Genomic DNA, 245,580 nt, shown 5'->3' on the forward strand with positions numbered 1-245,580 from the left:
AAAAGGAGTCTGACACCAGCGGAATGTTGATCCACAAACAGGTCGTGTGGGATGACCCCTGTCAGGTCACCCACTACGCACGTTACACCTGACCGAGTTCGGCTAACGGAAATAGCCTGATGGCTGCCATGATACGTCATCGAATGTGCCCGATGAAGATTCTCCTGCCTCTTGAAGTCCGAGGGTTGACCGAGATGCTGATAGACTACGTCACAGGTTACGACAGCAAACGTCACGCTTTTCCTCCCTCGGGATAGGAAGAATGAAGGGAGAGAAGGCAAAAACATGGTGACATAAAATGTAATGAATTTATCGCGAGGGGAGGGAAGAGGTCACGAAATGTCACGAGTTGTACCTGTGAACGTTTTCTCGTGTGACGTCACAGGCCGCCACTGCAATGCGCACAGTTTTTACAAACCAAACATGTCCACAGTCAAGGTGGGGGAGGCGGGGAGGATCGTTGTTGCTGATTACATGATTGCAAAGCTTCAAGCGACGAGTCTTTGAGTGAGCAGTGGTTTCCCTTATGACGTTGCAGGCAGGCACGTGATGATGTATTTATGTGCCGCGAGCTGCGGGGGTCGGGGGTCGGGGGTTGTGGCTGAACTCGCGAGCTTATCCACACCATCGGTCTGCCGCACACGAGCCGTCGCAAAGGGACCGCAATGGGCTATCACCTACATCAGGGGCGGCACCACCAGACAGTTGCATGTTGTGTCCTCGGCGCATAACTCCACGCGCAATCATTATGGGACACGCGATAGTTGCAGAACTGCAAGCTTGTGGTTTCAGTCAGCAGATGAGAGATGGTGGTGGCGGCAGTGGAGGCGGCGGTGGTGGTGGTGGGTTCAAAAAGGAGAAACGTTATCGGATTGCAGCATGCTGTGCAAATGTTTCAGCTACTGCGTGCACTACATGCAGGAGAAATTTAACGTGTGTTACATACTGTGAGAAATTTCAAGGTACCGCACGCCTGACACGGGGTACAAACTGTGAAAATATATACACCAGGGGTGCCTACCCTAAGGCCCGCGGGTCACGTGACCATTCTGTGTCCAGAGAATAAATCACAATCTACGGACTTAACTTTTCCTGGCAATTATCTCTTGCACACACACAATCCGAGAAAAGGTTGGCATATGAGATACATTGATATCTGACAGAGACATTGATATTTGACAGAGACATTGATATCCGACAGAGACATTGATATTTGACAGAGACATTGATATCCAAGGTAAACATTTGACAGAGACACAAACATCTGACGGGAACTGACGGCTGTTTCCGAGAGGAACCGATGTTTGACGCTCGTCCTGACCTCACTTGCAAGATGCAAGAGTTCGGGGAAAAAAAGTGAAAGCAAATAAACAAAAGGACAACAAGGCACTTTGAAGCTAATGATCTCTCAGTCGCAGGTAAGCCATGGCGCGAGGACGATAATGGTGACGCTGACTGAACATGACAGGCATGCAAGGGAGAGAAGCAGGAAGGCGTGGAGCAGGCGGAAGTTGGTGCAAATGGCTGTCAGAGCTGATCAGACCAGAAATCACACGGAATAGACTGCAGCCCACCGGTCTGTCCGAGCGCGCGGGCTCTTGCGTGAGTGTGCGCGTGCGTGCGTAACGTGCACATCAATCACGGGCCGGAGGGCAAAGGGGAAGGGGCGGCGGGAGGTAAGCGCCGCGGGAAGTAACCCTGGGTCGCCCCGCTTCAGAGACGAGCACTCGCGCCACCCCAGCGCGCATCACCCAGTCGCCATCTTTACACGAGGCTCAAGAGGGCGGAACGACGAGAAAACGACGGCACTTCTTACGTCATCGTAAATCTCGCGTCCCAATCTCGAAATCGCGAGATTCACGCGACCTACAGCGGTGTTTGCTCGACAAGTTCATTGAGAACATGGGAGAACGTGTGTGTGTTGTTCTGGAATATTCTTTGACTGTTGAGCGCGAAATGTTTTTTTTTTCTAAGGAGAATAATGGACCGCATTATTTTAAGAAAATATTTTCTTGTAAATCATTTTTCTGCACATACCTCGACACCTATGTGGACTGTCTATGTTGCGAAGGTAAACCGCATGGCTTATATAAGTCTCTGCGGTCGTAATTCAAACAAACTACTTGCATCTACAGACACGTGTCTCCATAGGAAACTGATGATCTGTAGCACAAGGTCTTTATCTTTGCCCGTGTGTGTGTGTCCGTCTGTGTCTGTGTGTGTAACAAATATTCTCCGCAGTTTTATTTCTGCTTGCAGTTGCGAGTGATGGCGATGTGTGTTACCTGCGGTGTTGGAGGCTACAGACAAACTGTCAGTAGTTAGACAGAAGCAGCCACACAGACAAATGAACTAGACAAAAATGATCACGCACTCTAGGACACATTACTAGACAGATGAAGGAAATTAAGTGTTGAGCTCATCCTAATCGCAATTGAAGTTTGTAAAAAAAAATATATTCTTTATTAAAATATTGTAATAGAAATGGGAAAAAAATCTTAAGCTTCTCTCTTTACTGTCTTTTCCACTCAGATAACGCGCGTGTTCATTATTTATTTATTCATTGCAAGATTTTCCTTTTCTGATTTTTTAATGTGTCAAGAAGCATATGAGGGCTAGTGTTCACTAGCTAACCCAACACTCGTGAAGAGTTATTTTTATTTTTAACCACCAGAGGCGGGACATTACCTCGTCTACAGAACTTACACCCTGAAACAAGTCGCCTGTCACTGAAGTTGCACACGATTTGGAACAAACAAAGAAAAAGAAGTCAAGGCATTTATCTGAAGACATAGAGACAATACAGCTGGCAACGTACGACAGTCTCCATCTTTACTGTTTGTTCCCTAATTCCTCTTAGTCTTTTATGTTTGTCTTTTCTTGCTTCTATTATAGTTGTTTCTCCTTTCGTCCTTAGTATCCTGTCCATGTTTCCTACTTGTCAAAACCGCTGTCTGCTCCTTCGTGAGCATGGTTTTGCACTATACTAATCACGCGATGATGATGATAATGATGATCAATGATCGATGATCGATGATGATTGATGATGATGATTGTTATTATTATTAAGCAGAATCCTAAAGATCTACAGCAGAGCAATATACGCTGAAGTATGTAGAGTGATCTATACGGGTATATCCACTATATCGCCATGACAGACTACTACAGACCACCTGTCCCATGTTGTTGATTATCTTAAGTGTGTGTGTGGTGGGGGGATTGAGGTGCTACAGTTACATATAAGTATTGGGAATTTCTAGAATATTGCCATGATATTATCATTCCTTTCACAGCCAGTCCATGTGGTCTGTCTTCAGTGCGTTACAGCACTCTGGCTATGTTTCGCCACATGCCCCACTTGCCAAGGGTCCTACGCCGCGGGACATAATCAAAGGGAGGCAACAAGAAAGAAAGCAGAAGCGCTCAGCATGCGATTAGTTCCCTTGGTTAGTCTCATTGATGCTGTTAGTCATGTCTGTGTGCGTGCGCGAGTGCGTTTTAGGTTGGGTTGCTATCGGCAGCAAAAAACTCTTTTTATCGCCTAGGTGGCGCTGTATGACCCGTGACTGACGTTGCTCACGTGTCGCACTGAGTAAGTATTCTCACAATAGACACAAGTCACCAAATTTAAAAGCTGCTTATCTAAACAACATAATACATTTCCAAATATCAATAAACAACAATAATAATAATAATGCAAAATTTGTAAAGCGCATACTCACACTCCTAAGGAGCATGCTCTTAGCGTTAAGAACAAGAACGAAACATGGACAACATATGAGGGACAGAAAAACAAACAAATATTAACATATGAACTATAAAAGAATAAACATTTAACTGTACGAAACAAAGAATAAAATAAAATACAGAAAACACATAGAGGAACCAAATAACAAAATCAAGAACAACAGATACTGTGTTGTGTACCAAAAGTTGTGTATCAAAAGATATTTTAGATGAAGGTCAAAAACAATTTTAACAAAGCAGCAAATGTTTACAAAGACATAAAGTTGGATCAACAACTCGTGGAGCAAATTTAAGTGTACCCACTACCCAGTTTTTATTTTGAATGCTTCTTTGTGGTATTTTGTGGAGCTTCACATCTTAATTTGGTGTGTGAGCATTACCACTTTGTGTGCATACACACACACACACACACATACCCCTCCCCACACACGCACGCACGCACGCACGCACGCACGCACGCACGCACGCACGCACGCACGCACAAGGATTGAAACTACACCCCCAAACTGTCTTAGTGTTCGCTTTAATGTAAACGAATCCAAAAACAGTAGTCACCTTGGCAACCACTGTCATCAAATCAAATACAGGCTTTGAATATTTCACTTTTATAGATGACAAAATAAAATGCAAATAAAATAAAATAAAACCTCGTCACTCCGGTAGCAAAAAAAAGAAGGAACACTTACTGAACTCTGTATATGGAACTTTCTTTCTGACTTGGGGTGAGGGAGGCAGGCAAGCACGCAGCTTCATTGCCTCTGAGCAAATATACGTCCGTGGTATGATGGACGTGGTATGATGGACGTGGAGAGCTTCGAGCATGATGTTCTCCACCAACAAGAACGTATTAAACAGCACCGGGGACAGGGGACACCCTTGACGTACACCTACGTGGTGCGGCACTCACAACTGTATTATACCCGGACAGTCAGGACGGTCCGCATTTGTATTTACGTCTTTTTAGTACGTACCTACGAGTGTGACAATTGTAAGTGAGGACACCACAAATACTTGTTTAATAAAAAAAACCAACCCAAATAAACAAATGAAATAAAAGGACAAGGGAGGAAAAAAAAAAAAATGGGTCGGGGAGAGAAGGGGACACCTACATCTACTAAGCGCCACTCCCTCCCTTCTCCGTTCGTACCCTGAAATATCCCCACAGATAAATGTTACTCCGTTCTCACAACGGATTTTCACGCAGATAATGTTACTCAAATGTTCTCACAACAGATTCCTCACAGTTCAAGATGGCTCCGTTCTCACAACCGATTTCTTTTCCCGCCCAACCTTGCTCCCTGGTGACCGCTCTCCTTTCTCTTTCTTCCTTTTTCCCGCCAAAAACGTCACAAAACAAAATTGCGTCAGATTATAGTGACGCAGCAAGCCCCTCCTCCCCTCTAGAACTAGAACTCGGGCTGAGCCAGCATGCGACACGTGACACTCACCACACAAACAACGGAAAGATGGGGATTGGCTGGAGTACACCCCAGTGCTTCTGATGTTGATCATGCCGGCTGTCTGGGGCTTCATTTATGTGCGGCCTGAACAGGTTCACCTGTCCTACAGCGGTAAGTGTCCTAAACCTCCAGTTCTGTTAGATCAACTTGGGATTTTCATTAAAAACTAGAAATGTAGACATGCACAAACCAAACACACGTTTCACCAGCTGACCGTTAACACCCATTCTACACCCAGCATGAGCCTCAGCTACTGAACCTTCAATGAAGCTCACTCAAAGCTTGTATTATACACATCCATGATGCAAAGTCTTCAAAGGAAGGCAATCAGAGCGGTACCAAATTAAAATGGTGTGCTGATTTCAATTCCATCAAACAGCAAAGTGAAATACAACAAAAGAATATTTTTTAACAAAATACTTTAGAGAAATTTATCTTCTACAGTTTATACATTCAGTTTTATGACTACCTCTTGACTCATCTACTTTTAGAAAATTCACAAAAAATATTAAACTTATTACTTCATATACATCATTTCCTCAGTTCATGCATTTTGCTATTGTAATTAAATTAAATCAAATCAAATCTTTTTGTCTGTCGAGGAAACCCAAGACAGAAATTTTTCTAGTACTTTTATAATTTATCTACTAATTGAATCACTTCTTTAAGCTTTCATTGATTTTTCTGTTTAACTGAGATATCTATAAATTATTTAAAGTGATCTAGTCTCTCTGCGTGATCTAGTTTCTGTCTTCACATCTCCACTGTGCTTATTTAAGGCCTATGTCTTCCTTCACATACTGTAGACGTCTAACGTTCATTACAGGGTCAGAGGGCATGCTTCTGCACCGCTATAAGCTTGATTCTGTGCTATATAAATCAACTTTATTATCATTATTTACTCCATAGATTTTTGCCTTCGCATGAAGGCTAGATTATAAAAAACAAAGTATTCATTCTCCTAATACCTTGTTATTATTTTAAAAAATTACTGACATCATTCTCTGTGTGTTTGTGTGCATGCAAGTACACAAGCATGAATGTATTCATTTTGTATGTGTGTTTGGTTTGTGTGTGTGGGGGAGAGAGAACTTGTGTATGTAGATTATTGATAGAAAGCGCAGCACCTATGCCTCAGCACAGTCATTAGGTTTAAAAAGAAAGAAGTTAACAAGAAATCAGTTGTTGTTGTCATCTGTTCCTGATTTAAGCTTCATTATCAGAGAAGTAGAGTAGCTTTGTGTGCTCATCTCCATCTTCCTTCTCACGGGACTGTCCCAGATGCTCCAACCAAAATGGTGGTAACATGGGTGACCCAGAACAAGACTTCAGCATCAATAGTGAGATATATGGCATATCAGCCTCAACCAAGCAGCATTAGGAAACATGACAACATTTGTAGATGGTGGTTCCCAACATCATACGCTGTACATTCATCGTGTAACACTTTCTGGTCTACTTCCTGGACAGAAATATGGTAATTTTTTCTCATTTCTTAATTACCAGACTATGGTAATGCATGTTTCTGTGTGTGCGTGTGTGTGTGTGTGTGGGGAATTATATGCATATACACACACATGCATTCTGTGTCCTTATTTTTCTGCCTTCTTCTCACCATCATTTACACCAGCCTGCATCAACACCCACACACCAACTCTCCCCCTGCATACAGACACTCATACACTTACACACCCACACACATCCTACACACACACACACAGACATGTTTCCCTCACTCACTCCCTGACACTCCCACACCCATTTACCCAAACAGCACCAACTTCCAAACATACCCCACACCCCCTCTATATGCATACTGTTGTACACATGCAAACAATTACCATTGCATTATTGCTGAAATATGTTTCTACAACTACATGTATGAGTTTTTATGTACAAGCAAAGAAAGTTAAACATGCATAAAGGTAAGCATGCAATTCAAGAATCAAATAAAATAATACATATCTAAATAAACATTAACTATTATATACAGACATACAGCAAAAAGTCAAGAATATATGTGGATGAACCTCTATTACATTAAACACGTGCACAATAATACAAATGCAGAAATAAATCCATGTACAGACATATTTTAATGACCAAGAAAGTTTCATTCATTCATTCATTTACACAAACAAATGCACCTTATTCACACCAATTATTTTTCTGCATGCAGTGTACGTGGCTGGAGGACCAGAGGGCTGGAGTGATAAGTTTCGTTTTAATGCCACGAAGGACGGCAGTGACTGGAGTCCCAGGCTGATAGTGTACGGTGACATGGGCAATGAGAATGCCCGAGCTCTGCCTTACCTTCAGCTGGACGCACAGAGGGGACAGTTTGATGCTGTTCTGCACGCGGGTCAGTGGCTGCCCTGGTCACCACGCTGCTTATTGTTAGCAGCACCAAAGTTGTCCTGACATAGATGACATTTTACAGTGAATTGTCACTCTATACATGCACATGCAAGCTTACACTTTTTCTGTCACTCTCTCTCTCTCTCACACACACATCTGCACAAACTATCTTGGGGGTTGCTCTGTCTCACATTCAGATTCTCTCTCACCACTATGCTATGAATGTTTACTCAAAAGTGGAAATATGTCTTGTATGTTTCAGGAGACTTTGCCTATAATATGCAAGATGTAAGTTTAAAGCTCATCATAATTTTGTTTATTTACTGTTAAATCAAGAATAAATTGCTATTGAATAAATATCTATGGTATGCATGTTAGCCTTTAGGTTTTCTTCTTTAAGTAAGCATCTTTACTTGCATCTTTTATCCAAATGTTCAGAGAATATTACTTCTGAAGAAGCTGTGGCAGAATTTAATAGGTCATTGATTAATTTGAGAAATTATCCATTTGTTTTTGTGAAGATAAAGTGTCAAAGTTAAGCTTGAAAAATACATTATTAGTCAAGCTGTTTGGGAAGGCTGCAACATAATATGCTTGTCTTTCAGAATGATGCAAAGGTAGGAGATGAATTCATGCGACAGATAGAAGCTATTGCTGCATATGTACCGTATATGACTTGTGTTGGAAACCATGAATCCGCATAGTAAGATTTTTGTCTATAGCTTCACTTTAAAGAAAAACGTTTAGGCTGGCTGGTTTGGTTTAGAATCACTTCTAAAATTTCCAATAGTTAGTTTCTTTATACTTCATACTTTTGTATGAAGACGGACAGATGTAAGAAATAAAACTATTTTTTATATTTTGTAGCTGCTCATCACATTTTCTTCTGCAGAAAAAGTGTTTCTTGTTGTTTCATGTTCACATCATTGTTTTCATTATCTTTCAGCAACTTTTCCAACTACCGTAACCGGTTTACAATGCCTGGTGGGGATGGCACAAATATGTATTTCAGGTTAGTCAAGTGGTGCCCAGAATCCTAAAGAATTAGAAAGGATATGTAAGGATATGTTGCTATTTAATTTGTGAAAAAAGATAACTGTACCAATATTTCGTTACTCATGTCTTACTATATAGTCATCATCAGTCTTGATAAAACTCTGCTTTGTTTGAGAATCTTTTGTCCATTTGCAAAAACAGAAAACCCTTGTTGGAATAAACTTCACTCTGTCAGTTATACTTTTTCCCAACATTTTGTTAGAAAGATTTTGATACTGTTAAACAGTAGAAAAACCTGTTTATTCTCGTGGCAACAGAAAAAAATCGTTTATTTCATGAGGTGATATTTTTGCTTGGTGACTATTTTTAATCTTGCATAGTGCCAGACGGGATTTCTGCGCAGCATGCTCTACTTATATATAACTAGCTTTATACTTATAAGTATGGTGTATACACCATATTTTCGTTTTGTCTGAAATTAATTTAGATAACTCAAAAGATGGAAGTTAGATGAATACATTTTATTTGTGCACAATGGCAGAAGTGTAAAATTCGTAAGGAATGCTGTATATGGACCTTGTTTCTCTACCCTTGAGGACTGCATTGAACTGAAAGCCTCCGTTTCAGCTGGAACATCGGCCCCGCCCACATCATCAGCTTCAACACAGAAGTGTACTATTCTCGGCATGCCACCACAGAGAACATCAAACGTCAGTATGACTGGCTGGAGGCTGACCTACAGGAGGCCAACCAGCCAGCTAACCGAGCAGCCAGGCCTTGGATCATCACCATGGGACACAGACCCATGTACTGCTCAAATGATGACAGCAAACTTCGCTCCAACCCATCTAATCCTGTAACTGTCTTGTATTTTATGAGATGAAGTTAGAGCATAAATTTAGTTAACATTGTTTGATGCTGTTGTTTTAGAGGCATGTTATTTTGGCCACAAAGTGTAAACCACAATTACTTGAAAGCCCAAAGTTTGCTTCTGTTGTGATGCTTCTTAGGAGTAAGAGTTTATTTCATCTGATGTTATAGGGAATGTTAGGAATCATTACAATTACATGATCTAGAAGATTTAGCTATAAAGGTACAGCAGGATGATCTAGATATTTTGAATTTTTTCTTTTTTTTCATCTGCAGCAACCAGAGATATAATATTATGACCCAATCGTCACTGGATTGTATGACATAAATAGCACTGGCATCAATTGTGCTATACTACATTCATCACAATGCACATTATATTAGCTGTTTCATTTTCAATGTTAACTATTTGTTTCCCAGATAAGAAATGGCACTGCTGCATTTTGGCCGAATCTGGAGGACCTGTTCTACAAATATGGTGTTGATTTGGAATTTTATGCACACAAACACTCCTATGAGCGTTTATTCCCCATGTACAAATCAAAGGTAACAAATCAGAAAGCTGTAGCAGATTGCTTTATGTGCTGCTCTATCCTCCTCCATTCAGCGGATTATATATCTACAATCTCTGTGTCTCTGTATTAACATGGTTTCATTGTTCCATTGTCCACGTCTGTAAGCTTCATTCTACATTTATGGACACATTGACGACACAAAGTGCATGGCATGGCTGTTCCATAGGTGTGCAATGGCAGCGGCAGTGATCCATACACCAACCCATCAGGACCTGTCCACATCATCACTGGCTCAGCGGTGAGCTGATAATTCGTTTGTATCAGGTGGAAGGCTGATAATTCTGTTAGGTGAAGAGCCCATTGCCTGATGGTTTGTGCAGTGATGGCACAGAGAAGTTGCTTGTTTCAGGCCAGGAAGCATGGGGACGATTTATTAGGGTTAGCGTGAAAGGAAAAAGTGATGAAATGAGAGTGTAAAGGTAGGAAAGCTAGTAGAAGAAGAGTGTTGTGTTGTTCTTTACACCCCTAAACCCCCACAAATTATTCTTTCTTATACCCTTCTTTCTTCTAATCAAATATAATCTCTACTCTTATATGACACATCAGTAAACATTTATTCCTTTAGAATATGTGCAGTCAGTACAGATCAAAGCTTTTATGGCCTTGTATGACATCTGCACTGTGTGTCACACAGGGAAATAAGGAAGGTCAGAGCAAGTTCCAACGTAAACCATCAGCATGGAGTGCCTTCCGTACCGCTGACTATGGCTTCACCATCATGGACATCATCAACTCCACGCATCTGGCCTTGAACCAGGTGTCCATTGAGAAGGTAACGTTGACTTTCATCTTTAACTTTCATTTAACTATATTTATTGTCAAAAATGTTTCCTTTGTTCGCTTTAAGGATAATAAACTGACTGTCAGAGGCAAGTTGTCCATTTGCTTGAAGATATAGTGACTTGATAATCTGATTCATAATCTAACATTTATTTTCAGGAAGGACAGATCATTGACAGTGTTGTCCTTGTTAAGGATAAACATGGCGCTGGGCTGTACAACTGTGTGTAAGAAGAGGGTCGGAAACTGAATCACAACTGTCAGCTTCACAACACAAAGCCTGCTTACTCCGTGAAAAGCATTCAGTGAACAAGAAAGACAATAAAGTGCTTTCAAGTTATTTCCTATTCTAGCAGCAGATATTTAATGTGGAAGAGTCTGATGCAGAAAATATGTTTCTATACAAAAGACGTCAAATAAAAATGTGATTTTTCTATTGTGACAACACACAATTCACATGTCATGGCAGTCAACACACAATTCACATATAATGGCAGTCAAAACACAATCGAGGATGACAGGCGCACCTCACTTGTTGGTTGTGACAGGCTCTCCAAATGTCACAATAAACAAACACAGCAGGCAGATGGTCGGCTTCATGTGCAACATACAGTTTCTTTGGTGATGAAGAACATTCATCTCACCAAAAAAAATGGTTTTTTTTTATTAAAGCCGAAGATTTGATATCTAGCATCAGACATTGAGTGTGAAAGTATTAGATACCATGAAAACTAACCTAGTATGTGCGAGTGTGTGCTTGCGTTGGAGTTTATCTACAAGCAGCAGATTAATGTGATGTGATGTAACATTTATTTTATAAAATGCACTCAGTCAGGGAATTTGTATGACAGGTTAAATAAATGTCCGTAATAAATCTAAGAGATTTTTTTTTACATTTCAAAATGTTTTTTTCTTTAAAATGAATGGATGTGTCAGGCTGAAGAGCTTATCAAGTGCTTGCCATTAAGTCAACGGTACTTTGGGATGGAGACATTAAATAGTGTGTAGCTGCCCTCCTTCCCAACCTCTCCTGTAGTTGATTCCATGCTTGCTGTCTTCATTTCACACTAAAATATCTCTGTACCACCTGTGGAAGATGTAAGTTAAGATAGTCTACGTGTCCAAGGTAAGGGGTACACCATGAAGTATTCTCCACAGTAACAGGGAAGAAAGCAGCACAAGTTGTGAGGGGGATGTGGCAATACAATTCATACAAGCAGTGGCTCATCTTTTCAGCGAAGCAGGGCCTCCTGTCACCTTACCATCTTTAAATGTGCATTTCCCAGTCAACCCCTCTACTACACTTGGCATGTTATAAAAACAAATTCTCCAATTTCTGTTATTGTAAAGGCATCATCCCTTTTCTGCTCTCTTTCCACCTCAACAACCACCACCCACAAGAAAAAAACATGCTTGCACCTTTGACCTTTCAGACTTTAACATCTCTATGTTTGAAACGCTGTACTGTCAGACCAGCTCATCATTAAGACGAATGATACACAATAAACATGAATACTTCATAAATTTTATTCAAGAAGTCATCAACGAAGTATACAAAATATTCACAAAATTTGTCAACATTCACCACAACCCATGTACAATTCTTCTCATTACAACGGAAAATGAACAAGTTGTCAAAGTGTTCTTTAAATCAAAGACAGAGTACAAGGAGAGAAATGGCTGAGTCTGCACTAAGTACTACACTACACTATTAAGTTAATAAGATATTTGGCCTCGATAAACACGCCAAGATTTATTTGTGCAGCAAGCATAAAGACAAACAGAACTGTACATAGTACAATGTAGAATATGAACAGTTGGCACATGCGTGGAAATGTATTTATGGCAAAACATTGAACCTGCTCAAGCTGACGCTCTCCATATTTAAGTGTCTGTGATATCCAAAGGTGTGTGAATAACAGCAACCAAGAAGTGGATTTTTTTCTTGAACAGGTCAAGTGAAATAAGACTGGATGGGTTCCTCACTGGCTGCATGATACAGGGTGTTGCATGGGAGCAAATGTCTTGTTGCTCTATGCTCCACTGGGGTAGATGAGGAACAAGAAGATGGGAGCAAATGTACTCGTTGACAGATGACAGGTAACATCAGTCACACCGTCGGTCAGTCTGTAAAGTCTTTAAAAAAAAGTATCAACCTGATACATGTGGACATCTTTCCTCTAGACAGGAGTCGCACTTGTAACAACATTATCTCGCAGTCCTGCTGCTGAGCTGTCGTTTGGTTGTTGTTGGTGGTGGTGTTGTCGTCTATACGGTGAGTATGTCTAAATAACTTACTTTAGAAAGTAATATGTCTAAATAACTTACTTTTGGTGCGCGACTTCAAAGACTGATTTCAACCACTTTGAAACTTTCCTCTCTCTTAACACAAATATGTTGTGCACATGGGTTTCTGCATTCTTAGCCGAACATTTATCACTTCTAGCTTCAATCAAAATTTTAAGGAATTTCGAATACAATTTCTATGAGATTTGCGTTTTCATGTCTTAATCATTTGGCAGTTGGGATATCAATTGTCGTAGCGAGGGACCTAGGAATCTTCCCGAAATGATGGGGTATTATATGTCAGTGGTCAATGATTGCATGAGTGGAGAAGCAGACACCATGAAGTCTGAAGACGAATTGCGAAGTCTGGGTTACGCAGCAGATCGTCTAACGATGGACATACGTGGGTGGGTGTCCGAGAGGTGGATGGGTGGGCGACAGAGGGACAAGAATGATGACAACTTCAGAGGTTTCAGAATTTAAAATTAATGACATGTTGCTCTTGCTACCTCGAAGAAACCTAGGTTAAAAATCAACTGTTCTAGAAGTATCAATAAAAAAATGAATGACAAGAAAGTAACTCATAACTCTGCTCCCTCTAATACCTCGTATATACAGCTACAAGCAGAAAGTAACAACAGTGGAAATGTCACCTAACAGGTAATATGTTAACTGTATATTCTAATCCACCTGATGCATAATCCATGTCTCCACAATCTGCCTGTAGTATTTCGACTTTCTCTTTTGCTTATCTCATAGAGTCAGTGAACGAAGTGTGCATTATGGGATGTCGGCTTGATTTCCACAAGTTTGTTGTTTCTTATTTTATTCCTCTATGAGCATCTTTGTGGCATCTTCATTAATGGCTGGTCTTACTTGGTGTACTGTTTCATTCTACGGCATTTTGATCGATTCCTTGCCCTCTATGGCATTTGTTTGTATTCTGAGTAATGTCTTGTATTCTACGGCATTTGTTTGTATTCTGAGTAATGTCTTGTATTCTACGGCATTTGTTTGTACTCTGACTAATGTCTTGTATTCTACGGCATTTGTTTGTACTCTGACTAATGTCTTGTATTCTACGGCATTTGTTTGTACTCTGACTAATGTCTTGTATTCTATGGCATTTGTTTGTACTCTGACTAATGTCTTGTATTCTACGGCATTTGTTTGTACTCTGACTAATGTCTTGTATTCTATGGCATTTGTTTGTACTCTGACTAATGTCTTGTATTCTATGGCATTTGTTTGTACTCTGACTAATGTCTTGTATTCTATGGCATTTGTTTGTACTCTGACTAATGTCTTGTATTCTACGGCATTTGTTTGTATTCTGAGTAATGTCTTGTATTCTATGGCATTTGTTTGTACTCTGACTGGCGCTGATGCCTTGTGACGCAGCGACTGATGGCGTAGCCCAGGACGATGATGACAACGAGGGCAGCGAGGCTGCAGGCGACGATGAGAGGTATGAGGTAGGCATCTTGCTGACCTGGCGCCGACTCGCTTGCACCACCCGCCTGACAGTTTTCTGCCTCTGGAAAAAAAGTGTTATATGCTCGTTAATCAACACTGGGTGGCCTGAATGGAAACCGTTTGATATCGTATGCAGGTGACAAAACACACCTGACAGTTGCACGAGAATTTCCCCAATTTTTTTTTTTTATCTTCCATTCCCTGTCACCTGACTGCTCAGAAAGTGCAAGTGGACTGACTCGAGAATTTATAAATAATGCGATTGATTAATACAAAGATAACGATAGAGACACTAGGAATAAACATATTGTTAGCCAGATAATCCGTGTGTCATCAGTCACTCACGAGATGGCAACCCAATGAGTGGCCACCCGATCTCTTACCAGCGCTGAAGCGGGTTCCGTTGACCCCAAACGGCATGAGGTGCACCCAGTTGAACTCGAGGCGAGCGCCCTGCAGCTCCATGGACAGCAGCTGAGCTTCGTGGCACACGTACGACTGCCCCAGTGGTGTGGAGAACAGGTTCAAGTCCCGGACAGTGGCTGTCTGCACCTTGCCTGTCATGCCAGCAGGTGATACTGTGAGACCACACACGCCATCCACAAGACCACATGACCAAAAGAAATGTAAAGAAATGTAAGAGACACTGAATCTGAGAAAGTTTAGGTGATTGTAGTTGTATAGGAGGACTCCCTGACTTACGATCTGACGCCCCCGGGAAGACGCTGACTTCGGACGTGTCATAGGTCAGCGAGATCTCACTCAAGCTCCATGTGTAGTTCGTGTTCTCAGTCACTTCAGGCGATGCATCATCTTCCCGAGCTACGGTTCCCTGGGCCCTGGAAACAATCCATTAAATTATGTTGACATTCTTCTTCCTTCCTTCCTCTCTCTCTCTCTTCCCCACTCACTCTTTTGTCTCTCCTCCACTTTCTTCATATTTGTCTTGTTTCTCCAGTTCAAATCGTGGCTTAGCAAAGTAAAACAATTTCTTGATTTAATGCAGCGTGTAGATTTGTAAACATTTCTAGTTGGGTTTTTTTTAATTGAGACAGAAGGGCAAAACGCTTCAACCGACCGACAGGACGAAAGCGAGGTTGAGAGCGAAGGTGGTGTTGTTCCAGGCCAGCTGCAGGCTGGAGGAGCTTTTGCCGCAAGAACCGGCGACCGTCACGTCCTTAGGGTCTGGTAGCGATGCTTCATATGTCTGCACACACAACACTCCGACTGTCACCAGTAAAGCTTTTACAGACAAGGAACTCCACTTGCTCATTAAGTTTTTACACAGGTAAAACACCTCGGCCTTAACCAGCAGAACTTTTACAAGACGAGGCACTCTAAGAACTAAGTCTAAGAACTCCTAGCCTTTAACCAGACAAGGTACTCCCAGTTTAACTAAGAAATATGTGTCTGTGTGACAGTGTGTGAGAGAGAGAGACAGAGAGACAGAGAGAGACAGACAGAGAGAGAGAGAGACAGAGAGAGAGAGACAGAGACAGACCTGGTTCTGGCCCTGCTGATCCGATGTACAAGACACGAATGGTGAAGTCAAGGCTGGCCAGAAGACAAGGTTTGTCATTCTCGTCCTTGATGACGAAGACTGCCTCCGCTTCTGCCGCTTCATCCTGTGAGGCTGCTGAGGAAAAGAAACTGGATGAGCTTTGAACACGTGCACTGACGTCATAACTGAGACGACTCGACAAACGTTCGCGAAGAAAACCGAACGAAACATGGAGGTCAGTAAAAACATTTTACAATACATCGACTTCTTCATTAAGGACATTAAAATTCTTTATCATTATTAATGATGTGCAACAATGCTTTATATCATTGATAATGAGAACAAATACTTTATAATTATTAATGACTAAGGTGTTTATTTAAAAGGAATGAGCAACAATATCAGTCATCAACTGTCTTTCCACAAATATTTGAATGGTCGAAAAACACGAATTCTGTTATTTGTTTGGATTGTCTTTTAGAATGTATTTGATAAATAAATGAATGCTTGTGGGCAGGTGTAGCAGTTAAGAGCTATCCGCGCTGTTTACTGATTTTTTTTCTACCACAAATGGTAGTTTATCGATTAATCAACAGGTGTTTGACATGATAATAAAAAGTAATGATAATTCTGATGTAATTACTTTGAGCAGCAAACATGATCTCCCATGCAGAGCGCAATTAATGTACAGCAAAGGGCGACAATCAAGCAAGGGGGAGTGACCTTCGCTTGATCGTACTGTTTACAACTTTTTCTGTCTTTCTCTGTCTCTGTCTGTCTTTCTCTGTCTCTGTTTCTCTCTCGCTTGCACTGAGCCAGTCTTGTTGCCGCTTGTGCTGTGTGCCTGGGGCCAGTCCATCGACCATCTGTCTGTGGCTGGCAGCACCTTCAGTCTTGGCTGGCTGCACCTTCAGTCTTGGCTGGCTGCACCTGCAGTCTTGGCTGTCAGCACCTTCTGTCTTGGCTGTCAGCACCTTCTGTCTTGGCTGGCAGCACCTTCAGTCTTGGCTGGCTGCACCTTCAGTCTTGGCTGGAATCACCTTCAGTCTTGGTTGGCAATACTTGTCTTGGCTGGCAGCACCTTCAGTCTTGGCTGGCAGCACCTTCAGTCTTGGCTGGCTGCACCTTCAGTTTTGGCTGGCCCAATTTGCGGTAAACAAAGTTCTCGTGGGGATGACTGTCTTATTGAACAGTTCCATCGTGTTTCAGATGCCGTTCACGACTTCCAAGGCCCTGCAGTCCCGTTAATTTTGTTTCTAACGCTGGACTCCACACAATCTTGAAATTTCTAGCTCACTGCTTCTCGCAGATGTTACAGTCGTGGCCATTGAGATTTCCCAGCATGCCGTTAACCAAGATGCTGGGCGTCTGCAAGGAATCATTGATCTGGTCGTCTCTCGCTAACTACTTTTCTGTCATTATACATCTTTGTAAATTGCAAAGTGTCGCAGACGTTTACTATTCCACGAAAAATACTTCCCTCTTCTTTGTACTCTTCTATGCATTTTAGTCTTATGGCGACCCCAAAGAAAAGCTATGTGAAATGATAAACATCTATGTTTAATGTCTGCGTCTATGTTTAATTTCAATGACAGCTCCTCTTCCTCCCCTCCTCCTTATCCCCCTTCCCCTCCTCCTCCTCCTCCTTGATTTTGCACAGAAGCTGTCTTTTTTTTTTTTTTATAATAGTCATTGTAAAAACTGGAAGGTGGTACATGACATCCAACAAGTATACATGAGAACATCTCAGGCTGAATGTTTTGAAAACAAATATTTGAGATGCTATCTGTTTGTGGAATACACGAGAAAACAAAACAGCAACAGCTGGCGTGTTGTTCTCTCATCAAGCACAAACACAGGCACAGTGTGACGAGAGCATGCGACAGACTTGCCTCGTATATCTACCTCGTTACAACATGCACCCGACCCTCTCAACCTCCTACATACCGGGGTACGCGTGGGTGAGACACGCGGTCGGGTGGTGCGCCTTCATGCACAACACATTTACCGACATGGTTCAGTTCATGCATATTATTTTCAACTTGCAACAACAATCCAACATTGCAAAACATGCAACATGCAACATGCAAGAATTTATATCGGTTATACTTAGTATTCTCATTGATATCATTTTTCCAAATTAATTACCGGTGGTTTTTCCAGCAGGGGTTAAAGTCTGGACGGAAGTCGTTCCAGGCTCTGCAATTTCGGACACCATGTAAACAAATAATTGTTATAATTTAACCTGTCGCCTGATGGTAATGAAAGGTTCACAAGAAACATTAACGGGTGGTGGCCTTCATCAGATCAGTGAACCCTATCGCCCCTGTGACACAAGCTGGAGGAGATATCGATACTGATACTGATCGAACCCAACACAACTTCCACACGTGAATTACTCTTTTGTATATTTCAACTTATTTGTTTAATCCAGCGGTAATCGAAAGCGGTTATAGTGCTGTTCTCAACATTGTAGTCTGTCAAAGGTTAACCCTCGCCAGCCAGAGAAGATTGAGTAGTTCTCTTCTGTGATAAGCTACATCATCAGCGACTCTATACGTCACGTGATGCTCACTGACTCTCCGCCAGTTTCTTTACCTGAGGTGGTGGCGCCTGTGGACTGAGTGGTCGCTGTACTTGTCGTCTGCTCGCTGACTTCCGTTGTTTCTGTGGCACCTGTTGTCTCAGCGGGTTCGCTAGTCGTCTCCTGTGACGTCACACTCTCAGTGGGTGACGTCGTCACGTTTTCAGGGGCCGCAGCCTCGTTCGTGACGGCATCGACCGTTGGAGGCTCTGCAGACGATGTTGAGTTTCCTTTATCGTCGCTCGTCGGTGGTGGAGATTCTGTGGTCGCTTCTGTCGGCACCTCTGGATGTGCTGAAGTTTGACGCTGAGCCCGTGTCACCCGCTGGTGGTGCGTCTGGTGCACTGGTCTCAGAGGTGGTGTTATCGGGTACAGCACCACCCTGTTCAGGTGAGGCAATGGGTTCGGTAGCGGTGGTGTCATTCATCGGGCTGTCTGAAATAGGGCCAGCAGTGGTAGTGCCATCCACCCCGGTGTCTGTAAGATGTAGGTTTGTTGTTTACATTTAAGCGCAGTCCGGGATTAATGTAAACAGTCCCTGTCTCACAGAACCCTTTTGGAGCAGAATTCGTAACAGACACAAACACAACGTATGATGCGTCATAAATAAATAAATAAAAAATATTAAAAAATGTTTAATTTAAAAACACTATCCACAAGTGGAATGTTAATGAATATAAGAAAATGAGAAACTACCCTGAAATTTTTTTAAACAGTCCAACATTTTCAGAGCTGCTGAGTACAACAAGTGCAGTTTGGGGGTGTTCGCAACAAGAAGCTGAACATGGTTGAAAACAAGCCTGGCAGAGATGAAGACCATCATCAAGGCTTTGCACAGACCGCCCATTATTTGTCCAGATCACACCAGGTGATAATTTCCCGCCTCGGGACAGGGGATAACCGACTAATGATCATCTCTCCCGCAAGCTCCACCTGGTGTCATCCCCAATGTGGAGAACAAAGCACGGAGCACATCCTACAGGAGTGTAGGTTCCTCCAGGAATTGAGGGAAGGGAGGTCTGACAGTCATCGATGCCTCTGGACACCAAGCTGTACAGACCTGCGGATGCTTTGCAGGTGACTGTCAGTTTTATCTCAAAAGCTGGCCTCCAAGTGTGAAAAAATAGGCACAGCGAGAACAACAACAACAACAACAACAACAACAACAACAACAAAAGCATGACGAGTTTGCACTACACACAACAATGTACAGGCAAGGCTGGGAAAAGACTGGCATCAACCATCTATAATCACAAACATCTATAATCACGAGCCAAGAAGAAATGAAAGTCACGTACATTACAGATACCTAATGTAACGATACATCATCCACGTCACAACACGTTCAGCGTGTGCTACACAAGGTAACAACTCTACACACACGTCACAACACGTTCAGTGAGTGCTACACAAGGTAACAACTCTACACATACGTCACAATACGTTCAGAGCTACAACAGAAAAATTCTCTCCAACCGGAAGCTGACGTGGTGTCGTCTGCGGTCTGATTGTTTGGTGCTGGATCGCTGCTTGCAGTGGAGTTCGTGTCCTGACCCTTTGCTCTTTGACCTGTGAATACAGGAGGAAAACAAAAGAAGGTGAATCTTATGAGTCTGTCGGAAGCTGCTTTCTAACTCTGTTATAAACAAACGGTTGTTTTGCATGTCATGGTCTCGATCGGACATGATCCAGAACATCAGTATCGATCATTTAAGCCTAAATTACCCTTGCTTTATTTTGTCCTTTAACGGATATCTCGCATAAACAGCTGCTGCATAAACTGCGCAAGTATAATGAGAGATAATCTGCTGACAAACAGAAAGGTTTGCCTCCATCACGGCCACACAACAGCAAGACATAAACAGGCAGGATGGGTCAGAGTAGGACAGCAGCAACAAGAAAACAAATCTGACATAAAGGACAAGCGGTTAACTGGGCATGAGGAGACTAGTGTTGGCGCTTGTGTGTTTGTGAGAGAGAGAGAAAGAGAGAAATAAAAATTCTTGTTACAAGTTTTGCTATGTCAGATTTGATTCGTCGGAAATAAGTCGCAAATTTTGTGTCGACTGCCGTTCACTACACTGACTCCACTGACTTGTGTCATGTTTCACTGACTCTAAAGTATGTTGTGCCATGTTTCACTGACTAAAGCATGCTGTGACATGTGTCACTGACTAAAGCATGTTCTGACATGTGTCACTGACTAAAGCATGTTCTGACATGTGTCAGTACAATTCTATGATGCTGTTCAAGGAAGATTTTATTTGTTGTCAAGCACCTGGACATGTCCTGAAATGCGTTTGTATTATGGCCATCTGGCCTTTCTAGGGATTGTTTAAAGCTCTAACAAGGAAGTCTGTTAATTAGCTGATGTTGTTATATAAACTTTAAATCATTGAAAGAAAAACTGTCACGTGGTCTCTCGAGATTAAAACATTAATTCCGGACTATAAAAAAGTTGCATAGACCTTTGACTTCTGGACGAGGCTGAAAGGACTTCACATCATTGTACTTCAATTTCTTCCCCCAACCCAGCTGCTACTACCATCACCACCACCCGAGGTCAACAAACTCACTTTAAATGTTTTAACATTTACCACCTCTTTGTGACATCAGTAATAATCCGACGCATGTGCAGTTCAAATAAAGTGCATGGCTTGCTTGTGCCTCTGTGGCTACTTGAGAGACGACATTACTGCAGCAGATGTTTCTGAGATTTCAATCACATATTTTAACACACGGCCTGTGACGACCTTCTCCTCCTCAAACATGAGGGGAGTAGCAGTTGGGGGGATGGCAGTGACAAGGACATTGTCAAGGGCAGTGCACAGTGTCATCAAGGGAGACACCTCAGCCTCCAACATGGCAGCCAGTTGTCATTCCTCTGAATTCTGGACTCCACCAGCCGGCTATGCTTTCTTCTTGTCCCTTCCCTCTCTCCCCCGCCTTCCCACCATGAAGACAGTAATACTTTTCTGGGGATGGGCGGTGACGCATTGCTGCAGCAGGGGTTGTCCCTCCCTTGCAGCATGTTTGTTTGGAACAGGAACATCTGTTCCCTCGGTTCCCAAATCGATAGCTCGCCGGACTTCACTCGTGTAAACCGCATCCATGTGCAGCTGATTGGAACGCCGAAATTAATCGCGTGCCGGTTGCCACCTTGTTATGCAGCATCCCCTTTCCTCTCCCAATCCCCCCTATTCCATCCTAGTCCCCCTCTACAGATGGCGTGGGGGCGCTGCTCTTCTGCTCACTGTCCACGCGGAGACTGCCAGCAACTGTCGCTCCACTTCTGCCTGCTTGCATGTTTTTGTTTTCCTTCTTTTCTTGTCTGACTCTTGGTGCTCTTAAGTTTACCTGAGCATACGTCTGATGAACGAATCAAAGTTTACATCTTCATTCCACGAATAATCGTTTAATCTTGGCGAAGGCGAGGACCAGATCACACATCAAGTCGAGCCTTTCACATCCTGGGAAAAAGGACCTGGGAAGGAATCATTAAGGGTGGAAAGGTGTGGATGATAATGAAGTACCTCTCCTGTGTGGCAGGGCAGCGAAATACCTACAGCCGGGTGCAAGGGAAGGGAGAGGGTAGCGGGTGCTGCCCTATTCATCGCCGAGCTTTCGCTACTGTGTAACGGTCATCAGCTTGCAGCTATGTCCGTCAACTGTTTTGTCATTCAAACCTATCAGTGATTCCGATCCACAAGGACTGTGTAACCCTAGTCATGTTCATCAGCATTGTGTAAGAAGTTATGACCATCAACATTATGTAATTTAATGTCTCATTCGCCATTTTGTAATCATGGTCATCGCTGTAAGCTACAGACAAGAGAGCTTTCAAGGAGGAAGCTGTCTTTAGTTGTCCCTTAGTGCAGGATTACCTATTTAGTGGTCCCTAGTGCAGGATTACCTATTTCAGTGGTTACCTACTGTAGGATTACCTATTTGAGTGCTCATCTAGTGCAGGATTACCTTTTTCCAGGCATCACACACATTACTTGATCACATTCATTGCAGGCTACTCATTTACCAACAGGAAGAGATTGTGGTTTTACACACACTTAAACTCGGTGATCATCGACACAGTGGTGTGTATTGTACACTTTGCTACATTCAATAATCAAAACTATCCTGGACCTTTTCGTGTACACTTAACTGGAGTCAGAGATCATTAATATCTGACTCTTCGTGTACCTGTAACTGGATTCAGTCAATACGATCGTATTTGAGGGGGATGGGGGGTGTAACTGCCATGACCTGCTCACCGGATGGGGTGGGTAGTAGGTATTTACGTCACAAGTATTTCTTGTTACTATAATGACTACTGTTACATTAATATAATTAATTTATTATAATTAAATATTCAATCATCAAAACACTCTGCCCCCCCCTCCTCCACACACACACACCCTCTCAGGCACGCGAGTGCGAGTGTGTTCGTTTACTGTTAAACGGTCTGATAAGAATCTGTTATTCACTATTTACATACAAAACAGAAAACAAAACCGTGGATGAAGGAGTGATTGCAACCCGCCTCTCCGTCACCAGGTACAAATAAAAATACAACTAATGTCTGTATGAGTATGCATGCCTGCCGTTGTCAGCAAAAGAAAAATTTCTGTCTTGGGACAATAAAGTCTGATTTGATTTGATTTGATTTGATAACATTTCCTGCACATTTCTGTACTATTTGTATCACCAGGTTACTCGAAAAAACAGAATTAATTCATAGTAAATCACTAGTAGTACAAGCTCTGTCTTAAAATCGAAGAAAATGCTTAGGCAATGGTTATTATGACTAGATAAAGCTCGGTGTATATATAATTTTGTAAAACATATTTTAAGATGATGACATTGACCATGCTCACTTTGAACAAATCCTAAGTCTTGAAGCTAAAACAAGGATAGTCGGAACCAAGACTAGCCTCATACTCTACAGCAATTCAAACTGAAGATCGAAGACAATCAATATCGGGGTATTACTGCTGAACACATGCCAGAGCAATGATCGGAAACTTGGAGGAAGACCATGCAGTGGAAATGAAACTGGTTGGAGAGGGTGCACATGACAACTCTACCGATTGCATACTTTTTTGCCACCGCTTAGAATCATTTTTTTTCTTAAATAGGCGCATAAAAATGTGTGTTTTGTAAATTAAAAATTCTTACCCGAAATGCAGATCAGCAGACAGAGAACGGCCAGGCTCAGGGAGCGCAGACAAAACCTCGTCATGTTGACAGACGTCTTCAAGCGCTCGGGAGACTAACTAGTGTGGTCACGTGACCGCACGTGCTCTGAGGACGTGGGAAGAATCGCAGCAATGAAATCGATGAAAGGCAAACTTATTGGTTCTTTCCCGGCATCCGCCTCTCACAACCTCAGGTCACACAAACAGAGGTCCGACGCAATTAAATGGAGACAGAAGATGCAGGACTGGGTGAGCACGAACCTACCTACACATGGACGACTTCAACTGTTGACGGGTGTGGATGCTGCAACCAGGGTTGTGATGAAGGACCCGAGCAGAACCTGACAACTAGAACTGTTGACGAGTGTGGGTGCTACAACCGGGGTTGTGATGAAGGACCCGAGCACAAACAGCCGCAGCATTACAGCAGGGGAGGGCAGTGTGGGAGTCAGGCGATTATTGAGATTGGCTGATGGAGGGACTGGTGGGACTTTGATTGATTCCCAGCACCAGGTGTCCGTGACTAGGTCTCATGCAGATTGTCTGCCTCCACACACATTGGTGTCACGTTTCATATTTCTTCCTGTCTTCCTCCGCATTCACGAGGTTTGCAGACTTTTTACTTTCAAACAGACGAAATGTCTCGCGACTTGACAACAGAACAAACAACGCTTTCTCGACAGCGATAATAATTCTTTTGGGGAAATGCATACAATGTTTAAAGCATTTCTAAGCAACTCATTAAATTAAATGATGATACTTCGATGTAACATTTCAAAATTACCAACAAGTATTTAGGTTAGACATTATTTAAATTTCTATTCTTCCTAATTCACATCCACAAACAGAATAAACTGTCGTCAAAATGTTAAAAGCTGAAAAGACAACAGATGTTTGATGCTAAAAGACTCGGTGCACGGCCGGAGATCTCAAAGGTGTCTACGGACCAGGAGCAACCCAGGGACCTCTAGGCTAACACAGGTGCAACAGGTGCAAATGTCGGCAGTTAGGTTCGCAATGTGCACTTTGTCGGTATGTCCGATATGAGCAACTTTTCTCTTGGTCCATAAGTAAACCTCCCTACAGGCCCACGATGGGAGCCTTGTCTACAGGTCTGATCTCCCTCCTTCCAACCCTGAATCACAAATCATCGTTGTGTTAAAACGATTTGTGTGCAGGTGCAAACTGAAGACATTTTTCCTACTAAAATTTTGATTGAACTTTTACATCTGATCTCTTGACTAATGGCTAATGTTACATAGTATTCAGGTCAGCATTTAACCCTGTCGTGTATGGGGAAGGGATGCAGGTCGAAACATCGAAACACGACGGCAACCATGAGGCTGACAGTTGCCACGAGAAGAAAAAGCAGGAGATAATGAAAGTTCTGCGTGTCACGCGTTACGAAACAGGTGTTCGGCCTTTCGAGCTTTAGTCAGGTGAGTCAGGTGAGTCAGGTGTGTCTTTCCGCCTTGTGCACAGCCAGGTGTGACAGACAAACACAAGCAAATCTCGCATACGCAGCAAACTATTGTAAACTGCGTTTCTGTTATTATATTCTCTCCACCTGGCGCTCGAGTACACGCAAAGAACACATCTTGCCCCAACCCTAACCCTATACAAAGGAGTAGCTAAAAGATCTGAAACCCCAAAGCATCAATAAACGGCTTATCAAACCATAAAATTGAAGTTCATTTTGTAGTATGGATAAGAACTCAATGCACGGTGCTTGCAGGACTACAAAGTATCGACAATTAACAGGACGAATCCCACTGTTAAACACATGAACACCATGCAGGCTGCACCAGACAGACCAAGGACGAAGATGAAGAACTGAGGAACAATGAGGAGAGTTAGGCGTAGGAAGAGGAGGGAGGGGATAACAACAACCGATGTGACCAGTCGTCTGCTGCAAAGTTCATGCCGTTATCTCACTGTTGTCAACAAGACGGTTGACACCCTTCACGTCCTTATCCCCATACCCCATTGGTGTCAATATGTATAATTATTACTAACATTAAATCCGTTTGCTATTTGTCCTTAACACTGTTGGAGTAGCAGTCAGATAATAATGAACCCGATGTCTGTGATTTAGACCAGATACACTGCACTTAAATACCATCAGACAGCTTTTGTGTCAGATGCCCAGGATGGCGTGCAGGACATACTGTACACCACCAATACACACCACACACCAAGCAGAAGCTACGGGTTGCAGGCTGGGTACAGACGGATTCTGGTGCCGGCCATCTGTTGCTGCCCAACTATTGACCCTCGCTGACAAGGGGATGGAAGGAGACTAGGAAATGAGTCGACAGCCATGGAGGACGCAAGTGCCAAGACACAAAACACCAAGATTTCCTTCTCGCCATTCTATTGATTGGGTGAGCGCTGCCGAGCGTCCTTAAACATTCCGGGGCAGCGCCATATTTCGCGGTTCTGCTAGTAGACAACTGTCACCTTCGCTTTATTAAAAAAAAAAAAACAAACAAACTTGTTTCCAGGATACATTTCGTCCCTGCGAGTGGTGGACGATGGTGCAAGGGTAAAGTGTTTATCACGAAGATAATGGCGATGGCATGGTGAATGGTTTTCAGCGCGAAATTTGCGGGTTCGAGTTTTGTTTAGGTTTCTTTGTATACAAGCTTTTTTTTTTTTTTTTGGATATAGCTTGTGCGTGTGTTTTGACATCTGTAATTAAGATAGCTTTGGGTTCAGGTTAGTTTTATGATTAGGGTTAAGTGTTAAGGTTGGTGTTGGGGAGCAGACTAGTGTAGTGGTTAAGAAAGTCGCTTGTCATTACTACGGTGAAAAGTCTTGAGTTCAGACTTTCAGATAACAGAACCCTGTTCGCAGGACCCCCCGTTGGATGTTTTCTTCGAGTACTCCGAAATCACATCTACGTGGAAGCATTTTCCCACCCAACCAGCCACGTTTTGGTGTTCAGTCTTGGGCAAGAGGAGGATTGGTGTTTTACGCCGAGTCAGCAACTAAGACTTATCACGGCAAGGCAGCCAGCCCTGTAAACAGATGCCACATATACAAAAGAAACAGCGTGCCTGAGACCAAACTGAACCCAGGACAGCCAATCTTCCAATTAATTATTGTATTGGTGACAGGCGCTAACCTTTGCACCACCGGACCGCCCTCAATCTTGGACAAAATGACCGAGCTGACAAAACGATCGAATGTGAAGGTTTGTAGAGCTGGCAAGCTAAGTTCACTCCAACCCATCCCCCAAACAAATCGCGCTCCGTGGGCCTGTTTAGGGAGGATGGACATTTACATCTTCCTGTAAGCAGCCAGCGCCATGTTAGACTTTTAGCTGACCACCAGCCGCGCACCATCTACTTCCATCTCACTTAGCTCCACGGATGGCTAGCTATTTTCTATTTCATATATATATATATATCGATTTATCGGGTATTAGATAAGAATCAGATACTACAGTTCATGTTACTGCTTGTCAGTCATAATTTAAACTCATCTGTCAATGAGGAGTTACTACTTTTGATTGGTGTTTAAACTATGGACACAGAGTGAGAAACTTTCAACATGATGCTCAAAGAACCCGAGACCAAACAAACTGTAATGCTACCATGTGTGGTACCACATATTCTTCTACCTGAAAATAATTTAAATCTCATCAGATTATCCAGTTGTTTTGTTTTGTTTGTATCTGCTCTGCGTGTATACAAACTTTCATAACAAGCGTGCCCTTTTACAACCACCTAAAGAGACACAATGGAAAAAAAAAACCGGGGGAATTATGGCTTTTTTAAAGTAACCTGGAAAATTCAGCCAAGACTTTCCATCACAAAACAAATCCTTGAAAAGCTATTCAAAAAGATCACGATTATATTTCTTCATCTTATAACCAATCGTTTGAGGCATTTAACTATGTCCATTGCAGAAGCTTTCACTGTCGAAAACGCAGTAGACCATAAATAAGATCATGCCTATGTTTGCGCTAATGTAGGAAGTCTTTTAAAAGGTTATTAAGAAAAGTCTGGGAAGAGTTTTTCCCCCTCAGGGTTGAAGTAAGCATGAGTTGTCACCCTTGGTCGTCTATTGCTGTGAATGTGTGGAATCCTAGCAATGGAAGAAAGCTAGCCTGGGATAAGGAAGATGTAAACAATGTGTAAAACTGGGTGCTCGAGTGTGTTCTGCCAGTCTTGATGAAAACAATCTTAATTTCAAGAAACACCTTAACGTTCCCATATGAAACCAAACCCGTATCTACAGTCGGACCTAGATAAGTCGACCTTCCTTAATCGAATTATTAATTCCCGGCCAAATACCTGCTCCCATTACGTCATTTTCCCTACTCGAAAACTCCGTAAGTCGAATTTTTTTTCGGGTCCCTTTGAGTTCGACTTATCGAGGTCCGACTGTATAAAGAAAAAACCAGTCATCAGCAAACCAATAATTAGACAACTATTTTTTAACACCTTTTATGTTACCAAAAAGAGTACTCGGGGGGAAATTTTAAATCTTTCTCGGCGAAAGACGCTGTGGTAGTATCTTACTAATGATTTTATAATGGACCAGCCCTAAATTAGTATCAGCCATGATTTATGCAAACTCAAAACTCATTCGAAATTGTTAGAATAGGCCGCAAACAAGACCCAAACCGTTTGGCGAAAGTGTGGCGTTTTAGTAACACGGCAAACATGTCTGTTTTCAGAAAAGTTTCATGTTTTCGGTTTCTCGTGTACCCAACTCTTATAGTTGGATGGCATGGAAAGCCGCGAGCCTTATTTTAGCAGATGAAAATAACCTTTATAATCCGGATTCATTAATGTTTATTAGCGACCCCAGATTCCACTGCCTCCTTTACCCGATATCCTTACTCAGACGTGATATTCGAGCTAACACACGTGTACCTTGTGCGCAGGAGCTGTAGGTCCCATCCCCTCAAGCCACAAAAACTATCTTTCATTAACATGTTTATTGCATACGTTGTATTCCTTTTTTATTCGGCTTTAAGGCCTGAGTAGTTGTAGTCATAAATCAAACAAGTAGCTTGTTTCACGTGTACAATCAGGTAAAGAGTCAAAGTCGATACCTGTGTAAGGACACGTGGAATTGCTGTTCCTGCCTTTAATAACCTTTGTGACACATTTTCAGTCACCAAGCTAGCGAAGGCAGGAGAGGTAAACTGTTTATTTCACACACCAATATCAAAATATTACAAGCTGCTCATTAACATAAATACACTGTTCCCAATCTTTTAAATCTTTACAAGAAACTATCACCCATGGGATGAGATAAAAAAATTATAATCAAGTTTTGATGCGGTCAAATATATTTCATGCCATTTATTTTTTTAACTTGTTAAACTCACCATGTCGCAACTAACTCGGAACGTATAGAGGAAATATAACCAGCAAAAATCGTGATGTGAAACATCTATAGGCAGAGAATATATTCTCAAACTTAACCATGCAGCAAGTGTGCTCATGCATCCTGACATCTTGCACGTGTCTTTACCCAGCATCCAACTCCAGTCGAATCTGTCCAATCATGAAAGTCCTTGCTCCAATTGTTAGGCATCAACCGATTGGCGTCATTGATTGGTTGGTTGAAATACCGCTGGGAAGTTCTCCGCGGTCAGTCTCGCAGCGCGAAGATGGAATTTAACGAGCCTCTTGATATCAACAATATAATTACCGTAAGTGCATTGCTTTGTTTCACTATTAACCAAACCTTTGCCTGTTTAGAACACAAAAGTATTTGCTTCATTAGTCAGAAGTCTTTCTTATGAAATGATAAATAATATAAACGGAGATGTACAATCACTGAAGTGTTCGCATGCTTCACCTCGGTCTCTCGCTTATATAAATTAAATCCGCATGTATAGGTAACATGCCTTGGCTTGTTCTCGGTATCTATTTATGCTCAAATTTTTTTATCTTATTTTACTTACAGGATGATGATTGCTTGTTACATATTCAAGATAGTGGTAGTCCCGTTAAAAAGTCGGCAGTGACGGCAAAGGTAAATATACAGACTTTTGATTACAATTTTGAAGATCATTGGTCACAAATTGCAAATGTGAGTTTATCAATTTATGCATGCTGAAATATAATTATTAAATGGTAAAATTATGTATAGACCTTCAACAAAAGTAATAAGTTGAATAAAAGATAATATTTTAGTTGTGACATCTTTTGAAGGAACATGCTCTCCATTCAATAAAGGTGTTCCTTTGACTGATAAGTATATATAGGTGTACAATTAACTCACATATTCAACCTGTTTATCTCATTCTAGACAAATGTACAAATCGTCAGTGATGTTTGCCAGTCCTTGGCAAATGACCAATTCTTGAGACCAGAAGACAGAGCTTTCTTTAATCAAGTTTGCAGTGAGTAGCAAACATGGATTCTGACATATATGTATACTTGTGCACACATTCATAACATTATAAATCACTTCACTCTATATAGAATGATAACATTTACACTTATACACTACTGGTGGATCTGTTCACATGATATCAGCAAATTATGATGTACACACTGTAATAGATATACATTTGATAAAGAAAATTACACATTAAAGAAATAGCAATACATGTATATGAGGCAAAGCAAATTATCAAGCTGGTGACAAATTCTGGAGAAATGTACTACAATGCAATTTACATGAGCAAAACAAATTATACAGGTTGGTAACAAATGTGAGAGTCGTGCACACAATGTGGAAAAAAGTCACATGAGATACAGCAAATATAACAGGTTGGTTCTGCAGAAATGCTAGAAATATAAATGAAGACACTGAATAATAAACACTACATGCAGGGTAAGGTAAATTATTTAAGTCAGTGACAGAATCTCAGTACCATGTGTTAAGAGGGCTTGGCACAAATAAAAAATAGCACTAACACATGAGAGTTATACTTCTGTAGGGTCCGAGTATATTATGGGATTCACTGTACTAGCATAAAGAGTTACAGGTTATTGTAGAAATCAATAATTTCATTACTTTGTCTCATATATATATATACTTTCAGAGGATGAAATTCCTGAAAAACTCCAGTTTCTGGATGACTGCCTTGTGCCGGCCGGGATGTTTGTTCGTGCTTCAAGGGAGAAGGCATGGAGTAAATATCATGCTGCCTACATACAGAATATGAGCTTAATGGTGGAATTCACAAAATCTACATTTGCTGCTGCATGGCTTTGCCTGAAAACATTTGAAAAGTTAGTGGATCTGAATTATCCAGTAAATGCAGAACCATCTCAGGCATACCAGTCATCAGCATTAGATGACAGAATGAAAGATATCATCTCTCATATAGGAAGAATCATTGTAACGAAAATAACAAGATTGTGTAAGGGGGAAGAACAAAAATGTTTAAAGGCCCTGTGCACCAAGCATGATACAAGCGTGCTGACAGCACACAAGGAGGGGCTAATTTATTTAAATAAGATGGCTCAGGAACTGTTTTATGTTCTTGAGTGTAGGTTCTTAGAAACATGCATCAGTACTCCCTCAAGCTGTAGAAGTGTAGACTTTGCAAAAGTCTGTGCTGAGGATGAAGAGCTGTTACAAAATTTTTATACTATGACTTACAAATCTGATATTAGTGACACTGTTCAACAAAGGGTGTTTTGCATGGTTACTCGTCTATATTTTCAAGTAAGAATTCACCATGAGTGTCACAAGTTCATGGAGAAGAACAAGTAGCATCAACATGAGTCCAAGGTAGATTTTATGAGGATAAAATCTACCCCATTTGCCTTCAAATAATGGAATGCTTCATCATCACAAGACCTTTGTAGGTCTGTAGTGACAGAAACAATTTTGCTGTTCACTGCAGACATTCAAAGAAAATCTGTCCATCAACAGTATAAATTTAGTAGTTTCCAAGGCATCAGGGGATCCATGCTGCTTTATGATAGACCCCACCAGATTACTCAGGACTTGTGCAGCAAGAACATTCATCATTGAATGTGATATTAAATTTATAATCTTATGTTTTAAGTCCATTTTTAACGTCTTTAAAATACAGGTCTGCCACAAACTTCCAAAGGAGGTAACCATCTTTCCCCGTGTATCTCTTGGTACCACTGCTTGCCAGATTACTTTTTAGTCTTGACAAGGTGTGAAGGATCAGATAACATAAATTTAACGATCAGGGGCATAAAAGTTTAATGTTTTATATTTCATGAAAATCACTGTGAAGCTGTTGAAAATGCTGGTTGGCAGGTGCCTTGTCACAGGTAGACACAATAACTTTCAAGCCACAGCCTCCTACGACACCCACGGCCTGCCAGAAAAAGAGGATACAATTCATCGGCAGTTGCAGATCAAGCACCAAAAAATCCTATGCTCATTTTTAAATGAGAAAGAAGATTGTGGTATAACCTTTCCCATATTTTGTGCATAACCAAGTCTTTGAACTCTGGTTGTGGTACACCAGAACTTTTGACTGTTGTCCAAAGTACATGGTTGACATTCTTAGGCTTGGATAGAGATGTTTTTAAAATTGCCATTTGATATTTGTGCACCCACATTTGGAATGTGCCAACATAATCCGATCTTCAAAAGGCAGTCTACATTAGCTCAAATAGTACAAAGAGGTGCTACTAAATTTCCTTTTGAAAGTAAAGATACGGCTGATAGACTTTTACTGGGGTACTTAAGACTGGTGGGATAAACAGGGAGCTCATTCGATGGACTTTTATCAGATGTGATGATGTATTTTCTTTACAACCATTAACTTTACTAGAAACTCTGATGGACAAAGTTTTACTACTGTTACTTTTCACAAGGAGTTGCTGGAAATCGGAACTCACTGCCGACAAAGTTTAATATGCACCAAATGTTTAAACAGCTGCAAGAACTCTATACATAAAAAACTAAAAAATGTATACAATTATTTTACCGTTTTAATGGTTAACATGTAATTTGCTTCAAACTCAGAACCAGACAATATTCAAGTAAACCTAAGAGGGGACATTAAAGAGGTCGCAAGGTGTAGGCAAATGATAGCTAGTACCTTTGCATGTGTTAAAGCTTGAATATTATCAAATATTTTATGCCATCAACATTTAAACTTGCAGTAGCAAAAGGACATTTATAAATACTTCTTTAAATTGCTATTAGTGTTTCCATGTGCATGTAGGGATAGAATAGACTACAAGCTGTCAGCTCTATGCTATGGATTCTTTGAAGGCTTATATCCCAAATACTCCCCTTGCCCAAAACCTTTGCACCTCATCACACCACTGCATTCTATTCCTCCCTCGTACAATGTTCTCCCTCTGTGCTGCTAAGAAGTGGAACTCTCTTCCACATCATATACATCACTCAGACTATCACTGAATTACTATTCTTAACTCCCTCGTACTACTGTCGTGTAACGACTCCGTCTTACACTGTTTATAGTATCTACATCTCTTCATTGCTTTACGTTCTACTCGCTTATCACTAATGCACTTATCACTATGTTCAGTGTGCCTATACACACAATACTGTCCACCATCTATTATCTTTCATCATGACTGGTCTGTGCAGGTTACAATCTTGGTTGTGATGGTGCGCATTATAAATACCCATTCTTATAAATTAATCTTATTATTTATAAATACACATTTTTACATTTGGTAAGGGCGTGACTGGTCTTTATTTAATTAAGTTGTAATCTTTTGTTTATGCATGTTACTCTGTAACATCAATTAATCAAAATTACATAATTTTAAATCCTGAAAAAGCATGCACTTTCTGTTGCTGTCAGTATGTTTATTATAACTGTGATTTACAGGAATCTATTTGAATAATCACCTTTTTTTCTGGGGGGGATATCCTAATAATCCATCATCTTGTACACAAAACACATTTCTGATCAATGCCTTTATTTTCTCCAGACAAATGTACACATAATTTTTCAATACCTTCTAGACCTGTTTATTAGTTTGCTTATTTCTCCATTGTTCCTGTTCACATGGGTTTTAAAAGACTACAAATATAGTTCCCACACACAATGCAAACAGGAATCTGTTCCATTACTGTACAGCATCTTTAATGCCTGTAAACATTGTGCTAACAAGTCAATGCACATATTTTTCAAATTTACAATCTTCAAAAAACAAGCACACCCTGTCATCCATGACATAAAACCTTCACCATTCCTGTTCAACGATCACACACATTACCCACCCACACCACCACTTACTCTGAAATGCAATGTAATCTTAGACATCTGACTGGCCACATTCTGATGACGCAAGTAGCCAAATCTGCTTTTAGTAACCAGCTTTTGCACCATGCAAGTCAGAACTTAGCATCCTTGGAAAACTAACATCTTCAGAGGTTAATTGCTGTGCCATGATATAGGACCAAGAGGCCAAATACCCTTTCTACATCTCCCCTACCTCCCTTCAATAATAAAGAATATTCAAGTCAATCACAGCCTCCTGTGTGCAGCGAACATGATCAGAAACCCCACAAAATGCTTCTGGTAGGTTATCAGTCCTTGTCTGACATATCTTCCCAATTATCCTGAAACACCATTAATCATATAAAGAATAGAATTAAAATAGTTACAATTCAGCAGATATGAATACAACATATTCATTGTAAAATCATTCAAAAGAATAAACGTCGCAAAAAATAATGCAAAATCTAGTTCTCAATATCTGCATTCACACATGCTACGCAACAACATACCTGTTAGTGCAGAGCAGCTGTTTCTCAGTCTTTCAACTTAGACCTCTTAGGTATTTATCTCTACATATTGCTAATACGAGCACTATCTGGAATTGCCCTTTTGGCTTAATAAAGTTGTATTGGATGTGCTTCAGATGTTAATATCTCATCCAAGTCTACAGAAATGTGTTAGTTTCAATTCATAAACCCACTACTTCATGATATTAATAACTCACCTCGGACTCGGATGCCCCATATACTTCAGGCATCTCCTCATCAGATGATTCTGAAATACCAAACACAGGAACATAAGCAAAGTGCTATCTATAAAAATAAATTAGGGTGCACCAATTTTCTGTTATGATTCCATAGACACAGCAAGTACTCTCCCAAACACACCAGAAGCTTTCTTTGAAAAAATTTAAAGTGTTTCCTATGAAGTCCCTTACAACAAGTCTAATTAAAGTCATCCTACAAAGTCTCTTACCATCTTGATACACTAGCAATGGTTGGGATGCAGCCAAAGGTTCCTCCTCTTCGTAAGACTGAGATGTGACCTGCAGAGCAAGAGGCAAACATTTAAAATAAGGATAATGCAATTTTTCCTAAATGACTTTTTAAGAAACCTGAGTAGTCTGTGTACAAGTGTTTTTTCCACAAAAATCATAAAACTCTGTGGAATTGTCTTGCATTTTTTGTAGCACCTTTGGGCAATGCAAGGTGAGGTGGGGTGGGGGTAGGATATTGGTGTTTTACGCCGTGCCAGCACCTAGGCTATATCACGGCAAGGCAGCCAGCCCTGTGAATACTGTAAACAGATGCCACGTGCAGAGAAAGAACAGCATGCCTGAGACAAGAGCTGAACTCAGGACAGCCAACCTTCACTGTACTGATGAGAGGCGCTAACCGTTGCGCCACCGGACCAACTTTGGGCAATGCAAGCAGACAGTCAACAAGCCAACATTGTAAATTGGTGCACCTTTTGAAATACATACATCTACCCCCTGGTACAAATTGGAGGAACTACTAACTAGAAACAGTGGCTGACAAGGCTTACAAGAGTTAGTAAGCAAGTGGTGCATGGAATGATAAAGCATGTCACTCACATTTGCAGACCAGTTTTTCCTGTCACCATGGCATAAACCCAACTAAGATACCCTGAAGTGCCAAGCTGGATCACATGGCTCAACGAGACAAGCTTGCATAACTGCTGCAAGATGTTCTTCCAAGGGTTCTGTGCTTCCTGTAGTAGATTTGGTATTTGGTCTCAAATACCTGTTTTTCTCTTTTCTACACCAGCAGGCAGAGTCCATATCTCGACCATACAGGAGGATAGGAATTACAAGAGACTTGTACAATCTGTTCTTCCTAGCAAACCTACTGTGCAGCTTCATCAAATTCTGCCCAGTCAAGCTATTTCTTCTGCCATTTGCAATTCAAGCATTTCAAAGCAAATACATTAAAAAAACCCATGCAAGATTGCACTAACATATTTCCAGTATCTGATTCTATGCATTAAAAGCCTTATTTCTCACCTGCGACAGCAAGAGGTCAAGACGCCCCAACAACTGAGCAAGTCGTGGGAAAGTCTGTAATCTCCACTCAGTCATTTGGTACAGCTCCCCCATGGTATCTATAATCTCTGGAACCTGGTGACAAATTAAAAGAAACAACAAAAAGAGTGAATGCTCATCAGCTAGTGACAGCATAAAAATGTAGAAGTTGCACCCCTAACCCAAACTATCCCCTCTCAAGTTTATAGTTTCTTGCCTTACCGCCCACAGTGTTATTTTTTTATTATCTTTCACTGAACTGTGAAGAGTTAAATGTCATCACTAGAAGATTCCATGCTGGGCTTTATAAGGGTCCTTAAGTTCTAATGAGCCTAAAGATCCAGACATTATGGCAACATATAAAAGTTTTTCTGATAAGCATTTCTAAACTTCAATTACACTTTTACAAGATTCTATAAACTGTACCTCACTATTCTATGCTTGTGCTATAAATCCATTTGTTACAGTATGAATTATTTTTTATTTAATCAGGCTTACTATGGATGCCAAACTGTATACAATCTGAAACTCTGAACCAAAAGGTCAACAGTTATTAATTCATCAACTCTTACTCAACGGTGTAGTAACACCAGTTATATGATCTCACTGTCTTAGTAGTAGCCTGGTTATTACGCGTTCACCAATAGGGGGAGCATCATTAAGCACATTGCTTTTTGTGTAAATGAATAGATAAGCCAGTTCCTCAATTCAACATGGATTTGTATTCAAACAACACTAAATGAGAAGAAAACTGCAATAATTAAATCTAATGTATATTCTAATATGTTTTTTTGGCACTTTAAATACCAGTCAAAATTTCATTCGTGGGCATTCACTGCCACATCTAGAATAACAATTGCGGACATCCCTCGTTACAGTTAAAAACTGACCACTCACTGTCATCAAGTAAGATGCGTGTGTTGATAAAACTAACTTGAGCCACGTAAGTGCTGTCTGACCACTGCAAAAGAATATTAAAAACTGTACTGCAAAATCAATGCAAAATTAGGGTCAATTACTGTTCAACACATGTTTCCTCCAACCAACCAAGAAGCAAAATCTAACTCTGAGAATGAAACAAAAGCATTTCAATACAGTGGGTGTAGATATTTTATGTCTGGGAAAATCAAAGATTTAAGCAATCTTGGATTACCATACAGTATGTGTAATAAATAATTCTTTATGTCTCAAAAAGTACGTGTTTATCTTAATCAATTATTTTAACCTCAAAAACATCAGAACAATATTCATTAGTCCCCAAGTGCATAACTCAAAGCAAATTCCTAATTTTTCCAGTAAGGCATGTGACCTTCTTGACTAACCTTTGGGCGTGACCATGCATTCGTTGTGCAAGCTCCTGCACAAGGGGAACAATTAGTGGCAAAGGCAGACGCTTGACTGTATTCTTAACCACTTGCTCATTTCGCTCTTGCAAGACATTCTGCAAACATACAAAACACATAAAAATGTTTGCAGCCATTGTCTAACATGCATCTTATGTCTGTTTAACCAATTCAATTTTTTTTCATGTCTTTTGAGTGATTTGCAAGAAAATGGATGTTCTCGTGCCTTAAAATCTGTATTCATGAGACCATCAACAAGCTTTTTTTTAAGTTCAACGAAACTGGAAGGAGAAAGTTTAAAAGGTGTTTTTTTTTTAACTAAACTAATTTGTGCATTTTGATGTGTTCTGTGCAACTCCACATCATTTGTTCTATCAGAACCAAATCTTTTGTCAAAGTCTTTTCCCATATACTTAAAATTTGCTTTGCAAAATTTGCTCTGAAGTATCAAAGTTGCAGCTTTCAAGTTGTCTATTATATGATGTATTATCAGTAATTCCAAATAAAAATCAACACTTGACCTAGGTTTTTCCTGTCGCTGACATGCTTCATAGAGTACACTGTAAGCATGTGAAGGAACATTCAAAACAGATACACTGAACCTGCCACAGTTCACTTGTAATGTGCATCACACCTTTATATTTTGTTATACTGTTATAACACATGAATTACTGATTTGAATGAGCAACTCCAATGAAGTGCTAGATCTAATATTGACAACACAGGAAGAGAAGAGATGCAAGTCAAAGGCCTAAGAAACACCAGAAGTAAATGCTGGATGCTCTTCGCAGTAGATGGTACATACTGCTGTTAAAAAAAATTACTGTGATCTAATATATGTCAGAAATATGTTATACAATTATTTTAATGTCTTCAAGGCTATAAAAATACTTTGTCTTTTGTCACTAAAGCTACTACCATATTGTTTTTAAAAAAAGTGAAAATGGTCCCATAGAAATGTATCATCTAGCGAACAGCAGCCATAGCTGGCATGACATGGCAATCCCACGCTTTCATGTGACTAAGCGAGATTTTGCACCTTATCGAAAACAGGTGCAAAATACATATTTTGAAAGTGAATTTTTATCAGCAGCTGCATATAAAAGCAGGCAGCTTATAGAGTAGATATATTTTACCAATATCAAGATAAATAAATTTAGTATGGGTCTTTAAAGTGACCGACCAAAGCAAAAAATAAATTATACTAGTTGCAATGCTAATTCATAACTTTTTTCATTAACACTGTCCTATGCATTACATACAAAATGTCAGCTGTACCATCAAAATCTTGCCATCCTTGCTCTGTAATCCTCGTGTTAGAAGATTGACTAGGGTGTCTGTTTTTGGAGGTTTATTAGCACCAGAAGATAAAGGATGCTCAGGTTCATCAGTGCTGATGGCATTTAATCTTTCCCCCAAAGAAAGCTGCACAGTGGTACAAAAAAGCAATTATTTTTTATGACTGTCAGAAAATGATTTCCACAAAACAAATCAAAAGACTTAAAGACTAACTACACATTTTCTGTGGCTGCTACAGAAAGGATATCACCCTTTTATTTTCAGATTACATGGTAACAGTAGCCAATCAACCAAAAAAAAAAAAAAAGGGAAAAAAAAAAAACCTATAAAAGTTTCGCTTAACTGCTAAAAATATTTTTTTAAATTGTAAATTGCCTTTCTCTGATACTTACCAGAAAACCTGACTATAACAGTTCAAGTGCTACAACTGCTTTCAATTAAATATTGCCCTCAGCAAGAGCGAAAACAGCAGTCCAAGAGTTAGAAAGTTTACCCCATTAAGATCAGTGCTGCTCTTAGACTATTTAACAAAAATAATTACACACGAGTTCAGCCATCTTTTTGACAACTCTGAAGCCAGAAGCAGGGACTGCTGGGAGGGAATCTGAAACAACAGAACTAAAATAATCTTTCCTCACCTCAGATACAGATTTTTTGCGCTTTCGTGATCCTGGTTCCTTGCTTGGTCCACATGGCACCATCTGGCTAGGATACAGCACTGTCTTGTTGCCAGAGACTTCAGGTGTTTTGACCTTACAAAAAAATTATCTTACTTTTTCTACAGTTCTTCACAACACAAGAGATCTTTTCAAAATATGGTAAAGAGATTTTAAGAAAAGATCCATCTGCATTTTTTGCCCCTCTTTAGAATAGCACACAGAAGCAAAAGGCTCCACTGGGCTACCAAGGAAAGAAAATGATGGTAAAATCATACTTGGTGTTTTACACCGAGCCAACAACTAAGGATATGTCACTATATAATGGAAACAGATGCCACATGCAGAAAGAACAGTGTGGCCAAGACAAGAGCTGAACCCCATACAGCCAACCCTCAATGTATCAGCGACAGGCGCTAACTGTTGTGCCACTAAACTGCCCAGATATGACAACAGAAGAATTTGAAAACATAAGACTCTCAACATTGATTTAGATATTATCACCTTAATATCTTATCAAAAAACAACTAGATTTATTGTAATAGATTTTAATCAATAAAGAACTTTGTGAAGTATGTAATTTTATGTTAACTTATTACTATGCTATCACAAAAGTACATTTAGTTTTGAATTGTAATGAAACAAATGCGGCAATTTAAATTTGAAATTCATGGTACAGAGTGATTTTAGGCCTTGGTGGTACTAGGTAGTTTTTGTTTTAGTCTTTTGGAGTGAAAAAAAGGCAAAAGCATGCTACCTACTTGATATCAACAAATCATCTATTACTGATACATGTATATCAGGACAATTTTCACTTTTTGCAGCCACTCAGATGGAAAAAAACATTTCCCCATCCTCTACAAATCTACATACACTAACATAAGCCCAAACTCAAGAGAATACAGCAATGTTTCCAAGCTACTGACACTACTGCTACAGAATGTCATCAAAAGCAGCAACCTCTGTAACAAAGTTTGGATTATGATGTTCCTGTCTCAATAACTCAAATGACACTAAATCAGCCAGTGAGCTAACGAAGACAGGAAATTAGCAACCAGATGCTTTCCAATAAATCACTGTCTTGTATTTCCCAAAGATTAAATTTTTTATATCTAATTTTTTATCTGCTTGGTCTTTTAGAAGAAATGGGTTTTTTTTATAAAAAAAAAAAAAAAAAAAAGATGTGAATACACACCAAGACACTTTTAAAGCTACATTCACAAAGGCACTCGTGTAGGCAAGCCACACAAGACTTGGTGATTTGCAGTCTGCATAAGCCCTGGTTAGACAAGCTGCTAGTGCAGTTTTCCCACGATAATGTTTTCACATACCTGCAAAAACCCCTCATTGGCTGCTTTCTTTACAGGTGGTGCTACCACTAGCACTACTTCTGGCTGCTCAGGACTTAGCCCCTAGAAAGACACAACCATCATATGGTCTATATTAAAGAAAAAGTCCACATACAACAGTAGTAGTAAAATTAGACTACAAACAATATTGATAATAATGAAAATTTGCTTAAAATGTGATCCACCTAGCTGATTTGATTTCATATATTTTTATTTACCAATTTCTAAAAAAAAAAATTACTGAACATGACAGACACGAGTAGCCAGCTCAGACTTAATTGCTGAAGGAACCAGACACTGGTGCATCTTGGTTTCAAATAGTTAATAGACTTCAAATAATTTAGGTTAAGTGATCTCTGATACTGACCACAGTCTCAAATTTGGGTTTGAGGAAAGAGCCATGCACGACTTGTAGGCTTGTTCCTTCTCCATTGTCAAAAAATGCTGCAAGAATGGAGACTGGAACAGCTGTTTCTTCTTTACTCCCAGAAGTGCTTGCATGTACGACTGTCTTTGGATGCAATGGTCGTTTTAGTTTGCTGTCAACACAAAAGGACAAGTAAGTAGCAAATATACCTATTATATTTCAAGCTATTGGGTAAGCTCTGGGTTTCCTTTCCTAAAAAGCAAAACTAAATATTTTCTATACTATATCACTTTCATGGTTATCTATTTATCAATAACTGATTTATTAACGGGAAATGTAGAAATCCCCTGGCACTACCATCTTTATGGACTTTAATCAACACAACAGGCCACACCTTGTCCATATCTACTAATGTGAGATCAAACACTCATGACCCAATCTTTAACAGAATGGCATAATTAGCTACTTTCAAGCAATCACCAAATATGAATATATACAAACTTTGTCAGAAAAAAAATAAAGGGTAGGTAGTTAAAAGAACAGCTTACCCGTTTAACTTGTGCTGGAATACAAGTGCTTGCAACTTTGTTGTCACAACCACAAGCTGAAGAACCTGCAGAAAGATTTCCTTTGTCTTAAAGAAAATTACAGGAGCCTTTGACATTACCATAGATCAGCCACATTACACAGGAGAACAGATAACTATTTTCTCCTAAATTATCACAAATGCATTTATTTATACATTCCTAAAAGTGGTTGCTGCAATAAGTCATTTTTTTTTCCCATCAGATCTTAATTCATTATAACTACTGCTGCCATCTTGGTTGGAAAAAAATGCACTTTGTCACAGAATGCTTTCCTTCAACCATGAAAAGCACGGTGTCTGCCAGGGTTTGAGCAGAATGTCAGGTGAGACCAGCCTGCTTCAGTACCAGGCAATTGTTATTCCTGCCATTTACAACCCATAGAAGTACTGCAACTTCCTGGCTGTCAAGACAGGTTTTTTTTTAAAGTGTACATGATTTCAGGTGTTACAGGAAAGGCAATCTTCAAATATGGTTTAAATAGTTGAAATAATGATCAATGCAAACCTGCTCTGAAGAAGTTCGCAAATTCAACGACAAAGGCTCATCAGGTAGAGAGAATGATGTTATGGCATTCTTTTCTTTAGAGTCTGGATGACAATACCTGATGGACAAAAAAAAAAATTACACATTTCTTTTGGGCTGAATAAGTAATAGAAAACCAATTAAGCACAACTCATGTAATTAAAATTAATCGTTTTCATCAAATTTATCTATCTTTGATGCTTACCAGACAACCCAACTATTACGAATGTAGGGGTGCTGCTCTATAACCCAAAAAACTCTTGCCCCTTGTCAGTTACTTTAGTGACCTTCACTCCCAGATGTTCCACTGAACCCAGGTGCTTCCACCCTAAATAACTGTAAGCTCTGCTAAGAGTTCCACACTCGAGGCACCCAGCGGCGTAGTGGTTACAAAACTTGTCACAAGTGACAGGCCCTGGCATAAGGCTTCCTCTCAGGACACAAGATTAGCTGTTGCAGGTTTTCTCCAGCTACTCTGGATTCCTTCCCACACCTTTTCCCACCATAAGGCAATAACTCATTTGGTTAAAGAGCAGTTAAAGTCCCATAACTCTTTATTGCCATTAAAGAATAATAAACGCATATCTTATATCGTGCATTCTTGAGTTCGTAAGCAGCATACTCTTACCCCTTGAGATAGGAACAAGACATAGACAACATACAAATGATGGAAGGATTAAAAACAGTGATGATGACTAATAAAAGACAAATATAGAAATCGGAAATGGAATCAGGTAACAAGAATAGAGGGTACCATGATTCTGCTGAGGAAGACGAGAAGGGAAGTAGCCAATAGACAGAAAGAAAAAAAAAAATGGAAGTAAGGGAGGGTTGAAGATGAACTGGCATTGTGTGGACTGTTAGGAGTAGTGCTCAAAGAAGACATAAAATACACACATACACAAATACAGAACAATGCAAAGACTGATAAATGCAGCAGGTTGTTATTACAACCTTATTAACTTTGCATTCATCTCGTTTCTAATGGAATGTTTTGAAATAAAAAAAAGGGAAAAAGTGCTATATAAACACTGCTGGAATCTGGAAAGACTCTAAAGACATCACAGCTAGAGAATGATGTCAAGGACACGTGCCAGACCTGAGGGAAAAAAGGGCAGGGAGGGCTAGGTATGTTAATTAGAAGATTCAGGCAAGCCATGAAACCTACCACGCATTGACTACTCGGTCACCAGCAGCAGCAGACAGGACATAAGAGCAGGCAAGTGGGTCACTGCCGCCTTCTGTACCCAGTACTGGCAGTAGCTGAGATACTTCTGTGGAGTGACCTGTGAATTTCTGCATTAAAGAAAATTAAATTTTTGGTAAATGTGGTTATTACAGATTTACGAAGTAAAACAAGTAGACATCCTCTTAATTTTTTCCTCACAAATTTACAACATTCTTTTCATAAATGTTTTTGATATTCTTTTTCTCAGCTGAATCTATTTAATAGCACGTAACATTACGGTTATCATATGGATTGTATTTGTGACAAGTAGAAGAAAAATGTTAACATTTGTAAATGATCTTTGATAATATGGACTTAAGGAACATTTAAACTATGCTTAGTTTGTGGTTAATCATAAAGACACGACCAACAGTGCATTCTTACCTGTATTAATGTTTTTGAATTAAGATCCCACATTTTTATTATACAGCTTGCAGTCAGCAGACGTGAGGATGAACACAAACACATGGAATGAACGCCACCATTATTTGCTTTCCATTTTCTGAAAAATCAAATTTACTTTGGATAATTCATTGAGAACTGATACCTAACTACTTATTTTACTCTTAAACAACAGGCCCATATGTTGTCCTGAAGGCCAATGAATTTACTACAAAAAAGGCCAAAACAATCAGTCTGCAGTCCATTAAGTGCTCTGTGCAACAGCTACATTTATACTGATACATGATGGTGAGATATATACAAACAAGTCCTCACTCTTTCACTTGTGATGTGGTCAGATCCCATTCCACAACATGACCATCAAGTGAACAACTGTAAAGGCGAGAACTACCAGGAAACCAACATGTGTCTCGCACCTGGTCGGTGTGCCCTCCTTCCTACAAAAAAATTTGAGTAGATGAATGAACAATGGAAAGAAATAACATAAATGTTACTCTTACTCTGAAAAGTGTCACAAACAGACCATTTTTGTTTTGCAAATGCACTATGCACATGTAATAACTAAAATAAAAACTATATATAAGCAGAGCAAATTACACATGTATACAGGTTTCACTAAAACTCAAATTTATTTTGGAAGCTTACTAAAGTCTGCATGTAGAGGTTAATAAAACACACCTCCATGCCACCATCTCCTGTGAACAATGACCGTGCTGGAGCCTTGCTCCTATCTTCGATAGGCTCGACCGATCTATGACATACCCTAAAAGAATCTTTTGCCACTGCCTGTCACTTAATTGGATATAGTTACAAGTGTAAATAAAACAATCTTGTCCTTATAGTGAGTAGGCACACCAATGGTTTGCCTTTGTAATATTTACCAGTTGCGTGTGTATGTGGCCTCTTGCAAAGCTGTACAGCAGGATTGATCCATTTGTAGTTCCAATAGCAATAAGATTTAAATTGTCGATAGCAGTCTGTGTATCCGATACACTCTTTCTCTTCTTACGGGGCTGCGACTGAAAAAATATCCAAAACATTGCATTTTTTTAATTCAATTTCGACCATTACAGTGTATGAGAAAGACATAAATAAATCTGGTTCAGTGGCCAACCAATAATAATATTGTATAGTCTATTTACATTTCGTGAAAGTACTTCATCATAACAAAAAGTTATCATTACAAGTAATAACGTATAAAATGCACGCTGCCAGCAATGCTTTCAGAATTATAAAGGAAATGTCAACATTTAGGAATGTAATATATGATTATATTTTTACCATTGGCCTCAAACACGCTTTATTTATTGTTTTTTCCTCAAAATATAAATAAAATGCAGCCTACACAAATCCGTTCTTTTTAATCGAGCAACAAGTTAAGAATTAACAAGATCCCATACCGACTGCATGTGACGGCCAGGACCCCATCGTAAGCATGTGCAAGTAGCCGTCAGGTGCTTGCTTGGACTAAACTCTTGCACTAAGTTACCAGTAGATGTTTGCCAAAGCTTTACTACTCCATCTGCGCTGGAACAAGCAAAATATTCACCATTCGAAGAAAAGGCCACCACTGAAGTTTGCTGGCTCGCCATATTTCACACCACGTGGGACATACTGCGCATGTCCATTATTCACATCCGGCTCTTCTTTATAAACTAATAATTCAAACAATCTACAATTTTGTTTAGTATAATATAGTTTTGTTTGTCTTCTTTAAAAAGAATAGCCGTCGTAAAATCGCTGATTTTTCGCTATATTAATAATTTTAAAAGGTTTCTCTAGAAAATTGTGTTTGCTGACATGTTCTCTTCAGTAATTTTAACTGCTTCCTGACTTGTACTGTGCTGAGCGTTTTCCTTCACATTTTATAATTTAATAAATAATTATCATTGTCTTGTTGAAGGGAAACTGAAACCATTTACTTTAATATTTTTGTAAACCGTTTCGGCATATCACCATAGAGACATATTTGATTTCTAGATAATCTCCGGCAGATAGTGAAACCCAAAGGCTGTACGAGTCACCAACCATTCGGTCTTACAACATAAACGTTCCCTTTCCTAAACATGGGAACTTCCAACGCTCAAATTTGAGTACGTATAGTGTTAGGTGGTACAAATAAGCGACAAGGCTGGACGAAATAAAGTGGAAGACGATCTTATTAGAAATCATAGTTTAAAGTCCAGTTTTGATCGATGCGCTCGTAAAGTTGGTGATCATGTGACAGACGAGGTCTACATGACAAAACAACTGAATTGGACTGTCGTGGCAAGTAATGACAGTCATAATTAAACAATTTTCAGCACAGGATTCTGTAACGTGGATCACTGAGACCAGCCTGTGTAGGTAAACTATATCGCTGTCATAGGACAATGAATAGACGCTTAGGCAAACTTCTTTTACTTGAGTGACAGAGTAGTAGTACTGTAAGCAGACGGTGTGAATAAAATCATTTCGGGATCAGAGTTACACAGAAGCTAAACATCATGACAACGTCATTTAAAAGTATTAACCAGATTATTGATGTAGAGTCAGTAATCCTGTACTTGACTGTTCATTTACTTTCACGATGAGAACAGATTAACTCGTTGAGCATTGATGGAAGCAGACTGACACCACCACAAGGCTTGTAGATTCTATGAGAGATGCTTAGAATTATTAACTGGAGCTTTTTGATATACATTTACAGAAACACAGTCCTTACTGATCGCGTAATATGTCTGATATATTTGATGGTCATGAGCTATGCAACTATCTTATATAACATAGTTATTTTGTTTTAATAACTTGTTGCTTGTAGCAGAGGCATATGCAAACACAATATGCTACAAAATTTGTTGCCTCTCACAGGCACACCAGTCACCACCTGTTTATAACTGCATCTTATAGGTTTTCAGTTATACAGAAATCATGCTTGCATATAAATTGCATATTATAAATGATTCACTGTGTTCTTGCTAAGTGGCGAGCCTGAGGATGTCACATGAAATCAACATAATACATTAAAAACTGTATAAGGGTGTTGCAGTCATTACTTCAAGTCTTAAAAGTAGTAGAAAGTAGTCTTAAATTGATCACATTGATAGACAGTTATTATCAAATCAATCATCAATTAATATCACATTGATAGTTATTATCAAATCAATCATCAATTAATATATAGCAACTTTTTTTATTTTGCTGTAGCACTAAATGGATCTGTTTCAGAGCTGAAAACCATGAGTTTCTCAGAGCGCAGCAGAACATCTGCAGATGGAAATGCAGAAGCAGAAGTCTTGTTGCCTCCCTCCACAATCTATGCAGAACCAAAAGACAGGTACTTTTCTTTCCTCAATTTTTCAAACAATGCAAAGTATTTGAGTGTCTAAATGTTCCATAAAAATTGTGGCATAGTCATAATCAATGGTATTTTAGTTTAAAAACTCACTAGTACCTTTAAATTTAATATGTGCATTGTGTTCCGTGACATTAACAGCTGGCAGCCTAGTGGCATTTGCAAATCAAATGTTAAGCTGTTGCTATATATATGTTCAAATGGTGTATTTTTGTTGCTGTTGTCCCTTAAGGCCTTCATTCCTTAGTTCTTCAGGAAGTACTAGTGGCTGTTGCTTAAATTTTTAGAAGGAATATGTGCAGATAAAGCACCACCCCCACCATACATAGAGCATCTAATGTGAAATGTATCTTACTTTTTAGGTGGAACTTGGTATTCCTGATTTTTAATTTCCTGGGAATTGCATCCCTTTTGCCATGGAATTCTGTCACAACTGCCAAAAATGTAAGTGAAGGCTTTATTTCATGCTTATTTCACTTCTTCAGTGCCAGGACTGTGCTCTGCTCTCAACTGTGTTGCCCTAAAACTTCATATTCGGTATTCCGACAAATCTTTTTGCTGGCCTACATGTGAAATTCAAGACATTGCTTAGACTGATCCTCTCTTAGCAAAGATCAACTTCAAAGTCTAGTGCTGGTAGGAAGAGAGTGGGAGTAAATAATGATAAGAACACTGAAACTTATTGCTTTTAAGTCTATTATCCATTATTCTTATGTTTGTGTGTTTTTCTTTTTAATGTAATACCGCTTTGAGCCCACCTTTAATGATGGGGAAAAGTGCGATACAAATTAAACTTTATTATTATTATTTATTATTATTGTTTTTGTTGAGTTTTGGAGAAGAAGTGCTTCCACTTTTTTAAGGGGATTCTGCACAGCGAGAGATGGAGATCTGGTGTATATGGAGGAAAGAGATGAAAATAGAGTCGGAACTGATTTCTTATTATTTCTTATTCTGCTAAGGTGTTTGCTTTTCTGGACCCTTCTCATATTTCAAATCATCCAGACATTTTTGTTTTTTGTTGTTTTTGTTTTGTTTTTTGTTTTTTTTTTTGGGGGGGGGCAATTTTTCTTAACAGAGGGAAAGTAGGTAACCATGTCAAGCATTTAGAAAAACCTTTACTATTATCATGTTTAATCATTTTAAAAAAAGCAAAAAGCTAACTATATCATTTAAGATAAGATGTTATGATAGAGTCAAAAGAAAAAGGAGTGAGCACTTCTGTCAGTTTTGTTTTGCTTGCAGTATTTTGACTACAAGCTGCGAAATGTGACCTTACCACCAAATGTGCCATACAATGACCCAAATGCCGCAACTGAGCTGCAAAGGATGTTTGAAAGCTACCTGTCTGTGTCTGCCATGTTATCAAACTTGGTCTTCATGTTCCTTGCTGTTGCCTTTGTTAGAAAGTGTGTAATTATGCTTTTTGGTACTGACTTGCTTCATAAATGTTTTAGATCAGCTGCCATGTTAGCTACATAAAATTTGCCTCAGACCTAGTCACACTTTTGAACAGTCTCTGTGAGCGCATGTAAGCAAGAACACAAACTTATGTACTCTGAGACATTCAGTGATTGTTCATGACTTCTAGCCTACATTCACTGTTTTGTTCTCTTTTTCTATTTAATGCATTGTCCATTTGAGTCTATAGCAGAAATTAAAAGTTGTGGTGGATTAAAATTAGGTTATTATTCAAGAAACTGACACAAATGCTACGAAGCAAATAATGTGTTCTAATCTTTAATGGTACTTTGCAGTTTGTTTTCCTGTCATGCTTGACTGATGGTATAAATTTTGTTTCAGCATTTCTCTAAATGTTCGGATGGTGTCATCACTGGTGATAATAATAGTCATCTTCATATTTACAGTTGTTCTCGTGGCAGTAGATAGTGATTCATGTATGTATTTTCAATTTTGGAAGCAATACTTCTCTGTTTTAAATAAAACATTTAGTCAGTTATATATTTCATTGACTCCATTGGTTAAAAAAACCTATTTACAATATTGTTTACAACTTTCAACAAATATGGATGAAAACAAATACAAAGCAGAAGTTGCCGCTAGCAGGAAAAATGATAAAGGGTAAAGCAAGGAAGTGCAAGGTTTTGTATATTTGTGTTTCATGTTTCAGGGCAATATGAATTTTTTGTTGTCACCCTTGTCAGCTCAGCAATTATGGTTGGTAAGTGTTTGCCAGGAATAAGAGAACAATGGAATTTTAAGCATGGTCAGTGATTTGTAGTCAAAGCTTTTCCTTTTTTTTTTAATTCTTGAGCTCACAAGAATAGAAAACATTAAAGAGTGGCTGTGTGTACTGCCTAGGGTCATGTGATCTTTTAAATTCAGTGAATGAATGATATAGAGGTGCCTTGCCTATGTGCAGAATACCAGAAAGGAAAAAAAACCCATTGATGTTGCAGGTATGACAGCTGTGGTAACAGGCTCAATGTTTGGGCTGTCTTGTCTCTTTCCACCAAAATACACTCGGTCGGCAATGACAGGACAGGTATTCAACTGTAATAATAATAGGGAATGTTGTGACTATCGGTTCCCATCAAAGTTGAAAATAGTCATTATTTTTTTTGAAATGAATTTGTGGTGTAACATTTTTCCAAATGAGCCGAACTTTAAAATTAGAGCCACTTTCAGCTATGGAGGTTGAGAGAGAAGAAAATAGCAGAATAACCTGTTTGAAATTTTTCCTTCTACAAAAATAAGAATTTAAACCAGCACTTTTTAAATGTATTAAAATTGTATTTATGTAAATGTACATGTTATATATATATATACAGTTTAGTATTTATGTTCTTTGTCTATATATTTCTTAATTTCCACACTTTTTATTAAGTTTCTCAAAAGTGTTGGATTTCTCTGTCTATGCTGGTTTTCAGCAACACTAGAGCCCTCAAAATATATATTTATTCAGGTGCAACATTTTATCTTCATATAAATTATTCTCACAATACTGGTGCTGTGAAGTGGAGGTCTCATTCGCTGTAGTCAGATACTTTTACCAAAAGGTCTTTTATCTTAATGATTACTTTTTGAAAAAGAAACAATATTATGGACATGACTGCACTTTATTTAGTTTTCTTATACTTGCCAAAAGCAAAAATAAATTTATAAAAACTGTGGCATAGCAAACCAGAACCTAAACAGTTATGTTGACCAGTCTACACTGTTAATTACTTGCTGCACAATGAACTGCAGCCTTAAAAGTCTGGTTTACTTGCAGGCATTGGGTGGAACACTTACTTCTGTGACCAACATCTTGGCACTTTGGGGTGGTGACAGTCCCAAAGCCAGTGCCTTTGGCTATTTCTTGTCAGCAACTCTCATTTCCTTCCTCGCACTATTGGTGTACTTGTCCCTCTATCGTTTGGTAAGGTGTTTACTTGTTCTGCGACTACCCCATATTTCTTTTTTTTCTATACATGGATGTTTTTATTTTATAGGAACCCTATTCATGTGTTTTTTGGAAGTAGTTTTTTAATTTGATAAAAGATATATACCTGTTGTTTCATTTCATGGTATAAGAATAGTCCCCACCTAGTGGAGAAAGGTTTTCATTTGAGAATCATTTTTATTTTCAGAGATACTCCAAATTCTATTTAGTCAATCAAGGTAAGTGTGCTTTTTTCAAACCAGCATATCTGTTTTAATTTTGTTGTTGTTTTTTTAAAACATTTTTTCCTGAAAATACAGCTGTTGATTTTATTGTTTGTTTTTTGCACTGCTAGGTAGTAAATATATTCTCCATGTGCATGTTACTCCTGTTACTTGCTTTTGTGTGCATTTGTTTTTCTTTAGTAAGGATAGTTTTGCCTGCCCATCTGCTTTTCTTTTTTTGTGTAGCAATCTTCCACATAATCTGCTATATTGTCAGTATTATTCTGTCTCACTCAAAGATCATTTCCAATTTCACACTATGACTAGGTGACTATATTTTCATAGGTCCAACTGGTGACAAAAAAATTGCTTCTCCTTATGTGATATTTTAGTATCTGCTGTTGCAAAAAACAGAGTCAAGTCATATATTGCAGGGCATGCTACATTGTTCCACAGATCATTCATGTTTAGAGGTGATCAAACCTTGTAACAATTATGTTACAGTAGCAGGGCATGCTACATTGTTACTGATAAAGATTATTTAGTGGTTATAAGCCACATCACTGTGTTATAGATTGTTCAGTGGTTATTAGTCACTTCACTTTGCCCGTACCTGTGTTTGCCAGTTATCATCATCATCATCACCATAATCATCATGCCTTTGGAAAAGTGCAAAGTTTAAAGGTCACGGGTATGTGTGAGAGGGTATAGGTGTGTGTGCATGTTAAATGCTATATGGGTGTATATGTTTTTATATATATATAATATGTTATGTTTACATGTATAAATTATTTTGTGAGCAAAAGAAAAATTTCTGTCCTGGATTATGCCTGGTACTGACAATAAAGGCTGACTGATTGATGAAAAGCCTACATCATTCCTGTCATCACCTCACTCCTAGTCAGTAGCTATATCGGTCATACTCATGGTCCTACTCAGGAGATGGAATATCATGTCTTTACTCACTTCTAGTTGATGGTTTCAGAGTCATGCTCAGGAAGCTGAGCACAATATATTTATTCATTGCTGCTTTCCAAGTGGAAAAGAATGAAGTTTCCTAAGATATTTAGAAAGGAAATCAAACTTGAGTATGTATGCTCATAATTCAATGCAAGCAAATGTCCTGGTGCCCAAGAAAATTTAGATGTCAGGCCCAAAAAGTAGTTACACCATTTTTACCTTCTCTCTTTGTCTCCAGAAAGTTTTGGTCTCGTTTTTCTTGCCTTTCTCCCAGCTGCTGGGGTTATGGGAAGAAACATAATGGGTGAATGTGAAAAGCTTTGGTTGTTTTCTTGTATGGTATGCTTATTGCAGGGGAAAGTTTTAAGATAACTAGCTTGACAAGTAACTTATATTCCCCGTGCAATGTTTTTTGCTGCTGCACATAGCTGTCCAAACTGGATTGTCTTCATAATCTAAAGCTTTGTGATGCAGCAACAGCTGTTTTCAACATTACTTTTGCTTCTCATTCTTAGAGGACAAGACTCTTGAATCTGTATCTGAAGCTTGTCCTTGTATACCTTTTTGAAAAAGTCATTATGAAAATAATGGCTACTCGTCTGTGTACTGCTTCTTCTAGATTTTTTTATATGTATATCAGATATCCCTGAGGTCTTGTAGCAGTGACATCCTTAAATGAGTCCAAAAATCAAGAAATATAAACTTCGCCCACAAATTCCTTCAAAATAATTGTATGTTAATGTAAAAAATAGATGTAGCAAGCATCATTGCTGCTGTACCATTGGCAGGTACTATAACTACAAGAACTTTGCTTAAAGTTGCTGTGTTTGCTTAAACTCACTAACATTCTTCTCATCAACACTCTGTACAAGATGGTTTGATGAAAAGAAGACATATAAATCAAAGGTATTTGTTAACACGGCATGTGTGTAGCATGGAGTACAATGCATGTCTTAGTAATATTTTACATGCCAGTTTGTGCTTGCTGTTAATGCCAGACTCTGAAAGTGAGAGTGGCCCAGAGAAAATTTACAAGACTGAACCTGAGCCTGAGATTGGTGAGTGGAGTCTTCCTACAAAAGATGAAATCTGTTACAAATTAGAGAGAACACTCAGGCTGTGTACACATGTATAGACACTCACCAAAACTTTTTCTGCAAAACTGTGTGTATACATTTCTAGGGCATAAACAAAAATATATATATACACTTTGAGATGTTCTTGCATCATATGCAGACACGCATATGCCCATCACTGTTAGTGTCAAAGAAGCTGTCATTACTTAACATCCTATTAGCATATCATATTAACTTCTTGTTGACATACAATTAATTTAATATGCACATCAAAGATATAAAACAGGCTTAATCTTGGTATGTTGGCAGTGCTCATTCTATTCAGAAGTGTCCACGAAGTTTATGATTCGTATTGCATGCTTACCACTACTCAGCAGAATTCTGAATATATATTTTGTCAAAATATTAACTCTTTACAGTTCAATTTCTTACTGATCTGCCAATTGAGCATGGTTTTCCAGCTTTATATATTTACACCCATATTACTTGGCTATCCCCAGCTTTGCTTTCATTTAAATGTCTTCTAAGGCTTTCTTTGATCACTTAAAATGCCAGTCCCTTTAGTTCTTGCTTGCAACTTTATTAAAATGTTTTATCATCTGGGATAATTCCATTCTGAGTCCATGTGTATTCATATTTCAAAAGTATCACTGAAAACGATAGAATGGTAGCTTTGTCTTTATCTTCAAAGATAAATAGTGCTGGGCGATTTGCCATCGTGAAACAATTTGTCACTACATATTAACACGATACTAACACGGTAAATGGCCATGGTCTAGTGAGTTAAAGGTAGATTTTGTAGACATTTAAAAGCTTGTTGCAATTTGTTTTCTGTTGTGTTCTCATATTTGTCACTTCTTTTATTATATTTTTTATATATGGATGAGTGAGAAAGAGAGGTTTAATTATGTCCATGTGAGAGAGAATGTTGTGTTTGCGTATGTGCATGCATGTGTCTATACATTCATGTGTGCACAAATCAAAACTCAGATTATACTTAGTATAATGGATAGGACTGCTATTATGCTCAGCCTATTCTGATTTTCAATTTAACCGGAGAGTGTTTCATTGTGATCTCTTTCAGTTTTAATTGCTTGTACTGATATAAACTCCCACTGTTAGTATTTGGGCAATTAGAATAACACAAATCTGCTGAATCGTTGCTGTCAGCTTTCTGGCTTTTGTACCTTTGCCAGGTCTGAAAAGTTTTGCCTGAATGAAATGCCAGTTCCAAGCTTTATAAGTCACAAAAGCTTAATCAGATTGGTAATAAGATGTCAGAATTGTCTATCCCATGACAATAAATATTATGGTCTTTGCATTGTTCTGTGTTGCTGTCTATAGACAGCATGAACTGCATATTTCATTTCCTTTTTCAGAGAAAACTTTGATGATCTTATACTTGAGAGTTTTTTCTGTATTGTGTTCATTGCTGTTTTCAAACTTCATGTATATTTCAGCTAATGCAATGGCATTTTAATGTCAGTAAAAATCAGAGTATATTTTTCTTTGAAATTAAAGAGTAACTTTTTCTGATTTCACTGGTTTTATTATTTACAGTGCTTAGCTTATACATTAAGAACAGTGAATGAACATCATTGTTGTAAAGGCCACTTGTCACTGGAGCAGGATGGTGTCGTATCGCAGGTGGCAGTTGGAGATGGAAAATGTGTAGGAGTTAGTAGAAAGATCGTCAGCATACACAGAATTGGAACATAAAGCGTAGCATAAAGGTCATCAAATTTGACAGAAGTGCATTCTGAAGCATAAACGATTAAGATTGTAGGATAAGTCCCAATGTGGTGTAAGACCTTTTTTTAAAAAAAACACTTTCTTCCTTGTTACTAATAAAAAAAAAATTGCTAAAAATTAAATAATGAAACTTCTACGTGTACGGTCATGAGTCTCGTCCAGTATTGCTCTGACAATTTTATACATGAGAACTGATCAGTTTCTGCTGTAAGTCTTTAAAGTCATATTATCTTACTTCTTTTTCCTCTTTTTTTTTTTTGCAGATGATAATAAAATCTTAGATATTAATGAAGATATTCCTAATTACACATCATTGGTTTCTCAGCGCCAGTATTTCTCCTCCATTTTAAAAAAGGTGACTTTCTTTTTGTTTTTAACATTATTTCTTAGATTCTATCTTGAAATTATACACAGTTCAACAAATGTGCTATAAAAATCATGAATGTATAAAAACAAAGTTATGAATGAGTAGAGTTCAGTATTTCTGGAAAAGTAAAAAAAAAACCTAAACCAATTTATAATTATTTTTGATCAGTTAAAATTACATGGACAGTCAAGTATGTTTGCATCCATTTGGATGAACTAATGAGTGTATGTAAAAATTGCAAGAGATTGATTAATGTATATGAACATATTTGTAATGTTCACAATGAATGCACTTTAAACATGAATGCTCACTTTATTTCTGTCACACCTGTGTTTGCTTCACAAGGAGTGCATAACAAGATTGAACAGAAGCATGTATGTTGTGTTTCAAGGTTTGGCCCTATGGCTTGACTGTGGGTTTGGTTTTTTATGTTACCCTGGCCTGTTTTCCTGGTCTCACTTCCATCATCAAGTCTGTCCACTATCAGCCTGGGGATCCCTGGACAGGTATGGTCTATCTTTAACCAGATTCACTATTTATAATGAGTGGTGTTATTTTTGTTGTTGTGAGGTGTGTGGGGATGGGTGTGTGTACATACATGCATGCACATACTACACACTGGTACAAGTGCATGCTTTTTTTTTCTGTTGTTGAAGTTTTTTTCTGTTTGATGGCTGTGGCTTTGTTGGTTCTAAACACATTTATAAGCTCATCTTGTTAGAAAAGTTGTTTCTGTGCATCAAAAATGGGATGCAGTTTTTTTTTTCCATTATCTCACGGTGAATTTCACAGTTTAATTTTTTAGTTAGTTTTTTTTAATTAAAAAATTTTTTTAATTCTTGAAACGGACATAATACAACATGACATAATAGTTCTTTCTTGTTATCCCTTGTGTCTGTGTGAGACTGGCTGTTGTAAAATTTATATATGAGGGTTGTTCAAAAAGTTTGTAGCCTCACCCAGAAGGAGTTGCAGAAACAAGACAGTTTTTCACCATTTTTCTATTATGTCCCCCTTGACATCAATGCTCTTGGTCCAACGATGCTCAGGCATTGCAATCACATCATGGAAGTAGTCCTGGTCCTCCAAAAACTCCTCCACAGCACATGTGACCTCATCATTGTTTCCAAAATGGCGACTACATAGGTGGGATTTGAGTTTTGGAAACAGGTAAAAGTCAGATGGAGCAATGTCTGTGAGTAAGGTGGATGGCAATTCAAAGCCATAGTTGGCTGTTTCAGACACTGGTACCTGACAGAATGAATGGATGTGTTATCCTGGACCAAGAGCACATCCATGCTCAGCTTCCCTCTAAATTTCAACATGATTGCTTCCTTCATTTGTGTCAATGCGGATGCATAGTACTGTCCATTAAAAGGTTTTTCTCTTTTCTAGATAGTTTATCGTGATTACATCTTCAGAGTCCCCAAAAATAAAAGCCATTACTTTGCCAATAGGGAATCTTTGATTCAGGTTCGAAGTGATAAATCCAGGTTTCATCTTGAGTTACTAATCTTTGGTGGAAATTCTCAGGGCCAGCCTGAAAGCGAGTTAAAAGTGTCCTGGAAATGTCAACCCTTTGCAGCTTCTACTTTGGCAACAGCATTCTTGGGATCCATCTTGCAGACAGCTCCCTCACCCCCAAGATCTTAGTTAAAGCAGTATGGACTGAACCAGAACTAATCCCTATGGACTCAGCTATCTGCTGGACAGTAAGACATCTGTCATCCAAAACCATACGGTGAATGGCATCAACTTGATCATCAGTGGTTGAGGTTTTTGGACGACCTGACCGAGGGTCAGTTTCTGTGCTGCCCTGCCCCGTTCAAATTCAGCAGCCCACTTTTTCACAGTTCCATAGCAAGGGGAGTCCTCCGCAAGTGTCTTTACCATGTCCTCATGGATTTCCTTAGGTGTCATACCTTTCTTTTGCAGATAATTTATGACTGCTCAAGCCTCTGTTTTGTCCAATTAAATATTTGTCGCACTACCCTTCCCCTTTCTACGGGCCTCGTGCACACAAATTAAAACATAAATCTGTACTAGTTTGTCTAGTTTTAAAAGAAATGGTAGTGTGTTACCCCAACAAAAATATTCAGTTTGTCTGGGTGAGGCTTAGAACTTTTGGAACAGCCCTTGTAAGTTAAGTGGTGACATTTTTGCTGAGAGTGAGAAAAGTGTGCTCTCTCTGTGATACTGTAGACAAATATTTCTCCCCCGTGGTGTGCTTTCTGATGTTCAACTTCGGAGACTTGTTAGGCCGCTTCTGCACCACATGGGTACACTGGGTAAGACTTTGTTCCTGTTTCCCTAGTAGCTCTGTTTTGTTAGCTCATATCAGTATTGAAGATAGAGACTGCTTGTAGGGTTAGTAGAGTGACAGCTGATGCACACGAAGACACAGGCTAAGACATTGTGCCTTTTTTCTGGATAGCTCCTTGTTAGTTCCTGTCAATGTTGTAGATGGTTAGGGGGTGTTATGCATTTAGTATGCTGCATCAAGTTTAGATAGCTGCATCAAGAATGCCCTATTCTCTTTCTTCAGCTGCCATCAGTTGGCCTGGCCAAAGAATATTTTAGGTCACTAGTGGAACAACTGGCCTCATAAGTAATAATAATAAAGGGAATTTATATAGCATATTTTCCAACTTAGCAGAAGGCTCAGTCCTCTTTACAAGAGAAAGGCTAATAAATGTACATAACACACATAAGGACACAGTCCATATGTCAGCAAACAAACAATGAAAAAATAAAAACCAAGGAAAGACTAAAATCCAGCTGTTCTGTCACTGACATTTATAGAAGGCTTGTTGCTCTGCTATATTACATCCAGAGATTAAATCACCAGAAGACTGCTGGTGTCAGTGTAGTCATGCAGAGAAAACTGCATGAAAATGATAAGCAGATGACTGTTTGATCCTCCAGTTATGGAAGATCCATAGTAGTAATAACTTGGAAAAACAGAAGAAACTGACATGGCATCAGGCAGAAAAGATTGGCAGTCGACGGGAAGTGAAAATTGTAAAGGAAAAATAAAAGTAAAGTGACAACACATATAAAAACACAAAGGAAAGACAAAAATCCAGCTGTTCTGTCACTGACATTTATAGAAGGCTTGGATTGTTGCTCTGCTTTATATAGACGAAGATTGTAAGTTGTTACAGTTCACATCTACAGCTTGGAAAGGCATTGTATCATCCATGGGGAACACATGATAGATCAAGAAATATTTGGGCCAGCGGAGCTGAAATCACCAGAAGACTGCTGATATTGAGGCAGTCACAAAGCAGAGAAAGACTGCATAAAAATTTTAAAGCAGAGGACTATGATCTTCAAGTTATGTAAGGTCCATAGTACTGTGTCCATAGGTGTGGAATGTTCTTTGTCTCCAGTGGACCACCTAGGCTCACAGTTATTTAGTGTTTTAAGTTTCTAGTGGAACACCTGGGCTTAAAGCTGTGGACTGTTTTATGTCTGTATTGGAACATCTGGTCAGTAGAATTTTTTTAAGTCTTTCATGACTGTTGTTAATCGTGAAAAGTGGTAATAATAATAATTTTTATATGAAGCACCTTCCCATCAACAAAGGCACCCTCATAGTGCCTTACCTATACACATGAAAGCATGGGAACACACACCATTAGTCGGCATAAGGTGTATCTTACAAAGATCTAAACTCATGAGACATGACAGCTGAATCTCACTGTTGTGGTGACAGGCACTTTAAGTGACTGCACCATTGCCCTGTGATACTGCTAAAATATACTGACCAGGTTAGTGAAATGTGCTAGTCTAGACATTCATTTTAACTGCATTAAAATTAAGGTTTACCAAAAAAATTATTTTCAATGTTTTATCAGTTTTAAATAAAATAATAAACCTCAAATTGTTTTTATTTATTTACTTTTTTTTTCTTCTTTTATATGCTTGAACTTGACCGTGAGCTGTTTATGGTATGAAGTGTTTTTTCCTCTTGTCTTGCAGCCACGCAATGGGCAAGGTGCACTTCTCATAATAATGGCAGTTCTGCGAGTTGTATATATTCCTCTGTTAATGATGTGCCACATAGACTCAGGAAGCAACAGTTATTTAAAAAATTTGCTGAATAATGATGCATGGCCAATTGCTCTTATTCTGACCCTGGGGTTGACCAATGGCTACTTGGGAACACTGTCCATGATGTATGGACCAAGGTCAGAATCATTTGGATGAATGAAGAAAGAAAAGTGTGAAATGTTCAAGTACATAGGGAGTTAAACATTAGATACTAACAATGGTGCTAAGATAACTGATTCTTGATTTAGTCAACAGCAATATGACAAGGCATGTCTTACCTGTTATCAGCTATACATCATAAATATAGCAGTGTTGAAAAAACATCAAAATGACTGTCCTTAAGTAAGATTATATTTTCCAAAACAAGTTTTTCCATTTATCAACACTTTATGTGATTAACAGATTTTTAAAATCTCTAGAAACATGTATTAACTTTTTTTAACAAGTGGTGCTACCATGATATTATTGTACATTTTTGTGATTAACCCTGGTTCCTATTGGCAGATTTTTGCTTTTATAGGAGACTTTTGGATTGTTTTCAGTCATGTGGCTATTGAGCAGGCGGAGGGAGCAGGTATGGTGATGACATTCAGCATGGTTTTGGGCCTTGCTCTCGGGGCTCTCTCCTCTCTTGCCATTGTGAAATATATCTGACCAAGTCCCACAGTGTCAAATTTATGTTACCAAGTCCCACAGTGTCCTACACAGGATGGAAAGTTGACACAAACAGTTGTTAGCTCACTGGTGCTCCATCAGCTGCATGAGAGAGGATGTGGCTGGTTTGACATGCTTTAATCCTACTGAAGGTTTTATTTCAAAGAAAATAGTGAAGTGGTAGATTTGACTTAATATATGGATGATGAATATTGATTTATTGTTGTTGATAATTCTGTTTATATTGTAGAGCTAAATAGAGAAAGCAGACTAAATTGTTTTTATGAATTTCTAAATGTGTCATCTATACCTAGATGTGCCAGTATTGTATTAAAATACTGTATATGGCAAAAAAGGTTGGAATGCAAAACCCATGAATGCATTCTGCCTTGTGTCTTCTCTTCCTTTCATGCTGGCTTTATCCTTTGCGTTTACTTGTTTGCTGACATGGCAATAACAGCAAACCATCCTTTTTTTAACCTGTTTATTTCTGGCATTCTATGGTCATGTCTGAGCTGAAGGTGAAAAATTGTCATACAAAGTGTATGAAACCATGATACATCACAGATTCCTAATGTCTTACAGTGATTTTCTAGTTCTCAGAAGGGACATGGTATTAGTGCAAACATATTCCCTTCTTTAGGACTGTCAGAATGCTCTCTACTTGTCTTTCATGCATTTCCTTTGAATATTTATCATCACTTCTCATCATCATTATATTATGTTTTTCTTTGATCTCATTATACGACATGACCATATAAGGTAATATGCGACATTTACTCTTTAACCATTGAAACTGACTCTCTGACGGTGAGTTATCATGTGCCTGGAATGAAAGGCACTCCACTAGTCAGGTAAACGACAGCCCTCAGTTTATAAAGGTGATGGCAAAGCCAGTGGTTAGAGGTGTTGCTCTCTGCTCTTGAGTCATGTGCTGCACCAGGGTTGATTGAGAGTGCAGTGGCTAAAGCGCCTGTCACCATGACAGTGTGATTTGAATGGCATGGGTTTGGATCTTGGCTCCACCCTGTTTTTTTGTTGTTGTTTTTTATAGAAAAATGCATCTCGCTGCTGACCCACTAGAAAATGTTGCTTCTGTTGGACTTCTCCATATTGTATCGTACCTGTATCGAGAGGGGGACACTTGGTCTCTCTGTAAGTCTCAAAGACTCTTCTGTAGGGCAAGGATCATGGGATTCAGTTCAAGGTCCATCACTTTCCTGGCTGCTTTAACATCCTTGCCAATGCCTTTAGCAGGAGAGTGGAGCAGTCTCTAAGAAAGGGTTTTTTCTTCCCTTAGTCTTTCAGCAGATATGTCTGACATTTTGTAGGCCATATTTTTTTCATGTTTTTCATTTGCTTGAATTGGAAGTTGCTGACGTGTCTCCAGTTCCAGACCCTCAGAAGTTGAAGCCTTCTCCATTCCATGGGACAGAAGGATTGTATACTAGTGATTCTGCATCCTCAAGTTTTAAACAGTCTCTGAGAGCTGACAGCCAAGATGCTTTTTTTCATCCCAGATGGGAGAAAGCATAGATGACTGATCTGGTGGACTAGTCCCTCAAAATGCCATTCGCCTTTTCAGTTCTTCCTTGTTTGTTCAGACAGGATTCTGCCTTTCCAGCCTGCCCCAGAGCAACTGAATTGTCACATCTGGATGTCAGCTTTTCTTGCCTTTCTAGATCTGTTGTCCTAGATTAAAGTGGTGATTAAACATGCTTAAGTCAGTGTGTCTCTACTAGCCTCTATTTGCAATCTGTCCATTGTAATGTAGAGTTATCAGACATGTCCCCCATCCACTGTTGTTACTGCTCTGCTCTTACAAGGTTCTTTTTAAGAGACCTTTCCATACACACTGCTCCTCTGGTACTTCTGGGCCTGATCTCTGTGGCACAACATCCCATGACTTGATAAGCAGGTGGGTTGTTTTGCTTCCCTTCTCTTAATTTCTGTTCTTCTAGGGTCATGACACCTGGCATTGTCATAGAAGAAATTAAATTTTTATTGTCTATTCTTTTAGGCTTACCAGATAACATAGCATTGAAGCTTTTATGATCTCCCTGCTGTTTGATTGGGTTTAAGATTGGTCAAAACAATTGATGTGTTGACTTTTATACCTGTCCAAGTACTGTTGCTTACCTAACCAGTGGAGCATCCTCATTGTCAGGGGGTCAAATGTCAATGGTTAAAGAGAAAATGTAGCCTTTAATCTTCTCTGGTCATGTCATCTGGTCTCTCTTAGAAAATTTGCAAGTAAAATTTCATTGTTTGGCCATGCAGCACTTCAATAGAAATGGAACAATACATTGTGTGATAGCTTCTGCTACCTTTGTGTGAAGCTGTCTGTGTGATACTCTCTGTTACCATGCTGCTGCAGAAACAAGGGCATGCCTTCTTGGCTAAGCATTGCGACATTTTGTTCATAACATGGGCATTTGATGTTGTCAGTGTCATTTTATTTATTTCATCCTAAAACTTCATGTTTGGTGGGTCTATCTTTTTTTTTTAATTTACAAAACCAGGTTCTGATATTTACATAGAGTGGCCTGTGTGAGAAAGCTCTCAAAGACTTGTATACAATTTTTTTTTTATTAAAGGAAAACTTTTTCTGTGTGCCACATATATTTTGAGGTGATATTACAAGAGGGCTGTATTTTGTGACAAGTGAAAGGAGAACATTAAACATGAAACTCTGGAAAAGGAGAAGTTGGGGTTTTCCTTAATTCTTGTCAGAGAGTTTATTTTAAAGCATATACTTATATTGATGTCAGTTCCTTTGGATAGAGCTACACAAAGTACCTGCTAATTTAGGTTTGTGTAATGGGTGCCATTTATTCATTTACATTTTTTTCCAGACTTATAAGGCAGACTAGTCATCTACATTGTGATCTTGATCTCACTTGTTGCCTGAAGATGCTTAGGTTTTGAAAAATAACTATTTAGTGTTAAGACCTGATTTAATAAATCTGGAATGAACACAGGTTGTGTGCGTGCACAGTGCACACAGAAGAGTTAGCATAGTTCTTCTTGTGTGTGTGCTAAACCACATTATTTCTGGTCATGTGCTGCTGTCAACATGGAGGATACTCTGACTGCACAACCTTGGTAAATTGGTTCATTGTAGTTTGTGATTTGGTTTAATATTCAGCATTTATGTAGTTACTCTGTAAAATATTTTTTTTATTATTTGTTGAGAACCATTCAAAACAATTTCTCTTTTTTCCAAATAAAAAAGTCTTGTAATGCCTGTAAGACTTTTTACCCTTGCAGGCTGTTTATGGGTTTAAGGGCGCTTACATTTAATGTAACTTTCTACTTGCTTGTGCACTCACTGATGTTTCTTGTTCATGCTAATGAGGTCAAGGTTTAATCAGTGTGTATTTGTATTCGGGGAAATAATGGACAGTTACTAACATTTCTTTTAATATTTTAATTATAATTATATAATATTTTAATATTTTGTAGTGTGGTTTTAGATATTTTTTCTATTCATTTTGAACATAAAAGTTAAAAAGTGTTTGGTTAGTTCATTTAATAGATAAAAATGAAGTATAGTTTAATCCACAGGCTGTGCAAGTAAACAAGAAGCACTTCACATTATACCATTAGAGCAGCACAGAAATAAAGAGATAGAAATAGAGAAATAAGTTGTTGGTCTTACACTCAGAGGGTTTTAGGGGATAATATTATTAATAAAGATGATTCATTGTCTGGCAGTTGTACATGAGTGTTTCTATGGTGCCATGGATATCATTGCATGTTTTATTCAAGTGTTGAATTGTTAGTAAACTTTGTTCTCAGACTGCTTGGTATTCTTTATATGAGTAGAATCCATTTGGACAAGATGATTCATGATTTCAAGATTTTCAGAATTTAATAAGCTTTCTTAATGATTATAGTTTTATATCATATTTTTATCTTCTCTCATGAAAATAGCAGTGCAGAAGATGCAAACGTTTATGGAAATATGGGAGTGGAGAATCTGGAAGCATCACTTTCTCACCCAATTTGGAGTGGCAAACAATTCACAATTTGAAGATGAAATTACAATTATCCTTTCCATGTCATGGGGGTTAGAGACACCACATCAAGTGATTTGGAAAATCCATGTAAACATTCTGACTTGCCTTTAAAACTGAGAAGTTTGAATTTTTTTTTTAATGGAGTCTACCTTGTTGTAAACGTATAAGGGTTACACAGGACAAAAGCTATATGTAAGTCAATATTTAATTAAAAGTATTATATGAAAAGAAAATATGAAACAGATATTAATTTGTTTAAAATAAAGCATAAGATGCAAAAAATGACCAGAAGATGTCATCTAAAAGCACTTGGCATATCCAAACCAGGTAATAGAACTACAATTCTTTTACTCCAAATTTAAGAAAAAAAAAACCAATTGTGTCTTCTTCGTTTATTTTATTAAGCAATGAAAACATACTGTGCAGGTAATATTTTACATAATTATATTTTATACATTTATGAGTTAGTAAACCTTTTAAGATATCTACAGTTCTATGTGTATCATCTGCTGGCTTTTGCAAACTTTAATGTTTTACTTATTTTTACTTTTTAACAAAATTGTGTTTATGGCATGAAACTATTTTGATATTATACAGTACCATACATATATTTACAGTAGTGACTTTCTCAATGATGTCTGTGTCATTTTCTGGCCTCTGGTTTCATCTGTGGTTTCTGCAACCCAACCCCATCACCCCCCCAAAAAAAAGTCCATTCAATGTCTGATGTAGACCCATGATATATCAGAACCATGATGGGGAAAGTTGTGATGTAGAAGGGATAACTGTACTCTTGTTTGCAAATTAAACATGAAAATGACATGTAGGAAGCTCCTGCTTATAGGTTGAAAATTAATGGCACTAGAGTCTACTGTTTCTTGAAAATGTCAATTTTTTAGCAGGCATAATCGTTTAAGGCAGCTGTCAGCAGAGCATCTCCAAGACCACAAGGGTACCAAATCATGTATCCAAATAGGAAAAAAAATGCTTCTCCCAGGTGTCTAAGATTTCAAAATTAATGCTGATCTGCAGAAACATGTACATGTAAACCCTACAAGTTTGAATGCTGTTGACCCCCAAAGAGAATGCACCCAGGCACTAACAGGTCATCATCTGATATGATCTCTAAAATATTGTGTGACCACAGAGTAACTGAAATGCAAAGCTAACCCAGATTCCTGGCATTTAAAAAATGGATTAAAAAATTGTCTTTGGGGAGGCAATTTTTTCCTGTTCTGATAACAGATAAATGTGTTAAACTGAGAATTGTTATATCCAGGGCTTTGTTTACATTGAGTTCTATGAGAATCTGTCAGGACTTTGAAAATTTTTTTAAATTCATTATATCTACATTATACTTGTAGTTAATAAAATGTTGATTATTCTAAGCATTTTACGTTGCTATAAAACAATATAGATGATTTGCAAAGCCTTGTTTTAAGATTAAGTAGCTGGTTGTAGCTTACAGACTAATGAAGATTACATTAAGATTAGCTGATAGGGCTAATGAAAAGTAATTCATAAAACATTTTGGAGGCAGATAAAAGTAGGTCTTGAGAACATGCAGGCATGCATGATGTGGTGGTGGTGGACTAGTCATATAGTTATGTATAGGTGATGTACAGATCCCATTTGAGAAAAAAAAAAAGTCAGATATCTTAACCATCTGCTTGGGGTGCTTAGATCCGTGGTTCTCAACCGGTGGTATGCATACCTCTAGGGGTATGGCAAGGGTTATGCAGGGGTACACAGCTACATAAATAAGCAACCGCCATTATGAAAATAAGTATTTTTATGCACGAGGGGTACTCACGGACATTCACCCTTTGGTTGAAAAAGGTTGAGAATCTTTGGCTTAGATCATCGTCTTTCTTCGAATGAAGAGTAAGGAATCCTTCAGTGGCAAGAAAAGTACCAAACACTATCTCTCTCAAACATCTCTCTTCAGTCACATTTACTGCATTCACATAGACTGTGCTTTATGTTCCTGACATTTATTATTTGAGCACCTCTCCTCCACCCCATCAACCCAAATTTCTCTGTAAACAGAAGCCAAGATTTTCTTCCAACTGATATTTTTAACTTTCTTCACTCTGTAAAGTAAGTTGACCATAGCTCAACATTTGTACATAAAATTTCCTTATCATTCGGAGATATCTTTATTATCAGGAAAAAAATTGGCACAGAGAATGCTGACTGAAATAGCACTAAGTGAATACAAGATATGACAACATTTGTTTACTACAGGAAGAACCAAAATCCTAGACCACATTGCTGAAAAAAATGCAGTCCTCAGTTGCAAAAAAATTAAATTTTTTTGTAGACAGGTCGCTAAAACGAGCTTTGACATAAGTTTAATTGGTGATACCTACAGTTCATAATTATAATTTTATGGATGCATGCACATCACACAAAAAATCCTGTACTCAAACTAGTTCGTGTCACACACACACGTTTGGACACTCTTTTTCTGTCATTGACTTTCCCTCTACACAAAAGTGAATGGTGGTAGGGTGTGCATGCTCATGAGATGCATACAGTAAGGAAGAAAAACGAGATTGAAGCAGGGCACAGAGACTGCTAAAAAACCTGAAGTTGAAGAGGGAGGGTGGGTGGAAGAGATGGAGAAGCCATTAGGAGCGCAGTAAATCAAAATGACAGGAGTGGAAAATAAGTTTCGTCTAAGAAATAGATTATTTCTGTAAAATGTATCACAGTTTAGCTTTTAAGTGTTTGTAAGGGAGTACACTTGGCCAAAATGCACCAGACAGGTGTTAACTTGTAGAAGTGGAATTTTAAATTTCTGGTCTTTTGTTGTTTAATTCATGTGTTGGCATAGACCAGCCAGGACAAACAGTTGCCACAAAATCTGAACTTTTATAGCTGCCTGTTTAGAGAAAATGATTTCAGATGAAAATTATAATTTTTAAAACTAATTTTCAGGACTTTTTTTGAGTTTGTATAGTGTCAAATCATTTTAATAGCCAGTGTGTACATTGCAAACCATTCTCCATGCCCACAGTAGGCTTGGGCTGTATGCACTTCACACATGAGCTTCCTGCACCTTCACAGCTGATTGAGGAGCCTGTCCTAGGTTCACAATTACTGACTGAAGAGCCTCCACTGCCTTAAAGTCCATGTTTACCTGTGTTATAAATGTCTTGTCTGTGTCTTCATCTGTCTCCCTGAAAATGTGAATGCATAAAAATATTAATAACCATGACTTTCGAACAACAACCAAAATGATTGCTACTGATGATGATTGCCAGTACACAATCTCTTGGCATTAAAAGCACTGCCTGCCATCAAAACTAATAACCTAGTATCCCACAAGATTCTAGTACCCCTTGCCATTAATCAAATATCCCAGAAGATTCCTGCACTTACTGCCTACACTTTTTGGCACATTATTCCCTATTAATGTAGTTTTTACGATGAACAAAGTAAGAGATTCTGCTGCTGCTGATGTTGGGAGAAGAGCTACCACCATTGTGACTCATGACAGTACAGCCATATATAGCTCTTAAGGTGGGTTGAGAGAGCATGAAGTCATGCTGGTTACTCTGGACTGATTTGCCTATGACATGCTTTGTTTATATGAACTGCTTATAACAAACAATACCCTTACTCAGTAGGTTTGAGGGCTGATTGATTGCTGTTTCCAATGGCTGGCAAAATAGGCTGTTTGGGAAAAGAGGCTGAACTCTGCTGCATTCCATTCATGCGAGCAAACAGATAGCGCAGAACCTTTTCTTTCTGCTCCCAGGTGAGGTCACCAACATCAACTTTACCTGTCAGTCCATATCTGAAAAAGGTTTACTTTTTTATTAACAAATTTATAGGGACCGAAAAACAGCAGACATTAGACCATGCCGAACATTTTCCATAATGACTACCATATATTAACTACTCACACAGCTCCTTAAAACAACTTACTGGTTCTTAAATTTATATTCTAAATGTTTATTGTTTGCTCAAACATCATAAATAAATTTATTTTTTCTCACTATAAAACTAATCTTTTAAAAACAAATATAAAAACAGTGAACATAAGTGGTTCACTGTGTCTACAGCATGGAATGTGGAAGATGAATCCCTACTCATTCCTTTCCTGATATAATCTATTTCTGCTATGCAGCTGCTTGTTGGGCATGGGCAAGAGCTTTCCAGCCATAGGCACCCTACTTGTGTAGACAGTTATCACTAAAACTGGTTGCTTGCAACACATATTTGCTAAGTTATATGAGTGTATGTGGACATTTTTTAAATGGAAGATTTGTGTAAAACCAGTATGAAATATATGCACGGTTATTATTCACATTATAAAACATTAAAATATTCTTAGGCCTACTTACTTCAATTTCCTCCTGATTCCAGTAGCATAAAAGATTCAAACCAGGTTAGTTTTAGAAAAAAAACAATAAACAAGGTGAAGGATATTAATGCTATCATCAAGGTCCCACAGAAATGCTAAGTCATATTAGCAAAGATACAACTTTTCTTGCAGATAAAAGCTGCAAAACTTATTATGGACTTCTGAATTTGTAAAAACTTCTTTGATGGATTAGAAAACATGGTTTGGAGAGGAAAATGCATCTACAAAGGCAAACTTCTGCTCATAGACAATGATCAAATTTGTAACCACATAACTTAATATTACTCATAAAAGGGAGTTACAGTGGAACCTCGGTTAGCGAACGCCTCGGATAGCGAATTTTTCGGTTAACGAACAAAAATTTCGCTAAAAATTTGTCTCGGATAGCGAACAAAATTTCGGATAACGAACAAAAATTTCGTTAAAAATTTGTCTCCGATAGCGAACAAATTTCGGATAACGAACAGTGAACCACACGTGACCGACCAGCATGTAATCATTCGCGCTCGAGACAGTTACGATCAGTCGTTCCTTACCTGTGGCGCATCCTTCTTATTTAGTGATGTTGTGCTTTATTTTAATAAGATAATCCTCAATCATGGCTCCAAAGAAGATTAAGAGCAATTAATAGTAGTGAGGTAATGACAAGGACGCGGCCAACAATGAATTGAAAAGGAAATGATTTCAAAGTATGAAGGCGGCATGCGTCTGTCGGATATGTGATGTCGTATTACCGAAGAGTTTTACAAAAAAAGGCAGAAGAAGCAGACACTGGACAAGTTTTTTTCTTCAACCTCAAAGCTACAGAAAAGGGAAGTCTCCCCCGATTTTATAATGTCACGTGTGCTCATGGAGAGGGGATTCAAGCAGTAATTCCACCCCTTCCTCCCACACCTGTTTCCAACCACGCCGTCAAAACGGCAAGTTTTCTGATGTTTAAATGCTTTCGTTAATGTTTTATGTTTATTTAACTCCATTTATATTGCATTATAACTGTTCTCATTAAACAAATACCTATATATATATACAGCCTGTAACTTTCAAATAGCGAGTCAACAGGGGCTGGGAACCAATTAAATCTATTTCCTTTATTTCTTATGGAAAAAATTGTTTCGGATAACGAACATTTCGGTTAACGAACAGCTTTCCAGAACGGATTAAGTTCGTTAACCGAGGTTCCACTGTACATTTTAAAAATCTAGATCAGTAATCGTTACATTAAGAAAGTTATATCAACAAGTTTTAACAAACAGCACTTTGCTCACAGACACAAAGTATAAAGCCATTTAAGCTTTTTACATGCTGGTGAACATTGGGAAAGCAGCAGAAAGCAATCCATATGAAACTGTTTTTACTACAAACATGCATGTGTGCAAACACACCATAACTGGAGGCATTGTATTGTACTATTATGTTTTGACAAAATGAGTCACAGGTACCATGCACAATGGGTCATGATCGTTAGCATCACAAGTAAGAAAAACAGTTATTTCACGTCACAAAATAAGATTTCTTTCCATAAACACATATAAAACAATATGCACATAAAGCATATATACACATACACAGAGATTTTGCAGCACATATTACATAAATACATGAAATACAAGGCTCACAGTCTCTCAGCTGCCTCCATGTCCTTGAAGACACTGTTGGTGCTGGTCTCAGTGTTTCCAAATGTTCGAATCTTTGGGTACTCTCCTCTTCCTGCATGTGCAGCCATCATTTTTTGCTGATAGGCTGCTTGAGCATCTCGTCGATATTGTGTTCTGTATATAGCAGGGTAATCTTTCACTGCTAGCATTATATTTCAAAATCATGGAACATGAATTTAAAGATAAGTACTCCAGTGAAAAATGACTGGATACTTTACTCAAATCCCAAGGAAAGAAATGTGAAAGAAGGTATGGTTCTTATGGTTATGTTCTTGTTGCAAGGACTCCAATCTAATCTCAACCATATAAGTACTTCACTTTTACAAGTGTTTTTTTAAAGAAAGGCTGTATGGAATGCTGTTTAGCACATTTATATATTTATCCATAAACATGCAGGGCATAATTTTACATAATATCCTAATACATGCATTTACAATAATAGTGACATCCTCAAATACACCCATTTTCTTTCACGAAAACATCTTTATGTGTGTACAAAAAGGAAACTGTTGTATCATGTTAAAATGTTTCCTAGTTTTATCATGTCCCTTTCCTCTCTTTAAAAAAAAAAAAAAGAAAACGAAAAAGAGGCTAGAACTGCAAAACAACATCTCAAGTGATGGTGTGGTAGGTGTACTCTTATAAACTGCAAATCTGAAAGTGCAAAAGTGAGGTGCCATGAACAGGAAACCAAGACCTCACCACAATCTTCTTGCTGCAGATGACAAAAAACATGTCTCACCATTATTTAAAAGACTTTATATGCAAACAGCTTTAGCACTAAATACAAAATATTCTGAAATGATTTGTCCTACCCACCACCAAAAAGGAAACCCTATTAAAATGGGGTAACATGTGAAGACATGGATTACAATTTTGTTCTTATAATAACTTTTCTTTTTCATGCAAATTTTTCTCACCTCATCTTTTTTTTTTTTGAAACCTTGATGCTCAATACAATGTCTTGTGTAAAGAAAAGGTACTCACTGATTAGCTATTATCTCCTGTTTGACCTGTTCCAGTGATTCAAGAAAGAACCTCTCCAGCTCTGTGCGCTGGTCAAGGATGTTTTTGGCCAAATGTTTCACTTTATTCATTTCCTTAGTTTTCATTTCAATAACCCGCTGCAGTTTTGACAATTCAATGCGAGCAGCTTCACTCTCTGTTCGAGCATTCACCGTGATCAGCTGCTTCTCTGTCTCGAACTCTTGGATAACATGGCTGAGTGCTTTTTCTAAGGTCTGCACTTTTTCTTGCAGCTGATAAAAATCACATTAAAAAAGATCATGTAAACTTTAACATGACTTTATTTAAACTTGAGTTAATGTTATTTCCTTAATAACATTTCCTACTTGTACTGCTTTACACTTCAACAATTGCGGCAGATCTGTTCTATAATGTCCAGTTATCTTTCCATTATCCATTAAAGTCAGATAATCCAATCAATTTTTTTTTTAATCTGAAAGGAAACTCTTGCAGTTAATGAGAAAATGGGAAAAACATTTATTTACATTGCTACTCTTACATCATGTTTTCCAATAAAATTTTAAACACTACTTTCATCTATCTGATTATCAGTTAGCTTGTCACGTTTTCCACCAGTTGTAGCAAAGAAGATGTGTACTTCTGCCAGCAAACTTCATGTATGTTGTGAACCGTTATGTATGTAATCTATAAGACAAAAGTGAAGGATGAACCTCTTTAATCAACTCCTTCTGCTGCTTGTTTTGGACAATCTTTTCCTGCACCACCAGATCTTTGATTTCTTTCTCATCTTTAAGCTTTTCTGTTTCTTTAGTCAGGCGTTCTCGTTCTTTCTTCAGGAAATCACCTTCTTTCATGTGATAGTTCAGTGCTTCTGTCAGACGAACATTCTCTTTGTACACAGACTTTGTTGTCTCATCCAAGTTTCTGACAGAATATAAATTATCCATAACCAGTCATGGTTACTGTGGTTAAGAAGTTCTGTTGTTTAGAATGTTTTGCTCATGTATCTCTGAACTTTTATCATCACTTTCTTGTTTACTGAAGACTCATTAAACATTTGAAACTCCAACAACATATAATCCACCAATCCACACAAAACTTGCATTAATGAGAGTTCCAAGATTCTGGGTTATGAAAAATAAATAGAAAACAATGGAAACTGGTCTAAACACTTACACAATAGCTTCTGTGTGGGCCTTTTCTGCCAGTTCTGCGATCTTCTGATTTGCTTCTTGCTGCAGATGCATCTGTTATTTAAAAAAAATACCAAATAAATCCATTACTTTGCTAAAAATGGCAATATTTCAGACAGCTGAGATTGTTGTGTAAGTATGTATAATTATCATTGAATTTTTTTTTTACCATATCCTTAAAGAAGACTTGTTGATATCTGTTAATATTGTCAACCACTTAACCTTACAACAAAACCTATGCTGTCTGCTGTAAAATAGATCTCTTCGGCTTTTTGTGAATTGCAGGTGCAAAGACAGTTGTTATTATAACAATTAAACAGTTAATATCTTATCATTAGAGTGAAAGCAAAATCTTAGATTGTACAGCAAATACTCCACAAGGCCAATGATTTTCATTTTTCATTTACTGGATCTGATTTTCACAAAATCTGAGGAATGTTTCATGTTACCAATAGAAGGATGTTTGGCAGCAGGAAAATAATGTTTTAAATACTCTGCATTCAGCATGAGAAAAAAAAATACACCACAAAAATTACCTTTTCCTCAAAGAATTTCTTGTTCCATTTGAGTCAGAGTAATTTTGTGTTCTCTACTTGTATTGTGCATCAACTCTTTAATCTGTGAAAAGAAAACATAATGCATTCTTAGGTGACAGCTGCTATTGTCTTATTCCATTTTACTTCTTTTCTCAGTCTTCTCTCACTACTTAAAATAAACATGCACGGTACTATTAGTTAATTGCTTAAATAATGGGTGTGCCAGGGACTTCTTCAATGACACATACTTAGCTGACGGCTTAAATAATGTTTACTAAGTTTTCTACTTAAATAATGTCTTTTTGATTGACTAATTATAAATTAAAGGATTTCCATAAAGGTAATGTACTTACACCTAACAGCTTGCAGTTTCTTACCTCCGCTAGCACATGACAGCCCATTACTTTCCCAATAGATAATAAATGTTTATCTCCCCTAGCACACTACAACGTCTTAGGTCCCCTAGTACAACCTCTCACCTCATCAAGCTCCTTCTGCATAAGGCCTCTCTTGCGACGAAACTCTTTAACTAGCTTTAGTTCACTTTGCAGGAGCTCCACCTCTCGTGTCTTCTCGCCCAGCTTTTCTTCTAGCAAATTGACCTGCTTGCTGAAGTCTTCCACCAGCTTCTCTTGTTCCTGCCGATGTTCCTTATAGGTCCCGCATCTGGTCACCCAGTTGCTGCAACTGCAAGTCTTTCTGTGCGTCCTGTTTCTTGAAGTAGGTTACAACATCTATGGTATCACGCTCTGTCTGCAGCATCTGACTTTGCAGTGCCTCATTCTCCACCATCAGCTTCTTGGCATTCTCCCTGGAACAGGGACAAAGCACAAGGAAGTGGGAGGGGAGGGTCAATGCTGCTCTCAGTGGTGCTGCATAAAACAAGAAGACAAGCACAGAGTAATGACCTCAAGCTGTATGTAACCAGCTACTGCAGATAGTTCAGAAATACTACATGTAATAACTTGCCATTTTCATTCATTCTTCTCCTATTATTTGCACTAAAACTTTCTCTCAGCTATTGTTGGTGCTGTAATGCACTATGGTGGTGATTATTGTCAAATCTTACATGATTGTACTCATGAAGATCAATTTTATTTCTCATATTCCAGATTAAAGTGTGAGTTCTCATTCTCTTACTGTGGTGTGTGCATTGATGTGTGCTGCTTTAACAGAAATATTAATTCTAGAGTGGTCTAGTAGCACAGCAGCCATTCTTTTCATAGGACAGGAAATATATATTGAGGATTCAAATCTCATCTCTGACATTCACTATTCCTCTCTAAATGGCACCTTTTTCTAGAGCTGGACTATCTTGCCTTAGTATGAAATAAAAAAAACAAAAACAACTATAACAGATTTTTGTTTAATGATACGCTTCAAAATTCTTCAAAAATGTTTTTTGTAGCATCATTTATACATTTAATAAGATTCTGACTTGTTAAGATTGCTACCATTTTTATTTAGTAAAGAACATATCCCATTGTGTTATATTTAGCATACAGAATGGAACAATATTATTTATGTATACTTTCGATACATAATTAAGTTAAATATCCAGGTAGCAATAATAATAATAAAGCACATGATATAGCATATTTTTCTGCTGAGAAGCAAGCTCACTGTGCTGTTAACAAAAAGTGCAACGGAAGCATATGAAAGTGGAAAAATAATGTAAACATTTGAAATACTTATCAGCATATTCTGCTGAAATGAATTTACATAGGACCACATCTTAGTCTCGTGAATACCTGTATTCCTGCTTTGATCGCTGTATGATGCTCAGCCGAGTCTCCCATACTTTAGCATTTGCTGCAGCAAGTGCTGCTACAGATTCAGACTTTTTTCCTCCCTTCTTTCCTCCCTTTTTTCTGTGGAGCAAAGAAAAACTCTTTATTTATGTGCCCACCTCATTTCAGAAACTCTCAACTATTAATTTTTAATGTGAAATGGCTCAGCAGTTATATAATTATATAGATCTTGTGTTTTCTTAATATGGATAAATTTAAAATCAGTGCCAAAAAAAATCTAATTTGTTAAATTCACCTCAGTTCTGAATTTTTTAACATTACAGTTTTCAATACTTTAATTATGACATAATTACAATTTTTCTCTATTTCAGAAAATATATTATCTTAATGATACAGATATTCTTCTGCAAACTTATGGAAAGATATTAGAGTAATTTAAAATAATGTTGAATAAGAAAATGCAACAACAAATTTTGGGAAATTCGTCCAGTAAAAAAACCCCACCAATAATCCATAACATTCAAAGAACTAAACAACAATAAATAACAGGGAAACATAATAACCTATGATGAACTGTATTTTATTACACTTTTCTTCTTACTCTTTAGCTGTATAATTGTTATTATAGTTGGAAACATTTCCTTTGCTGCAATTAAACATCAGCAATAATGTTACCAAACATACATCTGATACATGGATATAATATATAAAACCACTAGCATGGGTATGAGAATGAACATGGATATAAGGACACTGCATGACCTCAATCATTTTCTTTCTTACTTTCTCTTTTGACTGCATTATCGATCTCTCTTTCATTCACACACACACACGGAGTCATTGATCCCTTGACTATGGTTGCTGGAAAAGCACATGGATAGACAGTGGCTATATTAATGCGCAAGGTCCTGCATGAAGTGACCAGTCGTCTAGTCCACTCCTTTACATTCGATCTATTCCACATATCAGACTGGAGACATTCGGCCATCACTTTTTCTCCTTCTTCAGTCCCAGTATTTGGAATATATCCGTCTCTTCAATATGGACTTAAAACGGAAATACCTACTATAACTCGTCCATCCTGTAGAGTGTAGAGCTTTCTTCTCCACACTCCTATATCTCTGTGTTTTGTCGATCATGTTCTTGTACATTGCTAACCGTGCATGCTCATGTATAAGGTGACCAGACGTCCCGCTTTAGGCGGGACAGTCCCGCTTTCTGGCTTTCTGGCAAGTCCATCAAATGTCCCGCTTGTCTTTAAAAATCACTTTTTTCGGCGTTCTTTGACGGTGACGACACCATCATCGGCACGTGTCCCGCTTTCGCCCCCGAAACGTCTGGTCACCTTACTCATGTATGTATGCTGTGCTTATTTGTACTCGATTGTGACGTCTATATCACTAAGCCTCTTTTCTCACTGCCCCTGGTCTCTTGTGAAGCATATCGAGTTTGCCTCTGTGTGGGTAAATGCATTTAATTGATATAGTAGTAAATATAGTACGTATATATAGTACGTACGTCTCAAGAGAATCATCCGAGACGTACTGATAAATCACGAAGCAAGAAGTGAGACTTAAATACTTGCTGAAGACCGTTTTCTCCCTTTCAACCCTCTAAACGTCTAAAGGCCGCTTGCTACTGGGAAGTCAAATGCTATAGACGTCACCTCGATGCCTCTTACCCATGACCCGGTGCTCACACAGAGTAGTGAACGTAATTGTCTCCCGTGACATTTTCCCCACATTTGCACCACCCTTAATTTCATATTTATATGTTTGGTACGATACTTTTTTAATTTTTCCTTACTAGACAACTCGATAGAACTTAACGAACTGTAAAACTGTGACTGAAATGCGGATATGATCACCCTCGATCTCCTCACGCAGTCACCTATTAGCTCAAACGCGATCGCTTCACGCAATGCAATTTGGAAAATATTACTTACCCCTTCTTTCCCTTCCCCTTCTTTCCTTTCTTTCCTTTTTTCGGCATGTTGATTACTCGATATAATTAATCAAAATAAGACAAAACAGAAATCGTAATGTGGTTGTAGAACCTCTACTATATGGAGCAATCAAAGCAAGCCTAAATAAAGATGGCGATCATTGAATACACGTCGCCATGGCAGTGCGAGGAGCATTTGTTAGCAGCTAAAATTGCTACAACTTTCTCAGTTTTTCATAAATTAACTCTGATTGGAATAAAATAAGAGGAAATAGAGATACAAAATGAAAATAACTAATAATATTTTGTAAAAATCTGCTGTCGAGATTAGGGGCTGAGAGCGGAAACTTAGAAGTTGCATGTACGACGTCTGCCGGTGTTCATCTCATGATTATGTCAACATTGCAGACCTTCAGCAGACCTTCATATCTTTTCTGCATATGTAGGGTTTGGACTCAAACCATTAAAATCATACAACTCTGTCATTATTTAAACACACCCTTTTTTCTGTTTGTCTTTCGCCGTACCCCTCATAAGACCACATAGACGACAACATTTTTAAGGAGTTTATATTTTGTGTCTGTAGCGGAGGGAGAGAAATGTTTTTCCAATGTTTTAGTTTGTCCAAACGTAGCTATTTTTTATAAAGCGCTATGAACTATACCGGCAGCGGAACAGTGTTATTTAAGCGCCCCGATTACTACTATTTTACGACAAGTGTCTTCGTCGTTTGAATTAGCCGAAAATTATCAGATAAATGTCGTAAGAACAGAAAAGTTCCTACAAAACATAGAGACTATGGGCTAATAGCATACAGAAAGTTGATTTTTTTAAATATTCTTTAACTAATGCTTAGTTCGACGTAAACGGATATTGTCAGAAAAATAACATATGAAAACATTGTTCAAAGGGATTGCTTGCCGAAATTTCCAATCGTTTTATGCATTGTATATCCCGTTCGTTGAATATATGTTTTAAGGGTTAGGGCTGTGGTGGAGAATAAGACCCATTCAGTATTGTTATCCCCGAAAATCAAGTTCTTTTCCTCACTCACCCTCAGTAGTGAGACAATTATCATCACTATGTTGTTTCTTAGAAAGCATATACTTATTTATTGTTATACTTAATTTACATGTTATTTTACTTGTTTCTGACGATTTGTGTATGTGTGTACTATTGATAAAGTATATTTTATTGTTGTGTTTCAGAATATCAAAGTTGATTGATGAAGTCTAAGAAACTCCATAAAAAGGATCAGATGTTGATTACATCATCATCGGACTATGCACAGTGTCAGAAGAAACAGAATAATGTGCAGCAGAAATCCAGTCCTGACTGTGGAACATCTACATCAGGATTAGCCAAAATGTCTGGCCTAAACACAAACAAGCAGCCGAATTTCTCCTCTGCTGCTTTTAAAGTTCTTTTTTTCACATCAGTCAGTCTCTTGCCTATTATGCTGATCCATCATGAAGTGGGAGGAGACTGGATAGCCTTTTTCAAAACGGAATGGTTGGTGAAGGGAATAAAAAAATTTGTGGAACCCCTAGAGTTCACCAAACACCTGGCATGGCACAACAAGGAGCTTGTAAAGCACTTAGAGTGGCATGACAATGTGCAGCATGTTGTGGTTTTTGATGCAGGTAGCACAGGGACACGTTTGCATGTCTACCTTTTCACACCCACGAAGGATGGTATTTGTATTTTCATTTTTGTTTTTGCTTTTATTAAGCCTTGCATAATTATTCTGGTTGCTTTAATGGAAATATATGTGTCTGTTCATAATCACATATCTGTTGGTTTATAAAGTGATCCAATTATTCACAATTCATGTTCAGCAATGCTGTGATCAAGATATTTTGCAAGCAGACTCCCTTTTTATTTGTGTTGTCTGTTATTTGTTAATAGGAGGAGGTGGTGTAGAAATGGTCAGCGAAGTGTTTCAGAAGATATCACCAGGAATATCGAACTATGCACATAACCCAGGAGCTGTGGCAGTACAACTGCAGAGTTTGGTGGATGTGGCAATGGAAGTTGTGCCAGGAGATCTGCATGTGGTCACTCCCTTAATATTTAAAGCAACAGCAGGATTACGACTTCTGGCACCTGAAACACAAAACAGCCTTTTGAAGTCTGTAGGTATAATGTTTACACGTCTAAATTTAATGCATGTAATAATTTTATACTTCAGTAACAGCTGTGTTTAGTTTGACACTAAAAAAAAAAAAAAGAAAAACAGTTTAAATCAGTTTTATTGCTTTGACATTGCTCTCTGTCTCTCTCAGAAATGTAATATTTTCAAGTAAATTTTGTTTATTTAAGCTCCATTTATTGTTGACAGGTACGAGAGCTGCTCATCTCCTCTACCAACTTTGTCTTCAGTCCTTTAGATGTAAATGTCATGAATGGTGTGGATGAAGGTAGGATTATTTACTGTGAAGTCTCTTCCCCTTTTACACCAAAAATTATTTCCAAATTTCATTGACATTTACTTGTGTATCCAGTGTTCCTGATGTAGTTTGAGAAATAAAGAGGATGATACCTGAAGGTCATATATGCTGTTATTGGTGTATTTTTTTTTTAGCACTGTACAGCTACAGCCTCTGAAGAACCCATCTTGATGCTTTAATGTGTGTGTTGTTAGCACACTCTACAGTTAAACCAGATCCTTCTAGCATGTATGTGTTAGCAGTGCCCAGATTCTTAGGGGCATTATTTTAAAAATTAGCACATTAAGAAAAAAACAGAGTTTCTTTTGGCATTTACTAGAAGTAATTCACATCAAAGTAGATTTTTAATTTGAGCATTTGCATTTTGGCTGTTCAGATTTCTAGCAGTATTTCATAGTCTGTTTATTTATTTATTTTAACTTTTTCTGACAGGCTTGTTTGGATGGATCACAATCAACTTCTTGCTTGGTGAGAGCTTAACTGTACTGGTCACTGTTAGACCCTTGTGATGAACATGGTCACGCTTTTGATATTATTTAATCAGACACTGGTTATACTACATTTAGTTCATGTTATTATTCATAATTTTGAAATAATTACTATTGTCCCAGTAAGCGGTCTGAGACATGCAGGAAAGTAGTTATTACTAAGAATAATATTTGCTGCCATATGTGCATGCTATTTTTAACATTGTCAAGAAGCATCAGTTCCATTGCAAATCAAGTTCATATTTATAGCAAGTAAGCTATTTCTGATATTTATTAATGTAGAGCTATTATTAGATTATTTCAAATAAACATCATCATTGACATCATCCATTTGTCATATCCATCATACCTTCCTCCTTGTCTCCATCTCTCCTGATGATTTGTGACTGTCTGTTGTTAGATTTTGTTAGCCTTTCATGTCTTACAGGAAACTTACAGCAGAATAAGAAGACTGTAGCGGCCATTGATTGTGGTGGAGGATCAGTACAAGTCACTTACAGAGTTCAGCCAGGGGTATGACAAGTAATGACCTTTGTTCATGCATGTATCCATATAGTTAAGCATCTGACCTAATAATTCATGATCAGTTGGTTTTTTTTTCAAGCTGAACGTAACGAGATTTGCCACTACGATGAAAGCTTAGTCAAATGCAAGATCACTTATTGCATGATGCCTATCCATCGACCAAGTCTGAGAAATGTATTGGTGTTTTCAGATTTCTCCACTCCTTCACAAAATAGTTTGCGGTTTCAGTATGCTCATCTTTTCCCTTCATTTTATACTTATCTGTGTTTTCCTTTTTCAGTTTCCCTACATGTTATGGTATTGTTGTAAAATTCTTAAAAGAGAAAAGTACATAAACTATAAAACCTTCACCCATTTTTTTAAGCAGTTAAAAGTTTATCTGAAGAGTTTTAGGGTGATTGGAAAGCAACAATGTCATTGCAGGATTTTTCATCTTTGAAAGATGTGGAACAGGTTCAGATCTTTGATCTTGACTACAGCCTTTACACTCACAGGTGGAAGTTCATTTTACCTTATTTTTACGTCTTTCATACCTTTGACATTTCTGTAAACCCTTTTGTTAACAAATAAAAAAAAAAATCTCCAATCCCTTTTTTAAAAATTTTTTCCATACAATAAGTTTGATGATGTGGATAATATTATTCTGTTGTGGAAAAAATGCAGTAAACTGATAAACAGCAGATTTTTTTTAGATGAGGTTCTGTAAACATACTAGAACATTTATTTTCTACAAATAAGTTAACTGAGCATCAGCATTCACATTCTTGTGTTGGCATTTCACTTGATTGCTGCAGTTACCTTGGTCAAGGTCTGAAGTCTGCTCGCATTGCAGTGCTGCATGCTGGTAAGCATTAGATTTAATATTGTTTTAAAATATCTAGTTTCACTCTTGGATCATCAGTATGAAACTTGACCCATATCACTTGCCACACTGTGCAAGATTTTCCCCTTTTGGTTCTTATGAGTCAATTTCACTTTACCTGCAAAGTCTTACAGCTGCACGACAGGGTTGGCTTTTTGGCCACATAATTGTTGTTTGTTTTTATAAAAGTTGTCAAACAAGGCTACAATTTTATTGCATGCTTCAGTCTTTCATGTATTTGTTTATTCATCACTGAGGTTGCTGTATTTTACAAGTGCTTTTTTTTTAACTGATGGATCTTAGATGCCAGTTAAGGATATATTTTTGTGGTGGTTTTTTTTTAAAAATAATTTTGTAAATCCAACAATAAAAATAAATTTTGACAATTTGAATGCCATCTAATCTTACAGATCTTACTATACATAGTACACAACATTTTCATTATCCTTAGTGCCAGATGGAAGCCTCCTCAGCTATTGTCTGCCAACAGGCTATGTAGGCAAGCTGGTCTATGATGATGAAACAGAGTTCACTGTGAGGTGGGTGCCTGGCTGCACTAAAATGCTAATGTAATTTATCTCTGTATTTCTCCGTGACTTCATGTTTTAAATGTTATGGGAGATGGTTTGCATGATCTCCTTAATAGAAGACTGACAGAAAAAATATCAAGAAAAAGGGAAAAGTAACATTTCATTGCCTGAAATAGGTTTTATGTTTTCGGATACGATCTTTTTCAGGTTTTTCTTTCCAATTTCACATAAAAATTGTTCTTGATCTACCCAATCTGTTTAACCATCTAGATTATCCATGAATCTTTTATGACAGCAGACTCTGCACCAGTTTTCTTCAGACAGTCTTCTTTGCAGAGGGCCAAATGCCAGTGTTCCAGAAGGCTGTTGGGAACAAGTTGGTGACTTTGTTAAGCGGAGTGGTTTTTCCCCACAGCCATCTTTGATGAAAGAAGATATCTATCTTTTTGCCTTCTTCTTTGATGTGGCACGGGATGCAGGCTTAATAGGTGAGATCTGTTATTTATATCATTTACTTAAAAATTTCTACAGAACCAGGATTTCCTCCTTTTATTTTTTTGTATTCATTCATGTGTACCTTGACTGGTACCAGCTGGCCACTAGGTATGCTGATCCACTGGGACTGACCACTAGGGGGACCTGGGTAAATACAGCAATAAGGCTTGCAGCTTTAGGGGTTTTATATGGACCATTCTCTGTACATTCATTGCCCTTATATTCCATGTAGGATATTTAGAGTAATTTCCTCAGGTCCTTGGTCATATCTCCAGATGAACATTCTGTTTCAGGACAAGATCAACATGAAGTCATACTGACATCTCAAGACTACCTTGATGCAAGTATAAGAGGTCAGTTGGAAGTCCTGCTCAACTACTGATCCCAGACTATTTAAGAAGTTAGCTACTAAAAAACAATCTGTTAAAAACACAATTCCTAGATAAATTATTGATTAAATCACAGTAGATGGCTGTCTTCCTTAAAAAGAAATTTTTCTTGTTTAACTGACAGACATATTTTAAAATTTAATTTAAACATGCATAGTTATTTAAACAAACCTACCTAATGTACTAATCAGTTTTTTAAGTTGTTTTACATTAAGCAACTTTAAGCAAGTGATTGTGTGTGTGTTGGGGTAGGGGTGATTGGGTGTATGTGATGTAAAGGCTTTAACAGATGAGTAGGTACATTCTCAAAATGCAAGCACCGCACAGTTGTGCCTGTACCATACAATCTACAATTACACTGTGCACTCTGTTTTAGTGTGTGGAGCCCCAGAACAGAGCAACCCATTTTTATGTCAGGATTTAACCTACATCGCTCTAATGCTGCACGAAGGTCTGAAGCTATGGGACAAAGAATTACATGTAAGAAAGGCACTTTCAAGAGCTGACACATTGTCAGATATGTAACTGACATATTTTACACAATGGTTAAATAACAAAAAATAAAAATCCCATATTCAACATTGTGTACTGTTGAAATAACCCTTTATGATTTCACTGGCAGTAAAGAATGGGGACACACATTTGATCATAAACCTATTGACACCACACAACATCGATGTGCATTTTATTGTAAACCTTGTGATACTGGTGATGAGTAGAATATTGGCATGATGCTGTTTAAAGGAAACTGTCTGTGGCATAGAAGATTTGTAAAATTGTTACATACAAGGTCCCACTTGTTATAAAATCCTTCTGTAAAACTGATGCTGGAGGTCACCAAGTAAGACAGCATAGTAACAACTTGTGCATGTATCAGGATACCTAGTGGGTAGCAAGATCATTACATTCTCCACATTTTGATAACTGTGTATCTGTGTGCATGCAGGTGGTGGACCAGTTAAATGGAGGAGAGACTAGCTGGACGCTGGGTGTTGCACTTGCAGCAGTGTCCAATAGCCAGTCACCTGCATCACCTTGATAGTTAATCTGGTGAAATGGCGAGATGGTGTATTAATAGATGAACAAGACTTTTTTTCCTGCTCAAGTGTTGCTTATTGTATGGCTTCTGTAGTGTGGATGAGCAGATGTCAGGATAATCATGTTTTTGCAGTTTAATGGATTATATGAAAATGAATCTCTAATGAAAATTTAAATACCAAAGTTCTTGGGATACAAAGCCACCAGGAATTTCAATTCTTTAGACACGTCAACATACTGTGTTGTTGCACAACTAGGACACATGATCTCCAGGTTTATTTAACATGTATAAAATATTTATATTGTATACATTGTTCTTAAATGCTTTAAGCCATTTACAGCGAACCAGTCAAGTTGTGATTTGGTGCTCTAATTATCAGTGGACATTTTATTGCATGTTGTCAAAGCCAGTCACTTTTAAAGGTGCTATTGATGTTATGAAGGTTGCAGGCTTATCTTTTTCAAAGCATCAGGGTAGTAAAATAAAACGTTATGTACTGAAAAAGCTTAAATGGCATATAATTGTGATTGGTGGTACAGCTGTACTACATCCATACTTTATTTTGGTCACTTTTGACGTGTATGATCAATTTTTTTATTATTTACATTAGAGTTGAAGCAACGTCAGCTACCACACCTGTGCAATAAAGGCAAGATCAGCTCAGTATTTATGATTTTCTATCAAGCCAGTATTTTGTGATGATGGGGTGTTGATGTGTTGTCGGCAACTTTGAGCAGTCTGTAGATTTGTTTAATAATTTGGCCCGCAGACATTTGCAAGCATGATTTTATTGTCAGAAAAATGATGCCTGAGTCCCACACCAAGCGCATGTATATCGCTTTTCAAAAAGAAATGGTCTGTCTATGTGTATATACACACATCTACAAATGGTATATATAACACCACGCTATAAAGAAATGCCTGTAAGAAAGAAAAAAAACATCAAAAAATAAGGACAGAGATATCGCAATGGGTTAACACACACAAAAACACCTGAAAGAGTGCACGTGCACCGTTGACGCTGTTTGCGTGCATTGCTAAAAATAGCCTAGTAGGTGTGACGGTGGCGGGTGGCCCCTTGTTGTGGGGTCCCACCATCCACACCACCCCCACTTATATCTATATCTACTGACCTACGGTAATCGACTTTATCATCATTTTAGAAAAATACCATTCGTCGTCGTGTAATGTTTTTAAAAGTAACATGGTCCGTGCTTCCAGAGTTCTATATTTATATCTCGTGCCTCACGAATAGTTGATGTCAGTAGCAGCGCCAACAGTTCAGTTACTCAGTGAACACAATTAAAGTTTGATATATTGTTTATTTATATGCTAAGCTGTTCAGTCCGGACTGTGGACTAGTACACGAGCTTGTAGCTCCATCACTTCATATAACTACTGCACCATAACAGTTGGCAGTGTGTGCAAGGTGCAGGGTTGCTGCATCAGTGCATGTTGACCTCATTACTTCATGCCGGTCTCTCCAGGAAGATTACATGAAGAGGTTAGGCTGAATGTTAAGAGCCCATCAGGATATTAACAGGTGGAGCCATGCACCGTGTTTAAATCACAAGGAGACGGAGTAGATGCACCGGTCGGAGCAGAAGAATCTGGAAGTTGTATAAGGAATGTCGCTAGACAATGAGGGTGTGACCGACAAGTCACCATGTGGCTTTCATGACCGCGATGGCTGGTTGTACTGTGATGACCTGCCTGTCTCCCAACTCCATCAACAACTTCGGTCGTCTGCCATTTGGCCGTCGTCGCCTGCCTTCGTGTACAGCAGACGACGCATAGAGCAGAACGTGCATGCCTACCGAGATGCTTTGCGCCTTCTGCCGGTTCCTTCAGTTCTCCACTTCTCTGTCAAAGCCAACCACAACCTGCAGGTAAAGATGGTCCGTAAGGGTGATGCAAGTGAGGGTTCCTTTTATATATCTTAGCTGAAAATCATTTACCATATCAGCCTGTACCCCTGCATTGCTATCTCTTGCAAATGCATTCACATGCACACCTGATGTAAGAAACAAATATCTAGCCCATATAGAACATCAAAGCTCTATGGGATCAAATACATTGATATCATTTATGACAGCTTTCACTGGGTTACTACATGGGTCACAAAGGGTGGAGGGTGCAGCATCAAATAAACACCTGCCAGTACCACCACCATTGCTACAACCACAACCTCATAAGTTTCAGAAGATTTGATTGTGAAAGAATTTAATGCATATATTTAAAAAAATTGTAAATCATACCCCTTCTTCGCACCTTTGTTTATAATTATTGATTATATTCTTTCCATCCTCTTGCTGCCATCATAGTTGGCAACCCAGAATACATGGGATACACATGCAACTTTGAGGAGATTCTTGATGTGAATAATAATAATAGAAGCAAAAATATTGATTCCATGTCCACAGATTCTGTCGCTCCTACAGTCTCTTGGCTGTGGTGTGACCCTGGTGAGTGGGATGGAGCTGAAGGTAGCCAAGGCAGCAGGCTTCAGTGCAGACAGCATGTTGTTGAATGGGTCAGGCAAGACTGCATGGGAAGTTACTGAAGCCGTAAAAGAAGGCGTGTTACTCAATGTGGACAGTGAATTTGACTTGCAACAGCTGCTAAAAGTCTGTCAGGAGCTTGGGCTGAAAGCCAGGGTGCTGCTGAGGCTGAATCTAGATATTGACCCTGTGAGTAGTTTTTCCATCATGAGAATGAATACATGTTTGTCCATATGTAAGAGTTTGCATTTGTGTTTAAAATATGGATTTGCTTATACAACCATGAATGTGCATGCATGTGTGTCTCAAGCTAGGAAACTTTGAAACATGTTGCGTTTTTAATTATCTTTTTCCATATGTACATAGGTTGCATTAAACATGATCTATTTTTCAGATGGTGCATCAATATGTAAGCACAGGCAAGGTGGGATCAAAGTTCGGCCTTGATGCAATAGCGTTGAATCGTGTCCTTCATATTCTGTCATCAGATGAGTGTCCTGTGCATGTTGTTGGTCTGCATTGCCACCTTGGGTCCACCATCACTAACTCTGATGTGCTCAGGTATACATTTTGCAACATTTACTGTCCTAGTGGATTTCTGCAGGGGAAACAACTTTATCACAACAATGTCAAGCTTCACATGAGCAGAAATGACACTGTAAAAATTTTTGTTCTTAACTTTTTTTTTTTTCTCTCATGAACAACCTTATGTAACTGTCAGAGGCATGACATGAGTGAGAGATCATGACTTTGCAATATACAGCTGATGTTAATGTCTTTACTAGCTCATATGCTATCTTATCATATCAAGGCATATTTCAGCTTTAGCATGACCTGTCAGTTATTGACCTGACCAGCTGTCATGCAAAGCAGTACTCATGCTAAATTCCTGCTGACCAAATGATCACAGGCAACTGATTTACTGGTATAGCATAAGGTTTTTTGATTGTTTACTGTTAAAACAGATGGACTTATTTTCATAACAGGGAGAGTGTAGCAAGGATGCTGGAACAACGGCAGGAGCTGAAAAGGCAAGGCTTGCAAGATCTTCGGCTCATTAATATTGGAGGTGGCTTAGGTATTGACTACACATGTCAGGTGCAGTAGATTTATGTGCTAGATAATTTAGCATTTCCATCACACTGATTTTCAAAACTCTACCTTCTATTGGGTTTTAACTCTTGCTGAACTGTTTATGTTTCTTACAATAATTTGATTGCAGCTTATCTAAGAAGACATAGACAAATATTAAATATCAGTCACCAGGATGCATACATTAATTGGTGTGTATACCTATGTAATTAGATGCAGATCTACATACAAGTATACCTATATATTTATTCTTGGTTTAGATATTCATATAAAAGCTAGAGTTACATATGATATTTCTTCCAACAAAACTTTGCTACTATTTTGTAACACCTACTCAGTTAACATTTAAACACTATGTCATATAAAACACTTTGTTTTAAATTAAAATGGGTATTGATATTTATCATAATTATCTGTTATAAATAAATGGTTTGTTGTCAGAGAGATGAAACTAAACCTTATCGACTGGAAGAAAAGGAGTTCAGAACTGACCTAGACAACCTCCGTGACCACTTTATTAAAGCTGCTGCTGAAGAAGAGAATGTAGACAGGAAGGAACTGCTGCAGTCTGTTGTCAGCAGCATAGACAGCTACAGTCAAGAAAGGTTTGATCTCAATTTCATGCACTTTTCTCATGATAGATTGAAGACACTTCCTGAGTTGATCAAACCAGCTTATGTCCTGTATTATCATTTTGATTCTTGCTTGCCAGTCAAAGCACCATAACAGAGAAATAATTGGAAGTCCAGCTTTACGGTGTTTTTCTCTGGCTGCAAGCATACAGACCTGTTTCATCCAAATGCCATTCCTATCTCTAGTGGACTGGCAGCCTGAAATTATCAGCACCAGGTTGGCAGAAAAGATATCTGAGGCTGCTATTCAGCATTTGTTCATCAAGGCTCTAGGTAATGTATCAGCTGCCCCAAACGTCCCAGCTTCTTGGAACCTATGTGGGTTAACTGCTTACCATGCCTTCTTTGGGTGTTGACCAAATTGATTTACTTCTCCTGTGTGTTGTTGACAAATCTACTGCTAAGACATTGAAAAACTTCTGAGTATGATTTTAATCAAGTGCTGCAGTTTTATTTTCTTCTTTTAGCAGTACACTATTTGTCACAGGTAGGAAATAGACTCACTAGGCCACAATAATAACACAAGGAATTTATATAGCGCCATATCCAAGTCCTATGGACAGGCTCATGGTGAAGACAGACATGAAGCAACATGGAACATTGTTGTCTAGAGAATTCCAGATAATAAGAGTATAAGAAGCTACTCCAGTGTGCACAAATCATTTGGAAAACTGATCTAGATTTATAGAAACAAAAGTCAGTAAATGGATATCTATCTCATTCTTTAAATTCTACCATTATTTGTCATTTTCTTGAATGCTTAGCTCATGACAACTTATCATGGTTTATTTTATAACTTTTTTATTTAATGGAATGAATGGGTTTCAATTTTATGAAGTGCTGTCTTTATGAAGTAATTTTTGATGGGCATATGAAAGGAAAGCTGAATGAGTGACTGAACGAGACCACATGCAAGAACTTGGAGCTGTTTGGCCTGAAAACCACACAGTGATGCTATTAAATGAAAAAAAATTCTTGTTATAGGGTGACACGTGCTGAGCTAGATAAGAACCTGACAGAAAAACTAGGTCTTTTGGGAATGACAGATGAAGCATGTGAAAACTATTCAGCCATTTTTGGAAGCAAAGTATGCAAATATTTACTATAAAGATCATCTGACAAGTTTTCTTCTTTATTTCATTCTTGTATTGAGGCATTATGAACAATATAAAGATTGTTTTGATGCACAATATTTCTAATAGTTCAATAGTTAAACTGGTTAATAAATGAACTTCATTAAAGTAAAAATTATTCTTTAAACTAATTAATAAGTGCACAATATTACCAGCAGGTAAACCAGTTAATAAGTGCACTTTAGTTTCATATTTTCTGTGGCACTCTTTTTATCTTTCTTGCTCTACCCCTTTCATCATTCTGCTCTATCTTTTATTCTGTCATGCTTTCTCATATCTAAAATAGAGTTTTAATCATGAATATATATATTACTAATTTATTTAGAAGTGCTGCTTTGTATGTTCCAGAAGTGTGTACCTTCACCATCCAGTCTTACTGAGGCTATTGCAGGTTTATTCCAAAGTCCTCGAGATGATGATGTCACTGTGATGGTGGAACCTGGCCGCTCTATTGTAGGTGATGCAGGGGCCCTTGTGACTTCTGTTCTAGGGTGCAAGATGTCAGGGGCTAAAAGGTATGAGTTCTTGGGGTAAATGGTAGAGTTACATCATTTCATGATCAATTCTTTTATTATCCCTTTTATTTAATTGTACATATTGAATACATACAAAATGTGCACTACACAGTTAGGGGTATGGAAGAAAATATGGAATGTTTGCAGATTTTCATGTCACCTTAAATTTTCAAGTTGTGAGCTTTGAATCTTAGTTTTAACATGATGTATCTTGAGCAGTTTGATATCAGTGCATAGATCTGTAAGAAAACTGCATTGTGAGGTGAGAATAAAATGTGACTACTTTATTGCTAGCTGAGGCATAACCAGCTTTCTAAGGCAAGTAAGACAGGCTAGACAAATTAAGTAAGGTAAGAGATGCCTAATAAAATTTCTAATAACTTTGCAGGAAAGCAGATAGAGGCTTTTGTAGTTGTTCTTTAAAATGCCATGGAGATATAGTAGCATAAATGTGTGAGGAATTACTAATTTAAACAAAGATCAATATAGGTTTGTTGTGGTGGATGGTGCCATGACAGAAGTTATCCGCCCCAGTCTTTATGGAGCGTATCACCACATCCAGCTGGCTGCTCCATGCTCCAGCGTCCTTCCTAGTCTCGATGCTGCATATTCAGCCTGTGGGTTGCTTTCCAACCAAAACACTTGGGGAACTTCAAGTTGTGGATGTGGTTGGACCAGTGTGCGAAAGCACTGATTTTTTGGGAAAAGTGAGTTTGCATTTTTTCATCCCATCACTGTTTTGTGTAATTGCTAAGCATGTGTTCTATTTTCTCAACTTTTTGTACATTCAGGAATGTTTATAATCATATAGCAAGCATGACGTCACTACTTTCATAATGGGTAGTGGATATAGGAGTGGATAGTCATCTTGTGTCGTCATATGTTATCAGGACAGGACACAAATGAGTACATGATGGGATATATATGTATGCTTCTCTTTGTCTACCTGTGGCCTGTATGGATAAATTTGGAGAATTATACATGCATCTAACCTTCATCACAAGCTGAGGGTAGACCACTTCCAGGTTAATTGATGTTGGCTGTTGACTCAACCATGTCAGTTTATACAATAGCAGAAATTATCGTCGACATTGCCGTGTACCTTAGTGTACAGATCAGGCCTACAAGTGTCCAAGATTATCCTCAAATGGATTTCCAAAGGATGAGCAAATGATAAAGCTTTGGGTGGTAAAAAATTGTTTGGGTTTGTTTGTGCATGTGAAAACATATCTTGGTTCTACTTAATCATTAGCGTAAAAGGTCAACAAGCAAAAGATAATATCCTCTAAGATGACCAGAACTGCCGTTATACTTGTCCTTTGTAGGATCGCCTGTTACCTGTGCCACCACCAGGTGCCTGTGCTGTAGTGAGGGACACAGGTGCATACTGTGCTTCCATGGCATCAAACTACAATCTCAGGGTAAGGGCCATAACTGTGTTTATTACCATTTGTGGGCTAGTTGATTGTTACTTGTTTTAATTTTATATTTTACAAGTGAACTTTTGTTTCAATTGTGCCTAACCAGATGCAAGCACTGACACAAACTTACATCTATATCAGCATACAGAGTCTCCTTTTGCTTTGTGTTTGTAACAGTTAAGGCCTGCTGAAGTGCTTGTGGAGGGCAACACCTGGCGACTTATTAGAAAACCAGATTGCTTGGAGGACATACTGCACAATTATATAGTGGAGACATGAATGTTAGAAGTCATAGAAAGTAGAAGAATTGGAAACTTTTTAAAGCATTATTCAGCAAAATTTGCTGATTATAAACTTTGGTTCATGAAAAGAGTATGTTTCATCTGTAGGTTGTTTCAAATAACCTGCTTTAGAAGCGATGAAAGATGAAGCTTTGGAAAACAGCCTGACACTGCAGTGAATGGGAATATAAAACATAAAACTTTGGTGACAGGAGTGTTGCCAATTTTAATTGTGTGAATTAACCATTATAGGCATGATACCTTGTTGGAATGGGCAAAAGTCATTCATTAAGGTGACCAGACGTTTTGGGGGCGAAAGCGGGACACATGCCTATGATGGTGTCGTCATCGTCAAAGAACGAGTGATTTTTACAACTGGGACATTTGATGGACTTGCCAGAAAGCAGGACATTGGGCGTCCCGCCCGACATCAAAAGCGGGACTGTCCTGCCTAAAGCGGGACGTCTGGTCACCTTACATTCATGCAACATATGTTGCAGTATATGTTGCAGTGTATACTTTGTTTACATGTGATCATAACAGATTTATGTCATGACAGCAAACTGTTGATCCAGCCTTTACTGTTGTACTGTTGTCGATAATTGAAACCTTTCTTTTGAAACCCATGTCAACTATTAAAAAACTGGTATTAACTCAGATTAGTCAGATATGAATTTTTAAATACTAAAATAATCAGAGATTGTCATTTGAGTTGTAAGACGGATAAAATCAGGCTGACTACTGAGGTATTAGTCAACAAAACATGAATTGTGGCTTAAGAAGGTGTTGCTGATAAACAGATTTGAAATATATATGCTGTGAAGATATTATCAACAGATATTGAATTAACTGTATACCATTGAGACATTCCTTAAAGCCAGATGCAAATGTCTGATTACTGAGGTTTTGAATGAAAGTAAACTTTTGACACTTGAAAATTTTATAAATATGTTATTAAAAACCTTTGGCCAATGGAGATTGCTGCCAATAACCAGGCTTCCTTGCTGTGTGACAAAAGGTGATCAAAATATTTTTGTCTTACTGTGCAAGATTTATCCATAATAAAATTATCTTTCGTGCATGAACCTTTTTGTCAAATTTATATCCATCCTATTTTATTTAAAACAAGAGAGTTGAAGACATGCAGTAGCCTTAAAATATTACTGATATGAAACCACAGTCATGCTATTTGTTGTCATTGAGACTCAGAAGATTCCCACAAGAATATGAATAAACCAGTTTCACTTATTTGAGAATTCCATAACAGAATGATCACAATGACATGTGGTCATCTTCTGTCAATGTATATACACTGTAGTTGGCTGCTGCAAATAAAATGACCATCATTTTCTCTTCTAATAAAACCTCTTCTCAAGGAGCGCCAAAACTGGTGAAGTCTGACAAAAGGTTTGTTTTCCTGTACATCATACAGCCTACCGCAAACCCATTATCTCCCAAATTATTTTAGGGTAATTTTTTTCTGTTGTTAAAGTTGTGTTATTCAGAGTCCCCGAAACAACCAAAAAACAATGTTTAGTATTGTTTTGTGGTTGTGTTTGTTTTTGTTTTTTTTTGGAGGGGGTTTGTAGACACAACCTGACCTCTAAACATGAGACTGGGAGGACATGATAAAAGAAAAAGTATACAGCTGCCCTGTAAGGAGGACACTGCATGGTAGATAACGGGTACCATAGGTTTCAAAATTGTGCAAGATGTACAAGTGTTTCTAGCACAGCTTCACCTCTTAACTCCCAACACATGGATATTGTGACGTTTTGTCAGAACAACGAAACACAGGTACATAAACTACATATATATCATTCATACAGCTGCCCCCTCACCCCCAAACTCAGCTTTCGTCTCAAGCAGGACTCGCCGTCGGCACGAGCCGGTGAGCACAGCTTTTTTAATTGTCTCTCCCCCGACCTGCCTATGCCGCACGAGCTTAGGTATGCAAGGCTCAGGTAAGTTGAAATCCTCCAGCTGGAGGAAGGGAGGGAGGAAGTGAGGCATACTCAGGCTGGCATGGCTCCGACTCGGTCTGAAGCCGGCAGTGGCGGTGAGGATGATGCAAAGACCGCGAGCTTTGCCTGACAACCTCACGCGAGAGCACAACGTGAGTCACAAAATGAACATCTCACCGCCGGCACGCATCAAACGCCATTTTGCCAGACAGGTGCACCTTTCTGTAAGGCTATCGATTCCAACAATAGGCGGTGGAACTACAGGTGGGCTTTAGTTTCTTGTGTCAGAAAAGCAAAAAGGTCCTTCAACCTTTTATATATACACACGCACTTATAACGTCTAACCGACATCCAAACACGTAATTAATACTTATGTTTATTAAAGAAATAACCTCGAGAATAATCCAACAGCGCTAAATATCGGTGACGGAGTTTTCCCCAGGCTTACTTGTAGACGGGTGGATCTGTTTGCCATATAAGGCCCACCCGCCTCTTCGTCTTCAGCCCTACTGCATCTTCACGTCTTGTTCTAGTGCGCAAAGAAAAATAGTGCCGGGACTTTGAGCAATTAGGACTTGCAGAAAACGTTTTATTTCGTTTTATATAATATGTTGATAATTATCACATAAATAAGTGAAACTTTATGTTAGAACTTTGATGCAATTCGTATATTTATATTTTTAGAATCCGCCGTCGTAAAAATATCCTTCCACTGAGGGCGGGTACGCTCCCCCTCCCCTCCTCACGGAGCGCAGAGCTGGAAGATAATAGAGAGAGGATTGCACGTACAGAGCCTACAGAAACAGGAATATGGTAAGTCTGAACTGACTGCTCTTTATTTGTTTTATGTCACGTATTCTGTGGTTTTCAATATGGAAATACAGCAACATTCGAGGACTTGGTCATAACTTTGAATAGATATATACATTTAGTCAGTAGGGGATGGTGGTAGTATGTAAACTATTCCAAAACCGCTTAAACGTCTTCAAGAATGTCTGCCGGAGTATGATGTAACATGCAGCGAGTCTGTGTAACTGCGCAGATGCTGGCTGTAAGCTGAAGCACGTGCGTTCCTGTCACTAAACAGGTCACCAAACTATATACGCGCAATATTCAGAGACTGAATGATGGTCAGTCGCGACCTGCCCTCAGTGGAAGGCCTTGTTACACCCATGGCCGCTGGGGGGAAGCCCACTTTAGACAGACGCACACAAAGGGCCTCTCGGCCCAAACCGGTGAAGGGCTTCAGTACAGGACCCATAAGGTGGACTGCTCTGCATGACAGATGATACTTGCTTATACATGTGGCTACCTTGACAGAATGGTATCGAGTTTTGACACGTGTGTGTGCGCGCACGTGTGTGGGTGGGTGCAGTGCATGGGCAGGCGTGTACTCATAGACATGTTCTTGGATGCACCCTGCTGTGTGTGTGTTTGAAGGTGGTAGGTGCATGGATAGAGAAATAGATTGAGCTTATTTTTACTCAGTAAAAATGAGCCTTAGCCCTTTTTTCTTTTGTTGTCTGCATGATGATGTCTGTCTTGCAGGCTTCCGGCGTGGGAGTACAGGATGAGTGCTTACGTGTATACGACGAGGTCAAGCTAGGTCACCGTTGGCTCTACGTCATTTTCCGGGTGTCAGAGAGCTTGCAGATTGTTGTGGAAGAAAAGGGAGGCCATGGTAGGGTAACACCTATTGTTCTTCTTTTAACTTGCAAACTGAATAGTGTACTGAGTTGACAAATCACTTACAGAGTAGCTGTGTGTTAGTCGCACACTGATGTAGACCAAAAAAAAAAAAAACTGGACTACCCTTTTATCTTTCTGTCTACAAATGAAACGTCAACAAATGCTATCCATGCCATGCTCACGCTAGTCGGTGGGTGGGCCAGTGACTGATCAACCTGGTTCTAATTAAATGAAACTGATACATTTGGTACTTTCCCCTGGTGGACAATGGGCTTTTGATCACCCTCTCTGATGTGAGAGCAATACATTATCATTTCTCTGACCAGTCCAGCTGACTAATAAACAGTGAAATTGCCCATCCCATTGACAAACTCAGCCCATGCATTTTCACAAGCGTCAAAAATATGTGGAAACTCATTTTTTACACCTGCTAAAGGTTTTGTTGGTCACAGTACTGCAGGCACTAATGTTGGCATCTTCCTGTTTTATTCATGAAGGCACATGAACATTTACAGAGACATCAACATTGTCTCACATCTACACACATTATTCACGCACATGTATACTCACTAAAGTGGCCAGAGAGAGCCAAGCAAGAACAGTGATGCACCAGGGAGGTGACTGCTATCAGTAGAGGTACCAATGATGTCTAGGGCAGAGGGACCCATCATGAGGGTTACATGTGACAGTTCAACAGAGGGTTAGGGTTAGAAGAAATAGTGTTTCTGCCCCCCCCTGTCACCTGTGAGGTGTTGCAAGAGTTAGTCACTGGACAGGAAGGTGTAGTCTTCCTCTCTGTTGCACTGGTTAATTGATGATTGAAGGGTGCTAGTTGTGTGCGTGTCCAATGACATCCCTCGTTGTCTCGTGTGTGAATGTATAAAGTTTAAATGAGTTGAAGTAAGCAAATAAAAACTTGCCAGGGCACTTCTCGGTATTTCCTCAATGTGAATGTAGCACTTGGTGAACAGTTCTTCGAGATGGAGTTGGCATGTCTTCAGCTTTCTTTAGCTTTCTTTCAATGCCAAGGGTCTTTTTGCAAGACTGAGACTTGAACCAAGAGGAATAAGATGCAGGAGAAAGAATGCTTTGGTTAGAGAACCTTTACACAAAGAGTTGGATGCTGTAAAAACTCTTAAGTACAGTGCAACCAGAACTTGGGCCACCTGGGAGCGTTAAAAGTTTGATGCCAAGCCCGGCAGGAGAAGTTGCCATTCTCAAGGGAGAAGAGAGCATCTGTGTATTTGCCTGCACTCCAAAACACCAGTGTTGGGAGGATTATGATGTAATTGTTTGGCAGCTGTATGTGGCTTTGTTTATCCTGGTGCATACCACAGTGTGCTGTAGAGCAGTGCAGTTGGGTGAACAATTGTAGAAGAAGGCACTTAAGGTCCTAGACAGTGATCCATATCCATGTCTCCAGTGAGTGGTTGTTGCTCCAAATGTTGTTGGTGGACCAGGTCGGCAACTTGACTATGGACAATCAGCTGTCATTGAACATTGCCATAACATGTGAAAATAATATTGTCATGTGAACATTGTACTGCCATGTGAACATCATAGCATGTGAACATTGCACATGACATTCCCCTGCAGGACAATGTTAATGTGCGTGGTTGCTGTCAGAATTACACCTTAACTGTCCCCGCCCCCTATGTGCCTTTATAGTTTCCTGGGGCCAAAGTCTCACATTTGATGAGAAGTTAGGAAGATTGTAGCAGTGCCACTCCAGCAAAGCCTTATAATCAACACATTTTTAGGATGTAGCTGAAATAGAAAGATGCAGTACAGTTAACAGAGGGTTTAGTCATTTTTAAACTTCTGTGTGGCTTTAAAACAGTTCTTAAGTTAAAAAAAAAAAAAAACCCAGGAAAAATGCCTTTACTGGTAACATTTTTAGAAACTTTTATCGATCCACAGAGTTATGTCATCAAGAACCTTCTAACCAAGCCTAAACAGGTCTGTCAGGGGAGAGGCCAGACTAAAATGTTGTAGCCTAAAACTGTTACAGAAACCACAACAGTAAGAAGCCCTATGCTCCTCAAGGAGTAACAAGAATAAACTAACTAAACTTTGGCAATTGAAAGGACTTTGTGCGCATGTGTGTGTGGTGGTGGTGGGGAGATGCTATGAAGCTTTTACCTTAAAACAATTGTCAGCCTGTTGTAAAGATCTTGTAAAATTATGTTTGCTGTTGTCTGAAACAATGAAAGTCCTCCCACTAGTTGGAGTACTTACTGGAATATGTTCATCTTCAGACAGGACATACGACGACTTTGTTGCCAGGTTGAAAGAGGCAGAAAGAAAACGGCAATGTCGATATGGAATATTTGATGTGCGCTTCATCCAGAATGATGTTCCACAGGAAAAACTTGCCTTCTTTCTGTGGTATGTAATATTAAATGTGGATGGCATGTGCTTAGGATATATTATTTAGTAGCAATTGTCATTTCTGTATTAGATGTTTGCTGTGGTATATCATGTCTTGTGTATGTTAAGGCCTAGTAATTATATGTCACATCTGCAGTCTGTGCATATGGTTCATTACTGCTATTGCATGCCATGGGGGCTAAGAAAGGTCGTGATGAGACCGTGGGAGAAGGTGAATGGTTCTGGAATGTTCGACAGGGATAGAATAAGTAGTGTAGCTTTACAGTTGAGGGATGCTTTTTGATTTTGGAAGTGAGAGTGGAGAGACGGCAGGCCAGCCACCGAGTGAGACTCCGTAATCTACGGTTATGCAGTGATTTCCATCTTTGTTGTTTTCTTGTACGACTATAGCCCACCCTTACGTAGCCATAAGGGACTGACATGTTGGTTACAGCAGATATGAAAGAAATCTCACGAATGCTGCAAGAATAGTCTAATTAATATTCTTATTGTCACAGACTTTTTCTGCTTGTGTAGTAAAGTGCCAGTTCAGACTTTTATTCTGTCTTACCTTCATTCTCTGTGAATTTTGCATGTGAATGGGGAAAGAGGTGTACACATGTCATTACTTTACATTTCATAGACAAAATCGATTCCTGATGATTGTTAATTATCAGTAATAAGTTACAGTCAGTAGCTGCATTGTGAGATTTAAACTGACCAGCTCACAATGCTTGAGGCACATTTTCACTGTCGTGATGTAATCATGATGTATAGGTTAAGGTCAATACCTATGTCATGCTTGTAGTTTAAATAGGTCACAATAGCTTCTTTTTCTCAACCAGCAGTTTCTAATGAAAATTTTACATTATTTCTAAATCAAGGGTTTGTTTCTTGTGTTGCAGGTCCCCTGAAACTGCAACCATTAAACAGAAGATGCTCTACTCCTCCAGCAAGCAGGCATTGCGAAACCAGATGCGTGGAATTCATGCCGAGATCCAGTGTAACGATGATGCTGACCTTGCTATGTCCAACGTTCTTGAAAGGTGCATGCGCAAGTACACATGACCCAGGTCACATGCTGGTCTGCACAACATAGGAAGGATACAGAGTTTTAGACCACGTTGTTCACTCGTCCATAATTTACCTGCAGGTGAGGGCCACAGGCCACTAGGTACAGAATGCACCAATAGTGACTGTAGCCATATACCAGAAGTTTGGCATCAGCCAAGGTCACCCAGCTTCGTGCATAAAACTGCTTTAATTACAAGACTTTGAAGATGTGTACACAGCTGTTTTCTTCAAAATATGGAGTTAACAGAGATGGTGGTTAAATTGATGCAGGGTGGTGCTGTGGTGGTGACATTTGTGATACTGCATCCATCGTTGTGATACCCTGTTGTTACACATGCTGCTGCAATTGTTTCGATAGGATCTCTTACATTTGATATAAACCTGTATTACATGGGATGGAAACCTGGGGTACATGGGATGCATTGCTCTACACTGTACTGATCCTCCCTTAAAAACCACTTTATGGTGGTCAGTAATCTCACTATTGTGTGTAATTAAGGCATTGTTATTTCTGGGTTGGGGGACACTTGCAGATTTCTAGAAATAATAGACATGAAAGTTGGTAAGAAAGCACCTTGGAGAGAAATTACACAAGTAAAGAAATAAAAGTTGCCAGTACAAGATTTAAAAATAAAAAAAGTTTTTCTTCATTTTCTGCATTTGATTTGAGTAAAATATTGAAGCAAAATAGGAAATGAGATTAGGAAGTAGATCAGTTAAGAAAATCAGCATTTTTCCATTAAGCTTGTGGACATGGATGTTGTGCTAATAGCTTGCACTAGTCACGTGAAGTTGCTGCTGGCATACTGCATGTAGAGACATACATCTATGAACTTGACGTCAACAGCTAAGGAAGGAGTTTCTCCATTGCTAGCAGTAGGTACAACATTTGTAAGGTAAACTTGCCACATTTAAAACTTCCATACTCTGGCTGCTGTATGATATTCTCTCTCACATTGCATCAGGATTTCTCACTGGAAATTGTCTTGCAGTCTTCTTCACTTTTGGATATGCAATAATTTTTCATGATTTTAAAGTAATCCAGTGCAAAATATGTGCAAAGCTAACTTATCCAGTCAAGGACATATAAGGGAAGGAACTTCACTCCCTATACTATATTGCTTTGCTGTAAGAAACAGCAGTGATGACGTTGACTCGTTTGCATGTCAATTAGACAGATATCGCAGAACATCACATGTATATCTAAGGTCGTCTAGAGTTTGTGTCTATTGAAAGCTCCACCTAAAGATTCCAGGCAAGAATGGGATGAAAGGGATGGCAAATGGTGAAATTGCTGTCTTCCGTTTAAAGATGTGGGTATGGGCGTAATGTTCTTTTTGTAACACAGAAAAGAAAAGCATTTTGTTTCAACTATCCCCATATTAGTCTGTCAATGATCTTGTAGAATCATCCGGCTTGTATTGTGAACAAATTTTCAGGGTGAATTCCCTTGCAGTATTACGATGCATTCTTGAAGCTTTTTGCTTTTGTACCTGGGCATAACCTTTGGGTCTTAACTGCCATAGTCAAGCTGATGCCTACCCACTCCAGATGTGATACTGGTAGTCCGAATGCAGTTGTAGAGCGTTTGGATAAGCTATGTCAAGAAATGAAGATGGTCTGTGTAATGCTAAGCTTCTTGGTGTAGCTTGTGATGAGAGCATAAAGCCAAGTTTGTGAGGATAGTTTGTGATAAGACTGTAAAACCAAGTTTGTACGCATAGTTTGTGATGAGAATGTAAAGCTATGTTTGTCTGTAGTTTGTGACGGGTTGTGTCATGCTAGGTTTGTTGGTGTAGCTTGTGGTTGACAGCATAGATTGGTTCGTAAGCTTTTGTGTAGTCAAACATTTGACACTGTAACAAAAATAAAAATAGTGTCATCTTGTGCATGCCATTCCCAGAATGCATTCCACTGATTGTTTCTCTGTTCCCTTTGTACCACAGAATATGGTGCTGAATGTTAGTTCAAAGCTTTGATAGAATGTGCTTCTGAAGGCCTCAAGCTTGATGTATTGACTATACATAACTTGCGCAATATATAATACATGGAATATATATACACAGTAAAACCTCGATTATCTGGTCTTTCATTAACTGGGCATTTGGTTATCTGAGATCGCCTAAAAAAACAAACAAAAGGAACTAAAAACTGCTAGACATCACGAGACCATCAAGAGTTTCGACTACAGGAGCGTACACTGTGTGTGTCACAGCTTAAGTTTTCTTTGTCACTGCCTTTCTGAGAATTATTCTGAAAGGATTGAAAGTATTGCATCTGTGCAGTCAGGCGATCCCCTGCTGTGAAAAACCATCAGACTTCATCCAATACAGAGGACACTCGGAGCACTCCCTCTCCTTTTGCCAAATTCTGACAACTGCTCTCATTTAATAAGTTTTTACATTTGTCTTCTGCTTGAACGCTTTTCTTGGACAAGATTGTGTATCACTGTCCGTGAAGCGATGCCTTGTTCTGAGCTGGCATTCACACCTGGAGGTTAGAAAGTGACTTCTTGTAAGTTTGGGCCAAAATGTCAGGGTCTGGTATCAGGGGTGAGAAGAAAAAAAGCTGTTTTGTCAATTGCTACGAAGCTACAAATCGTTGAACGTGCCAAAAATGGGGAATCAGTTTCTAATCTTTCATCGGAAATCAAACTGCATGATATTGCACCTATTCGAGTGTTTGTAAATTTTTAGAATTATTTTAGATTGTTCGTGATTTTTGATTATCTGGATGATGGGCGCCAGTCATTAAACCGGATAATTGAGGTTTTACTGCGTATATATATATATGCTTTTTTTGGCAACCTAGGTTTAAATTAAGGAGGACAAAGGGTTTTAGATTAAATGATTACAAGATTAATGATTAGTGCAAGCAGTAATTTTGCTACAAGAATGCAGTTTAATAAGAGCCTTATTTACAAGTAGTTTTCTGTGAGCTAATGCATTATTTGCTGTCAGTCTGTGTTGCTTGAATTTTTTTTAAATCTCCCAGCTTGCTAAATTCTGGCATGCTATTGCAGAATCCATGAAATACAGTAAAATTTGTCAATGAACAATGTGTTGTGCGAGGTGTGAGAAAGGAAAGAGTTGTCGAAATGGGAAAGGTTTTTGCTCTTAACACCAGTAAAGCATGAGAAAGTGTAAGACATCAAGCAGTGGTGATGGTGAAGGAAGAAAGGGAAATGACAAGAACAGGTGTGTAGACGACCTGACCTTCAATCCTCCCAGGGTTTTGCTGACAAACATGGGATTTAATCTTTCAGTCCTATTTTGAAACACAGATCATGCCAACTTCTTGAATGGCGAGAGATGAGCTTGTAAATAAAAAAAGTTTAGTCCTTGTTACTCCTCGAGGAGCATAGGACAGTAAAAAGCTGCCAACAGAGGGGCAGGTAATTACCATGTGATGTTCCAGATGGTGGATCAAAATGGTGAATGAATATTGTTTTGGAATAACAATGTCAAACAAAGTCGGGAAGAAATGGAACTGATGTGTCTTCTAGGAGTAGTCTAAATGTTAAGCTAATGCTTTGCTGTAACACAAAAAAACGCAGGTGAAATGAGCACCTATGTTGAAGGGCAAGAGTTACCTTGTCATTGATATTCCTTAGAGCAAGTGTCAAAATACTTTTGAAAAGTTTGTGAGTATTGTGATGGACCAGAGTAGCTAGTGTTCCATCTGTCTCGCACACACATAGTCTCACTCTTACACACGTTTTATGCCATGGTTCATTTAATAGTCCTTTAAACTAGACACACACTGAGGGATAAATTCTAGGAGCTAGAAAAAAATTGAAGCAAGCAAATTACCAGAACCAAAGAAAACCAAACGGATTTTGTAAACAATATCAAAAATTTGTAGGAAGACTCCCTGAAAGTGGAGATAGAACCTGGACCATGGAGTTACATAGGGACCCTGTAAATAGTACATAACCTTGTGGGAACATTCCCAAAACAGCCAGAATCTAGGGTGTAAAGCTGGCAGATGAGTACCCTGTATTATAGTTATCATACCTTGTATTAAGCTACTAAATAATATATTAATGGACTCATCCTGGAAAAACAGTGGAAACCTGCAAGCATATGGGGTCACCAACCCTTCACAAGGTCAACCTGCACATTGAAACACTTGCCAAGTGCAAAACCTGTCAATGTTATCAAAGAGCGGCCATTTACAAAAACGCAGAAGACAACTGTCACAAATTATTGCACAAAAGTAAATAAAATGTTATCTTAAAATCTATAACATGCTAACCAAAAATTAGATGCCAAAAACAGCACAAGGTTATAAAAAGTGTAGCTTTCAAATTGCACAAGCCCAGCGTCTGAAATCCATGACGCACTTCTCAACAGGTGGGGCAGGAAGTTATAAATAATACCTTGTTTTCCTTCAGCATAATAAATTGCACTCTACAGAGGTACCAAACAATAAGATTTTGAGTTGACTAGAGAAATCTGGATGTCAATTAGGAAGAAAACAAATAAAAAAAGTTAATGGGAATATGTTTTCAGCACAGGTTGAAAACTTTCTGTCATGCAAGCACACCACACATCTAATGTATGCAAATAAGGACGGTCTACCCATCATTTACACTCTTCTAGCTATGAATGTCATATGTAGGGGACTCGGGATTTCATTACAGTGACTTGTTATGAGGCTGGTTATAACACAACCCACCTGCATCAGCATAAAGGTGCAGGTTGCCCAGATCTCTAGTCTGTTGATATCTATAGCTACCTTTGCCTTAGTCTATGTAAACAGATCATACGAAGTCCCATCAGGTTCTCAGCACAAATAGTTATGACCTCCTCTAGCCAGCACAGCAGTCACTTGAAGTGTTAGCCTCTCTCATTCAATTCTCTGCTCTTCAAGCATTAAATATTACTTAGTCATAAATATATCCCAATGCTCCTTTGCTTGGCATTTCTGATATCGACATAAAATACCTACTTCAATGCACAAATTTGCAAACATTTTTAACATAATCATTTTAACATACTTCTGTATAGCAGAAAATCAATTGAAGGAGGGGAATTATGCACAGATGATCATGAAAAATTGGTGCAGTGGAATAAATAGTGTTAAATGTACAAAATGTTTTAACCAAAATGTACAAGGACCAACACTAGTGATAAGCACACGTTTACTTACACTTGTAGTTCCTCTACAGCTTGCATTTATTGTCTGCCTGTTGTCATGTGATAAATTAGTACAGGAAAAAAACCCTGATCAATAACAAACACTCCTAAAGTAGAATTAATATTTCAACATGATCATTTCTTTGAAATATGTAAAAATACTGATGTCGGTGCTGTTTAACAGAGAAGTTCTCAAATTATCTTGAAATCGGAGTCTCTAATATGCAAAGGTGATAAAGATATCTATGATTTGTGCGAATGTATTGGAGTTCAAATAGGATAAGGACGACAAAAATCAAAACTTCTTTTTTCTAGTAATAAACTCAAGATGCCATAATAAACATACAGGTGCAAAATCTTTCATGATATATTACTGAGGAAAAAGTGCTGACGATAAGAGGACATGATGAACATGCCAGTGTAGTATAAAGTACACGTTAAGATCCAATTCAGCATGCTGCACATATTTCTTGTCAGTCTCTCAGGGTCCATACAAGCAGCCACATGATCGTAAACTTACACCCGAGTCATGTGTGTACCATGTCTGTAGTGATGGGAGGTTAATTCACAACAAGTAAGTGCATACATCTCTATGCCTTGTAGGCCACTACAGACCTGCTGCAGTTGGCAAAAGAACCACATCTGCTTGTCTTGCCTAAACCCCAACAACCATGATTGCTGTCCTATACACTACAATCTGAATGACATGCTAACAATCACAAGGAGTGTCAGAAAAACACATTGGTAACAACCAACAATCCTGTTGGAAAAATTCTGTAGAGGCAGCACTGCTGAAGTTGTCCAATGACTTCCCAAATCATGGAGACATCAGCACACAAGCAAATATGCATGTATTCATTCACATGCACAACAAGCACACACATACTGCAGAATGCATCAACATACAGATGCACTGCATGAATTGTTAAGACACAATCTTTCCTGTGCCATTTAGTACAGAAACAGTTCACCCTACTGATATTCTGGCTGTGTGAGGTTAGCGGGTAGGGGGAAAGATATGGGCACACAGGACAAACCAAACTGTCATCCACGTTGTCTTGAAAAATAGAAGCCCCTGTAGTGGTGAAAGAGAAGTGCACCTCTAGAGTTGTTCACCATACAGGCCAATTAGTCCACCAACCACGACTGTGCTGCTGCTGGTACAGAAGGTGCAAATGCCAGACATAATATGGCACCAAGTCTGCATACAGTCGAGGTGGCAGTGGGCGGAAGATCAGCAGTTTATTGAACACCTGAAGAACTGACATATGCCATGCCCAACATGCTTGTCTGTCCTTGAGGACACAGGCACCCCTCTGTCACACTAACATTCAGCATCTGGCAAAGCACATGATCAGCCAACAAACAACAGCTCTCTATCCTGATGGCTCGGTCTCATGTTGCTTGATGAAACAATCACCGACAGGGAAGAAGTCCCAGCAGCGTTGTGAGTACAGCTTGTAGACATAGGTTTCCTGGCCAGTGTACTCAGTCTCTGGCTTGTTAATCAGGTGCATGATAAAGAACCTACACAAAAGACCAATTTTATAATCACATAAGATGCCTGATTGTAGAGCCTAAAAGAAACCCATCAATCTTATCACACAATCAGATCTATGATGCGTAAAGCATGCAACAGAATCATACATTTAACTGAATATATATCCCAAGCAAGTTCTTAAATGAACGCATCACTCTGTTTATGTAAACAGCTCAAATGAAAGTTTCTTTTTATACACGTGCAAAATCTTTGTCTTTCACTTGTCATCTTATCCCACTTCCAACTTATAAACAAAAGTGCACACTAGTACATTCCAGAAAAGACATGTAGGAAAAACCAGCACACTCACATGTAGTTGGCAAAGTTGTGTTCATTCATCACATGTTTCTCAAAGCCATGTGGAACTTTGTCAAAATACTCCTTGCCAATGCCACAAATGAAACATTTGGACTGTTAAAAAACAAAGCACAATCATTTTTATGATGCAACACAACCAAAAGTATGATCAACTATATTCTTAACAACTGTCTTCTTCCATACCTGTACCTTTTAGGCACACTGCAGTCAAAGTATCATCAAATAAGGCATAGCATATGATGATGATGAATACAAAAAAGACCAGGGGCTGAATTTTGAACTCTGACCTCCATGTCCTCCTTGACTTGCTCAAGCTGGTCTCTCAGCTCACCAAAGGCATCGATGATCAAACCTGTGTTTATAAGGTAAATGTGAAAAAAATTGAGAACAGCAGCCCTGTTCACTTTATAAACAGATCTTCTAAACCCGCCTCAAAGGGAAGATACCCATGGTTATAAATTCCTATGAAACTGATAGAAGGGACAAGGACTATCCCACTACCACATAACTGTGTGTTTCACTGCAATTCAATATACATCAGATAGTGTTCTACACAGCCTATATTCAGCTGACCATCATCCACTATGGGGACTCTGCTATGGTACTTTGAGGCCTCTGTAAACCTTTATGAAATCAAACCAAAAACTACACCCGAATTATTTCTTGCCTCAAAGGGTCCTGCCACTAAAACGCAAGACTAAGATGCCCCCTAGACTTTCTACACTTTCTACCAACCTCAAACAATGCTTCCATATCTAGAATCAACTTATTCAAGATGAAAATATTCATAACTCCAACAACGGAAATACTGACATCAATCTATATCAAAACCTTTGATCATTGCAGAGACTTTCCATCCAACCTAAACACCCATTGCTAACAATGAAAACTACACATGAATCATATGTTACTTATTCACTAGTCAAAAATCCCTGTCAAATTAAACAGCCCTGGTCTTTGTACATATTCTAATTTCATTGCCTTTGCTTGATAGTTAAGTAGTGTTTCAGTTTCCTTTCCTTAGATTGAGGGCTAGATGTGAAAATGCGTAACTTTTGCTGTTCTGTTACTCTTATAAATAAAGATTTTCATCTGTCATATATATATATTTACTTACCCTGAATAATGGCAAGGAGAATGACAATGACGAAAAAGAAGAAAGTAATATCGAAAAGGATGCGATATGCTTCATAGTTGTCCCCATCTGCAGGCTCAATCTCATCGCCTGATAAAAATAATATGTTAAAAGTGTTAATTATATCTCATTATTATTATAACATCAAAAACACCCCTTCACAGATAAATCACTGATAAGGTGTCACAGACCTATGTACTGCGAACATGAAAATGAAAGTAGCTAATGTAAATAGGTCATAGTTTTTTTCCCTTATGATTATGTCATAATCAAAGACAAGGATGACCTAAAAAGTAAACCTGGGTAGGAGGGAAAAAAACAGAAATGGGAGAAAGGAGATGGATGATAAAAGGAGACGAAAGTGTGCAGACAGAAGAAGAGAGCAAATCAGAAGCAACTGTGTGGTTTTCACCCGACTTTTCAACTGCCGCGTGAACCGATTATGTGGATTCCATTGGATACCAGACTACTGTGTGCTGTTTTTCATTTTCTATACAATGTATCCAAGGTGGCTGTGAGGACCTTGATGGATTTTTTAACTCTATGTATGACAGCTAGTTTTTTTTAATCTATATGTTAATATCTCATGCTCAGGTGTTCATATGCTGATATATTTCTGCTCTGTGCTATTTAGGCGGCCACAATCCCTAGGACTTTGAATGGTGCATGAGTGTTAATATATTACGTCTTGGGCCTAGAAATTATATATATCTTTCCTCTCCAGTGTACTGCCACAAAGTGTGCATTATGGAAAAAGCATGAAATCATTATGCAAATAAGGTATTTACTTTTAACAACTCTTTCTCATATATATTCAGTAAACCGATTACACTTAAAAACAAAATGCATGAAGGATCTATGACTAACGTTCTACTAAAGACTTACCTATCCCTCCACCAGCTCTGACTCCTGTGTGCAGGTGATAGACAAAACACTGCAAGCAAACACAAGACACTTGTCACTTACGTTTATCATAGTGATATCAAATTACAGCTACTGTATAAGTGTGTTTCATGTGCTTGTGATGTATACAAGCATAAGGAGGATATTTATGAAGACTGTGAAAGGTCAGCACAAGTCAAACATGAAATTAAACTTAAAATTACTTATATGTTTATAAACTATAGCACTGGCACTAGCCCTGATTTCATTGAAATTCATATTCTCTGTTTACTTGCCACATCTTATCCCATTTGCTAGTACAGACAAAAGAACAAAATCCACTCACAGTGGCCATGTCATGACACTTGTAGTCCACCTGTCCATCTTCTTCTTTGACATAAAACTTGCGGAAAAAGTTGAAGGCCACAACGGTGTAGATGTAAACCACCACACATGTCAACATCACTGTCAGGACCAGCTGTCAAAATACCAGTTACAAAAAGAGAATATTTAAAAATCATAGAAATCTACATAAAACTAATCAATTAATAAAATTTGTTATGATCTTTGTCATTACCAGTACCACCATCCTCTCCAAAACAGCGCTGGGCTTCTTGGAAAATTTCATACGAGAGCAGTTATATGTAAGAATGAATGTTCTTCATTCTCATTGTCACTTTTAGTATTCCTGTGACACATTGGTATTTTACATCGCCAGCAACTAAGGCTATATTATGGTAATGCAACCAGCCTTGTAAACAGATGCCACATGCAGAGAAAGAACAGACAAGACCGCCCTTTTTATGGTAGGCATCAAATGCATACAACACACACACACAGCAAACACACCCCACCTCCTCTTACACACACTAATTCAGAGAGGTAAGTGAAACTGGAGTACCAAAGAAAACCAATGGTCAGCCCTATAAACAGGCATCAGATTCAGTAAGAAGTACGTTGGAAGTAAACCTGGAACACTCAATTCTGTCATGGTGACTGGTGTTCTAGCTGCTGCAACCACCAACCACTCCACCTTATAGGCAGAATGTGTAACCTGTTTATGACTTGAATAATGGCAGAAATGTGACCTGTATTCAGCTAAAGCCACTTTTGTAACTTCGTAGGATGAAACTTACCAGCATACAAGTAACCATACTCACCCTTGCACCCAAAATAACTCGTGGGCTGAAACTGTGGCCAAGACTAAAGCAGCACTGACCTGTTTGCCATTGTGCGTGACTGACTGAAGGATGGTGCGGAGTGTCTTGAAGCCAATAGCCACGTCCAGCAAATGAGCAGCAAAGAAAAAGTAGTTGAAGTTTCCCAGGACAGAGAACAGGAAGTACCAGGCTATGTACAGGAAGGACTGTCCAGACAAACAGAGACAAAATACTTGTAGAAAACTGTCACATGTTTGCACTGTTACAGGTATTTTGAGTGTCCGAAGTTTCCATGACCAAGAAGGTTGACACAGATGTTGTGTATATGTATGTTAAATGTGATAGTAAATGTTTGTGAGAGAGGCATTAAAAAAAAGGTGTGCTCCAATGAATATGCAAGCTACAGAGATTAGTTAAAGGTGCAGCAAAATAGTAAAAATAAAGCAGGAAAATCGTGAATATGAATCGCATCCTACACAGCTTTAAGGTTCACATTATAAATTAGCTGAGCTGACAATTTCACAATAAGTGCTGCTAACTCACGTTGTCTGTAAAGATGACTCCCCATTTCCAGATCTGGTACTGGTAATCAACATTGCACAGACTGTCAGCAAAGAGTTGGAACAAGAATTTAAGCAGGGTAAAGACAATATATGAATAATCAAAAAAAAGAAAACAATATTTTTTTTCACAGAATATGAGAAGGTACTGATGTAACACAGATTTAATATGAATAGTAGCAAGTAGATTCCCCAATAGTTACAAAATGAAAATGAAATGATGCCAATGTGCTGCTGCCACAAAACAGGACAATTTTAAGTCAAAAAGCTAAGACTTTACTCACAAAGAAGGGATGAAGCGAGATTTGGATGGAGTACTCTCCACTTTAGTGGTTGGCTTGCCCATGCCTAGAAGATTGGTGATAGCTTCGAAATCATACTGTTCTGAATATCGTGCTCGTACCTTTACCAATGTGAAAACAGGAACTTGTTCAGACATAAATATAGAAACATGAATTAAATCACATATTTACTTTGCTGAACCCTGATAAAATATTCTGTTTTAAGAGTTCTTTATATGAGGTAGACGGTGGCTTAAAGTAAAGCCAAAGGCTAGTTGAGTGGTAGTGCTGATTGCCATACAAGGTTGTGTTGTCCAGATTGGATGGAGGAGGCCATGGAGAGAATGAGGGGGCCACACCCAACCTCCCTATAGCAAAATCCACACTGTCCTACAACATGACCGGGTACCCTTCACACATTAATCCTCCTGGCAAGTGTAAAGGGAGGGAGACATGTGGCAACACATGTCAGAGAGATGAGTTGGAGAACCAGTGAGAGAAAAGTACCACAGACATGTTGGAGCACTGCTAACATGTCACATCTCTGCCAGCAGCTTGGCTGAGGACCTTGTGTAAAGTATGCTTGGAATATACTGGGCTAGGAAGTAACCGTTGCTGCATGTAGTTACCAAGTGGTTTCCTTAATAAAGATACAACCAAACTTACAGCTATGCATTAAGCATTCTCTTTGTAAAGGGTGCAAGCACTTGCTGTATGGTAGGTGACCTGGTTACATAAACAGTGTTCCAAAGCTAATAATATTGCATAATAGTTCCCTCTCTTATGCATGCACACATATGCACATCAAGTGAACAGGAGGTAAGGAGGTACTGGGAAAAGGAAAAGAAGACCCATGAAGAAGACACTTTTATCCATTTGCTTCTATGACTTACATCTTTGTCTCAAGACAAAATCTTGTTTAAGACAGATTTCATTTTTTCTTGTTAGATGTTGAAGCTGATGAGCTCAGTCTAGTTACAAGATACTAGAAAAAAGGCATTTCTCTTCTAACAACTCCAAAACTAAAGAGCACCTTTTTCTTGATGAACTTGTCCCAGTAACTCTCTGGGAAGGACTGTGTACTGAGCACCAGCTTGTCCCAGTGAGCCTTGACATCATCATCACCGGGCTGCTCTACTATGTAGAGACCCTCAAACTCCAGCTTACGTGCCAGCTCTTTCTCTCGCTTGAAAATCACCAAAGGCACCTACAGACAGTAAAGGTTACAAGAAAGGCATAAAAGCACCAGAAGAAAAAAGTGGCTCTGCTGGCTTGCGTGCTTCATTTTATTATGCTGTAGATCCTTCATACAACAGACATGTATATGTACAGCCACTCAATGTTGATATAGGCCACATGCAATTCCAAACACTAAATAAAGGAATTATTATTATTACATACAAACACAAGTGCACTTGCATGCTCAAACACATACACATGGAGATATAATAAAATGTAACACCCTGGTACTGTTACCAAAGTTAGAGCTTTTTTCTTTTTTGAAGAGGGTAGTAGGTCAAATGGTTCTGTGCTGTCCTTTACCTCACCTGAACTGCTGTGTACCTAACAGCTACACTTGAACTGTCCCACTGTTACCTGCTTGGCCCATTGTTACAGCCAAAGCCACCTGACCTATTTGAAAAGGTCACAACAAGGCAGGGTAGGATGGGGGTTGTACATGCACACACTTGCAGCTGACTGATGTGCTAACTGGGTCACTGTCATTAGGGGTCATCGACAGGTTGGTAATATAAGCAGAGGGGGAGGGTAGCTTCTGGAAGGTTTGATGGGGGTGGAATAAGGAGTTTGGGTTTGGAGTTGTAAAGAGCTGCCTTGAAGAGTGACAGTGGAGAAAAGGACAAATGGGCCACAGAGCAAAGCTCTACAGTGGTGTGGCCAATTCCATCTTTGTTTTGCTTTTGTGTGACTACCTCATCTCTTCGTAGCCATCAGGGACAGCAGTGTTGGTTACAGATATTTAAAGCAGTATATTAGGCCAGTGATTAAAAAGTTCTTCTGTGCCTTAAAACTGGCCAGTATTAGAAACTTATCACGGGCTTTTAATGCACCTATATTTTCCTCCGACATAATAGATTCTACTGCATTTACCTTCAGACAGTAGTAGGCCACAAGCATAGAGAACGCTGTCAGGGAATGTAACAATGCCAAGACTCGCATGACTGGCTCTAGGTAGTAAAAGTCATCTTCTATAACCACAATTTCATTGCTTCCATCATCCTCTTCTTCTTCTGCTGTTCCGTTGAATGTAGCTGCAGCAGCATCATCATCAAGATCTCCTGACACCTTGGACACCTGGAATTGACGTCATCATCAGTGACACAAACATCCACACCATTTACACCACTACCATCATAATCAAGATCTCCTGATACTTTTGTCACCCATAACAGATTACATCATCAGCAACACAGGCCACTCTCTCCATACACAGCTGCACAAAGGTTGGTTTTACAAATACATGTCAAGACTTGGCAAATAGGGGAAAGAAAGGTTTACTTTTAATATTGAAGATGGTGTTTTGAAACTTTTGATGTTCAAATGTTACAGTATGTTAGGGATTAGATAGCGCAAATAAAGAACACTTTTTAGAATCCAAAGAGTTTGTTATTAGCAGATGTATCATCAGTTAATGAAAAGATTGGCACTGTGTCCTTTTTATGCATTTTAATTCAGAAAGTCTATATTGGAAATTAATCCATGTACTTAACTGTATTTAAGGCAATAATTGTATTGAAGCTTTTATATGAGGTAAATGTCAAACTGTGTTATTGTTTATGCTCCCTCTCTATTCCCCACCAACACTTTCACACACATATACGGTCCTAATAATCCTTCCATTTCCCACAAAGGTTCCACCTTCACTCTCTCCTGACACATACAATCCAGACCTTGTAAAATAAGAGAATCACGTTGATGAAGAAGGCAAGGGTCAAAGCCAGATATTTGAAGTTGTAGAAGTTTCTTGCAAACAGGCTCTGAAAAACATCACATACACAAGACAGAGCCTTCACTGAAAGAAGAGAACAGCTACATTTTCAAATTCTGGAGAAAAATCTGATGCTACAACATTTGCACAAAAAACAACAATTAAAAAGTTAAAACTACAGCTTTATATGACATATGAGCCATCTCATAAATCAGTTGAACAATATGGGAAAATGGTGGTACAATGTTTAAAATGCTTGTCACCAATGCAGTGTGGATCATGTTCTGGGTTGTGATCTCATCTGATGCACACTCTTACTTCTCTGCATGAGCCACTATGTCACAGGCCCTAATGCTTAGCTATGATATTCTTAGTTGCTGGCTTAGAAAAAGACTGTGATTTCCTGCATTGCCCTGCTCCTTCCAGTATATAGGATCTCATCTGTGGACATTTCAGGTATTAAACCAGAAGTACATCACTCACCAGAATGTATTTGCCATAGTCAAAACTCTGCTGATCTATGGGTGCTTCATCCTCCAGCTTGGAGCCGGCAGGCTCTTGTGTTACTTCTGGTGATCTGTGCAAGATAATAATTTAAATCTCTCACTATACTGACAAAACTAGCCACCATGACATATGCTACAAATAACTAACAGATTCTTGTTAGCAATAAAAGGCTATAAAATGTTCATTTGACTCCTAGAGTTACTCTTTTTTGTTGCTGCTGTGTTGTCTCTGTTCATGTGCAGGTGACAGTAACAGTGAGCTTCTTAAAATCCAGAGTCTTACCAGAAATTCACTTGCAAAGATTTACTCAGAGCCTGTGGCCCTCTATCGTATCATGTACATGGGACCTTCTTGGCATTTCATAATAACAAGTGCAAGATTTGTATTGCACATACTCACACTCGTAAGGAGCATAATTGTAATGCTTAAAAAAAAAAAAAAAAAAACAAGACATGGACAACATTTACAAGGAATGACAATGTTTTGCTGAACCTTATGAATGTTTTTAATATATGAATGGAGAAAAGTTACACATGTAATCCCCAGACCCAGGCTAAAGACAAACCTGAAATCTGAAGTGAATGCAGTTTGCCCATTCTTGGAAGGTGTAGCCATTACTGGGGTAGAGGGCTCTGCCATGAACACCTCATCATCAATCTGCCAAACAACATGCCAGAGTCAATTCCAAACAGCTTCTGTTGCATGCACTGCTCACTTGCATTTGTGGACATGCACACTTACACAAATGTAGCATCAACTCAACTCCTTACAATAAATAATCAAAGTACTTAAGAGGCTGAAAGTAAACATCTGAAACTACATGTAGGAGACTGAAAGTGAACATTTGTATCCAGAACTGCATTTGTCACTTGACAATAAAACATGGAGGCCTTCATGAATCAAGGCAAAACACAATTGTAAGTAAACAAAATTTTGATTCAATGCAACAATATCAATCTTTTAAAGTTTAACTGGGATTTACCATGGGCTTGCCCTTTAAAACAACAAAATCATTCTGAAACAGGATCTCTTATATTAAATTTCTCACATAATTCCTAGAGTGAAATTCTTTCACTGAGATGATGAACTCAATGCACATTATCTGAAAAAGTTGGTAATAATTTAATAATCCTTCGAGTTTGACTTCAATGGTGTGTTAAAAACTGGAAATAGGTGTAACATTCATCACAAAAACTAAGCTCTTGCCTGATGATAAAATAGTTCAGATGAAAACTGTAAAAAGGTGTCTTACTCATCACAGGCACTCACCTCACTGGTCTGACGAGAAAATAGTTGCTGAGGGCTTGCATTCACAGGTGTTGCAGGTGTTCCTGGCTGTTCAGTGGTACCACAAAACTGAACACCATTTTGCACTGGAGATGACTCTTTTAGTCTGAAGACAGCACAGCACATCAAAGCCAAGCAATAACAAAAATAATAAAAAAGTCACATTTCTTTTCAGTTTTTAAAAAGTATTTTATGTAAATTAACTGAAAGAAAACCTGTTCTCCTTCGCCAAGTTCACAGCAATAAAACCATCAACTTGTGTTAAGGTGCATCAAACAAGGCACATGCAGCATCTTAAACACTCACTTGCTATTATCTTGTGTATCTGCTGGAGGAACAGACCCGATGACTAAGGGTGACATGTCGAGTTCTGCTGGTGGTACCATGGATGTTCCATTTGCAGCTTGTGCCTGGGCCAGTGCCAAGGGACCAACAGGCAATGCTATAGGTCCCTTTGATACTGGTTCAGCTTTGGTCTCTTCCAGACTTCGGTCACCCATCATCATGTTGATGAAAAACTTCAGTAGTGTCCTGCACACAAACCTTGTCACTTTAATACTCAGATGCTTTTGATTTTTCAATCTTCAAATATGTCTATGGCCATAGGAGTCATGATGAAATTTCTACATTCCTGATGAATGAAAGAAACTTTGGCTCTACAAGACACTCCAAACCTTACAAGTTAATGTTTCCCACAATAAATTATCCCAAAACAAAACATTTATAATGAATATTTTAACAATTTCATGAAGCCAACACGATAAATTAAGGATATACACCTAATAATATTTGACCTTAAATGGACAGCGAAGGCAGGAAGGATGAAGATGACAAGAAAAAGATGATGACAAGACAGAATAACAATTGTGATAGCAAAAGGAGTCAAACAATAAAAATGGCAAAAAACCCTGCACAACCACCTTTAAAATCAACAAACAAAGTACAAAGTAGCCAGCACTAGCATAACCTACCACAGCACTCGGAAGAAGACGGTACCCATGAAGAGCATAAGGCGGAAAGCAAGCTTGAAGAATGTCAGTACCAGCTGAGGATATGTCATGGAGCGATATGAATAATAACATTTTTTCAGGTTACTCCAGGTGAACATTGAGAAGAGGCCTGCCAGGCTGTCCCGCAGGACACGGTACACCAGCGTAAGAGGTTCTAGAACACTACAATCCAGCAAACATACAAGACACATATAAGTCACATGAAATACAGTACTGCAAAGAGTGGCATTCAACTGGTATAAATGTAGGAAATTGTGCTGGTGTAAATATTATGTCAATCAGACACTTGCAGTGCAAAAAGCTTAAGACTGTTTCAATACAAACACTGCACACACTACCAACAAAAAAAAAAAGAGAAAACTTGGCAAGTGACTATATTTAACGCTACCACTTAATACAAACTTTTCAAGCTATTATAATACAAACAAGTGCCTACAGAATCAGCTAGATCCAAATACTTCTAAATGAATCTATAGTTTTCTATAAGTGTGTGTGCATATGTGTACATTAGTTTCTTCTTTGATCTAGTGGGTCTGCTCAGAATTATGTGTATGTTACACCTCCTGTTGGACCACCATCTTGCCATGGTCAGGGGGCTTGTGTGTTTTAATGACCCTCAAAACTATACCGATGGGAGCACTGGTTGCTGGCAGGGTCACCTATGTCATACAAATCAAGTGGTAGATATCAGACTAAGGGTGGTCCATCAGTCCTCACATTACAGGGGGTTGGGCAATGGATTAACTATTCATTCCTGTGAAAAAGATACAGTTATAGAAACTGAAACTAGAGACAGCCCACGAAATAGTGAAAGTGGAGAGGCAGAACAAGTAAATAGAGTTATGACGATGAGGACCAAAGCCACAAGGACATTCCCAGCCTGAGAGCTGACCTGTTCTCATCCAAAAAAACTCATTACTATTGGTTGCTGGAATGTGAGAACACTGAACCAAACAGGAAAGTTAGAACAGGCCCTCCAAGAATGTTGGAAAATCATTAATGGCAAATGGAGGCACATACTTCAAGACGTCAGAGTCAAAAGGGGGACAGACATAGGTAGTGACCATAACTTGCTCATCAATAAACTTGCTCTAAAGCTCAGCTTGATTATGCTGATTGTTATTATTATCCAGCTAACTGAAAGATGCACAGGAAAAGATCAACAATCTGACCAAAACTGCATCAAAAATAGGACTTAAAGTAAACACACGCAAAACCAAAGAAATGAGACAGAATGTCAAGTCAACAGAACCTATCTAAACTGATGACAAAGAAGTAGAGAATGTCTAAGAATCTAAATACCTTGGCAGTCTAGTAACAACAGATGGAGATACAGAAAAGGATCTGAAGAACAGACTCATCAAAGCAAATCAAGCCTTTGCCATGCTAAAAGAAATTTGGAAGTCCAAAGCTCTAAGGAGGAATACAAAATTAAAAATCTTCAGAAGTTAGTGCTGGAAGACATCAGCAAAATTCAGGCAGAAACTAGAAACCTTTTAAAGCAAATGTCTGAGGAAACTATTCAAGATATTCTGGCCTAACACAATTCCTAAGGAAGAAATCATTACAAGAACCCAGCTGCAAAAATATGACAACCATTATTCCCCCAAAAAAGACGGAAATGGATAGTGTGCAGAAGGAAACCAGCGATACCACTCAAAACCCCTTCATTGGACAGCTGATGGCAAGAAGAAGCATGGCTGGACAAAAAAGGACCAGAAACTGTCCTGGAGCAGTATGACAAAACTTGCTGCTAACAGAGAAAAATGGAGGTCTCTAGTGGATGCCTTATCTAACACCTTAGACGAAGACTAAGTAACTATATTATTGTACATGCTCTTTGTTTTGGAAAAGGTATCATGACATGGTAGCATGAAGTGAGAAAGTGTATACTGCTTTACTCTTTGAAATGAGAAAATGTATACTACTTATGCATGGTCACACTTTCCACAGCATCAAGTGAGAAAGTGTATACTTTTTTACTCTTTGAATTGAGGAAATGTATACACTTATGCATGGTGACACTTTCCACATTTATTCTGAATTCAGGGCATTACAGATATCCAAGCTGATGTATAATGGGAGGTCACCGACCAATTCAACCAAGTCCATTCAATCAAAAGCAAAGACAGACATGCATCAAAATTCGTTTAGTTTGTGGCCAAAATAGGGTCATGATCAAACTATGCGCTATGGTTGAACCAGTCAGTCCCCTACTGGAAGACTGTTACATATTCCACAATTAGTAAAGCAGTAGTCAATTTCCCCCATAAATGCGGTATACATTTGCATTAGTAAAACTGTATGCATATATTTTCCATTTCACCACTGTACACGTTATCACTAGTGAGTTGTTAATTCTATACATTGACATCATATACTGTAGCAGTTTGTTGTTAGTATTGATACAACAAAAAGTATATCTGACAGTCTTATAAACTGACTGATAAACTGATATATAAAAGTTAAGAAACAAGAAACTGATACAAGAATACTGGCTGTTATTGAATTCAGAAGATCCCAAGTGTAGCATATCCCTGTGTTTGGATGCATTTCTCATGGACATGCTGGTTTTCATTATTCCATTTACTTGTTGTGTAAAATAGAAACCTGAAGCCTCAAGCTGTACTGGACTATGTTTGACTGTATTTTAGTAACATAAATAAAGTATGTCTCAAGCCTCAGCCAAAGGAAGTCAGGTGGTGTCCCTATTGAAGATCTTAAATAAGAATTACATGGTATGGGATTTAAACATTAAGAATGTAACCATTTGTAGAAAGCTATGTGTTTAAGCACAGACAGTACAACATTAAACATGATTAAGTGCTGAATCTGATGCTAAGTGTGAAACACTAAGTGTCACATATAAACTGATCTCCTAACAAGTGACACAATTTGCCTCTAGATGGCATACATGTAGAGGACAAGATGCCTGCATTAACTATTTAACTATCTAAATGAAGTGGGGTAGCAAAGTGAATGGATAGTGCTTTGTCTTGTCATTATATACATATGCCATCTGGAAGCCATCTTTAGTATCAGCACAACAATCTACTGATAGAGGAGCCTTTTTCCAAGGCAAAAATCAAGATGTAGACCTTCCTCTTGTGGGCTGTCTTTCTTCCTCCCTGTCAAGTGATAGTACAATGTCATGAAATCTGTTTACCAAACCTGTCCCCAAGCCTAACATTTTACCACAAAAATAAAAATCCCACAATGTTTGTAGTTCATGGTGACACTTCCCATCATGAAAGGGAACACCACTGTTTGTAACAGTTAATCTTTGTGGGGAAAAATTGTTGAGAAATTGTCAATTATCTTCACCACCAGCCACAACCAGGCTAGCCAAGAGGAATAAAGCATTAGCTTTCATGGATAATCTGATTATACATATACAATAATAATACAACTGTGCTTTCACTGACCTGCCTTCTCCATGCATGCCTGCACCACTGCGCATTGCAGCAATGCGCTGTTCTTCAGCACTGATGCTAGTGGCGTGCTGCATCTAATGGAAAAACATCAACAAAATGCTATCTTATTGTCCGTCAGGCAGAAAATGACAGCACACCGACACTTGCGTATGTGTCTACAAGACAAATAATGTCACTATTAGCATTCTTATTTACAGTTGACCAATGCAAAGCAATTCTTCCACAAAGTTCTTTTTCCCTTTCACCAGAGATAAAAACACGTAACTTAGACCTAAAAACCACAATTACAGACTAGACAGCAGCTAACCTCAAAAATCGTCTCCTCGCAGAAGTTGACAAAGCTCTCTAGCTTCTCCTTGTCACCACCTTCATTCACCACGCTGTGTAAGAAGGAGCGCTTGGACTCCTGTCACAAGTTATCAACATTTTGACATTTCTCTAGAGGTTTCAATGGCAGAAATACTGCAGCACACTGTTACAAATTACAACATTTTACCTTAGTTTGAGACAATTCATCACTCATGGTAGTATTCTACACTGTAACTCTTGCTTCTGATCAAAAATAAATGTTACAGGTGGAATACCTGCACCAGGTGACACCTAAAGACACTAAGCTGTCTTCTATATTTACGGTCTATACCTGGCCTAGTGTCATACCTTGATTTGTGGCTTCTCCCACTGGTCAATATGAGACTGCTTGATTTCAAAGTAAACACGCTCGATACGGTGGGCACTGCCCAGAATCTCAATACGGCCCAGGAATGGGCCAAAGTAGTCCAGCACACTCTTGGCCTTCTCCAACAGTCTCTCCAGCCTAGAACATCAGGAACAGCATTACTCTTGTACATTGTCAGGAGGTGGGCTAATCTCTTATGCTGTTATAGTGCTAATCTTTTATATTGTAACAATAAGTGTCAGTCTTGTTCACTGTCAAGAGACATGCTAATTGTACACAGTCATAGTGTCACAACTACCATGACTTCCATATAGTGCTAATCATGTACACTGTCAACAGTAATGCTAGACTCCAGACATCTGATAACGCTTCATGTTGTGTATATATATCCTTTTCATTAAGCAATGAAGCAAATGTTATGTGTGCTAAGACATACACATTGTGAATCACATAAAAAAAGACAGGCATGAGCTTTGCAGTTGAAGACAAACCTTACCGTGGTTCATTTGGCATGTGCTCCCACAGGTTGGTGAGCAGGACAGCCATGGTAAAGCCGATATCTTTGGCAGGATTGTGGAAGCGATCAGTGAACTCTGTGAAGTCCACTTTACCATCATGGTTAGCATCCACACACATCATGATGTACTCTATCTCCTCCCTGCAACACGACAAGGGAGACCATCACATCAGGATGTAATCCTGCCGACACCTCTACATATCTGTTGTAGTCCATGCTACATCATGGTTGTTGTTTACGCAAGACATTTCAGTTTATGAACAGCTGCCTCAAACACTCACTTTTAAGAACTGGCAAGATCAGCAAACCTCCGAATGAAACCTGCCTCAAGCTTTCAATCATCCTGGTCATGAATCACAAACCTGTTAATCTTATCATTAGAATCCCATTTCCTCCCAGTATAGAAAAATAATTTTAACTGACCTAAGTCTCATGTGGATTACACAAATACACTGTACTAATCGTCATGTTAAATACTAACATAATACATGCACCTTTACGGATTCAAATTTCATGCTATTAGCAGTACAAGCTTTCCAAACGTTTGTGTTATGATAAACACTTTTCAACAAGAAGAACTGTAACAGAAATATTTAAAACTGAAGGCCAAAACCATACCTGAAACATCTTCTTGGACTGACTGATCATGAAAAGCCAAAAAGCACCTTCACTATAATTATTTACTTTAGCCAAAAACAAAAAGACCCAGTCACTCTGTTCTAGGGAGACAACCAACATTTAATTTCCCTATGTATATCAGCCATCAAAATTCAGCTCTACAAAATGTTTTGGTAGGCAGTTCCAAACCTAATGATCAAAAAAGCAAGATTGTGACGCAAAATTACAGATAAGGTTTCAATTCTGCGAAATGAAGCTTTTCAGTCTTGTAAAATTTCCGCTTTTTATCTCATGCCAAAGGCCACCTAAATGTTTTGTTTGTTAGGATCTTGTCTCTGTTTGAAGTATTTATTAGACAAGCACCAGAGCCTAGAAGCTACTTCTGCAAGGTAATGTAGATGCATTTGGATGGCTGGGATTCTAAAGGCTTACTAAATACTCTTAAAATATAGGTGTCTGTCTGATCCTCTATCACACATTTATATGAATGGGAGAGTTATTACAGATTCTAAATCCCTGTGTTCTAAACTACTGGTCACTGTAGTCTCAAAAATTGCTCTTTGGAATTTATACCAAAGTGATGAACTAGCCTGGGATATAAAAGAAAAGAAAAATAGGGCTGTCTCAGCACCAACAGGTTCACACACTTTGCATGGGAAATAGCTAGGGACTGGCTAGCATCTAGATACATTCTCTGGAGACATCAGTATGGAGCATCCTAACACTGTGGTCTACCCTGTGGAGCCGGCTGGTGTCTTGTCTACTCTGTAGGGGACTAGATAATAGAAAGCAGGCTAGTGTCTTGGTATACTTTGTGGAAACAACAATTATTAAAAGGCATGCTAACACCCTGATCAACTTCAAGGAGGAAATTATTTACCATTCATGCAAACTTCACCTAGCAACAGATCTGAGATGTCACACAGAAAGATTAAATTTTTGCAAGTTAATAGTCTGCTCTCCCATCAGACGATGAGTAGCAAAAAATCAGATTATCCAATGTCAGAGCTGGAAGGTCTGGCAGCTGCAGACTCTAAGTCTAAGGTATAGACAGCATCAACACACATCACTGTCTGATACATGGCAGGACTGCAAAAGAGAGGTATAGGGTCAAGGCTGGGAAGTCAAGGCCACTGACAGCAGGCCCGTGCATGAAGCAGCCAGTCATTCTCACACCATGCCCCACTTACTCAGAGTATATTTTTTGCGATTCCATGGCCCTACGGAATTCCTTGTGGGAGATCCACCCATCTTTGTTGGTGTCAAACTCCTACAGAAAAACAGCCAAGTATTGTCCAGACATCAAAATACAAACTTTGTATTGCATTGTTTGGATAGAGTTGTCAGTAATACACAGCTGACACACTGCACTGTAGCCACCTTATAATGATCTACTGCTGCCATCTTCACACAGCCCACTCCTTGACATTTCACAAATATTTCACGGCACCTATAACAGCAGGTATCCTGTGTGTCAACTTTCAAGCCAAAGGGTACTTCATGAAAAGGTGCTAAGTGAGTGTCACAGCAGTGTACTGACAACCCCTCTTCACACGACTTGTGAGGGGCACACACCGTGAAAAAACCTTCTGAGCTTCCATTGCCTTGCGGAATTCCTTGGCCGAGATGACGCCATCCTTGTTGACATCAAAGTCCTTATCAAAAAAGCACAAACACAGATATGGGAAGCCTTCTGCTCTAGCAGACTATGGCTGCAAAACTCACATACATTTTATATGGCTGGAAAACTTACAAAACTTACTTTTTCATTCATGCTCATCATAATAATAGAAGATCCAACACTTGTGAAGCCCAAATGTCTAGTTTTCATTGTTATTCTTCAGGGTTTTTTTTTCATAACTTGTTTGTCACTGTATGTTGCTAAAATTATAATTAGCAAAAGAATAGTAAAAAAAAACTCATCAGAAATATCCTTCTCTATTCTACCGTTTTAAGAAGAAAAATACAAAGCAAAGAGAATGCAATAAGAGTTCTGCTTCTTACTGACCAGGAATGCTTCAGATGTTGTCAGGTCCTTCATCTTCAGGAAAATGTCAAAGAACTTAAGAATCATCTGTGAGGCAAGAATACAAATCATTTGCACTGAAGTAAACACAAAAAGTAATTTTTTTCAGCAGTGAGGAATACAGTGTTAAGGTAGAATAAGCTATTGTCTCATGTTCTTTACAAGCACAGCACTGTATGCTTACTCATTTAGTGAAGTACATTTTTTCGTTTGAATTAGAAATGCCAAAGGTGCAGATGTGACACTAACAGAGCAAAAAGCAACACAGACTATAAATGCAGTGGCATAGCATTAAAATGTGCCTCCTACAGTCCATATAGCTTGATGGGGAATCAAAACAAGTTTAGAAAAGTACCTCCACATTGGCTGATGATTCCATCAGAGTATCTACCATCTGCTTACCAATGGGTCCATTCATCACATTGCCTGAATGATAAAAGGATTGACACAGATCTTGTAAAACTGACAGTAATGTTAATAAGATTTTCAATACCCTGATCACGCCATAAGAATGGTTTCAAACTGTAATTCTTCAGGTTTATTTATGTAATCCAATTAAAAAAAAAAACTGGACATTTGCAAGTGAAAACATTTGAATGTCTTAAAGAACGCTGGAAATTTCCTCATTACATTATGGGTAGTTTCCCATTAACATCACAATTTAATCAACATGCTAATAATCCCTGTTCTGCAGTAATTAAATGTGTCACTGAGCTTGAAGACAGCCATAATGCATGGAGGCTGCAAAACATCTTGTAATCAAGTTGAACCAATGACTCTTTTCAGGGTTCATGATTACTCAATAACAAATCCCAATAGCTCCAATGAAAGACCAACCTTCAAGCATTGAAAGCAGCATGATCATCATCTCCTTTTGAAGTCGCATGAACTCTCGCAAAAGGTCAAGCTGGTCAGGATCCTAAAAAATACATGCCCATCTGCTCAGACACAGTGTAAAGCCACATGCACCAAATGCTGAAACAGCATTCTTATAATTTATTTAGCATATGCATCAGTCTTTGTAAAGCACCATGAGCTTGCCCATAGGGCTGGGATATGCTAACTTTATTATTATTATGAAAACTGACCTCCAGAATGTGTTAAACTGAGAGAGTGTCCTCAATTGATAGATACTGTCATAGTTGTGCACTTTTGTGTACATTAGACCACAGGGAAGACATCTGTGTCACCTACAGCACAGGTCATAGTAAAAACAGCACTTAGCACATAGGCCTAAGATTCCTGACCTTGGACAGCTTGTCTTGCATGTTGGCAAAGATGTACAAGAAGCCACCCACTGCATCCCACAGTCTGCTGTGTGCCAGAGCAAGCTGGTTCAGGGAACAAGGACCCTGCATCACAAACAAGCATCCAGACACATCAACACATTCAGTGTGCTCACATTCGCAACATCATTTCTCACATGTGCAAAACTGATTTTGCACAGACTATAGGATTCTTTGGTTAGGAACCTAAAAAAAAGCTTGTGAAATTGTGCATATGCATATGTCACAGGAATGCATGAGCATGTATCAGTGTATATACATACCAGTATGTACATGAGGATGATTACATATATACTATGAAACATCGCTCTTTAAACACGTGCCGTGCAGCATGTATCACTGACTTGCCTTCAGATACAGGCACCTTCATGGCTGTAATATTTGTATTGCGTGAAGTGCAAGATGTGAAGTGCAAAGTGTTTTGTCTACCTGGAAATAGAATATTTGCAAAGTCTTCAACACTGACCTGTATATTCTGATGTAATACCCACAACAATTTTGGGGGTATTAACACATTTTTATTTTGACTTGAAACTATCTATTATTACAAAATTATGTTTTGCCCAATGGGTGACTGTCTCTTCTGCTTCTGCCCAAGCTTTCTTTTGAGGTGGGATGGGAAGCAATAATCAATTCAGCCTTCACGATTGTTTTAATCCTAGAAATTTGTAAGAACTATCCTCAATTTTCAATATTTAAAGTTATTGACTGATTAGGTGTTGTGCTTTTGTGTGGTTTTACGATTCTGTGCCTAGGATAATTGTAGATTTTTGTAAGAGGAAAGCAGTATTATCTTGGTGTAGCATTTCTTTTCTGGTGGGTAGCAAATAAAAACCATTGAGTACATTGAAATAGTGTACCCAGCAAGCAATACATTACACGCAAAAACACTTTAAAAGCTACGTTGTCTTCACCCATAATTTTAGACATCAATCATCCACTTAGAATTTAATTTGAAATCCAAACAATATAGTTAACTTATCCTTTTTCAACAAAAATTCTGTCTTTAATATAAAATATCTGACACATTGAAATCAAACTACCCCTTGTACATGTAACAAAAAGAACATATCTTGTTTCCTTAATTTTAAGAATCAACATTCCTCTGCAAATTGTTTTCAGGGTAAAATGTGCTTGCTCATGCTTGTGAGTGTTCTAGTTCTTGTACATGCTGGTGTGTGCCACTATTTCTGAGTCGTCATTTGTTCTCTTCTGCCAAATAAAACTATGGGGACTTGTTGGCTGCTGACTTTGAGTATCCAGAGCACATTAAATATTCTCACTCCCAAGATAGGCTTGTTTTGGTAGTCTTTAGCAAAAGACCTAAATGTACTTTGTGCAGACTTAAACAATGATCTGTACATACTCTGTAAAAAGCCTTCGACGGTGAAAGGCATGTAATGATGAGAAACATTTAACACTGACCTGTATATACTCTGTAAGGGTACAGAACACTTGCTTTGCCACCATGATAGCTCGGCAGAAGTTGTCCTTGCCTGCTTTGTCAATGATGTCTTTCCCAGAGTAATGCCAGTAGAAGTCCATTATAGATTCCTAATGATATAGCATTCTTGATAAAAAAACATCCAGCCTATGTTTTCTTATCCTCATAATCAGCATATTCCTGGTGTGTTAAGAAAACTTGGTAGAACTGCTGTTATACAATAAATTGATAACTGCTACTTCAGCACTTTCACATTACAATAAAGTAATTTGGGGCACAAGCATATTAGCATGCTAAAAGCTCCTTCAAAGATACTGTCTACTGTCACCCAACTAACTGTGGAAGGTGGTCTATTACCCCAAAAAGGTGACAATCTTCAGACGTAAGACAGGGCAAGATAGGTTAGGTGATGCCCAGATAAGTGTTGCATCACATGTAGACCTTAAGCTGCTTCATACTTACCTGAAGGCGCAGCAGGTAGTCCACAGTGCAGATGATGATGTTGACAGTTGTAGTGTTGCCTGCCTGTGTTCTCAAGTAGTTCTGGAACTCTGTTGACATTAGTAAATAACACATCTTGTACAGTATTCTGCATAACTGCATGCATTTGCAATCAAAAGAAAACATTAGTGAGGCAATTACAAAAATTTGTTTGGATACAAAGAAGAAGAAAGATATAGTACTATGGGATACAGAAAAGAAGAAAGATATAGTAGCATCAATCACCTGAGCCAACACATGCATATGTACACACTCTCAGATAAACATGCACACTGAGTGGCCCATGCTAGCACAATAAAACTGAATGTAACCAGGGAGATGGGTGGTGACTGCCTAGCAACAGAGAATAGGACTTGCAGTAGTTTCTAGGAAATTTGAGGATGAGGATTAGAGTTTAGCCTGGTGACAGAAAACATGAGAGCAGTTGATGAGTGAGAGAGCTTAAAAGTGGGAGCAACGCCCCATCATGCAGTGACTATGGAGTGTGTTGTTCCGTACTGGAACCATCCATGGGCACCCAAATATATATCTGAATCTCACGATTACGTTGAGTTATCAAGAGACAAGGGAGATCGTGCAACCATCTTCTGTTAAATACACACATTGCTATGAATTAAATGTGGTTGCAGTCTGTGTGAGGTGTCCCTTGGTGCCGCTAACACTTTAATGCAGTATTTGAAAATCTTTGACTGCTAAGACGCAGTTTTTGGAGAGGATGGCACCATAGATTTAGGACCCGAAACGAGCCATTGATGACATTTATAAACACATGGGATTTGTGCTTCATCACTCAATCCAATACGGACATCCACAACCATCCTTTTTTATCCCATAACACACACACACACACACACACACACACAATCTTAATCTGCTTAACAAGTATCCTGCTCACCCAGGTTATGTCCCTCACAAAGAAGCTGCAAGAAGCGGAAGAGCTTGCAGGTAAACTCAGCATCATGCATATTCTTCTCCCCAGCACCTGCTCCAGGCTCACTGATCATGCCCAGGCCTTCAGCTTTGTTTGTTCGCTCAAAGGCATCCAGGTCCAAGACACTGACAGTGACAGAAACATTGAGTCAGCCTCATCGCCCTTTTATTGACTTCATTTACTATTGACAAGACTGAGGAAACTCTGTATTCTGCATGCCTGAAAAGCAGTAGGCAACAAGGAAACTAATAGTACTTTACCTGAACTGACTATGACACTGAATCCCACTGTTAAATAGTTCAATGAGACTTGACAGCTACAACTTTATGAAAGGCTAAGAGCTGGTCTCCATCAGTCCTGAGATATATGTCTGTGGTTGAATGGGATATTATTGAAGCTTATCTGCACTGCTGACTGTGAAGCCTATATGTAATGCCGACAGTTAAACCTACCTAGTTAAGCCAACAAGACTGGTGGCTCCCTGTATTACTGAAAGTGAAGCCTATCTGCACTGCTAAATATGAATGAAACCTATCTACACTGCTGACAGCGAAGACTACCTGTGCTACAGACAGTGAAACTTACCTGCACTGCTGCATCAAACCAGAGACGGAAGTAAAGAATCCTACATCTTTCTTGTCTTTGAGATGCTGTAGCATTTTCTGTGAACATAAGTAGGATTGTGACAGATATCTAAACTTCGAACAGAAATAAGTTTTGAAATGTGACTGTAAAGATAATTTTATATGATTTTCGGTAGGCAGGAAAATTGAGACAGTTGTTACTGCTAGCAAACTGACTTGTGTCTTGAGACTACTAAGAAATGTTAGCACTCCCACAACAAGCTTTCATAAAATGTGCATATTTGATATCTCTATGAAATATGGCATGTTGATTGATTTGTAGTAGTATACAAATATAATTTCTAGTAGGTGTCAGGACTTTGAGAAAATCATGTGGCAAAAGCAGATGCTGGCTCACCTTCTGTACATCAGTGTTACCACCTCTAAGCAAAGAAATGCCCAGGTTGATTGTCTCTGTCACCATTTCACCTGGTTCTCCTGCCATGCAGAGTACTCTGTCATCAGCATCATTGTTAACATCTAGCTTTCAGAAGCTGTCAGTGTTATTAATATGACAGCAGCCATATATACATAATCCACATTTGTTGGTGATCATTAGGAGGGCCATGTATCAGTCATAAAAGCCAGCCATCAATGTAAGAGAGAAAGAGAAAGATATTCATACTGTAATTAAGAGAATGAAACTTCATAATTCCCACTGCTTCAGTTACTCTATATACTGCTAATTGCTATTACAGATTTTCTAAGCAAGTGTATTCCCACTGTGATGTGCACACAACATCCCAGTTCAATGCTGTAAACATGCTACCATCTAAACATAAAACAAGAAAGATTTGTACTTAAGGCTCTCAATCATCCTACCATGACATGTTCATCTGATCCTTCACTTTGGTGAAGTTATACAGTTACAGTTCTTCATGATATGTACAATACTAAACATATCCTGCACAATTCCTCCTGTCAGTGCAATGCTGAACCCTGAACATACCCTGCAAGAGCCTTACCACGACTAGCACTGATATACAGCAGAACCATTTCAGCAGCCCCTCGGTCAGCCAGACGTGCCTGCTCAAACAGCAGCTGTTGTTTCTCCATCTCTTGCTCCTGGGAATCACACACATGCATGCAGCAATATGAGTAGGCTTCGAAACATAAAAATGCTAGAACATGATACATTTTAGCAAACAGATTCTACTGTGAAGTGATAAATGCAGGTGGTGAGCTCAAGGTAAACATCAAAACCTACTGACAGATTTTTTAGTCATTAAAGCAAGTCTTGAGAACAGCATGCTAAGGCCATGATAATTTGTGGAAATGGACTTATCTTTGTCCACTACAAAGTGAACCAATTATCAGATGAAGAATCAGACTTTAACAATATTCAGATATCTATTTGCATACATATGTGCATCCACACACAATGTACAAACATGTACATACCTCTCCAACAAAAATATATGTAGGTATTTACTCCTTACATGTCATCATTACATTTAGGTCCAAAGAGAACATGACCTAATGTCAGTCCTTAGATGAAGCACAGCCTCATCACTATCTTCTTATAAAGTTCATCATACCAAAAAAGATTTGCTCATTTTATACATAACTGCTCTACAAACACATCTGCTAACATTTATCACAAAACAGATGCAGCCTGGCTCAGTAAAGCACAAGCTAAATCTTTAAATGCACTTAGTACAGCACATATAATCTGGCTGTGATACACACACAGTCATTTCTTAATATCTCTACAGATACACAGAGATCCATTTTATATAGATTTGTGACACATACTGTCTCACATTTTCAGCTCTTAGTTGATACAATTTACTTAAATGATATAGACTGTGCTGCCATCAAAGTATTTCAGATAGATGGTTTTCAGCAATGCTGTTCCTATCCTGCTATATGGGCTTCCACGAACTTTTACAGAATTTTGTTAATACAGTTAACTATGATCGACAAGGCAGTCAATTTGATGACAATTCACATACAGAGCTGACAAAGGCCTGATTTTGGCTATGAAGCTGCCATATGATAGTTCATGCACATCACAGGAACATAGATGCTAATTCCCATGTGGCACTGCTTCATTCACACTTGAGGACACTGCCAGATTCAGAGGAGGACTCTGCTACATTCACAACTAATCCATTTCTATTCAGTATGTGAATGCAGCCAACACTGAAGAACTGAAAAATCTGAGTTCTACTTCACTGGAGGTCATTCACTGATTTCGTTCAACACCATCTCATTATCACCTACCAGCATAGGTAATATAGTTAAAACACATGCACACCCTGTAAGAATATATATAGAGCTAGCTAAAAAACAGTCTACAATATATTATTTATATTATCCAAGATCTTTACAGAATGTATGGATATATGGCTATGATGATATTAAAGAATGCAAGTATATATATATATGATGATATTACAGACTGTACGGATATATAGATATGATGACATGACAGAATGTATAAAAGCACAGCTGAATCCATTGAGGGAATCCCAAGGAGCAGCTAGGTGTAACATTATTGTATTCTTCTCACTGAAGCATATGTGTAATGGGTTTTTGCACCAACATGCAACAAAACTACGACAACAATGCCCCTGCAACAATTATCAGTACGGCTGTAGGGGCTTATCAGTAATATACTGTAGCTCACCAGCAATACAGTGCCAAAATGTCATAAGACTGTTGACAATGCTAACTAGGACAGCACACCTTTCCATCACGAACAGCGGACATTCAAAGACATGGCTGGAGAACAGTGGCTGGAACTAGTAAAGTACTACATCAGATACAGAGCTACATAACAAGATTACACAGTACAACGTGTACCTTCATTCGGTCCACTCGGATCTAGTGAGCAGTAGGGAGAAGAAAGTGCAAGAGAAGTCAGATAAGGCATCGGACAACAGTAATCTTGTCACAGAAATATTGACAGTTTAGGCTGATATTTCATGATATAAAATGTTTTTCCCATGGCTTGGCAATGGCATAGCGATGTGAATAAATATTCGGCTTCCCATCAAAGGCAGTAAATATTAACTGATGGCTATGTCAGGCAGTAAACTTATCCTGATCTACTCGTCATCACTTTTCACTCTGAAGCTGTCTTCTTTCCACAGAAACGCATACTTTAACATTGTATATATATATAGATACAACTCCTATGAAAAAGCAATCTATAACCACAGCGAGTGTGATGTTCTTCTAATGTATAAAGTATGTAGCATACAAACAGTAAATCTTAAAACTGACTAACGGAGGAAAAATTATGTCTTTGAAGGTGCAGGCACACATGCAAGCTTACACACTTGCACACACACACACAGGTACACATGCATGCAGCTTATACATGCATGCATATGTTAAAAATAAAATAATTAATCAGTGACACCTACAAATGTTTGACCAGTGCTTTTTCTCAAAGTTACCAAGCAGATTACATGAACCTAGGATAGGAATCACTTTAACCATCATAACAGGTCAGTCACATCCTGCAGGATCACACAAAAATGTCGTCACACAAAAACAGCTTATTAAAAAAAAAAAAGCAAGCAAAAAAAGCCAAGGTCAAACACGAAATCAGTCTTCTGTTTGAGTAATTTTTTAAAGCTATGCCAAACAAGCTTTACTCAGGCACAATGTTTGACTTTTGCGTGGTTGGTTCCTGTCAAATAGAAACTGGTGAATGTGTAACACTAGTGTAAGGAAAGAAAATGACATTAATGATGTTTGATACTTGGGTGAGTGAGACTGGGATGAAATGCTGGATGCTCATGCTGGTGGTTCACCTCTTGCCACTTACAGGTTCTCATCTTAATGGTATTTGAGTCCAGTTCCCGTACAGATACTTTCCAACAAAGAATCTATAACATGGCATAGCCAGACTATGCAAAAGGGAGCACAGCAGTGTAGGTCCCTGGTGACAACTCACCTCAAATGTAGGTCCTGGTCCTTCATCTTCACCTCCATCATCGTCATCGTCGTCTTCATCTTCCCCACTGCAACTCTGTGAGAGTAAGCCAATGAAATGGATTTCCTTCTCCCGAAGACTAAGTACTATCAATGCATAAAACATTGGTATTAGCAGACAATGAAGGAGAGAGAAACTGACAGATGTATCGCAGTTGACCAGAAAGCAATGCAATGGTGTGGGCCATCAGACTTTTTTTTAGGAGAGTTTGAACATCATGCATGGCAGGTGGACCAAAACTCACGATGTCTCATGTCTGGCACCATAAATCAGTTCTGACATTATACTGTCAGTAAGCTGCCTGTGATTTGCAATACAGTTGTACAATAAATACCTTTTCTAGTGCTCACTCTGCAGCAGGCTTGTAATTTCTCTATAGGACTTAAATCCCTGTATTTGTGAGTTCTAAGATGGTGCTACCTATCAAAGTCAAAATAGACTGAGGGTCTTCAGCTAAACTAAAAAGAAAGCACCCACCAGCCCCATAATTTCAGCATATGAGATATAGAGTGGGTCTTCAGGTAAGCTGCTCTGTAGTTCCTTGGTCGCCCCACGGCTCAGGGCTGTGATCAGTTGCTTGAGGGGATCAGGCTTGGCCTCCTCCTCTACGTCCTTCTTCTCCTCTGTCTCCCGCTCTCCTCCATGAGCCTCCTGCACAGCCCACAGTATGCACATATGTCTTCACTTCAAAATGCTTTACCTGTGCATGCTGCAGACACTATCACTACAATTTCACATGAGGCATAAACGTCCATTATGTCTTGTCTACAGTTGCTAAGATTTAGGGTTTTTTGGGGAAAAGGGAGTTTACACATGTCTTTTATAGTTTAATGAAAGAAATGATTAAGGGTAAGTTAATCCAAGTATCTGATACAGGCACACAATACATATCTCCAACTTCTCTTTTCAAATGATTTACAACTATTTTGCTGCTTTTAATCTGCTTTATTCTATGATTTCATATATTAACCCCAGTTAAAAAGTAGCTTAATAATGATGCTCTAATTATCTGCCATGGAAGAACTATGGAAATCCCTCAGATCAAGGACTGTTGCTTCAAAAAATAGTCCAAGAAAAAAATCCACAAGATCTGAGCAGTCTTATCTGTGAGTAGAGGAGGTGTGAAATGTACAAATTTATGGTAAATTAACTGATCTAGCAAACAGATGGGACTAACCGTGAGATCCACAATGAGAATGTTCTTGTCTCGCTCCTCTGTGTCCAGCCATTGCTCCTTGTATGACTTGAGGAACAGATTGATGGCACGATGCCTGAACAAAGAACACAACTGCCTGTACGGACTGTCTCAAACTCTTCACATGATTTAACTGGCTTATAATTGGTTGATATTTCATTTGGGAGGAAATAAGCCAATGATGGAGTTAAATACACTTTACACTTCAGACAAGAGACTTCTGCAGAGTAAAATATTACAGGAAAGTTTACTTTCCTTAAAGGATCTTTAAAGGACTAGTGAAGTGCACAGTTTTTTATGACTGGGTAAATCCCAGTGTGAGATTCTATTTTCATGGGTGAGTATGTATCCTCAAGATACATGCCTACAAACATGACCATACACAGAAAGAGGCTAACAACACAGGCGTCAAGGACTACATACAGATACACGTATGTTGTAAAGGATACAGCCATCGAATTAGAAGTATCTGTGTATCAATGTCACCAGCTTTACCTCTTTCTGTGCATGGTGATATTTCTATCTTAATATACCTTATGTATATATATCTTAAGAACAGAACAGGCATTATTGACCTAGATTTAGGAAAATAAAATCTTACTCTGAACTTCATCCATTCATATGAAAAAATATGCAACTCACTAGAGAATTCATGGACAAAAATAATAAGTCATAACGGTAATTTAATAAAAGTCCTGTGCTTTTAAGGGCATAAGGATATAAAGGTAAAATATAATTAAGCTTACAAAGCCCCAAAATTAGAAGTACAGTGATACCTCGGTTCTCGAACGCCTTGACTTTCGACCAAAGGTATTCGACCAGAAATTCGAGAAAATTTTGTCTTGGAATCCGAACAAATATTTGAACTCGAACAGCTGAACGTCCGAGATGAGCCGAGTGAGCCGAATGGCGTGTGTGAGTGCAGAGAGAGAGAGTCACGTTTTTGTGGAGAGAGTCATGAAATGTGTGCAAATGGACAGAAATCGCAAATCAACATCATGATAAAGTGGTACAAATAGAGCAGTTAACATTTTTAATGACAATGTTATGTCCACTTTCCACAAAATTTTGCAAAGGAGAAAAACAGCAAACAATCGGCAAATTCTTCAGTAAAGAAATCAGACAAGCAACTGCAGAGCAAGATTCTGATTCTTCTCAGCAAAAGATACAGAGAACAGAAACACACCCGAAGAGCAGTTATACCCTCTGTTTTTATTGAAGAGGACTCCCCTTCAAGCCGTTTGTTACAGGTACAGTAATGAAACACAATGTACTGTACACATTTTGTTTTTTGTTTTACCAGTAAATAGGCATTTTCTGGGGCTTGGAACGAATTCAGTTTCCATTATTTCCTATGAAACAATTTGGTTCTTTATGTTCGAGAACCGAGGTATCACTGTAAATGCACAAGACTCAGAAGCTGGATAGAGCACAACTAGACATAAAATATCAGTCAAAGAGACAGCAGTTCTATACCTGCCCACGTATAGTATAATACTGATGCTGGTGACCCTAGCCGAGACCATCATCAACAACAAGCTTAGAACTGGCAAACATCTGTGAGAAAAGTGACATCTCTAACACCTAACGACCAGAAGGTTAGGAAGACTTTTACGTTTATCAGTAAAAGAGAAGAAAAACAATATAAAAAAATGTTAATAATGAAAATGTGCCACAGCTGACCTTGGTGTGCCATATAGTGGAATCATGCGAAAACATGCCATAACTGCCCGCTTTCTCTGAGATGATATCACTTTTTTCCAGGCATTCTTCAGCGCTGATGATGGGTGCTCCACCTAATTCAAGCAAAATAAATATGATACAACATACAGCTTTCATAACAGTCTTTGTAATAGTAATACTTAGAAATGTTGCACAATACAGATTCTAAAAATAAACTTATAATGACATGGGCTTGAGACCTCAGGAGTCTGCACAAAGCCAACATCTCACCTTAGCCAATACCCTCCACAACCACAAGGAATCCAGGATGGCAATTTTGTGCTCTCCAGATGATTCAGTCTATAACCAAACTGACTTCATCCTTCTGCCAAGGCATCAACAAGACCAAAACAAGGACACATTCAGAAGCTGACACAGGCAGCAACCATAGCCTAGGCCTAATAATGCTGAAGTTAAAGCTGAAGATGAATCGTCTTTCAACCACCCCTCAAATTTACTCCGACTTGGGGAAACTGAAAGACTTAAACAGTAACAGAGATCTTCAAGGTCAAAGTTGGAGGTAAATTTGCCGGCCTGAACATGAACTATGATGTGGACACCCTCACTGGCAACATCAAAAAGGGGCTACTTTCAACAGCCCAAGAAGTGCTAGGCCAACAAATAACTCTGGGTCATGAATGACATCCTACATCTTTGTGACCAAAGGATAGCCTTGAATAAAGAGAAGAAAAGTAGCCCCAATGCATTTTCCAAGTACAAAGCTGGGAACTGTAAAGGGAATGAAGGAAACTTTGGTACAAGGTGATAGCAAAAGACCATCACCAAGATGTGTCAACACAAGACCAGTCATTGAAGACAGCAATAACCATCTTCTCACAGAAAGAACTGCTTTATTTAACTGATGGGCTGAATATTGTAATGACCTGTACAACTTCCGGCTAATGGCAGGTGCTAACATCCTCCAAAGCAACCAGACTAAAATCAGAGAGCCTGCAGATCAACTTGGGGGGAGCATAAAGTCGTAGAAGCAGAAGGGGCCTGCCACTCTACAGGACGACCAGTCCAATCTTCAATGTTTATAAACCAGTTCTTCCTCTAGCCACCATGGCATCGACTACCCTCCAAGGTGCCTTGAAGGATAGACCGACAAGGTGTCATGCCAGGTAACATGGCCAAAGAAGACCAGCTTACATGGCCTGACTGTTGAAAGTAGAGGTTCCTGGTGTCCTACAAGTGCACCATACTCATAGGATACCCTTTCTTGTAACAGTCAAGCAGCACAAGCTGGTTTGCTTCAGCCATGTGACCTGGCACAACATTCTTGTCTAAAATCATCCTTCAGGGAACCTGGGAGGGGTATAGATGCCAAGGTGGACAAAGGAAGAACGGATTTACAAATGTAAAGGAGTGGCTGTTTCCTTTCAGGTCTTTTTCACCACTACCCTATCCAGTTGTTTCCCAGATGACCAGTACCAGCAGATAAGAGATAGCTGTTTGTTAGCTGGTTCCAGTCTGGGGATGAATGAATAAAAGAATACAAATTTGAAGGGAATGATATACAACATATAGTTTTTGCCAGGCAGCAAAGTTTCAGAGCTGTTTAACATTAGAAACTCTTGAGTAGGAGACATTTCGATACAGTTTTGTTAATAACATTTTGGAATAATAGATCAAATTATTTTAATATGAACAATCTAATATTAAAACAAAACAACAACAACAAAAAAAAAGCCCCCACAAAAACCCCAAACAAACAACAAATTTCTAGCCTATAGAAAACAATAAAGTTAACCAAGTCTGCTAGAAAAAACTCACCATGTGAAGCCCATGCATAACCTTTGCCATGGAAATGATCCGCTCAATAATGCGTTGCTGGGCTAGTTGACTGTTTCCTGGCATCTTGGAATCCCCAATCTTTCGATAAAGGACCTTCTGCCATCGGACCTTGTCATCAATTGGCTGAGAACAAACAGAATTTTCTTTAGGGTCAATAAAACACAGCCATAAATATAAGTGCTTTTAAGAGATACCAATTATGTGCTAAATTAAAGACAATGTGTGATATATGTTAGAATGGAAGGAAACCACTCTTGGATTTGCTCTCTATTATATACCCACACCCATGAGAATTTCTTCCTGAAATCTGTGTCAGTTTGATATCATTGGGAGTCTTCCAAACATTTGTATGAGACCAAATTTTTCCAGATATTAAGAAATTTGAGAAATGTGCATTTAAAAAAAATTCTTGTCTTACTACTGTACAAATTTGTAAAAAAAAAAAATCTACCGTTAGGTCTTAAGGCTTTGTTAAAAAGAAGGCATTTATTAACAAAAGAAAATGGACAAGGCGCACAAGTGAAGCAACATGAACCTACCCCTTCCTCAGTGGTGAGGCTCTGTAGCAGGAACTCCTTGATGTCTCCCTCGGGGTCCTTCTGAAACATGGGAGAGTGAGACACCGCCCCGGATGCCATGAAAGATACATGCCACTGCACACCATGCCCCTCATGCTGCCACGCCAATGCAGCCTCCACCACCACAGTCTCCAAGACGACAGGCTAATTCCGCCTAAGTGCTTCTTCGTCACCTGACCATTCACTGTGTATCTGTGTGCCATGTTTCTACTTCAAGGTAGCTGATGCCTTTTCTGTCCTAGTACCTTCCTTGTACATCAGCAAGGTCTGATAATTCTGTCCTGCTTCCTTCCTTAGACATCACCAGGGTCTAAAGACCTCTAGTTATATGAATGCATTTTAACTGTGCACTTTTAATCTCCAACGTAACTGTGGATTTAAAGTTTTTATTTCTGCTGATGGACTTTCAAGCGGGCAGTTTTGTCCACTTTTAACAGCTTTCAATGTCTGATGCCAGGAAACAACTAAAAGCTGAAAGTCTACAATATAAAATTCCACGCAGTCTGAAAAATGACCAAAACTTGCTAGGGTGGAGATTTGTGGTGGAGGCCTAAAGTCGTAAGGGAAAGAAGAATCCAGTGGCTGTCCAACTATGTTTTCACATGGGTGGTACATCAAATGGCTTATGTTAATAAATACTATGCGTCCTTGACTAGTGTCATGATGAATGACAAGAAATTCTGTTAACAGTGATCTCAGTGTACAATAATAAAAAAAAATAAAATAACTTAGTAAAAGGTTTTCAAATGAGCATCAACTGGTTACCAAAATGATTTTTTTTAGTGGAGGTGGTGGTGGAGTAAAAAGTGCCACTGAAGTAGAAGCATGCATGTATATACACCATTACATCATGGGGGCAAACAACACAACAGCATGTAGAAATCTAGTTTCATCATCTGCGTTTATGCACATAAACCATTTTATCTTATTCTATTGCCATCTGTCCTCAGCCAGTAAACTGTAGCTGTCACGTCACTCAGTAAAATAGCTGGGTCTGTCACTTGTCCTCGATCAGTCTACATGCTTGCACCAACAGTCAACTTCCAGCAATACACTCTGTGACTAGACATATGTGCACACTATTCAACTTCACTGAGTACTCATTGTGGTGCTGACTTCACATGCTGCACTGGTGTCAAGACTTTACCATACATCAGACTGTGTATACTTCCAGGATTTTCCTCAGAAGCTGGTCTACAGCTCTCTTGTGTCGTGCTGTTCTAAAACACTATGGCAAAGAATAAGTTATAATTCACAGAAACCAGCTCTCTTGTGTCGTGCTGTTCTAAAACACCATGGCACAAAATAAGTCCTAATTCACTGAAGCTTCCTCACTGCTCTCTGTCTATACTTCCTTTTTTAAGTTTGCATTGTATTTATGTGACTTGCATTTGTTATTTGACAGCATACTTTAACTAAGTACTTTTTACACTGCTGAATGTCATCTCTGGGAAAGTGCCTGATGGTAAGTATCAGGTGTGTGGTTTGAGGTTTACCTATGGCCATGATTAAAGAACTCCCCAGGCATACCCAACTGATTTTCAGGAAGGGCAAGGCAAAGGTTATCCCCTAGCCCTTTCAGGTCATTTGGGTATGAGGTGTTAGAGACCTTTCTTTTCTGGGGGCCAGCTTTATAAGAGGGCGGTGCCGGTCTTCTCTCCCTTGCTGCCTTACCTTCCCCAACCCTCTATGGAGTCAGGTACACATTACTGCCAGCTAGGTCAATTGGGGGAAGTTTGCTGTCCTAATGAGGTAATGAAACAGAACACTCTCAGTTTGGATGCAAGCACTCTAACCACTTGGCTATCCGCTTATCCAGGGAAGATAAAAGGAGGGCTGAACTCTCCTTTTACCAAGCTATGCAATAAACATTACAAACTACTTTTAGCTCACTGTCCATAGAAACACTATGATATGGGACCCGACCCTTTAGCTTTTACCTGCATCACATCTGCTAGCCAGGACAATCCCAGAATGATTGCTTTTGTGACATTAACTTACATCACATTAACTTTTTTAAATTAGCTACACTGGCAAAGAAAAGTAACAGTGGCTACAAGACCTGAAATCTGGTCCATGGAAATAGACTTCAAAATGCAGACATAAACCTAGCCAACACACCATCAACAAGAACTATCTCATGCAAATCCTGTTAAAATGTTCTTACATCAGGAAGCAATGTCCAGCAATGTACAGCAATCACACAGCCCCTATCAGCAGCTTCAAGTGAACTAAGCTAAGCTCAAGTACAAACAGAATAGTAACAAGCTGCACGAACACAGTAACAGTTGTTATTTTCATGATAAATCATGAACTGTGCAGTTCTGTTATGTACACATTTTCTGGCAGGCAAAGCAGGTCACAAACTACAGGTTTGTAGTTGTAGTCTGTGTCCTTGACCCTCTAGCTAAAGCATAGCGGAGATAGACTTGCAGCCTACAGAAAACAGATGATCTGATACTAGAGCAGAATTTCATGAGTAAAATAGCAGAAAGCAGCAGAAACTACGTGGATTAACAAACTTTGCTGCATTGCAAGAATGTTTGTTGCTGCTAACTGCTCTCCATTCAGTCTTATTGTGGATATGTGAGTCCTATTGCTGGCATGTGTACATCTGGCCAAAGAATATCTTAAACTAACTTGTCAGCTTTTATTTTTGCTGCTGAAACTCAGGTCCAGCTCCTGGCTATCAGTCTCTTGCTGTGCATAATGCAACAATCCTTGCAGGAAAACACTAACATCGTTTCCAGGAAAGCACATCAGCGCCTGTTCTTGCTGAGGCAATTGAAGAATGTTTGGGTCAGTGGCCCTGTATTTGAATCGGTGTCACAGCCTGACTGAACGCATTTTAACTTTTACTCTGTCGGTGTGGCTCTGAATTCCACCCATCAAAGATAAGACTTGTTTGATGAGGGAAGTCAAAGTTGCCAACACAATCATTGGCTCTCCACAAAGACCACTAGGTGCTCTATGAACCTGGGCTGCGAGGTTAAAAGCGGTCTGCATCATCAAAGACACCTCTCACCTACTGCATCCTCATTTCCAAATGCTACCATCTGGTTACATGAAAACAATTGGTCACCAAGAAGAATACTTTTGCCAAGTCCTTCTTACCAATTGCAAAGAACTCTTGAACAGAACTAACAAATGTATCTAGTTTTATGTTTGTGTTAGCGCATGATAATGGGGGTTAAATGTGAGCATAAGTAACTGCATGGTTATGTGAGGTGTTAACACTTATGTGAGCTCCCAACAAAGGAAATTGTCTATGTTGTGGACAGAAGCACACGATAAAGATGTACTGTACTGTATAGTAAATCTAGCAAAAGCTGAGCATGGCAATCAATGATGCGTAATGCAAGGCACATAACTGCAGCTTCTAAATATTGATATGGGACAGAGCTTTTGGAGAGAAAATCCTGGAAGGGTTTTACAGACAAAGCACACTAAACATGAAAGAATTCTAGACTACAATGCTTTCACAGTATGGGTAAGAATGTGACTGCCCACAGCACTGATAAACTAACTTCACTCATTTAGCTACTGACGTAAAAAGTCAAAGGCAATTTTTTTGCTTTAGTCTTTTAGTTCGAAGTTCTCCAACCCATACCATTAAGAGCTGATAATACATGCAGTGAATTCTTTAGCTATACAAAGCTTTTCTTTTAGTCTCATGCAGGATTGCATGCTTCTACACACAACTACCAGCAGCAAACAGAACTCCACTTGTAATAGTAATAAAAATCATGCTGCCTACAGTAAAGTTATTAATTTCACATGTTCCAGTCTATGTTGCCACCTTAAATTTGCAGAAAGAACACTTCCAAAAAGAAATTTTAGCAACAACAGTTCATCATTTTGTGATGTCTATGCTCTAAAGCTGTTAAATTTACAATTATCTCCAAAACAAAGGAATACTTTCACCCAATATTTTAATGCCTACACAATGAAGCTCAATAGTCAAATTTATAACATCTTCTTCCTTACATTTACCTTTACTATCCTCTAGGCCTTACGTACCTGTAGGAGTTTTTGCTTTGCTTGCTGAAGTAATTCCTGCTCCCTGCCACTGAAGAATCCAAGCCCGACTGGCACCAACCGTTTCAGACAGGCCACATTGAGACTGTTGTGTGGTTCCAGGCGTTTTTTCTCACGTCGACGGCCTCCAGTTCGCTTGCTGGCAGTACTTTCTTGAGACTCGGAAACCTTGCCAATAGAGAGGCGGCTGGCTTGGCTTGGCATGATGAGAGCCATGTTGTCTATCTCATTGTGAGACACAAAGTTCTGTTCCTCACGTTTGAAAAACTGCACAAATAAATGAACAAAAGCATTTTCCCATGTAACACTGGTAAACTGTTTCTAATATAATTTTATCCACTGTCTCGTAGCACTAGACTTTTAGAGGGAGAGGTATCTTCTACCACGGTGGGAAACATCAACTAGAGGTCATTCAATTGTGAAGGTGAAAGGCTCAGATGGAGAGCTGGAGTAACTCTGCGCACACCAGTTGCAAAAGAACTAGAAGTGCATTGAGCTATCACCTGTAGGAGCGTCATCTTGGAAATGATGAAAAACTCATTACATGGGTTGTATTATCCCCCTTTGTTGAGTTATGGTACTTAGCACTAACATGTAAGAAACATAAATCCGCTGCAGGAACTTGACCACAACCACACTGGGAAATATCTGTTGCCCAAATGCCTAAGGCCGCAACTAAGCACCAAGGTGTGTGACAATAGGATGACCTATTCTCAAAGCACCTAAGGGACAGAAATTTGTTCTGGTTTTTTTTTTTTTTTTTCCCAAGCAAAACATTTTTAGACAAAGAGCATAAATGTGTACTTTCTTCCCTGTCTGAACTGAAATCACCTGAAGTCTTTATTCTTGGTTTCCCTTAGTATTTGTCTTAATTCACTATCCTAGGATCTTGCATGTGCTTAATAGGTCTTTGTGGTGATATGACCCTGGGAAGTCCAGTTGACCACCATGTGCCTTGACAGCTGTAAGACTGCTAGCTGTTTGATCAATAGGTCAGTCCATGTGACCATTCTTATTTTTCGCTGACCAGTCCCACAAACAAGCTTACAGCAGAGGGGGGTTTTGAGGGAATTCCTTTTGTTAGGTTGATATGAACCTTGGGTTGGCAGGTTCTGGAAGATTCCATCATTCATTCCACAAGACTACATCATCATATTCCAGGTGACTATTCCATCCAGGTTCACTGAGTGTACTTCATAATTATATGAAGAAGATTAATGACTTCAGCTTTGACAAGAAAGTGTGTTTCTTTCACTGTCATCTACATTGTGAAGATAATACAATGAACTCTGTCTCCTTACAAATTCTGGTTTGTTGTGTTCTTGCACAACTGGCCCCTTCCTGAAGTAACTATGTTGGGAGAAAAGGACATGTTACATCCGGCATAACTTTTGCACATTAAAATTGCACTAGCTCTCTTGTCAATCCTATCTGCCATTACACTGTTATTACTAATTGGCATGCATCTTAGTAACTCTGATCTGGTAATTACAAACATGTATCACACTCACATCTGGCTATTACAAACAATGTTTGCTAGATTTACTAAAATTTACTGCAACCAACAAACAACTACATTCAATTATGGGATGCCCACCAGAGACTTGGTCCACATGGTGAAGATGTCTGCTACACAAGAGAAGAGCTCTTCTGCTTCAGGTGCCGGGTTCTTCAGCCAGTGTGACCGATGCAGGTCCACATACTTTATCAGCAGTGGGTAGAAGGCATAAATATCTCGCACCAGAGTGCTGAATTTCTAAAGACAATGAGATGAAGACAGCATGTTCTATTCACCAGTCACCCCAGTCACATATATTTCCTGGGTAATTTCTCTTTATAGCCACCATGAGTGGTGTACACATTCATACATCTAACTTCTTTAACATTTTTAAACTGTCTGTTACAAATAGTTTGTAAACTACTTAACATAAGAATACTGCAGTACAGTAAAATTCAAAAGAACAGAATACTCTCTGGCAAAAGTTTGAAAAAAAAGCCTTGCATCACTCTAAAGTATTTGCTTTTTGTTAAGCAGTCCTTCTACAGCTGAGTAGTGTCCAGACCAACACAGCTTAACAGACCTTCCACCCCTCAACTCATACCCCTAAAAAGACTGCTCACTCACCTCCTGCACATACTGCTCCAGATCCTCAGAGCCTTCTGAAGAAATACGTTTCTGATGGGCTAATCGCTTCTCCAGCTGTTCCACTACTAAGGCACTGTCCCGCAGCTTGTGGGCAATGGGCAAGAAGTGGTCTTTGATCATGTCTGGTGTGGAGTTTGCAATGATGGGTTGTGTGCGTGCTGATGGTTCAAAACAAAATTTTTTTAATCAGGTTTTTAGTAGGTACCTCAATGAGTTTGGTAATGTCATAATTAAAAACTTTGAGAAAATAATATTCATTCTATAAAGTGATTCATCAAAAATAAAATCTGACATACGATGCTTATGTACCTGGATAACCTACCACTTGGCACATGCTTGCGCATACTTCGTGAAGATAACACTAAGCACATAGCCACAGGTTGTTGATATCTTTATTATAGAGACCACTTGCTTGCCACCTGCAGTTACCTGTGCAACCACTGCCAAGCAGGGCAAACTCTAGGCAAGCTTTCTGCATCAAAGGCTAAGTCCTCAACTGTGCTTCTGGCTAAGATGTTGATAATTTATAATTTTAGTAAAGCTTTAAAGGCTCTCTTTAGTTCTCTTCCTTTCTGCACTTATTGCTTCCTTTTTATACTCAGCAGAAGAGCTATTGATGTCTGGCTGCATTGAAAAGCAGCGCTGATTGTGCCGCTGGAGTCTGCCAAGCAGGAGGCTGTGCATCCCCCACTTCCATCCCCTCTGAACAATGCAAACTTGCAAGGCAATCACTGGCAACAAATTGGTCTTCATCTGGCATTCAAGCCAGCTCTACCATATTTATGCTCATAAACCACCCTATAAACTGGTTATCTGAAACTATTTTTAAATCTTTTAAGCTACATCAGAATATGAAAATTACTCACTGGCAATTCTGTTCATCCATGGGGCATCTTCAGAGCCAATGTTGTTCAGGATTAGCTTCAGAACATTGCCAAGCACTGAGTTCATTTGTTTGGCTGTTACCCTGGTTACTAAGTTGGTACTGCAACAACATTGCAGGTATGCAAAAAACAAGTATCTATAGCTGTATGTAAAATTCTCAAATATGAAGTATCAATTAAAACCATCAGAAAAATGCTTTAGTGTATCTTCACACATAATTGCTTTGTACGTGTAAAAAGATTATGTTTCATTTATGAGTTAAAACCCTTACATTTAAGGGAACAAGCCTGAATAATAAGTACATAAAAAGCTTCTAGTTTTAGGGTAAAGTTAAGGTGATCAGATAGTTTATAATATGTTACCATCTCCACTTGCTAACTACACTTACCCCTCCTGCCTCTGATGCCCATCTGGACCATAAGCCAGCCAATAGGGGAGGTAGCTGTAATTAGAAACAGTGAAATAGTACTAATACTTTTAAATCCCATCTCCCCATTCTGCAACATGAACACGTAGGACTCTAGTAGTGTACTAAATTATGTCTTTGTTTTTGTAGAGGGTAGGGGTCAAATAGATCCCAGGACTGTCCCTTTCTCATGCATGTTTTGAACTGTCCACCCGTGCTACTGGCTACTGACAATGACAATGATCAACTTTATTGGTCCCAATGGGCAATTTAAACATAGGATGGTGCTCTAGTTACAGTAAGTTAAAAATAAAAGCAGAAAAAGTTCACTGGACCTATTGTTACACCAGAAGTTACAAAGTCATTGGAAGTAGTTTCTGTTTCTACTCTTACTGATTTGTAATGGAGCCAACATCATCAAGATTATAGCCTTCCCTAGCAAGAAAACCACATCTACATGTGGGTAGTCACAGAAAACCACATCTATATATATGTAGGTAGTCACAGAATTGAATGGAGGAATAACAGAATTTGAGGGTTAAGTGAAGGCTTCGTGGAAGAAAATTTACATTCTGCAAAGCACTACAAAAAGACTCTGGTCAGTCTCCATGATCTACAGTGGGCAGAGATGTCTACTGTACTTTAGCTATGCTGATAACCTCAATCTACAGTAGTCAAACGTACTACTGTATTACTGTAAGTCTACTGTACTTTAGCTATCTGTGCTGGTGGTGGTTGGACAAGAACTGTCCACTGCTATCTAAAGGGTGCCTGATTCCTTAAAGCTGCAGTATAGATGTCTAAAAAATTAGACTATCCAGTTTTGAAATATAACCTCCTATGCCACTTATATTCTCCAAGTATGTGAACTCAGCTTCCATAGCCTCCTACCTTAGATTGCTTACTACCATAATGTTTTAAGTAATGGGTCAGATGAGCTATAAACCTACATATTTCTGAGCACAAACCACAAAAATAATAAAGCCATTCTTAAGCTTTTGTTGTTGTTGGTTTTTTTTTTTTTGCAATATTTCATAAAATATTGTTTAATCTTATATTTTCTGTGAAAACTCTTAAGACTTCAGCACCAAACTACTTGACATCTTGCACATGTTACCTGCAGATCATGGGGAGAGTCACTTCAATGACGTGGGGTGCCTCATGGTACTTGCCTCCTGAGTGTGCAAGCTCTTCAATTTCAGAGACAATTTTATCCAAACCAGGAAGGTTTTCCTTCAACTGGTCCATGACCTCTGCACCAAGGAAGTACAAGCACAAGTCAAACTCATGAGAAAAATTGGCTTATAAGGCTGTAACTTCACTTGGTCTGTTCTGTGATCAGGGCAGTATACTCATAACATTCTGTCACCTATAAAACTGTAATATGTTTCGGAACTTTCCGGCAGAAATAACAGTTGGCTGTCTTTAAGCTGTTTATGTTTTATGGTACCTTTAGTACCCAACGATGTAATTAGTTTAAGTCTTCAAGACAGGTGACACTTGGTAAACTTAACAGAGTACTCTTTTAATCATATACATAGGTACAAATAATACCTTATATGCAATGAAATCCATAACTAAAAGCTGTGGCATCTATTTCTTTTAAAAGAAAGCATAAGCATCTATGATACTAAACACTTAATGTACTCAACAAGTAAGCTTCACTAACACCTTCCTACTGACCTTGTGCCTCAAGAGAATGCTCTGAGATCTTGCCCTCCAGACCAAAGAGGATGGAGTGACGATTATACTTGTTCAGATCTGGCTCCAGGAAAGCGACTGGGAAACAACTGGCAAAAGATCCCACACACTCCCCAAGTGCTGGCCTATGTCTGGGTAAAACAATAAAATCACCTCATCAACAAACATCCTGTATATAAAGGCACGATCTTAAATTAGTGCTTGAAATAGGTCCTCATTGCTTTACAACCTCTTTTATTGTTTGGTGGCATGTGTTTCCTTATCTTTTTCTAAATATAAGCTCTTTTAAATTACTTCTTTAATTTTGTGAACAAGCAAAATACTTCCAATTCAAATTTTGAAAACTGAAACAAGAATGTCTTACACAAATATATAAGTGCACGAACTATTCATCTGTTTCTAGAACTAGTCACAATTTCTAAACATTTACATCACATATAAAAACTTTGTAACCAAAGATTGGGGGCACCAAAGGAATGGCAAAGAAAATGTGGCTATAAGCAGGCTTGCATAGCAAATAATTTATAGAAATGCAAAATTTGCTTATGCAGGTTATATTTACATTAATTCCAAGCATTAAAGAGCAGATTACTTGCATCGTTTACCACATATAGTAATGTCTAGAGGTCATAAAACCAGACATGAAAACTTTACACATCATATAAAACTTAAAGGTTTTTTTTTACAATGTATAAAGTGTAGGAGGTTTGCAATACTGTATGACAGCATTGAGGGCAATATTTTAAATAACGAAAAGCAAATTTCAGGCACTTTTTAAGACATGTAAAGAAATGTCGGCAAAAACTGGCAGATTTGGCTTACTAAAATATTAAAAATTCTGTTGGCTAAAAACATTTAAATAACAAAATGCTCTCTTACTCCACCACATAAATGATTTCAGTGCTTACATCTGAAATGCGCTTTTACAAAATTAACCTCCTTGGCATTAACCCTTACACAGGTGTGTAAATTTATGTAAAAATAGTTAAACCTAAGCTGTGTTGAGTACCAGGCTTATCACTGTATCTTTTCACACAAAATTTTTTGAGTTTGAGTAACACTAAGGGATAGTGCCAAGAAGATTAAAATACTTTGCAGCAGACAAAACAATGAAGTTGCTGAAAATTGACAAAATGTTTATTTAACGGTTAAATCCACCCAGGTCTCACAAATTTCATGCAAGAGCAGGCAAATACAAGAAGAGTACAGTACCTGGCCAGCTCGGAGGCAATAGTGTCCCTACAGCACACAGACAAGAGAGAAAAACACAACCATCAAGACAGTGGGCACCACGTGTTCAGATGTCCACATGTACATGTAATAAAGAACAGACAGTGTCACTGCTATGTGTTCAGATGTTTGTGTGTGTGTGTATATAATAAGATATCTACATGTTTAATAATGAACAGACTGTATCATTATGTCTTCAGACATCTACATGTGTGTGTAATAACAGACTGTATCATTGCTATGTGTTCAGATGTCTGCCATAAAACAATTTTCCAAGAACATGAAACACTCCAATTAACATGTTTATGACAATGGGCAATTCCATAAAAAAATCCAACACAGCATTCTCTTTACTGCGATTCAAATGAAAATAAGACATACTGCAGAAAGGTAAACAAGAAGACTAGGCTTATGCACATGTCAATAAAAGAAAATTATCACTTTTTTAGCATCACAGCACGAATTTTTAAAAACCATTGAAATTTAAATAAAGCACTGGTTTTTCCCCCCCATTAAAGAAAATCTGAGGCCACATCATTTTAAGATCCAATTGATGCTTACAAAAGTGTGCAGACAGCAAAAGCACCACAACCCCACAAATATAAAACTAGAGCAGAGAAACTAGAAAAGAAGACATGACATGCACTACAAAAAAGTTTAAATATAATCCCCTTCCATCAAAATAAGGCCACAGCAGAGACTGAAGTGGTTGCAAACACCCTTTACTTTTTGGTCAAAATAGCTTGATGTAAATATCAAAGTGAAAATTGAAGACACTTAAGATAGCACACATTTTTTTAATGGGGTTACACAACTATCATCTAAAAGTCATTACCCTCATGAACATCTATTGGTATGGCTCTCCATATAATACCTAATAGAATGATTTCTATTTGAAAAGAACAGACCAAAGATAGTTGGATGTGAGACATACCTATGAGAAAAAGCTGAACTGCTTGTTCCTAGTGTGTACAAGGCATTCAGAATGCGATAACAGGCCAGCTGAATGTCACCCACTGGAACAGCCACAAGAAAAACAGATTGTTTTAATGAAACCTTCCACTGCTTGTCTTCTAACATCAACCAAAACACTTGACAAAACTATGTTTACTTTCTATTCTCAACTATATTTCTCATAATGTGTATTATCGGTCAAACCTACCAATGAGATCACTGCCAAAGTGGTTGTGACCAAAGTGATCATAGAGAGAGCTGAGCACAGGCAATAAAACCATGTGGACATAATTGAGGGAGGTGGCACCACGGCAGATGGTGCCTTTCACATGGCTGAACTTTTCTTTCCGAAGATTTTCTACCACCTGCAACAGAAGCAAGCATAATAGTAAGAGTGAGCTTCCCTTTAGCACAAGTTTTAGTGTTTTTTAAAATAAAACTTGAAGCTTTTTGTGTGTATTTTTATTTTTCCATGACAGCAAATCAAACAACAAATTTTATGAATGATGTAATTTTTACGTTCATGGAGAATTTAAGGCTGAAAGATATTTCGGAGAATGGGAAAGGAATATCAGGTTTCAGCATACTGGAATGTAGTCTGTTTCATTTAAAGCAGTGGTGCCCAACCTTTTCTTGCCCAAGGGCCACTCTCGCCATGATTTAAAATCTTGTAGGCCAGAACATGATGGTTTTGTCAGAATCATGCCGACATTAAAAATCAAATTATGTAGTGATATACCAAAGCGTAAGATTTGGTTAGAAAGAAAGAAATCATAAGCCTGTGGCGGCATCAGGATGATGTCCCCCTGTGTCCGATTAAAATGAGTGGGCCGCATGAGGCACCTTCACGGGCTATAGGTTGGGCACCCCTGAGTTAAAGTAACATACTGTTATAACAGGGAACCTCAGTCAGAGATCCACAGATTTTAAATGTGACTGTTTGAATCATGTCAGATGATTTTTACTTTTTAGGGAAGTTTGAGAGGAAATTGAGAGGAACAAAATAAGTTTGGAATGCTGTAGAAATTGACATTATTTTTATCAAGTTTATGATGTACATTTTAACACAAGTGGATGAACATTTCAGACAACTTTGTGATTCATTTATGTGAGTAAAAATATGATTTATTGGATTTATGGGAGAATTGCCATATGTCCTTTGTGCAAGGCTAGGTAAGGTAAATCTGTATAACCTTAGTGTCTGTGGGTGGCTGCCTTTTTCTACTGCACAGTGTAAAGGATGATGAGAGGTTGATGAAAGATTTTGCATAAATTGTCATGGATGGCTTGCTTTGCTGATGGATATATTGTTAAATGACTATATTGCCCTATCTGGTTACTTGTTGTTTTTGTACATACAGACTGTTAAATACTGTATTATTTTATGTTTGTTTTGTGTGTCTGCGACTTAAAAAAAAAAAACCGAAGGAAAACAAATTTTGCACAATTAATTAATAAGCTGCTACAACTGTTTCTTTAGTTGCATGTGTGCTCTGAAGTTGCAAAAAAGTAAGTAACCCTGACTACAGACCTGGGTCAGGTCATCAGCTGCGTTGTTGAAGAATGGCAGGAGGGATGAGCGCACCATTTCCGGTCCATTCTTCACCACAGACCTATCACAAAGACAGATTTCACAAGTCATATTTTTACTAATTGTTTTAAGATTTGATGATACGTGATGTCCTGATAAGTCAATAAGCTACCAACATTCTACAGATGCAGAATGACACCCACCTGAAGTCAACAGCTTGCACCAGCATGCGCAAGCACCGCACAGAAATGTTAACATCGTGGCCAAATGCTGTGATCTTCATTCGTAAGGTCTGGGCCAGCTTGCAGAACAAGCTAGAGCATACAACAATTCAGTCATTATGATGTCCGAATTGATGACACTAATTAGTATACCTGATCCACAGCAACATCATCCACTTTTAATATGCATTAGGATGAAAATCATAAATGTACATAACATAATCCTTCATGTTAAATTTCACATATCTCTAAGGAGACTGCTTGTTGAGGCATATGTAAATAATGTTTAAAGTCATGTTTGTCTGTAAGGAGACTGCTTGTTGGGATGTTTGTGTTTGTTTTAAGTACTAAGGGGAGGCCAGGACAGACCTTGCAGCCATTTCTTTCTCCTTGATGGAGGCCATGCCCGAGGAGCTCTGTGGAGAGTTTGGTGAAGCTATGAAGTACACACGATGGGCATGAAAGTATTTCTCCACAAATGGTAGCACCACCTGTTGATGACACCACCTCATCACTGATTTGACATTATTAGATGTTTTGAATAAAAGAGTGATTGTGATTTTACGTGGCTTGTGAAAGCTGATTGAAATAATGAGGTCATAAATTGTCTTGAAAAATCAATTGCATGACTGATGTTAGATGCACCATATAACCTGGAATACCCTGCATCTGAAGCAGGCAGGGTGTGTGCACATGAAAACAAGTTAAGATGGGTCACTGAGCTAAAGGCAAATAAATAAAAAGAATACATAACAAAGATATTGACCTTTATGTAGGTCAGGCATCTAAAACATCAAAACCATTCAGATTTCTAAAATTTTAAAAATACGTTTTTTTTAGTCCTGAATGACCATGTAAGATGAAGAAAATTGTTTCCCTTGTTCTAAAAGGTGATATTACTCTGTACCACAAGCAGAAGCAGATAATGGGAGATAATGGGGAATAAACTAAACCAATTTAAACACCTAAGCAACAAAGACATAAAGACTAAATATCCCACTCTTTAGTCAGTACTGTAAAAACAAAAGCAACGATAAGAGCATTGATGATGGTAACAATGACTATGCTCTAGATCACCTTGCCAAAGAATTTGACGTCTTCTGTTGCAGTAGAGTAGCTTTCTCGTCTGGAGAAGCGTGACGAAGGCCGCATCTGTTGCATGTTCACTGAAGCATTGTCCAAGTACTCCAAAAGTTTCTCCAGAAGGCTGTATGCAAAGCGGCGCTCTGTGGCGGACACCCCAACCCCACTATCTGCTTCTGACTCACGGCTTCCTCTGGAAGCAGATTCACGCCGCCGCTCCAGTCCCATGTCGCCACTTCAAGTAGTATAATGGTGGTAGTGGTGGTGGTGGTGGCGATGGAGGTTTAAGATATGGTACATCCAGTGAGACAGGTCAACGTTGACGACACCATCACCAAGGCATGCGTAGCAAACCAAATAAGGCACCACCATGGTAACCAAACGACGTGGAGATGGAAACAAATTGTCAAAGAGAAAAAGACAAGAAAACCAAATGAACGAAACAGTTACAGAAAAGGCTTTCATGTAGCACATGCACATATATGAAAGGATGTTTAGATGAAAAAGGAGACATCCATGTTTATATTGAAAAATAAGATACCCATGTATAATAATTTCTTTTATAAGTAAAAGGTACTAAAGTATTTAAAACTCTCCAAAAATTATTTTTGCTCTTTCTTTACATTTGCCTTCAGCAGTTAATAAAAGTTATACAATTTTATGATGAATATTGATTTAAGTTATTTATCATTTACTGGAATTCATGGTAGAGAAACAGTGCATTTAAGCAGGTATATACACAAAGCTACAATAGATATGGTACACAGTGTTCTATGTGATCCAGATGGTCTACAGCACATAAAAAATATGTGTGGAATGTACAAAGTACAAACCAACATGCATGCTGCATACAAAAGTGGAAAAAATTATCTTAGATTCTTAAAAGCTTTGGCATTTATGGAAGTGAAAAACATACAAAAATGCTAACATTTAACATAAAGTCATACATTAGTTATCATTAAGGAGAGTTTTTTCTATTTTTCTTAACGGACACTGGTTCACTGGTACAACTATTTTAGCAGTAAAGAAACTAATTATAAGCTAGTTCATTTAGATTACAGCATTGTAGAAGCTACAAGGAGTTTATGGGTTTTATAAAGTGACCAGCAAGTAAAAGCACTTTCCTACTTTTGGCTGTATGTTGTATGATAATGGTATGTGATCAAATACTGGATCAATGATTATAATTTTAAAGCTTCTGTATTAATTAACCTTGCTTGTTCACAGCAAAATAACAACTATAGATCCCTTCTCATATCGTCATTCAAAACCATTTTCAAAATATTGCTTTAAAATGATAATTTACACAATTATCAACAGATGCAGTTATAAAGGCTAACCAAACACCCTAAGCTCAAAATTTTCTGACAGTCAAATAGATTGCACCAAAATCAATACTTCGTTGTAAAATTTTCCTAACTTTTTATTAAGAAACATAGCACATAAATTAACCTAAATTTTTGCTTCTGTGGCCACTAAATGGGGCAGCAAATACAAGAAGTTCAAGCACATTAATGAGACATTGCCATAATAGCAAGCCTAGTTTTGTGACATCTCCGGAAACAATATTTTTCCTTTTTTTCTTTTTTTTTTGAAAACAAAGGTTAAAATTTTGATGTTTTGTGGTTCACATCTTGTGAATGAAAAAGTTATTAACTCAGATTGTGACAATTACACTTACAAGTAAGAATTACAAGTAAACCAAACACTTACATTTCTAAATAATTAGTTGTATAAGAAAAAAATAGACATTTTTCCAATCCTTGTGCAATATTTTCTACACATTATAAGTCTGGCGAGTTTTTTTTTATGCATGTAGACAAAACTTCCACAACAAAAGTTTTGGATACATAAAATATCAGTGCAAGCTAAGCAACAAGGGTACAACCTGAAAGCAAAGTGGCTTTTGTCTTTGACATAACAACACATATCTATGACTCCACTAGCAATGATTGCTTAAGATTTGTTTTATTGATAATAAAATTGTTCCATAACATGCATTTTTTGTGTGGTCTTTTCTCCCTGACAAAGTGAAAATATTATTCCAAAAATCTGCTAGGATTTTCTGTGCAAGATAATGTGTGCACAGTGAAAAGTAGGAAAGGCTCAACAGTCACCCTGATAACACCAATAAACAAATAATAGTGCTGAAAATTCTCTTTAGTAGCACACGTAAATTAAGTGTTATGATAATGTATTCACAGTAACTTAATGATGTAAAAGATATGTACAACGCAAATTAAAACAAAGAAAGAAATGAATAAATGTAGGTGAAGGAGGGTGTGTGGATGTGTGTGTGTGCATATATTGTGTGTTATACAAAATAATGATATTATCATCTTTACGATTACTTTTGGTGGATGTAGCATAAAGTTAGCCCCATCAAAAGCATTCTTGCTAAGAAAAGTACTAACAATACCAGTAAATACTACATTAAGAAAAAGTTGAAGAATGCTGGAGAAAGTGTTAACATAAAACTGTGTAATGAAATAGTTTTGTTCTGTGGTTACTCTGTAAGCAGGATATGACAGAGGTGCAGAGAGGGAGAGATAAAGTAAACCATTAAGCAATCTTGAAACCTTAGCTAGTACTCCTAGCTATTGGAACACACCTGGAGATGCGGAACCCTAAGAATTGCAAAAAGCGAAGTAACTCCTGAGCATGCTCTCGATTCTTTCTGCGCTCTCGGTCTGTCAAGATGTCATAAGGCACAAGCTGAGGGTGAACTCCTCCACCTTTAGCAAGACATGCAAGCAATATATTGAGGTGCATAACTCAGTAAACAATAAACATGCATGAACCAAACATTCAGAAGACTTAATACGTGAAGACTGACATAAAAACAAAGAGATAGCTCAGTGCCATAATACTTTTTTTAACCACTTTCAAGCTGATGCCAAGCATAATACACAACACTTAGCTGTACAGCAGTTTTTTGTTCACTATAAAGGGTCACTTCAGTTTGCACTACAGTCATTTTAAATGTTTTTTGCAGTTTTAACAAGGAAGCTAAAAGACTTGTAAGGTTAAGACTTCACAGTTACACTCACCAATGCTGTCCAGCTCCTCCCGCTTCCGTTTGGCCCACAGATCATGAGAATTCTCTGCCAGACGTTCAGCCATGGTCTGCTCGCAGAAAACATGACTTATGAATGACTTATCACTTGCAAAATAGATTGTCTAATAGACAGTCTAAACTTTTTCTTTAATTCAATAAGCTGATTAAGTAGAACATCAATCAAGTGTACTAAAGAAAAATTGCAATGTCAATATTTTTGAGTCAGTGAGATAGCTTAGAAGTATTTTCAGTATTAGCAGAATTTAGCCGATACTACTTACCAGCATTTCTCTTGTTAGTGTAATGTTGCGGAGGTCATAAGGACGTGGACTATATCCATGTTCATGCTGAAAATTCCAGAAACAGGATCAACAAAAAATTTGGCAACATTTTAACAAAAGTTCATGGTGAAAAAAGTATGAGAATAGCCAGGGTTGCCTATCACACACACATGAGCCTGTGCACACTTTATGGCAACAAAACTATAAGCATAGACGTAGGATCTTAAAGCTTTCTTGTGGTGACTGTTTCCTTTTTTGCCTGACTATAGGTTGCATGGGTTTCTTATCAGGCTGAAGTCTCCCTTGGTTTAAGGACTGCACTGTGACAAGCAAGTAAAGATGTAACCTGTCACTTCAAACTCCCCTCCAGAAGCTTTAACCTTGACTTTTTTAACCCCTTTTGGGGATCTTGTACCACAAGAGGTCAGCTGTATTAAAAGACATTGCTGTTTGTAATGCTGGAGTGCACCTAGTGAGAGGTTGGGGCTAGGGCTCTTCTCCTTACTGCCGCTCCCTCCATCTCCTCTGAACCAAAACAGAACCACTTACCAAAATGCACTGCTGACCAATCAGCTTTTTTTAAGCAGTTAAGTAACCTCTCCCGCACATGCAAATAAACTTAATAAACACCATCAATAGCAAAATTTGACATTAAGAATATAAATTTTACGATCCCTGATAACAGCACAGCATCACAGAAGACACATTTATAGAATAAAACTAAAAATGAAAACCCAGGGTAACATACAATATTGGCTTTGGATGCTCGACGCTTGACACTGTCCCTGTTGGAAGTAAAGCGAGCTTGGTCTTGTTCAAGTGTCCATCCCCAAGCTAACATTGCCTTTAATGAGTCACGTACTGGGTCTGTGTAGCGCCTCTTGGTCTAAATAAGAAGAATAATTACACACTGTTGCTAGTTTTTGTTACCATTCAAACTTCATAAACACTTCAGCAGTTTTTGTAAAAAAAAAAAATCTAGCCAAAAAAAACAAAACAAAAAAAACAACAACAACAAAAACTACTACACAATCTTTGCACATTAAATTATGAAAATATTTGAAACATAAACTGATACATAAAGTGAACTTTCCAACTTGATGAAACAGAAAAACTTATACAACACTCCACACCACTCCCTTTCTTAAGCATGTAATTGATTTTGTAAAAGACAAGTGTCTCTGGGTTATAACAGAACTTAATGTTCTGGTTGAAGAAATGACCTGATCATACATCCTGATCTCATTCTTTAACATTCTTTTGCATGCCCATTTTCATCTCAAAATTACTTCTGTGTCTTCTTAGTCTATCCTGTCAAATATAAGACTATAAAATGTACTGAAATGAAAGACTAAAGTGTAATGACACTTGCTGCTCACCTTCTCATCAAGCAGGTGATACGGCTTGAGCAGTGGGTGTGTTTTGCGATCATCATCATAATTAGTGCCAAACAGCCAGCCCTCCTCAATCTGAAAAGAAAAGGATAGTAAGCCAGTCGATAGTAAACAACTTTTCTTGCAAAATGTCAAGCTCACTTCGCTGCTGTGAAGAATTTCTACAGATGTACGCAAGTTTTCCGCTCAGTAGCCTTTACACTGAAAAGTGATAGTGTGTCTAATGACCTTACCCACAAAGAAAAAACAAGACCTATCATGAATCCAGGCCAAAGAGACAAAGTTCAAGGTTTTTACATTCAGGCCCAATTCACTAACCTCCTTCATAGCCCAACAGTCATGGAAGTGCTCAGCAAATTTGGTGGAAGCTGATTCTAGGTGCTGGTTCAAATTGACCCTGCATCATTTCATAATGCTGTTCTTATCACATACATGTATCAATTGATGGACTTACACACTGTATGCAAAGACACTTAAATACTCATTATTAAAAATCAGATAAACAGATGCATGATTTATATGCCAAGAGAGCTACACTAAGGATAATGTTTTATGGTGCTGGTTTTACCTGAGGATCCTAAAATCTATACTGATCTTGGTAAATATGAACAAATGTTTCAAGTCATCATTGGAAGTTAATCTACTTTTAACTACTTCTGTACTTATCACTACTTATATTAGCACTTCTGGATATCTTGGAGATATGACTTAATAGGTACTCCAAAGGGATTTTTGCCTGTTATAAACTGGCAATATTTTATGGCATCCTTAATTTTGAAATACCCATTATTTTAATTCAGGAACATGAGTTACAGCTATGCTCAACTGGGAAGGTATGTGAAAAGCAGATAAATAATGTCTAATATTTGACACTGGTATTCTGGAAAATCTAAGAGCTAATTCTTCCAGAGAACTGATGAAAACAATACTATCATAACTAGTGGTCCTTCAGATGATGCTATAGTACATCACTTTTAGAAATACTTTCTTCTAATGCAGGTGTGGTATAATTACCAGAAGCTTTGACGTGACGAGCCTTGAAGTGGGAGGGATTTGGAAAATAACAGTACATGTATACATGTAAAAAATTATGACCTTTTGGATAAGATTTCCACAGCCAAGAAAAATAGTCTCAAATTTTTAAAATCTTTTTAATGACATTTTGCAAATAAATTTTCTATTACTTGCAAACTTATGACACACAAATTAAAATATAGAATACAAAAGGAAGAGGGAAGGAATTTCATAAGCTGAGAGCTTACCTCGATGTGTCCACTGGTCGAGGGTTGAATGCTCCATCAAGGTCCATGCTTGTTTGACGTAGCCAACTGTCATCATGGTGACTGAGAGAATAGTCAGGTGACAGAGCACAGCCAATGGCTGATAAACATGGTAGAGCCTTGGAGAACAGCTCTGGGTCATAAGCCTAAAATAAAATTTGTTTCCATTTATCATAAAGTTGACAGAAACAGACCACATAAGTTTAGCTAATGTAACATGTTTATGCATACCACACTGGCTACAGAACACAAGTGTATGTCATAGTTATACCCATACCACACTGGCTATATATACATCTCATGTAAAGTCTAAGTCTACAGTAGTCTCTTTTACTTCATATGCCAGTCTGGATATTGATGACAATTTTTTATTTTAAGTCTTTCCTTCTCGTTCTTTATTTCTCCTATGAGCATTTAGTTTGTTAACATAAGATTTCATAATTCTTTTATCTTTATGTGCTAAAATTCACCACATTATTTCTTCTGCAAGTGTTCTTCTTACAGAAAAAGTGCGGAAAACAGAACTGATGCAAACCCTTTGTGCCAAGGAGTCAAAGATCCCACTGAACAACATCATTGTCAAACGCTTTTCCTCTTCACTGGCACTGCCTTGGTAACCACCGCCACTGCCATAGTAACGCCCACACCGCTCATAATGAGATGTTAACACCTGGAATACACACAAGAAATGTTCCATGAAAACTATAAGGTGCATGCTTTCTCACAATACTTTCTTCTTTGTTGTTCATTTACTGGCTATGGTCCTCACCATATGGATTGTCCACACAACAGAAACATGGCACATAGTTGGTGTAATTTATTTAGTTTTCAGAATTCTGTACATAAATAACTAAAACATATATACATCAAAGTAATTCAGAAAAAAAACACATTTTAAATACATGTGGGTGAATTGGTGTTTTATGTCAAACCAGCAACTAAGAATTGTCATGACTTACCATAATGCTGATAAGATCATAGCACACCACCATACCACAATTTAAAGAAACATTTCCATGAGCATGTGTTTTCTTACTATATATGAAATGAAGGCAAAGAAAAAAACAAAAAACAAAATGACATTACCCTGAGGGGTATGACAGCATGCTCTGACAAGGCAGGGACATCTACAGTCAATTTGCGCAGCAAGTTTGTCATCATTGGTGGTCGCAGTTGTCTGTGACACACAACCAGAAAACAACCTACTTATTTATTCAACATAAGTACAAGGAAATTATAAAGGTGAAAGTATTAACTTGGTAACTACCTGAGAACACGTATTCATAAGCTATGATGTGAACATCTCAAAATGTAGTTCTAAAATCAAACTGTTTTAATTTTTATCTGCATGCAACACCATGATATTCCACTATATAGAGTGTAAGAAAATAAAGACTCCTACATGATCTGTAGGTGTCCACACTTTAATTGGTGAGGATAATCAAAACAAGTAAAGCACACAGGGATACAGAAAAACACAAGAAAAATCTCACTGTGTGAAGGCCACCAGGAAGTCTGATACGGTCTCCTGTTGTCCCTTGGTAAGGGTTTTACACTTGGACATGCGGTAGACAGTCTGCAGCATGGTCTCCAGCAGGGATGACATGTGCTCTGACTCACGAAAAAACTCACTGTGCTTCATGAGGAGTGGCAGCACTGATGTACACAGGTAGCGGTTCAGTGCCAGTGCCATGTCACTTTCTGAGGCTGCAGCCTGTTATTAGAATTAAAAGACGTTGCACACCATAGTCAGATATCAGAAATGTCTTGCACCACACTCTACTGCCAGAAATATCCAGCATGATAGTTCATCGTCAGAGGAAAAAAAAAGCTCCATTCATTAGTCACAGAAATATTAAATGACTGTAAGAATAGAAATGTCTCATGTTTCAGCAAAGACAATAAAGAAAATGGCATTTACCAGGTTGTCATAGGCATTTCTGCATGACAGCTGGAGCTACAGAAAACTCTAAAATTATTAACTATGTGCAGAAAGATTAAAGCAACAACCCTGATAGTCACTACCAAAGGTTTCCTCTCTCTGTTGACTCACCATGTCCAAAGTTGTGGCAGCTCTCAGGTCTGGCAAGAAAGCTTCATCAATGAGGCGATAGAATGTGATTTGATCCTCAATGCCATAGACACGGTCCAGGAATGTCACTATTGAAGCCTTGTGGTTGGGCAGAAGGCCAGGAGGCATGTCTCCACCTCCCAGCCCTCCCTCACCTAGACATCATTTGTCATAGAAATAGGTTATCACTAGAAAACGATAATCATAAAATGAGGTCAGCATCAGTAAATACACAAAAAAACAGGATTAAGCTGGCATTTTTAGACACCAGCAAGTTTGCTAAATACACTGCTTGAAAGAATGAGCTACTCAAGCCTTCCTTTCCACTAGCGACACCAAGGGAAGAGGTAAGAGCCGAACTGACCTTCTTCACTAGAAGTGTTGACAGGGAGGATGAACTGCAGAGCCAGCACCCCCTCCAAATCCTCCATGGACACTAAGGACCTGAGGATTGCACGTGCTCGCAAAGAGTCACTGCGCCCTGACTTGATAGTCTCTGCATCAGGGGCACACTTGCCCAGCAGATCAACTAGGGAGGAATAAAAGTCCAAAATAGCTGCTCCCATGTCAATGTAGTCTTCATCGTCCTCAGAAGGAAGAGTGTTGAAGTTGTATTTGCTGTGTACATGAGACAAAAAAAACCCACATCCATAATGTATGAAGTCCACTCTCTCTCTCACACACACACATATAAATATATTTGAGCTTCCCCTACTCCAACATTGGTTACAGACATGAGAAATTGTCTCACAATTTTTGCTCCTTTGGAGAGCGGGTATGCACTATAGAAATGCTGCATTTATTATTATTATTAAATATGTAGATATGATGGGCTTACCTTTGTACCAGGTAATTTCCACCTGTGTCATCATCAGTCATGGCATTTAGGAAGCTTGAAGATGTTTCATCACGGCTAGCTGCAATCTGTTTAGACATTCGCACTCCATCTTTCATGGCTTTCAGGAGACCACCCCCTTCTCCACGTAATGCTGGACCCAGACATTCTGGCCGTCGGATCAAGAGCCGCACGACAAGATTGGCGTTTTCTTCTACATTCTCTCCTACAATTAGTTCAGAGTTTCATTTTGCCATGTATATATTCAATGAAATGTACAAACAATGGATAACTAAAAGAAATAATGTCCAAGTCAAAATCGGTCAAAAACTAAAGATTCAAAATGAAGACCAAGAGCAAAGCAGGAGCACAAAGATGGAGACACTTATAGCAACAACATTCCTGTTTGTAATACAGTCAGCGATGGGCACACTCTTGTACAAAACAGATACTGATGACTACAGCTCTAGCACTTACCATTGACCCAGACGCAGAACCTCAAGAAGTCTAAGAACCTCTCTCCCTCCACAGGGTCCCAGCCCAGATCAGGGTAGCCTTTCTCTATCAGCTCTCCATTGCTCTGCAGACCACAGCGGGACAGGTAGATAGCAACTTTTTCCAGGTGTGACTCCCGCAAAGCCAGAGCCAGCTCATTGTTGTCCATCAAGGATGAGCAGGCCACATCCAGGGGGCAAGAACCACGCAGAGATGGCCGAGCTATGAATCACAGATGCCAAGACAGAAAATCCTGTCATGCACTAGCGAATTACAGCTCTCTCTCACACACACACAGGCTTCACTATAGTGCTATAGCTCTGCTAAAATACTGTATACTCTTCCTCCATGTAAACAAGGTGAATTATAGGAACACTCTAAGCTATTCAAGAAATATTTGTGCTGCCATGAGTCTTACCTAGCAGCATGCTGCTGTTTTCTAGTAGATAACTCAGGTGTTCAAACATGGCACGTTGATTCTGACGACTGGTACGGCAGAAATAACACAAGAAACGACAGCACATCACAACCATTTCTGCTGCTGCATCCTGAAACCATCAAGTATTGGAATGAATCACACATTTCATAAATCATACAGCATGGACTAATCATCAACTTGCTGAATATATTAAATGTTTAAGCAAACACATCCACAGACTAATAATAATACACTGACATGCTGCACCTGACTTAGCTCTCCCTGTATCTGCTTTGAAATACAGCTGTCCAAATAAAATCATGTGAATGCTTAAAAAAACAGTCTCTTTTGTCTTTCTCTCTCTCACACACACACACAATGCAACATTAAGACATTTACAGCACCAACAGCTTTTGCACTCAGGATTTTCAACCCATGAAGCAATGAGTATTTTTCATTGAAATGTCTAAGCAAGAAAATAAGATCCAAACAAATCCTGTAATAAATTTCTTGCAAAATATAATCATCTAAAACAATATCGAATATACTAAAATACAGCATGCAGAACTACAGCCATGGATACAGCATGGCAGCCACAGTGCTATTCAGGAGCAAGCAAAAATAAATGTAGCAATACTCCATTCCCTTGTCATTAACTCTGAAGAAAAATGCAAGCAAAGGGATACTACTACACCCATGGCCAAGCCAAGCAACAGATATATTACTTACCCAGCATCTCTTCCTGAATTTACAGATAGCTTGCTACAGAACACCAGTGGAAAGGAATCAGAACTGTCACATGGTGAGTGACCATCATGCGCAATGATTCACATTGATTCTATGTGACCACAAATTTTATCTACTTGTGTCACAATGATATCGGAGCCAGAACACTATGTTAAACCACATTTGCTGATTACAGAACAAAGGGATTTTATGGCAGACACTTCTTGAGAACAATGAAAAAATATATAAGGGAAATGCTTATTAGGAAACCATGACTAAACCTAGATGGGTTTTTAAATGTTTGGTGGGGACACAGAATGTGAGAGTGTAAGAATGCTAACTGCAGTAGTTACATATAGTCTATCAGTCTTATACAAAAAAAAGTTAAATACAGAGAGCACGTAGACAACTCTTACTGTCTAGCATAAAGCATTCCGGAACATACAAGACACAAAGCAAGTCAATCCTTACTCTCAAGGTAGAGAGAACGCTGCAAATCTAGGATTTTATTTATATGACCGCAAAGCACCCAATCTAGGACTCATGAAGTTACGATTGGGATTCTGTTAAAAGTTTAAAAGTTAAGGCTCAAGCCAGACCGGGTGTCAATATTTTCCCTCAAATGAGACAAAACAGCCTGGATTGCATTAATGCCATGATGTTAATGACTTCGAATGTCTGCAATGCATTCAGAAACATCCTTCAGGCATAATGGCTAATTAGCTACCATGCACTCAACACAGAGCTACTGCAGTCCAACACCATCTAAATTTTAAGTAACAGCCAGGATTGTTTGTTTGTCTTGAAGTACATACCCTTGACATTTATGACTACTAGTCCAAAGTATACCATGCAAACTTAGCAATGGATGGACTCTGCATATTGTAAAACACAGGATGAACTGAACAAGTTTGCTACAAAACTGGACTTATGTCATCTCCATTCTTTGCCCCAATAATGTGTGCTTAGAAGTTCACATAAGCCATGGCAAAAGCATTATCAGTGGTGGTGAGATTTTATTTTATCTGTGCTGTGATTAGTGGAAGCAGCAAACAGTTTCTCATTAGTGTCTTGCATGTCTCTCACTCATCCTCTGCCCACTTGTACCCACCTTGCTCTGTTCATTAAGTGCATCGATACTAGAGTTGGGAGCTTGCCGTCCTGTAGCAGTGCTCGCCTCTGCTGGGGCACTGCCTGTGGTTGCCTGCTGCTGCAATTGAGCTTTGTTGAGTGTATTAACCATCAGCTGCATCACAGTCTCATGGACACAGAGAGCTCGCATGAGATCTGGGTGCTGGAAAAACACTTTGTTATCCATCAGGTCTCTGTAAAAATGATAGAAACATTCAGAAAGTAAGCCAGATGCTACAGCTTTTAATTGTAGCACAGAATTAGGCTGCAGAATAAAGTATTATGGATAAACTTGAGAGTGATGTCTTTTCACCCAACCTGCCGTAGTGGGGGGCTAACACTCAGATTTGTTTTCAGTTCTTCTGAAATCATCTGGTTTTTTTTTAGTTTTGTACTCTTTGTTTTCTCTAATTGTCATCCTTACCTTAAGCTGTTTCCTGTTGCCTTTTTAATCTACAACTTTCATCTCCACCTACCACCATATTAGCCAAGCTTCTTTTACTCTGATGAGTGATTAGGTGCTTCTTACTTGAGGCTGCCCTTCATGAGCTCCTCTTCATCACGGCCAGCCTGCACTTGCAACAGAGACCGGATGATGCCCAGGGCCTTTAGCAGCTGATTGATGTCTTCCCGGCTGTTGACGCTAATGACATAGGTCTTCTCCAGTGCTGTCATTAGCTCTCCAATGCCATCATACTGGCGATGAAGCAAACTAAACATCTCTCTCACAAGTTCTTGGCTAGTGATAAAGGTCTCTTCAGCCCAGTGCACCATGGTGGATGTGATCAGTTTCTGCATGGTGTCTGCCACACACAACACTACATAGTTCACAAGCAATTCTCACTCATGTCAGGGTCACCCACTTACTAGAAAATGTGTCTTCCTGTTTCACCTTTACTACAACTTGATTTAAGAAAACTGCACATCTAGAACAACACTAATGCCCATCAGATATAGCTACTAGGATTTTACTATGAAATGTTAATCACGCGAGTATCCATTAAAATACACACCAGGCCGCGATTTTGTGCCATCACTTGTTTTTTTCTCCAGCTGTTTGGCATATCCAACAAGAGCCATAAGGCGCTCACGAAGACTAGGTTTTGGTAGCTCCACAGATTCTGGCTGAGTCTCTTCTTCTATCATCTCTGGCATCTTACAATGCACCAACAGGCTGGAGTGGAAGGAACGCAAAGACTCACGGATATCTTCCCGACAAGGACACTCATCAGTGTCATCCTCATTCCCACTGCGGAACATCAACAACTTTCGCATCTGAAAAACAGATTCAGTGCAGGTTCTAATTATGTTATTTCTTCCCACTGATCAGTTAGTTACCTGGCACTTGATAATGCTCTTCACTATGCTATTTTTGTATCTATTACCATTCCTCCATCAAAATACCATATTTGGTAGTAAATTATCTTTCTTCAAGCACATAAAATGATTATAAGGAGATCAATCAATTAGCCACCTTAATTCCACCGGCATGCTCCCAATTGGACAACTTAGACTCGTGACTACAAATTCCACCAACTATTCTCTTTATCCTTTGCCCCCTGGCTGACCAATAAGCTCACTTGACCAGTTTCCTATAACTGACCAATGAAGCTCACTTGACCAACTTTTGATTCGCTTTTGTTCCAGTAGGACAAGTTTTTGTAACTGTGTTTTCTGTGCAGTGTTGTTACAGTGTTCAACCACATGGATAAACCTTATGTTGTCTGTGATGTGGCTGTCTCCAGCAAGTTCTTACACGTGCTGTCTCATTGCCTGAGGTGCACTATGTACTTGCTGCAAGATAACTGCTGCTCTGGTCCAAGAAGAACATGTGGAGGCAGGCGGTTGGGGATGAACCACATCAAGAACAAATGTTACATCTTATTTAATCACTGGACCTTTAAAAAAGAATAAAGGTAAGAACAGACAACCAGAGATGAACTGTCCCTTAGCTGAAAGCAAGGTTATTTACTCTGCTATAACTTGCTGAGGGATGGGGTTAATCTGTACAGCAAGTCTTCCCTGTTAAGTCTCACTATGAAACCAAGGTGGCTAACCAGGGATCTCCATATAGTCCCGTCATCTGGTACAATATAAAGAAGAAACTTTTTTTGCTAAAGTATGACAGAGCTTTTACCCAGTCATTAGACAAATAAACTTCCTCCTACCAAATAAAATTATGAATCTACAAGACCTACTTGTTCATGTGGTGGACAACGAAACTCTTTTGTTTTCTTGGCAGTAATGGCTGATGGCAAGTCTGCCTGCTTTATTTCGTTGTATCGTCTCAGTTGGTCCTGTTGAGCAAAACAAGTAACCTTCACATTCCTCCTTTGATCAAGCTGGTAACCAGAGAAATAATGAAATTGTCTATGTCTATGGATAACAGAATAAAACTATCATGGGTCACTGACACACAGTTATCATTTTTTTAGCTAATGATGCTTACATTTTGACTGTTGGCAACAAAAGTGTCTGAAAAGGCAACAATGGATTCCACACGATGGCGCAGCTGGAAGTCACATAAGTGTTGCAGTACTCTGCACACCTAGTGAACAAAAACAGCACTTATGTATCAGTCACACAAAAGTTAAAATATTCAGCATTACTGTTAAGAGAATGATTACTACGTATGATACTTCACACACCTGACAAAGGAGGGTCAAGAATATGCCTTTACATTATACTGGACAGAAGGAGAAAGAACGCTATAAATCTGCCTTACTAGCTTGATGTGAAGAAATTCTTGTCACTCAATATTCATGTAATTAAACGCTTGTGAAACCAGGTCTGCTGGCGAAGTGTTGTTGCGGGCCTATGTTCCTCAAGGGAGCAACAAGGAATAAACAAAACTAAGCACTTGTGCCTGGGGACACTTCAACTAAATGAATGCTCAACCACACTTTTTGAGGCTTTCTGATGTGCAGCTGCTGGATTTTTTTTTTTTCTGCTGTCTTTATGTCTAGATTGCCACTCCCACCACTATTTGCAACAGTCAAGCAGCAAAGGCTGGTCTGGATCGCCCACATGATCTGGCACAAAACTCTGTCAAAGACTGTCCTTCAAAGTATCTGGAGGGAGGTTGACATGAGGTGACCAAAGAATGAAGGTGGCTTGTGCTTTTACTCCAGACAAGCCTGATTGACAGGCCATGTCAGCTGCTGTATGCATGTCCTCCATTCAATGACCAAGACTAATAAATGAATAAACCCCACAAACAGTCTTTTTTTAAATATGTAGAGATGCTAAAAATATCTGTCGAATACCTCCAGTTTGACAGGTTCATCTAAAACCATGTTGAGAAGGCCCAAGCCTGAGGGATCTGAAAACATAAGAAAGTTCTTTTGTACAAAAGCCTACATTTGCTTATATTTTAAACAACAATAACAACAACAATAACAATCAAATTTATTAGTCCCAACGGGCAATTAAAATGGGAGGTGTGCTCTGTTTCCAAAATATATATATATGAAAAAAATACCTGTCAGGAGACAGGATTTATTTTCAACCACTGTTCCTTGAACTTCAATGTACTAATTTACAAGACAGGAATTAACGAAGGGATTTTTTTTCAAATGTGTCACCCTCTTTCTGCTTCCTTTGCAATTCAAGCCATTTGATCATTACTACATTTAGCCCTACTCTTCTGTATCCTCTTTAGCACATGTATATTTCCCCAAAATGTCTCATTTTAGCCCTGAGGCTAGTTATACAACATATCCAACACTTAAAAGTGTTTTTAAAGAAGAAATAGCAGAAAAAGTCATTTCAGTTTGCTGAAGGAGCATTTTAGCTATATTTTGAAAGTGTTTTTAATACTTAAAATGTCCTTAATTTTTGATTTTAAAACATGCTTTGAGCGGTTCTAAACTGGTGGTTGAGTTCTTTCACTGTGGTGGTCATCTCTTGGTAGTTGTTATGTTGGCTTGTCAAGTTGTATTTACACTCTGTTGCATTCATATCCCTTGTACTCATTGTAATCCCTTTACAGAGTGCTTACTGTTACTATGATCAGGATCAAAAACACTGGGATCCAGCAGGCACAAGAGATGGTAGACATCCTCATCATTCAGAAGACCCATCACCAGCAAGTTGTCACACACCTTCACCAAGGGGCTAAAAATAAACATGACACATTTTAAGAACAGTCGGACAAACTCTGCTTACCTGTTAATAGTCATATGAACATTATGGTTGTTAGCCAAGTGACATGAACCTTTCATGACTGTCAACACAGACAAATGAACACTGTTGAGTCACATATCAAACAAAATACCATTTAGTGGTAAAATTTCTTTCTTTGAGTATTTTAAAGACTATGTGAAGTAACAACTACCAAATTCCAGCTGTCGTCTCCCAATAGGTCAAAGTTTATCAATGAACACAGAACACACAAACTCAACCTGCACTACCATCTATGCTGTTATGTCAGCCTCATCTTGGCCTGAAGGTAAAAACAGGTGAAATCTGCCCCTCCTGCGAGAAGCAGATCTTTTAAAAGAGATGAACAAGACACACAATAATATGCAGGCAAAAAGAAGTATAAGGAAACTCACACAAAGAGGTTGGCATTGGAGCCACCAATAGGGTCCCTGATGTGGGCCGCCCCCTTCTCCATAGCTGTAGTGAGAGACTCCATGACAAATGACTTGAGCTGATCCACAGGAAAATAAGGTGCAGTAGACTCTGGGCCATTCTTCTGAACCCTGAAATCACAAGCTATCTGGTGCTAATACTATTACAGGTACAGAAAACACCACACCGACAAGATATAAAGACCGTTCATGACAGAGATGTTGCTATATTGTGCTAATTAATCTCATGTGCTGTCTTTATTAATGCAAAACTACAGCCTCATCACTGAAGTTTGCCCAGCATGCTTGGTGGTAAAGGCAAAAGTAGTGCCCAGTATTATCACACCACTGACCTGTCTTCAATCTGCTTCTCAGTAATGGCCAGCTGAGGACGTATGGAAACGCTGTCCTCCATGTTGGGAATCTGGTGCTTGATACTGTGTGTGTCTGAGGCAGGACTCAGTCGCCGATACAATGACAGGGTGCGTGTGGTGTTAGTCAGTGGAATGATGTACTCATTCTGTGTCATAACCCTACACAGCCAGTTGTTCAGTGAAATTCACAGCAATACAAACCTATCATACAGACAGCATATTGATTTAAGTTTTACTTTTAAAAGTGTTTTTATGTGTAGATTTAGTATTGATGCTTCAAAAATAGAATTAAGCTATACAGCTAAACATGATAACAATACTAGTACTTGTACTGAGAAATGACAAAAAAACCACACTATGCATACCTGGCTCTGGTGTGTGAATCCAGATGCATGGCAATAAGAAGGTCATGAAAACCCATACGAAGTTTGCCTGGCATAACTGGTGGTCAGAATGTACACATTTGTTATTAAGATAACATTAACATTAAGTTTAAATCTTTCCTTATTTATTATATAATATAAATAGCACTACAAGATTAAAGAAAGGCCATCCACTGCAGCCAAACATTGAACTGTCAGTTGGCTATAACCATCTGAAAACCTACATTGCTTCTAGGTATAAATTCATAAAATGAATCATCTAATCACCAGCACTCACACTTCCCTGATGCCATTTTATATTTCTCACACTCGCTCTTAATAGCTAATTACGCATCTCTATACTCTCACTTGATGGCTGATTATATATCTCTACACTCACACTCGCTCTTGATGCAGTACATCAGCTGTAGCTCATCTACATGTTTGGTCAGAGCATTAGCCACCCTGTGATTGCCATGGGAACAGACTGCCTGATACAACTCCAGTGTTTTAGCATGGAAACTGAAAAGTGATAACAAAACCATTTAACAATTGTTAAAACAATCACAACCTGCATTTAAAATCTCACAAACTGTACACAAAACAGCACAGATGGAACAGGAGATGATTTTAACAAAAAAATGAGATACTCACTCCAGGAGATTAGAGTGTTCTGTGAGTTCCAGGATATCAAGACATCTGTCTTCATCTGGTATGTGGACTGCCAGCATACCCACTGTTAAAACAAACCGCACACGCACGCATACACACACATATATAAATAGACGACAACAAAATATTAGAAAAATCCCATTAATGTTTTACCTTTGCTACAATCTCTGTATGCTCGGATGCCTTTTATTCTTATCAACTATGTCTTGACAGGATTCTTCGACAACTTGTACAAATAAAAGAAAATAGGTCTAGCAACTCTCAAGAGACAATAGATATAAACCAGATGTCCACTGCTATCTCCAAAGCATCTTGCTAACCACAAACTAAGGGACTGCATCTCAAACAAACATAAGGACTTCTACTACATCCATTAATTCCTAGTTCACAGATACCTGAGATATATCTAGACCTCTGATGCATTTAGATCTCCGTCCATAGCTACGTTTGATGTCTCTAAACCTTTGATCCATAGCTATTCCTAGACGTCTGGTCTAAAATTTGCTCTTGAGATGTCTCTTGATCACATGTCTACAGCTGCCTACAGTGTCTGTAGACTTTCATTCCATAGCTATCTCTAATGTTTCTCCATGTCTAGATCATAGCTACTTCCAATGTCTCTAGACCATCAATAAGGCTTCAGACTGTCTAAGATCATTCTGCCAACAAGATCAGAATAATAAGACTGGTGAAACACATGCACGCACGTGCAAATGCATGCCCACCTGCCCACCCACACATACTCTTACTCACCCCCACACACACAAATATCCAACACCCAACACACACACACACACACACCTGGATCTTCACATATCATGCTCCAGCCCCGAATGTCCGACAGCTTGAGAGTGGACACCTGTACACAAGTGTTGGGCACACGTGACCAGTGAGATCTTTTTAACACCTGAACATCAAGGCGTGGTGGGCAGTTAGGCATAAGTGTCTTGAGACCACGGAAGACAGCAGCTGATAGAGGCAGAGTGGTCTGAAAAATATACACATATATATATATAAAATCATCTTTATGACTACACAGCTTGTTTAATTGCCATGTGTCACCAGATTAGTGCCTGGCTATAAGAGAAAATCACTACCTGTGATTACAAAGTGCATCAGACATTTTGGTAGGAGACAAAAGTAAAACAAGTTTCAGCAGAGTTAATTTGAACTCTGTGGCTTTGTGGTTAAGAGTGGTCAATTCCAAAGTAGAATGTACCTAACTTATTGGGGAAGGTTAAAAAAAGGGAACAAATTTGGCTTTTTATGTTCTAAACATGGTGAAATACTTGATAGTTCCCTATGGCTACTAGATTTAGTTTACTCAATAGTAAAATGGTAAAACAGAGCAGCAAGTATATTTTGGCCACTTTAAACTACAGAGATTTCAAGAATAAGATAACATGCTGCCTGTGAGATGACCACAGAATAAGATAATATGCAGCCTGTGAGATAACCACAGAATAAGATAACATGCAACCTGTGAGATTATTACAGAATAACAGGCAGGCTGAGATTTCTACAGAATGATAACATGCAGCCTGTGAGATGACCACAAAATAAGATGATAACACGAAGCCTGTGAGATGACTACTGGATGTCTGCTTACCCTAGTGCTGCCCAGTTCAAACTGGAACATCTCTTTGCTTGTAGGCTCACAAATGACTGTTGGATATAATTTGGATCCTGGCTCCATCTGATATAATGAAGTTTGCATCAGTCTAGCAGTTACGTAATGCACAAACTATCTTTAAAATAATGTAGTCGCACACACACACACACACAATAATTAATTATGGAGTGAAAAATGATGTGGTTTTCCATCTAATCTCAAATGTACTTAAGGGATGTCAACTAAATAAATGTAAAGATCTCACCTAGAGGTAAAATTTAATCTCTTTTGCTGCGAAACTGGCTATTTGAAGTCTCAAATCTGTTAGTTACCTGAAATTTGTTGGCCACCTCTTTGCCATTGACTGTAAAACTCAGAGTGCCTGTGGCTGTATCTATGAAGCAGCCAATCACAAGACCAGGTGAAGACCGTTTGGATGACATTTCTTGATTGGCATCAGCATAGCGCTGTTGCAGATCTCCAGCTGACATGATGTAACAATTTTTGCGGCTCACACTGTAGGAAGATTATGAGACATCAAACTGAAGCAATATTTTAAACAGTACTGATCCAATTAGCTTTATAATGATATTGGAAACTTACAGAAGCTTTGACTTTGGTCTAATTTCTCTCTCTGTAAGAAAGATTTCATTTCAGAAAAGTGTAGTCAACAGTATTGGTTAGTAAACAAGTAAATAAGCTAAAATAAAACTGGTTCAAAGGTTTAAAATGTTCTGTCTCCAATACATAAGGTTAGTGCTTTGTTTTCAAATTGTTGTTGGCAACAAACTTGTTGGTTTGAAGGAACTGCATCACCTGACCCTAATGTCACTAAGGGGTAAAATGAACCAAAGACTGTAAACTAAAACCAATAAAGCAGTTCACTGCAATAATTTGCCCTTGGGATAACTGACCTGGCCTTCATTTTGTAGTCCATGTCCAGAGTGGAAAGAACCACATGCCGCACTTTCTTGGTATCAAAGCTCTTATCCATAAAGTGGAAGCTTGGTGTGACCCACCCTACCCACACGTGAGCTGGGTCCTGTCCTGGGAAAATGCGTACAAAGTAGGAGTATTCCTCAATCTGCTCTGCTATGGCATTAAGTTCATTTAATTCAGCATCAGAATGACCAAAGTCTGAGTCCTCAGAAAACTGAGAAAAACCAGGTCTTTGTTCCATGGCATCCTGGAACTCATATGGAATGAGGTCCTTATCCAAATCCACATCTGCACTATCTTCTCCATCAAGCCCTGTCACACGCACCTGTAAATAGCGTAAATAATGAACTTTAATTCATGACCCCAACTTTAAAGCAGGTGTGAATTTTGCAATTCATGGGTACCCTAAAAATGAAAAGATACATGTACTACAATAACGTTTCAGAAACAGTCTACAAATTTAATGGTTATTTTTTAATGTTAATAAAAAAAAATGATATAGACGAGACAACCATGCATTTATACTTTTGTTAAGTTGAACACGTATATCAAGACTTATAGTCTGTCACAATCTGACCAACGCTATTTAGAAACAAAGTACAGTGGCCTTGAAGCATGATCTTTTCATATCGTCAGCATATTAATACTGTGGACAGAATAGTTTTGTTTACTTGACTGGCCTGAAAATGTGCATTGCACAGCAATTTAATCATCTGCTTGCCACTATCATAAAGCTTTTGCTGTATGACTAATACCTTGATTATGATTACTTGATTATTAAAATAAGATGTTTATCATCATCCTCTGTGAAAAATGGCTTATGCTTCACAAAAGCCACAGTGTTTAGTAAGCCTTGTAGTCGGGAAAAGCAGATCAGTCTGGCTACAGAATTTATGGTGCCATGACCCATATCTGCTTGCAGCTCAAAGAATAAGACTGATCGATTTGGCTGCAAAATCAATTATTAACAGAAAGACTAATCTGCTCATGTCATTAAGACACATTTCTAAAGATTAACCTGACATGACTGTGACTGTAACAAAATATGTGACTACAATCATTCACAAGCTGACAAGGTGCTGATTTAGAAAGTCCTTCCACAAAGGGAACTTACTGGAGGAATGGTGCTTGATTTAGTGGGTGACTTTTTCTTGCGGTCAAGGTGTCCTGTCCTGGCTGACACATTCTTACGGTCGAGACTGGAATACTCCGTGGAACGAGCTCGGCCTGTGCTGTTAGGTGAAGGGTCTCTGGACTTGGTCTTCCGGAAAATTGTTGGAAAAGAAGATTTTGTCTTCTTGTTCTGTTTTTCTGCAATATTTTTGGCTGTGTCCAGCATCTGAATAAGAAAATATAAAAATGAGGTGAAAATACACTAAATAAATGAATGAAGCATTACATCAACATAACAACAAAGGACTGCTCATGGCAATGCAAATCAAGGAATGCTGGGTATCATCAACAAACACAATCGTCACACCAGGTAAGGCATATTCCAGGTTACCTCCCTGCTTACCTTGTCAGCCAGCAATGAGAGTTTGGATGATGTACGCTTCTCCTTAGGAGGAGACAGGAAGGAGTCAGTCTCATTGAGCTGTGACTCACTAGCAGCCGCCTTGAGACCACCTGTTGAATGACTTGCCACACTGGCGTCATCAAGCGAATGTCCCTTGCCTGACTTGATATTCTTCTGGTAGGTCTTGCGTCTGTCAGATGCTGTTAGCTGCTCATCATCCATAAAGCTGTGGTGTGTTGCTAAGAAAATAATTGTGTATATTATATGAAACATATATCCACTGAGACCAAGAGCCAAAAAGTAAAATAACCTACCCACCAGGTATTCTCCAAACCCCATAAACATGCTTCATAAAGATAGCCAAAGTAGGCCATTAAATTAAAAAAAGACCACATGCCATTAAAAACATCTTTTGACCAACAAAAATTAATAAATAACACACAATATCAAGGTCACACTGGCAGTCTATTCTTTATATTATTTTTTATTGCTTTCTACCAGTTAAATGTTTCTCACTCCTTTTCCTTATACACACAATATTACACATCTCTCTACCAGTGAACTCTACCAGTTAAAAGAAAGTTTTATCAAGCCAATGGCCTGACAAAAGAAATGCTGTTTAAAAACACACACTTTATGAGTGGCAATAAATATGAAGACATTATGACATTGTTATGTTCTAATTATATAAGGGTTAGGGTTAGCTTTGCTCCTTTATCTAGGCACATCTGTCACAAGTAGTGACAAACTGCCTGAAGTACTCAAGTAAAATCATTTGTCACCACCATTTGAGAGGTATGATTCTATTTACAAACAACACATGATGTGATGCCACCTTGTCCTGAGGAATGGCAAATTTCTTGTTCAGTTCAGTTCAACCCCCTTGCCCCAAGAGAACTGAACAGATCACAATGTTCACTACAGTGGCTTTTGCTAAGTGGCAAAGTTATAAAGGACAAGTAAATGGAACTGAATTATAGCATGCTCAGTTGTGACAAAGCATTTGCATTGATGCATGGGACTTACTTTTTCTGAGTGTGAGATCTGGTCCTCCATTCACCAAGTCCCCTGTGCTGACACTTAAGTCTTCCTCATCTGACAGCAAAAGACATTTCTATTATGTCACAATGATAAGGAAATCAGCTAAGAACAACTAAGTCTGTATTAATCCACATTTTAAAATAAACAAACTCATCACACCAGGAAGGAGTGCAGCATCAAACTGAAAAGAATTAATAACATTTAAAGGGATTCTAAAGGCAAAAATAAAACTGCTTAGAATCTCCTACAGAGTAGGATCAGTTTGAATCTCGTCTATTTTTGTGTCTGTTCATGTGGAAAAAAGTTGAATGTATTATAGGATGTTGTGTTTAATAAGAGAAATTACACGGGACTCTTTCATCTCTTTTGTCCTTCGATGATGTCAACTCGATCCCAGTGTGGGCTGTGAAAACAAGATAGAACCAACAGTGCCAAATGCATTAATACCATCTGCTGTCAGAGTAGTATTCAACAGCTGCACTCTTCCCTGAATACTCACTTGCCTCTGGAATGGTCTCCTCAATCCTGTTTTCTATCATGTTGTGGGGTGGGGAATCATGCTCAAAACTTAAGCCATTTTCCTGGGTAACCAACCGTGTCACATCTGTCATGGCGTGCATAGCCTCAACATCAGTCGTGATTGGTTTTTGCACAAAGTACATAATAAAGAGGCATGCCATTAGTAACAGAGAAAAGAAAGTCATTGAGTTTGTTTATAAATTGCAGCACACTATTAACCAACAGGCATGCTTGGTCACTTGGCTATAAATACAGTATCTGTTAGCTTTCCTAATCAACGGTACAGTTACAATAAGCAATGAATTAACAACCATGTTTAGTCATAATTACTCTATGTCAATTATTAAGAAACACACGCACACATAAAGAATGATGTCCTGTCAGGTAGCTAGTACAGTATTAATGCAAGAAAGCAAAAGTTTAAGGTCAAAGATAGGAACAAATATTTATATTATTGACACAGCAATTCATGCAAGAATAGTAGGTTAATAGTGGCAATGTTTGTCACAGTTATTTGTTAATTGACACCAGTAGCACAGTGAGAAAGGTTTACACCATGACAATATCTGGTACAAAAAATATAACTCTGAAAAAAACAAACCAATAAAGGGGGATATTATCAATTGGGAGATTACAGTTTCGTGCATTTCTTCAACATGCACCATCAAAGCAAACAAAGTGAGCCTTGCTCACATGCACCATGGCCGCCACCCACAGCCATAGCTGCCCACACCACTGCAAGACAACAGCAGGCCAGAGCTTGGACACACACTACTTGCACTGGAGCCTGAAACACTCAAGCATACAGCTGCCACAAGGGACTGAAGCTGCTGCTGCCCTCTAGTGTGGCACTCACAGCAAGCCACAGCACACCATCAACAGGTTGCCTCCATGCCACAGCATAGCAGGGTGCAGGTCAACAGGCATCAAGAGATCACCTGATGTTAGTTTAAAGGCGTGCTGGACCAAGGCACGGACAGTGTTAGCAGTCTGGTTAGCATTAGACAGGTGTCTGCTGGTTTCCACACGGGACTCGTGCCCACCTGCTGAGGCTTCCTCTTCCACGTCCATTTCTCGGCGCCGCAAGTTTTCCAAGTTGAGGCGCTTCTCCAGCACAGCCTGTGCCAGCTGTTTATCTTTGCTGCAGAGACCATATATCGACATTCTTTAAAACTAATACATAATAATCCAAATTTGTTTCATGGAAACATAATAACATGGGGGAAGAGCATGAGACAAAAATGTGGTGAAATAAGCAAGGTGGAAAACATGTATGGGTGAAGAAAACATGGGGAATAAGGCCACTCCCCTCCCACAAAAAAATACAAATTTCAAAAGTCCATTTTAAACTTTAATAAAAACTTTTATGATGGGAGTTCTTATAAAAACGTCTTATTCATGTTGTCTGTCTTTGCTCTGGTGTAAGAACAATGATTTCAAACACCTTAATGTAATTCAAATGTAAGCCTGAAGACAATAAAATAGGAAAGCTGACATTTTGGTGGCTAACGCTGTACTTACCTGCAGATAGTTATCTAGTGTCAGTGCAGAAAAGTGTTAAGAAGTGCTGAGTGCAACTCACCTGGTAGTAAAGACATCCTTGCACTTGACTGGAAGACTGAGACGCAGGTATTCCAGATGAACTTTCTCAAGGGTGCCAAATGTTTTGGATGAGACCTTCAAGCAAGGGCCAGCATTGTTCCTACAAAATGTCCTCTCATCTTTAGTAAGTTTTAGAGAAACATTATAAAAGGGAAATGTCAATACATTTGAGTCATTTAAAAGGATAAATAAATTTTTTATTCTCCCCATTCCTAAACTTGTCACTATGACACATTAAACTGTTTTATCTTGTTTCTTACACAGTGTATTACAATCTCTCTCTTTCTCTTGCATCAGCATACAGGCAGAGACAATGTTTATTGCTGATATTTAAAAGAAAGCTCACCCTCCCTGAATGCGTGCAATAGACAGTTCTGGATGAGAAGCTGTGACTGTCTCAAAGAGGGGTTGCTCTTTGCCATACCACAAAGTCAGCGGTCTCACCATGTTACTGAAATACCAGTGTTCATACATATATACATACTCAAGACAAAGATTGGGATACAAAGGCTCAAGCAAAATACTTGTTTTGTTTCCTATAAAAGACTACATCATTTAATGTTTTATCTTCTTTACAATGACATTAACATGAGAACTACAAACATATATACACACATTCTCCATCTCTCTCTCTCTCACACAAGGAATTTGTACAATGTACTCTCAAAATCTGCCCCACACAAAAGAAGTAGTACGTGAGACATTACTTACACACAGAAAGGTTCATAACCTTCTTGCAGACCACAACAGGTAAAGTACTTGAGTGTGTTCACATCCTGAAAAATGTGGCAATCAAGTCAAAGAAGGGGATCATCCCACATTCCTAAGTCTCCAGTATGCAAAATGACAGTAAAAAGAAGGAATAATCTCATGCTCATGCGGACCCATTATGCAAACTAATGAAATTCAGTCTGCATAATACCGAAGATCTCACCTGTCCAAAGTTGACTTTGGCTTGCTGAAGAGCCCCTAGTGTGAAGGCAGGGACAAAACCTGCATAAAACAACAGGGTTGCCAACTCAAGCATCCTTTTACTGAATACAATTAAACGAAAAAAATAGCAAAGTAAAAAAACAATGCAAAAAGCAACTTTAAAATCACAATAAGCCTTCTTGGAGTGCAAAAGATGTGTGTAAAAGCCTAAATGGTTCCAGTTTAAACACTTGGCTGAGGCATAACCTTATCTGCAGACTGTCTGCTGTACCCATCTGAGTATCTTATTTAGAGAAGTGAAACCACAAAATTTCATAAACTGAGACATGCAAAAATGTGTGTGTCTGTGTGTGTGTGAATACACGTATTTAATAATTAAAAAATATAAACTTGACAACTCAACACCAGATACAGGAGTGTGGCCATCTATGACAGTTCAAAAGTATAGGTGCATATGCTTTATTATGGCCACCCCTTCTTTCTCTCACGGCCCCCTCCATCCCCCCTCAACCCAAACCAAACCAGTGCGTCTATCAGCGCTACCTGTCCACACTACTGATCAATTGGCCTTCAGCTGGCATGTTATCCAGCCTCTACCACACATATACACCTTTACTCTTATATACACACTCTCTTTCTCGCTCACAAATGCATGCATACATGTGCACACACACATTCCAATATAACCATAAAATAACCAAGAAGTTAGAAAGGAAAAAACCCTGGGAATGTCACAATTTTTCAATTTTGTTTTTTCAAATGTTTTCAGCAAAGCCAAGGAATATGGATTACTTTGTATTTTTAAAAATGAAAAATCCTTTTATTCCAGCACCCAAGTACTTAATGTATATAAGAAATTTTTCATAACCACATGACTGCAGCTGACCAGCTGACAACTCCAAATGGATGAGTAAATGAAACATATCTGTTTATAAACAGAGGACTGCTTATGGTGAATGTTTATTATCACCAGTCAGTCTCACCATAGCAGTATGACCAGTTCAGTCTCTTATAGAGAGAAATGACACTGCCACTTGGCTACCTGCCTCTTGATGATTCAACAGCCATCTCCTGCAGATGATGGGAAGGGGGGGTATTGGTGTTTAACCTGAGCCAGCAACTAAGGTTATATCACAGCAAGGCAGCCAGCCCTGTAAACAGATGTCACTTGCAGAGAAAGAACAGCGTGCCTGAGATGAGAGCTGAACCCAGGACAGCCAACTTTCACTGTATTGGTGACAGGCGTTAACCGTTATGCCACCGGACCACCGGCGCAGATGATAGGAAGTTGGGCCAGTGGTACAATGAAGTTCACCAACCACTGCCTCGCATCACTAGCTGCTGGCAAAGAATGACAGTGGTGGTGAAATGGTTGACCAGCATTAGCAAGCATCACTTCTTCACTAGCCATCGACAATATGCTTCAGCAATACACTTTACTTCTTTTTGCCTCAACCAGACCGTGAGTGCCAGCAAGTAATGATCTGCACTCTAGATGAACAGGACTCCCTTCACACAAGCTGCCTATGGCTGTCAAATTTTTCAGGGACCATTGTCTCTGATGGTGTATGAGATGAGGAAAGGCAGACTATCTCTTTCTCTCTCTTGGACATCAACTAACACTATCCCCCACCCCCAAAAAAAAAGCTCTCTATCGATAAAACCTCTTTTTTTTTCTATTAAGTTATCTATTATTTTTCCTCAGCTTAAAAATGACCTCATTTGCCATTTGCATCACTAAGACTTCGATTCACTCTCATCTTCTCTCTCTCTCTGTAATAATTTCCTGTGCTTTGTTCTGGCCTAGACATGACTGGTTTGTGACAATGTTCAACAAATGGTAATCTTGGAGTGTTGTCAAAAATATCATTGATGAAAAGCGTTGTACTCAAACTATGTACTATTGAAAAGTCCTTCCATTTCTTACCAATTCCATCTTCAGTCTGGACATTGCGGAAGGCAATTTCTTGGCCCAAGGAGTCCATCATCAGCTCACCATTGAGAGAGAATGCTAAAATAATATGTATTAGAAGGCAAGGTTAGCTGGCTAAGCACTAAAACAGACATTATGTAGCTGCTATCTACAAGCAGCACTTCTCTTCTTTGCTGGAAAGGTGTTTTCTATCCACACACATACGAAACCCCCATCCCTACAGACAGGCACAACTTTAGAAGTTTTCAAATGTCTAATATTCTATCTTGATCTAACCTACTGTTATGTTTTGGCTGAAATTGCTTTCTATTGACTTTTATATATGTGCCAAGTTCTTCCAATTATTCTCATCTTCTTCTAAATCTGTCTCCTCTAACCCTGATGCAAAACCCTGGCGCCTCTCTCTCCACTCATTTGTTCTGCTGTCACCCTCTACACAATCTTGTAATGCCCATTCTTTACTGATCGTTAATATGATGCCATTTTATATGCAGTCTTATAATGATGCTCATTCCATCAGATTCTATCAGACAGAGGCGTTCTATAAAACCAACAGCTAATTTGACAAAATAAGCCAACAGAAGACACTGCCAATGTTTGACACTACGGGGTCCCATTCTGGGGTCTGGTAACTATCAGTATGAGAACTGCTATATATCTCATTTAGGGCAGGAAACATATTGGTGGCATTCTGTCCTTGAATAAGAAAAAAAAAAAAAGAAACCATTGTCATTTCAACATTTGGGAACAGCAACAACTTTATTATTTTAGTATTTACACACAACAGAGTAAATCTTTACAAGCTTTATTTCTTTTAGAATCTGTTGTTATATTTGTAACAGTACTGAATAAACATACCAATAATTTGAACTTGTGGTTGTTGCATTCACACCCTTTCCTGCTGCTTAATCAGTTTCCATGAATAATGCTGGAAAAAACTGAAATAACTAGATCCTAGACTATTTTCAAGACACTGAGGGTAATAAATGCTTCTCACAGATAGTGTTGTCATGGAGATCCAGCATACATCCAATGACATCTCCTTTCTGCCACTGCTTACCGAAGGCTTCATGATTTCCCATGTGCCACTTGCGAGCCTGACCAAACAAAATGCAACTTATCTGTAAAAGTCTCCATGTAGTGATGCATGCAATTAAGCAAAGTCATGGTTAACAAATCACACCCAAACATCAGTTTATTTTATCACATACCTTTTTGGGACAAGTAAAGACATATTTAGGCCAGAACATCCTGACCAAGAAACAGCTTCTACACTAAGGCAGAAGCCTCTCTATACTTCACTGTTGCTTGAGTCAAAACTAATTATTGGATGCCTTTCCTTAACTTGTATGCAATTAGTAGCAGAACTAACATGTGTGGGTGGTGTATTTAATGTGCAAGTGCCTGTTCTTCCATGATCAGTGTGAGGTAGCTCTGAATCACCTTTACCATAACTTTTCCTGGAAGACTTATTAGACTTATTATCCACTAGTTCTGGCACTTCCTAATGTTCCTCTCTTTTAGATGGAATATGACCAGTGATTGTGTCCATTCTCACTGCTTAGTATCCCTGATTTTCTGATAAGGGAACTGAGTAGCTACGATGTCTCTTCACCTCCACCTCTCAGCAACTTCCCTGGCATGTAATTCATTCATAGATATGAGAAAATAGATCTACACAAATAATGATGGATCCAAGCATTCTCTAAGTGTTTCAGAAAACTCACCATGTAGCCATCAAAGCCATAAGAGTTTGGTTCTGAACCAAGTTGGGCACTAGGGTCTGCAGAGATCCGAGCCCATCCAACATGCATGTCACCTGTAGTTAATACTTCCACTTCGTAGTACCTGTAAAACATAGATGAACACATCTCTAGCCAGGACAGTTCTTTTGGCCTCCTAAGCCACTTTTGTCTCAATACTCAAAGGCACACCTGTTAAACCCAAGGCATTCCAGATTGCAATTTCTGTGACATGAAACTCTTTACTTCATTATATTCAAAAATATTCCCAATACTTTTCACATCTTACATCAACTCAAGAATGTTAAGGACAAAGGAACAGAAGCAAACTCAAAATAATAAAGTGAATTTATATAGTGCTTTACCCCACCATCAAAGGCTCATAGTGCTTTACAAAGAAAAAATATAAATACAGACATAATAGTCGTCTCAAAACAAAGAGTTCTACAAGTTCTTAAATTGAGAAGAAGGTCGATGCCATCAGTATAGATGCAGTCATTACAGCTCAGTGGTGATACCACTATATCCATTTCTAGCCTTCTCTTCTTTTTTGTCTTTTGACTTGCAGCTGTGATTTGTAAATGTACTAGTAACAGTGCCTACAGTGGTAATAGTGCGGTAGATGATAAAGAAGACAACAATGGGGCACAGACTGAAGAAAACAGTCCAGAACAGTGGTAGAACACAAATAAAAGCACAGATCAAAAGTATTCAGTAGACCCCATACATGATGAAAATTTGTAAGGCACTAAAAGAAACAAAAGGAAACAAACACAGAGAGCTAGTCCCCTCAAGTCAGTCAAGCAAATGGACATCACTCTCCAAAATGTTTGTGTATTACACAAATATATTATATAAATATCAACAAAAACACAAACTACAAACTAACCATTTGCCACTGGTGACAGCATATGTTTTCTCTGCCCGATAAGTTCTGGAGCGCCTGGCTTTGTCTGCAGTCTCTTTGGTAAGGGCTATAGAAAATACAGCCATTAGAACCTTGCAAGAAAAGTAAATTTCAACAACAAACTGTAGTGGTGCAGATTTTTTACTTAATAAAACCTTTAACTTCCAACAGTCTTAGAATATCTCATCAATTTCAAGAATGGGTTCAAGAATGGTCATCTCAAATTTACATTAGGGCCCAAACGTATGCCAAAGATGATTTTAAGTCACTGAATACACTCTAAGACAAAGATAAAGGAATGTATTCCAGTCACAGTATGTGATAAATGACAAAAGTAGAAAATCAACACAAGTTAAAGTCTTGCAAAGAAGTAGTATAAGACCATAGAGTTATACACAAATGAAACAAGAGTTTTTGAGATATATGTATTATCTTTTGATGAAAGTACAAAAAGGGGTTTCACTACAGAACGTAAATATGTTACTATCAAAGTAATAAGAAACAGGACTAAAAAACATTTAATGAGGAGGACTTATTTTATTTGACCATACAACCCAATCATACTAATGGAAAAAAAAGGGCAACAAATCAGAACTCAAGAAGAACACATGAATGCTCCCCTCTCTCACACTCACACACACAAACTATATTCCTGATATTCAACCATGCATTTTATGAATGCTCCTGAAAATTATATGATGATTGTGGGTGTCAGAGAAACAGAGTATAACCATATTTAATAAGTGTTTAACTAAAATTTGTACTGGTTTGCCAAATTAGATAGCAGGACACTGGACAACAAAGAAGTTTTGTCATCATCACAAAATAACAGAAAGGTAGAACAATACATTGGCGACATGATTATGCAAAGTACAATGTCGGATCCACATGAACATGTAACCAAACAGGTATGCCCAAACAGGTCCTTGCTGCGGGTGTAGAGTTGCTATAACAAGGGTCTTGGCATAGTGACTGCTCCAGCATGACACACCTAGAGGTGTGTAGGTCTATCTGTAACACTTCCTTCTCATCGGTGACTTCTGTTCTTGGCAGTACATTCTCAAGATTGGTGTGAAAGTGAAAATGCTTGTGTTGTCGCTAGATACGGTTCTGCTTTGGAAAGCAGTTATGGCCTAGGGGTGATGGAAGGGGACACACGCTGCTGCAGGAGATCTAAATCCCTACAGTACTTGTTTTGCATCCGAGTATGAATTCATCAACGATTAAAATGAAGATCAATGGTCTATGCACATGTAGTAGAGAGTAGCTAAAAGACCAGCTGAAGCCTGGTACTCCTCTATGACCACTGGGAAGGCCCTCCACATCACCACAATCATGTATACAGGAAAGTGGCAGAAGAATGAATGAACAAGTGTTTATTGGGCGGTGTGTGCTAATTAAGTGTAGGAATTGACCGATCGATGTGTTATCTGGATTAGCAGTAGGGAACATTAACAAAAACCTAGAACGAGCAGATTAGAATAATTTGATGTTTTACTGTATTTGTGTAAATATTTACAAGAACGCTTTCTCATTTAAAAGGTATACAATATGATTTCACATCATATTTTCACAAAGACAAAATAAATACTGATTCTTACAATGTCATTGGCAATAGAGCTAAAAATGATGCAACAATCAATATTAGAATATATATGTTCTGCCTACAGACAAGCAAGTAGCTATCTTAATAAGTACTTGGGCGGAGGTGAGGGTTAGGTGAGAAGTATCAAGGCCTTCATTTTCCAGCACAGACGAAGAGGATATTCACAGATACTGTTCTCAAATATATACCAAGAATGTGCTTTTGAAGTATAAATGCCCCATAGAGAATAAGAGAATAAGGGCAATCATGCAGTGGATGAATGGGAAATGCACACTAACTATGACCTTGATCATGCAACGTATGAATCTTGTGAAACAGATCCATCTCGAACAGCACAAAAAAGTAAACAAACCAAGGCAAACTGTGGTAGATTTGGTTTTTGTCTGATCGTGCTATGATTAGGGCCGACTAAATAACTGTTGCTTTTGATAAGAGTTATCTAAAGGATACTACTCTTGTGGTTAAATAGAGATGTTGATCTGATTAAGATAGGATAGGGCCACCAAGAGGAAAGAATACTTCCTAAAGTCCATGCTCAGCAGAAAGTGTCTTGCTGGATGAAAAGAGAAAGCTCTGCACTGTCAGGGACATTATTTCTGGAAGCATCTTGTTGGAAGAACAAACAGCCTACACACAGAGCTAATCAATGGCGTCTTCGCAACATATACTTACAGTCCCAGTCCCATTTTTGGCGCCTTAATTCTGTTAAATAAAAAGAAAAGAAAGAGACTGCTACTCAATAACTATTACAGTTTTCTGTCACTGTTCTTATCACCATGGGCGTAGACCTGTTAGCTGGTCTTGAGAAAGATCTGAAGTCAAGCTTATCACAAGCTCTGTCCAATACTGTTGATAGTTGACAGTTTGATTTTTAATTTGCCTGGGAAACACCATGACCAGAACTTGACAGAAGCAGGATGCAAGCAGGACAAGATACAGTGACAAACATACACTTACTTAAATGATTGCTACAAAGATAAGAAAGCATACAAGACAGTCAAATTCTCACTCTGATATAATCACATTTTTTTTATTTATAAAATTAAGTAGTCCTGAAAATGATGGGATTATAAACTCTGGTTTAGAAAGACATCATCATACTTGCTGAAAATCAAAACAAAAAAAACAAGCAAAATTACCAGACAAAACATTAGTATCCACTTGAAAAAGAAAGAAAATCGAAAGCTTGTAATAAAAACTTTTTCCTCCTATGCACCATGAAATAACAACAGATAAAAAAAAGATGTGCAAAAGAAGATGCCATTATGACCACAACCTGCAGCAGGTTAGTGGCAGCTGATGTTAGCAAGCAACACACCTGTCATACCACTCTCCCCTGTCTCGCTTGTTGGGGCCTCGATGGTGTATCCATATGCTATCAGTGTTCTCACAGCCTCCTTGGAGGTGTCCCTGAAGCACAGACCATTTGCTTTCATGAGGTGGCTCTAAATAGCCCTGAGTTCAGATCAAATTTGAAGTTTTAAGGCAACAATTTAAATGTAACTTAAATTTCTTTTATACTTTTTCCTTTTACCTGTTTGCAACTTTGATGTGTTCATCCACTTTATTGTAGGGCACAAGGTGAGGACTGCGCTTGTGTACTGGATCCTATAAAGGATAACAGGTAACATACGAAGCAGGTTGAAAAAGTGTACTATTTTTTAAGTTTCTATTGTAAGGGATAGGCATGTTTCAATTCAAATACTATTGTGTTATTATTATTATTCAACATAGTTCTTGAATATGCTCTTAAATTTGATGGACTGAATATTGAAAAGACCTGCACAACTTTCAGCTGAAGACAGATGCTAATATCCTTCAAAACAACCAGACTGGAATTAGCCAACCTGCAGAACTACCAGAAGAGGTAAAAAAAAAAAAGACAGTATGCAGTTTGAAGAATGAACTTGTATTTCTGGACTGCTGGCAGACGATTTTTTCCAGTTAACTACTAAAACGAGGCATGAGACTACAAAGCTTCCTGTTTAGTCACATTCTTTATTTAGACTTGCCGAGACTAAGAGCAGAGAACTTCGCAAGAGGTTAAGCGTTGGTCTTCTCAGGCAGACAGCAGTCCACCTATACACATCTATGGTTTAAAGGGAGGAAAGTCACCTGGCATTGACAACATTTCAGCAGATCTGCTCAAGTAGGGTAAGGATGAAACTGCAAAGGCTCTCACTGCTCTGTGTCAAAAAGTCTGGGAATGCAAATAATAGCTCAAAGAAAGGAGGAGTCACCAGTCAAACCTTTTCCAAAAAGGAAACAGCAAACAGTGCCAGAACTACAGAATCGAAAACCTAATCAGCCACCCAATCAGTCGTGCTGAAAGTAATACAGAACCACATAAGCACCACCACTTAGGAACTGCTAGCAGAAGAACAGGGTGGCTTTAGACCAGGTAGGAACATAGGTGAACAAATCTTCAACTTCAACAAAGATCTCATCCAAGTCATCAAATGCTGTATGATCACAAGTGTACATCACTACTGAATACCCAAATAGGAGCTTTCTTTCACATAACAGTAGACGTACATCAAGGGTGCCCCTTATCACCTGTGCTTCTTGTACAGAGAACATAAAACTAATGACTTTGTGCAAATTGTGGTTGCCACACCTGGACATGAGGAACTCCAACTTGCATAAGTCAAGCAGCATAACGAGCTTATAGTCTGCTTTGGCAATAGAACCTGGCAGGACAACTTGCTGAATACTGTCCTTTAAGGTACCTTGGAGGGCGGTCAATGGCCAGAGAACTGGCTTATGAGTATGAAGGTCGTCCTGTGCAGGACATGCTCAGTATCACCCAAAACAGGTGTGAGTGACTGACGGGTCTTTTCAGCTACCACATTTATCACTGTGTTCTCCACTACAACCTGTATTGGTCAAGGTACAACTGACTGACTTTATAATTACTGGTAATTCCAACAATAATTAGTCTACATTGTAAATTATTCATGTCATCATGAATTTGTGGATTCATTTATACTATTACATTGATGTAAAAAGATATTTCACCTCATACAGGCCATATGTCCAGCCATTTTTGATGCGGTCTCTGGCCCAGACATTGTGGGTATTCTCTGCCAGAAGTTCTACCAGCTCTTCAAGCTTCTCACTTAGTGTGATGCCAGAAAGGTCAAGGGGACTAGGCTTGTACCCATTACTCTGAAGATAGCTGCAAAAATAAAAAAAAAAAAAACCACCAAAGAAACTAAATAAACACAGACCTAAAAGGATTACTGACTAACTTTAATGGACTGTAATATCTGGTGTGAAAAAAATAACCATCTACTGTAGTTTATAAGAGCTTATGTGAAATAAGCTTTCATATATAATAATTTTATAATAAAAACTTTACAGCTTGAGTAGACTCACAAGCATTGCTCCTAACAGATGCTTGTCTTCTGCAAGCCGCCAACAATAACTGGCTATCTAAGCTGACAGCAGCACTGAAAAATATCAGTTTCTAAAAATGGTACTGCAGTGAGTACCCTCCCACTGTGGCGTTGAAGGCAATGAGCAGGCTGGCAAAACTAGAGGCTGAAGATAGGCAGGACAAAAATAAAGTCAGCCTAGCAGAGATGAAGACCATCATCAAGGCTTTGCACAGACCTCCCTATCCACCACACAGCTACCACCATATATCCAGGTTAGACTGTGACAATGTTCTTGCTCAGAACAGACTAAAGCACCACCTTTACTGTGTCAGCTAAATTAGGTCCCCAACATGCTTCTGTGAAGATGAGGAGCAAACCACAAAGCATAGCCTATAGGAGTGTAGCTCCTTAGGAACTGAGGGCAAAGGTCTGACCATAGCTGATGCCCCTCAACACCGAGCTGCACAGACCTTTGGATGCTTTGTAGATGACTGCATTTCATCTCAAAAACTGGCTTTAAGTGTGACAATAATAGGTGAACAAGAACAACATAATGTAAGCCACCAAACAAAAGCTCATGAACATCTTAGCTTTTAATATCTAATGGAGAAAGAGCTTCCATCAGTCTGTCATATTATCATATTAAAAACTGCTGTGTATAAGGTCAGCATTAGTCCTATACACAGGGTTCCCAGGGATCAGGGATGGTGCCAAAAAAGGACCTTAAAAGGACCTTTCATGCATTCGTAAGGACCTAAGTGACAGTCATCAATGCTTAAGTTTTTCTCTTGTGTGGTCGGAAAGATGTATTATTTATGAATCTGTGTCTTCTCTATGTTCTCAAATACATGTATTTCTAGTAATAAATAATCAAAGAGTTAATTTTGATGCCTGTCTGCCATATTTAGATTAGATAATTAAAAAGTGTCTTAGCGCGTGATAACATACACTGTTAATGTTCAAGTTTTCTAGAAATCTAAGTAATAATAATTGCAAAACCTGAAAGCCATTCTTTGGTGTAATACAAAAGTCTTAGTTCACGTGTCTCTCTCTCGCACACACACTCTAAACGGGAAGAGAGAGAGAAATAGAGCTATGCACAGTAGTACTAGAAGATCAAAGTTCAAGAAAAGAGTAAGTTTCTAAGACCTTTTGAAAAAAGAGTGTTTTTTGTGAATACGGAAGGGCAACTAGTGTTGTACAGATGTGTAGACCAAACATGCGGCGAAAAAATCGTCGGTATTTTGCGCCAAAGTCGACTCCGGAAATAAATTTGTGGTAATATTTTATCGATAAAAGGACTTAAAAGGGTCACAGAGAAAATGTAAGGACCTGTGTGAGAATTTGAAAGGACCGCATGGCAAATAAAAGGACTTAAAAGGCCTTTCGGCGAAAATTCAATATAAAAGGACTTAAAAGGACCTTGCAAGGACCTGGGAACCCTGTATACAGCACAAGGTAATCTAGTTTTGCATGACTTGTTATGTAACTGGGTCACCTACCACATGGCACACACTTGTGCACACTTTACGAAGATAATGCTTAATGCATAGCTGTATTTTGTTTGTATCTATGTCATGGCAACTGCTTAATTATTGCCTGCCTGTAGCAACTGTTGTTTCCCCCACCCAGCAGGGCAAACTCTAGATAAACTTAACACAAAGTCTTTGGCTGGGCTTCTGGCTGAGATGGTGATCCATTGGCAGTGTTGTGACAGGTCTTGTCCTTTCACAAGCCTATCTCTGATGTGTCAGGCTGCACCTCTCTCTCCCCTTTTACACGGACTGTTCTGCTGGGGTCTGCCTAGTAGGAGATTAGGTACATCAAAATCCTTCACCCCATGGTCTCCTCCATCCCCACTGGACAACACAAACTTGCACACCAGTGCTGCCAACCAACTGGCCTCTCAGCCACCCAGTTACACAGTGCTGTTTCCATGAAATATAAAACTTAAATGCTTGTTCCAGATGCAAATAGCCCTGACACATTATGAAGATGGCTTCCAACTGCTTCAAATGCCTGACAGCTTAAAAATAGTTGCCTGACATTTTAAAGGGTTTGATAACTTGCCATCAACACAGCAGTAAATATTTTTTAAAATAAAATCAGTTGCCCAGAGTACAGCCATTAGGACTAAAGCTGACAAGGCAATTTAACATACAGCACCGTTGAAACTTCACACTAATGCTTTTGGTACCCTCTAGATGTGTAACAAGCCTACATTTCCTGAAAATTTTGTCTACCGCTCTGCCAGGTAACCACAATTCAAATTCTGAGCACTTATTCAATTAAATAAAGGATGATTTGAATAACACAAATTTGTGGACTCTGAAAATGTTATTAAATATTGCAAAATACTGCTGATATATTACAATACTGGCAATACTACAAACCTATAAAAAAGGAAGAGAAATAGAAAAGAGAAAGCTGTTGGACGAGTCATTTCAGTGCCTGCAAACTCACTTATTTCCCAGCTTCAGCATTTTCAGACGATTGTTCTGCTGTTGTTGAATGTTGACAGTAATGTGATAGCCCAAAGCCAACAGAGTTCTGTTAAAAAAATTATTTACTATCATGTACAACATGTTATTTTGCGGCCATATGCTCCACTGGGGGTGATTAGGAACAAGAAGACAACAAACATTAGCATTCATATAGCTGAATGGTTTAAATCTTTGACAGATTATATACACACATGCAATTTTACTTCTAGGCTGAAAAGAAAAGCAGACAAACAAACAAAAGAACAAAAGAATGTATCTACAAAGTATAATGTCTATCTTTTTATTTTTTTTAATTAATGGGTAACTATTCCAAACAAATGAGAAGTATTGTATTACAAAAGAACTATTAAAGCACCTCCTAAAGTCATAACAAAGACAAAACTGTTTATTTATACAATAAGATGACCCATTCCTCTCTTTTCTAGAGAATGCTCCTACAGTCTTTTCCTATAGTTCTTTATGTCTTTGACTCATTCAATCTTTAATTATCTTTGAGAAAATATTTCATTTCTAGCATCTGCTTCCTAGTGCAGTAAAGTTGTACCCAAATTGTTTTTTTCTGAAATGATTTGGCCAAGTTCACAAAAAATCTTAAAACTTACATCTGAAAAATCTTAACATTTCAGCTTTCCCAATGGCTGTAACATTTATGAACTTTTGTGACATGGTTTTTATTCTTTATGTGCTTAATGATGATTGACAGGAGTACTTTACTCAGATTTGGGGAAATATCTTGCACTGAGCTCAGCCCAGTCATTTGGGGAAACATTGTAGTCTGGTAGACCTTTAAAATATATGAGCACATATTGCTTAACCTGAGAGTCTCAAAGGCAACAGTGATGACATATTTCTTCTCTGTAACAGGCAGACGTTCAAAGCTTGTCAGGGATGGATTTTTCTTGTGTTGAACATCACGAGTCTAAAGAAGTCAAAAGAAACTATTAGAGAGTCAGATGCTGCATTATTTTCTAGCTAACTAGAGATGTCTCCACTAAATGTAAAATGCTTTAAGCAAAACAGCTATCGGAGTAATATTATGAAATCGAAGTTCAGATTACCTACCCTAAAGAGATGAGTGCTGCAAGGAAGGCAGAAGACATCAGATTTGCCACAGATTATGAGTGTTATCTATAAAGCAATTTTCAAGTCAACTGGGGTCAGATATATGCTTGAAAAAAATTGACTCTCAACATCAACATCTTTTTAATGCATATAGCTACTCTGAAAGAATAAGAACACATGACAAGCAAATGATTTGCACCTCGCCATAAGACCAGCCTTGGTCAACCTTGGCCACTGCCCACAGCTCATGAAGGTTCTCAGCCAGCTTGTCCCGCACATTCTCAATGAATGCTGGCAGCTGAATCTGAAATTCAATCATCACCATACAGCAGCGGTTCTCAACCTTTTACTTGTGACGCCTCCCTGACAAACAAGGGTACGTCCGCGCGCCCCCCTTAGCTAGCAATGTAAGCTAATTTCACTAATACCGGTATAAGAAACTTTGAAAAAAATGACCACCTTCGCGCCCCCCTTGTGAGAACCGCTGCCATACAGGTAACTCAGGGTATTTGCATAAAATGACAAAAGTGATTAATTATAAGCCCTCAGTCTAAAATCTGTGTCTATGCTAAAAGTCTCAAAGTTCTGCCATCAGGACCAGATATCACACAGTACACAACACTTCCATAACCTGAAAATATGATTCTCACCCCATCTACCAGTACTATTTTTCCAGTGACTAAGCAGATTAACACATGAACAGTACAGTATAAATGACAAGGAAGTGCACGAACATGGGATGTGCTGACGGGGTTCGGCACAAAAGGATGGTAGTCACAGATTTCAGTTGGCCCACTGATGATGTTCTTGTTCAGTTCCCCAAAGTAGTAGCATGGTTCTATTCTCATCTTTTCTTTTGGTGGCAATGATTCGATCACTGGAGAATGCTCATCTGGTGGTCCAAACTTGAGTCTCCCATGGTCACCACCAAAAACATAGCGGCAGCTGAAAAAAAGATTCCATATATTGCACTTAGTATGTAACAGCATACACAAACACTTGCATATCTTGCTGGATTAAGACAATGCTTCTGTAGCATACTCTCACACAGACATACATGTATATTGAATGACTTATTAATATGATTTCACACAAATTCCTAAAGAGCAAAGGTCTCTTAGTGAATGCTCTAGCCTGTAACATTCAGGGAGCAATAGTTGCCTTTAATCTGAATTATCCAAGCCATAATTGTCATCAGTCCTACCTGACATTGGCAGACATTGTGATGACTGGAAAGAACATGCCATCAGTGTTGAAGTCCTTAAAGAAGCCACAGACCTTGACTCCGTTGACAGTGAACATGATTTGTGGCACAGTCAAGTCCAGTGCACAGCCAATTACATCTCCTTTTTGAAGAGCAATGCTTGCCCGTCGCACTTGCTTAGATTTTCCACCTAGAGACAGCAATTTCAAGTTATCATAATTGACCAGTGACACAAATTTGCTGATCTCAAATTATCTTCTATCAACAAAGTTAAGCCTTTAACTTTTGGGTCTTGTTACTTGAGTTCTATAAAAGAAAAAGATCATGCTCAGCCTCTGAGGACAGACCACTGATAAGAGGCCATGGCACCACTCATTATAGAAAAGTGAGTTTGCAGCCATATTTTTCTAGCCTACCACATTTCAAGTTCATTGAGAGACTGATCACCTTTAGTATGTTGAACAGGACTCAGTGTATCACTCCGAAAAGAGTCTGACATTATCACTGCCTAAATTCCAGTAACTGCACAACTGTATGAATCATTAGCAGAGCAGGAGCTTCACAATTAGTATGCTCTCCATAAAATTGCTTACAGCAGAGACACTCTTAAAGACAAACATGGCAGTCCAGTCTAAATGGAAAACCACTGACAAAAAGTTTTCAGATATAGAAAAAGCAATGCTTGAAATGGCAAAGGTATGCTAGTTTGGATGTCTGTGTCAAATCAAGGTTTACAAAGTGCAAAAGGATGCATAAAAGATGGCATAAGACCATGGAAGAAAACTATCACAAAGTTCACTAACCTGTCCACATGATGGACATTAAAAATAAGCTTGTGCATACCAAAAAGCTGTTAAAAAGTTCATTTACCTGTCCACAAATGGAGGCCATCAAAGGCATAAGAGTAAAGGTCCTCTCCTGCTCCATTGGCCCCCCAGTGCTCTCCACCCCCAGGGTAAGGAATGAAGCCAGCAGTGCTTGCCCAGCCCATTCGTAAGACAGGTGGAAGGTGACTGGCTGCTTGGTAGTTGATGATGACTACTTCAAAGTACCACTTCTTGTACATGGCTGACCCCTCAAGCAGCCCAACATAGATGTTCGGGCGCAGACTTGCAACAAGAACAATTGTACACCTTTTTATCTGATGGGCAAAAAATATTAATAAATGCTAAATAAACACAAACTATGGTATCCTGCCTGCTTCCCTGATTGACCATGTTTCCTGCATGTTTTGACCCTCTTTTAGGTATTCATTATAGACGCCATCCTCTCTCCCTCATCTGTCAATAGCACACTATGTCAACAATGAAGCAAAGACATATAAGCTCCCAATTTTATGAAAACTGGACAAAAGATGTAAGCCTGTAATGATTCACAATATATGTCCTGTATATGACTTGTATCTGATGATACTATCCTTCAGAACAAAAATAATGTACAGAGAGCCTTACTTATTTAGAACCCAAAAACAGTGGGCAAAGACAGCTTCTAGTTTCTTCTAATAAATAATCTTTTCTGGCTGTTATAGAAAGTAATTTACTTTCAGGCACACTGCACCTATGAGTTTTTCACACCTATACTGTTGACAAATGAACATATGAGGTATTGTCCCACCTGGTGACATGGTCCACAAGCTTGGTCTGCAACAGCAGGTCACGACCTGGCAGCAGATTGTCACAAATCAGGTTCTGGTTGGTCCGCACAGCCACTCCATTACCAACACAGAGTGATCGCAGGACATCAAGCACCTGCAGTTTCAATAATTTCCATAAATAAAGACAGAAATGTTTAAAATAAGTTGTCACATCACCATCTAACTTGGCAAACTAAGCAAATTTTGACCTCAAGACTAAATCCTTAACCAGTCTGCTGGTTGAGATAGCGATGATTTCCAGTGGCAGCACTGTGACTTGCAACTTGCTGTCTTCAAGCTTTATTTTGATGACTTCTCTCCCCATACTTATTCCTTCCCTTTTATAATCACCAGGAAAGGAGTTGGGGAGAGGGGATGGGCTATTGTGCCGCAAGTGACTATCAGAAGACAGAACTGATTGTGCAGGTGGGGATCCACTAAGTGGGAGGTTGGGTGTGGTCCTTCCTCCCTGTAGCTCTCTCTGTCCAATCTAGAGCAAAACTAACTTGCGTGCAGATCACTGCTTTTGACCAAAGGCCTTCACTTGGCGTTTAAGCCAGCCTCTACCATATAAGAATATTATTTAAATAAAAATACCTTTGGATCCCTGCCATGTTTGTCAATCAGCGAGATGATGGTGATGATGTGCTTCTCCTTGATCATGTTGAGTGCTTCAGGGCTGTCAATCAACACACAGTGCAGCACATCCAACACACCTGCATGCACCAATAACACCACACAGTCACATGTTGGCAGCTTCACTTCTACTTTATAACATTTCTCCCTGCCACCTCCTTCCTAGTCTTTCCATTCTATGTGGCCATTATCTACAATATTATGTGCAATATATGATTAAAATCTTTCAAACACCCCAAGAGATCAAACTAATTTTTATTTACAGCAAAATGTTCTGCTACAATTTCAGAAAGCATCAGTTATGCTACATTTGTATCATAACCTGCAACTGACATACCCTTGGAAGACTGCTGACTCTCCAAGCGGTTGACCAGCCAGTCCAGACGATAAGATTGTGCAAATTGAGCACAATTAGCCCGGTTACCACGGATCATTGCCGCTGCACACACAAAACAGGAAATAACATACCGTTGACACCAAATTTCAAAGCACATGTGACCTGCATCCAACATTTGATGGCATGCTAATCTCACCTAAAAGGAGGTACAGATAGCTGGAGATGTCATCCCACTTGCCCGCGGCATCTTCTCCAGCATAGTGAGCAAACTGTCGCCGACTCTTGTACTGACTGAACTTGTCAATCGTCTCCAGAATCAAGGCAATCATACCCTGAAAAATAAGAAATATACCATAGAAATCACCTTGTAAAAAAGTACTGCAGAGATATTTAGAAGTGATCTCTACTAGACATGACATAATCTCATTTTTTCCTTCCACAGAATATCAAAATGAATGTTAAAACTATTCTTAAAGTTTGGTTATCTATCATTTAAGCTTCCAAGAAACATTCTTAAAAAGCAACTCTTACTGAGACAGGATTATCAGATGTCTGAAGGGGAAAAAATGCATGAAAGTATTTAGTCAAGAGTCAGCTAACCTCTTCTTGGAAAAGATCCTGTCTGTTGCGAAGAGCTCTCAGCCTGTTCTGTTTCTCTTCATGTTCCACACCTTGTGCTGGCTGAGCAAAGTAGTCTATGAGATCTTCCAAGCACTTGATGACCTCAGACAAGCTGATGCGAGACCAGGCATAGCTGGTCCTGCCATCCGTCTTCAGAGCATCTAAAGCTCTTTAACCAAGAAAAGATGGAACAAGATTAGGAACATCAAACCAGTTTAATCTGTTAGTAGTTGCTGAAACCTTTGCACAAAGAGTGGTCACTTGCACAGATTGATTACTGGCACCTAGAAATGGCCAGACACAAATAAAATTTTACATGAAATATCACATTAAGCTGAGAATATTCAAAATCATGGTTTGATATTTAAATGTTTTTTATGTTATTTAAATGAAAGCTGTCAAATGCCTTCACGATTTTTGTGATTTTACTTAACAGGCAATAGGTAGAAGGAGACTTCACATTTTCTGTTCCTTTATGCTCAGTAAACAGCTGAATAATTTTCTCCATAGAACAGAATCTTCTTTAGTATTAAAAATAGTTAACAAGCAAGTTGTTTTATAGATATTTTGAAACAGGATTTTTATATGCATATACATCTGGCTAATAACTGTTAGCAAAATGAGCTGTTGTAGTCAAAGATTAAGTTGACCATCAAAGTCTTTGCTTCCATTTCACTCCAAAATAAACTGCCAAATTCGAGTAATCAAAAGACATCAAGTCTCTGTGGAACAATCCTAAAGACAGCAACAAAATTTGCCAAACAGAAAATGTGCAAATGACCTGTCTTTGTGCACAAGCTTTTCACATTAGTAAGCAAGGACACTACTTAGGTAGCAGCATTTACTTAGCTACAAATGTGCACTCTATGTTACATGATGCCAGCTGTTGTGCTAGTAAGACACTTACAGACCTATGTGCTGCTTACATGGCTTACTTTCCACTGAAGCTGACTAGCATTAGATGACCAAAAAAAAAAATGTATTGCAATTAGGCATCTAGTTCTCTTGGATAATATTAGAACAAAGCTACATCTGAAGTAGCATTAGCAAAACCTACAAATGACTGCCAAGTAATGTCATCTACCAATTGTTAAAAAGCTCCATATAAGTTAACAGTAGGCAAATTCACTGGCAGGAATGAACTGCTTCAAGCTTTCAATCAGTAGCTGTTAATTACTTGCATCATTTTGCTGAAAGAGAGGAGTCACCAGGTTGAAGCACTCTAGCACAACAGAACAAGTGGAAAGAAAGGGATCACATGCACCCATATATAACATGCAGTATTAGGTCTAGGCAGTTTACTTTTGTCAATATTAAATTTTCCAGTTATTTAAATTTAACAGGGAAGATATAGGGTAATTAACCAGTCTCCTACTTCTCACAAGTTAATACTGTTGTGGTCTACCTCTTTAATTTTGTGCTGGTTGATGGTTTCAGCAAGGGCAAAACGTATATAGTCCTCCAACACACTACTCGATGGGGTGAAGCTCTCACCTCTAAACTCTTTCTCTCACTGACTGCCCTGTCACTTCCACTCCACCCTCTTATCCCTCATACCCCGAATCTTCTAGAAGGTACCCTAGCTACCTTTCCCCATTGCTATGTGGCCCCGCCTATCTCCCTCTCTCCAGGTGAGCCACAGGGTATGGGGTTACTGAAAACATGCAACATCTTTTTCGTTGTGCTACCCACAGTCCGCACGTGCGCCAGTGTGTATGTACCAATGTGTGTCAGATCCCAACCAGCTACCCTCTACCACATAAATATCACTGTAATTTTGTTGGGACTCTTGCTGATGCTTTCATTCTTGCCTATTTATTTAAATTCTTCCTATTATTGGTCTTGTCACATTTTGGAGCATTTAAACAGTAGTTTCAAGTAGACAGCTTTAGCTGATGCCATAGAATTATATCCCTTTCTGGGGCATTTGGTGATGCTTGATGCATACACACTCTGCTCATAGCTATGGATTAAAGAAATAGACTCAAGAACATGTAGCTGATGCAGCAGTAAGTAATGTTTTAACTTTGAGTTCCCATGTCCTTTTGGATGCTTAAAGAATGTTCTTTGTGGATGATGGACATGAATGAGTAATCTGCATTGCATATTTTCTTCCTGAGCAATTTGATTGAACGCTTGGAAGCTCAAAGATCAGTCAAGCTTCTGCAGTGACCAAACACAATGGAAGAACTGAGAATCATTCAACTGCATTCACATCAACACTTTAAGTTAACACTGCGGTATAGTTTAAGGTGGTTGCTAGGACTCAAAATCTATAATGTTAACAACAAGATGTAGACACCCATGCAGAAGGAATAAGCATGCTCAGTGAAAGCTATAACAAAAAAAGCATGCACACATCACTGAACTTCTGTGAAGACTTTTCCAGTGCGTGGGCACAGCAAATGTGATACAAAACCACAGCAGAAGGTGTGTGGGTGAGGGGAAGACCAAGTAGAGTGAACAGTTAGGCAGGCGGGGTAACTACTAAATTCCAGACATACTTGTTGAACCTGTTAAACAAAGACTGGCACTTCCTGATGACTCGAGCAGACCGTGACTCCTCTTCCTGTGCTCTAGAGAAGGTAAACCCATCGTCCATGTGACCCTCAACCATCATGATGGCCTATGCAAAGTAAAATTCTTTGCAAAAAAAGCTGCTATTGCTTCCTATAAAAGGAATGCAATCATATTCCTTTATATATCTTCATGTAATCATGTACAAAATCTTAAAAAATGTGCCATATTTTATGAATGCTTGCACCAACCACTACTGCTACTCTAAAATGACAAAAAGGCAACATATACCAAACAGTAAATATCACTGAAACAAACAAAGCTGTGCTCTAAAAGAGATGTTTGCCCCTGGCATCCATAAATCCAGTCTGGTACAACCCATGAACCATGGAAGACTTGTCAATATTTTCAACAGTAAATATCATTGTCTTCATTTTTTTTTTCAAATCAGTCACTACACACTTTGATGATCTCTTCTTTGAAACTTAACGGAAGACGATCTATATTTATGAAGAAGACAAGGCACAGGGATGATATCTTTATTTTATGAAAATAAATCTTTCTCAGAATAAATAAATCATGACGAGAAGAATCAAGCTGGACTATAAAACTTCATCACTAGAAAACTAAAAGGCCACCACCCTACCTTCTTTTCCTCCACTCTGCCAATGCCACGCTTCTTGGTTTCAAATGTTACATACGACAGCCACAGTCCTGTGTCTCTGTGCTGAATGAAGACCATGGAATCACCATATTTCAAGTCTGGGTGACCCATTCCTTCATCTTCTCTCATCTCTCCTTGTTTCTTCTCATCCTAACAAGAGCATTTGGGAAAAAAAAACAAACTGTGAAATCTACCCTTTACTGAGTAAACATTTAATACCTAAATAATACACAAAAGAAAAAGCACAAATATGTTTTATTCTACAGCAAGTAGAAGGCTTTTTTAAAAGTCCTTCTATTTTCTTTCACAGAACCATGTGGCACTAAAAAAATATAAAACATAGAGCCTTGACAGAATCACATTCTTTATTTTCTAGAAATGAACTGACCTTGGACTGAACAAGGCAGAACACTGTGCTTTTCTCATCAGCATGGTTACGATGCACTGTGACTACTTGGTTGTCTGGTGTCACTGACAAATAACGCCCAGAAGTGACATGCCGTATTCGGCACTGCTGTCCCCATCCCATGAACCCACCAGCCCACCTGAAAAAAAAAAGTTAACATTGTTTGGTGCTAATTTTGAGCCTTTATGGTGCCACTGAAAATACTCTTAATAAAAAAGTTCTGACAAAAAAAAAAAACAGACCTTTGCAGGATCCAATATTCCGAATTCTATAATACATAATATGTACAAGAAAAAAAAAAACAATTACAAAAAACTTCTGTAATTCTGATTCATCCATATTACTGTACACAATTTTATATGTAGATAATTGTTCTACAAAACATATCACTTTTTTTGGCTATGTAATGCAAAGATGATTACGACAACTATCGTATGAGAGGAACTGACATTAAGAAAAGCTTGTTTTAAAAAAAATCCTGGACCAGATGTATGCTCACTTGGTGCGAGTGTGCTCCAGTCGCCACAAAGATCTGGCATGACTACACACTGCCCCAGTCTCATACATGACACAGCTGAAACAAATAATACCCTACTTACAGGATATAATAACATCAACATCAGCCAAGCAAAGAAATTTGCTTACTCCAGGGAAAGAACAATGTCTTTTACTCCCAGCTAAATTTAAGTTAAACATAACTTTTGCCTCTTTATTCAAATTTGACTTCGCAATAATCACAACAAATGCAAGCGATAAGTCCAGCAGATGGGTGACAAGTTTAACGCACTTGAACTCATTTTCACTGCCAGCCTCTGGGAGAGCCAGACATTCATCCATGTGGCCGTGGAACAGTCGCAGGACATCCCCACCAAACACATAACCTGCAAAGAACACAATTTTACAGGCTTTGACAATAAGTTGAGCTGTTTCTTATTGTAAAGATCTAAATATCTGAAACCAAGCTGGCAGTGATGGTAGGCCAAAAGCAACACAGTCTGACTCACCAAGAGTTTTTTGGCGTACAGCACCTGAGCAGATGGGAACAACTGTCCATAAGGTTTGCTGAAAGGATGCTAGGACACTGTTTCCACTGCCAATGTGCTGGAAGCAATGCAAGAAGACAGAATTTTAAAGAAGCAGGTAAATACTCTGCTTTTTATTGTTGGGCACAAATTAAGTTTCAAAATATGCATGCAAAACCAGACTGGCTAAATAAATGGTTTCTGTGCAGAAACTTTACCCAAACTGTTTAGTGAAGATATGAAATATATAGAAATATATAGGAAGGAACATGCAGCATGCACCATGTGTGCTCGTGTAGGTGAATTCATATGTACACCTCATATGTGCCTCACACTGTTTGAAAAAGTGTTTTACTATTTCCCTGGACTGACACTACACCTGTTATTTACTGAATGAAAAAGCTTGACTGAAATAAAAGTGATATACCCAAAGATGATAATAAAAATCATTAATGGAAGAGACATCAACCCAGACAAGCCAGGAAAACCAGTTAGTACCTTAAAGGTCTCGAAAGACAGGCTGACACTCTCAAAGCTATAAAGCAAACCTAAAATATATAGCTCACATACCAAGTATCTCTCTGAGGATACGCTGACCAAGATAAGGTCGTCCCCTACCCTGACCTTTTCACCCTCAGACCGTTGTTTGGATGCAGGGTGGATTGTCCACCAGCATGACTCTCCTGCAGGCAAAATAAAACTAAAAAAAATGCAGACAAATGTGGTAAACATTAGCACAGAATTTCTACTCAGATTTTCATCCCCCTTGTCATCTTTCCCCATTTCACACAAACTATCTCTACCTGTCTCAGGTGTGCACTCTCACACACACACACTCTCTCTCCCTTCTCTCTCTCTGTGTCTTTCTCAAGCATGCACCACACACACACATTCTCAAGATTGCACTCACACACCACATTCTCAAGATTGCACTCACACACATTTTTTCAAGCATGCATTTGCAAATGCACTCCATCAGCCATTCCACCTTTTTCTGTTGCATGCTTGTGTGCACTCAGAAAAAAAAATTAAAAGTGACAGGAGGACCATTTTTAAAATATCATGAAAATAATTGCCGTAAAAAACTGCAATGCAAATATCTAAAGTGCCAAAAGAAACAGCAGCTTAAAATATTTATGTCCAGGAAAAAAAGAAATGTGCATATTATGATAACTTTTAACCTAACTACCAACACAAATGAAACTTACCAGTCACGTGTGTTTAAAATAATTACCACCAGCCACTATACACATCACTCTGTCAGTAACATTTCAAAACCCATTTGTTCAAAGTTTAATTGCATAAATATCATGATTATCTCTGTCAAAAGAAAAAGTCTATGTCACACTAATCAGTAATTTAGATTAGGAGTTTTCATAGATGATTCAAAGTACTTCTGGGAACACTTTATAGATTCAAGTATATGACCTTCTGCTGTCTCCTGCAAGCCCACATCAAAAGCAAGCTTGTCATTGGATGAGCTTGTTGACAGGCAGGAAAGGTACTGCAATATAAAATTAGTGTTATCACCATTCACAAAGTCTGTCCTTAACAAACGAAAAGAACCTAACCTTAAACAAGAACAGTCAAAAAAAAAAAAAAATCACAAAGGCGAAAAAATGATTTGTGATAAGAATGGTGGTGGGGACAGAGGAAATGAACAGCCACCAGCCCACACATTGTAAGAGAAAAAGGCAGAGAGGATGAACAACCACCAGCACACATTACAGGGGAAAGTGGCTGAGAAGATGCACACATATAGGAGAAAGTGGCAGAAAAACATGTCTGTAAACTTGAATTGACTTCAATGTTGGAAAGGAAGACCGAATAAAGTGAGAGGAATTCCAAATTGTACAAGCCACAAACAAATTTGTAAAGCTTTATGATGAGAATAGAACGTATACATGTACTAGCATGTGTGATGCAAAGAAACATGCTTAACTGGCAGGGTTGCAACAGTTTGGAAGGGCAGGCAAAGGACAAGACAAAGTTTCAGGATGTTCTAATTACTTCAGTGTTTCCTCATCAGGATTAGTTCTGGTAACTTAACAAAAAAGCTTAAACATTAATTTGCTGCTTTGCAAATTTAAAGATTTGGGGTCTATTTATAATGTTCATTTATAGTGTTCATCATTATCCATACTTCTACCGTCCCCTTTTTTCTATGGGTATATATGTAATGTCTAATCATATGCAATGTCTAATCATAAAAGGAATTTTTCTAATTTTCAGTTTAAGAACTCACTGCTCATCAAATCTGCACCTGCTTTACACGCTCTCCATTTATTATTCATTGCATATCAAAGAATCTCAGATTCTACTAAAACTGCATGGTGAACATTTTTAAAGGTGTCCAAATTATACATCTGCAATTAAAAAAAACTGTCAAGCATCAAATTAATTGGGTTTTTTTTTGTTGTTTGCAAAATCTTGAGAAAAGTGGCATCCTACCATATTTCCATGGTAATGTCTGAGCAAAACAGCATGGCCATAAAGCAAAGTTCTGTGGCCTGATTGAGCTGCCTGTAACAGTCATAAGCACAATAAACACAACTGTCATTCATTTTTAGTTGTAGAGGAGCAGACCATAGATACAAATCATAGAATGACCCCTTTATAACCATATTTTTATTAGCAATGTTAGTCAAAATATTATGCATCAGCATCATGAAGTTTCTATATACTTGCCAATGACTATAAACAATGGAATAACATTAACATAAAAAGTCAAAGGACATATAACTCACCGTGGAAGCTTGGGATGTTGATGTGACCATCTCTTGCAGAGCCCGGACCGAAAGAGCTTGTTCCAGAACAAACACACATACTGAGATGTCTGGAGGCACATCCTACAACAAAGTGGCTAATTCAACTGCCTTTCAACTGTCCTGTACAATGAACTAAAAAAACTTAACAAATAACTACAAATCAAAAGTATTTTATCTATCACTTCCTGACTTGATTTATAGCTTAGACTGACTGGTGTTTCCACTAATGTTTTTAATTCACTCTCTGGCCATATGCACCTTTATTTTTCTATAATGCTGCTATTATTTATATATATCTTGATAAAGGCCACACAATAAAAAACTCATTTTGTTTCATATTTTCTCTCCCTCATTCTCAACATGCACAATACATGTATTACAATGGCAGCATCTAATCGAAGTGAAAACAAATGGCTTGACAAATAAGTAATGATGTTGGCGACAAAAGAAAAATCCTCAAAATTATCTCATTTTATGAAAAAGAATATTCTCCATACAAAAAGAATCATCATATACTAAAATACACATTGAAACAAAGGTAGCATTGGTGTTGAATATTTGATAGTGGGATAGTGTTCCCAGTTTTTCTCTTTAGTGCATGGAGGTGCTTGCTGGATTTGTGTCCAGTCTAATTTGCCTGCTTCCAGCTCTGTCATACTCAGGACCAAACAGTTTCAGGGTTTTCTGCCCATTATGTTTCAAAGGTAACTGATACTTTTAATGTCTGTAGCTGGCATTTTACCTAGGCAATATGTCTGGTAGATTAAAGATCCCTTTAAAACGAAACATGAACTAACAAACAGAGTCCTTGTCCTCAAAATAAAACATGCAAACTTGCTGCTGAGATTGCCTGTGCTGATAAACCAAGTCCCTGAATGAATTCTCTTCGAAGTCCAAGATTTAAGATGCATGAGGCATCTTGTTCCCTTAATATCCCTCCTCGTTGATGTGTGTGTGTGTGAGATAGAGGAATCAAGCACTTACTTGCAAAGAAGTACATCATAATGCAAAATAAATTATATAACATAACAGAAACTGGCTGTTCTCAGCTCAATTCCAAAAAGACTCCTCTTAGGTGACTGGTTAATCAGGGAGGGATGGGGGAAGTGGCGTTTTACACTGAGCAAGCAACTAAGGCTATATCACGGTAAGGCAGCCAGCTCTGTAAACATATGCCACATGCAGAAAAAGAGCAGCGTTCCAGACATAAGAGGTGAACCCAGGACAGCCAACTGTATTGGTGACAGGCACCACAGGACTGCCCTGGTCAATCAGGGAAGCATTTTCCAAGAAGAAAAACAAAATACAAAAACAGAATTTGTTCCACTGATTTAAAGATTGCATGGTACAAACCAGGGATAGTGACATATCATAACTGGTAGAGAGAACACCTAGAAGATAATGCATTTTCACTTATAATGAAATTTAATATATTCTGTGAAGTGTTTGTTTTTGCTATTTGGCTTTCTCACTGAGATTTGCCTTGGACAATTAATAATAATAATAATTCAGTGTAACAATTTTCCTAATCTCAGTAACCATGTGATATGTGAACTGATTCACTCAGTAAAACGCAGTTATACTAGACTGAATGTAGTATTTTAATTTTGTATTTTTATTCTGTGAAATTGCAAAGCTTTATAAAAATGCCACAGAAATTTAACAATAGCTAATGAAACTATATTTTTGCCTGATTTTTACCATTTACTTAAAATATTTAGTAAGTTGTAGTTTGTTGCTAAATATGAATCTGTATACAAACCTTCGAAACTGATCTTTTTTTAAAGTTGCTTGAGAAGTATTTTAGTACTGATCCAACCAATGCATTACTCTTGAGACTATATTTTTAACTTCAGACTTTACCATACAAAGTATCATTTCACACTAGGGAGAACTTTCACCTACTTAGATTATTTCTTATCATGTACAAAAATTAGATAAGTATAATGTTTGATTGCGTGTGTGTGAGAGATTTCTACTTCTTTTATTACATGGCCATAGTTTATTACAGCTTGGACAGTGTTTCAATTGCATTATAATAATCATTATTATTAATCTACTTCAAAGCATTAGTGTTTAAAGTTGCTACAAATATACCAAATCCTTTCAAATGATTGTTCACATTATCCTCTTGTTGATATACAGTCAGGCTGTTGCAAACTCAGTGACCTATACATATGGCATAACTATATTCTTGGCAGAAGCAACCTTCTCACAAAACACTTGATACACATACAACAGCATGGTACATTTTCTTTTTAAAGATACATAACTCTCCTATCTCTCCATCTCACTCTTTAAAACACACACACACAATCTTAATAAAACATAACTTGGTTGGCCTCTATACCAACACCTACAAGGAGTACATCTTTTAAGATTCTCTCTTACACACACTCATAAGGAGGGGAGAGATGCACCATGCCTACATGGTCTCTCTCTCCCCCTGACACAACAGGCACTGCAGGTACATGTGTTTAGCAGCAGCCCTACCACACAGCTCAGTGCTGCAGGTTACAACACAGATCTGCTGGCATTGTGCAAGGTAACATGATCGTGTGCCAGGAGCAGCACCAGGGATGATACACCGCTGCACCCTACCTCTGCTTCCCACCTGCCTCTAATCATACAACTCAGGGGTCTTCTAGGGGGCCTTGGGGAGAACAGCCATGAAAGAGAACTACAGGTCAACGTAACTATAGGGTACAACTTTTGTAGTTTTCTTTAATCAGAAAAAGATAAAAGATAGAGGCTAACAGGTATGTTGGCAATAAATGTTTTTTTTTTTTTTGAAGACTTAAATCACTCAGCCCCTCAGAATGGCACCCTAAACTAAAATGAAGCAAGAACATTATTCTTTCAAAAGACTTCCTTCCAGATGGTTTCCTGTACCATTAGGTGAGCATATGGTATACAGTGTTTAGGGCAACAGCATCCAAGCCTACAGGATGTTAACACCAAGCAATTTGATAGCAGTATAATGCAGCATACTGCCCCAATTGACCCAGCAGTGTAGAGGGTACCTAAAGATTGGGGATGGTAAGGAAGAGAGGGAAAGGTAACCTGCAACACCCTGACAAAATCTTGAACTGAAGTGAGGGCTTTAATGCTTAAAGGTCACAGCATTATCTTTAAATTTTGTATTTGTTTCCTCAGAATTGACTACTGTATTTATTCTTTTTGACTTTGATTCTTCCTTTTAGTTTTATGTTTTACCCTCTAAGCTTAAACAGTTTCTAGGAGAACATGCAATACACACACTCACCACCCTAATTTCATCATGTTCAGTCTTAAATTTCTATGATTCAAAGTTTCTTAATCTAAGTCATTTGTACTAAGAATCTAGCCACTTTGTTTCAAAATAATGAACATCCAGGCACAGATAGAAGTGTCATAATTTCACTTTCCCTGTCTTCCTATTTGGTGTTCACTAGTCCTTGAACTTATACAAACTAGCCCTGAGGACAGATTCCTGTCTTCCTGTACATGAACAAAAGCCTCTTCCTCCGGCTACACATTTTACGACCACCATCCTTATGAGGACGGAATTTCTTATCATTCAGGTTCACAGACCTGCAGGGTGTTCATCACCTGCTGCTATTCTGCACATAGTACTGGGAACATACAGGTCAAATAGCATCTTTCCCTCTCTCTGTCCTTTAATATCCTGGCCAACAATTTAAATGGGAGTTGTCTCAAAGCCAAAGCACTTTTGACCAAGCCAAATCAGGATTTTTTAGTACAAAGAATTTTGCTGCAGTAAATTCTACACATCATCTCTAAAATAAATATTTAGTAAAACTAAAACACTTTAAGCAATGCCCTGCATTTCAATGTGTTAATGGGTTATTCTGTATCATACTCTAATAGATTGTAAATTTCAAGTAAACTTTAAAGACTATTGAAGCATACAGTCTAACCATAAAAGATAAAGGTAGTCCATGATATTACAGTAACTGGGAAGTGATATGCACTTATCTCAATGCCAGCTCTTTGTAAGGATGGTGCATATCTCCTAACCTTCTCTGACCCTCTAAAGAGTCAGATAGCCCTTCCACAGCTGGGTGAACTGGAAGAAGTATGCTGCACCACAAGAGTATGAAACTCACTAATGTAATTGCTTTCGGGTTTAGATGCCATAACACTCTCTCCATACAGTAAAAGAGATCAGTAAAGCAATCACTTTAAATTTTGTGGTGCTGAGCAGGGTGACTTTACAAGGCCTGGTATCTGACACTCAAGATTTACCCATTTCTGACAAACCTATCCTGATTCACATGTACAGATTGAGGCAACATTCTTTCTAAACCCAACCTCTCTAAAAAAAACAGAACAATTAAGTCGCCTTTCACAACATGAAAACATTTCTGGTGTGGACTGTAATTCATGAAAATTCCTATAAAAATGCACAGAATTTTAATGAAGGTAATGCATAAGGATGGAGACACTAAAAATGGCAGCACGGGACATCACAAAGGACTGGATTGGACAATAATATAGACAATACGACATCTGTAAAAAAACATAAAATGACAGTGAATGGTAATAATTCCATTTCTCTTTCCTCTCATTTATAGCACTCTCCCCCACATCCAACCCCTGGCTCCCCAGGATGTCTGCACTGCAGTCAAAAGAATGTAATCAATGCTGCTATATCTGTGAAACTTCATTAAACACAACTTTCTCCAATTCATGCCAACTCAGATGTAATCATCTGCAGAAACAGCTCCAAAGTCTCTGGTCCCATTTATGATTTATACAGATAATATGATGATCTATAAAGATCCATTCAAATAAAGGCCCATTGGGATTCCCGCTTTTATTCTGTTTCCTTGCTGGTTACAACTTGTGCATGTTTGTAGCTAAAGGGTAAATTGATCACCAAGGCCACTGTCGTTGGCTCCATCCAAGGTACCTGCCACGATCCCTTAGTAAAACATTGTTACACAATGATGCTCTGAGAAATAGAGAATTACTTAGTACAACCTTTCTGCTGCCTTTGTCACAATAACTACTGCGCAGTTTTCTGCTGTGCTTGACCTGGCCAAGTGCCACTAATATTTTTTGCTGCTGGATTAGCAGCTGGAGTAAAACGACCAGAAAACAGTAATGCCAACTTTTCCTCTTACACCTATAAGTGGTCCCTAGGAGACAATTATGCAACAGCATGAAGTATCTTTGTCTTCTCTGAATTTTCACTCACACATACCAGACAATCTATACAAGGATCAATGATCTATATACATTGTGCCTAACCTTACTGAAATTTAAGTGAAACCATGGCTGATACAACTGAAAATAAAATTCTGCCTTTGGTTTAGTGCTAGATACCACAGCAAGAAAATGTCTTTCCAAAACTGGTAAATTCAATACAAAATGAATACAGATCCACCTCCTAATCATTTGAAAGTGTATCAATGCAACTCTAATTTTATCCCCCTCTTTCGTGTGAGTCTAGACCTGCCAGTCTTGTGTTATTAAATTGTCATGACAAAAGGGATAACCAGAGCAGCCATTTCGTCACTTCATCCTCCAAGTCATCCATCGACCTCACCCTCTCCATTATCCTTCTACTTGCAATGTGAGCATTTTCTATTTACAGACAAATTATATTGGTCTCTCTTCTATACAAAACAAGCAATTATCAGAGGCCTACTTATAGCACTCAACTCTCATAAGGTCTTGGGGGAATGGGAAGTATGCAATAATGCTGAGTTTTATTTTTTTTGCTGGCATCTAAATAATTTTTTAATGGTTTTTATAATTTATTTTTACTATGTGTGCTTTAATTGGGTGCTGAAATATGATTTAACTTAACTGCTTGGACAACCACCAAGTTCCTTTCCGTTGATGAGATTTATTACTAAATGCACAAATCTTTCCTATTTCATTAAATCTATGGAAATAACCTTCATGCACACACACCCCCACCACCACCAACACCACCACCACCACCACCACATAAACTAAACCAAATTTTTATCAAATTAATAAAATTTATCTAATTTTGCATTTTAGTGACATTTTCTTGAAGATTTAATACCACAGAAAAATATTTCATACCTGGCAAGTCAGTCTAGTCTGTCATAATCATGAAGTACTAAATTCTCTAGCAAAAGCATGAGCTCTTTCTTTACCTTTAATCTTAAATTGTTTTTTATGAAGTTTTCCACAGCCATGTGCTGACAGCGATAATGATAGTGTGGACCAGTTTACTATTGATCACTATCAATATCTTGTATTCATGCCCCTGTGCTGTCATCTTGGGATTAAAATAAGAGGAAAGAATTTATCCAAGATCCTATGCAGAGCATCAAAGAATGTGCTGAATATATATGGCATGGTGAAATACCATTTCATGCTGTTGATATATAGTCTGGTTGCTCTTTTATTTATGGTACTTATCACCAAGTCAATGTTCCTGCAAACTTTACTTCTCATAAAATGCATATATCTTTGATGTCAAATAGTACACACTCATCAGAAGCAATAATGAGGATAGCAAACTTCCATCACTCTGCCTTCTGCATCCCCCTTTCTCTCCCCTCTTCTTTCTCTATCCTTCAGTCTCTCGAATATACACAAAGCCACATGACAAGGATATATCTCTACTGTCTTGGCCAAACCTGTCTACTGATGTCACCTATAGTTGTATGGCAACAATCATCTTGAAAGATAATGTAAGATGTTAATGGGAAAACAACAGGTACTTTAAGTCGTCTATCTGCTATACAAAATGCAGCATAATGAAGAGCTAGAGATACCTTCTCTTATTGTCTGGCTCTCTTAGCTGCCAGATAAGCATTTCTGGTGCTTTCTTGAGGATGTACACCCTTTTCTTAGATTGGGATGTCCCATGCCGTATAGTCATCAGCGTTGTCTCTCTAGTTGTTGTTGTCTTGCTTTAAATGCATTACAATTAATTTTTGATGAGCTTTTACTGTTTATTTTATGTTTTTAGTTGTTTCATATATGTTTGACTGACCCCCCTTTTCCTCTCAAATCATCTCCTTTATCTCTAGGCATTTTGTGTGAAACTGAACCAATGTCACATTCTGGTTCTGCACACAATGATCGCTTATTTTGGTGCATAATGATACAAAAATGGGTGAGTATTTAGGCTCTTTCAGTTCGTGTACAAAACCCTTATTAGCATGCAATCCCATTACAACACACTGCAAGTGAACACGACAAACAAATAACATGCAGCCTTACCTTGTTTGAAATACCTTCCAAAGAGCACATGCGATTGCCAAATCCTTCAGCAGAAAGGCAAACTCTGTCAGTAGCATTACTGTCTTTGGAAGCCAGTGGTGACAGGCAGCTGAGGCACACCATGTCATCCTGAACAGAACAGTCAACAAACTCCCCAACTTATCTTAAATTGCATATTACAGAAAAAGGTGAATTTAAATCACTTTTTCACAGCCTTCTTCTATCTGAGCCTGGAAAACTAAGGAAATTTCAAAGAAAAAATACAGATTTTTATGAAAAAGTTACAAGGACTTGGTCTAAAAGCAGGCAGGTGCTTTTACAAAAAATTATACAAACCACATAATACATCAACTTATCACCAACACTGGTAAGCACATTAATGACATTGAATAGCACATTTATTTTTTCAATGAAATTAACCCCTTCCCCCAAAAAATTCCACAGCAATTAATTCTTTGAAATATACTTTTGAAAAGCATTTAAATATTTATATTCTAGGTATTCATTATTGAAGTCCATCCTTCAGTTTAAAGAGGATAATGGAGCTTAACGTAAACACCAACTACTTTAACTGGAACTCCACATCAAGCACCAGCAAGAGTGAAACTTTTTTTTCGGTGACTGCAAGATATTAATTAAAAAGTTTGGTTGAATAAACCCTTTAGAGTGGGGCATGCAACCCTTTATATTTTGACACTCTCACTTGACATAATAAAATGCATTTTACAGCATGTTTAATCCTAATTTTGTTGAATGTATTGATTCATTTCTGTCCTAATATCAATATTCAATAAAATATCTTCACCAACACAACTTTCTTGTTTCCATCTACCTGAATTATTTGCTAAATTACTGGAAAACGACAGGGTGTGTGTGTGCATGTTCATTAACTTTGAACAGGTACATGAAGTATTGTTATAAACTGATGTCTTTTCTACAATCTATTCGAGAATAACTAAAATTTGTCAGTCGATATAAACTGTTAAAATACATTAATATCTCAGCTAGTTTTTACATGCTGTTTGGTAAATTAAGTACTGAAAAATCACTGTCAGTTGCCACCTGATCCCAGTGAGTGATTAAATATGAGTTTTATTGAGAGTCCTGACAAACAGCTAATATGAAAGTGCAGATGGCATACTAAACACCCAACATTGGGGAACTAATGAACTCAATGGTGTACATGATTATTGAAGCAATTAAAAGCTGGTGAAAATAACTCCCTGGTCTCAGGAAGTGCCCAAAGGAAAACATTATGAGTATTTCAAACGGCCTCTGAAGGCTGACTGAAAGTACTTTTTCTGCCAGATGACTGAAAACTTTTTTATACCAGTAAAACCAGGACCCTCATTTAAACGATAAATCTTGAAGATACTTTTAAAACTGTTAAACACTAATCTATCTTTCTGATGTTCCATCCCCATTCCATCAATCATGTTCTGGCTTGGTGAATCATTCAGCCAAATGAGAACGAGAACGTGCGTGTGTGTATGTGTGTATGTGTGTTGGGATGCAAGGTGTGAGTGAGAGAGATTCACTGGAGAACATAACAGAGTCTGCATGCAAGATTAAACCTGACATTTATTTTATAACGGTAAACCAGGTAAAACTAATTTCTTAATATATATTTACCTTTAATACCTAGAAAACAAAAATTAAAAGCCAAAATAGCACGGTGCTAAGTAGCTATATAGCGTTGAGCTTTACGTATAGCTATCGTCAATGTCTAAGACCCAGACTGCACTATCAGTATCTTGTTTTCATTCATAAAAATAAAAGTTAATTTTACTTACCGTGCGAAGGAATGAAACATCATCTTGTTCGGAACCCCCTCCTTCTGCGGGGTCCGCCATGTTTCAAGACAAGATTCTGTCCAAGAACGCGCAAGGGCACCGCCAGAGGATAACACCTCTGGCTCAGGAAGCTGTGGAAATTGCTATGACGTTGCCAGGTTAATCAAGCCTGCGTAAGCAAGCCTGACCTCCCACAAGAGCAGAAGCTAGCACATCATTGAGATCGAAATTATTCGAGCTGAACTGCAGACGGTCACCGGAACAGCGGGCGAAATGCTGCTGCGGCTACCGAACGATCGATGGCACGGCTGAGCAGACGACGACAGGAGCACGCCGATTGGTTGGCGGCATCTCAAAGGCACGCGCAGCAACACCTTGCCAGACCCGCTCTTGTAACGGTTCTTGTGCCAGGCAGGAGCGGAAAGCGCATCTTCACGCTGCACGACTGCAGCCGTTTCTTGTGACAAACGGCAGCTTTGTTTGTTTTTAGTAGTAGTAGTATTTTAGTGACATCACTGTGAGTAGTCGTACAGCCAGGATTTGAGAGTTTTGGCGCCACTAACTTCCGGTTGTTTGTTGTCGTTAATGTTTGTACACACGTTACTTCGTTTGGACAGTGCTTTGGAATGCAGTGAAGTAAACCACAAGGTGCGCTTTCCTGGTCGCCATATTTATTGTAGGTTTAAGTGGACGAAAGAAGGATCTATATAGTAGTGTATATGCGACAAACTGCGATCGTTGTCTGTTTATCGATGTTCGAGCGATCGTTATCTTCTTTTCCTTTATATACACCTGAAGTGCCCTTCGGCTCCCCAGACCGCGTTAAAGTTACTTGCGCGTGAGTGCGTGTGGTTTTCAGAGAGGGGATACGAGCGTTCGACAGGTAGCACACACCTGCACCCCACAAATTCATGTGAACTATTAAAATTATTTTTTGAAGTACATATATATGTATTCTCATTAATCGTATTGACGTACGTCAGAAACAATTCTCATGAAAGGTGTCAGAGGTTCTGTCACGTGCAGAAAAGTTCAAGGTGAGAGCTTCGTAACATTCGACAACAGGGGGTGACACCTGGCTTTGTTATAAAGCAAACTACTTGATCTGTTGGGCCCAGAGCCGCTTTTCACAAGCCAGTCAGGGAGCGTGGGCGCTGCCGTGCTGTGGCTGGTCACTCGATCCGGCTGGCTGACTGGTACAATGACGGGGATCGAGCGAACTCAAAAATCAAGCTCGTTAACAACGGGAGATAATAATTATTATATCTGATGTGAGGGCTTCATGGTATAGATCAGTGATGCCCAACCTTTTTCGGCCTGCGGGCCATATCCATTTCGGACAGCCGTGTCGCGGGCCACTTCACCGCAAAAATCAAAAAAAAAAAAAAAAAAATAGAGCAGATACCATTTTTTATTAGAAACAAGTTGTACTTACCATTAATTATATAGTAATTAGTGGGATATTTGAAGTTGTTTTCCCGAAACCAACTTCTGAATGTCCGGCCTCATCGTAGAGACACCAAGTCGGAGAACTGAATCGAAATGTTCGTCCATCGAAAAAAAGATTGGGAAACGGCCCTACGTGGGGATAAATACTTCTTCCATTTTTTCGGTTTTTTTTAATTATTATTACTAACATGCCGATTTCCTGCACTGTGGGCAGAAGTTTCGCGGGCCGGATGGCACCGCGTCGCGGGCCGGATATGGCCCGCGGGCCGTAGGTTGGGCATCCCTGGTATAGATAATCAAGTTACCATTGCACCAGGCAGGTCCGTTTACGTATGTAATAGTTCCAATAGTCTTTTGGTCTAACGGTTAAATAAAGCGTGTGTATTAGTCTCCCCTCCCCCACCAACACAGACATAGATATCATATCAGTGGCGTAGGAAGATGTTCGGCGTTGGGGGGGCAAACTCCCTGTTGACAGTGAACGGCGTTCGCAATCGCACATTACGTAAAAGGATGGGGGGGGGGTACTGCACGCACGCACGTACACAGTGGTAGCATCACAACACGCTGCTTTATTGTTAAAAGGCAAAGCAGCATTAAATAAGAAAAAAACAAATTAAAGAATGACTCCCCGGCTACCAAACATTATACCTAAAAAAGAAAACACCAAACCCCCGTGACAGCAACGATCAACATTCCAGCTCTGCACATATACACCAGCGCGCACACACCTATGCACACATGCGCGCATGCACAGGCCGCGCAGTCACACTCGGTCACACACCGTAGTGATAAAAACAAAGGTAAATATTAATTAAGCCTACTCACCCAACGGCTCGTGACACGCTTTGTTCTATCTCAAAACAAACGCGGGGAAAATACGCTGGTTGCTGGAACCCTCTTCTAGACACCACGTACGCCAGTTCCAGCGACAGTACACACAGCACGTGGCAAACCCCGACTACTCCCAGAGACGGGCACAGGTCTCTCCGCCCCGCCGTCTTCCAGTCCAATATACCTGTGTGGCAGGTTCTATAGGCTTCAAGAAACCTCCAGAACCTTTCCCTACCCAGGGCCCAGCGTCCGCGAGATAATACACGTTACAAAGAGGCACAGCCCTATACCTGAACTTGGTGTCGCACACCCTGGAAAATAGCCCCATCCACCCCAAAGAGAACCAAAGAGACCAGAGAGGAAGGGACGCAAGGCTACCGTATAATTAAGGGCCATAAACTGGCCAGACCACCGTGGCCAGGGGACGAAACTAGGGTGGGAATGGCCTCAGGGCCATCCCCTTCCTCGCTACCCGACGGTGCTGAGCCAGCGATGCGACACGTTCTATGGCCATCTACCAAAACACGGACACAGATATACAAACCAAACAGTATAACACAGATAACTTATGTTGAGTACCAGCCACAGTCGTTGATGATAAAAGAGTGTCCTTGTGTAGTTTTAGAAATGGTACTTATGACCGAGTCGTAGATAGCAATAATACCAGTCTCTCTGTCTCTAAAGAAAACTACCAATATAGGGACTCAGAGTCTTTGCCTTCCTCGTGCTTCGCTAGCTTTTCACAAAGTGTAAGGGTTCCTGTCTGATTGGCAAGACTCACTGGGGTATTGCTATGCAACTAATTCGTTACTGGCATTCTGTGTTCCCGATGGCCAGTGCGGCCCCTTCGGTTGTAAGCGATAGCAGATAATTTTAGGGTGACAGCGAGTGGGTGGGGGATGTTTATGTTGGTCAAACGAAAACCGCAAAGAAAAGGCGTCGCATTATGGGGAGGGGGAGGGAGACCACACTCGATGTACCGATGTACTGTCTGACTGCTTTCTTCGCTCAGGCTTCAACACAGCCTGCAATTAGCATGGCAAACAATACCAACGACTGTCCCCGATCTGATCGTCAGAGGTGCTAGAGCCTCCACTTGCCTCAGGGCCCGCTTTTGTGACGGTGATGACCGTCTCCTCTCTACGTTCCCCTACCTTTCTTCAGTTCTTTGCTCTTTGTGAGGAATTACGTCTCAAATATTGGGGGGGCAAAAGATATTCTGCCCCCTGTCTTTTCCTTGGGGGGGCGGATGCCCCCGCTGCCCCCCTGGTTCCTACGCCACTGCATATATGTCAATCTTTGAAAGTGAACATAACCTATGCTTTGTGTGTGCTTGTTCGGGATGGGCTGGTTGGAAATTTTACGGGTTTGATTGCTTATCAGAAATGTCGGGTTATAAATGTTTTTATTTAACCCTTGTTCTGCTCACACACTTGTTTAACAGGCCCTGGAGTGAAGTAAGGTTGAAAAGTTTACAATTGGTGTGTGCAGTCGTATGTGTAAGTCAGGTCTACTGCACGTGTAATGCATGTCCCTGTTTTCTTTTGTGCGTGCTTGCTGCGGGATACTGTTGGCACCAACACAGATGTTCTAAGGTCTGCAGCGCACAGCTGTCGCATAGCGCAGAAACACAGCTGGTAACAGCTGCCTTATGATGAATACATTTTGTGCATCGTACAATAGTTAAACATTGTTATATATCACAATTCGCCAATTAGTTGCTAAGGTTGATTGAGTTTGACGGTTTCCCCAACATAAAAAAAAAGTGGAGAGAAAACTAGTATCGCCCTTTCCATTAGCTTCATGCACTGCATGACGACAGTCTTAGCATCGACGCCAATGAACGGGGAGGGGAAGATTAGAGGAAACATGCAGATGATCTTTACAAGCACAATGGCGTTTTTGTTAGTTCGATATTTCCCCGATGAACTAAAGAATCTTCCGAGACAGCGCTATCCACGCTCAATAATAATAATAAGTTACTGTCTGGTGTTCTTGGCCCAGTGCCGACATCAAAACCGATTTAGGTAACTGCGTGTGCATGTGGTAGAATATGTGTGGGTGTGTGTGTGAGGGAAGCGCTCTCGCTCTCGCATGCATGATGATCTACTCCCATTCGCTATTTTCCGCGTTGAAATAACGATTGAAATTATTTGGTAGTATCTAATCCAAAGCTGTTGTGAAACTCTTCTGTATCAACTATCAAGCAGACTGAAGCGATCAGCTTTATAAGCATTGAATGGACTGAAATCAGATTGTGTGCTATGTCGCACACGCACACACACATTCAAACAGGCTGACAGTCATTAGTATCCATACACGCATTACTACAACAGTATTATGGAGACTTGCAGCTGTAACAAAAACAACATAATAAAGTGCCTTGGTTTACTTTTTTCTTCAGAATGATACGTAATTTCATATTGCATCCAGGATTATTTCATAAAAGCACTAAACATTGATATTTCTGCTGAGTGTTATACCATTTGAGCACTATATTTACAAGAATTGGGCATTCAATTTACCCCAAACCCTGTTTTGTTATTTTAAGATGGGGACTACGGTTACAGTTTTCTTTTGTTATTCTTGAGTAGACTAACTAATGTGTCTAGGGGTTAGACACTTTCTCATTTCTCTCTTTACGTGGAAGTCTTTTCCCCAGTTGAACACTTAATGCTCTTTGTTTCCTGTGTCAGGATGGTTTTCAGGAACAAAAGAGCTCTTTGCCATCCAACTGTGCAGTTGCATGAGGGACTGGACTTCCTCCCCATAAACCATTTTGATCTGAAACAGCATGCCATTAATTTTACTTCCCGAATACGTTTTTTGCTCACATCAATCATTCTGCAAGGTAGATAGAGATCAATAAAAATGAACATATACCCCATTAAAATTCAATTTCAATGTTGTAAAAGTGGGAATTATCTTGTGAAAACACTGATAAAAATGTAGCTTTAATAGGTATCTAATAATGTTTTTATTATTTAATTGCAAAGTAAAAATCATTTAAAAATTATTATGCTATTTCAAACTGTAAAATTTTATCTGTGAGCTACTTGAAGTAGCCTGTCTATGCTACAGATTCTCCCAAAAATTATTAATTTTTTTCTTCAACACAGATCTGTACATTATACTTGAGCAAAAGTTCTTTTTCAAACCACAAATTATCTGCACATTTCCATGCATCATGAATTAACTCAAGCTCACTCATTGCAATGCTAAAGCAATACAGGCAGTGGGTGTGTAAGGTGGCTCCAGCAGATGGCCTGTACCAGGGTACACAACTACATTTATCTTGTGTTGTTTGTCCTCAGGGTAGCAGTCCTTGAGATCTAGTAACCACTGACTCTGCGAGTGTGAATCATCATCACCACACAGACACAGGATGTGGGCCTCGCTCTTCCACACCTATTTGGTATAAGTCACAATCCATGTGTGATACAGGTAAATACCTCACAAGATATATGCTGATGTAACTTCTCTTATACACACACATATATATCGACAAAACATTTTGTTATGAATGCAAAGACATTTCAAGTAGCAAGGTTGTTCACAATGGAAGATCCAAGTACTTATCAATTACAGCTCAAAGAGCAGCCTTCTGTGTTTAACAAAAAAAGATCGAGTCTAAAATAAAGGCATGAGAACCAAGTATACAGAATCAAACATAAAAGAGAACTACATGGACTGTGGCATTCGGCACCATGGATTTGTAGATCATGACAGAATACCTCAAGATTGATTTACTTACTGGTATGAAATTGTCTCTTGTGTATTCAAGTGGACCTCTGAAGACATAGTCCATTTCATCACATTTAATGAGGCTTGGGCTATTTCAAGTAGGTAAAAAGAAAGAAAATAGAAGTTAAAAAATCTATAGAATACAGAAATGTTAAGAAACTATCTCTTTTTCCTCTTTTCCATGTAAAACAGCTGCGAGGTTAACAAATGATAGCATATCAGCCAGATGATGATTAAGCCTATGATCTTTTAAGAAGATATAGTCAAATACAAATACAAAATATCTGCATTTAACCTTTTCAGCAAATTGTTTTGTTTGCTAACATCAAAACATCACATTACATGAAACAGCAACGCTGTTTAATAATAAATGTTCACATTTTAGCTCTCCTTTTGTAATCATTTATGCTAGCAATAATAGCCTATCTCAAACGTATTAAACACTGTATGCATTCAAACTAGTACCTGAACTCTGTATATACAACCTGTGAGCCCATCCTGGATACCATAAGCTAAATAGACTCTATAGTTGTTCTATGCCCTTGATAAAGCCAAGGTTATTGTCTTGCCAACCTTTTTGAGCGTTACAGGTTCAACATAAACTTCAGACATAACGTCAACTGCCCCCATAGCACAAAGGTACATTTTTGTCTATTAAAGACAGATTTGCTTTTAAATTAGAGAAATCTTTTATACATAGTTGTGTTCTGTTACTTTTAAGTCAATCATGTGATTATCTGCCTAGTATCTGCAGCTGATTCTACCTGTTCTTCATCCTATATTTTCCTCTTACAGTGACTGAGCATCACTTATATTATTACCTTCCTTAGTTTGCTGCCAAATATTACTTATAAAGGAGATTTAATTTTTTTAAGCACATAATCTTGTACATAGCTGCTTTTACAAGAAACTGTTTTGCTAAGATGTAAATTCAAACGGTCAAGTGCAAATGCATGTATGTATGCATGTACATGTGCCTGAACACAAACACATTTTTTGAAATCTTTTTTCTTACACACACTTACAATTTTCTTTTCAGAAATAATTTCCCTTGATGCCATAAATCAAACATGGCTAGGGGAGGTCCATTAATATTCACAACTGCTTTTACCTGAAACAAATTTACTCAAATTTACTGTTCTTACCATAACAAATCGTTGACTTAAAAAATTATAAATAATGAAATAAGGTTATTTAGAATTGACTGACAGTAACCGGTCCTCTCCAAAACAAGTTTCATCTCTTTTGAAGAATCCACTGTGTGCATGGTCAATCTATATTTACCTGCTATTATCTTTATTTATGCCATTTCAACAAATTGGTGAAGATTGAGATGGAAGCTACATATCAGAGTGACAATAACAATGATACATCAACAAAGTGAAAGCTATATTATCAGCGTACTGCCACCTACAAATAAATACAGCAATTTTGGAGTTTGACGCTTTCTGAGAAAGTTTTATTTATGTACATTTCTAAAATAATAACAAAATAAAGACCTCCAGCAATCCAGTTCTGTGTGAGCAGATTACATATATGTGTATGTCAAAAAACACTGTAACACATCCTACCTGTGGACACAGGCATGCCATACACAGTGCAAGTATGCCACCGTAGGAAAGTGCAATCACACCAATGCCACCAGGAATTACTGCTGGGTGAGAGCTCAACCATCTGGCAGCTTTCAATAGCAAGATTGAATTATAATCTTTGGTGCAGCTACTAAACACCACCAAAAATTCTCCTATTGCCAGTGTTGAAACTAATATTAAATACTTCATTTCAGGAACATTCAAAGAAAATTCATGAACTCAGTACTATTTAAATTTTTCTCTGAATTCAGTACCTAATAATAATACTGGCGCTTTTCCAAAACTGCTCAGAGTGAATTAGAGCTGAAAAACTATAAACAGGTCAACTGTAAATCAACTAAATACACACTAACATTCACACACACATAGAGTCCTGCAACAGACACACCCATAGCATAAATACAGTCACACTTTGTGTCAGCGAATAGTCAGGGCATGGAATGGTGGAGTCAGTGACTTTGAAAATGAGGTAAGTTTAGACTTGAAGATGATCAAAGAATCAGTGACAAAGGCTGACAGATAATTTATTCCAAGTTGATGGGGCTTGATAGGAAAAATACTTTTGTTCATTCCTCTTTTTCTTAGTGAGCATGAAAAAATTGTGGTGTCAGAAGATGAACAGAATCTTTTCACAACAACAAAACACAACACTTTCGTGGGTTCTGGAACGTTTTACTCCAAAGCCAGTCGATGGTGCAATGGCGAAACTCGACACAACACACTCGCGCGCTTGGTCCCCTCACGTTCTGCCCACTGGCCTCTTCACCCGACCTTCACGCTCCACTCCCCCCAAACACACCCGCGCACCTACACCCTGTCGCTAGTCCACCCCCTCCCGCTCTCCTTCGGTCACGGGGTCGTCACCCGGTCAGTGATTACCCCCCATCGCCAGCTTGTACCTTCCCTGTGTGCGTGCCATCTTCCATCCTACTTGCATATGCGATGTCCCATACTACCATACAATCATGAGGGAGTATAAGATAAGACTGCAGAATAAGTCAGAGTAGGTGGTTTTAAATTAATGTAACCAACACGTCAGTCCCTGATGGCTACGTATGGATGGGCTAGTCGTACAAGAAAACAACAAAGATGGAAATTGCCGCATATCTGTAGATTTTATTCAGAGTTTTATTCGGCGGCTGGCCAGCCGTCTCTCCACTTATTTCAAAACAAACAAAAACAACAAACCCTCTCCACTGTAAAACTTCACTGCTGATCCCCTCTACCGCCAAAAGTTCCAGAACCATCCATGCACCCGCTTTCCCAGCTCACGTGGCGCCACTGGACACACCCACCTCCGCCCTGTCTGGTCATTGTTTTCCCAATGGCTCGGCAACTTCGCTACTTCGGGTGTAACAATAGACCCAGTATAGCCGCGGGTGGGATAAGTCATTAAAGCTCTGCATCCAAATTATATGAAAGTTATTATGACATTTGTATGGAAGCTCAACTCCCAGTCTTCGGTGCAGATAGAAATATCGTTCCATCAACACAATTGACTGATGTCAGTCATGTCAGACTTTCCTGTGTTGCACGAAAAGTTTGCTGTGATAACTCGACATTAAATTTTTCTGCAGGATGGTAATCAGAGTTTGAAGTGGACACTTCTGATGTGTACATCTAAAATCTTAGTAGTGGCAAGATGGCGCAGATGTGACAATAGAAATACACTGGCCCAGGAAAAGACGAAAAATGGCGCAGACACAGAAATCCACATATGAACATAACAAATATCATATGTAGTGATGAACACTAGACACAAAACTTAACGCAGATCAACAAATATGAAAGTGAGAGTGAGGGAGAGCAGTCACCCTCGAGGCAGTCACGTGTACTCTCCTTCAGTGCTACTGGTACCTGAAAGTATTCCAGTCGAATGTCAGTGATGTCTTCTGGAAGATCCTGATACTTGAAATAAGCTAAGGCCAGTGTTGCAAAGCCTCTTGTTGCCAACAACCCAGCTCGCGCATCACGAAGGCCACCTGCTCCTCCATACATGTCAATCACACCCGGAAATGGACCATTACCTAGAAAGAATAAGAATAATAGTAAGTACTTACAACATGCAGCATCACGACCACGAGAGATCGCACTCTCTGCGCAGATCACTAATGATAAATGAAAGATAACAGCCAGTTGACACTGAGGTACGTACAGGCACACTGAACAACATAAAGATGAGGTGCATGAGTAGATGAAGGTATGAAGGGATGTAGAAACTATAAACAGTGTAAGATGGAGTCGTTAAATGATGGTTAGCATAACAGACAGTATTGCCAGGAAGTAAAGACTAAAAATTCAGGGACAGTAGTTTGTGAACAGCTAGGTATGTTATCAGTGTTTAATGTAGCCTTGTAGTCCGAGTGACGAATGTGATGTGGAAGAGAGCAGCACAGAGGGAGGACGTCGATCCGTTGTCCTATGTGACTGTCTTTGTGGGAGGGAGGAATGAATGTTGGAGTGTAATTATGGTAGTGTACGACAGATGGCACGCACACAGGGAAGGAACAGGCTGGCGGTGTGTGTGTGGGGGTAATCACTGGCCGGGTGACAACCCCGTGACCGAGGGAGAGCGGGAAGGGGGTCGACTAGTGACAGGATGCGCGGATGTGTTTGCGGGGAGTGGAGGGTGAAGAGGCGAGGGGCAGAATGTAAGGAGACAGCGCAGAGGTGAGAGCACATTTCCATATAGAGCGCGAGAGTGCTGTGCCGTCTCACGCTACATCGGCAGTGCCTGTGATCTCCACCCCGGTAGTAACTGGAGACAACTGGCCGTTGGCAGTCCGCACCACGTGTTCTCCTACCTTCCCTCGCACGGACGATACCATTCGATGCTATCCGGACAGTAGACATCGGGTGGAGACGCCAGTGGTCAGAACGTGAGAGGACAGCGCAGATATGAGAGCACGTGTCATCGAGAGCGCGAGTGTGTGGGGTGGAGGTTTCGCCATAGCCAGAACCCTCGACTGGAGTAAGTCGGACTGTGGCGAGTCACCGATGCTTGGTTTCTGCGAGCGCGCAATGAGATTTCATTGCCAACTCAAGTTGTGGCAAATAGACATACACAGCACCTACGGATTTCCAAATGTATTTGGATTTTTTGACGGGGCCCTAATTCGAATTCAGGCTCCAACTGAGCAAGAACAGGAATTTGTCGCTCGCAAGGGATACCATGCCATCAATGTCCAAGTAAGAACCATACCTTTTATTGTATATCTATTTCATGTCAGTCCCTTTATGGAATACTTTGCCACGTCCACCACCCGTTCCACCTCGTGCGTGTTTGTATAGTTACACCCCCCTTCCGACATAATCTTAAATGTAACAGAAATCTATGGCTGTATTAGATGGTAGCATTGTGAGTTATGGCTGCTGGACCAGTTTTCATTAAATGCAAATTTCTAGGGTTTTTTTCCCTTTTTGTTTTTAACTAAGGCCACTTGGATTTCCATTATGCAGTGACTGCGATAAAAGGGGTTATGCATATGTCCACTATAGTGTGATATGCATGAAATTGTGTAGCAGTATGGGCAGCTAATAATTGTAGGATGTGTAATGCTATAAGCAAGAGAAGGTGTTATAAAATTATACTAGTACAGCAAAAATGCATTGTCAGTACAATTAAGGTATCTACAAATGTTACTTCATAAAAAAAAAAATCTGCATATAATTCTCAGGGCCTGTAGCATCAATTTATAGCAGAAACAGTCATGGTCACCTTGTGCTGAATGCTGATTGCAGGTGTTCTGTGATGCAGACCTTATATTTATGAACTGCATTGCCAAATGGCCAGGAAGTGTACATGACCCCTGCATCCTGCGTGAAAAGTGACATTTTTGAGTGATTTGAAAATAACGCCAGAAGACCTTTAAATGGCATAGTCTTGGGGGACATCGGGTACATGCAGAGGGATTGGCTGTTCAATCCTCATCCCAATCCTGTGACACAAGGAAAGGAATTATACCTACTGCCACTGTGGAGAGAGCCATTGATGTGTGAAACGATGCTGGCACTGTCTTTGACTACATCCAGCAAAAGCCTGTAAGGTAATCACAGCATGTGTGATGTTACACAACCGTGGATGTGCCATGTGATTCTGAAAGTGAGTCAGACTCTGATTCCTCAGAAAACTAATCAGATTCAGAAGAGGAGGAGTAGAGACCTGCTGCCAGGAGGATAACTGAGAGGGACGAGTTGCTGCTGGCAAAGAGGCTCGCCAGCTACTTATTAATAATTTCTTCTTAAGGTTTGACAGAACTAGAGTAAAATACTGGAGTAGTGCCTGTGTAGCGAGACAGTTTTTCCACCCAAGAAACTTTTTCCAAGTGAGGTATGCGTCTTGTTGTAAGGACAGAACCGAACTCTCAGCGAGAGCCAATGGTCTGAGGATACTACAAAATGAAATTTAACAGTTGAGAAACACATGAAACTTATAGGTTCAAATTATTACAGCTTACAAAGAGATGTGGATAGCGGACTATTTTCTTTTGATATCACTGCGCGAGTGGGTGTTTGATCGTCTGCTAAAGAGTAACTACAAGTCAAATTTAAATAAAAATAACATGGAAAAGCTAAACACATACAACTAAAAATTTATTTTTGGTTATGATAAAAAAATACCAAGAGAATGTTTGCTAAATCATTAAGCAACACTAGAAAACCCAGCTTCTGCATTCCTCGCTTGGAAAAAGTTTCTTGGGTGGAAAAACTGTCTCGCTACACCTGTTGTTACTAATTTCACCTGGAAGCCATTCCTCCACTCATCATTGTCCTTAATGGGAATGAGTGGTTGTTCATCTAGCCTTTTTTTTCTTTTTTGCTCCCTGACTGTGATGGACCTAATGTGGGTCCTGCGCGCAATGGCTAACTTTTCATTCATGCATTTGTAACCGGACTGACCGATGTAGCGAGACAGTTTTTCCACCCAAGAAACTTTTTCCAAGTGAGGTATGCGTCTTGTTGTAAGGACAGAACCGAACTCTCAGCGAGAGCCAATGGTCTGAGGATACTACAAAATGAAATTTAACAGTTGAGAAACACATGAAACTTTTAGGTTCAAATTATTACAGCTTACAAAGAGATGTGGATAGCGGACTATTTTCTTTTGATATCACTGCGCGAGTGGGTGTTTGATCGTCTGCTAAAGAGTAACTACAAGTAACTACAAGTCAAATTTAAATAAAAATGACATGAAAAAGCTAAACACATACAACTAAAAAATTATTTTTGGTTATGATAAAAAAATACCAAGAGAATGTTTGCTAAATCATTCAGCAACACTAGAAAACCCAGCTTCTGCATTCCTCGCTTGGAAAAAGTTTCTTGGGTGGAAAAACTGTCTCGCTACACCGACACCTCTCGCTAACACCTTATCTTAGCGCCAAATCAGTCCGTTCCTCTTTGTCGTTCCAGGGGAGAGGACGGAAGTTCCTAAGGAGAATTTTCCACTCAATGAAAATTCTGGCTCTCGTAGTCGGGTGCGTCGTCTAGTTTTTACCTGCCTCGCGTTGTGTTCTTTTTTACCTATCCATAACACGCACCCGAACTTCAGCCGACCTTGGAGTCCAACAAAAGACCTGCTTTACTTTCTAACTACACGTAAAGTGTCTTTTCAATCGTTGTTCCGTCAGTTCCGCCAGACCTTCTCGTGTGTTCTTTTCTCTGCTGCTGTGGTCACATCTACATGCATGGACAGTTCACAAACCTCACTCGCGTTCACACGGCAGAGACATGCGTACGACACACTAGCACTCGCTGACACTAACACGCTCACACGAGTACTTACAGTTCAAAGACATAAATTTATTTACAAGATGTACAAAACAACTACCGAACAAAACAACTACCTACCTATCTAACCAAAACCTAACACCTAACTCCGTGGGGTGGGTCGCTGAGTGATGCGAGCCGTTATCACCAGCGGACCACAGCGCCTTGCAGTACTAAGGTACTTCTCGTTAACTCAGACTCAAAACATTCTTTTTTTTTCCATGTTTGTTTATTCAAACATTAAAAACAAGGGTAAACAAAATATTAACAAGAATGTACAAGTGTAAAAAACAAGAGTTCCTTTCACTTATTCGAAATCTGGGTTACGAAAAGTCATTGTTCATTCGTTGCTTTCATATATTCTTTATTCGAGGTGCGTGGGGTGTGGAGAGGAGGATTCCCTCCTCTCGCGCTGTTGCTGCTGTCGTTCACATCAGGTCGCTCCGAGGTGCGTGGTGTTCTAGTAATGGGTGTGGAAGGTACTCACTGCGAGGTTGGAGGTTGTAGCATCAGTCATCGAAGGCAGGGGTCGTTGTTGGCGTCTAGGCCAAATAGAGTTATTGTCCACAGGTGCGTTGGCGGCATTATCCAAAGTGAGGAACACACAGGTGCGCAGGTCTTCCTGTGAAATCTCCATCGTTGTTTTCGTGCTGAAAGAGGGGCACTTTCGGCACAGGTAACACATGTTATTGCCACATAGTGTCGTCATCGTCGATCAAAGAGGCGTCGTCGTCCGGGCGGTGGCGCGTCTCCTTGCTGCGTTTGCTGGGTTCTGTGTCTGTCGTTACGTTGTCGATGTAAGTCCTTTTAGGCACAGAGCCCCTCGGGAGCTGCGTTGATGGCGCTTCTTGGGGGCGTGCGGTGGGGCTCTCCTGGCTATAGCTTGTCTTGCTTGGGGTCAAGGGTGGAGGGGGTGGCCTGCTTGGCCGGCGGGATCGGAGGTCTGGCGTAGACTCCCACGGCTGGTCCACTGGGCTCTGCGTCCTCGGGGCAGGCTTTGCCTTGACCCTGCCGAGGACCGTGAGTGTCGGCGCTGTGCTTGGCTCATTGTCGTCTCGCCCGGGAGTGGTTTTGCTGTGGCCAGTGGGTCCGGTCGCTGGTCTGTATTGTTTTCTGACGTCGGGGCAGTCTCGCCTGGTGTGTCCCGGCCGTCCGCAAACCAGACAGGTTGACGCTCTGCCTTTAACTGTCACTAATATTTTGAGAGTAAGTTCTGGTACAGTGATTATGGTGGGGATCTTCCCCATGTTCTTTCTCTGTATCTCAAGCTTCAGGTATCTTGTACCTTTGTCGCTGCCGTCTTCGTCTCGTTCTGTCTGAATTTCCTTCACTCTCCCTATTTGTTCGAAGCTCCTAGTGATGAAAGTGTTCTGGATATATGGTGGGACCCAATGGATCCTTATCTCCACCACTGCACGGTCCGCGTGTTCTACATGTGCCGTGACGCCTTGTGGAAGTGTCATGGGGCTGGCTTCAAGGACTGTCGGTACGAACTCTGGTCTTGTAAAAGTGACATTGACTAGGCGAGGGTTTTCACCCTTCCACAAGCCGACTATCTCGGCCTTTGGTACTCCGGACGCTATCAAGACGGCGACGATGGCTGACCTAAACAGTGCTCCCGCTACACATTCATCTGGCATGCGCCCACACACCTAATTACAACACATTCAATACACATCTTGATAACAATTAAAGGGATACAAGTAAACAAAGGAGTACACATGATTATATATAAAGATTAGTTTACATGGCGTTGACCTAATCTTAAAACTTATCTCTCAATAGTAATTCCCTTGTTCGCTGTTTACAAGTGGGGTTCACAAATTCCTGCTCACCAAAGTTCACAATTTACAGTTCAGTCCCATGTAGACTTGTCGCGTAACGCGGTCGGGCGCCGCAGGACTCGCTCTCTCACAGACGCACTCACAATCGCACAAAATATCCAGCGCCCGCCGCGAGCAACAAAGCCCATCACTCCTCAGTGAACATAAAACACGTACACGAAAATACACTACAAGACTAAAGTTTATTGGCGGCCGCAGAATGCAACCACCAACCCAACAGAATATATATAAAACAAAAAAAAAAAACACAAGAAAAATACCCCCCCCCCTGTGGGGAGTCCCCCCACTAGCGCACACAACTGAGCGTTTGGCCACGCCCTCTACTGATGGTGTCCGCGTGGTCCGACGCGACACAAACTTCCCCCACAGCGCACCCACTAGTCCCCCCTCCCGGGGTCACGCCGTCGTCTATTGTCAAGCACACGGTCCTCAACAGTCCGCTGATACCTCGGCGCAGGTCTGTTCGCACACAGGTACACGTAGTTGGCTGGCCGACGGCAGTCCGTTAGTCCTCCGTCCGTGTGTTTGCTGCTTCACCCCACTAGGTTGAGTGAGTGGGTGTTTGAGCCTGCAGACAGTGGTGTGCATGAACAACGTACTCTACGGCCATGCATTAAAAAATCACAAGGCTGGCCTCTCTAGCGTCCTTTGTACCTTAAAACAACAACAGCGTCGTCCGCTATGACAGACACGAAACTTTACCTACACAAAGGGAATACCCTAACAAAGTCTCAGATGCTAGAGCATCATAACTACCCAAATAAAGATCCCCAGAAGGCTCGAGATGGGGAGGGACGCACCAACACAGGGAAGCACACAGCAAGCCCTGGGTACATCAACGTCTCCTCGCACAGACGCTCTTCTCTCACACTGCCGGTCCGAACCCGGGCTCTCAACACAAAAACTCTGGCCCTGCTCTGGGGAGAGGACAACTTCCATCCTCCCCTCGCTAATAGGGTTTTCGCCCTCCTGTCCCGTCAGGACCTGCAACAAAAGACCCCATCAGGTAAGCGCTTGACTTATGGTGTCTCCCGATGCGGATCCATTACCTGCCTCAGCATAGAGAAAGGCGACCGCGCCTCCCCCTCGGGCAACCCCCTCTGGGTCCCCATACCTCGACTATCCACCCGCAGCAAGCAACACGCGACACTTTAACGTCTTCTATAATCTATAAGACGGCCGCTCACCAGCTCGCCACTCGGAGAAGTGAGGTTTCCACCTCTGTACCAGACATGTTTTTTTCTTTGTCCAAGCTGTTACTAAACGGGGGGGGGGGGGGGGGGCTGTTGGTCTCCCCGTCCGACACCTGTTATTCGCTGAACTATTTATGAATGCGGCGTTCGAGTTTCACCGCCGTCGACTGGCCACCCGGTGAATGGGACAGCGATACCGCCATGCCCGATGTGGCGCCAGTTTGATTAGTGGCGGTTGGTTTTCTCCACCCTACGGGCTACGGCCCTACTCAAAACTTTATGACTAAACACACTAAGTACACTAAACATACTAAAAGTAGAAAATACATTTTCTACACTGACTTGTTTTCAACACAATTTACTTTTCTTTTTCCGCGCTTGCTTTGTTTAGTCCCAGATCCCCACTGCGAGTGCCCAGCTACTGGTTGTGGAGATGCGGATAAATTGGCATCAAGTGAGCCATCCCATCTCCCATCACTGTCGCGTGACCTCCCCCGACGTCCCCGGATGCACGCTCGCAACCGCTCAAAGCAGGTGGTAACGAACGGCCGGACACGGTGCGCGACCAATCGAACCGCAGCTGAGCGGAGACCACACAGAGATGACAATTCACGTTACATTACAAACTAATTTATTACATACATAAAATAACACTAAAAATAAAACAAGCATCAACGTCTCTAACACTCACAGAAAGAAGAGGGATATATTAAAATAATCAACACAAAGAGTAAAACAATAAAGTGAAACAATTGCCATGTGAACGTAAATAAAACACCCTTCTAACAAACAAGATTTTTTGGACTTTATAAATCAAGTTAAAGCCCACGACGCGTTGGAGCACGCCCAAAACGAACGTCCCGACAGTAAGGTGGCGGTGGAGGCCATCATGTCCACCTCCCTCAGGGCCGCCGAGAGCCAGCCCGGGCCCCGGGACAGACGACCTCTCCTGGGCTGGTGTGCACAAGCGAACTTAAACATGAACTTAAGCTTAAGTTGGCTGACTCAACTTTAAGTACAGTAATTCGGTGTGCACAAGACAACTCAAGTCCGCTAAGTACAAAATTTCTTACTCAACTTTAAGACTGCCCTTCCCAGGTATAAACCCTTACTTAGCTGAGTCGGGCGACTTAAAGGCCGAAGTTTTCCCTCCTGAGTGAAGTGAGTGGTATCGCCCGTGCGAGGGAAGGTAGGAGTACACGCGGTGCGGACTGCTAGCGGCCAGTCGTCTCCAATTACTACCCGTACAAAAGGCGGGTGGACATCACAGGCACCGCCGAGTAGCCTGGCAATAAAAACTTCTTCCTCACCCGACCATTGTACTTGCCGCAGGGTCTGATCGCTGAGGCGAAACGACTTCTATGTGAACCTACTGTCACAGGGCTCTAACCGAGCAATGCAATGTCTTTTCTGAGCTGAAGTACTTGTGTTGGCGGTCAGAGCTGAAGTGAAAAAGTTTCCAACTGAACACACTGTCAGGGTTCGGACTGAATGTATTCTCCACCAACAAACAAACTAGAATATACAAAGGAGGAGAAGAATGAACAGCTCAAATGACACGAAAATAAAAACAACTGAATTTTCAAACAAAATCAGTGGCTGGAGGCACTGTGATACAGATTGATACATAACAAAGCAAATCACCAGATAACAATGGAAGCACAAAATTTAACACCTATTACTGATATAATTGATATCCACAGATAACAAACGTAAAGTGAACAAGATAAAAATCAGCTATAAAATACGAGTGGGTCTTGCAGTTTTAGACTGGAATGAACATGTCTATATAAGACAATACATGTGTCCGTGTGGAGTTGTACGTGGTTAGAATAATTTTCAGTTTGAAAGTGCAAATATCGATGGTAAATTATTATCTCATTTATCAATGATGGTGGATTTTGTTATTTAAATTATATTATTCATTTCCAAATCTTCATCAGAACTACTGTCTGTTTCAATTAATGTGTTTTCCTCATGTTCGGAATCAAATTTGTATTGTTCAGTGATACATCTCCAGATATCCTCTACTAAATTATAAGTTTTCTTTTTTAAAGTGCGTTGTCCAAGCTGTCTCCGATTGTGTTGTACACTTGCTTTGTTATAATTTGAAGTAGAGTCTCTATCAACATGTTCATTCCAGTCTAAAACAGCGAGACCCATGCGCATGTCATAGTGCATCGGGCTTTTTATATGAACACGCTTAGGCAGATACATCAGACATATATTATTAAAACTTTCAACATAAAATGTGTCCCTAGACAGCACGTAGTCCTCAGGATGTTTATACAGGACATGGCCGTGTAGAAAGTCGCTCAGCAGCTTGACAGCAGCAGGATCAGTCAGCACTATTAGAGATGGTATATAGAGCGATTGCCTGCAAGGTGAGGCTTGGTTACACTTGTCATGGATGTTTTGGAAATGTGTAATACATCCATCCAACAAGTGCCTTAGTCTCACAGGGTCGCCATCGCAATGATCTATACACCAGTACACATGATCTCTGACCGCTGCTGTCTTGTCACTAGCTGAGGATGCCACGTCTTGCCGATGTTGACTTTACTACCTTGCGCCAGTTTTTTCATCCCAGCTTTGATACTCTTAGCGACGTGCCACCTCTCGTTGATGTTTCTAACACCTTTAAATGTTTCACTAACTTATTTATTGTCACGTTACGATCGTGAACGTGTTCTTGAATTCTAACGCTGACTCATTCATACTTGCATACATCCTCTCACATCCCACTGCCTCGTTGCCGCTGGGTGCACACGTCGTCCTCTTTGGTGATATGCTGGAGGTTTACAACCTTGTGAGTCGACAGTCCTAAAGTAACATGATCAGTGTGATACGAATTTTTCCGGCATGCGTGCCTTGCATCTGTCATCACACTGATCCCGTCGGCCACAGGAGACTGTTCTGCTGCAAGTGCAGCTGCGACGGACTGGCGCTTCAAGACGTCAACGACTGCAGAAAACCGTGGTAGCCGTTTTCTCAAAAATGTATCGTTCACATGTCCCAAATTGGCAAAATTAGAAATTTTTTTATATTGAATGGGGATGATCCCCGACGTAATGTACGCAAGGTACATTCTTTCGTTAGCAAAATAACTGTCACCTAGTGGGGACGACGAGCTCCAGATGACAGTATGTCTGTTGGCACAGCCCAAAGTGACGATCAGCACATGCCCATCCATTGTTGAATTATTCTGTCTGCGTCGTGCTAGTTTGAGTACACTTTTTTTTATTTCATTCACAATGAGTTTCTCTGTGATACTGCGGGATTTAGATGAAGAAAAGGAGAGGGCAATTCGTCAGCTGTTTAAAATAAATGGCTGGTCCTATAATGCTAAACGACTCCCACACCAAACTTCGAGAAAACGTGAGTCATTCCAAATCTGTATTCCACTGTATATATATATTCTACTTTATAGATAATGGACAGATATACATCTTTGCATGAGAGATAAAGCGTGCGGTGAGTGCGCGCACAAATGAAATTTCATGGATTTTACAATTATACACATGATTTTGTACACTTTTCTGTAGGAGGAAGATACCCAGTGAATAAGGATACGCGGGATGGCGATGTACTGGCCATTGAGGGTGGAGAAACTTTGCCCCCCGGACCACGTGCGGCACCTGAATGTCTATTATCTATACAAGATATTGGAAAATGCTAGACTTTGTTGGACTCTGGAAGGACCAGAGATACCTAGTTAGAAAAACCGCTTTGGCAGAAGGTGAATGGGTGCTGTGCCACAGGCGTGAAGTGATGCCCACTTGCATCGTTCAAAAAGTACGAACACTGTACCCAAACCCAGATGGAGTGCCGTATGTCGGTCACCAATGGGAATAAAAAAAAAAAAAAACTAAACGAGAGGAATAAAAACTAAGTTTAAAAATTCCATTGCCTTTTTGTTTGTGTTATTTGGGTTGTTTGCCTTTGTTAAACTGGTCCTAACCCTTTTGATTATACAAGTCTTCTCCGCGTCCAGTTCTCGGTTTTGTGGACTCAGGAAGACGCAAGCACCGATGACCTCCACAATGGTCGGGTTAGATAAGAAGAGAAAAGATCGTGGGGGCACTATGTTGCAGTCGTGAATTGTTGGCCATTTGTAAAAGTTCGAACATTGCACTCAAACCGAGGTGTACTTTAGGTCAGTCATCAGGAGGAATGAACTGAAAGTATTAAATATTATTATCCCCTCTTATGAGTAAAGAAAGATGTAAGGAAAGACAGTATGTTCAGATGAAAGCCGTTTCGCCTCACTTTGTCTGGTAGGACAACCCTAACCCTGACAGTATGTTCAGTTGCAAACCGTTTCACTCCACCTTTCTAACCGCCAACACCAGTACTCGGCTGAGAAAGACGGTTTATCGCTTGCGATCTCCACTTTGCCTCGGGGCCAGGGTAGCAATTAGGGAAGACTGACCGCTGGTACTGACCCCGTGTACTCCTACCTTCCCTCGCACGGGCGAAACCATTTGAAAACACGCCCATTTCAACTTCGGCCTTTAAGTTAGCACATTTCTGATTTCTTCGCGTGAAGAGTGACAAAAGATGGCAGCGAGACGAGTGTGTTTTAGAAGGATGATAAGGAGACATCTGAGGAGGGAACGTGTCTATCGTGACAGACACAATCCTTTTGACCTGTATGACGACGTTGAACTGTACGCTCGATTTCGCTTTTGGCGAGTCTGGAGCCTTACGGTCTGTGCATTGGTTGAGCTGCAATTCAACTCACGTGAACCTGTAAAAACAACAAAATGACCTTCACTGCTGTGATGTTCCATGAGATTTTCTGATAGAGGCTGCATAAATAGAAAAAAAACTTGCTAAATGCATTCATGTCATCCCACTGTTACCTTGTACACAGACACAAAGAAGCCTCAACTATAACAAAGCCTGCCTTCCTGTGACTGAAATATTTGAAATGCTAGTGGCTGTGTGTTACACATGCGAGGGGTAATAAAATCGTTACTTATTCACATACCGTACTGCTTGACCTATTTGGCAGTATGACTGTCCTTGCTGTTCTCGATTGACCTAAAAGGTCTTTTTGGTGTAGAAGCTGTAACAAAGGGTTTTTTTTCCCTTAAATTTAATGCACCTTTTGTTACATGGCATTGTTCTTTTCATAAAAATGAGACAAATTAATGAACACAAAAAATCCTTCATGTAATTTATAATGTTTGCAAATTTCATCATTTACTCCATACATAAAACTAACTTTCCAGACTCAGAAAGGCAAAAATATAAACAGCAAGGATGGGAAACATAGTTTCTGTGAATTCATACTATAAAGTGACCATTTGATGGAATTAAAAATGTTAAGTGGAACATTTGGCTTAAAAGTGGAGAAGTAGAATCTATGACTTGCAGAAGACAGACTTCATTTTGATGACATCATCATTTTGTTCATGTCCTTATTTATTTAAAAAATTCATTTGCAATTGTTTACTGACTTTTTGGAAGTGATGATCCAGCCACAGTATCATTTTCCTCAGGCATGTCAAAATTGATCGCATCAGCCAAAACTGGGGAAAAAAAATTGAATAGTAATGAAGACAGTCCAAAAATGCACTCACATACTACTGTCTTTTTTTCTGTATAGGAACCGCACACTTATGATGCTCTTTATTCTAATCTTTGCAATGATGCCGAGTAACTAAATGCTCTGATCCTATGCTTTTTATTTTTGGTAATAAAAGCTATTCATGTCACTGCTTGCCAAATAAACATGTTCTGAAAAAATTAACTTGCATACTGTTACAGTTCTCCTGAATTTCTTCTGTCATCTGTTGCATAATCATTGCTTGGTCCTCAGTGGCAATGGCAGAACCTGTGAACACGAACCATACAAATTCGTTGTTTACATATACTTCATAGTATGATTTGTGTTCTAAAATTATGAAGTGATTGCATTTGATGTAACTTTCCACATATGCCATTAAAACCATCTTGATTTACAGGATTTGTTGGTTTTTGTATGCGCCAGAGAGTGTGTGTGTGTGTGATAAAGGTAATCAACATGTTGTATTTACAACAAAGTTTTGGCTCCATTTTGATACGAAGGACTGTCTACCTTGGACGGTAACATTACAGAATTCTAAATCCAACAGATCAATTTAGACCAAAAAAGGACAAATGTCCTGCACAATATACAAATAATCACCTCAACACATGTTTTTGCTTAACAGAATTTTGATTGGCCAGAAAAGTTGAACATTAAACAAAACCTGGTTAAATTATGTCTCATTTTTTATGTATAGCACGCTATTAGTGTGTCTCTGTTTAAAGAAAAAAAAACTTACTATCTTCTTCGGAAACTGTGTCATTAAGTTGCGCAACCGCTGACTCGCCAGAACCTGCCCAGAAGTGCATATATAGATGTGAAAGTGAACTACAAATTCATTTACACATTAATGCAATGAAAGTGACTTTAGATTAATCTTGGGAACTGACGCCAGAGCTAAAAACTGTACAGCTACTGTCTGACTGCCATGCATCGATTAAAATGAACTTACCTTGCAAATTAATCCCAGTGATAACCATGTTATCTTTCCCAATAATGTTGAGGACAGAATCAGTCCACCATTCTTCTTTTTCTTTGGGACCTCCTCCTGTTGGTATCCTTTTAATACTCCCGGCATAAGCAATGGCCCTAGCTTTTAAATTAGACCATTTTTTTTTTTATTTGTGCCCAGTCCCTTCTTTGCTCTCCACGAGCATTAATGGCATGTGCTATGTCTTTCCATAGCTGATTTTTTTTTTTTTTTTTTTTTTTTTTGCGATCCACGTATTTGAAAGGGTCGCAAATAACCCTTCTTTATGTTCTTCCACCAAGCTGACGAGAAGCCGAATTTCGCAGTCCCTCCAGTTGGCCGTATGGTCTTTCTTTTTGGTAACTGTTTCCATTTTATAGGTAAATACTTCGATCTCAATAGATAGTATCGTTATCGTTGAAAAGACTGAGCGGAAGGAAACCATAAAAATCGCGCGAACTAAGCGATTGTTGATTGGCTGTTTATATATAAATAGCCAGTGACGCCAGAGAATCCCCCGGCAATTCCGAAAAAGACAAGAGGTCACTGTCTTGACCCATTTCTTAACTAAGCAAGCAGCTGAGTCCGCTTGTGCACACCGATGAGAATTCTCGCCAGCAGCGAACTCAGCTGAGTAAAGTTTGCGGTTAAGTCGGCCAACTTAAGTAAGAAATTTAAGTTTGCTTGTGCACGTGCATCAGCCCTGGCCCCTTGTACTTGTAATCGTAAATTATTTTCCCAGTATATAATGTATGTTTACAATTCGAATCTCAATATCTACACTTGAAACTCAACTTCTGCATGTGTAATGCTTGGGTGTTCTGTCCTTAGACCTTTCTTTAAAAGAAAAAGAAAAGGAAAAGAAGAAAAAAATCCACTGACCAAGGCCGGGCCCCCTTGACAGCCGCGGGCCCGGGTACACCAGACCCCCCTGTCCCCCCCTCTCGTCAGGCCTGACCTCCCTTTATGTCAGCCCCCTCGCCGACTTTCCTATCGGTTGTTGTACAGATGATGCTTTACCCGAATACATACAAAATAACAAAAACCTGCATACACTTCAAACAGACGAAAACCACGGACAGGCGTACCGTGACAATCTTTGTTTTTTTTAGAGCCCTCGCATTACACCGTGGCGCCAACGCACACTCGTTACAGATCCCCGCGCGAGAACTGCGGTGTCTATCAGACTACACCCTCCGTCCTGGAAAGTTTACAATCGCACGGGTTTTCGGTCGACACGTCGTTTGTTTTTCCGTATAGGGCCACCTTTGATTTTGAAGTTTATTTTGATCGCTCTAACCTTCCCCAGCCCCACAGCAACAACACGCAGTACACAGCACAACACGTTCCCTTGTCCGTGTCCGTAGCCAGTAACGTTCCGCATTTTGAATCGCCGGTTTGCTTCGTCAGCGACGGCGACTCTCAAAACTTGATCGATCGCATGGTCGATCATCTAGAAACAATTTCGGACCGCTCTTATCTTTTATTATGCGAGCGATTTAGTGTGAGCGGTCCGGTGGCGCAACGGTTAGCGCCTGTCATCAATACAGTGAAGGTTGGCTGCCCTGAGTTCTTTTCTCGTCTCGGGCACGCTGTTCTTTCTCTGCACGTGGCATATGTTTACAGGGCCGATAGTATTCAAATTCCCACTTCCGCCCTCAGAGCCCGATTCGACGACTACTTGCGTAAACTACCGGTGATAGGGTTTAACTCGGGAAAATATGACATCAACGTCATCAAACCCTACCTCGTTCGCCGGTTTGTCCTTTGCGAAAAAGAAACAGACGATGACGATGTTGACGAGACAAAAACCCTTTTAAGTTTGTGGTGAAGCGTCACAACGCATTTTTGTGCATTTGCACCCAAAACTTAAATTTGTAGACATCGTCAGTTTTCTCGTGCAGGGATTTAGTTACGCAAAGTACTTGGCTGCCTACAACGTCACAGAACAAAAAAGGTTTCTTCCCGTACGAATACGTCACCTCTCTCGACACACTACAAGAACAGCAGCTCCCTCCCCACGCTGCGTTTTATTCGACACTCAAACAGAGCAACATCACAGACGAGCAATACGCCTACTGTCAACAGGTCTGGGAGACTCGCAACATGACGTCGCTGCGAGATTTTCTGGTGTGGTACAACAACCTCGACTTTGTGCCTTTTCTGCAAGCGCTCGACAACCAGCTCACGTTCTACTCTCGGTGTAGACATGGTGACAGACGCCATCTCGGCTCCCGGCATCACACTGCGCTATCTCTTCAAAACTCTGTCTTCCGACGTCTACTTTTCTCTTTTTGATGACAAAACCAAAGACATCCACTCGCTGCATCGCGACATCACAGGCGGTCCCTCCATCATTTTTCACCGCCATCACGAAAAATCTCAGACATTTAACAGGGCTTCTGCTAAGGCTAAATTCTTTGGGGTCCCAGGGACCCCTTCTTCAGATTTTTAAGGGGTCCCTGCTCTTTGCCCAAATTTGAAGGGGACCCCATTGACGAAAATTGAAGGGGTCCTCCGAACTTTTAATGCGTACTGTACGCAATTTTTTGCGTAAGCAGAAGCCCTGTCATTTATACGCAACAACATCAGCAAACCCGTACAAAGCATAGAGGGTTTCGATGCCAACGCCTTGTATCTCTGGGCCTTATGCCAAAACATGCCGACAGAACACCCGATCATCTGTAAAAAAGAGAATAATTTCAAGGGGAAAAAAGAGACGTGTACGGACAAAAGAGTCGCGAGTGGTTAGAGTGGGTCATGTTTTGTAAAAACATTCACATTCGTCATAAATTTAATTCAAAAGAAAAACAGTTAGGGAAAAGGCGAATTCGCGTCGACGGGTGGCATTCGGAAACGCAGACCGTCTATAGTTTCACGGCTGTCTTTTTCACGGACACGAAAACTGCTCCCTCACGCGCGGTCGCGTCATCAACCCGTTTAACAAAAAGCCACTCGTCGAGTTGCGGGAAAAAACGCGCGAGATCACCGGCGTACTTACAAAACGTCGTCGGTGTTGCGGGTGCAGGAAATTGGGAGTTCGATTGGGAAAGACAAAAAAAAAAAAAAAAAAAGACCAACCCCCAAATCTCCACCGTTATCCGAAAACAACATTTTAGCCGCCGTAAAAGACGAAATGCTGTTTGGCCTGGTGCAGTGCGATCTTCACGTCCCTGAGGCGCTGCGCGAGCGGTTTAGCGAGATGACGCCCATCTTCAAAAACATTCACGTCACGCGCTCTGACATCGGTCGAAAGGAAAGATGCGAGCGTACTCGGAAAAAAATAAACTGTTGACCGGTTCCACAAAAACCCTCATCGGCAGCTATGTCGGCAACAAAGTTTTACTAGCGACCCCTATGTTGAAATGGTATCTTGAAAATGGTCTCAAAGTCACTGCCGTTTACCTGGTGATTGAATACCAACCCAAACCTTGCTTTAAGGCTTTTGGCGACATGGTCACCAGCGCGCGACGCCAAGGAGACAGCGATCCGTGCAAAAACATTTTAAGCGAAACGTTCAAACTGTTAGGAAACAGTGCTTACGGCAAGACGCTCACCAACATCGCCAGGCACTGCGACATTTACTACGTCGGTGACTCTGACTGTGAAAAACTGATAAACGACAGTCGCTTTCAAAAACTGACGGAACTGACGGAACTGACGGAAGACTTGTACGAGGTAGAGATGGCCAAAAAGAACATCAACTGCAAATTGGCTATTTCGTCTACCAGTATGCCAGACTGAGAATGCTTCAGTTTTACTACGACTGCGTGGACAAGTACGTAGACCGCAGCAACTTTCAGCTGTGCGAGATGGACACGGATTCGCTGTACATGGCTTTGGCTGCACCTCGCTTCGAGATGCCGTCCGTCCCGAGTTGCAACAACAGTTTTTTCAAGAATACACGCAATGGTTCCGGGACAAGCATGCGACCAACATCACCAAGACTTTGTGCACAGCAAAACAACCACAAACCCTGGGACCCCTCTGCCTGTCCTGCCTGTCTCCAACGCGCTCGCGACGACAAACGCACACCGGGCTTGTTTAAAACAGAGTACACAGGCGATGGCATCGTGGCTCTCTGCAGCAAAACTTACATTTGTTTCGGTGACACGCAAAAACTCAGCACCAAGGGGCTAAACAAACACCAACCACAGCCATTTCAAACACGTTTTACAGACACAGCAAGCCAGCGGTGGATGCAACAGCAGTTTCAAAACAGATGGTAAATCTATGTTTACCTATGAACAACACGCAACTCTTGTCCTATCTGTACATCGAGCGAAAGGTCCTTGACGATGGTGTGACTACCGTACCGTTGGATATTTGAGATTGCTGCTCCCGTTTAGACTGTGATATATTGAAAGCTGTGATAAAAGTTTTTCTTGTTCTTTATGCGTCAAAAACATTTTTGCCAGTCAAACAAAAGTCCAGCCTCCTCGTGGCGACTGGTGGACAAAGTTTAATAAAGTTTATACTTTTCTAAGCTTTGACGAAATGGGCTCTTTCAATACATTTTCCCCAAACACAAAAACAAGGGTGGGGTGGGGGGTCTCAGCAACAATCACTCGGGGTATGACAAGATGAAGGGGTATGACAAAATGGCCGCCCCGGATATGACATCACCAAGATGGCCGCCTCCATAGTGACTTCTGGCAAGATGGCGGATGTGACGTCACGGCTCCCCCAATGAGGGGTGAAAACAACATAACAATAACAACAGACTTTATTAATCCCAACGGGCAATTTAAACATGCCCACACTACTCATGTGACCTACAGATTAAGATTAATGGTCCTAAACACATAAATCCACACAGGGAGAACGACCCGCCGTCACACATGCTAACCTAACATGGTACATGTCTTTCACTCGAAAATTCTGAACGTGGCTTTACAGATTCTGTCACTCACACTTCCAACTATGGGCCCTGTCGTGAACTCCGGGGAATGAGCACGCGAAGGTGGTGAGAGGTTGCGATTCCCGCTGCCCCGGGCTGTTCACACTCTCGACACCTCTACCAACTCGCGCCGACATAAACGTGTACGCGCACACTTACACTAAATTGCTAATTACACTTTAATTTAATCAGAGCCCCCAGCGCACCTCCCCAATAAACAACACAAGGCAATTCAATGTATTAAGAAAGTTATTAATAATCGAGAGTTATCAACAATTTACAAGATGATGCAATCACAAAATATGGCCGTTATCTAGGGTGTCCCGTTATTTGTCTCTCCCTAGTCTAGGTAACGTGAGCCACTAATCAGCTTAACTAATACACACAACACACGCACTCGTGTACCAGACACTCGCCACTTATCTTTCCACACAAAGTCTCTTGTCACGTGCGGGGCCCCTCCGATGCTGACGTCCGAGAATCCGTTGATGATGCTCCGTCGATCGTAGCTGACTCCCTCTGGCACCACGTGTCTGTCTCGTCCCTAGGCCGGTCTGCTGTCTCGACGTCGTGACGTAAGCGGTCCCCGGTCACAGACCTATTCATTCCAGGGTAGATTAACGGAGGTGAGACTTCTTTGGCCTTTTGTCCACCCGACGGTCCAGTGCCGCCAAAGGCCGACTACTCCGTCTCGACATACCTCACCGCTAACACATTCCCCCAGTTACCCGTTTCACCTTCTGATAGTCTGCTTACCAGCGCGTCCGCCTGTTTCGTGGAGCGAACAGAAGTGAGACCCCAACACTATAGTCCTATACTAGTTATCACATGACAGTTTGTATCTGAGGCATTGCGGCCCACATACAGGTGTTGAAGTCGCAAGTCCCAGGGGAAGCATAATAAAACCCTGGCATGTAACAGGGACCTGGAACTACATAGGCTTCCACGCTCTTAATTTCTGTTCGTTCCCGTCGTCGATTGACATCGGTTCCGCGCAGTACTTTTTGTTTGGGGGTTAGACTGATTTAACTCTGTGGTCAGTGCTACCCTGTTACAAAACTGTAAATTTTGCTGCAGATGTTTAAAACAGAAATTATCAGATTGATTAACACCCATATTCTTCAACAAAAGCTGGATAAAGGTTTCGTTCCATACACCATGCAATTTCCATTATCAAATAGGTGATTAAAGAAGGAGACCAGAAAAGGGGAGATAGTACTTAAGGAATGTTTAAAAAGTTCCCCAATCAACCCGTCTGGTCCTGCTTCTCTATTGTACTGCAGACAGCTAGCAAGAAGAGAGTTGCAGTTGTCTAGTTTAGACAGAACAAATGAGAATTTTGGTGGTTGAAATGGACAGAGTATGGCAAAATGTATGTGAACAAATGCAATTGGTCTTTGTCATGTGTTTGTTATGGGAATTTTTGTATTTACCTATGTGTATTTGACTTATTTTTAAACAATTTTGTGCCTTCTGTCAAGCAACGAAATAAACTGTACTTTCTTAATATCATTTTTGTTATCATTTACAACAGATAAAAATCTAATTATTAATATTTATTCATTACATGTATCTTTTCTTTCATCCCAATTACATTACTTCATTCACTTCAGTGTTCAAGTTTGCAAAATGTCTGATAATATTTTCATGGCAAGCTGTTGTCAGAAAAGATTAGGTACACACCTGGTGGCAATAACAGAGCGCCTCTAATATTTCCCTCCTTGATTTCAATCCTCTTTACGTCTGGTGCTTTGCATAGACGTGTGATGGTACAAGTACACAAAGGTGTGATTGTCTTCATGGCAATGCTGGATTCATCCACCGTAATGTGGCCAGAGAACAGAGCCAGGTTTATGAGAATGGGTACTTGAACGTTTGGAACAGCCATGCAAACATCCTTTGGATGACCAGGCAAAGAACCCATACTCCAAAACAGACCCATGGAATCCACACCTAAATAATGGCAATGAATATTACAGATGTGTAACAAGAAGTTTTTAATTGTAAAAACTATGGATAATTACATTTATTACTCTTATAGAAATATAAAAACAATAGGGAATGTCTAAGAGAAAGAACAACTGCAAACAAACAAACAAAAAAAAAAAAGAACTAATATCACAGACGACTTTTTGGTGAAAATGTACAAGACCTGTATAAGTTCCACTCAGTGAAGGATGTCTGTCCAAATCTATCTCTCCATTGGAGTCAGCATAGTATCGCCCATATGACACAAAGAGTATATCTTTGCCACGCCATTTGAAATGCATCCAAGCTTGCAGTGTAGCCATGCCATGGCTAGGAAGACCATGGATCCTGATGCTAACTTTCTGGTCAAAGATGGAAACACTGGGGCTTACACTTAATGTGCATAAATTGTGACTGGAAGAGCCATTGACACATTGTTGTGCTGGATAGGAACTCAAGATCTTCCCAATATTGAGAAGACGGCAGCTAGCTGAAACGAAAGATAAAGAAAAAAGAGCAATGCATGGCACAGAGAAACCTATACAGATTGTTAGTAGATTTAAAAGGTTTACTTATCATTTTAACGTGGGAATCAGGATTTGTCCACCAAAACATGACAAGCAGGACAAATATACCAGAAAGGACCTCTGCAAAGTGTAACCTATAAGGTCAGCTTTTGACTATTGCCGTTGTTTTGAGTGAGATGAGGGACCTGTGGAGGGGAGAGGGGGTGGGTCTTACCATAACTTAGTTATATGCATGGACCTTCAGCTATAGAATTCATCATCCATAAATGTTGATACTAAGATAATCTGTATCCAAAACTTGTCATCTAGCACGCAGTTTCAAAGTTTGCATTAAAGAAGAGAAACACCACTAGCAAATACCACCTCTACAAAGGCACAAGCTTCACTAATCCTGTTTTACTGTTTGCTGTCCGTTTGCTCTTCCTGCTAAGACTCTATTCATAATTATTAGTAGTACTCTATCATACTCTTGTCAGTACACTGTCATTACTTTTGTTTGTACTCTATAATAACTCTTGTCCATAATGTATTACTACTCTTGTCACTACTCTGCTTGTGCCATGGTTATTAGTATATTTATTAGTAGCACTCTACCATTACTCTTGTGCAAGTAATCTTTTTCTAATTTGCTTATACTAGGACTGTAACTGTTTTATTTATACAAGGACTCTACAAATGCTTTGTTTATATGAAAACTATAATATTCTGTTTATTATACTAACTATTGATATTTTATTTAGACTGGGACTTCACACAAATGAAAAATGAAGAGAGCCAAACTCACTTGTGTTCATTATCTTTTCTCGTCTTTCTTGATTCAGCTTCAAAATCTGACCATTGCAATCTTTAGTAGATAAAACGTTGGAACGTATGACAAGCATCCCTTTATATATGTGTATCTGCTGATATCCATTATCATACACAGTACACACACAAGACAAGCGTGAGATATGCACACCCAGCTTGGTGAGAGTAGAACCAATTGTATGACGACAATGTCTGTTAGACATGTATTAAGGCCACGTTGATGGGTCTACATCATGCCACTAGTTATTGTAAACTGCTAATAAGACACTGGGCATCTGGATTTTTTACCTCTTCAATCTTTTTCTTTTTTGTCTTTGATGATATATATATATAGTGATCTTCTACTTTAACATATTTCTTCCTCATTTAATCGTGAGCACTTAAAGTAAAAGGTTTGCTTGCCCTACACACACACTTGTACATAAATAATTGTCATGTTTCTTACTTATGTCCAGCGCCTGAATGAGAAAGTAGAAGGAAATATATTGTGAAATGTTACACCGTTATATACGTGCTGACAGATATTAACACATCCTGTAACTGTTGCACGTGTGAGCAGCTCATTAAAAACCTACGGTGTCTGCATCAGCCTCATGACTGTGACATAACTGATTTGGCATAAATAAGGACTGTTTACCAACAACTGAAAGCGTGAAGAGAAATAATAAAAACTGAAATTTGTCAGTCACGCTTTCAGGATTGCTCTCCCTTGATGCGCATCAGTTCAAAGGTCGAAACGTTTTCAGTTTGATCTGCAGTCAAAGCCTGCTTTAGATAGGAATTGTTTTATCGGGAATGAACAGGGCGAGATGTTTTGTTGATATCAGACCATGTTTTTGCAAGAGAATTTATTTTACTGGCTTTAGTGATGCTATGCTTGTATGGAGGAGACGGGCGCTCGAAATCATGTGTACCACAAGCGATCCAGCTGTTCAGCCATAGAGGAAATGATAGGTGTGTGTGTGATGTAGAATGCTGTGTTTAGCTATCATGTGATAGAAATGAATGCACGATCCTCGGCTACTTTTGTGTAGCATCAGTACAGTACCAATAAAGTCGTCTTATATTTTTTTGAGTCGGAACTTGGTAGCCCTGTGTTTCTCAGCTTTTCCTTTTGTAGAGAAATCCCTCTTTTCATTCATTATTTTATTCAAATAACTCTGACGTTGCTGCAATTTTCCAGTATCAGAGAAAGCACAGAATGTAATTACTGTAACAGGGTGTCCTGGGAAAACTTGCGACATGACCCACTTCTTTAATAATTCAAGACGAAATGTAGGGAGTAGGTGTTACTTTCTCTCCTTCCGCCGCCCGCCAGTAGCTCCCTTCCGCCACCACCCAGCTATGCACTTACCTCTCCTCTGTGGGTGCGCCCCGTATTACTATATATTACCGACCAACGAAAGAAAATACAGTGCAGCGTATCTTGATTTTTCATAGCTTTTGAAAGGAAATAATTTCTTTGATAGTACATGCAAAACGACATGATAATTTGAATAAAACTTTACACACACTGCACTAGTGCGTGTTCTCAGCACATGAATCATACGTGCATTTTTAAGGGAACAGAGCCTGAAGGTGTAACGAGACCCAACGACTCCTCGAGGTCTGCGTATGAACCTCCTTATGGTCTGTCCATGGGGAGACACCTGGATCTTGTGCTGTTGAATGGGTGTCTTCTGCGGTACATGTCTCGATGGATTAACATTTTTGTGCATTTAGCTTAGGCAGAACCATTAACGTCCCTTACAGTTATGTCTTGCGAAATTCTCCGCGAGCCTAAACAAAGAACGTGCCTAAACCGGAAGCTTCTTAGTATCCTGCCTCGTTTTAGTAGTTAACTGGGGGTGGGAAATCGTCTGCCAGCAGTCCAGTAATACAAGTTCGTGGATAAACAGAAGTATAGCTTTTCTCGACAAAAAGTGATTCTTACTAATCAAAGACGGAGAGCAAATTCTCGGAAAAGGTTTAATTTTAAAAAGGCATTCTTTGACACTTCTGATTTCTAACTCTTGTGGTAGTAATGAAGTTCTTGTAGAAAACCACTTTTCTACTATTCTTAGCAGCAAAACATGTAGTCAGTGCGATTTAACTTGTTGGCTCTTTTTAAAAAAAATGAGAAAGAGAGAAGAGAACGATTGAAAGTACTTGCTGTGTGCTAGGTAGAAAGGGTAACGGTTAATCTGTCAGTTAATGACCTGTCGATCAAATTATCAGGACTGGACACAGATTTTTTTCTGCGTTAACACTCGATAGTTGTCCGTAAAATGAGAAGAGAAAGATTAAAAGGACTAAAGTCGGGTAGATTCACAGTGAACACACGTCGGTAAGGTTTGTGTTGTCAGCGGGAGGGCACGGGGAAACACCTACAGTAAGCAACGTCGGGCCCGGTTAGTACTTGGATGCGTGACCGCCTGGGCACACCACGTGCTGTAGGCATAGATTTTATTTAATAGTTTTCTGCTTAGTATCATTAACTATGACATTTTTCCCAATCTTTCTAGGTATTAGGGACGTACGTTTTTCTTCTTTTTCTAGTAAATCCTATTCATATTTTATCATCTGCAGGTTTTAATCCATGGTTGTCTTCATCTCTAGAGTGTGAATCTCATATTATCTTTCCACAACCAATATTTTCCAGAGAATTATGTTTCAGCGCTCAACCCACTTGACCTTTCTACTACAACCAATATAATGTGATGCCTTTGTTTCACCCTGAAGCATCATGGGTAGGCTTGGCATTTCATAGAGCACGATGATCAAGTAACTGATAAACACAATATTCTAAAAAAGAAAAGTTGAGGACAGAATTGCTCCCACATATAGCAGTTCGAGTGTCAAAGTACCACTACGTATTTGTATCAGATTTATGCCAGTCTATAGCCTAGGTAGTAGTTACAGCTGCTAATAGAATGCATCTTTCTTCAATGCTTTACTAGTCATTTAATAAATTGAGCTGTGTGGTGTATTGTCCATTCAAGGCCCTAGCCAAAGATGCATGTTTTCTTGACCCCTTAAATAATTGTTTTGGAGATGCTATGATCGGTAAGAGTGGCTCTTTTCATAATCTGATATTATAAGATCTTGCAGAAAAGAAATGGCACAAATACTTCAGAATCCTGCAGACTTATTTGTACAATCCTACTTTAGTTCCTCAAATAAGAGGAATTTCACTAATGACATTAAAGTCTGATAGGTTAAGTTAGAACAATTGGATAGACTATGAACAGATTTTGTTTATCAACAAGAGGCATCGCTTCCCATTAGTTTGATTGCAGTATTCTAAATGCTTGCACTTTAAAAGGAGAATAGTGGGGAGTAAACACCAAGCTTAACAAAAAAACAATGGGATAAAACCACTTCCCAACGCCTTAAGGGCATTGGAACACAAGAGGGCTTGATTAACGGTAGCTTAGCTCTTGAGTGAAGGTGCAGACAACCCTCTTAAGCACTGTCACCGGTTTGCTTTATCGTGAATAAGGTTCTGGCTATGCTTCTGCTGACCTAGATAACCCAAGGGTAACCCTGTCGCAAGCGCCGGGAGAAGGAGGGTTGGAATGGGCAGCAATCCCACCTGTAAAGACAATCCCAACTACAGAAACCCACAAAATGGGCAACATGCAAGCACAACGAGAAGCCTGGACAAGGAGAGATTCCCATCTTTGGAAGGGCCTATGACACGTGCTGGCAAAAGCCTTTGGGAAGTCAGCTTACAGACCCTTCTGTTGAGAGGGCAGTAGTTTTTCAGAATTGAACCAAAGAATTGATTCACACTTCATTGCACTACCAGACTATGCAACCACCTCAGTTTGAGTTTTAACAAGGTTTCGTTGCCAAGAATCAAGTGAGACAACGCATTGTGTTTGATTGAGGGTTTGCAACAATGTTCACTGATGATTCGCACTTCGGCCACAGATAACAAATCTATTAAGTAAGGTGAACAGACGTATCTGGCGACAGCGGACACTTGGCCGATCATGTTGTTGTCACTGTCAAAGACCCAAAAAGTGATTTTTAAAGACAAGACATTTAATGACTTGCCAGAAAGCCAGAAGAGGAAGTTCGGGCTTCGTCCGACTATTCCGGCGGACACGAGTCAAACGGGACTGTAGCTCGCCTAAACGGACGTCTGGTACCTAGTATGAATAAGTAAATAACACAGACGCCACCTGATTAACATCATATTCTCGTTCTTCCAATGGCGGTAGCTTGTATGCATATAAGCCATCATGCACATTTCAACTGTAACATTTACCTCGCCGTTGCATACTGAAAGCTTGTAGCATGTGAAACTCATTTAAACGAAATGAACCTCATCCATTTGCATCCTTTGAGGAATCTGTTAATGAGTAGAAAATGGCTGGCAGAAGATAAACTGAAAGAGCCAAGCATACCTGGATAGTTCTCACCTTTCTTTGCTGTGCAGTGGATGCTGACCTTTAGGTGTCGCTCCTCTCTTTTCCCAAATGCAAGCATGACTGACACGCAGGTTGTTGAATAAAATAAGTCAGCTCTAAAACAATCCTATTCCATCGATACTGAGGCTCCATATTTAGTGGCAAAGATAGCTGCAGAGGCAAAAGCAAAATTGTTAACATGTTGAGAATTAAGATAGCTTTATATAAAACTAAGTACAGCATGAACAGACAATGACGAGAGAGAGAGAGAGAACAAAAAACAAAAACAAAGAGAGTTGAATTTTAAAGTTTCATTACAAGGTCAAGGCACAGCACCGAATACGAGGGAGATGAATCAACACCGCCTCTCGCTATCCCATCAGAAAACCAATCATGGGTGATCGATGCGTTTTGGGCTTCACACAACAAACATATTCCATGGTTTAGACACGACAGT

General features: G+C 39.3%; 12 protein-coding genes and 1 long non-coding RNA gene across 36 annotated transcripts; 7 read left to right on the forward strand and 6 right to left on the reverse strand.

Moving 5' to 3' along the window:
• Positions 1-5,165: 5,165 nt before the first annotated feature.
• LOC112571186 (acid phosphatase type 7-like) lies at positions 5,166-11,672 on the forward strand. Its single transcript, XM_025250016.1, has 11 exons — positions 5,166-5,318; positions 6,489-6,684; positions 7,387-7,569; positions 7,828-7,853; positions 8,171-8,268; positions 8,512-8,577; positions 9,189-9,417; positions 9,852-9,977; positions 10,173-10,244; positions 10,641-10,778; positions 10,946-11,672. Exons 2-11 carry the CDS (start codon positions 6,594-6,596, stop codon positions 11,015-11,017), a joined length of 1,101 nt encoding a protein of 366 aa, XP_025105801.1. The 5' UTR covers positions 5,166-5,318; positions 6,489-6,593; the 3' UTR covers positions 11,018-11,672.
• Positions 11,673-12,295: 623 nt separating this feature from the next.
• LOC112570766 lies at positions 12,296-24,366 on the reverse strand. Of its 4 annotated transcripts, none has more exons than XR_003100697.1 (9): positions 23,806-24,366; positions 20,110-20,202; positions 18,648-19,110; positions 18,198-18,248; positions 16,050-16,181; positions 15,627-15,755; positions 15,251-15,387; positions 14,932-15,105; positions 12,296-14,609 (listed from the first exon to the last, which is right to left on the reverse strand). It is a non-coding gene; the product is annotated as an uncharacterized LOC112570766 (long non-coding RNA). The 4 variants fall into 4 exon arrangements; XR_003100696.1 differs by having other exon boundaries at positions 16,050-16,184; XR_003100698.1 differs by lacking the exon at positions 18,198-18,248 and having other exon boundaries at positions 16,050-16,184; positions 23,806-24,360.
• Positions 24,367-29,455: 5,089 nt separating this feature from the next.
• Positions 29,456-31,861, forward strand: LOC112569860. The gene is made up of 4 exons (XM_025247893.1): positions 29,456-29,499; positions 29,757-29,825; positions 30,102-30,195; positions 30,844-31,861. Exons 1-4 carry the CDS (start codon positions 29,458-29,460, stop codon positions 31,518-31,520), a joined length of 882 nt encoding a protein of 293 aa, XP_025103678.1. The 5' UTR covers positions 29,456-29,457; the 3' UTR covers positions 31,521-31,861.
• A 1,813-nt stretch (positions 31,862-33,674) lies between these two features.
• On the reverse strand, positions 33,675-45,416 carry LOC112569857 (WD repeat-containing protein 43-like). The gene is made up of 17 exons (XM_025247886.1): positions 45,191-45,416; positions 44,672-44,809; positions 44,106-44,227; positions 43,773-43,890; positions 43,329-43,456; positions 42,143-42,239; positions 41,600-41,664; positions 41,052-41,223; positions 40,667-40,747; positions 39,318-39,431; positions 38,659-38,805; positions 37,360-37,478; positions 36,935-36,998; positions 36,020-36,133; positions 34,972-35,041; positions 34,721-34,770; positions 33,675-34,337 (listed from the first exon to the last, which is right to left on the reverse strand). Exons 1-17 carry the CDS (start codon positions 45,380-45,382, stop codon positions 34,305-34,307), a joined length of 1,824 nt encoding a protein of 607 aa, XP_025103671.1. The 5' UTR covers positions 45,383-45,416; the 3' UTR covers positions 33,675-34,304.
• A 147-nt stretch (positions 45,417-45,563) lies between these two features.
• On the forward strand, positions 45,564-63,400 carry LOC112569859 (equilibrative nucleoside transporter 3-like). Of its 4 annotated transcripts, none has more exons than XM_025247888.1 (15): positions 45,564-46,136; positions 46,998-47,106; positions 47,487-47,568; positions 48,370-48,533; positions 48,928-49,022; positions 49,256-49,306; positions 49,545-49,630; positions 50,360-50,506; positions 50,718-50,748; positions 52,692-52,751; positions 54,785-54,876; positions 55,280-55,394; positions 57,091-57,176; positions 58,873-59,081; positions 59,487-63,400. In XM_025247888.1, exons 2-15 carry the CDS (start codon positions 47,009-47,011, stop codon positions 59,596-59,598), a joined length of 1,428 nt encoding a protein of 475 aa, XP_025103673.1. In that variant the 5' UTR covers positions 45,564-46,136; positions 46,998-47,008; the 3' UTR covers positions 59,599-63,400. The 4 variants fall into 4 exon arrangements, with proteins under 4 accessions (XP_025103673.1, XP_025103674.1, XP_025103675.1 ...); XM_025247889.1 differs by having other exon boundaries at positions 45,564-46,132; XM_025247890.1 differs by having other exon boundaries at positions 45,564-45,883.
• Positions 63,401-65,759: 2,359 nt separating this feature from the next.
• On the reverse strand, positions 65,760-76,232 carry LOC112569858 (basal body-orientation factor 1-like). The gene is given in 14 exon segments (XM_025247887.1): positions 65,760-66,805; positions 67,249-67,425; positions 67,976-67,987; positions 69,612-69,764; positions 70,638-70,909; positions 71,348-71,561; positions 71,814-71,884; positions 72,367-72,384; positions 72,386-72,448; positions 72,846-73,020; positions 73,022-73,177; positions 74,118-74,237; positions 74,719-74,763; positions 76,063-76,232. Coding segments are annotated over 14 exon segments (1,665 nt in total). The 5' UTR covers positions 76,110-76,232; the 3' UTR covers positions 65,760-66,663.
• A 139-nt stretch (positions 76,233-76,371) lies between these two features.
• On the forward strand, positions 76,372-83,505 carry LOC112570778 (ectonucleoside triphosphate diphosphohydrolase 5-like). Of its 3 annotated transcripts, XM_025249398.1 has the most exons (13): positions 76,372-76,503; positions 77,270-77,755; positions 77,970-78,196; positions 78,403-78,481; positions 78,944-78,979; positions 79,427-79,512; positions 79,948-80,018; positions 80,319-80,368; positions 80,838-80,925; positions 81,253-81,404; positions 81,705-81,764; positions 82,177-82,280; positions 82,747-83,505. In XM_025249398.1, the coding sequence occupies exons 2-13, from the start codon at positions 77,287-77,289 to the stop codon at positions 82,837-82,839; spliced, it is 1,515 nt and encodes a 504-aa protein (XP_025105183.1). In that variant the 5' UTR covers positions 76,372-76,503; positions 77,270-77,286; the 3' UTR covers positions 82,840-83,505. The 3 variants fall into 3 exon arrangements, 1 of the variants encoding a protein (XP_025105183.1); XR_003100699.1 differs by lacking the exon at positions 82,747-83,505 and having other exon boundaries at positions 81,212-81,404; positions 82,177-82,258; XR_003100700.1 differs by lacking the exon at positions 82,747-83,505 and having other exon boundaries at positions 81,215-81,404; positions 82,177-82,258.
• Positions 83,506-83,979: 474 nt separating this feature from the next.
• LOC112570779 (diaminopimelate decarboxylase 1, chloroplastic-like) lies at positions 83,980-90,697 on the forward strand. 2 transcript variants are annotated; one of them, XM_025249399.1, is made up of 11 exons: positions 83,980-84,728; positions 85,263-85,529; positions 85,735-85,901; positions 86,306-86,438; positions 86,874-87,037; positions 88,049-88,151; positions 88,546-88,712; positions 89,202-89,329; positions 89,370-89,419; positions 90,038-90,133; positions 90,311-90,697. In XM_025249399.1, exons 1-11 carry the CDS (start codon positions 84,468-84,470, stop codon positions 90,410-90,412), a joined length of 1,638 nt encoding a protein of 545 aa, XP_025105184.1. In that variant the 5' UTR covers positions 83,980-84,467; the 3' UTR covers positions 90,413-90,697. The 2 variants fall into 2 exon arrangements, 1 of the variants encoding a protein (XP_025105184.1); XR_003100701.1 differs by having other exon boundaries at positions 84,003-84,728; positions 86,327-86,438; positions 89,202-89,419.
• A 1,711-nt stretch (positions 90,698-92,408) lies between these two features.
• LOC112570857 (actophorin-like) lies at positions 92,409-100,566 on the forward strand. Of its 3 annotated transcripts, XM_025249527.1 has the most exons (5): positions 92,409-92,642; positions 93,063-93,191; positions 93,927-94,059; positions 96,326-96,455; positions 97,343-100,566. In XM_025249527.1, exons 2-5 carry the CDS (start codon positions 93,189-93,191, stop codon positions 97,503-97,505), a joined length of 429 nt encoding a protein of 142 aa, XP_025105312.1. In that variant the 5' UTR covers positions 92,409-92,642; positions 93,063-93,188; the 3' UTR covers positions 97,506-100,566. The 3 variants fall into 3 exon arrangements, with proteins under 3 accessions (XP_025105312.1, XP_025105313.1, XP_025105311.1); XM_025249528.1 differs by lacking the exon at positions 92,409-92,642 and having other exon boundaries at positions 92,936-93,191; XM_025249526.1 differs by lacking the exons at positions 92,409-92,642; positions 93,063-93,191 and adding an exon at positions 93,329-93,702.
• A 658-nt stretch (positions 100,567-101,224) lies between these two features.
• Positions 101,225-210,095, reverse strand: LOC112569989 (ryanodine receptor-like). Of its 10 annotated transcripts, none has more exons than XM_025248125.1 (125): positions 209,555-210,095; positions 207,762-207,890; positions 200,526-200,627; positions 200,230-200,301; positions 199,207-199,282; positions 198,349-198,461; positions 197,761-197,857; positions 197,544-197,637; positions 197,256-197,330; positions 196,739-196,895; positions 196,333-196,500; positions 195,683-195,795; positions 193,149-193,338; positions 192,745-192,880; positions 192,549-192,650; positions 192,173-192,291; positions 191,557-191,690; positions 190,813-191,051; positions 189,943-190,132; positions 189,473-189,683; positions 188,938-189,042; positions 188,492-188,595; positions 187,636-187,722; positions 184,811-184,970; positions 183,327-183,400; positions 183,111-183,202; positions 182,465-182,494; positions 180,169-180,253; positions 179,265-179,385; positions 178,535-178,634; positions 177,532-177,615; positions 175,606-175,664; positions 175,383-175,447; positions 175,018-175,122; positions 174,652-174,771; positions 174,008-174,210; positions 173,050-173,154; positions 172,536-172,604; positions 171,510-171,748; positions 171,108-171,332; positions 169,969-170,318; positions 169,387-169,570; positions 169,052-169,138; positions 168,244-168,430; positions 167,425-167,506; positions 167,171-167,292; positions 166,774-166,849; positions 166,388-166,567; positions 166,017-166,166; positions 165,461-165,576; positions 164,727-164,782; positions 163,910-164,008; positions 163,659-163,757; positions 162,474-162,735; positions 161,990-162,263; positions 161,441-161,654; positions 160,333-160,365; positions 159,604-159,733; positions 159,168-159,407; positions 158,694-158,916; positions 158,220-158,473; positions 157,838-158,010; positions 157,278-157,498; positions 156,871-156,961; positions 156,320-156,454; positions 155,767-155,930; positions 154,823-154,901; positions 154,490-154,579; positions 153,859-153,996; positions 153,111-153,176; positions 152,822-152,897; positions 152,383-152,506; positions 149,766-150,006; positions 149,058-149,179; positions 148,671-148,781; positions 148,468-148,549; positions 147,145-147,301; positions 146,917-146,998; positions 145,965-145,991; positions 144,735-144,883; positions 144,169-144,304; positions 143,034-143,087; positions 142,627-142,745; positions 141,740-141,918; positions 141,212-141,370; positions 139,597-139,881; positions 135,538-135,597; positions 134,978-135,121; positions 133,163-133,275; positions 131,462-131,555; positions 130,762-130,935; positions 130,246-130,320; positions 127,301-127,400; positions 126,694-126,773; positions 126,298-126,374; positions 125,677-125,837; positions 124,743-124,831; positions 124,262-124,390; positions 122,798-122,902; positions 122,388-122,469; positions 121,906-121,976; positions 121,533-121,598; positions 120,715-120,794; positions 118,886-119,047; positions 118,371-118,527; positions 118,021-118,119; positions 117,705-117,787; positions 117,378-117,407; positions 114,241-114,441; positions 113,576-113,800; positions 113,252-113,375; positions 112,548-112,639; positions 111,959-112,052; positions 111,438-111,524; positions 110,638-110,841; positions 109,562-109,735; positions 108,532-108,650; positions 108,231-108,291; positions 107,747-107,893; positions 106,874-107,005; positions 106,531-106,579; positions 105,628-105,735; positions 104,798-104,862; positions 104,503-104,603; positions 101,225-104,179 (listed from the first exon to the last, which is right to left on the reverse strand). In XM_025248125.1, the coding sequence occupies exons 1-125, from the start codon at positions 209,612-209,614 to the stop codon at positions 104,029-104,031; spliced, it is 15,852 nt and encodes a 5,283-aa protein (XP_025103910.1). In that variant the 5' UTR covers positions 209,615-210,095; the 3' UTR covers positions 101,225-104,028. The 10 variants fall into 10 exon arrangements, with proteins under 10 accessions (XP_025103910.1, XP_025103909.1, XP_025103907.1 ...); XM_025248124.1 differs by having other exon boundaries at positions 135,538-135,594; positions 195,674-195,795; XM_025248122.1 differs by having other exon boundaries at positions 195,674-195,795.
• A 4,116-nt stretch (positions 210,096-214,211) lies between these two features.
• Positions 214,212-240,941, reverse strand: LOC112570596 (acyl-coenzyme A thioesterase 6-like). The gene is made up of 9 exons (XM_025249116.1): positions 240,704-240,941; positions 239,577-239,882; positions 239,108-239,377; positions 219,031-219,200; positions 217,153-217,262; positions 216,607-216,692; positions 215,592-215,670; positions 215,045-215,245; positions 214,212-214,621 (listed from the first exon to the last, which is right to left on the reverse strand). Exons 1-5 carry the CDS (start codon positions 240,927-240,929, stop codon positions 217,248-217,250), a joined length of 987 nt encoding a protein of 328 aa, XP_025104901.1. The 5' UTR covers positions 240,930-240,941; the 3' UTR covers positions 214,212-214,621; positions 215,045-215,245; positions 215,592-215,670; positions 216,607-216,692; positions 217,153-217,247.
• Positions 219,207-221,667, forward strand: LOC112570597 (putative nuclease HARBI1). The gene is made up of 2 exons (XM_025249117.1): positions 219,207-220,362; positions 220,915-221,667. The coding sequence occupies exons 1-2, from the start codon at positions 220,072-220,074 to the stop codon at positions 221,002-221,004; spliced, it is 381 nt and encodes a 126-aa protein (XP_025104902.1). The 5' UTR covers positions 219,207-220,071; the 3' UTR covers positions 221,005-221,667.
• Positions 230,494-233,274, reverse strand: LOC112570598. 4 transcript variants are annotated; one of them, XM_025249121.1, is made up of 6 exons: positions 232,507-233,274; positions 232,294-232,347; positions 231,747-231,821; positions 231,445-231,497; positions 230,973-231,050; positions 230,494-230,729 (listed from the first exon to the last, which is right to left on the reverse strand). In XM_025249121.1, exons 1-6 carry the CDS (start codon positions 232,532-232,534, stop codon positions 230,715-230,717), a joined length of 303 nt encoding a protein of 100 aa, XP_025104906.1. In that variant the 5' UTR covers positions 232,535-233,274; the 3' UTR covers positions 230,494-230,714. The 4 variants fall into 4 exon arrangements, with proteins under 4 accessions (XP_025104906.1, XP_025104907.1, XP_025104904.1 ...); XM_025249122.1 differs by having other exon boundaries at positions 231,445-231,516; positions 232,507-233,261; XM_025249119.1 differs by lacking the exons at positions 232,294-232,347; positions 232,507-233,274 and having other exon boundaries at positions 231,747-232,272.
• Positions 240,942-245,580: the final 4,639 nt, after the last annotated feature.

This window comes from Pomacea canaliculata, linkage group LG8 (genome assembly GCF_003073045.1).
Source record: "Pomacea canaliculata isolate SZHN2017 linkage group LG8, ASM307304v1, whole genome shotgun sequence".
Taxonomy (NCBI): Eukaryota; Metazoa; Mollusca; class Gastropoda; order Architaenioglossa; family Ampullariidae; genus Pomacea; species Pomacea canaliculata.

Bases quoted from the DNA above. Each gene is read 5' to 3' on its own strand.
- LOC112571186 (XM_025250016.1), top strand. From the start codon at position 6,594: ATGACAACATTTGTAGATGGTGGTTCCCAACATCATACGCTGTACATT. The intron at 9,978-10,172 runs GTAACAAATCAG...GCTGTTCCATAG, and splicing joins TCCCCATGTACAAATCAAAG to GTGTGCAATGGCAGCGGCAG. The intron at 10,245-10,640 runs GTGAGCTGATAA...TGTGTCACACAG, and splicing joins ACATCATCACTGGCTCAGCG to GGAAATAAGGAAGGTCAGAG.
- LOC112569860 (XM_025247893.1), top strand. From the start codon at position 29,458: ATGGAATTTAACGAGCCTCTTGATATCAACAATATAATTACC. The intron at 29,826-30,101 runs GTAAATATACAG...ATCTCATTCTAG, and splicing joins AGTCGGCAGTGACGGCAAAG to ACAAATGTACAAATCGTCAG. The intron at 30,196-30,843 runs GTGAGTAGCAAA...ATATACTTTCAG, and splicing joins TTTCTTTAATCAAGTTTGCA to AGGATGAAATTCCTGAAAAA.
- LOC112569857 (XM_025247886.1), bottom strand. From the start codon at position 45,382: ATGGCGAGCCAGCAAACTTCAGTGGTGGCCTTTTCTTCGAATGGTGAA. The intron at 39,432-40,666 runs GTATGTGAAAAC...TTTTTTTGTAAG, and splicing joins CCAATGAGGGGTTTTTGCAG to GTCAAAACACCTGAAGTCTC. The intron at 38,806-39,317 runs GTGAGGAAAGAT...ACCACTGTGCAG, and splicing joins GCAAAAAATCTGTATCTGAG to CTTTCTTTGGGGGAAAGATT.
- LOC112569859 (XM_025247888.1), top strand. From the start codon at position 47,009: ATGAGTTTCTCAGAGCGCAGCAGAACATCTGCAGATGGAAATGCAGAA. The intron at 47,569-48,369 runs GTAAGTGAAGGC...TTTTGCTTGCAG, and splicing joins CTGTCACAACTGCCAAAAAT to TATTTTGACTACAAGCTGCG. The intron at 50,749-52,691 runs GTAAGTGTGCTT...TGTTAATGCCAG, and splicing joins ATTCTATTTAGTCAATCAAG to ACTCTGAAAGTGAGAGTGGC.
- LOC112570778 (XM_025249398.1), top strand. From the start codon at position 77,287: ATGAAGTCTAAGAAACTCCATAAAAAGGATCAGATGTTGATTACATCA. The intron at 78,482-78,943 runs GTAGGATTATTT...TTTTTCTGACAG, and splicing joins CATGAATGGTGTGGATGAAG to GCTTGTTTGGATGGATCACA. The intron at 82,281-82,746 runs GTAAGAAAGGCA...GTGTGCATGCAG, and splicing joins TATGGGACAAAGAATTACAT to GTGGTGGACCAGTTAAATGG.
- LOC112570779 (XM_025249399.1), top strand. From the start codon at position 84,468: ATGTCGCTAGACAATGAGGGTGTGACCGACAAGTCACCATGTGGCTTT. The intron at 85,902-86,305 runs GTATACATTTTG...CTGTTAAAACAG, and splicing joins ACTAACTCTGATGTGCTCAG to ATGGACTTATTTTCATAACA. The intron at 89,420-90,037 runs GTGAGTTTGCAT...TGTCCTTTGTAG, and splicing joins GCACTGATTTTTTGGGAAAA to GATCGCCTGTTACCTGTGCC.
- LOC112570857 (XM_025249526.1), top strand. From the start codon at position 93,664: ATGATACTTGCTTATACATGTGGCTACCTTGACAGAATG. The intron at 93,703-93,926 runs GTATCGAGTTTT...TCTGTCTTGCAG, and splicing joins GTGGCTACCTTGACAGAATG to GCTTCCGGCGTGGGAGTACA. The intron at 94,060-96,325 runs GTAGGGTAACAC...GTTCATCTTCAG, and splicing joins GGAAGAAAAGGGAGGCCATG to ACAGGACATACGACGACTTT.
- LOC112569989 (XM_025248122.1), bottom strand. From the start codon at position 209,614: ATGGCGGACCCCGCAGAAGGAGGGGGTTCCGAACAAGATGATGTTTCA. The intron at 187,723-188,491 runs GTTAAGCAATAT...TTTTTTTAACAG, and splicing joins GTTGCCTTTGAGACTCTCAG to AACTCTGTTGGCTTTGGGCT. The intron at 166,568-166,773 runs GTATGCATAGTG...CTGGCTGTGTAG, and splicing joins GATTCACACACCAGAGCCAG to GGTTATGACACAGAATGAGT.
- LOC112570597 (XM_025249117.1), top strand. From the start codon at position 220,072: ATGAGAGCACGTGTCATCGAGAGCGCGAGTGTGTGGGGTGGAGGTTTC. The intron at 220,363-220,914 runs GTAAGAACCATA...TGCTGATTGCAG, and splicing joins ACCATGCCATCAATGTCCAA to GTGTTCTGTGATGCAGACCT.
- LOC112570598 (XM_025249119.1), bottom strand. From the start codon at position 231,939: ATGGTTTTAATGGCATATGTGGAAAGTTACATCAAATGCAATCACTTC. The intron at 231,498-231,746 runs GTATGCAAGTTA...TGATGCGATCAA, and splicing joins AATTCAGGAGAACTGTAACA to TTTTGACATGCCTGAGGAAA. The intron at 231,051-231,444 runs GTCAGTAAACAA...CCTTTGTTACAG, and splicing joins TGGATCATCACTTCCAAAAA to CTTCTACACCAAAAAGACCT.
- LOC112570596 (XM_025249116.1), bottom strand. From the start codon at position 240,929: ATGTCTAACAGACATTGTCGTCATACAATTGGTTCTACTCTCACCAAG. The intron at 239,883-240,703 runs GTGAGTTTGGCT...CTTTCGTTTCAG, and splicing joins AGAAAAGATAATGAACACAA to CTAGCTGCCGTCTTCTCAAT. The intron at 239,378-239,576 runs GTCTTGTACATT...GCCATTATTTAG, and splicing joins ACTGAGTGGAACTTATACAG to GTGTGGATTCCATGGGTCTG.